This window comes from Ictalurus punctatus, chromosome 28 (assembly GCF_001660625.3).
Source record: "Ictalurus punctatus breed USDA103 chromosome 28, Coco_2.0, whole genome shotgun sequence".
NCBI lineage: Eukaryota > Metazoa > Chordata > Actinopteri > Siluriformes > Ictaluridae > Ictalurus > Ictalurus punctatus.
This window is the reverse complement of record NC_030443.2, coordinates 1,919,255-2,171,754: the sequence shown is the minus strand read 5'-3', so window position 1 is coordinate 2,171,754 and position 252,500 is coordinate 1,919,255. Positions and strand designations below refer to the sequence as shown.

At 41.4% G+C, this 252,500-nt stretch overlaps 23 protein-coding genes and 2 long non-coding RNA genes across 47 annotated transcripts in view; 10 read left to right on the top strand and 15 right to left on the bottom strand.

Annotated features, from left to right (window-relative positions):
- cdc42ep2 (CDC42 effector protein (Rho GTPase binding) 2) overlaps positions 1–2,297 on the top strand; it is a 9,017-nt gene extending 6,720 nt beyond the window's left edge. Inside the window, exon 2 of the mRNA XM_017459580.3 lies at positions 1–2,297. This exon is cut by the window's left edge and continues 1,462 nt beyond it. The gene's annotated coding sequence lies outside the window, so the exon portion shown is untranslated.
- A 3,648-nt stretch (positions 2,298–5,945) lies between these two features.
- On the top strand, positions 5,946–14,533 carry dpf2 (double PHD fingers 2). Of its 8 annotated transcripts, none has more exons than XM_047151907.2 (12): positions 5,946–6,009; positions 7,629–7,789; positions 7,946–8,053; positions 8,192–8,376; positions 8,787–8,879; positions 9,004–9,085; positions 9,429–9,470; positions 11,434–11,571; positions 11,753–11,884; positions 11,992–12,104; positions 12,618–12,699; positions 12,800–14,533. In XM_047151907.2, the coding sequence occupies exons 1-12, from the start codon at positions 5,978–5,980 to the stop codon at positions 12,880–12,882; spliced, it is 1,251 nt and encodes a 416-aa protein (XP_047007863.1). In that variant the 5' UTR covers positions 5,946–5,977; the 3' UTR covers positions 12,883–14,533. The 8 variants fall into 8 exon arrangements, with proteins under 8 accessions (XP_047007863.1, XP_047007862.1, XP_047007861.1 ...); XM_047151906.2 differs by having other exon boundaries at positions 11,750–11,884; XM_047151905.2 differs by having other exon boundaries at positions 7,946–8,071.
- A 47-nt stretch (positions 14,534–14,580) lies between these two features.
- On the bottom strand, positions 14,581–19,585 carry chrm1b (cholinergic receptor, muscarinic 1b). The gene is made up of 2 exons (XM_017459573.3): positions 19,488–19,585; positions 14,581–17,627 (listed from the first exon to the last, which is right to left on the bottom strand). The coding sequence occupies exon 2, from the start codon at positions 17,526–17,528 to the stop codon at positions 16,008–16,010; it is 1,521 nt and encodes a 506-aa protein (XP_017315062.1). The 5' UTR covers positions 17,529–17,627; positions 19,488–19,585; the 3' UTR covers positions 14,581–16,007.
- A 5,806-nt stretch (positions 19,586–25,391) lies between these two features.
- Positions 25,392–51,626, top strand: myo1ca (myosin Ic, paralog a). 5 transcript variants are annotated; one of them, XM_053677009.1, is made up of 33 exons: positions 25,392–25,513; positions 26,064–26,103; positions 27,575–27,595; positions 35,300–35,458; positions 36,206–36,321; positions 37,102–37,300; positions 37,385–37,465; positions 37,603–37,785; positions 37,881–37,979; positions 38,088–38,201; positions 39,162–39,233; positions 39,346–39,465; positions 39,753–39,835; positions 40,050–40,155; positions 40,259–40,339; positions 40,427–40,518; positions 40,629–40,723; positions 41,369–41,415; positions 41,557–41,866; positions 42,009–42,126; positions 42,268–42,381; positions 42,639–42,715; positions 42,844–42,912; positions 43,362–43,446; positions 43,846–44,005; positions 45,981–46,064; positions 46,243–46,336; positions 46,422–46,480; positions 47,658–47,793; positions 48,378–48,448; positions 48,521–48,618; positions 48,711–48,810; positions 50,483–51,626. In XM_053677009.1, exons 3-33 carry the CDS (start codon positions 27,581–27,583, stop codon positions 50,510–50,512), a joined length of 3,267 nt encoding a protein of 1,088 aa, XP_053532984.1. In that variant the 5' UTR covers positions 25,392–25,513; positions 26,064–26,103; positions 27,575–27,580; the 3' UTR covers positions 50,513–51,626. The 5 variants fall into 5 exon arrangements, with proteins under 5 accessions (XP_053532984.1, XP_053532983.1, XP_053532985.1 ...); XM_053677010.1 differs by lacking the exons at positions 25,392–25,513; positions 26,064–26,103; positions 27,575–27,595 and adding an exon at positions 30,399–31,096 and having other exon boundaries at positions 41,557–41,637; positions 41,761–41,866; XM_053677007.1 differs by lacking the exons at positions 25,392–25,513; positions 26,064–26,103; positions 27,575–27,595 and adding an exon at positions 33,914–33,946 and having other exon boundaries at positions 41,557–41,637; positions 41,761–41,866.
- A 2,613-nt stretch (positions 51,627–54,239) lies between these two features.
- LOC108259850 (uncharacterized) lies at positions 54,240–56,613 on the bottom strand. Its single transcript, XM_017459579.3, has 4 exons — positions 56,464–56,613; positions 56,146–56,247; positions 55,813–56,028; positions 54,240–54,578 (listed from the first exon to the last, which is right to left on the bottom strand). The coding sequence occupies exons 1-4, from the start codon at positions 56,605–56,607 to the stop codon at positions 54,240–54,242; spliced, it is 801 nt and encodes a 266-aa protein (XP_017315068.1). The 5' UTR covers positions 56,608–56,613.
- Positions 56,614–64,515: 7,902 nt separating this feature from the next.
- epd (ependymin) lies at positions 64,516–67,882 on the top strand. 2 transcript variants are annotated; one of them, XM_017459371.3, is made up of 6 exons: positions 64,516–64,663; positions 64,769–64,803; positions 65,364–65,495; positions 65,750–65,954; positions 66,179–66,263; positions 67,505–67,873. In XM_017459371.3, exons 1-6 carry the CDS (start codon positions 64,543–64,545, stop codon positions 67,626–67,628), a joined length of 702 nt encoding a protein of 233 aa, XP_017314860.2. In that variant the 5' UTR covers positions 64,516–64,542; the 3' UTR covers positions 67,629–67,873.
- A 4,274-nt stretch (positions 67,883–72,156) lies between these two features.
- Positions 72,157–74,062, bottom strand: si:dkey-111e8.4 (uncharacterized protein LOC793802 homolog). Of its 3 annotated transcripts, XM_053677035.1 has the most exons (3): positions 73,700–74,062; positions 72,928–73,059; positions 72,157–72,825 (listed from the first exon to the last, which is right to left on the bottom strand). In XM_053677035.1, exons 2-3 carry the CDS (start codon positions 73,047–73,049, stop codon positions 72,405–72,407), a joined length of 543 nt encoding a protein of 180 aa, XP_053533010.1. In that variant the 5' UTR covers positions 73,050–73,059; positions 73,700–74,062; the 3' UTR covers positions 72,157–72,404. The 3 variants fall into 3 exon arrangements, 1 of the variants encoding a protein (XP_053533010.1); XR_008393695.1 differs by having other exon boundaries at positions 72,157–73,059; positions 73,690–74,062; XR_008393696.1 differs by lacking the exon at positions 72,928–73,059.
- Positions 74,063–77,190: 3,128 nt separating this feature from the next.
- LOC108259947 (trichohyalin) lies at positions 77,191–92,547 on the top strand. 4 transcript variants are annotated; one of them, XM_053677013.1, is made up of 5 exons: positions 77,191–81,781; positions 82,642–82,702; positions 87,912–89,444; positions 89,719–89,790; positions 90,027–92,547. In XM_053677013.1, exons 2-5 carry the CDS (start codon positions 82,678–82,680, stop codon positions 91,352–91,354), a joined length of 2,958 nt encoding a protein of 985 aa, XP_053532988.1. In that variant the 5' UTR covers positions 77,191–81,781; positions 82,642–82,677; the 3' UTR covers positions 91,355–92,547. The 4 variants fall into 4 exon arrangements, with proteins under 4 accessions (XP_053532988.1, XP_053532986.1, XP_053532987.1 ...); XM_053677011.1 differs by lacking the exon at positions 77,191–81,781 and adding an exon at positions 81,908–81,946; XM_053677012.1 differs by lacking the exons at positions 77,191–81,781; positions 82,642–82,702 and adding exons at positions 84,888–86,556; positions 87,356–87,416.
- Positions 92,548–95,577: 3,030 nt separating this feature from the next.
- LOC108259953 (uncharacterized) lies at positions 95,578–99,303 on the bottom strand. The gene is made up of 3 exons (XR_008393702.1): positions 99,156–99,303; positions 98,881–99,013; positions 95,578–95,777 (listed from the first exon to the last, which is right to left on the bottom strand). It is a non-coding gene; the product is annotated as an uncharacterized LOC108259953 (long non-coding RNA).
- Positions 99,304–101,196: 1,893 nt separating this feature from the next.
- Positions 101,197–115,372, bottom strand: LOC108259946 (uncharacterized). 2 transcript variants are annotated; one of them, XM_053677005.1, is made up of 29 exons: positions 114,198–115,372; positions 112,498–112,558; positions 111,150–111,974; positions 110,844–110,917; positions 110,505–110,581; positions 110,184–110,401; positions 109,710–109,963; positions 109,407–109,532; positions 109,163–109,307; positions 108,859–108,932; positions 108,519–108,595; positions 108,190–108,407; positions 107,716–107,969; positions 107,409–107,534; positions 107,165–107,309; positions 106,862–106,935; positions 106,522–106,598; positions 106,193–106,410; positions 105,719–105,972; positions 105,413–105,538; positions 105,169–105,313; positions 104,863–104,936; positions 104,606–104,685; positions 104,267–104,475; positions 102,961–103,217; positions 102,696–102,818; positions 102,432–102,579; positions 101,836–101,871; positions 101,197–101,564 (listed from the first exon to the last, which is right to left on the bottom strand). In XM_053677005.1, exons 2-29 carry the CDS (start codon positions 112,526–112,528, stop codon positions 101,320–101,322), a joined length of 4,710 nt encoding a protein of 1,569 aa, XP_053532980.1. In that variant the 5' UTR covers positions 112,529–112,558; positions 114,198–115,372; the 3' UTR covers positions 101,197–101,319. The 2 variants fall into 2 exon arrangements, with proteins under 2 accessions (XP_053532980.1, XP_053532979.1); XM_053677004.1 differs by lacking the exon at positions 114,198–115,372 and adding an exon at positions 113,655–113,700.
- Positions 115,373–115,774: 402 nt separating this feature from the next.
- Positions 115,775–123,742, bottom strand: arhgap35b (Rho GTPase activating protein 35b). The gene is made up of 6 exons (XM_017460430.1): positions 119,761–123,742; positions 119,505–119,646; positions 118,467–118,544; positions 118,030–118,161; positions 117,718–117,823; positions 115,775–117,454 (listed from the first exon to the last, which is right to left on the bottom strand). The coding sequence occupies exons 1-6, from the start codon at positions 123,478–123,480 to the stop codon at positions 117,097–117,099; spliced, it is 4,536 nt and encodes a 1,511-aa protein (XP_017315919.1). The 5' UTR covers positions 123,481–123,742; the 3' UTR covers positions 115,775–117,096.
- Positions 123,743–128,741: 4,999 nt separating this feature from the next.
- fxyd2 (FXYD domain containing ion transport regulator 2) lies at positions 128,742–132,530 on the bottom strand. Its single transcript, XM_017460429.3, has 6 exons — positions 132,421–132,530; positions 130,295–130,327; positions 129,709–129,783; positions 129,169–129,205; positions 129,016–129,061; positions 128,742–128,915 (listed from the first exon to the last, which is right to left on the bottom strand). The coding sequence occupies exons 1-5, from the start codon at positions 132,428–132,430 to the stop codon at positions 129,037–129,039; spliced, it is 180 nt and encodes a 59-aa protein (XP_017315918.1). The 5' UTR covers positions 132,431–132,530; the 3' UTR covers positions 128,742–128,915; positions 129,016–129,036.
- A 3,753-nt stretch (positions 132,531–136,283) lies between these two features.
- On the bottom strand, positions 136,284–145,173 carry tmprss13b (transmembrane serine protease 13b). 2 transcript variants are annotated; one of them, XM_047151937.2, is made up of 13 exons: positions 144,922–145,173; positions 141,813–141,990; positions 141,359–141,472; positions 141,096–141,209; positions 140,865–140,991; positions 140,512–140,607; positions 139,886–139,929; positions 139,631–139,793; positions 138,767–138,945; positions 138,519–138,617; positions 138,191–138,327; positions 137,602–137,757; positions 136,284–136,840 (listed from the first exon to the last, which is right to left on the bottom strand). In XM_047151937.2, exons 1-13 carry the CDS (start codon positions 144,946–144,948, stop codon positions 136,826–136,828), a joined length of 1,449 nt encoding a protein of 482 aa, XP_047007893.1. In that variant the 5' UTR covers positions 144,949–145,173; the 3' UTR covers positions 136,284–136,825. The 2 variants fall into 2 exon arrangements, with proteins under 2 accessions (XP_047007893.1, XP_017315082.1); XM_017459593.3 differs by having other exon boundaries at positions 141,804–141,990; positions 144,922–145,172.
- A 2,233-nt stretch (positions 145,174–147,406) lies between these two features.
- Positions 147,407–152,934, top strand: tmprss4b (transmembrane serine protease 4b). Its single transcript, XM_017459596.3, has 12 exons — positions 147,407–147,555; positions 147,662–147,791; positions 148,549–148,701; positions 148,813–148,939; positions 149,654–149,776; positions 149,862–149,905; positions 150,040–150,202; positions 150,844–151,010; positions 151,405–151,500; positions 151,650–151,792; positions 152,104–152,253; positions 152,581–152,934. The coding sequence occupies exons 2-12, from the start codon at positions 147,668–147,670 to the stop codon at positions 152,590–152,592; spliced, it is 1,302 nt and encodes a 433-aa protein (XP_017315085.1). The 5' UTR covers positions 147,407–147,555; positions 147,662–147,667; the 3' UTR covers positions 152,593–152,934.
- A 1,234-nt stretch (positions 152,935–154,168) lies between these two features.
- Positions 154,169–170,412, bottom strand: scn4bb (sodium channel, voltage-gated, type IV, beta b). Of its 2 annotated transcripts, XM_017459605.3 has the most exons (6): positions 168,560–170,412; positions 168,097–168,418; positions 160,437–160,603; positions 158,098–158,320; positions 157,819–157,948; positions 154,169–156,458 (listed from the first exon to the last, which is right to left on the bottom strand). In XM_017459605.3, the coding sequence occupies exons 2-6, from the start codon at positions 168,167–168,169 to the stop codon at positions 156,365–156,367; spliced, it is 687 nt and encodes a 228-aa protein (XP_017315094.1). In that variant the 5' UTR covers positions 168,170–168,418; positions 168,560–170,412; the 3' UTR covers positions 154,169–156,364. The 2 variants fall into 2 exon arrangements, with proteins under 2 accessions (XP_017315094.1, XP_017315096.1); XM_017459607.3 differs by lacking the exons at positions 168,097–168,418; positions 168,560–170,412 and adding an exon at positions 164,201–164,575.
- Positions 170,413–173,107: 2,695 nt separating this feature from the next.
- mpzl2b (myelin protein zero-like 2b) lies at positions 173,108–180,159 on the bottom strand. Its single transcript, XM_017459600.3, has 5 exons — positions 179,949–180,159; positions 176,341–176,510; positions 175,569–175,779; positions 175,105–175,261; positions 173,108–174,361 (listed from the first exon to the last, which is right to left on the bottom strand). The coding sequence occupies exons 1-5, from the start codon at positions 180,004–180,006 to the stop codon at positions 174,241–174,243; spliced, it is 717 nt and encodes a 238-aa protein (XP_017315089.2). The 5' UTR covers positions 180,007–180,159; the 3' UTR covers positions 173,108–174,240.
- A 4,583-nt stretch (positions 180,160–184,742) lies between these two features.
- On the top strand, positions 184,743–189,739 carry pafah1b2 (platelet-activating factor acetylhydrolase 1b, catalytic subunit 2). The gene is made up of 6 exons (XM_017459602.3): positions 184,743–185,018; positions 186,283–186,364; positions 186,504–186,593; positions 187,112–187,228; positions 187,311–187,433; positions 188,072–189,739. The coding sequence occupies exons 2-6, from the start codon at positions 186,287–186,289 to the stop codon at positions 188,348–188,350; spliced, it is 687 nt and encodes a 228-aa protein (XP_017315091.1). The 5' UTR covers positions 184,743–185,018; positions 186,283–186,286; the 3' UTR covers positions 188,351–189,739.
- A 2,154-nt stretch (positions 189,740–191,893) lies between these two features.
- apoa1a (apolipoprotein A-Ia) lies at positions 191,894–193,770 on the top strand. The gene is given in 4 exon segments (NM_001200469.1): positions 191,894–191,914; positions 192,290–192,340; positions 192,736–192,880; positions 193,052–193,770. Coding segments are annotated over 3 exon segments (777 nt in total). The 5' UTR covers positions 191,894–191,914; positions 192,290–192,297; the 3' UTR covers positions 193,641–193,770.
- A 284-nt stretch (positions 193,771–194,054) lies between these two features.
- Positions 194,055–201,296, bottom strand: rnf214 (ring finger protein 214). 2 transcript variants are annotated; one of them, XM_017459587.3, is made up of 16 exons: positions 201,160–201,296; positions 200,886–200,934; positions 199,070–199,220; positions 198,178–198,237; positions 197,906–198,046; positions 197,679–197,812; positions 197,488–197,556; positions 196,819–196,915; positions 196,587–196,675; positions 196,388–196,475; positions 195,981–196,076; positions 195,445–195,863; positions 195,196–195,313; positions 194,958–195,086; positions 194,465–194,563; positions 194,055–194,362 (listed from the first exon to the last, which is right to left on the bottom strand). In XM_017459587.3, the coding sequence occupies exons 2-16, from the start codon at positions 200,930–200,932 to the stop codon at positions 194,300–194,302; spliced, it is 1,800 nt and encodes a 599-aa protein (XP_017315076.1). In that variant the 5' UTR covers positions 200,933–200,934; positions 201,160–201,296; the 3' UTR covers positions 194,055–194,299. The 2 variants fall into 2 exon arrangements, with proteins under 2 accessions (XP_017315076.1, XP_017315077.1); XM_017459588.3 differs by lacking the exons at positions 200,886–200,934; positions 201,160–201,296 and adding an exon at positions 200,397–200,528.
- LOC108259868 (uncharacterized) lies at positions 201,295–209,100 on the top strand. The gene is made up of 2 exons (XR_001811015.2): positions 201,295–201,382; positions 208,861–209,100. It is a non-coding gene; the product is annotated as an uncharacterized LOC108259868 (long non-coding RNA).
- On the bottom strand, positions 206,869–214,839 carry tagln2 (transgelin 2). 2 transcript variants are annotated; one of them, XM_017459373.3, is made up of 5 exons: positions 214,784–214,839; positions 209,588–209,772; positions 208,971–209,142; positions 208,622–208,724; positions 206,869–207,329 (listed from the first exon to the last, which is right to left on the bottom strand). In XM_017459373.3, the coding sequence occupies exons 2-5, from the start codon at positions 209,765–209,767 to the stop codon at positions 207,185–207,187; spliced, it is 600 nt and encodes a 199-aa protein (XP_017314862.1). In that variant the 5' UTR covers positions 209,768–209,772; positions 214,784–214,839; the 3' UTR covers positions 206,869–207,184.
- A 5,292-nt stretch (positions 214,840–220,131) lies between these two features.
- Positions 220,132–223,583, bottom strand: tppp2 (tubulin polymerization-promoting protein family member 2). Its single transcript, XM_017459608.3, has 4 exons — positions 223,449–223,583; positions 221,640–221,837; positions 221,089–221,242; positions 220,132–220,997 (listed from the first exon to the last, which is right to left on the bottom strand). The coding sequence occupies exons 2-4, from the start codon at positions 221,834–221,836 to the stop codon at positions 220,803–220,805; spliced, it is 546 nt and encodes a 181-aa protein (XP_017315097.1). The 5' UTR covers position 221,837; positions 223,449–223,583; the 3' UTR covers positions 220,132–220,802.
- A 2,971-nt stretch (positions 223,584–226,554) lies between these two features.
- On the top strand, positions 226,555–231,080 carry ftr84 (finTRIM family, member 84). The gene is made up of 9 exons (XM_017459590.3): positions 226,555–227,147; positions 227,914–228,009; positions 228,364–228,489; positions 228,776–228,883; positions 229,079–229,235; positions 229,515–229,568; positions 229,692–229,760; positions 230,080–230,216; positions 230,342–231,080. The coding sequence occupies exons 1-9, from the start codon at positions 226,593–226,595 to the stop codon at positions 230,747–230,749; spliced, it is 1,710 nt and encodes a 569-aa protein (XP_017315079.1). The 5' UTR covers positions 226,555–226,592; the 3' UTR covers positions 230,750–231,080.
- Positions 231,081–233,552: 2,472 nt separating this feature from the next.
- Positions 233,553–238,211, bottom strand: nfkbib (nuclear factor of kappa light polypeptide gene enhancer in B-cells inhibitor, beta). The gene is made up of 6 exons (XM_017459598.3): positions 237,425–238,211; positions 236,512–236,629; positions 236,166–236,370; positions 235,937–236,025; positions 235,586–235,855; positions 233,553–235,128 (listed from the first exon to the last, which is right to left on the bottom strand). The coding sequence occupies exons 1-6, from the start codon at positions 237,889–237,891 to the stop codon at positions 235,084–235,086; spliced, it is 1,194 nt and encodes a 397-aa protein (XP_017315087.1). The 5' UTR covers positions 237,892–238,211; the 3' UTR covers positions 233,553–235,083.
- An 8,548-nt stretch (positions 238,212–246,759) lies between these two features.
- gjd1a (gap junction protein delta 1a) overlaps positions 246,760–252,500 on the bottom strand; it is a 14,998-nt gene continuing 9,257 nt past the window's right edge. The window contains exon 2 of the mRNA XM_017459599.3: positions 246,760–249,912. Within this exon, the coding sequence (XP_017315088.1) occupies positions 249,087–249,912 (826 nt within the window). The 3' untranslated portion in view covers positions 246,760–249,086. The remainder of the gene's footprint in view (positions 249,913–252,500) is intronic.

Sequence of the window (252,500 nt, the reverse complement as noted above, 5' to 3'; positions counted from 1 at the left end):
CATCTTAGTTGGAGATGTGAAAGGACTTGGAACGTTGCACCTTTTGGATTTTCCGGATGTTTCTGCGCTCGGACTGGGACGGTTGATCCCTGCTCTGATTCCGAGCCTTTTTTAGACGGAGGTGTGAGGATCGGTTCTGTCGCTGAAACCACAGCTGGGGTTTTTATACCGAGCCCGTGGAGATTTATCACCGGACCGTGTTCGAGCCTTCCAGGCGAATTCCAAAAAATTTTTTTAACAAATTCAGCTCGGTGAAGTAAACAAGGTTAAGAGGGGAAAAAAGCTCAGTTCTAGAGAAATGTACTGTAATTACTTTACGTTTCGCGTTCATAAAAAAACAAAAAAAAAAACAAACCACGATAGCGTTTGTAGCGATCTGTTCTTCTCGATGTACATCCTGACACTTAATTCTATAAATTATACTCAGCAGGACGCGAATTGTGACACGTCACGGTTTTATGATGATATCTGTTTGGGGGCGGGGCTTGGAGACAGTGGGCATGGATGACAACAAGAAGAAAAAACAGAGCGCAGTGGTTTTATATTGTTTTTCAAAACCTATATATTGTAAAAGAAATTATAAGGGTTGCCAGGGTTATGAAATGTACACCTAATGGGGATAGCATTGGAACAAGGGGGTCGGGGGGGACGGGTTCGCACTTGGCCTAGTTTCAAAAAATATGTCCGTGTCTACCAAGAGCTTGTTTTAAAGTAGTCAGTAATGGGGTGTGGTCATATGCATGTGTTCTAGTGTACCATCAGAATGCCTAGTAAATGATCTGGAAGGAAATAAGGCTAAGATTGGCTGAGGGAAAAGATGGTTATGGAGCGGATAACGGTCTCGGCGGCCGTATCGAGGACACGGCGGATTAGAAATGCTCGCGCACTACGCAACGTGTTCCTATCGTTTACGCTCTCACTTAAAGTTAAGGTGCGACGATACGTAGAACCTGGAACATCTGTGAGAACGCGACACACGCCAGAGAGACGAATATCACCCGCGTTAGTGCTGGGAACCCCACACGGTCCGGTGCGAAAAACCGAAGCCCTGTACCGTACGTGCACGTCCGGGACATACCGCTGGACAGTCTGTCACGCTGTCAGTCGTTCGGATTCGTTCGGCTTCTCCACGATGTTGCGTTGAGTGCGTTTTCCCAAGCGACGTTCCCGTCTTATAAGGGTGCTGGAAAATCTGTGCAATTCCTCTTTAAGGCTTTCGCTAGCGCGAGAAAAAGGGGTGAAAGAGCGAGGTCATGTGACGCTTGGTGTACTTTGAGTCAACAGCGAGTAGATCATTAACGTATGAACCGACCCACGCTGAAACCGTTAAAGGAACGAGCTCTGTGATTTAAGAGGCGTGGCTTCAAAGACTTCCTGCTATAAGGTCCCGCTGCGTGGTGAACACTGTATTACTTAGCAATAACAGATATTAGCTGCATATTATTATTATTATTATTATTATTATTATTATTATTATTATTATTATTCATGATGACATCACACGGAAGACTTAATTATCCACGATTCTCTTCGTCTTTTCACGATTAATCTCGGCGAGGACGCCTGCGCCCGTCCTGTACTGGACTATTATGGGATAGGAGATACCGATAGCCTATTTTTAGTCACGCACACGCACAAAATGTGATTAGATGTTCACACGTCCAGAACAAGCTAGCGTGATAGCAGCTGTGGAGTGTGTATACGCGCGCGCGCGTGTGTGTGTGTGTGTGTGTGTGTGTGTGTGTCCTAGCATGCTAGTGTGAAGCTTGTGTGTCAACACAACACAGGGACAGTTACTATGGTTGTATTGTCATGAATCCACATAGAGGCCTTGAGGAGTGGAGCATCATGGGAAGGAGGAGAGGAGCGTCGACAAAGTTCCTACAGAGTTTTTTTTTTCACTTTCGGTCAAAACCTGGAAAATGTGCCTTTCTCTCTCTCTCTCTCTCTCTCTCTCTCTCTCTCTCTTCCAAACCTGTGAATTTTCTTTCTTGGCAAATTGTGCTTGATTTATTTATTCCCAGGTTCATGAAAATGAAATACTAAAAGTCTAAACCACACAAAAGCTGAGACAGTAACTGTTTGTGTTACACAGTACACTCACACACACACACACACACACCCCGTTCTCAACTGATTGTGCAGAACACTTTCTCTCTGCTGCTGCTGCTGCTGTGTAAATCTCCCAGTAGCTCCCAGTTCACACGAGGAGATGCTTCGTGCGTTCCCAGTGAACAGTGACAATTCTATAATAAGCTAGAGTTATAAAATATCAATAAAGGACAATTTCATACGAAGCCGTGTTGCATTCATGAGTCTTTTTCTTCTATAGGCTATAGAATTGTTTTTTATATATATATATATATATATATATATATATATATATATATATATATATATATATATATACACACACACACACACGTCTTCGCCGTGCTGTCCGAGGGAAATACACGGCGGCCCAGACTGTTTTATTCCTCTTGTACCGCAGCGATTTCTCGACGGTGTTGAATTTACTCGCGTCCACAAGACATGTTGCGACCAAATGACCAAATGCTTCGAAATTCTAGCACCTTCTGAGTTCCTCAAACGGTATTTGCGTTCATGAGTCTCTTTGTAGAGTTTCTCTTCAGGGAGGTTTAAGGTCTATCCTGAATGTGTGAGTGTGTGCCCTTTCTATTCGCCGTGCAGGCCTGGGAATCTGTCCAACTGTCTGTATTAATGCTGAAGCCTTGACCCTGACCCTCAGAACCATGGGAACAGGGAGGGGGGCGAGAGAGAGAGAGAGAGAGAGAGAGAGAGAGAGAGAGAGGAGGTGATTTAGGTCATAGAATAAGAAGAAAGCCTTAAAACGGATCAAGTGGGAGTGATCCGGGAGGGTGAGGAAGGAAGAGAGGTGCATGAAGGGAGATATTGTCCACCATTATTCCTCAAAATAACAGCAGCAACAACAGGAAGGATACAGACAGGCAGGGACGGAGTGAGTGAGAGAGAGAGAGAGGGAGAGAGAGAGTAAGCAGAAGACATTCCTTTGTTTATCCACTTAGCGGTACTGTTATGAAGAACACCGTTGCGTAACCGTTTTTTTTGGCACGTTAACCGCTCGCTCCACTTTAACATAAAACCTTCAAACACAATGCTGAAGTTTCCAGCCAAGCAGAATAATTAGCCACCACAGAAGAGAGAGAGAGTGTGTGTGTCTGTGCGTATAATGTCAGCATTTGGAGCAGGAATGTAAGGAATAGAACATGCAGGGGCACGCTGTTACGGGAAAATAACCAACCAAAAGAGCAGACTGGGGCGACAGAGCGGAGTTTCGCTTACTATTACTATTATTATTATTATTATTATTATTATTATTATATTATTTTCCAATTTACAGTTACATTTCTCGTTGGTTCCTGTTCGCGCTTACGTTATAGTAGCTATAATCAGGCGTTCTCTCAACGATTAATATTAAACAATAATAGACAGCTTGTTGAGTTCACACTCATGGAAGGAGTCTCCAGTGTCAGGGCTTTGTAACAGTCCCTATGTTTCCCGACATGGGCAAGTCTTCAGGACAGACGAGTTGACACAGGTTTCTGGTTTAAATGTAATCATAAATGGATCAAATGTACATCAGTCTTAATTATTGAAGTCTTCGCTGGCAAATCGCCATGGTATAAGAGGAGTGAAACACTGCAGGACGGATCCAGTGGTGAGAGGAAACGCCGTGTCGTCACGGCACTCCGCTGTGGTTAGTGCGCTTCCTAAAACAGCACAACATGCGGCGTGTTGGAGTTTCTTCCACGGCGGAGAACTTCCCAGAACTCGCTTCGTAAGGCAGAGCTCCGATTCGTGTGGAGTAAAGCGCCATTACAGGGTGGATTTGAATAAAACGTGTCCAACGCTGAGATCTAAACGGATAACTGCCTCGTCGAGCCAAGGACCGAGAAACAGACGCCCTGGTTTGCAATTATAACGTGAGATAACGCAGAGTCAACAACAAGCACAATTCCTGAATGCACAACAAAAGAGTCTGGAGTGTGTGGCTAATCTGGTGTGTGTGTGTGTGTGTGTGTGTGTGTGTGTGTGTGTGTGTGTGTGCCAACTGCTTCATTAGAATTGCAACACTGCTGAGAAGCACCACCCACAAACGAGTTGAGAATGATGGTTAATTATACCATCAACAACAAAAACAGCACCTGTGTGTGTGTGTGTGTGTGTGTGTGTGTGTGTGTGTGTGTGTGTGTGTGTGTAAACAATGTAAAAGATGAAAAAAAACCTTGTGTAATGAAGAAAGAAGAAAACCACCTGGAGGAGGAGGAGGAGGATGAAAAGGTTCCGAAGTTCAGTGGAATGTGTTTTTTTTTTGTCAAGGCTGGTCTCAACTTGTTTAATTATATTTCCTTTCATTTTGCTGGAAACTGAAACAAAACATGTCTCCTTTTTACGCGAGGCAGAAAGTAGTGAGTTTTTTTTTCACTTTGAACTTTTGACCTTCTTCCATCGACGTGTTGCTCCGTTTTCACGTCGTTTTACGCTGTCCTACATTACCCACAATGCTGTTGCTGATAGCGATGCAGTGGGATTAGTGCTGCGATCCGTTGTGGAGGTGGAAAAGTTCCCCGTCTATATTTTCCCAGGTTCTGAAAGACAAAAGTGTTCCAGTGCTTCGGCCTGGAAAAACGTGGACGCCCCGGAACACGTGCGTATCTGTACGGCTAGTCTGTGAACGAAGAACGACCTGTTAAGAAGATCGACATGAAATATTTCCGTGTGATTAAAGAACATGTATGTAGGAGAAATGGTTAGCAAAGTGGTGCAGAAGCTCACACAGACTGACAAAGCTACGACACTCGACACTAGAAATAATATAAGGATAAAAATATGTCACAGAAGCTGAAGGTCTTTAAGCGAATCACTTTTTTCCTCAGCACCTAGCTCAGTGTCTCAGACTCAGGAAGGGGGCGTGGCCTAATAAAAAAAATTGAAATACACATACACTTTAATATGAAAACAGGATTTTAAAAATGTATTTATTTATTTTTATTTGTTATAAATGTCCTGAAAGCTGCACTGATCGCTGGCTGTAGATGAAGAGTTTTGAGATTTTATGTGCGTGTGTAGCACTTTCTTCTGACCTTGAATATGTTAAGAAACACATCAGAGTAATACTGCAACAACACTGCCACCATGTGGCCAATTGTAGAACTGCACTCGTCTTTGGTTGTAAGCTACCCGTGTGATCAAAGATGTTCTGCAGTGACCCAAAATCCCTGAAAGAGTAGAGTTGTATTTGTTTGCCTCCCAAAAACACGAAGAAGAAGAGGAAGAAGAAGAGATGGAGCATTAATTGAAGGCAAAGAACATTAAAAATGAAAGCATTTAGTATTCATTGATTAGTTTGAAGGCAAATTTTGATGTCATTAAAAATATTGTAAAAAATAAATACTCTCACAATTTTTTTGTTTTTAAAATAACAAGTGAATAAACAGTCACTTATGTGTCTTTAAGTTACATTAAACCGTTATTTCAGTTATATTTAAACAGCAGTATTCATATATTTGAATATTATAATAACATTTACATTCGACAATATTTATGTTCATATATACATGTTAAAATAGCAATAATAATATCGATTAATCGATATTATTAATATTATTGATCAAATAATATCGAGCTGCAAGTGTGTTACACGATGATAATAATAATAATAATAATAATAATAATAATAATAATAATAATAATAATAATAATGATAATAATAATAATACATTTTAAATAACATTGTTATAAATAATATGTTCAAGTTGCAAGACATTTAAAAATATTTTTGGTTTGTAAGTTTATTTATTTATTTATTTATTTATTATTATTATTGCGGCGCGACCTTCTTAACCACGTGACCAGCTTCCGGTCTACTCCTCGCCTCTTTGGCGCGCATGCGCAGTTGGAGACTCCCATTCAGTACAAGCGTAGGCGAACCAAGATGGCGGCGGTGGTGGAGAATGTTGTCAAACTGTGAGTACATTTCTCACATTTCTCTGACTTAAAAGCGAGCCGTTAGCGTTTTGGCGCCGCTTTAGCGCGTGTTAAAAGGAACTTAAGCCGTTTTGTCGGTGGTCGTAACTTAGAACAGCGAGCGACGTCTTGAAGCGCACTGTAGTAGCTTGTCGCTAACATTAGCTAGCTAGTTAGCGTTAGCTTGCACTGTTGGCTAACTTGCTCGAATGTCCTAGTCGAGGGTTAAAAAAAAAAAAGCTACCCCCACTGTTATTTCTATCCCACCCATATTCAGGGCGCCGAGTCCCACTTTTGCTGCGTCGGGATTGGTTTGTTGTGTCACGCCCACTTTGCTGTAATTGGCTGTTTCGATTGGGTTTTCGACGAAGCTTTGTTGGAATGCGGAATGAACCTGTCGGAGCGCAGGATAGTAAAATAAGGGGCGGGGGTTGCGTCGGAATACTGGTGGGGAAAAAACAGCCGGTCTTGAAGGGGAGGGGAGCGAAATGGGTCAAGTTTTTGAAGGTTTTCGTGACTTTTTAACGAAAGGAATTATTTTTAAAAAGCACAAGAGTGTATTTTTAAACGTGTAGCGGTGCTATAGAGCTGCTGGTAACCCCGTGTATGTATGTATGTGTGTGTGTTTGTTTCACCCCTGGGGCTATAGAAGCCGCCCTGCCTGCACCACCTGCTCTAAATATCAGCTTGAACTCGCACAAACTCGCCCAGAACCCTCATCTTTACCTCCCACTTTAACTCTGTAGCATGTAAACCTACCTCATATACATTTTAATCAAATAAAACCATACAGTGTGTCATTTCTTTTAAAGATGCACTGTACACTGACAGGATGAGGGGGTTGTGCTTTAAATACTTCGTTATTGTAGTATGAATCCCGATGATCCGATCCGATCTGACCTGACCGTATTCATTTTGCGACACACTGTTGAGTTTCTCGTCATCAGATCATTATGGTCAGTGTGGATCGCTTCCTTGGGGACGGGGAAGTGAGACTAAACCAGGAAATGATTTTGGTTCACGAAGCAGTTTTCATAATTCAATTCCCTTTCGAGTGTGAAGCTCGAACGCGGCGAAGCATCCGCCTGTCCGTACGCAAGGCTTTCTGCTCGTGTTTACGTTGTATCGGTTTATAAAAAGACCGTTGACGTTGATTTGGTCGTAAACGGTCGGTTTTCTCACTTCTCGGACCGGTCCTGTGGCGCCTGTGGTCCGATGTTTCTTCGGTTCCTCCCGTTTATTCCTATTCGATGCCCAAATACGGACGAGATGTTCCACTTCGTCCTTCCCGTCGCAGTCCTCTCTTCCTTCCCTCGTTTGGCCCTTTCGGGAGTGCTTTCTGGCTCTTAGCGGCTGCTCGGCAACGGCATGTCACCTCCTGCTGTCAGGATCTCTCTCTCTCTCACTCCCACACACACACAGTGAAAGGGCTGAGCAGCTGCTCCGCCTTCTGCTGCTGATTAGCCTCTCGCACAAAAGGTGTTGATTAAACTCCTAGGCTGTGTTGTTATATATATACACACACACACACACACACACGGGAGGCGCTGAGTTAATCTGATTTCATGAGATGTCTGAAAAGAAACCACAACTTTTAATGTGTGTGTGTGTGTGTGTAGACTGGGAGAGCAGTACTACAGAGACGCTCTGGAGCAGTGCCATAACTATAACGCCCGTCTGTGCGCAGAGAGGAGTGTGAGGATGCCCTTCCTCGACTCGCAGACCGGCGTCGCCCAGAGCAACTGCTACATCTGGATGGAGAAGAGACACAGAGGACCAGGTATGATATACACCACACACACTCACACACACGTTAAAAAAAAACATGATGTGTGAGTACCAGCGCCTCTGTGTCTCTCTCTCTCTCTCTCTCTCTCTCTCTCTCTCTCTCTCTCTCTCTGTCCCTGTCCCTGTCCCTGGGTGTGTGTGTGTGAAGGTGTGGCTCCGGGGCAGTTATACACGTACCCCGCCCGCCGCTGGAGGAAGAAGAGGAGAGCTCATCCTCCAGAAGACCCTCGACTGGCTTTCCCCTCCCTGAAGACAGGTACTCTTCTGAAGACAGGTACTCCATCAGGAGCTGCAGCGTTTACGGATCCTGTACACGTTTGTCGCTCCTCATCATACTTTAATGAAACGTTCGTTCGGTGAGCAGAAATGTGTGTGTGTGTGTGTGTGCGTGTAGAATTGGACCTGGGTCTGAAGAAGGACCTGCTCGGCACCAGCGATGGCAGCAGCAGTCTGGAGGCCCTGCTCCGAGGAGAGCCGCTAGAGAAGAGAGCGGCGCTGGAGCTCAGAGCCAACGACGAGGAGCCCGCGCACAACGAGTACACGAGCGGAGGACTCAACCCTGCGACCAGAGCGAGGAAGGTAACACACACACATTTACACAGTAACACGTACGCAGTCCTCAACCCTTACACCTTCTGATCACACTAACTTCGCCCCAAAAGACTTTTCGTCGAGAGGTTACCTACCTTCCTGAGTTTCAGTGTTGAATCGAAGTGACCGGCCAACTATGTTATAACAGTTAAGAAGAGCTCTTCAGTAGCTTTCAGACCACTCCAGGTGAGACCTCCAGCGCCCGAGACAGAGGCTACAGAAACCGGGCATTTTAGCCGACTTTGGAGCTGTCTTCCTGGTTAACATGACGCCTCCAAGGCTTCTGTGGAGCTCGTTACGTTTCAGCCGGTCACTTCCCCAGATCAAAGACTTTATATATTCAACCAATCAAATCGCTCTGTGTGTGTGTGTGTGTGTGTGTGTGTGTGTGTGTGTAGAGAATCGTGGAACCTGATGACTTCTTGGATGACCTTGACGATGAAGATTATGAGGAAGACACACCGAAGAGACGCGGCAAAGGCAAGGGAAAGGTATGTGTTGTTCGTGTTTATCGATTATAGTACGGCGTGCGTCGTTTATAACGTATCAGAACGTCACGGTTGCGGGTCACGTGACTTCCTATGATTATTAATCGTAGTCTTCGTCTGTGTTTAGGGGCGGGGCGTGAGCAGCGCCCGCAAGAAGCTGGACGCAGCAGCCGCTCTCGAGGATCGGGACAAACCTTACGCCTGCGACAGTGAGTCACACGCACGGCATTCTGGGAAACGAACTTCAGAGTAAAAAAAACCCCAAAACAAATGTATTTGTATCCAGTTTTGTAATAAAATTCATGTACAGTGACACTTTTGATTACAGGTATTCTGTTGTTGTTGTTTACGCTCGTCTTCACAGTAGCACTCTTTATCTCCTCCATCCCCTTTAAGACGCGCCGCAGTGCCGCGCTGAAGTTCCTGTTTTCCTTCGTCCTTCAGACTCGATCATTTGACTTCTTTTTATTTTTCCTGATTCTCAGTGTCACTCTGTGAGTCTGTCTGTTCTCTCCCTCGCTCTTTCTCTTTATGTCTCTCGCTCTCTTTCAGACACTTTCAAACAAAAGCATATTTCAAAATCTTCTGAACGAGGTATATTTCTCTCTGTCTCTCTCTCTCTCTCTCTCTCTCTTTCTCTCTCACTTCCTGTTCCTGCTTCTCCCCTCTGCTTTTCACTGCTTGATTTGTGAATGGAATTTTTTTGTGTGTGTTTTATGTGCATTTATTTATTTATTTATTTATTTATTTATTTATTTATTTATGTCGGGGTGGTATTATTGGGAGTTTGTTAGTTTAAATCTTGCGCTATACAGCATTCGGGCTGCACCGCAAACAAGTTCTGCTACTAAACCGTTTAATTACGGAACGTGCTAGTTTACAATAAACACACAACTCCAGCTAGGCTGCTTACCAAACATCAGGCATGACATAAGATGGCGTGTGTGTATATATATCGCTTTTAACAATCGACGTTGTCTGAAAGCAGCTCGACGGAAAAGAAAAGAAAAAGGCGGTTGTCGAATTACACGTTAGCTTAGTTTTATTTTAGCTCTGGTGAGGGAACGATGTGTATAGCTGCTGTAACGTAAGTGGAACAGGGACTCGCTCGTTTCATGGAGGTTCGAGGATGACCGGCGTAACTGTAAACGGATAAAAACGTGTCGTTCTTTTAATGTTTCACAAAAAAAAAAAAAATCAATCATCGGCGTTGGTAAATTGCTACGAGTTGTCGGAATTCGACGAAGCTGCGAAGTTTCAAATAAGCGCACATTTGTATTCTTATTCTTGTCCGCGAGCTACTCTAGCTAGGCTAGTTAGCACACGCCCGACATGTTAGCGTGCTGTTTTAATTGTTTTAACGTTGTCGCATCTGTCCGGTAGCGTTAATGGCGTACAATTATATATTGATTTATTTTTCAAATCGTATTGAAATCGCCGGTGAGGGAACGGCGTAACGTACGTGATAACAGGAACCCGTTTTGCGTATGTTGAACGTAGCTATAAAACGCTATGTAAGAATTTTTTATGTAGTAAATCTGCTCACACGGCGACGCTCATCGTGCGATTTGTGTCGTTCTTTCCTTTCTCTGCGCCATTTCTCCTTCCTTCCTTCTTTTCTTCACGAGGTGTGCTGCTGTTTTGGAGTGAATGCGTCTGCTTTGCTGAAACCTCGCCTTATCTTTCCATCTTTCCCCTCATCTATCTCTTCATCCTCCGTGGTTTTTTTTTTCACGTCTCTCTTTCTTGTTTTTTGTTTTTTTTTGTTTTTGCACCCTACTAAAAATACCTCTCTTTGTTCTATCGCTCGTTGCATCTTCCTCTCTTCTCCACTCCTTGGCCTAGACTGAAATAGCACCTCTGCTTTTGTTTTTGTTTTGATCATTTGTGTGCGTTTGTGTGTTTTCAGACTGAATGCTTAGAAGAACTGCTCCTGTTTTAGTGCTTTAATACAGTGGCTTGTATAAGTATTCACCCCCCAGACACCCCAACCCCCCCGCCGGACACATTACCCCCATTTTGTAGCGTTACAACCCGAACTGAGCAAAACACTGCTGGAAACGCCGTAGCGTGTGTGAAGCACGGTGGTGGTAGCGTCACGTTGAGCGTTACCGTTGGCTTCATGGGGGGTGAATATGTATGCGAGCCTTTATATTTTGTTGCATCTCGTGGTAAGCTGAAGTTGAACCTCTCATCCTCCAGGGTGGGTGTGTGTGTGTATTTACGATTATATTTAATGTAACAGTCTGAAGTAAGAGAATGACAGTTTTCACACGACGCCTCTCTCGATACAGTACGTGTGGTTCCCCGGAGAAACCATGATCTTTGTGAAAGCCTACACCCCACGCCACACCCCCCACCCCACCTTACCGTTAGGCTTTAGATCTACTCTACGTTTACGTGGACAGTGAAAAGTTCTGAGTATTAGCAGTGTGTGTCTCTTACTGTGGCTTTGCGTGTGTGTCAAGAGTGAACAAAACACCGTACGGGTGCAAAATAGCTGTGATGCTAAATAGGGTGTGTGTGTGTGTGTGTGTGTGTGTGTGTGTGTGTGTAGTCTGTGGGAAACGCTACAAGAACAGGCCCGGTCTGAGCTACCATTACACCCACTCTCATTTAGCCGAGGAGGAAGGGGAGGAAAAGGAGGAGGTGGAGCTTCAAGAGCAGACTCCGCCCCCACCCGAGGAGCCCAAGAGTGAGGAGTTCATTTTGCTCTGATTTTATTCATTTATTTATTTATACGTAGCACACACACCTACTGTTCTGTACCTCGTGTTTCTCCATGTTAAAGAATATAAACATAAAGCGTGTGCGTATGGCGTGTTTATTACTTTTGATATATTTAACCTAGAAGGTTGTGTTTTTCTCTCTAGCAGCCCCTAAGAAAGGTCCTGATGGTTTGGCTCTGCCCAACAACTACTGCGATTTCTGTCTGGGTGACTCCAACCTGAACCAGAAAACCGGCCAATCAGAAGAGCTGGTGTCCTGCTCCGACTGCGGCCGCTCCGGTACGAAAGAATACGTCCGTTTTTAATAATAATAATAAAAAAAAAAACATTCCAGCGATCGCTGGTGCTCTAATACGGTCTCTGGTCTTTCGCTTTCCGTTCTACAGGTCATCCCTCGTGTCTGCAGTTCACCCCGGTGATGATGGCGGCGGTGAAGACGTACCGCTGGCAGTGCATCGAGTGCAAGTGCTGCAACATGTGCGGCACGTCGGAGAACGACGTACGTTTGGTCTTACTGTGGTTTCTGTGGACTTCCACGGCGGACGCTCGGGAAAACCCCGAGCTTAATAATCGGTGTTGTTTAACGGAGGATACGGTTGATACGGTGGTTTGGAAGGAGTCTCCAGCGCTAGAGCTTTGTCTTATTACCTTAGAGTTTATAGTTGCTGTAACGTCTTCGAGAAACCATCTCGCAGACGTTCCACAACCTTAAACGTAACTATAAACGGATAAAAATCACCACACGATGTTCTTTAACTAAATTAAAAAACCGTAATGAAAAAAAAACACTTCAAGCTGTGCTGTTGTCGGAAATTTGGCTTCGTTGGGGTAAGAGTCACGCTGCGTCCCGATTCTTTTCTTCTAGAAGCACGCCACCTAGTGTTTTACTCCTTATCGACGCTCATGTGCGAGAACAAACATTTAATTCTATTTATCTATTTATTTATTTATTTTACCACCATACTTGACCAGGTGTATTGTGGGTAATCTAGAATTTCCCGCTTGTCCACAGGACCAGCTACTCTTTTGCGATGACTGTGACCGAGGCTATCATATGTACTGCCTCACCCCGCCCATGTCGGAGCCCCCTGAAGGTAAAAACACACACACCCACACACGCATGCGCGCTATAACGGCGCGCTAGCTTCCATGCACGCGGAATTAACCCTGCCGTTCTCCACGCCCGCTCTGCAGGAAGCTGGAGCTGCCATTTGTGTTTGGACCTGCTGAAAGAGAAGGCGTCCATATACCAGAACCAGAACGCTCCGCCGTCGTGATGGACCCGCCGCAGAACACTGAGCCCTGCGTTCTCGGTCCCCAGCTCTTTAGGTGGCCACTCGGCAAGTGAGATAAGAGATGAGAGAGAGAGAGATGCTGGGGACCGGAAAAGGGAAACATAGTGAACCTATTTACCCAAGGAAAGGGAGGGATGAAACGGATAAACAGAACACGCATCCCTCCTCTTTGGCAGGTTTAATTCCAATATGACTGTTACACAGTTCCACGTTTTAAACTACCCACTGCTTTTTGTTTTCAACTATTAATCTGAAAAATAATACATCATAATAATAGGAAGAATAGCGATTATAACTGACTGACTAATCCAAACCCAAACTGTCCATCAATCCGCTTTGAGAATATACGCCTCTGCTCATTAGTAAACGCGTCCTTCAGCTACTCGGATCGTTCACCACACTATCTGACATCGTTAGAGACTACTCTTAGTACCGGTTACGTTTCTGGTCACCCAGTAATAGTTGAAACCAATCAGCATGCTTGTTCGTAATAAGACAAACGGTAGCGTGTTGGTTTTGTTTTTTTTTTGTTTGTTTGTTTTTTTTGTATATTTATATATTTGTAAAGCATATAAAGGTGTGATGTATTTAAAAGTGAGATTATAAAAAAAAAAAAGAAAAAAGTGATTGGTTATTATTTTAGCCTGTTTCTTTATGTTGCAAGCCAGTGCCATCGCTGCGTCTGCTTTGCCGCCATCGCCATCGTCGTCGCGGGGGAAGCGTCGACGATCGTCCCTTAAGCTGGGCTTTTTTTTTTGTCGTCTTTAGTTCGTTAAAAAAAAAAACCACAACTTCCTCAAGGATCTAATACGAAAGTGAAATGTAGCGTATTAGCGTGTAAGATGGCTCAGGAGACGTTTCGATTGGCTTGTAATCGACTTAAAATGTCCCTTCACGCAAGATTCGTGGATTTTCGAGAATAACGGCTCGTATCTCAGGTTGGTTTCTCGTAGACGTTAGATTTGTTGTCGGAACTAGCTAATCCAGTACTGACGCACCGTTCAGCGCGACATGCAATATGGCCAGGTTTTTTTTTTTCTTCTTCCCTTTTCTAAAAATGGACATAAAAAAAAAATCGTGCACACGACGTTCTGTCTGTTCGGATGATGGTGTTATTTGTCAAGACGGTTACTCTAGTCACTTCCAGCACCTGTCACTTTGACCGTATCCTAGTGTCATTTACAGTTAGAACTGTTTAAGCATATGCATGTTTACCTGGTTCCGCCAGTCCAATACACCTGCGCTTATACTCGCCTCTTGTTGCACTCAAAATAACAGTTTTTTTTTTTGTTGTTGTTGTTTGTTTTTTTGCGGGGCGGGGCTAGGGAGCAGTTTTGTAATATTTAGTTCTGCTGTTGTATCAGTAGTCACCTAACCATTGTTAACACAGTAAATGACGATAAATTTTTGTTAGTTCAACTTTTGTTAGTTCAACTTTTAAAAAACATAATTTTTTAAACAGTGGCCATTAATTATAATTTTTTTTTTGTTAATTATTTGCCTGGTTGTTTTTAAGCAGTTTAATTCATGATGGAATGTTTTTTGTTTATTTGTTGTTGTTTTTTTGCTTTGTGGTACAAAATCCTGACTTCTTTTTCTCCAAGGAAAATAAAACCTATTTAGAACTATTATATTTATGCTGTGCTACGTCGACATTTATACTCACCCGTGGCTCTGTGGGATTGTACACACTCGAGGAAAACTAGCGTCACACACACATACGTGTGGGCCGTCCTCGGACTCGCGAAATTGAAGGATTTCCAAGAGGCGTGACAAAACGAGCTCGGTGATGGGTTAAGGTTGGAGTGGAAGAACGCGAGTGTCCTACACAGAGCCCTGAACACCTTTTGGGATGAACGGGGACACCGACTGCACCCTAGACGACCTCGACATCCCAGCATCACTTCCTGGTCTTACGCTCTGAATGAACACGCATCCCCACAGCTGCGCTCCGAAATCTAGCGGATTCCCGGAAGAGTGGAGCTTATAATAACAGTAAAGGGTTAATAAATCCAGAACGGGATGCTCAGCAAGCACTCAATATGTGTGTGATGGTCAAGTGTTCAAACTTTTCGACCGTATCGTATCTATTCAAAATGTATGTTTTGGGGATTTTAAGAAAATGACATGATGTAGCGATTATCGACTCGTTTAACTAGTTATAGTTAAATGATTTGGTACGAAGTCTAGTGTAGTGTAGTGTAGTGCTGCCACGGCATGCTTGCTAATGGATAATCAATTCCTCCGCCATTTTTTAAATGTAAAATCCGATTATATATCGATTTGTATGATAAGTTGTCGCAGCCCCACATTTATAATCGAATCTGTTCATGCTTGTTAATTCTTTGACATTGAACGTAAACACTGATCTTTTGATCATGACTCTTTACTGAGTTCTTAGATGCCTTTTACATGAATATGAAGCATAACATGGCCATAACTTACAATCCTGTAAAGTTCTTAAATCGTGTTCGTATCGTAATTCATCTCACGAGTTCATAACTAGGAAGGATCCGTAGCATAGCCCGAGTAATACCGCTGACGGAAAAAAACCCTCAGTGGAGGAGTCTGGCTGCGTCGTTCAAAGGGGCCGTGTATAGGAAACACAGGGAGCGGTTGTTATTTTAGTCCTCTTTTCCCGTCCCTCTTGTTTGAAACGGCACACGGCCGAGACGTTCGATTGGTAGGCAGGACATGAGGGCAGATATGTTGTAAGATGGGGCAGGAAAGAAGTTGGGCGCGGATTTGGAAAAACGTAACATAACATAACATAGCAGTGCTTCGATAAAACACCAAAAATATCCAAACGTTCCACGTCGTGTATATCCGGCGAAAAAGTCAAAAATGAGAGAATGTTGTTGAGTGAATCGGATCCTCGTGTTGAGGCTGAGGAATATTATTATACAAACGATGATCCAGAACAAGCTCTACTGTGGATTAAAAACGTTTAACGCCTTTTGTAAAGTCTTGAGGGAAGTCTACAGATGTCCAATCAATCAGACGGACCGTCTGACCGTCTGGGACGGCTTTAGAAGCAAAACTCCAGTTCTTTTTACATCCGTGTTTCCTATACGTTGTTGCGTAAAATACGGGACACGGTTTGCACATCACACTGTGCTGCATGACTTATTCGGCCTCGCGGAAGCCCGATGGCTCCGGTGACTTGTTTGCCATTTTCTGGCGTCTCCACGGCGACACAGTAGCAGCGTTTTGAAAGTGGCTCGGAAGGACTCGTTACAGAGAGCGTAGCACATGGGGTTAACCGTGCTGTTGACGTAGCACAACCAGTATCCCAGATGCCACAACTTTTCCGGGACGCAGTACGAAATAGAAGCCAAGACCATGATGTTGTACGGCGTCCATGTCAGGATGAAAGCCAATAAGATGGCGCTCAACGTCCGTGCCGCCTTCTTTTCTCGAATGATGTTTATTCGCCTTTTGGTTTTGGGCTGCTTGTGGAGGCCGAGGTCCAGCTGTCTGTTCTTTTTGAGTGGGAGATGTTTGGAGGGTTGGCTGGACAACGGGTCGGCAACTTGGATGGCTGGAACTTCCTGCTGACTCGCCGATGTCGCTTGCAGATCCTTCAGCTTGATCACTGCGGGATTTGACGCGGACGGCGTCGCCGCTTTGTGGTCTTGTTTTTGCTCTTCCTCGCTCGTCGAAGACGTCGCAGCGTCGTCGTCATCCTCATCTTCGATGTTCCAGCTGCTGCTGCTGCATGCCTCCCTGTAATTGATTTCACTCGGTGGTGGCGGCACGGGTAGATTTCCCGGAACCAAAGGAAGTTGTTTTTGTCTTGCTGGAAAGCACCCACCTGATGTTTTCCTAGCAAGCTCTGGACCCTTTCTGGGATGTGTCTCAATGGAGCTTCTGAGACTGCTTTGGGTACTGTTGGACCACTTGTTTGCTATCTTCACCGAGCTACTCTGACTGCTACCGACAGACCCGACGAACTTGGCAAGCCCTTTTGCCCTGTTCTCAATCTCCCAGTAAATCCGCCAGTATAGAATGATCATGATGCTGACAGGGAGGTAGAAAGCCGCTATGGCTGTCCCAAAGGTTAAAGAAGGCACTTTTAGAAACGGGATCGAGCAGTCCACCTTGTCCTTCAGTGTTCTTTTTGAATGGGGCCAAAACAAGATCGCAGGGCCCCATAGTACAAACGATATCCCCCACGCTAGTGTGATCAACACCGCAGCTTTTCTGGGCGTCCGTTTGACCCGATACGTCAACGGTCGGGTTACAGAGAAGTACCTGTCGAAGCTAATTACTAGGAGGTTCATGACTGAAGCATTGCTAGCTACATAGTCTAATGCTAGCCAGAGATCGCATGCTAGATGTCCCAACATCCAGCGACCCATTATGATGTTGGCTGTGTAGAGGTTCATCGAGACTGTGCCTAGGATTAAATCAGCCACTGCCAAACTCAAGAGATAATAGTTGCTGATGGTTCTTAGTTGCCGGTTGAGCCGGAAGGAGACGAGCACTAACAGGTTACCCAAGATGGTGATGAACGAGAGCGTGCCGGTCACAAGAACGATCAGAACCACTTCCCAAGGCTCATGGCCCCCTAGTGGACCTAGATCTACTGTCGTATTGGATGCCTGGATTTCGCAGGTGTGGCTCATGTTTCCGCCCAAGATGCAACATGAAGTTCTCGAGGAAAAGGCTCATTCTTCATGAGTGTTAGAGAGTTGAGGTCTTGGCGTCGCCGGCTTCGGATTCTTCTGATGAAAGAAAGAAAAGGGATACGGGTAAGTTTTATGTCAAGTGAAATAAAATGTGTTGGGGGCTTGTAAAGGTTTATCAGGACCACACTCTCATAAGAGCACTGGTCCTCTCTGCTTTGATTTCTTTCCTCGCCGTCATACGCATTTATATAAAGTGAGGTAGAATCCAATCTAATCCAATCCCAGCACAACTCTTAGCAGCTGTGTAACAATGTTACGCCGACAGTGCTGGAATCCTCATCGCAAGCTCCCATCAAAACCTGCCAAGCTTCCTTTACCCGACTACTGATTTATTCACATTTAATCAAAGAACAACCGCAATAGCAGCGAAATTTTGTTTTTATCACCGAGCGTGCTTAACCGGGGCTTCCGTTTTACGTGTATGCAGACGTGCACGTCAGTAATAATTGTAGGCTTGCGTGGATATTAATATTGACATACAGGGCTTGCTTGTTTTAAGAAACCTTTATTGTGTAATAAACCCAACCGGTGCATGTTATCACCTCATTCTAGATAAGCGATAGTCCGTCTGATCGCTGCTCGACGCTTCGTCAAAACGACTCCCCGAACGAGAACCAGATCAGCGCGGCGTCACTGTTTTCCTTTTGGCGTATCCCAAATTCATTAGGCGAAGCTCATTAAGAATCCGAAGCGTCTCCCGTGTACCCTGTCTGTTTGATGTACTCGGACCGTGTTGACTCGGACACGTATTTACCCGGCCACATTTACTTTACGATAGGTTGTCTTTTAATAACTGGGGGAAATGAGCTTCACACGTGCCGGTGACGTCTTCGATGTGCACACGGTGTACGTTAGACAGCCGTGTTTCGCCACGTATACGATGGGGTTCGAAATAACGTCAGTGCGATGATTTGGCTGGAAAGGTTCTAATCGACTTGCTGGAGAGAGAAGGGACGAGTTCAAACTCGTGCGATGAATAATATCGAAGTGGTTTTTCCTAACTTGGAGCGCCGTGCCGTGTCGTCGCGTAAATTCATGTTCCCCAAAGTCCAGACTGAAGTGGGTCAGTAAACCCTCTCGCGCTCGGTTTATTTAACCGGAATAGAGTGCGTCTGGGTTGATACTCCACGCTGATGGTTAATTTGTCTTCTGCTTCGTCGCGGCCGTGTTGTAGCTAATGCCATTTCAAACATTCTCGCATGATTCATGTGTCCTGTTCTTCTAGAGACGGGCTTATTATTTATGATTAAAACACTTTTAATACCATCCCCCCTTGGCAAAGGCACCTCGACGAGAACTCTTTCAAACTCGCCCTCGAACCCCCCAACCGAACACACATCTGATTTGTTCAACGTTTATTTCTTTTATAGGAAATATTATTGTTCCCGATCTTACTTAAAAATAGTTTTATGTATTTTTCCGGAAATTATAGTACGCTTTAAAAAAAGAAAAAAGATTTTCGATGCATAATTGGATCGTAGTAACCGTTTAGATAACCGTAAAGATTTAAAACGACACATTACATGGACTTTACTAGGTAAAAGGTACACTCGATGAACCCACAGTTTAGTACCCTTTTTTTCTGAGGGTGCAAATGTGGTGTACAGGTAAAAAAAAAAAAAAATTATATATATTTTCCCAAGTTACAAAAGGTGTTGATTTCCTCTCAAAGATACACCACAATCTAAAGGTGACTCAAAGGCTTGGGAACTCTTGAGGAACTCTTGAGATCCATGGAATGTGTTTTATTATTATTATTTATTATTTTTTATGTTTAATTGGATAAACATTTTTAAACCCTAAAAGGTGACGTTCGGTACCTTTCGTTGGATTTACAAGAGTTTACAGGTTACTTTAAATGTATTTTTGGGTGAAGGATAAGTTGTTGACACTTACCATTTGAGAAGATCGCCTGTGTGTCTTTCACTTTCCGGTGGTGGAGAATGTAAAAGCCGACCGTTTCCTCGTCCTGCGTCTGGAATTTTGCACATCTCGCCCACCTGCTTTAGAACTCTCGATGGATATTTCCCAATCGATACTAAACGTTGGGTCCCTTGTAACCCACGTGCCCTATTATAACCATGTTTCTACAACATGCATGCAGTGGATTAGGTTCGAAAAGAAAAGAGGGGGGGAAAAACCCAACAGCTGAGAGGGCACGAGCGTGCTACAGCGCTGTCCGAACGCGCCAGAGGTTCAGAGCCAACTGTCATCATCCGTGTGAACAGCGCACATGCGCGACTGGTGGAGAGCCTCTGACGAGCTGCAGGTGTCCACGCTTCGTGTTTACCTTGCGCGCACGCCCGTGGTCTATTTCCATACGTAAACAATACAGAGCGCGGCTAATTGAACGAGGTGGCTCGAAGGTAGTTTTTTTTTTTTTTTTTTTTTTTTTTTTTTTTTAAATAAATAAAAGTAAATCACGTACTTACTTACATGACAGACGTGATATTAAATTTTGCAACAGTACCATGAAGTGAAAGGTTTTTAAATGCATTCTGTTTGCATAATTAGGAGGGAGAAAAATCGTTATTTTGCAAGGTAGAATACATTGTTGATATGGGAGCGAGAGAGAAAGAAGGAGGGAAAGAGGGGTACGCAATGGGTTTGTGAAGCATTGCAAGGTTTTTGTTTACTTGTTTTTTTTTTGTTGCAGTGGTGGAAATCACAACCCGCAATTATTATATTTAGGGGTCCAAGCACCGAAGTCGATTCAGACCTAATGTATACAGTAAAATAGGAAGTTCAGTAATAGAAAGCTCCATGGCGCTAAAAAATATATATATATTATTTGAAACATTTATAACATTTTTGTGAAATAAATCCACACTGTTTGGGTCGGTGGAAGTGGTTGTGCAGTTAAAGGAACCCCCTGGCTTCAAAACATTTGAGAACCACTGCTGTAACGTACTAATAAAAAAAGTGTAATATTGAGTTGTACTGGTTTACCGTCTGATCTGATCTTGTTTCGGCCGTGATGTATGATATTCTGATGTTTATGACCCCCCCCCCCCCCCCTTCTACGTGCTACTGTTTACGCTAGGGTGAGCAATAAACGTTAATCACACCTGGTAACCGCGCGCTGACGTCCAATCGTAGCTAATTTCCTCAGGTGCCATCTTGGACTGTGTATACATAATTACTGTAAAACCTCCTGCATTGTTTGCTTGGCAAATGTATGCGTTATAAAAATTCTCATTTTACCAAAACTTCATAAAGCCTGTAACCGAGGGACTGTTTTTGCAATTTCCTCGGGTGTGAGGACGACGCAGTAAACGAGGTTATCCGCCGGTGTGTCCGTTCGAGCGAGGACGCTTTGCTGATCACGACTAATCACAGTTTGTGGTAAAGCGACAAGAACGTTAAAATAATTAACAACGTTGTAGGAACGTTTGTTGTGCGATTTGAAATTCCTAACCTGGCATATAGCTTAAAGCAGTGACCGAATAAATATCGGAATCGTCACGCACACGCCAGGCCTCATTTGCGCTGGACGTGAACAAATCGATTCAGAAAAACGTTCCTGTCGGAGAACCCGATTCTGTGCGAATATCCATGAAGGTACGTAGACTCGCTAATGTGAACCTTAGAAAATGTAACTGCAAGTTTAAATTATTGATGGGAGTTGCACTCGTAAACTTAATGAATATTTTGTGAAAGCAATCGTCTTTTCCCCGTCTTCAGCTGCCTAGTTTCGGTGACTCTGTGCCCACTGTAGTCTCCTGATTCCTGTTCTTGGAGTGGAACCCAGTGTGAACGCCTCAAGGTTCAACATGGACTATGTTTACATGGACAGCAATAATCTCTTATTGACCTCATTCTGAATAAGACAATATTCTGATTAAGGTGTTTACATGAGTTGATTTGAGAAGATTCCTTTCGTGTTCCCGTTTTACATGTTCTAGAACATGGATCGATTAACAGCACACGTGATTACTTACCATACATGTCATTACGTCGAGTATCAGTAATCAGAAATCGCTGTTTACATGGTAGTTCCTTAATCAGAGTATTGTATTAATCAGGTTAATAATGGATTATTGTTGTCCATGTAAATGTAGTGATTATGTTGTGTCCTGAGATGCTTTTCAGCTCAGTGTGGTTGTAATGCGTGCTTATTTGAGTTACCGTAGTCTTCCCGTCAGCTCGAACCAGTCTGGCCCCTGATCTCACTCTCATATCAACAAAGCTTTTACTTGATGGTTTTTTTTTTTCTCCGTTTCCGCACCACTCTAGAGACTCCTTGGTGTGAAAATCCCAGGAGCTCAACAGTTATTGAAATACTCAAACTGGCGCCAACAACCATGCCGTGGTCAAAGTCGGCGAGATCATCATGATGTTTGACTTGAAAATTAACTAAAGCTCTTGACCCGTATCTATATGACTTTATGCGTTTGTGCTGCAGCCAGACGATTGGGCGACAGGATAATTACACGTACGAATGAGCACGTGTACATATAACAACGCATGTAATAAAGTAGTAATGAATAGGCGGTTATATGAAAATAATCAGCACCGCCTGTCCAATCAGAATTGAGCATTAAACAGCACTGTGTTTAAATATAAACAGTAAATTCAGTGGAGAGAGAATGGTTGCGATGGCCAAGAGACTCGAGTGTTTATGAAATACCGTGGGCTTTAGTTTGCTGAGGAGGAAGAAGGATGGTTAGGGTTTTAGAGCTCCATACACAAGCGAGTGTGTGTAAGAATGCGTGTGTTCAACGATTCTGTCTTTCGTCTTGGCAGTCATGAGACTCTAATACAAGCAAAAGTGAGGCGTAGCTGCCCACTTCCATACACACACACACGTCTCATTCCAGCACGGTCCTCGTGCGGATTCTGTTCTGCTCTGTTCAACATCAGTTGTGTGATCTGTTTGTTCCCCTAAAATCTATTTATGGCATGTGTGTGTGTGTGTGTGTGTGTGTGTGTGTGTGTGTTGTAATCTGCTTCATTCTCACTCGCAAGTTTCAATCCACAAGTGTGGGCAAATATTTTGAATAAGTCATGCTAAAATTTTTTCAGAATTAGAATGTCAGTGTTTTATCATGAGGGATGTGTATGTTTGTGTGTATATCTATGTGTATATATATATATATATATATATATATATATATATATATATATATATATATATATATATATATATATATACACACACACACACACACACACACACACACACACACACACACACACACACCCCGATATTAACATATATTTATTATTTCTCTAGCAAGATTTTCCCACTCTTTCTTCCAGAAAACGTTCTAGGTATAAATAAATGATGGTAAGGGCTTCTCCTGTGCACAGTGTGCTGATTCAGGTCTGGGATCGGGCTGGCCAGTCAAAAACATCCATCTTCTTTTCACTAATCCATTCCTTTGTCGAGTCGGACGTATGCTTCGGGTCGTTGTCGTGCTGAAAGGTGAGATTCCTTTTCATCTTCAGCTTAGTATCAGACACCTGAAGGTTTTGCACTAAAATCGACGGGTATTTGTAGCTATTCGTGATTCTCTCCACCTTGTTAGAAGCCCCAGTTCTGGCTGAAGAAAAGCAGCCTCGAAGCATGATGCCGCCACCACCATGCTTCCCCGTGAGAATGGTGTTCTTTTGGTGATGTGCTTTTCTTTTTTTTTCTTTTATTTATTTTTTTTTTACACAAAACATACCTTTTGGAATTGGTCTCATCAGGCCATAACACGTTTTACCACGTGGTTTGGGGTGATTTAGTTGGGCTTGGATGTTTTTTGTGAGAAAGGGCTTCCATCTAGCCGTCTTACCACATAGCCCAGACATCCGAAGAATATGAGAGATTGTTGTCACAAGCGGAGAGCAATCAGATGTTCCTGCAGCTCCTTTAATGTTGCCGTAGGTCTCTTAGCAGCCTCCCGGGTAAGTTTCTGTCTTGTTCTTTTGTACATTTTGGAAGGACGTCCTGTTCTTGGTGACGTCACTGCGGTGCTCTATTTTCTCTATTTGTTGTTGATGGCCTTTACAGTGTTCCAGGGTGCAGCTAATGTTTTGGAATTTTTTTTTTATACCCCTCTCCCAATCGATACCTTTCAACAAATGAGATAACCGTACATGCTTTGTAAGCTCTTTGAGGACCATGGCTTCAGCAGTCAGATGAAACCAAGAAGCTGTGAAGAAAATCCTACAGAAACGGCCGGTCTTTGTTTGGGGTTAATCAGAATCATTCCATTGAGGACGTGATTTGTTCATTCTGAACACAGTCACACTCCAGCCACCAGATTATTGTAAACCCTAACCCCCCCCCCCCCCCCCCCCACATTGAGGCTGGGGAAAGTTCTGAGACGATTGATATTGGTTTCATTTCTTTCTTTATTTTTTACATCACAGAAACCTGCTATTTTAATGGGGGTGTGTAGACTTATATATATCCACTATAAGATTTTAAAACCATTTTAATCATACAGAGCCTGAGCTTAAAATGAAAAAAAAAAAAAAGCCTCATGAAAACATACAAAATGAAACAACACTTAAGGAAAGCTGAAAAGTTACTGAGGGCTTGGTCTTGGATGTCAGTGTTTCACCGAGAAGGTTTTCTCTATAACCTTAGCATCAAGTCCTCAACAGTAGAGGGCAGTAGAGGTACGTTCTCATGACAAAAATGCATTCACTGGATTTTCCAAGCTCAAATTCATCTTCTCTCTTTCTCTGTTAGTATATGAACTGTATGAGATCCAGTACACTCTTGAAATCCCAGCGATTACTATAATACATAGCGTCCAAACAATGATGGGGTGTGTGGTTTAGGACGTCCACAGTGGACTGGTGACGGTAAGATGGACGTTCATGCAATATAATGTGCTGTTGTAGGAATCACAGGGTGGTGTGATGTGGGCCGACGTGAATCAGGGTTACTGTCGACCACCCTGAGGCTGATTATCGTTCCTATAACTGAACATCCTGAAATGTTTTATTCCTCTTGTACTACGTTTTTGTCGGGTTGTCTGCGTGTCCGTCTGAGATTCTCGTGAACAGCGTGAGATCTCAAGAACGACTGATAACTAGAACGGCAGTAGGCTTTATACGGAATTACCGTTGTGCCCAGCAGATGAACCGGTTCGATTTTTCAAACTGATCCAAACAGGGTCAAGGTCACAGCCAAGGTCCATGTCTACTTTGTTACTATGCTTCATACACTATATAACCAAAATAACAGGCCTATGCCTAACTTTTTCTTTCATGTTTCATTTCTGTAATCATGTGTTATGCATGTGTGTATATATATATATATATATATATATATATATATATATATATATATATATATATATATATATATTGTGTGTGTGTGTGTGTGTGGGACACTACAGTTCCAATAATAAAACTGAAAGTAATAAGTGTTGAATTGAGACCAAACCAAAAACAATAGGTCGTGTCCCATAGCTGTGCACGCGGAAGGAGGCGTAAAAATAACACATTTTTTTTTTTTTTTTTTTTTTTTTTTTTTTTTTTTTTTAAAGTGAATAACAGGAAACCATTTGTGAATACTGTAAATGTGTAGGGTGTGGAGAATCTCTGGCAATAAATAAATAAATAAATAACAAAATAACAAAATCCCATGCAAAGAAGGCAACTGCAGCAAACAACCCTAGAAAGACGGAGAACCGGAGCGCTCATCAGGTATCAGGTATTCATCAGGTTCATCAGGTATTCTCTGTTTTTTAAAATTATTATTATTATTACTGTTATTTATTTATTTATTTATTTATTTATTTATTTATTTGGAAGCAATAAAGTACTAAATAGCGCGAGCACTGAGTCACGTGGTCGCTCGAGCCGCTCCAGGTGAAGTGAAACGTGAAGCGCGCGCTCGGATCAGCGCGCGAGCTTCGTCAGCGAGGCGTAACGGTCGTCTCTGGCAGAGCTCGAACCTTCAGCTGACAAGCAAGGTAAATAAAAACAACTAACACCACAATAAATCAAATTAACGCTCTAAAAACGAATATTTGACCTTTAAAAGCTTTTCCTTTACTTTTAAATGCTCGATTTATCGGCTGAGATGAATGACTTATCCGCTGGAAACGGAAATGTTCCGAGTTCAGTTTTCCTGTCAGGAATGATGCTAACCTTTTCACCTATTTAAGTTGAATTTAATATGTGTATATAAGTAAATATATACAAAAATATGTCCATGAATGGATTTTGGAAGTTTTTGAAAGGAAGGTCTTGTGTATTAAAATGTTTCAAACCTGTTTTTATACCTGTTTGTTTGTTTGTTAGTTTGTTTGTTTGTTGGTTGGTTGGTTGGTTGGTTTTTTCAGTAGAAATGTAAGCTCGGGTGGCTAAGGGTTTTCTTTTTGTTGTTGTTTTTTTTTAAACGTTAGCAGAGGCATAATAAGAGATAAAAACAAGTCAAATTAAATAAGGTGAGAGATCCCTTCTAACTTGAGCATCTCCTCGACAGAATATAGTGCCTTTAATACTTTTTATTTATTTTAGATTCTGTTACAGGTTGTGGGAGGAGCTAAGGATACCCCAGGTGAGTCTGTTAGTAAGACTTATTAGTTTTATTATTTTAGTTAGTTAGCCGCCAGTATCATATGATTATATACAGCTTCCTTCAATAATATTGGCACCCTGGGTAAATATGAGCAAAGAAGACGGCGAGAAATCGTCTTTATTGTTGTTGTATCTTTTGTTCAGAGAAACTTCATGAAAATACTCTCCTGTCATGGATATCAAACAATTGAAAACACAACACGGGTTTATCAAATAAATAAATAAATAAATAAATCTTTGTTAAATTTAGGTGTGCAACAATTATTGGCACCGTTTTAGTCAACACTTTGTGCTGCCTCGCTTTGCCGAGATAACAGCTCCGAATCTTCTCCTAACCCCCCCCCAGATGAGACGGTTTCCAATATCATTTATGGATGGAAAATTCATATTAATAACCCAGTTTGGCGAATTTGAGGTAACTCGTCGTTCTAATTATCTGGAAACTTCGAACAGAGACCAAAACAAACATTATACATACTATAATCCAGGCTTCCCTCAGGTTTATCCTTATTTTGTATTTTAGGAGAGAATAGCTCATTGGGTTAAAAGCACAGTTAGAGATTTCCCAAAAGTTGTGTTGTATGCTCTTGCTTACTGTGTCCAATCTCAGATGAGAGTTTCTATGTGTTTGAATCAGTCACGCAAGGCATGTGATATCACAATATGGTGCAATATTAATATGCAAAATACGGTATTTTATCCATAGTGCAGCTCTAGTGCTAAATCTGATCTACACACACACACACACTCTCTCGTTCTAACAAACACTTCATTGTGCTCCTGTGTAACAACCTCAGTGGGAACCAGGGTGGAAATCCAAAAAAAACAAAAAAGCTCAAACCCTAAATGGATCTGCACGGTTCTTAAGGCATTTCTCAACGGAAACATGCATTCCACATTTAGTTGGTTGACGTCACTGGAGTGCTTCTGAAGACATGTGTATGCGAAGCCCCACGACATTCAGTCTACGACACTGAAATCAGGTGGTCACCGTGCACCCCCAGAACCAAATCTTTCACGTCGTCGTGCGTTGGACTGTTAATTTGTTTTGTAAAAATAACCGGTGTGTGCTTCTGAACTGCTTGGCAATGAACACATTGGCGTTTCCTGAAGTTTTGGGAGCTCTCGGGATCGCGTTGAACTCTGCTTCCTGACTCCGGCCCACAAAGCCGTCACAGATTGTTACGGAACAGAGAACCCCACCCTAAGTCGAGAACTCCTTTCATCTGTGTATGAAGGACTGGTGTCTCTACAGACAGTGTGTTTAAAAACTCAAAAGATCGTGACAAAATGGTTACGTATATATATATTTTTTAACAAAACTATATTTAATGCAAATATTGGCACCTTAAATGGACTTCCTGTATAACTCTGGTATCAATATAATTATATAAGATGATTCTTCTCATGCAGTCTTAAAGCTAAATCGTGTCCTTTCTGTTTCTTTCCAGCACGGCATGACGACAAAGACGGTAGGTGTGGCTGATGTGTACGCCAGCCAGCGTTCTCTGCCCCTTTCCCTCCATCATTTATACCCCAGTTTAAAACTGAACAAGTTTTAAACTGCGTGAACAAGCACCGGGTTTTGCTCTAGCAATTTAACATCAGCGCGCGAGGCCGTGTACAACACACAAACCCCCGATTCCAAGAAAGTCGGAACGCTGTGTACAATGTAAATCAACGGTAAATAAAAACAGAACGCTGCGATTTGCAGATCTCGCAAACCCGTACGCTGTTCACAATAGAACATAGAAAACATATCGAATGTTTAAACTGAGGAAATTTACCGTTTTAAGGAATAAATAAGGTAGTTTTGAATTGCGTTAAGTGTCAGTGAAAAGAAACAGCTGGAGGAACATTTTGCAACTAATTAGGTAACAGAGGCGGAGACTCTCAGAAGAGTCCCAACTTTTTTGGAATTAGGGTTGTACCTGGTGCTGCTGTGCCGTCTAATGATCAACTGGTGAGCGAGGGGAAAGGAAGCGTGTGTGTGTGTGTGTGTGTGTGTGTGTGTGTGTCAGTGTGTCAGTGCTCGCTGAATTGAAGTGATCTCCTGTGCGATAGTCTCTCTGCATGCACGCTTCACTGCTCCACGCTCACGAATAGCTTTGTGTGTGTTCAATTCATGATCCCTTGAGCTCACGTTGGCGATGACACTCGCTGATACCGCCCTGCGCGCTCAGGTTCGGCCGCCCTCGCTCTGCTTAAAAGGACCTTTCCTTTGTGAGCGTCCTGACACACGTGAACGCAGGTACAAGACGAGAGAGCGTAGGGTTTTCAGAGCCTCGCTTCAGGGTCTACTGTCGGACGTGGTCGGAACCTGCAAGTGTCATTAATTCCCATCGAACATGAGCAGGTCCAGGAGTCGAACATCTTCTGGACAAACGGGTGCTAGAGCAAAGCATTAGAGAACTAAGAGGAACTCGTATGAGATCCTCGTCCAAGGTTCTTCCTCTTCTAGACTAGTAAGAGTCTGGGGAATGGAGAGGGACATTTATTTCACAACCCGCCTTCATATTAGTCTAAAAAATCCATCATTTCAGACTTCCTTAGGGACACAGCTCGAGTGTGTGTGTGTGTGTGTGTGTGTGTGTGTGTGTGTGTGTGTGTGTGTGGTAAGATCATGGTTTGGAAGAAATGAGACATTGAAGCAACTTGGCTTCCCTGACTGAATATAAAACTTTAACCCTGAGCCAAAGATCCAACCTGATACACACAGAGAAAGTGTGTGTGTGTGTGTGTGTGTTTTGGTGTGTAAGGATTAAAAACAAAGATGGTTTTGTGTCTAGTGTTGTTTACCATGGATTTCATCATATTTTTATCATAAGACCAGTTATGTAAAACCTTTGCGTGTGTGTGTGTGTGTGTGTGCGCGCGCGTGCGTATTTGTTGCTGGTCTCCATGGTTACCCTGCCAATCATCACAGTGTGCTGGCCATGACCATTGCCATGAATAATTTATTCTCCCCTGCTGTGTGTGTGTGTTGACCTTTTATCTCTTGAAGTGTTCACATTGCTTCAATTAAGCAGCTGTCATGAATCTCATAAATACGGGTCACGACGAAGATGGCGGTGATCACGCCGACGGTGAACGGTTTCCAGTCGGTAAACCGTACCATAGCGGACCAGACGAAGGTCTCGGTGGTAACACATCCAGTAGAGAGCGATAAATTCCTTAGCTAGACCACCGGTCAAGCCGTGTTTCGGTTGCTCGGAAACGTAGCGCGATGACGTAATGAAGTGTAGCGAGCTAGTGCATTAAAACAGATACAAGTGAGTAGATAAATTCATGTGTAAAGGGATGACTCTGCCACAGCCGTTATCCTTTTTGTGCCCTCAAGAAAAAGTCAGCGAGTCACTGGAGAACACTCGGCTATAATTGGTAGGAGAAGTTATTATTAACTGAGCCTTTATTTTCTCTTGAAATGTTTTGCCTGAGGGCAGATATCGCTTTCCTCAGAGTGCGTTACGCACTGCAGCTGAGTCTACGCGTCTTAGAGGGAGCACGTGTTAAACGTCATGACTCATATCGGTGCCGTACGTGTCCGGTGGTTTTTATTGGCTGGTGTTGGTCGTTGACCCCAAGGCTTCTTCGAAGATGTTGACCCCCAGGGCAGCTTCGACTTGGTGAAATCAGGACGCGCTCACTGTGAGCACGTGGTAGGAGGAGAGGGGAGATTTAAACAAGCTTTTGATCAATTCGTTTCTGTCCTAAGGCGTAACGTAAGCAACAGACACCGCCGTCAGGATTATCCCCCAAGCATGGGAGGGGTTTATAGGACTATGAACATATTTGCATCTATCAGTTATCTCATGGCTTCCCAAATATTATTTTCCTCTCAAATCTAACTACAGTAGTGGGAATAATAATAGTAAGAAAAAAGTTCACGTGCAATTCTTCTTTAACGTTGTCCCAAATACAAAGAGCAGACCGACTTTATATCAGTAGCATAAATCCAGCCCGAGTGTCCTCCTGTGAAACTTTAAACTCCTCTACACTCAGGGCCGTGACGGCGTTTTCACAGTATCCACGGTAACACGGTCGCATGCGCTGAATATCGCGATTCATCGTAGAACCGATAACCGCCGCTGACCTGCTCTGAAAGACATGCACTGTAGATTACATCGAGTATTTCTGCAGAGGAACGGCAATATGTTTTTGCACACCAATGTGTCCTGGCATGTGAGGGAGTGGGGGAGAGATGGAGCGAGGGAGGGAGGGAGGGAGAGAACGGGAGGGGTGGAAAGGAAAGGGGAAAAATGCGCTCAGGCGGAGTCATGGGATTTGTTTGGAGCTTTTGGATACACTCATGCTCGATGGGATGACGGCCACCGCAGACACTTAGTGGATTTTTCTGGAATCTGTTTTCGGTTCTTTTCTTCGTTTTTTAACCCGTGTCGTCTTTCCTCTCTCGCTCTCTCTCGCTCTCTCCCGCTCTCTCCCGCTCGCTACGGATGAAGTTTTTCTTTTTGGGTTTTCCCTTTTATTTGTTGTTCGAGGAGTGACTCATCCCAGCTGTTCTCACGTTCCAGGAGAGAGAGAGAGAGAGGGAGCAGAACGGGGAGCGGCGTAATTGAAATCTGCTCATTATAGAGGGTTGTGTGCGTTACTGTGTTTTTCCGTCGGAGAGAGGGAACACGTTCGCGTCAGAGAGAGAGAGAGAGAGAGAGCGAGAGAGAAGGTGGGGATAGAGCATGCTCGAGTAAGATGATGAAGGATTTCTGTGTGTAGAAAAGTTGGTCAGGTTTGACGGTGTGTATCAGGGTGTGTTGGGTAGAGGATTTCAAAGGATGAGCCGTCTGTGAGGAGATGCGCACACACACACGCACACACACACACTGAGGTGCTGCTGACGGTCTGTCAAACAAGCTCATTGGATTATTAGGGACGGACTGCAGAAAAAAAGGATTACTGAAAGAGAGAAAGTGCGGCAAAAAGGAGAAAACGAGAGAAGGATGAGGTACTTTGGCAGGGTAAGACCAGCTTTAAAAACTTTCCTCTCTCTCTCTCTCTCTCTCTCTCTCTCTCCCTCTCTCGCTCTCTCTCTCTCTCTCTCTCTCTATGTTCCTGTGTGTGTGTGTGTGTGTGTGTGTGGATTAGGGTTAGATATATTGAGGGTTAAGGTTACTGAGATTAGGGTTAGATAGACTGAGGGTTAAGGTTTGTGCAAGTGCTTTGGGCAGTGTTGAATGTATGTTAGTTTTACTTGAGTGTGTGTGTGTGTGTGTGTGTGTGTGCACGAGCCAGCATGTGTTCTGCAGCCCTTGGCCATTGCTCCGTTACCCTTTTGTACTGTCTGGAGATGATTTCAGGGATTTGCCTTCTTTCATAATCTTGAGCACTAAATCGTTTCCCACAATCCCAGTCAGCGAGTACACGCAGCGCAGTGCGGAGGAGGGAGTCCACCGTAAGTGCCCAGGACACCGTGCCCTCGCCAGAGCCGCGTAGCGGAACCAAAGCCCCTTATATGGAAAAGCCAAGAAGCCCACAGCCAAATTCTCCCAAGACAGCCTCTCTTGCAGGACCTTCGATGATATCTGAGCACAGAGCGCACGTGTTCACAGAGAAAAGTTCCACAGTACGAAGATGGGTTTGCCAAAATGATAACGTGTCCGTGATGGACACTTTTTTTTTTTTCCCTTTTTTTAAGTAGTGAATTTTAATAAGCTCTCATAAACAAATGCACACGTACTCGAGATTAATAGAGTAAATACTTTACACTAACACTCGGTCATGGCATCCAGATTAAGACTCATTATGTGTCAGTGAGGAATCTTATACCACAGTGCTGTTGGATTCTCCAGTCTGATTGCTCAGAAGGTGTGGCTTCATTTTCCATAACAGCAGCTTGCATTGAATAGAAAATAACACGCATCATCATCTACAGTTACGTTTTAGGAGGATTTTGCATCGCATAAATACTCAGAAATATCAATATTTAAAAGTTTTTTTTTAAAAAAATTATAGCGTTTGGAACCGTCTTTAAAATAGCTGACGTTCCCCTAGCAACTCACAAGCTCCTACACACAAGCTCTGTTGTTTGAGCGTTTAATCCCAGGTCTGAGTTCTAAAAAGTGTTTCCATATGAGCGTTGTATGAATCCAGATGTTTCAGTGATGCAGATTTGCCACGCACGGTTCCTACCTGGAAAAGGAAAAAGCCCGTGTGCTGGAATCACAGTGCAGATGTGTGCGCTAAATCTACCAAGACATTCAAAAAAAACCCCAAACCCAACACTGTAGGTGTAAATCTAGCGCAGGATACAAGAGATGATGTTTCTTTATTTAGCTTCCGTGAGGTTTGGGCAACGTAGCGCTACGAAGGAAAAATCCAGCACGTGTTATGAAGGTGAATAAGAACCTCAAATCAACCACGTTTCTGCTCGGTGATTAGTTTTAACGAAGCATGTCAAACGAACGCAAACAGGAGCTGACCGTTAAACGTTAATTAAAGGTTTGCGTGTTGGAACCGTGCGTGCGACAACTCCACACAATGCACGTTGAGAAATTGCTCACGGAGACGCCGATTTGCATAAAGAAACGTCCACAATTTGCTATATGTGGGGGAAAAACAACACCCTTCCTCTTTAGCATGTCCAACGAACCTCATAAAGGTGCAATAGTCAACGTTTTTTCTTGCTGATACAAATAATGTGGAAGATTCTGTAGAAATGATCAAAAAGTAATAGTTTAAGCCGTTGTCTCAGGACAAGTTGTCTCAGAACAAAACCCCAGTTTGGAAATCTGCTTTCTGGTCTGTAACGTTTTGTTTGTATTTAGATTGGCCTCTTGTCAGTCTTCGAATTCGAATTAAAAAAAAAAAAAATTGGGACACGCCCCCCCCCAACGCTCCTTCACAAATCATCATGAGGAGAAGTCGCGTGTTTAACTATAGTCGTAACTCGGCTTTCCATCGGCCGAACATCTCGAAGGAGTCCTCGCTATTGCCGTAACAGTAAGTTTTAGGGGCGGGGCTTTGTGAGCATGGGTGGAAATGTGGGCGGGTTCAAGGAATAATAATAAAAAAAAAAGTAGAAAAAATTCAAATCTTATTCAGATTTGAACCGACGTAACCGTTAGTTAGAGAATATTTTTCACAGATCTTACCTAAGGCAAAGGTCTTTAAATGGTTTGTTATTTGTGTGTGTGTGTGTGTGTTTCTGTCATGGTCAGACATTAACGCTTACATGGGTTAAATAAAAAAGTGCTGTGTTTTTTTTCCCCCCTCACTCGGATGAAAACCTGTGTAGGCGGGGTGTTATGATATCCAGGCCTGCGCACTTAAGATTCCACTCGTGTCTTTTAATAAATCAGTAATTCTCCATTAAACGTGACGGTCTCCTTCACTCTCAGGCAGAATTCGCCTTCGCTTTCCAGTCGTAACCGCTTGGCCTTCTGGTCAGCAACTGGTTGGAGCTGTGAGTCCTCTCATGCGAGGACCACCAGTGGGTCAAGTGATAGACGTGACATGACGTGACGTAACGTAAGAAGTGTGCAGCAACGTGGTGCGTTTCCCGTTCCAAATTAGACTTCCAAACGAGAACTTCCAAAACCTAAACCTCTCTCAACACGACTCAACCCTCATTCTGCGCACCAGAGGATTTACGACTTTCCAAACGTTTTCCCGTCTTTCTTCCTTTGCAGTAGGAACAAGGAAAATTTGTGATGGAGAGATGCGGCATGTCAGGAGACCTCGAAAGAGAGAGGGGGAGGGAGAGAGGGAAAGAGAGAGAGAGCGGTTTGGGCAGAGAGCCTCGGCCAAATCAAACACGGTTAATAGAGGACAGAAAGAGAGCAGAGGATGGAATGTGCATTAGGGGTGTGGTGAGTGATGCCAAAACACAAGGGTTAGGAATTTGTAAACTTGATTAGACACTCAGTTGCAATCTGAACTCCATTTTTAGTGGTGTGCCTTCTTTCTGAGTGTGTGTGTGTGTGTGTGTGTGTGTGTGTGTGTGTGTGTGCCTGGTCTTCCCATGGTGCTTGCAATCTTTCCACAACTGTTCAGCTGTTCCTTGTGACATCATGTACTCAACATCTTCATATCACCTCTCTGTCTCTCTCACTCTCTCACTCACTCTCACTCTCTCTCTCTCTCACACTCTCTCTCACTCACTCACTCACTCACTCACTCTCTCACACTCTTACTCTCTCTCTCACTCACTCACTCTCTCTCTCACACTCTTTCTCTCTCTCACTCTCTCTCACACACTCTGTTACTCTCTCTCTCTCACTCACTCACTCTCTCTCTCACACTCTTTCTCTCACTCTCTCTCTCACACTCTCTTACTCTAACTCTCTCTCACTCTCTCACTCTCTCTCTCACACTCTCTTACTCTCTCTCTCTCTCACTCTCTCTCACTCTCTCTCTCTCACACTCACTCTCTGGCTAGAAACTGGCCGTGCAAGACTGTTAGGTTAAAACAGTGGAAAATCTGACTACAGATGTTAGGGGAAGTGTGTGTGTGTGTGTGTGTGTGTGTGTGTGTGTGTGTGTGTGTCGTGTTCATTCTGTTTCTCTAACAGCTTGTTTATATGTTTACCTTGTAAGCCCGTAAGAGAGTGTGTGTGTGTTTATGTGAGACAGGAAGGCCACCTGTAGGTGCTCACCATAGAACAATACTCTGGCAGAAGCAGTAGCTTTGCATGTTGTCTGTGTGTGTGTGTGTGTGTGTGTGTGTGTGTGTGTGTGTGTAGATGGATGTAGGATTTCCTTGGCTCTCTTCCATTGTTGTTCCACAGATTCCTTTCCCTTTAACACAGCAGAGATAACGGAGCCGGGAGCTTAACCAGATTTTAACGAGTCCCTGGACGCCGCTGTTCTCAGGAACGCAAAACACCGTCTTCACCCACTGTGACTCCGCATCCATTCTTTACGTGTCTGTGTGTGTGTGTGTGTGTGTGTGTGTGTGTGTGTGTGTGTGTGTGTGTGTGTGTGTGTGTGTGTGTGTGTAGCTTTTGGTGTTTCTCTGCATATATTGACTGTGAAAACCTGTGACATTCTCTCTCTCTCTCTCTCTCTCTCTCTCTCTCTCTCTCTCCCCCACTCTCTCTCTCTCTCTCTCTCTCTTTCTCTCCCCCACTCTCTCTCTCTTTCTCTCCCCCACTCTCTCTCTCTCTCTCTCTCTCCTCTCTCTCTCTCTCTCTCTCTCTCTCTCTCTCTCTCTCTCTGTGTAGGAGGTGGAGGTGGATGGAGGCGTGAGGCTGGTGATGGAGAGCTCTCTGTCAGCGAGGGATAGGGTGGGTGTGCAGGATTTCCTGCTTCTGGACAACCACACGAGCGAAGCGGCTTTCATCGAGAACCTGCGGCGGCGTTATAAAGAGAACCTCATATACGTAAGGAGCACATTCGCCCCAGCTGTCTGAGGTGCACAGTGAGGTGTACAGTGGGGTGTACAGTGGGGTGTACAGTGAGGTGTACAGTGGGGTGTACAGTGGGGTGTACAGTGGGGTGTACAGTGGGGTGCACAGTGAGGTGTACAGTGGGGTGTACAGTGAGGTGTACAGTGAGGTGCACAGTGAGGTGTACAGTGGGGTGTATAGTGGGGTGTACAGTGAGGTGTACAGTGGGGTGTACAGTGAGGTGTACAGTGAGGTGTACAGTGGGGTGTACAGTGAGGTGCACAGTGGGGTGCACAGTGGGGTGTACAGTGGGGTGTACAGTGAGGTGCACAGTGGGGTTCACAGTGGGGTGTACAGTGGGGTGTACAGTGGGGTGCACAGTGAGGTGTACAGTGTACGCACCTCACAGAGCGGTGTGTGGCCTGTAGAGTCAGTAAGATGAATTACATCCCTAGAGTAGGTTTTTACACACAGTCCGATGGGAAGACACCGTTGTTATGGTAACGGTGCGCTTGAAGCCACCTTACACTAGGAAGGGTCTCGTGCTTGTTTTAATTTTGAGCGACGATGTTAAACTCTCACACATTAAGCTGTGACTAATCACTGGGTGTGTATGACATTCCTCAAGCTGAGAGTGTCTGTGCCTGCTATTTCAAACTGGGAGCAATTTAACCCCCCCCCCCCCCCTCTCTCTATCTCTCTCTCTATCTCTCTCTATCTCTCTCTCTCTCGCTCTTTCAGACGTATATCGGCTCGGTGCTGGTGTCGGTGAATCCGTACAAAGAGCTCGGAATCTACTCCAAAGCAAACATGGAGCGCTACAGAGGAGTCAACTTCTATGAGATTTCACCACACATGTAAGTGTGTGTGTGTGTGTGTGTGTGTGTGTGTGCATGTAGGGGTCATGGGAATCCCGGCAAATATTCCGCCCATTCTCTCAGTATGACTCATTTTTCCTGGAGACTCCGGTGATTGGATCAGAGTATTATGAACACACACACACTCTTTCCTTCCACTACATGCCATTTTTTTCACATTAAGTAATCAGATTGTTGTCTTAAGATGATGCCGATAACAAAAAGTGTTCCCAGGCCAAGGCCCACGACCTTTTGCGTCTGATCTAACGCCCTCTAGCGAGCAGGACCAGTGTCAGATCAGTGTTTGATCGGTGTTTGTTCTGTCCAGTGCACGGCAAGTCTTTCAGTCACGATCGCATGCTTTCGGTACTTTCCAGTAATTAAACATAATCGACTGATATCGATCAGCTTGGATTAGATTAGATTACATCAGACAGCTTTATCACCGTGTAGAGTAGAATGAAATAGTGTAGGGGCATCACAGAGATCGATGGCAGCGAACACACGCCATGCTAGCTGGCAGTCCTGGCGAATTCCCGTTTCCGATTGGTCGGAAGGTGCCAAATGATTTGATCACACACCGACTGTCTGGTTTCGCAACCGTATGAATATTACACGTTATAAAACAGCAACCGAGCTCAAACGGCAAACAATTTGCCAACCAAATGAGCAGAATGTGTGTGTGTGTGTGTGTGTGTGTGTGTGTGTGTGTGTGTGTGTGTATTATACCAACTAAATAAAAGAGAAAATAAAAGAGTGCATTTGTGTGTATTCTGTCAGCTTCGGCTTGGCGGATAACTCGTACCGTGCCCTGCGCACCACGCGTAAGGATCAGTGCATCCTGATCTCAGGAGAGAGCGGGGCAGGAAAGACAGAGGCATCGAAAAAAATCCTGCAGTACTACACCGCAACCTGCCCCACACGCAACAACACACACTCCATCCGAGAGAGGCTGCTGCAGTCCATCCCCGTGCTGGAGGTACACACACACACACACACACACACACAATTCCACGTACAGTAAATGAACTCCTCCTCATTGCTGTTCTCTGTGCACCTGCAGGCGTTTGGGAACGCCAAAACGTTGCGTAATGACAACTCCAGCCGCTTCGGAAAATACATGGATTTGCAGTTTGACTACAAGGTCAGCTCTTACGTTATCCCTTTCAAAAAGATTAGCTCACACACTCTGCCGACAGCAAACACACTCTGTTACGGTAGCAGCGATATTGCACTCTGACCCTTATTGCCCTCATTCGCCTTCTCGCCCCCCGGGTTCAGGGTGCCCCGATCGGCGGCCACATCCTGAACTACCTTCTGGAGAAGTCTCGGGTGGTGCACCAAAACCACGGAGAGAGGAACTTCCACATCTTCTACCAGCTGCTGGAGTCAGGGGACAGCTCGCTGCTGACGAGGCTGGGGCTGGACATGACCAACCCACAGCACTACCGCTACCTGGTGAAGGTGTGTGTCTTTCAAAACGCGATGAACTACTGCTGTTATTTTTCATTCTGTTCCTATTATATTCTCTCGCTCTCACTCTCGCTCTTCTCCATCAGGGCAACTGTCCAAGGGTGAGTACCATCAGCGATAAGAGCAGCTGGAAAGCTGTAAGCAAAGGTCTGACCGTCATTGGCTTCAACGAGGAGGAAGTGGAGGTAAGACGGCTGCACGCAGACTACAACCACACACACTCACATTCTCGCCCAAATACAACACGTGCACACGAACCTCCGACTTCCTGTTGTTTTCCTCTCTTACCGCAGGAGCTACTGAAGGTCGTTGCGAGTGTTCTGCATTTGGGAAACACCCTGTTTGGAGAGGATGAGTACGGGCAGACACACTTCACCACGGAGACTCCGCTCACATACCTCACAGAGGTGAGAACAACAATAACTGTCTCAGCTCTAATACCTCAGCTTGATGTAAAAACCTGACTCAGGTGAGTCAAATATATCTCTCAGCTCAAATCCCTTGACTTGTGTGCTGTCGGCGCAAAAACTTGACTCAGATGAGTCAAACACCTGTCTCAGCTCGAATACCTGACTCGGGTGAGTCAAATACCTCTCTCAACTCAAATACCTGACTCATATAAGTCAAATACACATCTCAGTTTGATTACTTGACTTGGGTGTGTCAAATACCTCTGTCAACTTATACGACTTGACTCATGTGAGTCAAACACCGCTCTCAGCTCAAATACCTGCCTCAGCTTGAATACCTGACTTGGGTGAGTCATATACATCTTTCAGCTTAAATGACTTGACTCAGGTGAGTCAAATACCTCTCTCTGCTCAAATCCCTTGACTCAATTGAATCAAATACCAATATCAGTCGAATACCTAACCCAGATGAGTCAGCTACCTCTCTCATCTCAGAGGCCTTGACTCACATGTTTGTAATCGCTCCCTCAACACAAATACCTGACTCACACGAGTTAAACACCACTAGGTTTTATAAAATGTCATTATTTGTGGTTAGTGTTGAAAAGAGTATAGCTATAAGATTTTCCATCCTGTTCCAGCACCTGCCTCAGGTGAATTAATTACCTGTCTCAGGTGAGTTAAGGCCTGTCTCAGATATAAGATTGTTGTACATTTGCCCGCGGTAAGTGGAATATCTCTGCCGGGGTACGATTGTACCTCGTGACTCCCATGGCCGGCGATGCTAATGAATTTTCCTTGCCTTTAAGCAGCGTTCTTTGCGTTTCTGATATATAGACTCCTTTACACAGGTGCTAATATGGAAAATGAAAAGGAAAATGAAAAAAAACCCCACTTTTTTTTTGTTGCAAACTTTTTGAAAAGTATGAAAAGACTAATGTTGCGTTGTTTTGTCAGCTGCTGGGTGTGGAAGGCTCAGCTCTGAGTGAAGCTCTTACTCATAAGAAGATTGTTGCTAAAGGAGAGGAGGTAAACCGTTCCTCTTCTCCTATCTGAGCATGTTTTTTTTGTGTGACATGAACCTTTCTGAACACAGGACATGGATAAGCTAATAACATGTCCTTTCGCCTGTGTCTTACAGATGATTGGCCCGCTGACCCTCGAGCAGGCTCTCTCGGCTCGAGACGCCCTGGCCAAAGCCATATATGGTCGTACTTTTACTTGGCTTGTCCAGAAGATCAACCAATCACTGGCCTTTCAGGTGTGGTAGCCCGTCCCATGCAAGATGTGGACTAAATCCTTGCTTTTTATTCATTAGCTAGCCAAAAAAATTTTTTTTTTGAGTCATTAAGAAGTGTCATTTGGATAACATCACAATACACTGCCAGGCGGAGAAACGGAATGCTTTTAGAGAACCGGAGAAGAACTTGTGCCAAGAACTTTAGTAAAGCTCATTGAATTGTTTGAATATTTGACTGTGCCGCCCCCTAGTGTTAAAAACACGACACTGTACACTACAGCTTCATCAGTAGTGCCTTTGCGTTACAGGACGAAGTGTACTACACCAGCAGATGCTCCTCGGTAATCGGACTTCTGGACATCTACGGCTTTGAGGTCTTTCAAAGCAACAGGTCTGACCTCGTCTCTCTTCTTCAACTTTGATTTATATATATATATATATATATATATATATATATATATATATATATATATATATATATGTGTGTGTGTGTATATATGTATGTATATATGTTTTCTCACTAACTGTGTATATATAGGAATTCCTTTAATGATGTTATTGTACTGTGTTATTTACTGTACACCAACGATATTGTCTCTCTGTAGTTTTGAACAGTTCTGTATCAATTACTGCAACGAGAAGCTTCAGCAGCTTTTCATCGAAGTCACGCTGAAGAGCGAGCAAGAGGAGTACGAGGCTGAAGGCATCGGGGTGCGTGTCTAGACGTCAACGCTAAAATTGCAAAAAAATCCACAAAACCATGCAAGGTTTTTACTGAAATGTTTTTGTTTTTTTCTCCCCTTCCCGTGGACAGTGGGAGTCGGTGGAATACTTCAACAACAAAATCATCTGTGACTTGGTGGAGGAGAAATTCAAAGGCATCATTGCGATCCTGGTGAGTCTGGTTCGCCCGTCTTTTCTTGTTTTGACGCTAATCTCAGCCTGTCTCAGTGTTCAATGTAACGCGGATGATGTGAATCAGGATGAAGAGTGTTTAAGGCCAGGGGACGCCACTGACATCACCTTCCTGGAGAAGCTCGAGGACAGTCTGGGAGGCCACGCCCATTTCATGACGTACGTGTCCTCCGCTTACACGTATACATTAACGACAGACACGTCGCAGAGTTTTTGGAGATCCTTCAAACGGTTGCGATGTCTGATTTCTCAAATGTGCCGTCTTTCAGACATAAACTGGCCAATGGGAAGAGTCGCAAGGCTGTAGGGCGGGAGGAGTTTCGGCTGCTACACTATGCCGGAGCGGTCAACTACAACGTGAATGGTAAGGTGACACATCCCATCCATCCATCCATTCATCCATCTATTTGTCCATTCATTCGTCCAACCAGTCATGTATGTGTATGCTACTGTGTTGTTTATCTGCCCATCCATTCATTAATCCATCAGTTTGTCCATTCGTCCATCCATTTATCCATCCTCCTTATTATTGCATTCATTCATCACTCCATCATTAATCTATCAATCTATTCATCCACCCATTCATTCATACATCGGTTCATCCTTCAGTTTATTAATCTATCCATCCATCCATCCATTTAACTATCCATCTGCCCATCCATCCATCCATCCATTTAACTATCCATCTGCCCATCCATCCATCCATCCATCCATTTAACTATCCATCTGCCCATCCATCCATCCATACATTCCTATGTCTATTTTGTTATTCCTAGGCTTCTTCATGGGTCTATCCTGTCCTCTGTCCATCCATTCATCTGCCTATAAATTCATTCATCTCTCCATCCACTCAATTCATTCATCCATCAATTTGACAATTTATCCACCCGCCCATCTGCCCATCCACCCAGCTGTACATCTGTCCATGAACTTTATATCCATCCATCCCTCCATCTCTCCATCCCTGTGCCTGTTGTGGTATTTATTTGTCTCTGCTGATCTCCTTCAGGGTTCCTGGACAAAAATAATGACCTTCTGTACAGGAACCTAAAAGAGGTAATAACACATCAGTGTGTATGCACAGAGTTAAGTCTGTGACTGAGTTTTCATGCATGTGTGATTTGGTGTGTGTGTGTGTGTGTGTGTGTGTGTGTGTGTGTGTGTGTGTGTGTGTGTGTTTGTACCAATGCCGTACAGGTGATGTGCCAGTCTAGGAATTCAATAGTAAAGCAGTGTTTCCATCCAGATGAACTGACAGACCAGAGGAGACCAGAAACGGTAACACACACACACACACACACACACACACACACACACACACACACACACACTACTACTACTACTACTCTCTCTCTCTCTCTCTCTCTCTCTCTCTCTCTGAGCCAGCTTTTGTGTTTCCAGGCTGCTACCCAGTTTAAGCTGAGTTTGGCCAAGCTAATGGAGATTCTGATGTCTAAGGAGCCGTCATACGTCCGCTGCATCAAACCCACTGATACCAAACAACCAGGTGTGTGTGTGTGTGTGTGTGTGTGTGTGTGTGTGTGTGTGTGTGTGTGTTATCTGCCTTTTTTAAAGAGCACATGAAATAACAGGTATGAGTAGTTAACAAAAGCTGATATTAAGAAGTGTGTGTGCGTGTGCGCTTCTAGAAAGGTTTGAGGAGGTGTTGGTCAGACACCAGGTGAAGTACCTGGGCTTGATGGAGAATCTGAGAGTAAGAAGAGCAGGATTTGCATACAGACGAAGCTTCGAGGCCTTCCTACAAAGGTAACACTTGTACACACACACACACACACACTCTCATGTATCACTATGTCCTTTTAACTAACACATTCTCTTTTGTCCATTCTGTATGTGTGTATGTGTGTGTGTGTGTGTGTGTGTGTGTGTGTGTATGTGTGTGCACAGGTATAAACCTCTGTGTCCAGACACTTGGCCAAACTGGCAGGGAAAACTATCAGATGGTGTCTCTACCCTAGTCAAACACCTGGACTACAAACCAGAGGAGTACAAACTGGGCAGGTGTGTGTGTGTGTGTGTCCAAGAGAGAGAGAGAGATCTTATTTTTAATGGTGACAGTAAATGCAGGAAACATTTAGGCTTTTTTTTTTTTTTTTAAAAGTAAAACAGGTAGATTACACCAGACACTTCCAAACATTTACATCGTATTAAGAAATAATCATTTAAAAATGTGACAATTAAAATAAGAAACAAACAAAAACAATTAATGAAAAGGATGAATAAAAATGTCATCGTTAATACTGTTTCTGTTTTCAAAGGTCCAAAATCTTCATCCGTTTCCCAAAAACACTCTTCCGGACTGAGGACGCTCTGGAGCTCAAGAAACCAACCATCGGTGAGTGAAAAATTAGAGGAGAGGAGAGGAGGGGGAGGAGAGGGGAGGGGGCTCTTAAAGAGCTGATGGGTGGAGTATGGGGGTGTTCTGTGGACTAGTGATGAAATTTAAGGTGTTTCTCTCTGCAGCTATCACATTACAGAAATGCTGGAGAGGCTACAGGGAATGGGCCAAATACCAACGCATCAGACATGCAAGTAAGTGACCAATCACACGCTCCCGTCCAACAGCAGCTAGTTTAGAGGCAGACGTGGGCGAATGGACTAATCACAGTAGCTAATCTGCCACACCATCAGATTTATAATACTTCAGTACACTATCTTTATCATTTTCACTGTGTTAATACTCTCAAATGTTTACTCTGTAAATGTTCCTCCGGTTGTCTTTAAAGGTTCTGTGTTGAATCCTGCAACAGACAGTAGACACTAGTGTGTTTCTAAAATACTCTCTCTCTTTCTCTCTGTCTCTCTCTCTGTCTCTCTCTCTGTGTCTCTCTCTATCTGTCTCTCTCTCTGTTGCTCTCTGTCTGTCTGTCTCTCTGTTTGACTGTCTCTCTTTCTCTGTCTCTTTCTCTGTCTATCTCTATCTCTCTGTCTCTCTCTCTCTCTCTGTGTGTGTGTGTGTGTGTGTGTGTGTGTGTGTGTAGCAATCACGATCCAGTCATGGTGGAGGGGGGTCAAAGGGCGCAGGAGAGCCAAACGCCGCAGACAAGCAGTAGACACCATCCGCACGTGAGTGTGTGTGTGTGTGCTTGTGTACGTGAGATGTGAGAGAGATAAAGTGTGTGTGTGTTGGTGTGAGTGTGTGTGTGCATGGCATGGGCATTTTGCTTTAAATAGAATGACCCTAACAAATGTATCAGAACATCACACACACACACACACACACACACACACACACACAATATTAAATAGGATTTTGAAGTTAACAAGCAGTGGTATGTTTAGGATTTTCTGGCAGCACGATGCATTACAGCTGTAATGTTCCTCTTTCTCCAAGTGACACTGTGTTGAAATTATGAACACTTTCTGAGCTGCCTTTTATGGAAAAGTAACACAGTCTGGCATTTGTAGATTGATAGATTAGTCAGATACTTTATTTCCCTCTTTCACTGTCTCTCTCTCTCTCAGGTTAATAAAAGGCTTCATTCTGAGGCACGAGCCTCGTTGTCCCGATAACGAGTATTTCTTGGACCATGTACGCTTCTCATATCTGATGACCATCAAGAGGAACCTACCAAAGAGTGTTCTGGACAGGACTTGGCCAGTACCACCACCGTCACTCGAAGAGGTGACACACACACACACACACACACACACACACACACACACACACACACACACACACACATATACAATCATGTGAATAAATATGTACACCCCATGGAAATTGTTTTTTAAATATATTTATTTATTTATTTTTACATATTTGGACAAGCAAACATTTGATCCTCTTTGAAACACTGCCTTTTAATACAGTTGATACACTCTGATGTCAGATAAAATTGACATTTTGTAGTAATTTTCACAATTTAAATGAACAAAAAAACCCCCAGATCAGTCACATGGAAAAAGTAAGTACACCCCTACATTTATAAATCCATAAAATTAGAATCAGGTGTTGAAGCTCGTGTGCCAGAGATTAGAACCTGCTTAGGGAGTGCATGTTGAACCGGTCCTATCTATACCCGTCTCCTATCTAGTGTCTGTAGATCTAAAGAGTTGTGTAAGGCCTTCAGGAGAAAAAGGTTGTGGATGCTCTCCAAAAGACCTCCAAATTATTTGAAATACATCATTCCACTGTACGGAATATAATCCACACAAGTGGCGCAAATTTCAAATGACGGACTAAGAGCAGACCGTCTGATGCAAAGAGAAGTCTCCAAGAACCCCAAAATTTCATCACAGGATCTGCTAGTAAGTCTTGCAGCTGTTGGTGTGAAAGTGCATGCTTCTACAATCAGGAGAGATTGCACATATTTGACCTGCGTGGGAGGCGTGTCAGGAAAAAGCCTTTGGAAGACTACATTTTGCCAATGAGTATATAGGCAAAGACCAGGCCTTTTGGAATAATGTGCTCTGGACAGACGAATCAAAGATAGAGTTGTTTGGCCACAGTAACAGCAGACATGTCTGGTGCAGACCAAAGACAGCTTTTCAGAAGCACCTCATACCAACTGTGAAGCACGGTGGTGGAAATGTTATGGTTTGGGGTTGCATCGCTGCCTCAGGGACTGGACAGATTGTGCTCAATGATTCAACTATGAATTCTGCATCATATCAAAGAGTGCTTGAATGTAATGTGAGGCCGTCTGTCTCATATTAGTTCACAAGAACCGAAAGTGGGCCCTTCAACAGGATAATGATCCTAAGCACACTTGCAAATCCATCAAGGAACGGCTCAAAAAGAAGAAATGGAGGGTTATGGAACGGCCGAATCAAAGCCCGGATTAGAATCTCATTGAAACGAGGATTTGAAACGGGCAGAACATGCAAGAAAACCCTCAAACTTCTCGCAACTGATAGCCTGGTGGACAGTTATGCAAAACGCCAACAAGAAGTGTTTTCTGCTAAAGGGGGTAGTACTAGCTTCTGAGAGTTTTACGCCTGCAGTTTAATGCAATAGAACTGTTTCCAGATGTTGTCATTCGAATGCGATTTCCCCCGTCTGTCTCTCACGCACCAAGCTGCCTGTATACCGCTCTGTGGCCCGCTGTAGGCCAGACATAGGAAGTCAAAATTTCAACACTTTCACAATGAGAAAATCCTAATGAGATCGTAGACTGTAACCGAAGTGACAACACGAACAAAGACGGAGTGAAGCAGCTGTACGATTAGGGAACTTCTCACTACGGTTATTACAGCACTGGAAATGCACCCAGTGCACCAAAAAGTATTTATGCAGATCATGTTTGCAGGTTTTTCCCATTCCCATGGAAAAAAACAAGATACATGAAGGGAATCTGATCAGATCTGATGTCAGGCGCTACAGAAATCTCCTTAGCTGTGTTTGACTAACCAGTTTGTCTCGGGATAGTTTGCTTTTAGCATGCTATAACATATTGGCTAATTTTCATCACCAGTTACCATTAGCACGCTCGATAACTTTTGAGCTTGAGGCGTTGATTCAGGATTCTCTGAGGTTGTAGCTGGACCATTAGTTTAATTAGAAATGTTGTACTTTTTAAAATTTTATTTATAGTTTGTACTTTTGAACGTGTACATTTATAAGAATTGCCAAACTTCTTGTGCCACTTCTGCTCTAGGCCTCGGTGTACATCCACCGTCTGTGTATACGCAACATGGTGAATGACTACTGCAGGAAAATCCAACCCGAGTGGAAGAACCAGGTGAAAACAGACCCACAAATTCACACACAAACACACACACACACACACACACACACACACACACACACACACACTGTAAACAAAGCAAGAAAACCCAACTCCCAATGAGGAACCAAGTAAAACACATGCAACCGCAATGGGCAAAAAGTCAAACTTTTTTTCCCTTCTCTGTTTATAGTTGGAGCAGAAGGTTGTAGCCAGTGGTATGTTTAGGGGTCAGAAGGACAGCTACCCTCAAAGTGTCCCTAGGCTTTTTGTGGGCACCAGGCTGGGTAACACACACATAACAAACACACATTCCTCGATACTGAGAATGTACCAATAAAAATACCAACCATTTCTGTACTTTCTGTCCAGAGAACGAAGAGATCAATCTGAAAGTGCGACAGACTCTCGGAAGTGAAAACAAAGTGAAGGTAAAGTGCACACATGCGTGTACACCGATCAACCATACCATTAAAACCTCTGACAGGTGAATTAAAGAAAGTTGATTGTGATGGATAGACGACTGGATCAGAGTATCTCCATAATGGCAGGGCTTGTGGGGGGTGTTAAAGGTAGGCAGTGGTTAGTACCTACCAAAAGTGGTCCAAGGAAGGGAAACCAGTGAACCAGCGACAGGTTCATGGGAGTCCAAGACTCACTGATGTGCATGGGGAGCGAAGGCTGGCCCGTCTGGTCCGAACCCACAGAAGAGCTACTGTAGGACAAACTGCTCAAAAAGTTAATGCTGGCTCTGATAGAAATCAGAGAGGGTCCAGCGCCAATCAGAGAGGGTCCAGCGCCAATCAGAGAGGGTCCAGCACCAATCAGAGAGGGTCCAGCACCAATTAGAGAGGGTCCACTGACAAAAACACCTGCAATGGGCATGCAAGCATCAGAACTGGGCCATGGAGCACTGGAAGAAGTTGGCCTGTTCTGATAAATCATGTTTTCTTTTACATGATGTGGACAGCTGGGTGTGTGTGTGACTTACCTTGGAAAGGGACGCACTATGGGAAGAAGGCAAATGTTCTGCAGGGAAACCTTGAGTCCTGGCATTCCTTTTTTTTTTTTTTAAAGGAAAAAAAACCCAATGCTGTAGCATTACTGTTTCTCTTTACTGGAACTAAGAGGCCCAAACCTGTTCCAGCATGGCAGTGCCCCTGTGCACAAAGCAAGCTCCATGAACACAAGGTTGGAGGAGTGGGAGAACCCGAGTGCACAGAGCCCTGACTTCAACTCCTTTGACTTGATCCTTTGACTCCTCACCAGTGCTGCTGTGACTGAATGGGCAAATCCCCACAAGCCATGCTCAAAAATCTAGTCTAGAGAATTCCCAGAACAGTGAAGCTTATTATAACAGCATTGGAGAAATTATTCCTGGTTTTTATTTTTAGTAATTACAGACATATAGATGTCTTTGCCGATTGACAATGTAGAGAGTGAGTGTGTATTTTTTTTTCTAAAGAAGAAGCTAACAATTGTAGCTACAATATTAATTCAGTTGAGCTTTTTACCTATAATAGTTATACTATCTCTGTCTTTCTTCACTCTATACTCTGCTCTCTCTCTCTCTCTCTCTCTCTCTCTCTCTCTGTGTTTGTGTGTTAGTATGGTGTGCCAGTCATCAAGTACGACCGGCACGGATACCGTGCCAGGCCGCGGCAGCTGCTGATGACCGGCTCCTCTGTTGTCCTTGTTCAGGAGTCGAAAATCAAGCAGCGCATTGACTACGGTTCACTGCTGGGTACGTGGGGTTACCAAAAGGTCCTACACTAACAGCTGGCAACCACAACTTACCAAGATTTTGAAAAATAATGGTCTGTCTTTCAAGAGGTTTACAAATCAAAATAAACGAACCAGCATTTATAATCAGAGTTATTTATTGTTTTCTGGAAATGTACAGTAGTGTCTGAATACATGTGTATTGAACGTAATAGACATTAGTCTTAGTTTCACGTTAAGTGTGAAGTGAGGGGGCTGAAACACAGAGAGCTGTTTCCTAGAACATTGGCGAATTAAGGGAACACGGGACTCTGGGAAGTCCAGACATGAGCATTTAACATGCAGTGTATGCGCCGCAGATCATTTTACAGTTCTTGCATCATATGCATGTCAGGTGTTTGGTATCAGTAAAGCTCATATGATTATGACTTATTAATCTTGTGATTTGTAAGGGGGTGGGGTCATTAACTAGTTTTATTTTGTCACTGGACTTTTATATAATCTGTTTATTTTTCCCCTATTCTCTCTCTCTCTCTATCTGTGTGTGTGTGTGTGTGTGTTTGTGTGTGTGTGTGTGTGTGTGTGTGTGTGTGTGTGTGTGTGTAGGCATCTCAGTCAGTTCCCTCAGTGATGGCTTTTTTGTCCTGCATGTGCCCACTGCTGACAGCAAGCAGAAGGTGAGAGAAGTCCTACTGTCGCTTAACATGGGAAACCTGGCAGCCTGTGACCTTTAACCTTTCCACTTTTAGGGCGACCTGGTGCTGCAGAGTGACCACGTGATCGAGGCCGTCACCAAACTGGCTGTCATGTCGGACAAGATACACGTCGTCAACGTCAGTCAGGACAGGTGTGTGTGTGAGAGAGAGAGAGAGAGAGAGAGAGAGAGATGGGTTTGAGGTTAAAAAGGACTTCTGACACTTCTCTACCGTTCTCTCTCAGTATTAGGTTTGCAATAGCCCGGGGCAAAGAGGGCATCATTGACTTCACCTGTGGGGCAGAACTACGAGTGGTCAAAGCCAAGAATGGACACCTGGCTGTGGTGAGATGCACACCATGAGATTATTATTTGTTCAGCCAGCTGAGCTCTGGCTAAGAAGGCAGCACAATAATTACCAGAGATAACAGATAAGACGTAGCAGTTATCCTGAAACTGAAGCGAATGATTAGAAGTGAGGAAATCGGCTAAAAGCTGCTCTAATGGACAGACAAACGGGAATCAGTAAGCCTCATCACTTGACACGAGTACCTGACCTCACTAATGCTCTTGCGGCCGAACGGGTAAATCCCTACAACCACATTTCAAAATCTAGTGGAAAGCCTTCCCGGAAGAGTGGAGCTTATTATAACAGAAACCATCTCTGTGTTAATGCAGTTGTTTTGGAATTGGCACATATGGGTGCGATGGGCAGGTGTTAACAAATATGTGGCCATAGAGTGTACATCATGGTCTGTAACAATATAAAAATATACAGTTCCCTTCAAAACTTTTGCAACAGCAAGTCCAAATCAATTGTTTTTACTGTAGACTGAAGACATTTGGGTTCGCGATCAAAAGATGAACACGAGAAGAGAGTTTAGAATTATATGTAAACTCTATATGTAGTTTTATTTATATGTAGGTGTGCTAAACGACATAGGACGTAGCACATTTTGTGTCGGACCAGGCAATTTGTAGAATATTGGAAGAAATACGTGCCTGACGGGTGTTTCTTGTTAGCCAGGTGTGTCCTGTTAGATTGATTGTTTAAACAATAAACAGCTCTGAATAGATCTACTCTTGGGTTTAGGCTTCAGTTTCACCTGTGAAGACTGCGCTTGTTGTTAAAACAATAAATAAAACAAAAACGTTAAAACAACACGAAGATCAGAGAGATGTCTATGGGAGAAAAGCATGCCATTTTGAAGCTGAGGCATCGCACAATTATTGGGCATAGCCAATAGAACAAGCCTGGGAAAGCAACACAAAAGAAGAAACAGTTTGGCGATGCCAGCGAGTCGCAGGCTCGATGCAGTTACTGCAAGCGAGTAAGTGTTGTTTACTCCACGTCTTATCTGTCCCTATAATTTTCCTCGCGTAAAAATCGGGCAGTCTGATACAAAAGGTTCTGTGTTTTATGTTGTTCAACACGTCTAGATGCAAATAGCAGGAAATAAAAGCCGAAATCCTAAACTCTCATCTCATATTTTAAAAAAAATCTCAAACCTAAATATCTTCGGGGCACAGCACGAACTAATGAATCGGCCTCGCCGTTCCAATAGTTTCAGAGGGGACTGTACGTTAACCCTATGATGCTGGACTTTATCTTTAGTTTGTGAACCTGGGGTTGAGGTGTTGTAAATCACTTACCAAACTTGTTGTCCAACATGACCCGCCTCCATAAAGTTTCAGTGTTCCGCTTCATGTTTATAGAAAGTCCCACTGTGTCCTAAACCACAGCATCTGTGTGACGCTTCTGAAGAACTGAATGTGGTCTGAGGCGGATATTTATAGGAGGTTGTGGGTGAGACGGGATTCTTATACTCATCGGCTGCGTTCGCCTTGTAGCTCCTGGCTTGTAGCTAGCGACACGAGTCAGCTGATTGGCTACATTTGGATTAAGTGTAAGACCTTATAGGTGCAAGACAAGAAGAAGTGGGAAACTGTAATGGCTGAATAACCATAAACGCTCTGGACTGTTTTGTTTGTTTTTTGTCCCCTCCCTCCTCCCTAGACGGCCCCACGAATCAACAGCAGCGTATGATCGCGTGTCGACCAATCACCGCTCACTATGAAGAAGCGTTCATCACGGTGGACCGATCACACACTGAAGAATAATCTGCTTATGCCAATCGCCACACAGTCGCCACACTTTATAACAGACTGTCACGCTGAAGTGAAAGTTAAGCTCGTGTTTTGTTTTGATAATTCGTTCCAAACGAGCGCCACCTAACGTTTAAACCTTTCTTTTTCTTTTTTAAAAAAAAATGATTATAATTGTTTGATTTGATTTTCACAGTAAAAGCACTTAGCATCCAGACTAATGAAATGAATTCTTCACCAGTTATGATGATTGTTTTAGTTCATACAGACTTTTAAACTTTTTTTTAATGATGCTCTGTGACTTTTACACACGCCGTGTAATTAGCCTGAAAATCTCGCACTTTCTTTATTGTCTTCGGTGGAGTGCAGAGGACAAGCTTTAAGACATCTGTTACATGTTATTCTGAGTCAGTAAACCACAGTTCACTTCCTGTATTCATTTCCTTTCCCCTTGCTTGCTGGCACCGGAGGCGAGATTGCAACGCGGGTCTGAAACACGGCGTACTGTACAGTCAAAGGGCCGAGTGTGTTTAACGTGTAGAGTGCAGGAAGTTCACAAATCCTTCCATCCATTTGGCAGTGTCAGGACGTGTGACGAAGGACGACGAGCGGATCTCTATCTCCTATGTTGGAAGGTGAGGAGAAGCGAGCTGTTAGAAACGGTGACGTTGCTACAAGTTTCGACCAGGTGACCAGAAACAAGCGCAAGATAGTTTCAGGAAGGACAGAATGAGTCAAGACGAAGTCTTGGAGCAAGTGTAATTATTCAGCAGGGCTACATCACCGCTCAGAAATCCAACTCAAGCTGTCAGACCTGTTTAGAGTCTTAATACAAGTACTAACACACGTTTACCTCAGCTGGTCTACCGCAGAGCAAAAGAAGACGTCTAGATAGATCTCTACACGTGCTTGCACTCATAGGGAAACAGCTGAACGAGGGAAACCGTTCTAACAAAGAAACAAACAACAACCTTTCATAACTGTGAAGGCTTTAAAAGAAGCAATTTGTCAAGAATTCTTGAGTAATCTCTAAATAAATTCCAAAAATGCCCAAAGTGTGCTTGTGAAGAGTTTATTCACTGAAACAAGTCCTGCAGCAAGAGTTTAATGATGCGTTTATGAAAACCAAACGACTTTAACACTCATCTTTTCTTTGCTAGAGAGCCTCTGAGGTATTTTAAAAGAGTTTCCTCTTTTAGAAGAAGAAGAAGTCTTTGTCACTTATACATTAGAACACAGTGAAATTCTTTTTCTTCACATATCCCAGCTTGTTAGGAAGTTGGGGTCAGAGCGCAGGGTCAGCACCCTGGAGCAGAGAGGGTTAAGGGCATTGCTCAAAGGTTTTTGTGCAGATTTCAACATTATTTAAAGCTTTTATAACTCATATCAGAACTTCTTGTTGACTTCTGCCAGACTTGCAACATCATCCATCTAAAACCTTCTCCAAACCCCATCCATGGGCATTGTATGCCTTTTTTTAAGCACCATTTTCTCCCAATTTGGTCATTTTCTAGTTCCCATCCACAAGCTAGCTCTCTCCTGTGACACCACAGCTACCGAACATGGAGGGCGACGGTTAGCAAATGCTTCCTCCGAGACGCAGCTGAAACTTCTGCATCAAAGGGCAGCATAACACGCTTGGACTAGAGCACTAGCTGGACCTCTTCCACATGCACAAGCTCAGAGAAGCTTATGGTTGGTTAAGGTCACTCTGATTGACAGGGGAGAGTTTTACTCAGACATGGCTGGCCACAGCATCATTATAGGGATTAGGGTCGACGTTATTCTGTCTCGCCCTGACCCGTGTCTTTTTAATGAATACACAATGCCAAACAGGTAGCAATAAATTTCCCTTACTCATTAGCTACATTATCTCTGTTGGTCGAGCGCAAATCTAAAGAACTAGAGGTTTTTTTTTTCTTCAGCTGACTGAGTACATCCGGGGTAATTTACAAAACAAAACAAAACAGATGTTATTTCTGATTTAATTTTGATTAAGTCCACACCCAACCTCTGTCTATGTGTATTTACATACAAACTCACAAACACATACTTTTAAAGGCTCAGTATTAATTTATTTTTATTGCAGTGTGGATTCGATTAAATCACTCATCTGTAAAATGTATAAAATACTCCAAAACACTGATATGGTAATAATTAATGAAGAGAGAGAAAAAAAAAACACCAAACATTCACACAAACAAAGCTCGTCATTCCTCTTATAACTTAAATAAATAAATAAATAGCAATCCAATAAATTAAAGCATGAGAATGGAAAGTACGGGGGGAGGGGAGGGGGGTAAGACCACAGATTGTGCAGTTCTGCGATTGGCTGGTTCCCAGACGAAAAAGGAAGTGCTGGTTTGTTTGGGAAATACCATAGTGGTTGGTAACCTCCTATCTGAGGTATCTAAAGTCATACTACACTTGGTGGAAATGGCGCAAGGCCTGAAATCACATCTTAACTTTATATTCAAGCTCGAGCGTCGGTTCAGCACAGCCCAGCTGTAAACGTGGTTAAATAATAGACCGTTCAACAGTGCAACACGTACTTGGTCCCTTTTCTTTCTCGGTTTTCACAGTGGATATGAAATACATAAGTCAGTAGCTTCAGTAAGAACATCCATGATTCTTTCTTTTTCAAGCTCCAACAAACTAGTGCAAAAGTCGATCTCGATCTACCGAGAACGTCGAAACTGGAGGAATCGTAACGATGACTTTGACGTCTTGCACAATCACTGCGCAAGACATGAGTGTAATCGTCTGCGCTGTGTACAGTATGTGTCACGATACCCAGCCAGGAATAAGCATTTGGCACTTTGAGAAAATATTTTAGGGGGATTCAAACCAGAAATCCCCTCCCACGCCTGAGTAAGAAGTAATATTTTGATACATTTTTAAACCGCTGTGAGGTATTGTGGAACGTTGTTCCGTTTGAAACACTTTTGACCGGTGAACAGGTCAATCTTTTTCTCTTTTTTTTCCCTTCTGGTACGCCCAATATGAACGTATATTAGATTAGACCTATTAGATCTATTATCTTGCAGCTGCCTCAGTTCCATCACTATTACTCCCTCAAGGACAAAAATGAAATGATAAGGACATAAAATTAGACATTATTTAGAAATTATAAACACCGGTAGGCCACGTAAGGAGCAGTTTGTGATCAGTTGTATTTAGGCTGCCTGTGAGGTGAAACGAGTAACACGCCAAGTATCAGTTCCCTTTTCTTTTTTTTTTTTTTTAACAGAAAACGGGGAGGATTTCAGCTTATTTCTGGCCCGGAAAAACGTAAACAGATGCCAGGAATAAAGGAAATATGCAGGACTGCTGTACAGCAGTATCGTGAATCACATTCTTTCTAGGGATCCCTGAAATGAGATACTTTTATCTTTAAAAATAAATAAAAATCACAAACTGCAGCTTTAAAATGTTAAACTAGACACGGTGAGAAAATACTTTGGAAGGTAAGCTTGTTTAAAATAAATAAATATCGTCGCAAAAATAAATAAACGCTAATTGAGGTACTCACGCCCTCGTCTTAGGTGCATTGGAATGTGCTGGTGTGTGCAGGGTTAAACACTTTGTTTCCCCATTTGTTTTTTTTTTTTTTTTTTTTTTTTTTACTTTTTCTTTTTTTTTTTCTCCGTTCACGTGCTGGTTCCCGGTCAGGATTTAGCCCGCAGCAGCGTATAATCCCTCACTAGTCTGCTTAGGTACCGCTCGAGGTCACGGAGGATGACGTAGCCCTCGAGAACGGACACCCACTGAGACGAGACAGGCTCGGGAGCGTTCTGCTGCACCGCGACCGGAGAAGACGCGTCCTCTCTGGGCGGAGTGACTGACTGAGGGACGTCCTTGGTGCGGAGAGTGGAGGACCGGATCGGTTCCAGAGCAGGGCGAGCAGAGCCGGGCGAAGACACGGTCGAGGTCGAAGAGGAAGTGGTGGTTGGAGGAGGTGTGTGCGTGTTGTCATCCTCATTCTTTAACGTGCTTATGCTGTGTAGCTGTGAAGAAAGCGCGAAAGACACAGGCTATAATATTACTATCATTTTTTACTTTTAACCACCTCAGTACATTTTCAAAAACAATTTCCGGTTTAATACGAGGCTGAGCCGAGCTCATACCGTATTTGTGAAATCACACGGTGGTGGATGGAGATTACTGTCAACTAGAAAGGATTTTAGGGTTATTATTTAGATATCAAATGACAGGTTGAAAGGATTACATCTGTGCCGTGATCGTACAGCTAGGGAGTGGGGATGTCCTTGGAAATTCTGTTTTGCATCCAAAAAAGTTTGCGCACCCCTGACATAGACCAAAAAAACCATCAGCGGTTTCCATCCAAACATCTCACGACTTTTCTGCTCAGCAAAAGCATGCAGTCCAGACTGTCTGGTCTTCAATATGACCATGTGCCAGTATATTACTGTCAGATTGGCTGTGACTAGTACGACACTGCAATAACAACCACAAACATCCTCTGCGGTTTCTGCCGTATTGAGCAACATCAGCATTGCTTCAGCGCTCAGACATATGGGAAATCTTTACCGCAAGAGCGGACCGTACGTATGGAACCGTCTTCTGAACGTGGTCGTGAAGATGCTGTCTGATTTCTACATCGCTGATAATGAATTCTTGTTAAGCACGACGAAGCATTCATCTTCGGTCTCATCGTCCGCCGATGAACACGGGGAAGTCTACTGAAACTACAGAATGAAACAGTTTTGATGAGAAGAGCCCCAGAACTTCCCATGGACTTTTGCCACATGGTCGCTCACGCGCTCCCCTCTAACGTTAGTAAGCCTGGAGAGTGTGATGATTACTCATCGTTTTCGACAGCTGTACAAGACCGAAACTACGTTAAGGAGAAGTTCTAGAAGCTCTAGAAATGTGAATGAGCGTTTTCACAGCACTTGACTCGTACTTGATTTATCACTCTTTGTTTTTGTTATCAGAAAATGATGCGAATGATTTATTGTTAGTTAGTTAGTTATTTTTCTACAGATTTCTGGTCTGGTGAACGGCATCATGGGATTATCACCGTTGGATGACGCAAACTGCTCGTTCCGTCAGACTAACCCAATATCAGGACCCCGAGAACAGCATCCGTCGGCGTTCTCTCTTCTGACTGGCTCAGAACTGATCTCGAGCGCACGCGGAACGCGGAGACGCTAGCGATAGGTGAGCGCTCGTGTAATAACATCCGTTTATCTTCATACAGTGTGTAGTCTCGCATACCTGAGAGTTGACTTGTCTCATGAGGTCCCGGATGTCCAGCTGGATTCCCAGAATGCTCTCGGACAAGGATTGACTCTGCCTTCCTCGCCTGTTTCGCTTCTTCACCCCGGTCTCTCCAGATCCGTCACTGTTCCCGTGCAGTTTCTGACGCTGGCTCTCCAGGTGAGTCCAGAACGATTGGAGGTCACGAGAAGCGCGGTACAAGCGCTCAGTGTCCTACACACACATATACAATGTTCAAGAGTAAAACCTCGTGCCATGGCAAGTTACAATGCGCATAGAGATCTGTGCAGACTCTCTCACACTCACACTCACACTCTCACACACACACACCTTCATCTGCAGCCAGGTCCGATAGTTTATGGTGACTGATGGTAGTGTGTTTAATGCAATCCTCTTGTCATCAAAGTGTGTATCACCAAACTGTTCTTCTTTCTGCCCAAAAAAAAAAGTCATAAATATTTATTTGTTTGTTCAGAAAATTAACCAGCAAACTAGTGTCAAGGCAAATCCCAGTAATATCTTCAGTATTAATTAACATGTCACTCAGAAGTCGCTCCACATCATCCTCCAGCGTGACCGTGAAATAGCGAGAACGCTGCAGCAGCGAGGTGATGAAACAGTGATGGAGGTCTGGGTCTGGTCACTTACGTATCTGAGGAGAAGCTGCTGGACGCGGGAGCGGACGGCGCGGGTCAGGCTGAGCGAGCTGGACAAACTACTAGGAGAAGAGCAGCATGTCTCATACACTGCTGCTAAGAGCCAGAACCACAGAGCTGTTCTGTACCATGCCATCTAACACACACACACACACACACACACACACACACACACACACACACAAGCAAAATAAATAAGTAAATAAGGAATTATCAAATGTTATCCTCATAGGCTCACCCTAAACCTAACCCCTGTGGATACACACACACACACCCTAACTCTGAGCGCAGTCTATCAGGTCCACAGCACCTAAATAATCATTTATATGTAATAAAGTTATTCCTCACTCTATAAACCCTGCAGGTGAACCAACAGTTTTAAAGAAGACCAAAAAGTTCAACTGGAACGGTGATATTAAATATTTACTTTTTTTTCTTTTCTTTCTTTTTTTTTTTTTTTCCCCCTGGAAATCCAAAGCAGAAAGATCTTATAACACCAAATAATAATACAATCTTGAAACAAAAAAGTAATAATAATAATAATAATAATTGAACATGGTATTAGCAGAACAAAATCGTCAGTTTGAAATATATTAGTAGTTTCACTTACGTGCGACTAGACTATAAATAAATTAAAAAGTCTGTATTATTGATCGTTAATAGTATTATATTTGCATCACACTTACCTTAATAACTATTCTATAAATCTCTAATATCTGGCGGTTTATCCTGATTTAATATTCATCTGCTAAAAAAAACTAAGTAGCTGCCAAACGTGTGGAAATTTACTTAATTAATAAAATTAATTTTAAAAAAAAGAATAGAGAAGGAATGAATAATGAAGCCTGTTAATCGTATTGTTGTGTGATGGAGTGGAGCTCAGCATCACACACACACTCACCTCTGAGAGCCGTGGATTGAGTGGAGTGTATCTTGTATAGACCGTGCTGATCGCTGTGTGTGTGTGAGTGTGTAAGAGAAGTGTGGATATATATACACAACAATCGTTTCACTTTGTAATATGGGGCTTTCCTTCCTTACAGTTAAAACTAACCCTAACCCATCACCATTATTACTATATTACTAACCACCATCATAACCAATCACCATTGTTATAATAATAATTATAATAATTATTATTATTACTATATTACTACTTTTTACACTATAATAATAATAATAATAATAATAATAATAACCACCATCATAACCAATCACCGTTATAATAATAATAATAATAATAATAATAATAATAATAATAATAATAATAATAATAATGGTGATTGATTATGATGGTGGTTATTATTATTATTATCTGAGGTTTGTTTAGTTTGTGTTACTTATCTAGGTAATGCATTTTTTTTTTCTGCAGAAAATGGTTGTAATGGTGTGTGTGTGTGTGTGTGTGTGCACACTACTCTCAGTCTGGGGTCACGTGACAGTCGGTGGAAGCCCTTATGTCATAGGGAAAGTGAAAAAACGGGAACTCCTGGTCATGCATGATACTGTAAACCCCCCCCCCCCCCCCCCCTTCATTTTGTCATTTCTCATTTCTTTTCATTCATCCCATTGCTGTTTATTTATTTTCTTGCATAAAGAAAAATTAAGGAATGCATGTGTAGATTATTGGTCCGTAGTTTGTCCTCTGCGCTCAGCTGATGAAGTATTTCCATCCGAAACAAAGCCACAGTTCTTCTGCACCGGAAACTGTATTTGATCCTGTAAAAATTCTATTTTATTTATTATTTTGAAATATATATATATAAAATATTGTTGAGTATTTCAGTACTCAACAATCAGTGTCCACAATGTTCCACAACATTAAATGCAACCTTAAATGATTCAAAAGTATGGTGTGTCACTCTTTAATCCCATAAACCCCGACACTTGGCGCTCCATCCCGCCGGCGGAATTGAAAACGACTTATCGGACATTTTCATTTTTAAAGAAATTCTGAATATATTACTCGAGGTAGGCTAGGTAAAAGAAGAAATACTTGAAATAACTGCTAATTCTTAAATAAATATATATATATAGATAGAGAGGGGGCAGTGGTGGCTTAGCAGTTCAGAGGGTCGGGGGTTCAAGCCCCAGCACTGCCAAGCTGCCACTGTTGGGCCCTTGAGCAAGGCCCTTAGCTCTCTCTGCTCCAGGGGGCGCTGTATCATGGCTGACCCAGCGCTCTGACCCCAACTTCCTGGGGTATGTGAAGAAAAGAATTTCACTGTGCTGTGACCCATAAAGACTCGTTATCACGATCATCATATTAAAGAATGTATCCGACATCACTACATGTATACATCAGGATTTAAACCCTAAACCACACCACCGCTGCAAGCTGTGTACTCTACTCTAGGTATGTACACGTTATGGGATTGTCCAGGTGTTCAAAGATGTGATTTCCGCTCTTGCTGAGATGCAGATTTCTGAGGATCCAGCTGTTTTCTTACTAAATCATGGCATAAATTTTATATAAATACCCGGAAAACCCCCTGGATGGCCGGAATATCAGCAGCAGAGAAAATACAGGTCCAGCACCTGATGAAGTTCTTCTTAATAGATAGTATCTAGAAAATTCACTAGACAGAATCACTCAGTCCTCCAAATCCAGTGAAGATGTCGAGAGAGCTCATTAGTGAGGAATAAAAGACAGTATCAGTAACAGCACAAGTGTTTTATTCCTCTTATACCACAGCAATCTGCTAACAATTACAGCTTTACATTCATTCAATTTCTTTTCACGGTAGACAAAAAATGGCAGTTTTGTCTGTTTGGGGTTCCTGTGTTCAGCATTGATTTGTTTTGTGATCTCACACACCACAGTAGTGGTTAATGGCTCATATGATAGTAGACACTTAAGACTTTAAGAATCATGACTTGGACCGTATTCAGAATGATGAATTAGTTCTGGAAAACAAAATCCATGCTTTTTGGACATGTATTCTTCTTGCTTTTCCCGTGCACCCATTCCATCATATTCGAACGATTTCAACGAACTTGAGGTAAACTTTTGGAGCGGGGTTTCTCTCTGCTCTGACGCTCCTGTTTCGGCTCAGTGCTTAATGACCTGAGACACATGCAACGAACAAGGTGGAAAGAAAAAAAAAATTCAAACTGTAAGCGTGAAGTGATCGATCCCGGGATCGGCGGCGAGACTCGGTGTGTTATCGAATACTGCTTTTCAGGTAAACCGTGTAACTGGAAGTGAAAGGCGCGGTGGAGGCGACATTTTAGCCGAGCCACCTGACAGGAAGTAGGAACTCGAGGTTAAACTAAAGTAGACTGAGCAGATTGTGCTGACGTTCCAATGAGTATAAAATCGTCTTCCGTGATATTTGGAGTATTTTTATTTAAATGAGTTATCATTTCGTTATTCATCTTGCGTGTAAGCATGTAAACGTACATGATGTTCCCAGAGGTAACTATTTAACACCCAGTAGTTTGCAGAAGAATTAAGGATTAAACGACGAGGTCAGGAGAGTATAACGGCCCGCTGCTGAAATGCAAACGCAGTGAAGCATGGTGCTGGTAGCGTCATGTCGAGGGTTATCTTGCTTTCTTGATTGCTTTTTGATACTCGTTCACTGATTATTTTTATTATTATTTATTTTTAAAAAAAGTAACAGTCATACATTTACAGTAAAACAAATTCAAATGAACCTTGCAAAAAAAAAAAGTATGTCATTTGTTATCATTTTTTTCTTTGATGAATCGAAGCGAAGGCGAGTATCTGAATGATGCATCTGGTATTCTTAATTGTTTGCGTCTTGCATTAAGAAACGCTTACGTGAATCAAACACAGATTCTCCCTGGATTTCCGTCATGCTCAGCAGAAGCATCAGGTCTCCCAGCATTTCTTTCAGTCTCACTTTTTCTGGGACTCCCTGACGCCGAAAGCTGTTTTGCTTTTTGTTTTGTTATCCTTCATAATGTAGAAACGGTGTCATATAAAAATCAGCACCAAGCAATGCGATTCTGCTTTCTTCACGCCGCGGTCGCTCTGCGTTGAACTCAGAGACGTGAATGTTCTGCTCATATTACTAATATTCTAATATTAACGTTACTAAAGGTCATCTTTTGCAAATGCACTGTATCGAGGACCGATGTTTGCAAACAGAACTGAAATCGACTGGACATGCATTTCCAGTTCCTGTTTCGTTCCAATTGGGTTTTTGAGTTGAGCAACACTTCGCATTTCTTTATTACTGCCCACACTCATCGCCCCCGCTCTCCCTTTTCATGAAACAGGAGTTTTACCAAAACCTTGACATCATCCTCACTATCATCCTCATCATCGTCAAGACTTTCCACAATCCCACTTCAAAGAAAACACACCGTTCGTGTAAATCGGCCGCCCGAGCGCATCGCTCTGTTGTTCACGCGGAGCATCTGCAGTGAAAGAGAGAGGCGCGGTGTAAAGCGTAAACCGACGGGATAAAACCGTAAATAAATCAACATCCGATTAATATACTTTAACCGCTCGATGTCATGCTGTTTAGAGGAAAATACATAATAAAGGGGTGGGTGTGATGAAGGAGCGTCATGGCTGAATGTGAAAAAGTGATTTCACAAACTACAGTGGTGCTTGAAAGTTTGTGAACCCTTTAGAATTGTCTATATTTCTGCATAAATATGTCCTGTATCTGGTGTGACCCCTTACTGCAATATATATATATATTAACTGCAACTATATCGTGTGTTTGGGATCATGATGATGTAGGAACATCACGCTCTTTAGAGATGGTCCCGTAGCCTTTATGTTGACCGTGCTCGGCTTTGTCCTTGTTTCGATCCTCCTCAGACAACTCTCTGCTTATCTTTTTGCGTATACTTGGACGTATGAATGATAAATTTTCATTGTAATGTTATTCAGGGGAAACGGCGCATTATGTGAGAAACGCAAGGGCGCTCCCAGTCATTAATTAATGCACACCGGCCAGCCAATCACAACGCTAGCATTTCTTCTGTAGCCATTTCTGATCTGCAGGTTTGCATCATGGCTTTGGGTGGGGGGAAATAAAGGAAAAAGTCTATATTACAGAAAAGGCCATGACCTTCTCTGAGTTTCTGCACACACACATTTACTAGGACATCACGTATATAAAGTGGGTCTGTAGATGCACGTAAAGTCGTGAAGGTTCTTAGAGACGCAGCAAAGCACGTGAATATTCTCTGTGTTCCTTCCTGCATTAAGAGTGATACTGTAAAGTTGTCATTTATGCAAAATTACAGAAGCATGAGTCAATTCTCACAGCGGTGGGGATATTCTCGTCTTCAAGAATGCAAATAACTGCCCGTATCCTAATCCTCTTCCTGGCATTCCTCTGATCCACTCACAGAGAGGAGGCGGGTCCAGCACGAAGCGACGTACGGGGCGTCACTTCCTGGTGAACAGCGGTGATACACCCACACACACACATACACACACACATACACACCCACACACACACCCACACACACACCCACACACACACACAGCAATACCGTACATTCAGTATACTAATGGGTAAATGGTTAAACATTTGCAATACTGCAATGGATAAGATTTATGCAAATTTTCACCATTCGCTTTGGCATTGCATGTTTAATATATTTCATTCAGTCACACACACACACACACACACACACACACACACAGTTTCTTCCACTCAGCCCAGAAGCACTGGCTTCCCCAAGTCCACTTTCTCTTCCCTTCTTCTATCATTTCCATGAAACCTGCTTTACAATGTCTCCTCCCTCTCTCACCGTCTCTCTCTCTCTCTTTCTGTGTCACTGATTCATACGTACTCTACTACTCGATGCACCGTTCCCATTTTCGTCCATTTTCTTGCAATGTCAGCAGTTCTCTGGCCTTCCCCTCCTTTCTTTCTCAATTTTCTGCTTTTCTTTTAAGACTGCTAGATTCGATGAACCGGTCATAAACACGCTGTACTTCACATGTGTGGAATATAGGAAGACGATCATGATTGTGGCTTGCATGCTAGTTAGCTAATCGGCTACCTGACTGACCAACCAAATGATCCGAGACCAATGAAACCAGGAGTTCCTGGACGTTATAAACCCCAAGCCTTGGACACATTACATTTGTACAATTCTGCTTTTATAATTTCAAACTTTTTTTTTTTTTTAATAAGTTCATCATATGTTTTGGCTTTAATTAGAAAAGACGGAGATTTAAAAAAATTTTTTTTTTTTAATTAAAAGCTAGATCATACATTTCCCGTGGCCTTGTGTGTGCGGAGTTTGCATGTTCTCCCCATGCTGCGGGGGTTTCCTCCGGGTACTCCGGTTTCCTCCCCCAGTCCAAAGACATGCATGGTAGGCTGATTGGCGTGTCTAAAGTGTCCGTAGTGTATGAATGGGTGTGTGATTGTGCCCTGTGATGGACTGGCACACTGTCCAGGGTGTACCCCGCCTTGTGCCCGATGCTCCCTGGAATAGACTCCAGGTTCCCGTGACCCTGAAAAGGAGTAAGTGGTTGAAGATGGATGGATGGCTGGATGGATCATACATTTGTGTGCAATTTGTGTCTGAAGACTGTGTTACAGAAGATTAACCAGGAGAGGGCGCAATATCTAGAAAAGGCTGTTATACTGGTCATCCTATCTGGGTATAGAGCTGGATCGGACCTGGAAAACTCCGAAGCTCTGCAGATGTGCAGGATTTGAGTTTGAGAAGCCCGCCATAGACCAAAAACCCTGCCTGCTCCTGCGGTTATTACCTGCTTCTGATATGTGGGTTTCAGGGATTCAGCGTTTCTTAGAACAAAACCAACAGACACTTTTCGTGGTGTGAGGTAATTACCAGCTGAGGAAGTTGGGTATTAATCAGGCTGCCGTGACTCATTTGTACTGGATGAAAGTGGTCAGAGTTTCGTTCTTTCACCGTTACACCGCAGAATGAACCGATCTGATGTGGACATCGTAGAGTTGAGAAATCCCGAGTACTATTCTCCATAGATTCTTTTTTTTCTTTCATCGAACTGGTTTATTGAGTCATCATGCCTCTTCTACCGAGAACAAACTCTGCGAATCCACGCCGCATATCTACAGCGAGCGCGTCCACGTCGTTCCCACTCTGTCCCCAGATGCTCTCAAGTTCTCTGTTGGTGAAGATGTTGGATCACACGCTGCGAAACCGAACAAACATGCCCCCCCGTCACCTGCGTCCAGAGTTTAAGCCAAGTGAGGTCTTTAAAGACACGACAGCTTGAATAACACGACACGGCGATACTCAACGAGAACTTTAGAAATACAGGTTCCTTGATGAATGTCTGGATAGTTAAGAGCTCTTTGCCTTCGATTCGGTGTCACCTATCACAGGAAAACCTTCCGTTCTTCGGTTCTCCATCAAACCTTTTAAGAACCCTCCAGATAGCACAACCAGATCAACCTTGAAATCTGGTAAATGAAAGTTCACCGAAAGTTTGATTAAAGATTCAAAACAACAAATACACTTCTGTATTCTAAGAGTGCCATGTTTATTTGATAATAAAAGTAGCGTAATTCATTTGATACGTCATGAATCGGTCATCCATTTGAGTGGAGTTTCCCAGCGAAATACGTGTCGTTTCTTTGCTTGTGACAAATGGAGTTAGTCACGAGGTAGATGTCTCTGTCGTATCTATCATCCATCTTTTAATCATCGTTCAGCAGGAAGCGATGACGTTCCAGACTGAGAAGAACATTCAGTCCACGGAAGGGTTAAAAAGGAAACGTCTTGGGAAATGTGCTGAACGTTTCAAACCCTCTCCAATAATAAATAAGCGAGGTTTTATTTTTACACCTGCGTGACTGTGGGTTTCTTCAGATGGTTTTTTGCGGTAAACATCACCTTACGTGAACTAATGTCCCACTGGTGCAGTGTCACCGGCTCCCCCGTGGCTGAGCGAGAACCTCCAGCGTGCTGCTGGGAGGCCAGATGAGTTTGTTTTAATAACGCCTGTTTGTCTCCATGGCCGTGTTAGTCCGAAGGTTCTCCTGCGTGCACAACCAGCAGGTGATTGTGTAACGTCTATCGACGAGGCAGTGAGGGTGGGGGGGGAGTTCTGTGGGATAAATAGCACCACTGGATGCATCTGGACTTGAGGAAAATCAGACGAATAGCAAAGATGCGCACCATCGAGCTGTTCTGCGTGGCTTTCTTGTGCCTCAGCCCGATGGCCTGGGTCTCCTCCAGCCGCGAGCCATGCCGTAAGTTCTGCTCCCTCGTCGTTTGTTTATTTTACATTCATTCAGTCATTGATCCGTCAACGCCATAACGTCACTGATGTTCATGTTTTCTGATTTCTTTCCCAGGATCACCAGCGAAGACCAAAGGCTTGCTCAGTGTGGTACGTACACGCTTTCAACACAACTCACTTTTCAATCACTTCAATTCGTGGCTCTCTGAATGAATTCCAGGGATTTCGCGGACATTTTAAAACATTAAATACAACTCTAAACCGTTTAAACGTAGAATGTGTCATTCTTTAATAAATACTTCCAGGCAGATGCGACGAATAAAACACTTCAGGACGCTCTGTTGTATTATTTATTCATTTTTTTTCTTCTTAATTAAGTTATGGTTAGAATCGTCTGGTCGTCTGAACCGAAAGCTTTTCATCTAAAGCTGAAGGAATGCCAGCTTGAACTTGCAGGAAAAGTTCTTCTCTCGAGTGTTTACGTTTAGCTGCTTTGAATTCTGTAGGTGTGGGAAAAAAAGGGAAATCGATAATAATTTTTTTTAAAAAGCTGTAATGACTCACATGCATGCATATCCTCATAAATGTTTTATATCTATATCTATATATATATATATATATATATATATATATATATATATATATATATATATATATATATATATATATATATATATATATATATATATATAAAATATACACACACACAGACTTCTGCCAAGGACGATACGACGGTTTGGGGGGATTTCAAGTACGATGCCGCTAAGAAGTACCTTCGCTTTGTGGAGGACAGCAAATCGAACAGAACCTCGCACCTGGATGTACTCGTACACTTCGAGCAGGTAATGCTGCACTTTCACACACGACATCACTATGTCTTTATTTCCACCTCAGCATGTCCACGTCCATTACACACCCTGCCGAGCCGACTGTATATGCTATTATTTGTTGCATTTCCATTATTTTTTGCCCATTTCATTTGTCTTTCTTTCTTCTTCACTATACGTTAGTGTACATTTATAAACAGTGCTACTTAAATAAAGTTATTATTATAGCCTTCTAGATTTAACTCCACGGGCCTTTATCTCGAACGCAGGATGTGATATACGAGTTTGACAGCAAGAACGACAGCTGTAAGAAGCAGTCCCTGCCGTCTCACAGTCACCCGTTGGAGGTGCCGGCCGACGCCACACACCAGGACGAGCTGTACCTGGGGAGCCTCGATAAGTCTGAGCAGGGCCTCAGGGTGCGCATATGGTCCGGCAACATATCTGACCACCTCGACACGCATCACTCACAGGGTCAGTATACACAGGGTCCGAGGGACCGTTTCCGTCGTGGCCTGGTAGAGTTGTTCATACAATTACAGTAATGTCATGTCTATGTTTCCAATTCCATTTGAGCCGGAGTTCACATTCGGGACTCACTAGCTGTTTCACGGATAATACCAATAATAATAATAATAATAATAATAATAATAATAATAAGATGATGGTGATGATGATGAAATGGCTTTGATCAGCAGCCCACTACTCGATTATTACCACTTCCTGCGGGTGCGTCCCTGTTTCCTGCATCTACCACAGCGAGAAGTATGACCTCATCTTCAAGTGAGTCAGCTTTGCTTTCTGCATGCATTGCGTCCAATCAATATGACAAATGGGTATCAAAACGTGCTTCCAGATATACAGTGCTGCTGTGTGTGCGGTTTTAAAAAGCCAGTGTGAAGCTTAACACGCTTAACATTCGCTTCAGATAACTTTACGCACATGTAAAAATCTCCCCAATACTGGTTTTCCATTTACAGTACTGGATCTTTATTTATTTAAATAAATAAATGCACTGGTTATTTATCAGAGGTCTGGAAAATTAGGGCTACTTATGTGGCTGATCTCTGGGTACCGTCCCTTACACTCAGGGGAATTTGAGCGAGTGGTGCAGTTTTTTTTTTTTCTTTTTACCATTCCTAGGATTTGTCTTTTCTACATTAACTCTGATGATGTCATTCCTGGGATTTTCTGATGGCCCACAGCCCCAGTGGCTCTCTTGTAATCTTTTAAAAGTCCCTTTAAGATGTATTTCTCCATCCCCCTGTATTCTGTCTTATTAAACATACTCGTTCGAGTACGTTTCCATGGTAACGGCACCTTCACAGGGACGTGTACTCTATGTGTAATTGTCGAAATAGCGAGGTTTTCAGTAATGAATGAGTGTTTTTAGACATTGCATTAATTAAGTAGCCATAAACAGTAAAACTTTTGGCATCGTTTGCAATCGCTGGCAGATTGCTGTGGCGTAAGAAGAATAAAAGACAGGAGGACGTGCTGTTATGGGAGAATAATCAGCTGTGCTTTGTGTCCAGCTGCATCGCACCACCCCATCATTGATTATTTTCCTATAACAGCATGCCTATGAGTGTTTTACGCCTTATATAACAGCGTGCCTGCTTTGCGATTTTGTTCTCGTTCTCTTTTGTCTTGGTCTCGATGTGTAAAGATCTTGTTGTAGAGTACAACACCGGCGTGTCTCATGTCCTATTGTTATAATGTGAACCTAAAAATCTCTAATGCAATCTATGTTCTATCTAAATATTTATATGCGTTCGTGAAATACAACAATAGGTATAAATAAAGCTATAGGTGAAATATAGTGATAGGTATAAATATAGTTATAGATATAAATATATAAGTATAGTTATAGGTATAATACCACTATAGGAATAAATATATAAATATAGGTATAAGTGAAATATAGCTGTAGAAATGCCTGTGTGGGGCATTACTGTAAGAGTCAAGGCTGATTATCCAATTTTAAACCTTATTAAAATGATTCTCTGTTTGTTCCTCCTCAGATTCTTCAACGTAGAGATTGACTTTGACGAGATACAAGCGTTTAAACTTCCTGATTACTGTGACGGTGTGGCTTTAGAGGAGGCGTCTGATGACCACAGCTTCTTTGACCTGTTCCACGACTGAATCGTTAAAAAGCATACGAATCAATCGAACACACGGGATCACGGCATAACATGAATTAAAAAAAAAAAAAACAAAACAAAAAAAAAAAACCTTCAAAAAACCGTATCCACTTTTTCTCTTTCTTCTGCGCAAATCTGACACTCTCTCGTATGATCGCCATCTCTGTTCTGAGTAACAGTACTGTTTTGTCCTTTTTGTGACTGTCCCTTTGTTTCTCATGAAGTCAATAAATGCTGAGTAATTCATACCGAAAAGAAACCTGATGACTCTTTTAAATCATCATCAAATGGGTCCTTAAAGAAATGAACAATTTCACACTTAGATTCATACTTATTTCAAATGTACGGCACATGAAGTGTCGGACTGAAGCCAGTAAGCTAGCAGACAATGTCTTGCATAAGTATTCCTCCACCTTGCCTCTTTAACTTGTCCACATTTTGTAGGGTTCCAAACTGGAACACATAATTCAGTTAAACACATTATTTTAAAATGAAAATTTCTCTAAGGGGTACTAGAGGAGGTCATTCAGCCAACATCAGTGACTGGGTAAAGAGGGGATTAGTCAAAGAAGCAACCAATAGCAGCTGAGTGAAACGCTCAAAAGGATGCTACCGCCATCGTGCTTCACTCTGAGGATCGTATTCTTGGAAATCATCCGTCAGCCAAATAAAGTGACCAGCGGTGGTCCTGTAGTGGCTGAAATGGTAAAAATAAAGGTGTACAGAGATTAAAAAAAAAACTGGGTCAGTCCAAAATACAAGAAACCTTAAAACTGAAACAAAAAGGTAGAGAGTCTCAGTACCTCACAATGTGTCTTAGGCTGGTGTATTTGACATGGCGACGATGAATTCGTCCAAATGTGACGTTTCTCTGGACAAACAAGTCCGATGCATGGACACAACTTGCAGGACTTAAAGGATCTGCTGCTAATGTCTTGGTGCCAGAAACCACAGCACATCTTCAGAGGTCTTGTGGAGTCCATGCCTCGACGGGTCAGAGCTGTTATTAGTTATTAGGAACACCTGTACGTTCATGCAGTTGTCTAATCAGCCAATCATGTGGCAGCATCACAGTCCAAAAAAAACAACAACATGCAGATACAGGTGAAGAGCATCAGTTAATGTTCAAACATCAGAGTAAAGAAAAAGTCTGAGCTCTGTGACGTGATCGGAGCGTGTTGGTACCAATAATACTGGAACCATGTAAAATCAGTCTTTCAGTCAATCATTCACTCTTTCTTTCTTACTCAGAGGTGCTAATATTTTTGGAACCATGTAAAAATCAGTCACTTTCTTTTGATATAGTAAGCATTTATGGACCTGTTATAGTTCCACTGTACCCCGGAATGTTCATGCCCCAGTGCTCCACTTGCTCCATGCTCGTGTCTGATGCCAAGGGCGCAACCATGGTAGGGACATTAGGGGGGTCCATATTCTACATGTTGGTTATACATATTGAGTACACTTCATTAACCACTTCCGCCCCGACACTTGCGTTCATTCCACCAGCGGAATGGAAAACGACTTATCGGACATTTTCAATTAGTATAAACCAATGAATTATTTTATCGCCGCAGTTCTGGTACATGATTAGTCAGGACACTGGTGGCTTTCTGTGTGCGCATTTTCATGACTGTGTGCTTAACTGCTGGTGAGCAGGGGGATGGGAAAGGGGCGGAGTTTGAGCCCCCTGCTGGGCAAACAATTCGCACCTCTCCACGAAAACATTGAGCATGACTAAAGCTTTTTGATAGTAAAACACCATATACAACTGCCACAATAAAATTATAACATTTAAACCAAAGATCGGACTTGTATAAACGTTTACTACCTTACATTACCTACATAGACGAAAATCCAGTTCGCTCGAGGTTTTATAAATCATGCACATTTCCATCGGTATAAAGTCCATCAGCTTTATTGAAGAAAACAAACGCAAAGTTCCATATTTAGTCACAAATGTCCTCTTCAAAATGTATTAAGTGTTTTGGTATCTCACACCTCTGGAATTTAGTAATTAGCCATAAACTGAACTGAGACACATTTTTAAAAATGCTAATCTGCTTTGGCTAAGCTGAGCAACCCGCCTCCTAAATTATAATCAGGCAGTCTAACTTGATTGACCACTCAGAGGCTGAGTGCTGTAATCAGCACAACCAAACATTTTACGTGTGTATCTTGAGTTGTGTGTCAGCGGGTACAGGCCAATCAGCACAGCGCTACAGGGCCGTGCAGAGAAACTACCAGTAAATGGCTTCTCCTCTCTAGCGGTCTTCCTGTAAAACTTTATACAGCAGGTTTTTGCATGTTTGTCAGTTTTTTCTGACTGCTAGTTTTCTACTGGTTTTCGCTCAGCGTGTGATTTATCGGTGTCTTATAGTGGCGGTGCACTCCCGAAAAAGCCTGAATGTGTCGCAGCTTCTGGAGCAGTTATTACAGAGTGGCTTTTTTTTTCTTTTTTTTTTGGAGGAAGACTATGTGGATTGAGTTGAGGGGCTCCATCTACACCCCCAGAGAAGTCAGAGGAGAGGGGTCACTCATGTAGAACAAGAACCCAATTAAACAAATAAGACAAAAATATTGTACTATATTATATATACATTTATTTATTGAGGAAAGTGATCTAATATTACATGTCTGTGAGTGGCAAAAGTATGTGAACCTATGCTTTCAGTATCTGGTCTGATCCCCTTGTACAGCAATACCTACAACTACTTCCGGTAACTGTTGATCAGTCCTGCACATCGGCTTGGAGGAATTTTATCCCGTTCCTCAGTACAGAACAGCTTCCACTCTGGGATGTTGGTGGGTTTCCTCCCATGAACTGCTTGCTTCAGGTTCTTCCACAACATTTCTGTTGGATTAAGGTCAGGACTTTGACTTGGACATTCCAAAACATAAATTTTATTATTCTTTAACCGTTCTGTGGTAGAACGACTCGTGTGTTTAGGCTCGTTGTCTTGCTGGATGACCCACTTTCTCTTCAGACTCAGTGCACAAACAGATATCCTGACATTTTCCTGTAGAATTTGCTAGTATAAATCAGAATTTATTGTTCCATCAATTATGGCAAGCCGTTTTGGCCCATATGCAGCAAAACAGGCGCAAACCTTTATAACACCACCACCACCATGTTTCACAGCTGGGATAAGGTTCTTATGCTGGAATGCAGTGTTTTCCTTTCCCCAAACAAACAAAAATTTCTGTTTTGGTCTCATCAGTCCACAAAACATTTTTCCAACAGCCTTCTGGCTTGTCCACGTGATCTCTAGCAAATGCAGCAATGTTCCTTATTGAAAGCAGTAACTTTCTCCTTGCAATCCTGCCATGCACACCACTGTTGTTCAGTGTTCTCCTGATGGTGGACTCATGAAGGGGCGGAGCTTGCAGATGAGAGAGTTCAGGGCTTTCTCTCAGGTGTCTCAGCAAAACCAACAGGTGTGGCAGTGAAATATAGGAGAACTGTAGAGATGTTTGCTTGTTGCCTATGTTTAAATGCTCACTGTTATGAGGTCAATACCGAATATGAGCCGCTGTGAAATGCGGACACACTTCAGCCAAAAGCAGCAGATATGTTTATATGTGGAACAAAAAATGTAAGACAGGTAAAAGTACATGTTCATCATCAACCTGTTAAACTAATCCACCACAATACACTGTGGAATTTTGCTTTAAAAAGAAGTATTTCTAAAGTTTTTCTAAAGTGCACAAACTACTTTGTAATAAATAATTATAGCAAATATTTTTGCGGGAATGACAGAAAACATTTTTTTAAAAGGAAGAAAACTCTGAGAAAGATACAGGTGCATCAAGGAGGCATCAGACAACTTAATGACTGAACAACTGAACTGGAGAGAAAGATAAAAGAAGAGAAGGACAGAGAAAAGAGAACTTGAGAGTGAGCTGAAACTAGAGGTTCAGTGAAGGACAGAGATGGAAGAAAATGTGAAGGAACTAAAACAAATAGGGAGAGAGATGGATGAACAGTTCAGCTTCTGAAGGACAGAGAGCTAGAGACTCTTAAACAGAAACTTTCAGAGCTCACAGAGACTCTGTCTGAGGAAGTTTATGAGAAACCTGTGAAAAGTAGTTCAGAGAGAGCAGCTCCAACAGAAGAGGCACCAAAGGGAAGGTCTCAGATTTTAAAATGTTTGTTTCACAAGATAACAGACATTATAAAGCCACAGAGACTCACCCATTCAAAAATGACCAAGAGGCAGAAATAAACTCCCTGAGCGGAGATTAGTCTGGTATTCTACCGAGGTGGAAGGATGGCTGAGAAAGCCCATGTCGACTTTCCTGTGTTGGAAAACTTAGTACAAAATGTTGACACTGAAGACTCCTTCCGTTATTGTTAAATGAAGCTCTCCGTAAATAAAACTTCATCAATTTTTGGTTAAATAATAGCATAGCATGTTTTTTTTAACGAGTTCTTTATTACAGAAATGATAATGTGTTAAAATGTCAGAACTGCTGTTATAAAAAATGAACCAGCACCATCTGACCAAGTATATTCAATTATGCTTTAATGGTAAAATTGTAGACTAGTTAGCAACAGATGCTTTTAGTGAATTAACATTGCTTTGTTCATATGAATTTGGAAACCAAGCACACGTACGAGCAGACTACTATTTAAGAAGTGGTTAGTAAACAGGAATACACCTGACTCGCTGAAAAACAACACGTAGCAGAACAGCATGACCTACACAGCATATATAAAGCAAAGAAAGACATTTATGTTCATTATTAACTCAGTAAACTTGTCTTGTATGTAGTCTTATGATAAAGCAGGGTAGAACTGCAGTGTTTCACTATCACTAGAATCGTTTTCTTCATTATCAGTAATCCTGATTGGCTCAACTGTAGCGGTCACCAAGTGTTCAGTAGGATTTGTAGGTTGCAAGTCCAGTGATGTGACCTGCTCTCCAATAGGGAGTGCGGCGTCTGTTGTTGTGTGACAGGGAGATAAAGCGTACATCTCCAGTTGATATTGAGAAGTAGAGGCAACCTCAGCAGTTACAGCAGAGACACCAAGGCCAGTCGAGCCTGCAGGACCTGCAGTGGAGCGGATTTGGCTCGTTAACATCTGAACAAGCTCTGAGGCATGTTTCTGCTCTGTGATGATCCTCAGGGTGAATCTGGGTTTATGGTTTCTACCTGAACCTGCAAAAGGCACGATCTCGATTTCTGCCAATTTCCTGACAGAGAGAACAAGAGAGGAAATCAAGTGGCAATCAAGTGCATGTGGGCATGTTTGTTCATGTGTATGTGTAAGTGTGTGTAGGTGTGTGCGTCAGTACTGTCTTGTTTTGTGTGTGTGACGGCGCCTCATAAGACAGCAGACCGCAAAGATGGAAATAACTGTGAGTGACAGGACCACCATAAATACGATGAAAATGTCAGATTTCAGCCACTCAGACATGGAGCTCACCCTAGTGTCAATCACACACACACACACACACACACACACACACACACACCAGACTTTACCTGTTCCATTCATAACGACAATGATGTATAGTAACAAGGCAGAAATACTGTATTTAAGTGTTTTGTTCTGATATTTTCTAAATAACTGAAGTATAAATGCATTTGTCAAATTTAGCCTTACTTAATCACCTTTGTAAAAGTAAACAGCTCTTTAAAAAGATGCTGATAAACGTCTACATACACCTTCAATACTTTCTGCAATACACACTCTTAAGTAAAAAAAATAAACCTGACCGGTACTTCTAGGCGGTCTGACCACTAAAACGACTCTGCGAGTCGACTCCCAACGTATATCACAAGAAAGCGATTCAAAGAGCCGACCAAGAGAACCGACTCTTTCGCGAACGATGCCGCTGTTCCCTTAAACTAAAGGGAGCTTGCGTGAGCTTCACGCGCGTCACCGGCATCTGAGGCTTGTGTACATTTACATTTATTCGTTTAGCAGACGCTTTTATCTAATTACAAATGAGAACATACAAGCAAAATATGTAATAAATATAATAGGAACGTAACATCGTGCCTATTTACAGGCCTGCCGGATTAAGCGCGCGTCACGTGATATAAAACGGCACCTGTGATCACCTGCTCTGTCTTCCGGACCGGTCCGTTCTCTCCCAGCATTATAAAATCCTTTCAAAAGTCTTCCAAAGTGTTACAGGATAGTAAGTGAGATACTTTTGTTGTAAGTCATTGTGGTATACTTCATTTAACTGAGATGTTTTCAGCAGCAACTTTAAGTTTAACACTTCCATATACTTCAAATGTGAAATTCGCTGGAATATACAGTGTAATTCAAAGTAAAAGAAGCCTGGGTCACTGGAATAAAGTCGGTGTGACGTTGGAGGTTCGATATTCGGAGATATGCAGAAATTAAGGGACCGTCTCTAAAGTTACATACCACATTGTTATACACGTTTCTAACTTCAATAGCATTTGAAGGGAATGACTTACAGTCATATAACCAACTGTACAGTGTTCATCTGTCGGGTATGACACACACCTTTTAGATTTCTGATATTTATTAAAATAAACTATATAAATATTGTCATGTATTTTTTTACTGCATGGGCCCATACAAAAAAATATACCATTATTTAAAGCTCAATAGCATTTATTATTATTATTATTATTATTATTATTATTATTATTATTATTATTATTATTATAATCATCATCATTATTATTACTATTATTATTATTATTATTATTAATAATAATAATAATAATCATATCATCATCATCATCATTATATTATTTTCATCGTTATTATTATTATGATTATCATAATTATTATTATTATTGTTGTTGTTGTTGTTGTTGTTGTTGTTGTTGTAAATGAGTACAAGACAGAATAATCTTGTCGCCGCACTGCTCGGCCACGCCCACACCATGCACTGACTGCATTGAGCGCGTGTGACGAATCACGTGCGATAACATTCTCCATTTTAATACATCTAATACATGAATTTTAATAACAAAGACAACACAAAGGCAGAATGTAGAATTTATACAGTGAAAATATCCCATGGAGCAGGGTCTACTGACATCCTTCACAGCCTTATTAGAACTCCACATCCAACACTCCACAGAAGCCCTGAGCAGCCCTGCGTTATTCATTTCTTTCTGTTGTTTTCTCCTGATCTCGACTTAACAAAATTAGTTTTATCGTAAAAACACAATTCTATTGTTTATATACAGCAACTGGTCACTGATTTATATCACACTTTTGCTTCAGTAATCACTCTGTGAGTCTGTGTGGTAAAACATTTTATAAACTCTTTATTTTTTCACACCACCTTAAAGCATCTTATCACAAATCTTTAAATAATAAGTAATACAGTAATCATTCGTGACATTAATGAGGATTTCTAATAACTCAAATCACAAAAATACAATAGAATGAAAAATAAAACAATAACATTAATACAGTAAAATACATGATTTAAAATAAATAAATAAATAAATAAATAAATAAATAAATAAATACATACAGTATAGGGAGCAGTACATAGAGAAATCCCACAGAATAAAAGACTACAATAACATTGATCCAGTAAAAGACATTTTGTAAAAAGACATATTCATAACAGTACATACACAGAGAAAAGCCATATCACACACTGAATTCAATCACCAGTATCATTATCAAACTACACAGAAGTGAACTGTGGTGATGAATTATTTACTCATTTTAACAGCAGCAACTATTAGTCATTTCAACATTTTATTAAAATTTAATTCATAATGTAATAGTGTGTAATAATGTGTGAGGTCGGACTCGAACAGAGGTCGTCTTTCAGCATCAACAGACTTTTACATCAAAAATACAAAACAGATGCCTATAAATCACGTTTCTCTTTATTTCTCCTTTCTTTCGTAGTCGTAGGTTTCAGGTGGTGCAGGAGGCAAAAATAAAAATAAAACGCAGAAAAAGGCAATACCCAACTGCTCCGATAAAATAATATAGAAGAACTTCTCTCAGTCTTAAAGAAATAATAAATAACCGCTGGACGACTCGTAATACACAACTATAACAAGGTAAAGCTGACTTCACTTAGATCGTCCACAAGGGGGCAGCATGTGCACATGTACAGAGCAGAACAACAGCCGTGGAGGAAAGTTAAAGAAACAGCTTTACCTCAAAGAGCGGACAGTGGAGACTCATTCTGTACATGTTAAATGGGGGAAAAATCATTTAAATGTTAATGTCTAATATCTGGATATAGATGGATGGCTAGATAGATACATAAATAATTAAATTATGAGACATAAATAGATAGATAGATGATAAATATTAAAAAAGACTGACAGACAGCATAATGATGAAGAAGAAGACATGAATCCTAAATTTATAAATGTGATACCAGGGTCCAGTACGTAGCAAACTGAGAATCTGGACTTAGAATCAAGTAGTTTCTTAAGGTATTAACTTTGGTTAACCCTGGGGGAATACTTATTATTATTATTATTATTATTATTATTATTATTATTATTATTATTATTGTTGTTGTTGTTGTTGTTGTTGTTGTTGTTGTTCAGGACATACATGTATAATAATAAGCTAATAATGCTGAGCACAGGGGGCGGGGTTATCAGAGGTGAAGGGGCGGAGCTCTCTCTCAGTTCTCTGTAATGAATGTGAAAGTGAAAGTAGCCATTACACTTCCGGCTGTAAAGACTAAAACAGGAGGAATATATTTGTGCGTGTAGACAGGGGGGAGATTTTACACACGGTGTTTAAACTGTAATGAGGTCAAAATACTGAATATGAGCCGCTCTGAAATGTGGACACACTTCAGCTAAAGCAGCAGATTTGTTTATATCTGAGGAACAGAAAAGGTAAGACGAGTTAGCATCATGCTAACGTACATGTTCGTCATCAACGACTCAGTAACCTGTTAAACTGGTCCTCCAGAATACACTGTGGAATTGTGCTTTCTAACCATGTATTAGTGTGAGGTAAGTTGTGTAAAAGGATGACTCTCTCTTCCTGTGTGTGTTTAGGATTTTATTAGTTTGAACCTACAGAAAGAGATAAAGATGGCGGCTGCACGCAGTAAGTTACATTTCCAGAAATATATGTGTTAATATTATTTATTTTGGAGTAAACTAATTGTGTGTGTGTGTGTCTGTATGTGTGTGTGTGTGTGTGTGTGTGTGTGTGTGTGTGTTTTCCTACACAGATGAGTTTAAACTCATCGGTCCCAGTGGTACAGAGGAGTATAAACGCTCTGCTCTCACTCTCTCGTGTCGTCTGTATCCTGAAATCAGTGCTGTTAACATGGAGATCCGGTGGTTTAAGGAGACACGCTGTGTTTGTGTCTATAAGAACGGACATGTGACAGAGGGGAGAGGTTACGAGGGCAGAGTGAGTCTGTTCACTCAGGAGATGGAGAGAGGAAACGTCTCCTTACAGCTGAGAGACTGTGAATGGTCAGATAAAGGACATTACCTGTGTCAGGTCACTGATGGAGACAGAACAGAGGAGATTACAGTACTGATGTGTAAGTGTTCCTGATCTCCACACTGCATGAACTCAACATCATCATCTGTGCTTCTCATCTCAGTACATGAAACACACAGTCAGTATTCAGTATGAGGTTCAGTATACAGGGTGCTAATGTGGAGTGAAGTTCATTTTAGTTGAATAAACAGTACGTCTGTTTTTCACTCTGCTACACACCTGCACAAGGGCCTAAACGCAGCAGCTTGTACAAATATGAATTAAATCGTGATTCATCATTTCAGTAAGTTTGTTTATCTACTAATCAGAGACGGGCTCGATATCAGTTTAAACTGAAACAATCAGAGACATTTCTCCATCAGAGAGGAAATTATCTGTTGTTATGTTTGATAAAAATATTAAAATTGTAGCTGAACATCTTTGTACTGAAAGCACAGAGTGAAGATTGTTTAGCAGCGATTCTGACTGTAAATCATAAGTTTTTCTCTCTGTATTTTATCTAACATTACATTTCTCTCTGTTGTTTTACACGACACCTTCAGTACTGGTAAGTAAATAACTCGACTTCACACTAACGGTAGCGGCTGATGTTTTATAAACTTATCACATATATTACATTTGAATCCAGGGATGAAATAGAAAGATAAAAAGCATTTTCAGATGATGTTTACGTGAAGGACTCTGATCAGTCAGTGAGATTCCACTTCCATCAGCCAGCTTCTTTCCCACAATGCTCCTGTGCGTAACCCCACTGCACTGCAATAACGTAGCAGAGACGTTTACCATGTCGAGTAAAAGACACAACAAACATGTAACATATAACACACACCACTGCCAGACTCCATCAGAATCTTATTCACAATCATACACCAATAAAATCACCAAATTTCCCAGGATTCCTCTGGATTAAACAGGGGTCTTCTGTGTGAATATCCAAGGACCATTTCACCTATTTGGATTATTTTCATGAGGTGTGACTCCTAATTGTGTTCTTCCTGAAATGAACAGTAACAGAACATTTCCTGACGCTTCACCATGAACATAAATCATAGCTTTAACAGTTTTCAGTGCTTGTAGACAGAATCATTGCCATCACTTGCTCTGCATAACAATCACAGCATGTTTTAAGAAGCACTGAAGAGTTGACTCGGCCTAGCATTTAGTCTCTTTAAGCTAACAGAAGTAAGCCATGTTAATGCACACAGCATAAAGACAACCTGACTGAACTGAGAACAGAAGTCCTTACCTTCATTTATAAAAACTTCCATAATAGGAGAGAGGGATTTGGGAGTGAAAGAGAGACAGACATAAGGAGATCACGCATCTTCCCAAGTCTACTGCGACACATCATATGCTGTCGTAACCGATATATAGACGAGGCAGTAGCAAAGCACATCATTCTGTTATCTGTTCAGTTTTTCACATTGATACACGTCTGTGTTTTAATTAAAGGAAGTGGGAATCTGATATTCTGTATATTCCTTTATGTACTACAATAGCACACAGATATATTACAAAATATTGAACTATAGATTTAAAATACACAGGGGAAATGCACATATACTGACATACTGTATATTGGTAAATACATGCGTTTATCAGAAAATAGTATTTTCCAATAAATCACAAGATATTTCTGTTCCTTAAGGGGAACTAGCGGTATATTAGCACAATGCTACATTCTACAGATTTGCTGTGTGTGATGACTGATTGTTGCCTAGTTTTCCTCTTTTTTATTAAGACACACATCAGCTGTGTTTTAACCAGAGTAACAGTTACTTTCACATTTTCACATGGAACAATTCACATTTGACTTCATGCATAAAATCTTCACACTGTATTATTTACTTTCACAGGAGGAAGTAACATGTGAGTATAAAGACTTTTCTGTGATGGTGATGTGTTGATCCTGCATGAATAATATATTTATTGTGCAGATGAAATAGATTAGACTGTGCTGTGTGTTCAGAGTGCAATAGCACATAGATATATGAGCATCATGAGCATAGTGTAGTGAACACCACAGACTGTGATCGCTGCAGAACGTCCATCACGCTGGAGTCTAGTTTGTCATTAGTGTTATACAGACACAGAAATCTGACCTACACACTGATACTGAGAGCTGAAAAGCTGAAGGTGTCTTTACAAAAGACACACACACTCATTAGTGACCAATCTGATGTAATGGAGCTAATAATCAGAGACGGGCTCGATATCAGTTTAAACTGAAACAATCAGAGACATTTCTCCATCAGAGAGGAAATTAAACTACACACTAAATGTGTCCTTTAGATTGTTACAGTTACTGGACATCCAGTAGAACAGACTAGATCACTGCCACATCTAGCACTGAGAACCACGACAACACACAAAGCTAGCTAATATCGGGCAGCGAGTTTGTTCTGTAGACTGTGTGCTGTGTGAATGAGCGCAGTCAGAATGAGCACAGTTACACTGCGACATCGGAGATCAGACTGCTGCAGAATCAGACAGAGCCACGGTGCGAGCTAACCGGCTAACGCTAGGTAAAAGACAAGCTCTTGTTGAAAGTGAGCGGTTTTGCTCTTTTACCTTGTACTCAGTAACTGTGAGAGTCACATTGATGATCAAATCAACTCCACTATTTTAAACAGGGTGAAAATACACCATGTAAAACAATTCAACATAAACATTAGTGACAGACTGTAGAGTTCTGAGACAAAGAACAAAACTCCACCAGCATGACCTCAGAGGCTTCATCCAATAGAGTGATAAACACACAGATACACTTCTAGAGCGAAGGAGCAGACATTACAGTTTGATAAAAAAAAAGTAGATGATGGACAGATGAGACAAAGACTACGCTGTAGCAGAGTGATGAAAAGAGGAAAGTGTGAAGAAAAAAGAAAAGCGCTCATGATCCAAATCAAAGCAGCACTTCTGTGAACCATGGAGACATGGACATTTATGGAAGAGTAGAACTTGTCTTTATTTTCCCCTGATACAGATAGAAATGGATTAAAATATGGTGATGCTCAGCATTTTCACTTCATATGGAGTGTTTTATTCAACAGTTGATCACAGATATGTGTTACTGCACGGAGGAAAACACTCCATGAAGAATTTAATGATTTAAATATAAACTATTTATAATGATTCACTACTTGTTGTTATGTTTGATAAAAATATTAAAATTGTAGCTGAACATCTTTGTACTGAAAGCACAGAGTGAAGATTGTTTAGCAGCGATTCTGACTGTAAATCATAAGTTTTTCTCTCTGTATTTTATCTAACATTACATTTCTCTCTGTTGTTTTACACGACACCTTCAGTACGGGTAAGTAAATAACTCGACTTCACACTAACGGTAGCGGCTGATATTTTATAAACTTATCACATGTATTACATTTGAATCCAGGGATGAAATAGAAAGATAAAAAGCATTTTCAGATGATGTTTACGTGAAGGACTCTGATCAGTCAGTGAGATTCCACTTCCATCAGCCAGCTTCTTTCCCACAATGCTCCTGTGCATAACCCCACTGCACTGCAATAACGTAGCAGAGACGTTTACCATGTCGAGTAAAAGACACAACAAACATGTAACATATAACACACACCACTGCCAGACTCCATCAGAATCTTATTCACAATCATACACCAATAAAAATCATATGATATTGAACTATAGATTTAAAATACACAGGGGGAAATGCACATATACTGACATACTGTATATTGGTAAATACATGCGTTTATCAGAAAATAGTGTTTTCCAATAAATCACAAGATATTTCTGTTCCTTAAGGGGAACTAGCGGTATATTAGCACAATGCTACATTCTACAGATTTACTGTGTGTGATGACTGATTGTTGTCTAGTTTTCCTCTTTTTTATTAAGACACACATCAGCTGTGTTTTAACCAGAGTAACAGTTACTTTCACATTTTCACATGGAACAATTCACATTTGACTTCATGCATAAAATCTTCACACTGTATTTACTTTCACAGAGGGCACCATCACGTGAGTATAAAGACTTTTCTGTGATGGTGATGTGTTGATGCTGCATGAATAATATATTTATTGTGCAGATGAAATAGATTAGACTGTGCTGTGTGTTCAGAGTGCAATAGCACATAGATATATGAGCATCATGAGCATAGTGTAGTGAACACCACAGACTGTGATCGCTGCAGAACGTCCATCACGCTGGAGTCTAGTTTGTCATTAGTGTTATACAGACACAGAAATCTGACCTACACACTGATACTGAGAGCTAAAAAGCTGAAGGTTTTTGTTTGAATGTGATTTCATAGCAGTAACTCCTTCTGAAAGTGATTGAGACGGGCTAACATTACTGTAGTGTATATAACTACAGAGAGAGATGTGAGTTAGAGAGTTCACACTGGATCATGGTGCATGAAAGAGATTATAACAGAATAGAAGTAAGTGATCTGGTGAATTTGTTTCTTGCAGCATTAATACTGAAAGAGCCTGAAGAGGTTTTTTTTCAAGTCAGCAGAAAGAGGAGAGAAACAAGCCAGTACAGGATAAAAACAGACTTCTTGAGAACAGCTACAGCACGTTTAGAGCCAATACTATAGGATCAAATACAGAGAACATTACAGAAAATAACTGCATTTTTAATCATCTCAACAATCTTACTTTGCATTTTTTCCCTCACATCCTCCTCTAAATGAAGAGATCCGGGTTCGTCAGGTGAGTAAACTGTTATAAAACATTATTATTTCACGAATCTCTTACTGATGGTAACAGCATTAAAAAGATTATTAAATTATGTTACAATTAGGCCAGTGCCCGGTGACAGGTAAATGAGTTACCACGGTAACAGCCCCAGTGATGGTAAAAACTGGACTATTACAGGTAAAAAATATGACATTTGATTGTTCTAGAAACTCAGCTGTTGAACTGTTTGTTAGTAATTTGCTATTATTATTGGTGTCATTATTATTATTATTATTATTATTATTATTATTATTATTATTATTATTATTATTATTATTGCTATGTGTAAAGACTTTGTGGAAATTTTAACAAAAAAAAAAATAAAGTAAATAACAGTAAGAATAAATGATGACCTTCACCCCGTTGAAGTTCATCTGCAAACTTTGTCTTAAATTCCATTTAAAGTGGCACAGAAAAGGTTTAACACGTATTCAGTTTAACTCGAGGATCTGTGCAGACTCCCTACAACAGGAACTTCATTCATTCACAGAAAAACTTTTTTCTTAAAATCTATGTGACAAAATTAATGGCACCCCAAAAGAAAATATAAACAAAACAAACTGTCAGATTTGGGGAGAAAAATACACACAGTGCTCTCAGTGTCTTTATTATTACTTTATTGTGATACTGTGTGACGTCATCATGGCAGAACATATCAACTCTCAGTGACACACACTCACACACACACACACACACACACACACACACACACACACACACACACACACACAGTGATCTGAACAGAGAAACACTTCATGTGTATTTAACACTTTATTTACATACAGTATGGAGTCATGTAGAAAACCTTCACACTGTTTTATTCACTTCCACAGAGAGACAGAAAATGGACAGAAGATGAGAGAGTGGAAATGGAGAAATCTGCTCTACTGATTGGTGAGTATTGAAGGAGGTACAAAAGTAAACACACCTGTTCATTTGTTGCACAGTGAAGTTTTCAATAACGAGATCTCCAGTTAGCGTGTAGTCTGAAATTCACAACGTGTCACATTCTCTATTAAAGATATTATTTAAACATTATAGACAGCGCTGCACATAACTAGTGCGCAGGTGCGCATGCACGAGAGAAATAAAAAAAGTCTTGGATCGACCAACTGTAATACTTTGAGAAATATCCAGAAAACACAGACATTAAACAACTTCTTTGGCGTTACGCCACCTCAGAGGAAACGTCAGATCGAGCCCGAGTGAAAGAAAAGAGTTTTCTCAGAGAAGTGGCTTCAAGAAATGCCACGGCTTGAATCCGACGACGATCGCAGTCAAATGTGGTGTAAGATCTGCCGTTCACGTCCCCATCTAGCAGACTAAACTAGTGGCTTCTACGCAGGGACAAAGAATTTCAGTCATCCAGAATTTGAGGAGCATGAAAAAAGTAAAGAGCATACAAATGAAGTAGAAGCTATTAATAACAGACATGCTAGTCCAGATGAAGTATCCAGTCGCCCACTTGCTAGATGGCAAAACACGGTGGAAGAAGAGCAACGTATGGCTCTGTGCAATGTTTTTCTGGTGACCTTCCATAAATCTAAACCCACACGTCCTACTGTGTATGTCTTGGTACGATGAGGATACTGCATTATTGAAGAGGCTGGGAGTTCATGTCGGAGGAGCGTATCATTCACGTGAAGAAGGAATGTGAATAATTCAAAGCATAGCACTGACTCTCAGTACGGATTTGAGGGAAAAGATTAAATCAGCTGAATTTTGCTTTTTGCTCTGCGTTTTGACGTATCGGAGGACATGACAAAAACGGAGCAGGAAATTGTTTACGCTGTGTCTGTGTCCACCAATGGAAAGTTCACCAACTGGTGCTAAACCAACGGCGCGGGACATAACGGACGGGCTGGTCAGTCTGTTCCATGACTCAGGCTTGGAGGATTGGAGAACACCCTTGAGAACTGCGTGAAATCAGCTGGGTTCATGTCGTGATACGTTTTAATCGTTCCGTTGTCAAGCTGCTGCAATTTAATTTACATAAAGGTGGAGCAGAAAACGTTGAAGTGCTAAAGAAGTTGTGTGATGAGAATGGCATCTCCTTTTTTTGTCTTAGTTCACGTCCTCAAATAATGCTTATGTGACCTGGGCAGGATTTGAGTTTGACACCCTGCTCCTAAGAGTAATTTATACAGCCATAAAACAAAACACACTGAACACTACAGAGCTTTACAGGTGACTACAATCCACAGAAGAGAGGAATGTATTTATTATTTAAATGTTTAGTCATTTTTGAACTGAACTACAGTTATATCTATAACCTGTTAGATTATAATGAGGAAGAGTGTGAAGTACATCTCTAGAAATGTGCTGCTCACTTTCGTTTTTATGTGTGTGTGTGTGTGTGTGTGTGTGTGTATGTGTGTATGTGTGTGTGTGTGTGTGTGTGTGTGTGTGTGTGTGTGTGTGTTTTCCTACACAGATGAGATTAGACTCATTCGTCCCAGGGGTACAGAGCAGTTTAATCCCTCTGCTGTCACTCTCTCGTGTCGTCTGTATCCTGAAATCAGTGCTGTTAACATGGAGATCCGGTGGTTTAAGGAGACACGCTGTGTTTGTGTCTATAAGAACGGACATGTGACAGAGGGGAGAGGTTATGAGGGCAGAGTGAGTCTGTTCACTCAGGAGATGGAGAGAGGAAACGTCTCCTTACAGCTGAGAGACTGTAGAGGGTCAGATGAAGGAGATTACCTGTGTCAGGTCACTGATGGAGACAGAACAGAGGAGATTACAGTATTGATGTGTAAGTGTTCCTGATCTCCACACTGCATAAACTCAACATCATCATCTGTGCTTCTCATCTCAGTACATGAAACACACAGTCAGTATTCAGTATGAGGTTCAGTATACAGTGTGCTAATGTGGAGTGAAGTTCATTTTAGTTGAATAAACAGTACGTCTGTTTTTCACTCTGCTACACACCTGCACAAGGGCCTAAACGCAGCAGCTTGTACAAATATGAATTAAATCGTGATTCATCATTTCAGTAAGTTTGTTTATCTACTAATCAGAGACGGGCTCGATATCAGTTTAAACTGAAACAATCAGAGACATTTCTCCATCAGAGAGGAAATTATCTGCTGTTATGTTTGATAAAAATATTAAAATTGTAGCTGAACATCTTTGTACTGAAAGCACAGAGTGAAGATTGTTTAGCAGCGATTCTGACTGTAAATCATAAGTTTTTCTCTCTGTATTTTATCTAACATTACATTTCTCTCTGTTGTTTTACACGACACCTTCAGCATGGGTAAGTAAATAACTCGACTTCACACTAACGGTAGCGGCTGATGTTTTATAAACTTATCACATGTATTACATTTGAATCCAGGGATGAAATAGAAAGATAAAAAGCATTTTCAGATGATGTTTACGTGAAGGACTCTGATCAGTCAGTGAGATTCCACTTCCATCAGCCAGCTTCTTTCCCACAATGCTCCTGTGCATAACCCCACTGCACTGCAATAACGTAGCAGAGACGTTTACCATGTCGAGTAAAAGACACAACAAACATGTAACATATAACACACACCACTGCCAGACTCCATCAGAATCTTATTCACAATCATACACCAATAAAATCACCAAATTTCCCAGGATTCCTCTGGATTAAACAGGGGTCTTTTGTGCGAATATCCAAGGACCATTTCACCTTTTTGGATTATTTTCATAAGGTGTGACTCCTAAATATTGAACTGTAGATTTAAAATACACAGGGGGAAATGCACATATACTGACATACTGTATATTGGTAAATACATGCGTTTATCAGAAAATAGTATTTTCCAATAAATCACAAGATATTTCTGTTCCTTAAGGGGAACTAGCGGTATATTAGCACAATGCTACATTCTACAGATTTACTGTGTGTGATGACTGATTGTTGTCTAGTTTTCCTCTTTTTTATTAAGACACACATCAGCTGTGTTTTAACCAGAGTAACAGTTACTTTCACATTTTCACATGGAACAATTCACATTTGACTTCATGCATAAAATCTTCACACTGTATTATTTACTTTCACAGAGGTCACGATCACGTGAGTATAAAGACTTTTCTGTGATGGTGATGTGTTGATGCTGCATGAATAATATATTTATTGTGCAGATGAAATAGATTAGACTGTGCTGTGTGTTCAGAGTGCAATAGCACATAGATATATGAGCATCATGAGCATAGTGTAGTGAACACCACAGACTGTGATCGCTGCAGAACGTCCATCACGCTGGAGTCTAGTTTGTCATTAGTGTTATACAGACACAGAAATCTGACCTACACACTGATACTGAGAGCTGAAAAGCTGAAGGTTTTTGTTTGAATGTGATTTCATAGCTGTAACTCCTTCTGAAAGTGATTGAGACGGGCTAACATTACTGTAGTGTATATAACTACAGAGAGAGATGTGAGTTAGAGAGTTCACACTCGATCGTGGTGCATGAAAGAGATTATAACAGAATAGAAGTAAGTGATCTGGTGAATTTGTTTCTTGCAGCATTAATACTGAAAGAGCCTGAAGAGGTTTTTTTTTCAAGTCAGCAGAAAGAGGAGAGAAACAAGCCAGTACAGGATAAAAACAGACTTCTTGAGAACAGCTACAGAACGTTTAGAGCTAATACTATAGGATCAAATACAGAGAACATTACAGAAAATAACTGCATTTTTAATCATCTCAACAATCTTACTTTGCATTTTTTCTCTCACATCCTCCTCTAAATGAAGACTTCGAGGTTCATCAGGTGAGTAAACTGTTATAAAATATTATTATTTCACGAATCTCTTACTGATGGTAACAGCATTAAAAAGATTATTAAATTATGTTACAATTAGGCCAGTGCCCGGTGACAGGTAAATGAGTTACCATGGTAACAGCCCCAGTGATGGTAAAGACTTGAGTATTACGGGTAAAAAATATGACATTTGATTGTTCTAGAAACTCAGCTGTTGAACTGTTTGTTAGTAATTTGCTATTATTATTATTATTATTATTATTATTATTTTTGCTACGTGTAAAGACTTTGTGGAAATTTGAACAAAATAAATAATAAAGTAAATAACTGTAAGAATAAATGATGACCTTCACCCCGTTGAAGTTCATCTGCAAACTTTGTCTTCAATTCCATTTAAAGTGGCACAGAAAAGGTTTAACACGTATTCAGTTTAACTCGAGGATCTGTGCAGACTCCCTACAACAGGAACTTCATTCATTCACAGAAAAACTGTTTTTCTTAAAATCTATGTGGCAAAATTAATGGCACCCCAAAAGAAAATATAAACAAAACAAACTGTCAGATTTGGGGAAAAAAATACACGCAGTGCTCTCAGTGTCTTTATTATTACTTTATTGTGATACTGTGTGACGTCATCACGGCAGAACATATCAACTCTCAGTGACTCACACACACACACACACACACACACACACACACACACACAGTGATCTGAACAGAGAGACACTTCATGTGTATTTAACACTTTATTTACATACAGTATGGAGTCATGTAGAAAACCTTCACACTGTTTTATTCACTTCCACAGGGAGACAGAGAATGGACAGAAGATGAGAGAGTGGAAATGAAGAAATCTGCTCTACTGATTGGTGAGTATTGAAGGAGGTACAAACGTAAACACACCTGTTCATTTGTTGCACAGTGAAGTGTTCAATAACGAGATCTCCAGTAAGCATGTAGTCTGAAATTCACAAGGTGTCACATTCTCTATTAAAGATATTATTTACACACCGTACAGAAAGTTTATCGAGGTGTAAAGAATTCACACTGCATGTCATTGTTTTTGTGTGTAATTGTGTGTAGAAAACATGAATTTCAAGGTTATTGTTATTACAATAAATAATCAGAATATTTCAGGTGTGGAAATCACACAGCAGGAAAATCAAGAAATAACTGACACTCCAACAAATTCATTATTTTTGTTAATAAATTCAGGCAAATCTGCTCTATAGTAGTAAAGAGTCAGGAAGAAAACTCATTCTTTAATTATATTATATGGATTTTTTTTATTATATTTTTTTCTGAAAATAGCATTCTTTCTCCACACATTATTCACTAATAACTATCACTTTTATTTATTTCAGAATATAAAATAGATGAAAAAATGATTTATCGTGAATTTAAAACAAACATCAGAAAACTGGAAAAAACTGAAGAAGAGCTAAAAAACACTGAGCTGAAACTGTCTAAATCACTGGAACATAAAGAGCAACAGCTAGAGGAGTGTAAAAGAGAAATAGAGGATAAAGACACAGAACTGAGAAACAGAAGGAAAATCATGGAGGAGAAAGAAACACTACTCAAAGATACAAATAGAAAACTAAAGAAGTCGACTGAAGCTCTACAGGAAAGAGACAGAGCTCTACAGGAGAGAGACAGAGCTCTACAGGAGAGAGACAGAGCTCTACAGGAGAGAGATCAACAACTGAAACTGAAAGACACACAGATACAGGAGGCACGAACACAAGTGGAGGAAAAGGAGAGAAGATTTGTGGAGAAGGAAAAAGAATTAAAGGAGAAAAATGAACAGCTGACGGTTCTAAAAGAACGTTTAGAGACGAATGAGAAGACTCTTTCTGAGAGAGGTGAAGCGTTAATGGACACAAATAAAAAACTTCAAAATGCCACTGAACAGATTAAGGAGAAAATCTCAGAACTGGAGAATATGAAGAAACTGCTGGGTGAGAAAGAAACACAGCTGAAGAACACAGATAAAGAACTGGAAACCAGTAAAAATAAACTGGAGACACTGGGACAGGAGCTGCAGGACAAGGAGAGACAACTACAGGACAAGATGATCGTACTGGAACAACAGAAAACTGAGTTAGCAGAAACAAAACAACATCTTGAAGAGAAAGAGAGGCTTCTAACTGAGAGAGAGACACAGCTAATGGAAAGAGACAAACAGCTTCAGGAGAAACACAGACTTCTGACAGAAAATACACAAACATTTCAGATGACACTGGAAGAGAAGGACAAACAGGTCATGGAGTTAAAAAAAGAATTTAAACAAAAATTGATGGAAAAAGACAAACAGATTCAGGAGAAAGAGAGACAACTGGAGAGTTTGGTGAATGAACTGGAAACCAGTAAAAATGAACTAGTAGAAAGAGACAAACAGCTTCAGGAGAAAGACAGACTTCTGGCAGAAAATACACAAACACTGCAGGTGAAGGACAAGACACTGGAAGAGAAGGAGACACTGCTCAGAGAGGTAAAAGAGGAATTGGGAAAAACAAGTAAGAGATTAGAAGAGAATCAGACACAGATAAAGGACAAAGAGAGACAACTGGAGAACATGGGGAAGGAACTGGAAACCAGTAAAAATAAACTGGAGACACTGGGACAGGAGCTGCAGGACAAGGAGAGACAACTACAGGACAAGATGATCGTACTGGAACAACAGAAAACTGAGTTAGCAGAAAAAAACAAACATCTTGAAGAGAAAGAGAGTCTTCTAACTGTGGGAGAGACACAGCTAATGGACAGAGACAAACAGCTTCAGGAGAAAGACAGACTTCTAGAGGAGAAAACAAAGCAGCTGCAGGAACAGACATATCCAGAGTCATCAGCCCCCATCAGAAGAAGAAACAGCAGGGAGTGGTTACCTCCAGATAGTGAGTACTTCATTAAATTAAGCAGTTAAAATCTTCACAGAAGGTCAGTATTTCCAGATAGTAAATCTACACTTAATAACTCGTATGTAAGTACTTGAAATATACTGTAATGATACTTAATGCTGCAACTCTTCAGATATTGTAAGGAAGTGTCATTTAAACAGTGAAAGTGGTTAGTTATAGTGTATAAAACAGAACTTTAATGATATCATCTGTCTAACTATACCTTCTGAAGACTTTCTCTCTCATTCTGACTGGTTCTGATGTTTCCTAGTGAGTGGAGCGACTCAGGACTCTGCACCACCAATCAGGAGAAGAAACAGTATGGAGGGAAGACGTCCAACATGTAAGTGATTAATGATTCTTGTTGTGTATTCAGTGTGTAACTCAACTCTAGTTTTGGTAAAAGAGACGACTATGAAGAGAGGCAGCAGGAGGATTTAGACACTTAAATGTATCATTTGATTTAATCTATCCAGATTTCATCATGAATAGATCCACCACCATACTCCAGAGAACAGCATCATCGCCATAATGCAGGAGTGATTCTGTATTAAATGATTCATTCTTGTTCATTTTCAGTGGGTGGAGAATCGTCTAGTCCACATTCTCCAGTGTCGGTTCCTGTAGCAGAACTGAGGCTGGTGCTGCTGGGGAGGACGGGGTCTGGGAAGAGTGCAGCCAGAAACACCATCCTGGGCAGAGAGGAGAGGAACCAGGCTGCTACATCTACAAATACATCTACATCCACCCAGCAGAGTGAGAGCACACAGGGGGAGGTGGCTGGGAGGAAGGTGACTGTGGTGGACACTCCTGACTGGTTCTCTCCTGGACTCTCTCTGGAGAAGCTGAGACAGGACGTGGGACACTGTGTCCGTCTGTCTGCTCCAGGACCCCACGCCTTCCTCCTGGTCATACCTGTAAAGCAGTCTACAGGAGAGGAGAGAGGGACTCTGGAGAAAATGGAGGAGATGTTTGGAGAGAGATGTTGGAGAAACACCATGATCATATTCAGTGTTACTGATGAGCTTCAGAAGAAGAACATTGAGGAGTTTATCCAGGCAGGAAACCAGGAGGTCCTGAGATTTGTAGAGAAATGTGGGAACAGGTTTCACTGTCTCAACATTGAGGAGAGTGGAGATGCTTCTCAGGTCTCAGAGCTGCTGGAGAAGATAGAGAAGATGGTGGAAGGAAGCAGAGAGAAATTCTACAGCAGTGAGATCTACCTGGAGACAGAATCTCACTTTAGAGCAATGGAGACAAAGATCCTGAAGGAAAGAGAAGAGAAAAGAACAAGAGAGGAGATGGAACTGAAGGAAAAAATAAAAAAGGAGGTGCAGGACTCTCTGAGAAAGATGGAGGGAGTGATCCAGGAGCATGAAGGAGACATCAGACAACTTAATGACCGAACATCTGAACTGGAGAGAAAGATGAAAGAAGAGAAGGATGAGGAGAAAAAGAGAGAACTTGAGAAGGAGCTGAAACGAGAGGTAGAGCGAAGGACAGAGATGGAAGAAAAGGTGAAGAAACTGAAAGAAAAGAGAGAGAGGGAGAGGAGAGAGATGGAGGAGAGGCACCAACAGGAGATGGAGGAGATCAGGGAAGTCTATGAAGGAGAGGTCAGGATGGAGACAGAGAGAAATCTCATGAAGATCATCCTGCCTGAACTCCAGAGAAACATTTCGGCCTCAAAAACGAAGATGCAGGAAGAGTTCAACAGACAGATGGAGGAGAAGAACAGAGAGCTGGAGCTCTTTAAACAGAGACTTTCAGAGCTCACAGAGACTCACAGTCTGCTTGAAGAGGTTTATGAGAAAACTGTGAGAAGCAGCTCAGAACCAGAGAGAGCAGCTCTAACAGGAGAGGCATTGAAGGGAATGTCTCGGAGATTTAAAGACTTTTTTCACTGAGTAACAGAGATTATAAAGCCACAGAGACTCAATCAGTCAGAAATGAGGAGTATCAACCAGTCATGGTGAACATCACAGAGTAAGAGATCGTAGCATAAGGCTAATGAGAGAAGCTAATACACAGGGTGAAACTTTCTTTTATGAAACCCTGCAGGAGAAAATGCCTAATCACCAAATAATTATTAAATAAACAGTATAATCAACATTTTAAAAAATCAAGATGGATTGTCCAGTTGGATACGAGTGTGTAGCTTACACACAAATAAACTTGTTACTGCTACTTTCTGGTCATGCAGGACACCAAAACAAATATAGTGAGTGGGGATCATTTTGGACATTTTACACCCTGAAGAATTCACATCATACCCCAAGGTGTTTTATTCTTCTTATACATCAGCAATTTGCCAACACTTACAATTAAATAAATTAAAGAAGGACACTTTATGCTTTTAAGCCCTTTATAGTTACAGTTAATGTTGTGGTACATCCTCAACACAAGTTAGTTGCTGCTATCACTTATATTATAACAGCTAAAAGGGGTTATTACCTCACCAGATTTTCTTTTCTCTCTCCTGAAAGAAATAAAAAGTGTCAGAAAACCTGCTGATTGTTGCTGTGAGGGCTGACGGGTTGATGACGTGACACAGACTTTCTTCTGAAAATCCTATTAATTTGTAAAGTTTCTATAAACCTTTTTATATTTAAATTTGGCTATATTTGCCATAATTTCACAAAGTGTTTTACATTGATCAAAACTGCAAAGCATTTGCATTAATAGTTCTACTAGGGAAATTTGTCTAAATCTGTTCGTTTTACAAAATATCACCTGGTGCGACCATGTGGAAAAGACCTTTTTTGAGACATTTGTACTGAAAGTAATTCAATGACAAACAGTGTCATCATCGAGCTACATCTCTGTGATCCTTGGAAATATCTAGAAGGATTTGTCAGACTTTATCAAACCTGGAAAACTTGAACCTTTTTTAACGTATTGTCATGTTGCTGCCATATATGGCTTTCATGTGGTTTGACCTCAAGAAAGATGGATATTCTGTTTATATTTTGTAAACTGTCAGTTGAAAACTATGCATTTATTTTGTTTGTATTTGAAATTATGTATATATGTATGTATATCTTTATTTATTTCATATTTTATTTTAACTTGTAAAATAAAATACCACTAAATCGCTAAAGAGCTACCTCCCTGAAATGAGTATTTGCAGGGTGGGATGTCTGATATGGACTGTACGGTTTGGGGGTGAATGACATCGTGACAATGTTTATGTGGTACATCAACCTTTTTTGGTTACAAACCTGTACCTTCGTTTCTCATCTATCATATATCATGCATTTCAAATGGTCAGTCCACGTCATATCATGAATGTAGCTTCAGCTATCATAGAAGAAAAGTGATGGGAAAGATTACATATCTAAACTAGAAGTGATCTGCTAAAGAAGAAACAGAGAGAGAAATGGAGAGCTGAATAATACATTACACCCCATCCATGTAAAGTACAAAGAGTTTGAAACATGCATCACAATTTTATAAAACATTTGAAAGAAAGTCTAATATTAATACTTTATCTAATGATTGTCTATGTGATTTCACATCTGGTTTGGTGTGTATTGTGTTATGTTTTTTATCATGTGTGATGTTCTCATCATTTGATGTGACCGTCCATCATGTGGTGTAATTGATTATGGCACTACTGTACTGTATTCCGATTCAAAACATTAAGTTCAGTGGTTGAAATACTAACCACTGATACGGTATCTTAAATCTGCGTTTCAAAGGACTTAAAAATGCAATCGAACACAGCGGCTCCTACAGACATCCGAACAACATCTGGCTCCACCGCAACTCTCAGAGCCGAGGTACTCTGGTGTCTGCATACGGTAACAAAGCACCAGTCCTATAACACTAATGAGGCTGTCGGGGACATTTTCCGAACTATGTTTCCCGACTCTGAAATCGCTCGTACATTAGCGCGCGGTAAAGACAAAACCACATTGCCAGATTTGGACTGGCTTCTTACATAACCAAGCTCCTTGTTGTGTATGTTAACAAGGAAATGTTTTTTAGTGTTCGATTTAGAGCCTTATTGAAATGTCCAAAAATAAGTAATCAGACTTGCATGTCCAATATTGGGGACAAGGTCGTGTCCAGTCAAGATAACTAGGGTCGCAATTCACGGGACATGTGACGGCTCAGGATTTGCTTCAATTCAATTCAATTCAGTTTTATTTGTATAGCGCTTTTTACAATAGACATCGTCTCAAAGCAGCTTTACAGAAATATCAACATGGTATACAGATATTAAAGGTGTGAATTTATCCCAACTGAGCAAGCCACTGAGTGGCGACGGTGGCAAGGAAAAACTCCCTAAGATGTTTTAAGAGGAAGAAACCTTGAGAGGAACCCGACTCAGAAGGGAACCCATCCTCATCTGGGTAACAACAGTTAGTGTGAAAAAGTTAATTATGGATTTATATGAAGTCTGCTTCACCCTTTCAAAGTACCAACACATCCCTAATCATTGTTATGTATTCTAGCTAGCAATAATTATTCCTTTCTGATATGGAGTTTGTGTGAAATAAAATACACACACTCCATATAAAGAGAGGTAGACACACTGTTCTTATTTTTGTTGGTGTCAGTAACCATAATCCATCATCTAAATTGTTGCTAGAACATGTTTTATTTGCTGTCTAAGAAATGTAAATCATTTGAAAAAATATGATCAGAAAATCTTTGACATTGCACGTACACATAAATGCAAGGTAATGTATAAATTTTTACATTTTAATTTACAACACATGAGCTCAATTGATACCACTATGACAAAACTTGATCTGATTATTTCAATCTTTTTTTTTTGCAGGAATGTGCACTGCAGCTAGACTTGCAAAAGCTTCTATCTGTTTCTATGAATGGACCGAATGTCAATTGGAGGTTTTCCAAAGGAGCGCATCGTGAGCAGTTTGGTGGCACACAGCTAATTGTGGTGGGGAGCTGTGGCCTCCACACCCTACATAACGCCCGCAAACATGGCTTCTCCATGTGGCAGCTGGAGAAGGTTCTGAGGGCCTCTTCCACAATGTACCAACTAGGAGGGTGGATTTCACTGCTCTAACCAAATGCATAAAATTTCCACTTCACAGCTGGCTCACAAATCTACCAGTTGTGGAGAGAGCTTTGGAAGGCTGGTCATCAGTGACCATGTGCATGGATGCAGTCATGAAAAAGAAGCTACCAAATCCGGGAACAGCATCTTATGACATTCTTGAAGTTGCTGAAAAACACCACCTTATTCTGGCAAAGCTACATTTCTACATGGCTATCACAAGGACCTTCAGTGGGTTTTTTTTTAAGCTTTGTAGGCTGTCAATGTTCTGCCTATGGAGACTTTTTAAGACCTTTTTAATATCGTGCCGAATGAAATTTAAGACCAATTTCATAACAAATTTGCAAACAATACCACCAATTCCCATCCTTAACACACATTGCTTATTGACATACAGAAAGAGTGAAACAACAATAAATTGCAAAACATAGTATTTGCCCTGACTATAGGACACCTAATAAAAGCTGTCCCCCTGTCAGTATTGTCACATCATTTTCTCATTTATGGGAAGCCAAACAACTCAAAAGCTGGTTCAAACTGAGCTACTCAGAAGAACAGAGCAGCACGGACCAAATACCTGCACGGACCAATTGATATGCGCCACTCACTGATCAGTGCAGTGCAAATTCATTAGAATTTTCCCCCAAAATACTACTCTAACGATATAACTGCTATCATGGAAGTATAATAGTGCCAAATGTGGAAGAAAACTACATTGGATTCCAAACAGTGTGCTGTATTTGCCATTAGAGGAAGTGGGTCAAGGGTTAATACATGTTGCAAACCTGAAGAGCTGCTTTTAAATTGCAGTTTAAGAAATTGTATCAGAATTCATCATGGGCACAAATAGCTTGTCTCCTCATAAGTGTGGTTGAGGATCTGAGAGCGTTCCTCCATACAGAATCTCTCCAGATCCTTCACATTTCGAGGTCCATGCTGGTGGACTCTCTTCTTCAGTTCACCCCACAGGTTTTCTATGGGGTTCAGGTCAGGGGACTGGGATGGTCATGGCAGGACCTTGATTTTGTGGTCAGTAAACCATTTCTGTGTTGATTTTGATGGATGAATAGTTTTCAAGGTTGAAACAGTGTACAGGTAGAGGGTGAACTATTGTCAGGAAGAAGCATCAGAAACAAATGCAGTAAATCCTTGGTCAGATGGTGGCGTAGTATGTAGCCCAGAAGTGCAGTTAGACTTTCACCTTTTGAAAGTTTGGCTCCAGGATACAAGGGCTGGTCTCCATCTTGGATAAAAGAAGTTGTGATATTTCCACCTTCAAAATCAGTTGACCTGCAATACTTGACATGAAAATGAGAAGGAATTAAATTTATTTACAAATATTTAAAGGCATTTTAGACTTCCTTAATCCACATTACCTAAAGGTGTCATTTCCATTAGACTTGAAATGATTTTTATAATTTCTTGATAAAATAATAGTTTCTTAATTTTTTAAAATTGTGATTAATTTTTTTGCTCAGAGTTTTATTTACTCATTCCACTCATTTCTGTGTGGCTTCCCATAATTCTAAAGATGGCAGCTGATAAACCAAACTTTTTTTTGGAACTAACCTCATGCCCTGCTGTATGCAGATGAAACTACTGACCTCTTCATTTATCAACATTTGTTTCTCACCTTCTTCAGAAACAGTGGCGCCTCTGTGACAAGTATGATCAGAAAAACGCACAATATCAACTGAAGTTCGAGCTGATTTGGTATGTTGCTGTTCTAAGATTTTGAATTCATTTACTATAGCGTCACTGGTGTTATAAATTACATACTGAATATTTTAAAGACCTCATGAGATGCTGTGACAAGTGACACCTTTTCTCTGGTTTTTAATGTATTCCCACTGAAACAATATTTTGGGATATAGGACAAAAAATAAAAAATGTGTCACTTTTAGTTTGCTCAAGCTTAGCAATGTTCTACTGATAGCTGGAAGGTCATGTATTTCATTTAGGGACAAATAAATTAGAGTAATTTAACTAAATAATTTAACTAACTTATTTTTTTTGTCCATATTGGTGCAAGAGAAGCTTGGGTAAAATATATAACACACCGACATGTGTATGCGGTATGTATATATAGTTACATCAACGTTGTAAATAATAAAATCCACTAATATTTGAAGATCAGTGTGGTCAATTAGCGTTACCTGCCTTGATAACATACCCTCGTTAAGGACTGAGTTGCTATTGCTTTTAATGAATATTCTGATGTTCTTAAACCTGTAAGTTAGTCAAGGGCAATCACTAATGTCATTTTTATGACTTTCAGATAGTACAAGAGACAGGAGCCTATCAGTGATTGAAACTCACTGCACGATGGGTCGACCACAGGTCTGCAGAACTAGCTGCATGCAAGTTATGAATTTTTGCCCTGCACTAATTTCTTAGTACATTTTGAACTGAGCAGATTGTAATGTCTGTTTGAACTACACTACAGGTATCCATGCTGCAGACGGCTACGTAGTGCATCACACGTGTCATTATTTTACTCTGGAACGTTATGTTACAAAACATATTTGCACATAAGACAGTACATCAATGTTACATAATCTTGCCTGCAGGCGACGCCATTCTGGCTGAGTGGGCGGAGGAGAACCTGCAGACTATGCTGTATTCAATATGACACGGAATGTCGTAATTTCCGGGTTCCCAGTCGGAAATGTATTGACAAATACATTGACAAAGACGAAAACTTAAGAACATTTACTCTATAATTGTATTTTATTTTCGTTAGTTTTGCAAACAGACAATACAGTTTTAGTTAGTTATCGTTTTTTTTTGTAATGCCTCGTTTTTATTTCGATTTCAGTTAACGACCATGTTTTTCCCCACTCCTACTTTTCATTCGTTTTCGTTTACGATTATAACCTTGAACCACACACGCTAACATTTAAACACGACTTTTGAACAAACTCAGAAAGGATGGACCTATGAAACTAAATTCAACAGTATACATGATATAAATACAATTTCCCCACGGATGATTCCAAGCAATGCTGTGCTGCCTGCACTGTGACCAGGTAACATTATTTTCCCAGAAGAGCAATGACTGACTTAGATGATCATTTTAATTTGATAAACTGAATATTCTGGTTGTGTAACTGGTGTCATTTATTATGTTAATATCATGCTGTTTAGCTTGCTGTGTAATAAGTGTACAACGATATATAGTGGTAACCTGAAACGTTAGTTATGTAAAGGGTCCTGGAGTTTTCTTAATTCTAAAGACAATCTGCCATAACTAGTTCTGAATGGATAACTACAATATGGCCACAACTCAGACGTTAGTTTCATATCTATATAGCAGGATATACAAGTGAGTGCAACGTTAATGGTCAAAAACTGGAACTGACGTTAGCCTAGCCTACTTCACCGGTGTGAAAATATCAACAGTTCATTAACGTTCTTAAGAACAAACCAAGCCATGGTATGATGCCTTCTACACTAATCTAAGGTCACCTACTATTTAGGTATCTAGTTACTGAGTGTCTGAATAAAAGCCCGCATGTTCTGCTGCACTTTTCTACACTTGGATGCTGTCTCCATTTCTTACAGACTGAGCGGCTAATATATCACCGATCAACTAGCGTTCAGTATTTCTATCTGGGAAATTTTATACAATGTTGTACAATAATCCTTTATTATTATTATTGTTTAAAAATTTAACATTTGGCATTATTTCCTTAAATTGGTGTCACACAGGAACAGGGGTAAAACCAGAGATAAAACCATGTTCTAAAGGGAGCTAAACCAATAGGATAAACAAAAGTTTTTTGTTTGTTTTTTTTTTTTTTTTTACAGTGTCATCCGCCTGCTCAACATGTTAATGATTAAATGCAGACGTATTCACCAGGGTTGTGTAGATGTGTAAAGGAACCGGGGCTGGAGGGAATAGGGGAACACATTCGAGTGGGCCGACGAACAGGAGGAGAGTTCGAAGCTGCTGAAAAGTAGTACAAATGTAGGAATGAAAATAGGCACGCAAATTCATAAATCAATAGCCTCACTCTTCTTTTATTTTAATATGTGAGGCTCCTCATGGACCTGGTTGGAAGTCAGTGCTGGGCAAGCTATTAATTCTTGAATTATTTATTCAACTACATTAAAGCTCTCCATCACTAACTACACTAACAATTACATGTCAAACATAGCTTAACTACACACTACTTTCACTCATTGTTTTTGACTTAATAATGAACAACTAATATTAATTTGGACAGTTACTCATGAGGACCGATCGTGGCTCAGCGGGTAAGGCTTTGGGATACTGATCCGAAGGTCTAAATGCTAGAAGCGCCAAATGAGTAATTGCAAATGTTAAACAAAGGGGGTCAGGAGGTGTCAATAGATCTATAGGCAGATAACACATCAGCAACCACCACATGAACTCACCTGCAGAATCTGCCACCTTTATTTCCTTTTCCTTCTTTTCCTTTGTCTTTTTCTTTGTCTTATGCTCTGCTTTTGCCAGCTTCCCTGCAGCCCAAGAGCACAATCCTCACTTCAGGGAGATGGTGTGCGTCACCTGCAGGGCAAAAATACAAAACATTATTCTCTCCATCAATGACTTCAATTGAGTACTGGTTATGTTCTGACTACTGGGAACACTGAGTGACGCATAACTGCAATCCGTGGGTTTGTCTCAAGGTTTTTATCTAAAAACTCACCAGATCCATAACTGAGGTCACTGGAGGACATCTTTACTCCACCTTTCTGTAAATGTTCCATGACGTACTGGGTGAATGAAGTGTTACAAGACAGAAAAAATGTCTATGTCAGAAAAGGGGACATATACCATACGTGTACTATAGCTCAATAGCTCTTGAGACCATAAAATGAAGATTCCAGTAGACTGCTAAAAATAACAGAGAGAAAATAACATGCACGGATAATAATAATTCAATATAAATAACCTGTCCTTGAGAGTAATGTTGCAAAAGTCCAATCCAAGACATTATACACATGATGCATCATCGAGTGCAAGCCATGACGACAGAACAGGTAGAGCTGGAGCACGAGTAAAGAAGACATGAAATGTCAAACCAATCCTGTGATGTTTTTGTTTTTTTACCGTAAGAACACTGATGGAAAGAATACATCATGGGACAAGCTGATGGACTGCTGGCAAACCAATGACTTCTCATTACTGTACAGGACTTTACAGTACAGCACAAAAACACAGGCTGAGTGGCTCACACTGGTAGAACAGGTTTGCTGGTGGAAAAGGAAATCGTTTGTGAATGAACGACATCGTAGACATGTACTTTTAGGAAAAGAACACAACAGTAAGGCAATTAGAAAGTCCCAAATCTCTATTGATGGATATAGTCAAGTAATAAAGAAAACAAGCTCGTCTACTAGCTTGATCAGCTCGGCCTGAGTTTTATCAGCTAGACGTTCAGACCAAGCTGGATCTATCAGCAGGCTAAGGTCCAAAGGTAGACTGTATCCGGGTAAAAGAGATACTGAAGGTACAGTAGTACAAGTATTTCTGAGAATGTACAGTAGTATGGCGTGTATTTATTATTACAATGCTGATCAAAATACTTTACAATCCACAACTATTGGTTCTACTTCTTTTTTAATGAGTGACACTTCAAACTTTAACTTACTTGATGTGAAGTTCTCGATCCACCAACAGAACAGATATGTTTACACAACTTTATTATTATTATTATTATTATTATTATTATTATTATTATTAAACCTGTTACGCTGTGGTAAATGGTAATATGAAATAAAAAATTTAAGTAGATAACAGCATATGCTTTGCGACAGAGAATTATTATTTCAATGTATTTATTTTAGTTTTATTTTGTCACCTAGCCGAATCGAATTAGCACCATGAATAAAAGCACCATGAGAATGAAAAGATTTTTATGTAGAATGGGCATTAATGTTGGAAATGCAGTTTCCAACATTACTATAATAATATAAACTATAATACTGTGAATTGCTGCAAAAACAGATTGTGAAAATGAAAGGCTTTGAATAGATATAAGATTGCTGGAAATAATGCACAAATTATTCCTGCCTGACTCTCTCGCTGCTCTTGTTGAGGAAAAAACAGGTGAACAATGTCTTTCTTTCTTTACTTTCTTTTTTGTTTTGAAAATGAGTTCAGCGCCATCTACTGGTAGATAGTCTTCTATAAAACTGAGAAATTCAAGAATCAGTGTACACTGTGGTTAATCCTCTATGGTACCGTGTTGCTTCCAGGCCACAGCAATCATTTTGGTTTGCAACAGAAAGAAAAACAACAACAACAACAAGAAAAACCTGAGTCCTTTCTTCACCAAGACGGAACAACCCAATATTAACCAACAGAAATGCAAATATTATTCATATGTGGGTGTGGGCAGCTCTCTGGCAGCTTCTGTTTACACACAACCAGTTCCTCTATCTTCTCAACCAGCAACTGGTTACAATACAGCTAAATACTGTATACCTAAACTGCATGGTCTAAATCTAGAGTTTAAATGAAATATTCGCAAATAATAGCAAATGGAAGTTTTATTATATCGTGGCACAAATGATGTTCAGAAATGATTTGAAAACATGGTTAGAAGATTTTATTTTGATATAACCTTCACAGTAACACAAAAAAAAAAGAAAAACACAATTATAACAATGAAACATGTAATATATTATCATTATATATATATATATATATATATATATATATATATATATATATATATATATATATATATATATATATATATATATAATCTCTGCTATGATTTCTGCTACACAAACAGAAATGAACACACATGTCATTAGCGCATGCGTCTGAGTTACTCAGTGAAACGTTCACTAAGCCCTGACCCGTTACAGATCCTCCAATATATACTGATGTTTCTCTTGAAGAATTTTATAGAATTCTGCTTTCACGGCTGTTGACGTGAGACATCTGTACAGCTCTCTCATTTGTTCTTGTCGTATTTCCTTGCTCTCGATCTTATAGTACATTTCATCATTAATCATTTTCTTGCCTTTTAGAACGTCTGCGATCTCAATTACTGAAGGAACTCTCTGAATCAGCGTTTCTCTGTGTTTGTCCACAAAGTCAGCACCTGAAATACAAATGATCATCGAATGACTGTAAACATTAAACTGTCCAATTGGATGATGAAACTGTAAGGCCCTGTATTTCAAACACACACCGCTAACATTTACAGTAAATGGTTCGTTTGTAGGAATATTTTATATAATGATTAATATAACATTAGGTTTTCCTAGACAAGATTAAATAACCAAAATGTTTGCATGTGTCCGTGTTAGGAAATAGTTCTGAATACATTGTATGTATTCGTTCCAGCAGATAATTAATTCAGACGGGCTTACCTGCTTTATCCGTGTTTGCTGAGACTGCCTCTGTATCTGGCAAGACAAGACAAGACAGCAAGATCTGAGACTCAGACTTTACATAATAAATAATGGCCTAGAGAAAAAGTTCCTGAAAATAATCAAAAAATCATTCGTTCATTAACCTTCAGTAACCAGTAATAGAACAAATGTATTGTTCTCCAGTCTTATTCGACCTCTTATTAAACGTATAGAGACATTTAAACAGTAACGGTGGGTATAAATCGTAGGCTATAGGCTATACATTTTAGTTACTACCATTTCTCATCCAAACTAGAAAATCCTGGACAGGCCACGCCCACGAGAGACAAACGTGTGACAGTGACATGTCATCTGCTACTATGAAGGATCTACAGTCTGGGCTAGGAAGAAATCAACGTCTTTATACAAGTCTGTGCATTATTCTTATGACCACTGGTGGTGCTGTTGCTCTTAGTTTCACAACCCATAATAACAGCAAATTTTGTTGTGTTGCTGGCAAAATTGACGTCAATGCCTCCTTCTATTGATATTATTATATTCTATGGGGTTGCATACGTGCATGCTGCACATTTAAAGAATTAACATTTGTTCACCTGTAAGAAGCGAGACCTCACGTGGCGTCCACACCTCCTGGCCATTTTCATCCAAAAGACTTAGAGTGATCTCATCAAGCTCGGTATTAAACAGCACCTCAAACGTAGGGTGATAGTTGGGGCCGTAGTCAAGATCAAACGTCTCTTCCTAAGGAAATGGGTGACGGAGAGATTATTCCGGAAAGTCAACCGTGTTTCTTAAAATATGACCAAAGTGTTGATGGTGATGAGCTTCGTGTTGTACTCAAACGAGTCAGACGTTACCTCTGGTTGAGGTTCGTAATCACGGTCAGTAGTTTTACAGCACAGCCTGTATAGTTTCCCAGGGGTCAGCTGACATTTGGAGGTTGTCTCAATGTTCTCGTTGCACTCGCGTTGTTTCTGCACCTTCAAGAGAAACGAAATGAAATGGTGTTCATGGAGCTCATGTGGATAGCATCAGGAATAAAACACACACACACACACACACACACACACACACACACACACACACAAGTAATACGTTAACATTTTCATTAAAGCAGATTACCTCTTTAACTGGCACGTTCCCTGGCAACAGATGGATGTTCAGTTTACTCCTACTGAGTTTTCCAGTCATTTTCTTACGGAACAGGAGAACTTGTGCTCTGATGGGATACTCTTGGAATAACAGCGCTTTTAATATACCGAAGAGGGAGAGACCATGGATGTGTATGATCACATGTGTGTCTGTTATTTTTAGCGGCTGAATGATCTCCACGTTTCCACCAGTTGCATGCGCCACAGTCAATTTAACCACATCGGTACCTGTAACATAAATAACCAAGGCATTTTAGATCATCATCATCATCATCATCATAATAATAATAATAATAATAACACAGATTAAGTATTTATCCCACAATGGGGACAAAATAAAAAGCTGACACTGCAATAATAATGCCTTTATTAATATAAATATTCATATTGGCACCCTTAGTAAATATGAGCAAAGAAGGCTGTGAAAATTGTCTTTATTGTTTAACCTTTTGATCTTTTGTTCACAAAAATACTCTGCTCTCATGGAAATGCAATAAATGCAAACACAACACACACACACAAATATATTTATATCTTTGTTAAATATAGGCATGCAACAATTATTGGCACCCCATGAATTCATATGAGAAAAGAAAAAAAAATGTAAGCATATTTCCATTGATATTTTAGATTGTTTAGTACACCTGAGTGACTAGGAACAGGAAATTGTTCAATCATGACTTCCTGTTTCATAGGGGTATAAATATGAGGTAAGACACAGGCCAAATTCCCTTAGTCATTCATAACAATAGGTAAGACCAGAGGAACATAGCTGTGATGTGTGGCAAACGGTTGTTGAGCTTCACAAAATGGGAAAGATTTACCAAGGGTGCCAACAAAATATATTTTCATGAGTCAGCTCTGATTTTTAATTAATGAATTACTTAAGTTTAATGGTGATGGAATAGGTGATGTTAAAAATTCGGTCTTGGATGCTTCCGCTCAAGAAAAATCATGCCGTGCTTGGAACTATACGCGTGTCATTTGCGTTTGGGGAGCGCAGAAAATTTACCCAATTCCAGCTTATTTATTAGTGAATAATAGGTCATCACTTCAAGAAAAAGCCTCATGATTTTCAGACCCTACCTCCTAATTTCTATAAACCTTGCACATGAAATTGCATCTTCATCAGGGCAAACCTTTCGCCATTTTCGAAAGATCGTTACCGTGCATGCCTCTCCCCAGAATCATGCTGTCGTTTGTGGTTTGTCGTGAACACAGCTCTGCGCTCAGCTATTCTTCAGCGGTATACTCATGTTAGCGAAAGGTCAACTCACGGGTCTCACAATGCGGGAGGTGCAGATGACGGATTGAACCTTCGAGGCATTCGATACTGTACAGTGGTCCTGCAGAATCCTTCTGTAATCCATCCGAGACACAGCTGTCCCAGGACACGATCCTGTACACCACTACACCTTTACCTTCCATCTCAAACACAAGGTTGGTCAGTTTGCACATAAACAGGCCGGCATGAGGGCAGAGAAAGCTGAAGAACAGGAAAAATAAATGGTGGAAAACATCATAAATGTGTTTGAATGATAGAACAACATATAATAATAATAATAATAATAATAATAATAATAATAATAATAATAATAATAAGGCAGGCATGTTACCTGTATACAACTCTGTTCTTATCTTTAGGACAGTTTTCAACTAATTCAGGACTAAATATTAATTCAGTGTCCGCTGAGGCCTGTTAAACATAATAAGAGACCACTGTTAAGATGTTGTTTATATACAACCGTTGTCTGTGTAAAAAACTTTCATGTAGTCATTAAACAAAAACCGCGAGAGAACGTATTCTGACTGAATGTAACCATGTGGGGCTAACTATCGTACTGGGTCATGAAGATCAGATAAAGATCCTTACATGTCCAGAGTCAAGGTGTAGCGTAGCCGCGGACCGAGCGTCTTTTCCGGTCCCGTCGTGTTCTCTAAAACCCTCTGTGTGAAGAATAAACCAAACGCATGCATACGTACATCATACATACGAATCAAATACATACTACTGTCTTTCAGAGAGAAATACTGTACTATTCCAAAAAAAAAAAATGGGACACAGCATAAAATGTCAATCTCACAAACCTCACGTGTGTTATTCACAATAGAACGTAGAGAATGTTTAAACTGAGGAAACGTACCATTTTAAGAGAAAAAAAAATGAACACTTGGTTACCTGTAAGCAAGGCTAGATCAGGCCTCCACACCTCCTGGCCATTTTCATCCAAGAGACTTAAAGTGAATTTATCGAGCTCGGTATTAAACTGCACCTCAAATGTAGGGTGATAGTCGGGGCCGTAGTCACGAACAAACGTCTCGTCCTGAGGAAACGGGTGATTTTTCCAGAGATTATTCCAGAACGATGCATGAAGTCAAGCATGTTTACTTAAAATATGACCGGCACTGACGATGAACTTTACCTCAGGTTGGGACACGTAATCACTGTCAGTAGTTCTAAAGCACGGCCTGTATGTTTTATCTGGGGTCAGCTGACATTTAGAGCGTGTCTCAATGTACGTGTACGTGCAGTTACGTTGCTTCTGCACCTTTAAGGGCAAAAGAACAATGCATTTGAACTATTTTTTTTTTTTTTAAAACGACCAATTCTGTGACAAATTTGTGTTCATTGCTACTGTAAGTCGTGAATTACAATACAACCTCTTTTCATCGCTGTATATGAGGATACGCGAAACGTAATAATAAACATACTCGTTAACGGAGATTACCTCTTCAACGGGGACATTCCCTGGCAAGAGATGGATGTGCAGTTTACTCATCCTGTGTTTCCCAGTTTCTTCACAGAACAGGAGGACTTGGGCTCTGATGGGGTACGCTTGGAATAGGAGCGCTTTTAAGAGACCGACGAGGGAGAAACGTCGAACGTCTACGATCACGTGTGTGCTTGTTAGTTTCAGAGGCTGAATGATCTCCACGTTTCCACCAGTCACGTGTGCCGTAGTCAGTTGAAGCACATATTTGCCTGTAAGGCAAGGCATTTCGAATAATACTCACAAACAGAAAAGTATTTACCTCCATCACTACATTTTCCATATCGTTTATCCTACACAGGGAGACAGGGGAGCACAAAGCGGGGGACATCCTGGACAGGGTGCCAACCCATCGCAGGGCACAATCCTACACACATTCACACACTACGGGCAATGTGGAAATGCCAATCAGCCTACAATACCCCAACTTACTCCAATCGATCTCACAGTGCGGAAGGTGTAGATGGCGGATTGAACCTTCGAGGCAGTCGATACTGTACAGAGGTCCTGCAGGCTCCTTGCCCTTTAACTCATCCGAGGCACAGCCGTCCCAGGACACTATTCTGTACAGCACTTCCCCTTTCCCTTCCATCTCGAACACAAGGTCTGTCAGTTTGCACTTAAACTGCCCGGCACGAGAGCAAAAAAACCTGAAGAACAGAAAAGCAATCACCTCTTCAGTCCTAAATTTGTTTGAATGACAGAATTATAAAGAATAAATAAATAAATAAATAAATAAATAAATAAAGCATGCATGTTACCTGTATTTCATTCTGTTCTTATCATTAGGATAGTTGTCAACCAATTCAGGAGTAAATATTTCAGTGTCTGCTGAGACCTGTTATACATAATACGAGACCATTTTTTAGATTGAAACAAAACAAAACATACTTTTGTTTACTTTACTATTCATCCGAACACGGTTGGGTTTCTGTGTGTAGAGTATCGTGACGGGGTGTGAGCCCCCTGCTGGGCAAAACACTTCACAAATGTGTTTTGTTAAAAATTTGTTTTGAGAGTTCTTTAAAAATGTATATCTGACTACGAATCTGTAACCGTCATACTGGGTCATGGTCATGAAGATCAGATAAAGATCCTTACATGTCCAGAGTCAAGGTGTAGCGTAGCCGCGGACCGAGCGTCTTTTCCGGTCCCGTCGTGTTCTCTAAAACCCTCTGTGTGAAGAATAAACCAAACGCATGCATACGTACATCATACATACGAATCAAATACATACTACTGTCTTTCAGAGAGAAATACTGTACGATTCCAAAAAAAAAAGGGACACAGCATAAAATGTCAATCTCACAAACCTCACGTGTGTTATTCACAATAGAACGTAGAGAATGTTTAAACTGAGGAAACGTACCGTTTTAAGAGAAAAAAAAATGAACACTTGGTTACCTGTAAGCAAGGCTAGATCAGGCCTCCACACCTCCTGGCCATTTTCATCCAAGAGACTTAAAGTGAATTTATCGAGCTCGGTATTAAACTGCACCTCAAATGTAGGGTGATAGTCGGGGCCGTAGTCACGAACAAACGTCTCGTCCTGAGGAAACGGGTGATTTTTCCAGAGATTATTCCAGAACGATGCATGAAGTCAAGCATGTTTACTTAAAATATGACCGGCACTGACGATGAACTTTACCTCAGGTTGGGACACGTAATCACTGTCAGTAGTTCTAAAGCACGGCCTGTATGTTTTATCTGGGGTCAGCTGACATTTAGAGCGTGTCTCAATGTACGTGTACGTGCAGTTACGTTGCTTCTGCACCTTTAAGGGCAAAAGAACAATGCATTTGAACTATTTTTTTTTTTTTTTAAAACGACCAATTCTGTGACAAATTTGTGTTCATTGCTACTGTAAGTCGTGAATTACAATACAACCTCTTTTCATCGCTGTATATGAGGATACGCGAAACGTAATAATAAACATACTCGTTAACGGAGATTACCTCTTCAACGGGGACATTCCCTGGCAAGAGATGGATGTGCAGTTTACTCATCCTGTGTTTCCCAGTTTCTTCACAGAACAGGAGGACTTGGGCTCTGATGGGGTACGCTTGGAATAGGAGCGCTTTTAAGAGACCGACGAGGGAGAAACGTCGAACGTCTACGATCACGTGTGTGCTTGTTAGTTTCAGAGGCTGAATGATCTCCACGTTTCCACCAGTCACGTGTGCCGTAGTCAGTTGAAGCACATATTTGCCTGTAAGGCAAGGCATTTCGAATAATACTCACAAACAGAAAAGTATTTACCTCCATCACTACATTTTCCATATTGTTTATCCTACACAGGGAGACAGGGGAGCACAAAGCGGGGGACATCCTGGACAGGGTGCCAACCCATCGCAGGGCACAATCCTACACACATTCACACACTACGGGCAATGTGGAAATGCCAATCAGCCTACAATACCCCAACTTACTCCAATCGATCTCACAGTGCGGAAGGTGTAGATGGCGGATTGAACCTTCGAGGCAGTCGATACTGTACAGAGGTCCTGCAGGCTCCTTGCCCTTTAACTCATCCGAGGCACAGCCGTCCCAGGACACTATTCTGTACAGCACTTCCCCTTTCCCTTCCATCTCGAACACAAGGTCTGTCAGTTTGCACTTAAACTGCCCGGCACGAGAGCAAAAAAACCTGAAGAACAGAAAAGCAATCACCTCTTCAGTCCTAAATTTGTTTGAATGACAGAATTATAAAGAATAAATAAATAAATAAATAAATAAATAAATAAAGCATGCATGTTACCTGTATTTCATTCTGTTCTTATCATTAGGATAGTTGTCAACCAATTCAGGAGTAAATATTTCAGTGTCTGCTGAGACCTGTTATACATAATACGAGACCATTTTTTAGATTGAAACAAAACAAAACATACTTTTGTTTACTTTACTATTCATCCGAACACGGTTGGGTTTCTGTGTGTAGAGTATCGTGACGGGGTGTGAGCCCCCTGCTGGGCAAAACACTTCACAAATGTGTTTTGTTAAAAATTTGTTTTGAGAGTTCTTTAAAAATGTATATCTGACTACGAATCTGTAACCGTCATACTGGGTCATGGTCATGAAGATCAGATAAAGATCCTTACATGTCCAGAGTCAAGGTGTAGCGTAGCCGCGGACCGAGCGTCTTTTCCGGTCCCGTCGTGTTCTCTAAAACCCTCTGTGTGAAGAATAAACCAAACGCATGCATACGTACATCATACATACGAATCAAATACATACTACTGTCTTTCAGAGAGAAATACTGTACGATTCCAAAAAAAAAAAGGGACACAGCATAAAATGTCAATCTCACAAACCTCACGTGTGTTATTCACAATAGAACGTAGAGAATGTTTAAACTGAGGAAACGTACCGTTTTAAGAGAAAAAAAAATTAACACTTGGTTACCTGTAAGCAAGGCTAGATCAGGCCTCCACACCTCCTGGCCATTTTCATCCAAGAGACTTAAAGTGAATTTATCGAGCTCGGTATTAAACTGCACCTCAAACGTAGGGTGATAGTCGGGGCCGTAGTCACGAACAAACGTCTCGTCCTGAGGAAACGGGTGATTTTTCCAGAGATTATTCCAGAACGATGCATGAAGTCAAGCATGTTTACTTAAAATATGACCGGCACTGACGATGAACTGTACCTCAGGTTGGGACACGTAATCACTGTCAGTAGTTCTAAAGCACGGCCTGTATGTTTTATCTGGGGTCAGCTGACATTTAGAGCGTGTCTCAATGCACGTGTACGTGCAGTTACGTTGCTTCTGCACCTTTAAGGGCAAATGAACAATGCATTTGAACTATTTTTTTTTTTCAAACGACCAATTCTGTGACAAATTTGTGTTCATTGCTACTGTAAGTCGTGAATTACAATACAACCTCTTTTCATCGCTGTATATGAGGATACGCGAAACGTAATAATAAACATACTCGTTAACGGAGATTACCTCTTCAACGGGGACATTCCCTGGCAAGAGATGGATGTGCAGTTTACTCATCCTGTGTTTCCCAGTTTCTTCACAGAACAGGAGGACTTGGGCTCTGATGGGGTACGCTTGGAATAGGAGCGCTTTTAAGAGACCGACGAGGGAGAAACGTCGAACGTCTACGATCACGTGTGTGCTTGTTAGTTTCAGAGGCTGAATGATCTCCACGTTTCCACCAGTCACGTGTGCCGTAGTCAGTTGAAGCACATATTTGCCTGTAAGGCAAGGCATTTCGAATAATACTCACAAACAGAAAAGTATTTACCTCCATCACTACATTTTCCATATCGTTTATCCTACACAGGGAGACAGGGGAGCACAAAGCGGGGGACATCCTGGACAGGGTGCCAACCCATCGCAGGGCACAATCCTACACACATTCACACACTACTGGCAATGTGGAAATGCCAATCAGCCTACAATACCCCAACTTACTCCAATCGATCTCACAGTGCGGAAGGTGTAGATGGCGGATTGAACCTTCGAGGCAGTCGATACTGTACAGAGGTCCTGCAGGCTCCTTGCCCTTTAACTCATCCGAGGCACAGCCGTCCCAGGACACTATTCTGTACAGCACTTCCCCTTTCCCTTCCATCTCGAACACAAGGTCTGTCAGTTTGCACTTAAACTGCCCGGCACGAGAGCAAAAAAACCTGAAGAACAGAAAAGCAATCACCTCTTCAGTCCTAAATTTGTTTGAATGACAGAATTATAAAGAATAAATAAATAAATAAATAAATAAAGCATGCATGTTACCTGTATTTCATTCTGTTCTTATCATTAGGATAGTTGTCAACCAATTCAGGAGTAAATATTTCAGTGTCTGCTGAGACCTGTTATACATAATACGAGACCATTTTTTAGATTGAAACAAAACAAAACGTACTTTTGTTTACTTTACTATTTATCCGAACACGGTTGGGTTTCTGTGTGTAGAGTATCGTGACGGGGTGTGAGCCCCCTGCTGGGCAAAACACTTCACAAATGTGTTTTGTTAAAATTTGTTTTAAGAGTTCTTTAAAAATGTATATCTGACTACGAATCTGTAACCGTCATACTGGGTCATGGTCATGAAGATCAGATAAAGATCCTTACATGTCCAGCGTCAGGGTGCAGTGTAGATGTGGACTGAGCGCCTTTTCCGGTTCCACTGGGTTCTCTAAAATCCTCTGTTGGAAGAATCAAGAAAAATGCGTACATATAAAGCAAGTACATATAAGTGTTTTTCGGAGAAAATTCTTGTTCCTTGTCCCCTTAAAAGTAAGAGACTGAAAAATAATAGTGGAAAAAATCCTACCTGATATCACCCAGGCAACAACAAGAGAGGACTAATATCCAGCACGATGCACAAACACACACACTGATACTTAAGGGTCATTTTAGCATGGCTGATATACCTACCTGCATGTTTTTGGGAGGCGGGAGGAAACTGGAGATCTCGGGGGGAACCCATACGGACACGGGGTGAATGTGCGATGCTCCACAGCTCAGAACTGAACCAGAAAACCTGGAGGAATTTGAGAAAGTACATGCATACGTTCATGAAATAAGGTGAATATTTCATGCCTTTCATCCTTCTCTCCTTGGATTCATCTTCTCTCCTGCTCTCGTCCACGTTCGGCAACATCGTGGTGTCCATTTCCAAATGACAGCCTCTGTTTCTTGCCACCATCTCCTCTATCTTCTCCAGCAGCTCCATAACCTGCGAGTTGTCATCCATGTTATTCTTAAAAACATGATATCTGTTTCCACATTTCTCGACCAGCCACTGGAGAGCCACGCCTTCACGCTCAATGTGTCTCTCTATGGTGACATCTCCCAGGAAGTCCCCAAAGGTGAACAGAACTATGGTGTGACTCCAGACTTCATCACCAAGGAGATTCAGACATCCTGCTAATCTTTCTCTGTCGTTTTCTTTAAATACGTCGCCACAATTGACCACCACCAGTACAGCCTGTGGACCAGGAGGACACACGGACACGCCGCAGACTATCTCCTCGTTCAGTAACTCGGTGCTCTCCGTCACAGGTTTATCACTGCACCATCCTGGAGCTTCGACCAGAGTGATCTTCCTCCCTGCTACTTCTCCATGTCTCTTCACGCACCATGTGCTTTCCTGTAAGTCAAGATCTTTTAGGCCCAGGATGACATTTCCAGCAAGACTTTTCCCAGAATTCCTGCAGCCTAGCAGCACAATGCTCACTTCTGAGACACGATGCACATCACCTGCAGGAGAAGAAAAACAAACAAGTGCAACCTCTCAGTGCTCATAATAGACATTCGCAAGAGGAACATCTCAGAGGGGGGCGGAGTTTAAATGGAGTCATGTCGCCTTAGCTACAATTACAAACACATCTTCGATTCAAGTTGATTTCATCTTATGCGTACACGTAGTGCTTTTAACCTGAGACAAAAGGAGGAAGAAACCTTGTGAGGAACCAGACTCGAAAGGAACCCATCCTCTCCTGGGTGACACCGGATAGCGGGATTATAAATCGTTACGGTAGATTCGAAGTCATATGAAGAGAAGGCAAACAGCACGGATTGTGTGCAAAGGATACAGAATGATCATACTAGAAATAAGAAACCTGATGATCATAAGGTTTGTTTTTATGATTACAACAGCAGTTCTTATTGAGTACAGGACTTAAGATAAACAATTGATAATTTCCTTATTGGAATTAATGATATGATCTATTACAATTACAATCTATTACAAATCTATTACAAAAAAAAACAAACAACTCACCAGATATATATCTGAGGTCACTGGCGGCCATTTTGGACTATTTTCCAGCTCTCTTTCACATCTGCATAGAAATGTTAAAACGCGATTTATACTTTTAAATAAATAAATAAATAAATAAATAAATAAAAAGGTTTTATTTGGTAATAAACTCTCCCACTGAATTATTTATTTATTTATTTTGCAGTGTGATGCTCTACAAAGGTCAAAACCGGGCTAAATCAGAACATTATCTGAAAACAAGGCTCGGAATAAGAAAACAGAACAGGTAGAGCTGTACCGGAAACGTTCAAGTGCTAAAATGATCCGAGTTGTGACCACAAAAAAAAGAAAGAGAGAAAGAAAGTAAAAGTACATTTAAAACGCACTAAAATGCCTGTCTTTACAAAGACCGCTGCGTATTGGCCACTGGCAACAATAAGACACATACCATAATGGTTTACACATGAAATATTGGAGAAACGCAGAACCAGACTTTCTTGGAGAACCGGTTCCTTTGAAATAAAAATGCTTTATTACACAAGGCGTACGCCAGGTATTAATAAACATACTGTTTGAACGAACAACAGAAGAAGAAAAACCACGCAGACCATACTGTAATATATTATGGTGATTGTTGGTCTGGCTGTGACTACAGTACGCTATTCGACCAGTAGGACCTTGCTGCTAAAATACACCAGGTGTACCCCTGACCATCATGTCCATACGTGCTTGCTGAAAATCCCTTCCAGGTTTATTCCCCCTTTTCTGTTATGAAAATCTCCACTGTTCTTTGAAGGCTTTCCACTAGGTTTTATAACATGACTGCTGTCTTCAGCAGTCATGGGGTGCCGTCGGTGTTCCAGTTCATCAAAAAGGTGTGGCGTGGGGTTGAGTGGCGGGTCAGGCTTCTGCGCAGGTGCAGGCCACTCGAGTTCTTTGACCTTCTTCCGACCTTAACACACCGTGTGTTCACACGTAGAGCTCGCTTTGTGCACAGAGGCGTTGTCAGGCTGGAACAGACTTGGGACCTCTTCATTCCAGTGAAGCGGAATACGCATTAACATTCGAAATAAAGTTCAGATGATACATTTCAGGTACGAATGATTCATGTAAACTTAAGACTTTGGTCGGAGTACAAGCTGAAGGCGTTATAAAATTAGGAAGCTTCCTAGGCTTACCTGGCTCTCTCGCTGTCGTTCTCGCAGGCAAAGGGTTCAAAGTATGAAACAAAACAAAAAAATAAAAACCTACTAATGCTACAGACTTTACATAATACAGGCGCACCTACAAAATACGAAACCCTGATCAAATGTTGCTAAATTAATCACATTTTCACACCATTTAAAAAAATGTTCAGTATAATTTTTAATTAATTGTTTTTTTTAAATTGATGCAATTAATAATTAACTCAAACAATTCATGATTCAAAATCTATCTATAATTTTATGTATCAAAAAACTAGACTAGGCTTATTTGAAAATTGCGTTGTTCCCATCCCTCACACCTCGACCCTTCCACAACTCCACCCATGCAAATTCCATGAAAAACAAACAAACAAAACAAACAACACACAGTGTCAGGTGTGCCATGTCCACCACTACAGCGTGTGCAATGCTCATACATGTTATATCATGATGTACAACTGACTTTCCACAACGTTAACGGAACTTTAGACCTGAAAGTACGACGTAGCGTCCTTAAAAACGTTAACGTTAACAAACCGCTCTGATAGAAGATGTCTGGAACGTTCCGGGACATGCCGCAGTAGGAAAATAATCAACGTCGGTCGGACACTACGTCATCAGACCCGTCACCATCGCCGATTACAGCAGCACCTCCCAAAGAGCTGGGGAAAAAAGAAGAAGAAAAAACCTCTGTGGAAATGATTCATCCTTACCTTTGTTGTCTGTCATGCAAGTGAACGAGAACACACCTTAACACACTCGTAAAAAAAAAAAAGGACACGTCTGCATCTCTACTTCCTTTTTTTTGATGGATGGATGCCGGAGCTTTCAGGAAGTTGAGCTCAGATTACAGAAAAGCAAACATGCCAGCATGTAGCACGAAAGTAGAATTAAATAAGTTGTGTGTGTGAATTTATTTATGAATTGGATAAGATAGGATGCATCAGCCTTTACTGTTTATACCAGCAGAAATCTTTTGAATGTTCTTACAATTGCAAGGAAATACTGTTTGTTTTTGTTTTTTTCATGTATTGGAGATTTGAAGTTAAATGACTGGATTAAATACGTGTTTCTAAAAGCGATATAGATATATTTTTTGAAAAATGTATGTCTTTGTAGAGTATGTCTTTAAGCTCTAATTTATTTCAGAGACCGATCGTTCTGATTCATATCTCAATAGTTAAACCCCAGCTTCCCAACCCTGGTCCTGGAAAGCACATGCTAGTGTTTTCTACACCTGATTCCATGATTCATACCCGTCCTGAGATGATGGTTGGGGGCTGGTATACTGATATACTGTAGATGTGAGATGCGCCCCCTAGTGGCGACTGCGTACCATCTTAGATGAAGTGACAACTTTAAAAGGTGCATTTCCTGAAGAAAATGCACTAAGCTATTCCCTTATCTCACGAATGGGTTGCTAAATTATTGACAAGCAGTTGCTGTGATATTGCAGATGTTTTCTGTGGTGTCACAGGAGTGTTTCAGCTTGATGGGACTTGAGAAACAAGTACTTGAACCCACCACGCCGAGGATGAAGACACCCCTGAACCTTAGTGTTTGTCCTCAGAATCACGTCCTGAGTACGCTGCTCAAGTTTGATCAAAAGTTGTAGTAAATAAATAGAAACAAATGACTGGTAGATGGCACCCGTATATATATGGTTTGTTTTTCAAATCCCAACATGCTTTGATAATTATTGAGCCTTATTAGTAACTTGCTATAACATTTTTTAATCCTTAAAAAATCCTAGAACTGGTTTGAAAAAGTAAGTTTCACATATTATGCAAATTGCCATGGGTTTGAATGGGGGGGGGGGGGGGGGGGGGGTTGGGGTAAATGTACCTCTTTTTTTTTTTTGTCGGGTCTTCTCGGATCCTGGTTCCTTCTACGTCTATCAACCAGGTATTTAAAATCTAGCCGAGCATTTTCATCTCCTACCAAAACATAAAGCAAAAAACGCTTCGAATTCATGACGAGACTGTCTGCCGTTTCAGAAAAGGCTTCTTTCTTTTCAAAAGAAAACGTCAATTAAGATCTACGCGCACAGAGCCGCGAACGAGACGAGTCCGAGAACCAGAGGACGGGGAACTAAGCACGGGTCTGCGCCGAAATGATAAACGTTAGCAGTTTATGTCTACATTAGTTGCAGTTTAGTCTTAATGTCACAGACATACAGAGGAAAATCCAGTACAGAGATGGAACAGATGCTTGGTGAGGATCAGAAATGTTCCCCAGACACAGGCTACACCAAATGCAATTCAGTGTTACTCTTCACAAAATCAGGCCTAAATAAAACATAAAAAAAAAAATCATCAAAGTGCTTTATATTAGTAAGTGGCAAAAAAACATCCAAATAAGGCCCGTGTATGTGTGTATATGTGTGTGTGTCTTTTTTTACATTTTTTTTTTAATGTCCCATTTTGTAAGGGTAAAAGGGTTCTGGGATCACCCTTGACTAAAAGGTTAAAGGTTTAAAGAGGTTACATGTCAAAGTTCGACGTCATTAAAAGTCTCAGAGCGATCAAACCCTCCGGGGTTCCAGATTCGTCCGGTCGAATCTCATAAAAAGAGCACAGATCCACAGGAACCGATGAAAGCAAAACTGTCAAAGCTTCATATCACAGAGAGAAGAGAAGAAAACCAAATCAAAACGCTCATACGTGACAGCTTCAATGTTTTTTTTGTTTTTTTCAAATCCATGCGGTCTTTTAACAAGGGATCATGTAGATTAAATCAACACTGGGAGGGAAAAAAAGTTCATCTTTGCAAGTAAGCATGCAGCAATAGTAATTCTATTTATCTCTCTCTCTCTCTTTTTTATTTATTTTTTTAATCAGCACTCTCTCAAAGTGTCCGTCTGACTTCATCAAACAGTGTTGGGATAAGTGCCTGGATGGATTTCCCATTTGTAGTGCGTCTCCCTACTGTATTTCTTCTTCATGTGTGGCTGGGAAGAAAAAACAAACAAAGAAAAAAAAAAAAAACAGGAGCTACAGTCTGAGATCAGGAAAGCAGGAATGGATGGAGTTAAGTGAGAGAATTACTTAATTAATTTTTTTTTAAAAACACACACGGAGAGACAAGACAAAAGCGCACACTTAACAGAAGTCTGCTACGCTGCAGAACAGAACGTGGGCTCGGATTAAGAAGTTCTGGTCCCCCCGGTAACAGTGACGAGCGTCCACGGCGAGACAGGAGGACTTGCGGGTGTCCGTGTGTGTCGTCGGGGCGCTACGGTTTCAAGTGTGGTGTGCAAAAAAAAACCAAAACGTTCACAAACCCTCAGACGGCGTTGAATCCAGTCGCTACATGCAAATTTAAATACGCGCACATCTTGTGTGCGATCTCGCTTACATACCAAGCGTCTATGTAAAGACTGCAGTGTATATGTGTATAGATACGAGGAATCTTTAGCCTGGTGTGTGTCCCTGTCTCACAGTGTGTGTGTCTCCGCGGGGACGGTGAGGGGGCTCTGAGGGGGTGAGCCCGGGGGTGAATGAAGCGCCGGGCTGAAGTGCGGAGGTTGAGGGGTGCACAAGGGGGCGGCGCTGGGCGAAGGGGGCAAGGCAGAGGGCGTCGGCGTGCCATAGAGGCCTGTGGGAGACTCGGCGGGAGCTTGGTTGTAGAAGAAAAAGGCGCACTGATGGATGAAGGTCTCGATGATGGTCTGGTAGGTGCGCGTGGCCGTGAGAGCGTCCATGGTGGTGAAGTCGGGCCGCATGAGTGTAGGCCAGAAGCAGATGGACAGGTTCTCGCTGGTCATCAGGTTGACTCTGTTCCACTGGCTGACCCTGAATGAATAATGAGCAAACAAAATTCATAAACGATTACTTGCAGTGTTTCAGATCGGCTTGCTAACGACTTTAAACCTGACACGTTGGCAGTGACGCAGAGCCACGACACCCGGACGAGGGTGGCTCTATGTATTTTTAATCTTAAATTAAGATAAGTTTTCGGCAAAACTGCATCCAGGTGTTGTGAAGCTTTGAGAACTGCAGCACACGCACGAACACAAGAAAATGTCACATGGGTATAACAGCTAAAACGAACTGACTTGTTCAGGTGGCCCATGACATGTTTGAAAACTTCGTAATTCTCCCGAGGAAATCTCCTCAGCACGTCCTTCATGGTCTGCAGTCTCTGCTCTCGGTCATTTATCTCTGCACAAATACAAAGAAACACACAGACGAACCGTTAGAAGAGTGAAAGACACTTCGCTAGAGCTCATCTCTAGTCCCTTGATCCTCCCTGCTCTGGGGGGTGCTGTATCATGGCTGAACACAGAGTCACGATACTCTACACGCAGAAACCCGATAAGTCGATTTTGAATGCCGGTGCGCTGTGAGAAAGGGTTGAAAAAACTTACTGAAAGCTTCCACCAGCTCCACTTGTAGACTGTATGGGACCAATGGATCGGGCAACTCAGAGAAAAAGCTCTTTAAAGCGCCAGCTACCGTGTTCACCGGAAAGTCCTTTTCCACCAGGTCCAGGCCGTGGTCTACGGAGGGACAAAGTGAAAAATGAATGAATATGTATGAATGCGTTAAAGCAAGACAGTAAAGAGAGAGAGAGACAGAAAAAAAACTCAGGTCTTTTCCATTGAGTCACTTTAATAATTGGAATGATGAGCTACTAATCAGAATTTGACATTTTAATTGGAGTCATTGTTGATTATGTCCGTGAATAGAGGAATATATGTCAAATGTATGCACAGGAAGGGCAAATAAAGCAGCAGCTCACCAAAAAAACTAACAAAAAAAAACTTTATTAGTCAGCTTGAAAGAACGTAATGTATAATCTTACCCTGCTCAAACTGCCGCTGCATGCTCTCCATCTCTGACTTGTTTCCACTCACTCTATATAGACCCTCCGTAGTCAACCCTGAGAGAGAGAGAGAGAGACAGACAAAGACAGAGAGAGCGAGAGAGAGAGACAAAGAGAGAGCGAGAGAGAGAGATGCAGGTGATCTGTGTCTCAGAGTATAAGGTTTTTGTCATGACATCTTATGTATATATGCTTATATCAGGAGCCAGTCTTTGTTTGAACCAGTCTAGGGTTGTTCTGACTAGGTATGCTTAAGATCTGAACTTTTGACAGAAAGTATGTGTTCAGAGGAGAAAAAAAAGGAAGTATTGCACCATCTAGGAAATGTCTAGTCATCAGCAGCATCTTTCCTGGCTGACAGTAGTGGAGATATTTAGAGAAATCACACCACAAGCTTTCCAGAGGGTCATGTGACAAAGCCAGGCGTCTCCAGATCAGTGTCTGAAATCTTCTCTATTTCAATCAGAGTCAACTTGTCTCGATTCAGACACAATACAACGATAGACTATATAGCCAGACGTTTGCGGACAGCTGACCATGACGCCCGTACGTGCTTCTTGAACACCACGGGTCGTGGGGATTGTGTGCCCGTTCAGCCTCAAGAGCATTAGTGAGATCAGGTCAGGCGCTGACGTCATGCAGAGGAGGGTTGGTGCACAGTTCATCCCAGGCCACTTGCGTTCTTCCACTCCAACCTTGGCTGACCATGTCTTCATGGAGCTCGCTTTGCACACATGGGCACTGGCATTGCTGGAACAGGTTTGGGGCCCTATTAGTTCCAGTAAAGTGAAACTGTAATGCCCTGGCATGCGAAGACATTCTATACAATCGTGTGCTTAAAATTTTGTGAGGCAACAATTTGGGGAAGAACCGTATATGGGTGTGATGGTCAGGTGTCCACAAACTTTTGGCCATATAGTGAAGCGTTACTATAAGCTGCTCCCTTGCACAGAACGTTATCTGAAGAATAAAAACCATGGCTCTTGAATACTTGTGCAACTATCAGTGTAGTGTTACCTGTGGCCTCAATGAAGCGGATACATTTGTCGATGAACAGCGGGATGGGTCTGTCAGGTGACACGACATTAACTAATGGCACCCCAAAGTAAGTACTCTCCAGAGGTTTGGAGATCGAGTGTCGGGGCTTTAGTCTGGTTTTCTGCAGAAATTGAGTAAAAACAGACATTTGGGTTGAGTAAATGACAACTCCAGACTCTGGGTTTGTTTAAAGATAGCTATCGTACAGAAAAAAAGCTGTGTGTAATGTAATTACTTTGCCTGGACGACGAAGGCTCCTCAGAATGTTCCTTTTCTTATCGTCCCCTTCCTCAATCAGCGACTCTCCTTTCAAAACGGCCACGTCATCCTCCTTCGTTTTTGGAAGACCGCCGAATTCGTCGTCGCTGCCGATAGAGAAACTGGTGCGGAAGCTGCTGAACTTGCCTAGGCGCTTGGATCGATCTCTGTACAATCGGGGTTTTACTCCGGCAGAAGAGAACTTCCTGCGCCGCTCCAAAGAGCTGCCGTCGCCTTCGCTATCTGAGCCGTTCACGCCTCCGTTCGAGTGCATTCGGTTGGAGTTCCGTATGGTGATGATCTTGCCCTGCGTGCTGTCGTGTGGTACAGAGTATATGTTCTCCTCATGGCTGGGTCGAGGCTTGGAAACAGCATCCATTGGCTCAGCATAGTCAGACGGATCATACACCCCGTCCCCACAGGGAGGCCAGGTGACATTGGAGGTAAGGGACCGCCGATGGCTGGTGTCCATGTAGGGGTTAAAGTTGTGCTTTCTGAAGTCAAAAGTGACACTGGGTTTGGACCTCATATGTAAAGGGACTTTGCTGTTCAACTTGTTCTCAAAAGTACTGAGTTCAGAGATGACCGAGAACGTGTCGGCCGACTCCAAATCAGGGAGCTTGAATCCGCTATGAGAGGTGAGGGTTCCGTCAAAGTAAGGCGGTGAAGCTTCCATGTCCTCCTCATAATCTAACAGCATAGTTACAGGGCTAGGGGAACCGCAATGGGGTGAATACACGTTCTCGTTTGTGCTACAGGCCTCTGCTGCGTTATCGTACACATGAGTTGCCTCAACGAGAGTCTTCTTCTCCGCGACCTCCATGAAGAAAGATTGTAGGAGGTCTATTCTGTGCAGTCCTCCAACAACTCCGCCTGGTCCACAGACCACGCAGGCAAAACGACCCTCGATTTCATGGGCCAGTTCTTCGCCCTGGACCAACAGCTCACGTGCAGACTCGGAGTCCGTGAGCTCCGTCTCTGTTTCTCCCACAGCTAGCAGTTGGACTGGAACAATGTCTGGAACCTCACAGAGTAAGGCACACAAGGTTTCCAACGAGGCTTTGCGGCGAGCAGAGTACACACCTATGTACCCGTGTACGAGCCGACTCTTGCGCATGGTAAAAGAAGCATGATATGATAGTAGGGACAGCTCTATTGTCAGCCTGTTGTCACCGACTGTCTGCTCAAGCACCACTGAGTTACCACTGGAATTGGTTGGCCTGCAATGCTGAGGCAGTAAGAAGGGTGAGAGAAGTTGGTCTACGTCGTAGGAATCTCCACACATCAGGCACATGACAATACGCAAGTCTGCCTCCGGATTCTGGTCCTGCTGGATGTCTCTGATGCTCGGAGGTAAAGGGGGTGAAGACGGGGAACCGCTACGAAACACGGCGCTCCTTCTTGTATCTAACAAACCTTTTAACACTTGGTTGATCTGTTTCTCGTTCACATTCCGCCCGTAGCCTGAGCCAGGGGATGCCGGCTCCAAAAATTCACACTGCAGCTTCATGGCTACCTGCTGACCCTGCGTGATTAAGATTTGGGCAGTCTCCCCACCAAGGTCACTCAAAGCCCCTACACCTCTCTTAGTGACTAACAAAAGAGACAAAGGAAGCTGAGCTATGTGGTTATCCCTCCTGCCAAGCGTTGACTCACGCAACTTCTCGATACTTTCTAGAACATAAGACAAAGATTCCTTGGAATTGTACAGACACAGGCACCCATGAGGTGTGAATGTAGCAGTATGGAAGGAGTTAACCGGAAGCCTAACGTTACCCTCAATAGGCCTGAGTATTAGCTCGTATAATTTGCCTTCAAGCACGTAGTAGTCGTCGTTGGCACACATAGCTCGAATCTCGTTAGCCAACTCTCTTGCTAAACCATCTTTGCCTAGAATCACTAAGTTAATCCGTTCTGCTTTGCTTTCATGCATATGAGACTTTCCAAAGGAAGGATAGCGCATAGGGAAGCACGAGGCTAATATCTGCTCGATCTTGTTGTCGATGCAGTACGGGCAGCTCGGACAAGTATCCTTGGTCGGGTGATAGACAAAATGGATGTGCTTTAAAACTAAGGCGTCTCTTTCTGCCTGCAGTTTCTGTAATGCCTTGAAGCGCTGCTCTTCTCCCAGTGCTTCCTGAATTGCCCCCATCTTTTCTTTACTTGGCTTAGCATCCACTTCAAGTTCATAAAAAAGCTCCGAATACTCCAGCAGAAGCTCCTGGAAATCCTCCTTTGCCCTGTCTATGATCACCTTTTGGTGCCTGTTGTAGATATCCAGGTATTCTGGCTCCTCCAACCACTGGTAGAAGTCTTCGCTCATTATGAAGCTCCGTGCCTCTTCCCAAGGCTTGCCAGGGGTGACGAAGGGCGAGGACGCCAGCTTCATCTTAAATTCATGTCGCATCTCGGCACGCTTGCACTCGTTGCGCAAATGTTCGAGATGCGCATCAAATATGATTTCCGCGGCAGTTGTGTCCAGCACGTCAAAGGGTATGCGCTCATCTTCCATATTGTCAAGATGTGGCGTGTCTTCCCATGGCGCGTCCTCCAGAACCACAAACCAATGGTCAAAGTCCTTTTTGGACTCCAGTACCTTCTGCACCCCAGACCAGCTTAAATGCTCAATTTCAGACAGTTCGGACACCAAGGAACCCAAGGCGAGTGGGAGAGCGGTTAAATACGCTTTACGACGTCTCTCGATGTGCTCCTGTTTAAGCCGATGAACGTGCTGCTGGAAAAGCTTTTTTGCTTTAGCTGTACCTTCTAAAAAGACGTATTCCTTGTATTCTGGTGATGGCTGCATACGTCGGCTGATAGCAGGCCAGTTCTCGTTGTGATTCTTCACTATGTGGTTCACTAACCACTCGTATCTGTCCTTTGCGGTGGCAATTATTTGACTCTGATGCTTTAAAGCCTCAAAATAAGGTATTATCTTGTGCTTGCCCCTTCCCTTATCAATGAGTTGAATCAGAGTAAGGAAAGCTAAGTCCACGTTGACATTAGACCGAGCTGATGTCTCAACAACTTGCAAGTTCTTTTTGTTGATGGCAAACGTATGAGAGTCCTTGATGTATCGCTCAACTCCTTCATCACACTTGGTGAGAACCAGTGCAACAGGCTTTTTAGTTTTACCCAGATGATTATACAGGTTGGTAACAAATTTCATTTGATCATCAAAGCTGCGGTTCATCCCTCGACTTACATCGACGCAGAGTAGAAACCCGTCTACCTGCAGCTTTCCCTCGGGCATTTGTTTTTGCTCAAAGTCCTGCTCCAGACCCAACTGGTCTGTACAAAAGTACATGAGTTTTTCCGCAGAGGCCAGCTTCGTGGAGGCAGCTCTTTTGATGTAAGGCTGTAAAGCTGTGCTACGATGTGGTTGAAAGGTCTGGTCATCGATAAACTCCGTTTGCTCCACCACATGCATCCTACACTCAGTGCCATCCTCCAAGACTCGTTCCACCTCTCCCCAGAACAGGAAATGATCGTTGTTGACCACTCGACCACCGAAATCACTGGTACTCAGCACAGACGTGTGATCGAGGTGAAAGTCGTCCGCGCTAGGGCGGACGAAGCGATTACAGAGGCAAGACTTGCCAACTCCGCAGGGGCCCTTCTCTTTCTCAGTGCCCGAAAGACCAACTACAACTAGGTTGTAGGTAGGCACCCGTGAATCTTGCTTTTTCGCCATCATCGTTTGCAGGCACTCATCTTGCCATGCCGTAACGGTTAACACAGGATTCACGCTTTGTCGTGTTTATAAAGTGATTTATTCTATCATATCCGCCGCACTGCGTTTTCTCCGGCTTTACACAATCAGACTAATTTCGATTGTGTGTTTCTTGCCCATATTACAGAAAGCTGGGTACGCTAAACAAAAGGAGGCAATCAGGTGGGAGTGGCTTGACAGGAAATATCAAACGTTTCGGAGGAGTTATTCTTTACTGACGTCCATCCTGAAAGAAGAGAAAAAGAAAGACAATAGTAATTACTTTCTGTTCCAAAAGAAGAAGAAAAAGACTTACTGATGATCGACTAATCAACTATCACTCTAACCAACAGGATTGATGGTAATCTGCTTTGCTGACTTAAGTTTTAGTACATAGCCATCATACATAGCACGTCAGAAAAATGAAAGAAATATATGCTTATCATGCACTACCTTAATTTCACCAAAATATTGGTGCTTTTTATATATTTATGCACAGTCCATGCCAAAGACAGGATTCAACTTGAAAGTTAAAAGACAGTGTGTGCAAGTAGTACGTCATGCAACATCAACAGTAAAAACGCATAATGCAAGGTCAGCAAAAATACATACAAGAATTTTTTATTTTTTTTTAAATTGCAAAACTGCAGGACTGGAAAATGTGAGTCACTGTCCACAGGAACACATTCCTCAATCATGGCCGTTGAGGTACGCCCAGTACTGCATAGATTTGTGGAGGGTTTTTTTTGTTTGTTTGTTTTAAAGCTAATCAGCTAATTTATAAGACTTGCTTTAAAGCAATGACACCACAAGGGCTGGGTTTACAAAAAAATAAAAAAATAAATCTTGTCTACTACACCAATGTGATTGAATATCCGTCCTATAAAAGACGACTACTGTTCAAAAATCTAGTAAGAATTCCAGCTGGGAAAAAAAACCTCCATAAATATAATGTATTAATATAATTTGTTTCTTGGAATCCAATAATTTATATTTAATTTCAAATCCAGGATACAGTCAATGTACCGTTAAATTAACTATTTGCCAGTTTAATCTAGATGCCCATGAACTTTGCATGAATTCTTTCCTGTTTTCTTTGCAGAACATCTGGATTGCTGCAAATTAGATTATTATATTAAGTACATTAGGTCCAACAAATCGCCAGTAGACTGTTCACCATCACCATCAGACTCCTATGAGATCGGATTAGACCACTGGGAACCTTCAACTAAAAATCCACTGTAAACGACGGCTCGGATCGGATCAGATCGGCTCGGCTGCTAACTTCTCGCGTTAATAACAAAAATACAGCTCCAGCCAACACGTTAATACACGTATTACCGAGCACGTCGCGAACATTTCAGCCTAAACATATTTAATGCATTTCAGTTTTTACTAACGATTACGACGACATTTAAATGAAAGTGCTTTCAATGAAAAGGTTGTCACGTCTATTACAGATGGGCAGTGCGATATAATATAGTTACGACACGCATATCATGATTAAAAACCGTACCGTTTTCCAAGATCTTACTGGTATAATAAGTCATTTTTAACCACTGACTACAGTAACAAGGAATTAAGACACTTAAATATGTCTGTCCTGAGGGTTTCATTTCCCCTGTAGTAGACATGTCAGTTCTTCTTTTAGATACTAAATATATATTCTGCAGACATTTATATTAGTTTGAATCGTGTGTGTATCATGAAAATCTTAAGTATCATAATATTGTAATATTTTAGACATATCGCTCAAAGTGAGGTTCATGAAGCATAACCAGTTGTGGAAATCCCAACCGGCTATCATTGAATGTATCTAGCTTCATCGTTTTTGTTTTATTTAATTTCATTTAGATTTTGATTTCGCTGTGTAGTGTTTGTGTGAATAGTCAGTTGAAAATTAATGTGTAATCCCAACCTCAATAACTAAAATAAGCAGGCCTATATGACCTAATGTGTTTTGTCAGAGGATATTCCAGGAATAATAATAATTATTATTATTATTATTTATAAAAAGCTCTGTGGCTCTAATAAACTGACAACATATTCGTGTTCACATTTAAATAAACTAATACCCGAGTATTTAATATTCATAAAATAAATCTGTGAAGTACATATTAGAGATAAAGGTGCCAAACAAAAAACAAAACAAAAAAAACGTCTGAGAAACCTCTGGTCTCAAAAAAAAAAAACACAAACAAACAAATAACAGTAATAATTAATAAATTGTTACCAGATAAATAACTAATACTAATCCAAACACGTTTTAAGGTGACAAATAAGCACATAAGTATATTTATTGTCTTGTGAATGGCTATGTATGACGCCCTCAGAGCCGTGGCTAGCTAAGTGCTAGCTCCCTGTGTTCCCGTTTTGTCATAGGCTAATGCATGTGATGTGAACAATCACTTCAGCTAGCATGCTAGCTCATACGCTGTCTACCTTAACGTTTCTGGGAAATATATTTTTCGCAACGAAAAGACCTAATAAACAAGGTTCGGGGAAAACAACTGGCATGGCGTGTGTGTAGAAAGACAGCAGAGGAATGAATCCCAAAACGCGTTAATACGGAAAACCGAGCCCGACTGACACACCTTCAGCAGACTAGCCCCCCATTCACTTTCAGTGTTGTGTAGCCAGCTAGGCTCCATGACAACAATCCCGACACTTTCTACAATTCACTCGCCGTGCTGTTTTACTCTCTTGTATAATTGTTAACATGTTTATTATTTTTTATTATTATTAAAACGAGTCCAGGCGGACTTTTCCCATGTTGTTAGAAATGGACATTAAAGCAGGATAAACAACACGGTTTGGTTCGACCCGCTCCCCGTCCTGGGAGTCCAGGCCGGCGGCGTGAGGCTTTATTATTTCAGCCTGTATCTGTATCTCTTACACGCTTTAAATAATGAAACAATGTAACCAAAAAAAAGAAGAATATGTATGTCACGGATTAAATGTTTTAAACGATTCTGAGTGGATACAATGTGACCAAGGAGCTCCACGTTTTTTGTTTTAAGAAAGAGAAAGATTTCGGGTTGGGTTTTGACCCGGATCCTGAGGCTGGGTTCGGTTTCTAGTACCGCGGCTTCCCAAAATCCACGAATGGAGGAATTGATTATTCCTCGCCAGGGTTTAAAAAACACACACACAAAACAATAAATCCTCGCCTCATTTGCTTCCTCCGGCTATCCCACGTTTCTCCGGATCAATCATGATGTCCTTTGTTAGTCGTAGCTGGAATAAATATGCGCTGATTTCAACCTATGCGGCGAGCAGGCGCGGCGCTGGCGTTCCGGTAAACCCTGCACGGCGCTTCATATTCTGTGGAATAACGGAGGAATTCCCACACGATACCGAAATGTGTGTAGCACAGGGGTGCTGTGTGTGTGTGTGAGTGAAAGTGGGCTTTTCTTGCTTCCCGGTAATGGCGGCCCCTCCGCGCGGATCAGCTCCCCTCCTCTCCTCTCCTCTCTGCCTGCTTTCACACGCAGAGTTACAGAGACTCGCCCTGTGGCGCAGGAACAACACTACAACCCGGCAAAACACACTCATACACTCTCTCTCTCTCACACACACACACACACACACACACACACACAGTGGGTTACATGTGTTCAACTTTCAGTGGTTAGCCACAGTCTCAGTTCTATCTATCCAGAAGAAATCTGTTCCTCTCTAGCGGTTGTTCTTGTATATGAAATGTATGTTTCTGATCATCTGGAATGGTAGTCTAATGTAATTTGTTGTTCTTAATCTAATCACTCATGAAATAAGGCCTAATTGGGGTTTTTGTTGGAGGAGGGAGGGGCACAGTGGCTTAGTGGTTAGCTTTTAAGCCTCGCACCTCCAGGGTTTGGGGTTCGAGTCCCGCCTCTGCTCTGTGGCTTCCTACACCAGTCGTAAGGCATTGTGCTGTCCAAAATTGTCTGTAGTGTGTGAATGTGTTTGGGGGATGTGTGTGCACTTGTAGCATGCGATGAGTTGGCACCCCAAGTTGTCCAAGGGTGTCCCCTGCCTTGTGCCCTGAGTTCACTGGGATAGACTCCAGGCTCTCCTGCAACTCCGTGCAGGATAAGCGATATATGGAAAGTTGATGGTTAGATCAGTTTTGTTAGTAATTCCTAATGGGAACCCACAGGAATTTGATGGAAACCATTAAGCCGAGTACAATTATGTGACAAAACCATTCGAAATTTGCCAGCAATGTATGTATGTATATATGTATGTATGTATGTACAATATATATGTATCTATCCAGAAATAAATCTGTTCTTTTCTAGTGGTTGTTAACATATTTTACTGTGTTTCTGATCATCTGTAATGGTAGTGTAATGGAATGTGTTGTTCATAATCTAATCACTCATGAAAGAAGGCCTAATTGGGTTTTGTTGGTATTACAGTAAGCATATATCAACCAGAAAATGGAAACCTACAGGGATTTGATGGAAACCATTAAGCCAATTCCAATTGTGACAAAACCATTAGAAAATTCCCAACAAAGATAGTATCTATCTATCTATCTATCTATCTATCTATCTATCTATCTAGTTTTCTAGTGTTTCCTAATGGGGTTTAATGTGTTACAGGTCATCTTTAATGATACTCAAATGGAATGAGTTGTTCCTCATCTGATCATGCATGAAATAAGTCAGGAGAGCTCTTTAAATCAGATCTGCTCAGTATTGCCTTGATCTCAGTTTACGGCTAAAATATTTGGTTATTTTTTCAGATGTAGGCCGACTGAGGACATGTCGCATCAGATCATGAGAAAAAAAAGATACACTATATGGCCAAAAGTTTGCGGATGCCCAACCGTTACTCTCATACGAGGTCCTTCCCCAAACCCTTGCCACAAAGTTGCAAGCAAACAACTGTATAGAATGTCTTTGCATGCTGTTGGTTTATGCCATGAAGACATGGTGCGTTACGGTTGGAAGAAGGTGGAAGAGTCCTGACCTCAACCCGACTGACGGAACTGGAGCCTCCTCACACAACATCAGTACCTGATCTCAACCTCACTCACTAATCCTCTTGTAGCTGAATGAGCACAAATCCCACACAGCCACGCCCCAAAATCTACTGGAACGCTTTCCCAGAAGAATGGAGCTTATTATGGCATCAGAGTGGGAATAAATCTGGAATGAGATGTCCAACAAGCTCATATGGGTGTGACGACCAGGTCTCCTTATCCCTCTCACCATATTGTGTATTTTTGAGTATTCATAATGTGATTTATTCAAAAATATGGTAATATTGCGCATTCTTTATTGGACACACCAGCTAGCAAAGCATTTTCTGACTTCAATTAATACAAAAGAAGGCCTTTTTTTTTTTTTAATTAGAAAAATTTTCCATTTTCCATTGATGCAGGATTGGTCCTTATTAGTGACAGGATTGGGCAATGGATGATGGGATGCCTGTGAAGATAACAATTTATAATCGAACATTATTTATCACTTAACAGACAGACTGAGCATGAGCATCTAGTGATATCTGGAAGCACGAGATTGTACGTACTGGCTTTCAATGAGTCCGGAGTTAAAGTTCGTCCAGATTCACAGGCCTGTGATGGGGATGGAAAAGCAACGTGAGTGAATATTTGGGTGTTTTCGTCTACTTGCGTGTATTTACCGCAGCTTGTACATTGTGTCGGTGTGTGTCGGTGCTTACTTTGTGTTTTGTCTTTTCCCACAGGTGAGCTTTTTGCCTGTCAAAGAAAAACAGGACAAATATAAGTGTGTCACACCCAGAAAAAACAGTAGCTTATACAGGTATATAAAATATACTGTAATATCAAGAGTAACTGCTTAGATTATTTTTTTTAGATTTCAATTACTTTTTACCCTTGTCGCTTCAGTGCAAAAGTAAAGAAGCAAACGTCGGACATGAAACATATCCCAGCAGACCAACTACTGCTAGGATAAGTGTAAAATGGCCCGTTTCCATTAATACTGTCCATTAAATGACACCTTTAAAGATACACGTTTAATAATAAATGTTAATAAATGTTTAACCGCTACATTAACCTTCTCCATCAAAGGGGTCTTAAATAATAGATACCCTTATAAAAGGGTTGTTTACGAGTTCTTTGGATAGGTGCGGGTTCTTCGCTTTCTGAGGAGGTTCTGCTTGGAACCCAACCTGATAGGGAAAAATTGTTGTACAGCTCTTTGTAGAACCCTGCGAATTAAAAGTGTCGTGATTACTCACTAAATATGATTGCCATGCCCAGACAGAACAGAACAGCAGCGAAGATCAGCCCTCCTCTTCTGATCACCTCGTAGTCTCACACACACACACACACACACACACACACACACACAGAGCAATAAGATTATAGCAACAAACACTTGATCATTATAACACTTGTTATAGCATGTTAAGAAAGCATAATAGAACAAACAGGGACGTCGCACCTGCTCAGATCGCCAGTAGATGGTAGCAGTTTTATAATAATTTACATGATCCAGTTTCGCCATTTAACATCCACCGTCTACACCGACATTTTTATTAAGGGTGTGAGCATGAACTTACGGAACGTTCAAGAGACAAGTTCTTACAAGTTCTTGTTATGATTTTAACAGTTAGAAAATCAATCACCACCTTCTGACCAATCAGAGTCCAGAATTCAACAGCGCTGGATGTCACGTTTGAAAATGTAAAAAAATAAATAAAAAATATTGTAAACAGATACTGTGATGTACCATAAAAATGATCTTGGGCTGTATGGTTATCATATCCAGAATTTATTTATTTGTTTATTTATTTTTGCGTGAGTTAATCTCAGAGGTCTTACCATAGAAGAAGTCATCATCCGAGTCAGGTGTTTCTGCAGAAACAAATGATGCAACAACAAAAAAAAACACACTTACTAGCAGAACGAAAATATTACACAACAGCATTCTACAGCTGACTGTTGTTTTAGTGTGCACTTTTCTTTTTTTTATTTTTTGCTTTAAAGTTAATTAACACTCATTTTCAACAATGACATCATAGCATTACAACTTTCTAAAGTTAGGAGGTTTAGAATAGGACTACATGGTAAGATAATAAGAGGGTTTTAAAAGGCTAATAGGTACCCCGATTCCAAAGAAAAAGTTGGGACGCTGGGTAAAATGTAAATAAAAACAGAATGCAATGATTTTCAGATCTCAAAAACAGGTATGTTAATCACGATAGAACATAGAAAATATATCGAATGTTTAAACTGAGGAAGTGTACCGTTTTAAGGGGGGGGGTAAGGTAATTTTGAATTTGATGGTGCAACGCGTCTCAAAAAAGTTGGGACGGGGCAACAAAAGGCTGGAAAAGTAAGTGTTAGTAAAAAGAAACAGCTGGAGGTTAATTGGGAACAGGTCAGTAAAGTGATTGGGTATAAAAAGAGTATCTTAGAGAGGCGGAGATTTTCTGGGTTGTAGTATAGTGACGTTATCCCCTCTCATATGAGGAGCCATAAGAGGTGACTCTTATTGCTGAGTCAAATGAACTGACTCACTACAAAAAAAAGTCCTATGACTTCATACACCGATGTGATTTGGCCACACCCCTTCCACACCGCTCTACTGTTAACACAGTAGAGCATTGAACTTGTAGCAAAAAAAATCGTGTAGCGTGAAAGGCATCCCAGCAGAGCAATAACAATCCCCGAGGGGAGAGCGGTTTTAAATCACTTATTGACTCAGAATTACTGTTGCAGAACTCATAGCGTGTTTGTCTGACACGGGTCATTCCGCTGGGAAAGCACAAATATGTACTAACTTAACTGTACTGTTTTGCATTGGAGACATTATCATACCGTACCATATCATTTCATATCATATCATATTATGTCATATCATACTGTATCGTACCGTAGCGTATCGTATCACATCATATCATACCATACCGTATCGTACTGTACCGTACCATACCGTATCGTATCATACCATAGTGTATCATATCATATCATATCGTACCGTATCGTATCATATATCATACCATATCATACCGTATCGTATCGTACCATATCGTATCATATCATATCATACCGTATCGTACCGTATCGTACCATATCATACAGCATCGTATCATATCATATTATACCATATCATATCAGTGATATTCCAAAGATCTCCAATACTTATAGACATATATATATATATATATATATATATATATATATATATATATATATATATATATATATATATATATATATATATATATATATATTTCTTACCTACATTTGTTTCTAAGACAAATGTAAAATGTTAATGTGCATGTTTAAATCCATTTCGGAATCAAAATGTTTAATAACTAGGTTTTTATTTACGTAAATTATAATCATTCCCCAAACAAGTTGATTTGATGTCAAAGCATCGAGGAGGAAAAAACAAAATGGTCAAAAAGTTGCCGAGAGCGTGCCAAGCTTCACCGGGAATATCAGGAACCAGTTCTGAGCTGTGTTTAACTTTTTTTTTCTCCCTTTGTCAATGAATAATTCCATATGTTTACAGTGTTCATTGTTCAGTGACCTCTTCATCCTGATCAGGGTGGTGGGTGATGGAGGATCCACAGCTGGCCACGGGAACTCTGGGTAAGAAACGTAGTGGGAACTTGATTCCAATCCATGGTAGATCCTTCTACCAGCATCTTCTGGAAGGTTGGAGGAAACCGGAGAATCCCGAGGAAACCCCCACAGACACATGAAGAACATGGAAAAGTCAGCACAGGCGCTAACCCGAGCTCAGGATTGAACACCTAGCTGTGTATTTTAAACCGAGACGCTCTTTAAAACAAGAAAGAAAGATGAGCGCTGTACGAAAGAGTAACTTCGACGATGCCCCTCTGTTTTTGACGTTGCACTGGAAGTAGTACAATATGTAACTTAAAAGTAACTTAAGAGTGTTCATTAGAAACAGGCGCTGAGCTGCCGTGACTTACCTTGCCCCATGCTTCAGGATCAACGTCGGACGCTGCACTGAATTGAATCAAAGGTGTGTGAAGGAGTGCACGAGTAATGTCTGTGAAACTCTCTGAAAGCGGGAGTGTGAGCAAGAGGGCGGAAAGAGAACTTAAGAAAGACAAAGACATGCGTGGTGGTGGTGGTGGTGAGGGGAGGGGTTGTGTGGGTTTTTTTTTTTTTTTTTAATTCACCCATGTGAGCAAGGTTGTTCAAGGTGAAAAGTATCACATTGCTGAGATTCGGATTAACAGATGCATCAAGGCAACATTAAATCTTTATACCACAACAATGTTGAATCCTCGATTCTGATTGGTTGGAAGGTGATGATAGTATCCAGACTCCCTGCGACCCTGTATAGGATCAGCAGCACAGAAAATGGATGGAGGGATAAATAAAAACCTAAGCCAGTAAACATCTCTGACATAAGCCTGATCAGACCGTTGCTCAAATTCCTGACACACTTCGCTTGCACAGTTCAGGAGGTACTTTTGTCTAAAAATATCTTGTGTATGGATTTTTTTTTTGTTTGCTTACTACCTACACTATATACACAGTAAATATCAAACTTTTACCACAGGCCACAGAATTCTGTAAATGTTCTCCCTGCTTCCTTCCACAAGACAAGACCAAAGCTTGAAGCTAAGTGGAACTGTGGAAGTCAAGCTAAGATCTGGAAGAAACTAAGAAATCTTTCAAATAGAGCCGACCATATGCTGGGCAGATCGCAAGGGATCGCAAAACCCCCATACGACACCGAGGACCTGCAGGAAGGTTTATCTGATTTAGCAAACATGACCTGCGTGGAATCGTCATCAAGAAAGAAACCTTACCTGCGACCTCATCACAAACACGGATGTCTTCGGCTAAAATCACCACAGGTGTGTTTTGAGGGAAAAAATGCAACAGCATTTGTTTGAGGGTTGATGTACGGGGTATTATCCTTTGGGGTTCATTAAACAAGAACAAATACTTCTACCTCTCTACAAAAAGCGTTTACAAGCTGTAATATCTGCCAAAGGTAAGATCTTACGTAGTAGAGTCTGTCCAAACTTTTCCACATGATGTCACTATTATTATTATTATTATTATTATTATTATTATTATTATTAAATCAACAAAATATGTTTTAGCGAGGGATGCTAATCCCTTCTACAACAACTAGATTTATTTATTTATTTTTACATTTAGCACGACAGATCTTCATGAAGTCCGAAGTGCAAAGAATCATTTTAATATGTAATAAAAATCTGTAAAAAAAAAATAAAATATAAGCATATTATATATTTTTTATTTACTGAAAGCAATAATTAGAGCAGAAATCATTTTTTGTGAGAGCAGCCGGGTCAAGTCTGTTCAAATCAGTACTTTTAAATCGAAAATGTTTGTAATTACAAAATATGTCACTATATATATATATATATATATATATATATATATATATATATATATATATATATATATATATATATATATATAGAGAGAGAGAGAGAGAGAGAGAGAGAGAGAGAGAGAGAGAGAGAGATCAGTTCAGAACAAAATGGTTATGGCTGGTTTATTTATTTATTTATTTTTGGTTTGCTGTTTTTTTATTTTTTATAATTTTAGTTGAACCTTTTTTTTTTTTTTTTTTAAATCTATTATATTTCATATACAGCCAGAGACAAACAAAAGTTTTCTCTAGAGACAAGGTCATTCCTGAAGCCCGGTCTAGTAGATAATACATGAATTCGTTGGAAAGTTAAATATCAGTGAGGTGAAGGATCTCATGCTACGGTTAATCATTGGGAGGCAATGTGTTTTACAAAAACAACACATCGCTTCAGGGCAAAGGGGGTGGGAGGTGAGGGTGCCCAGGGGGCTGCAACACCCTAACCTTCAGGATTCTTTTACTTGAAAATGCACCTGCTAACACAATAATAATAATAATAAGAAGAAGAAGAAGAAGAAGAAGAAGAGGGAAGAAGAGGGAAGAAGAAGAAGAAATAAACCAACTTAAATTGAGTATTTTGTTAAATTGAGTTTGTTCTTTCCGGCTTCTGAGTAACATCACATTCTGACTCTTTTTTGTTTGTGCCTCATTCAAGAAAGAGAGAGAAATAAAAGAGAGGCGGGTGAGGGAATAACTGCGTACATATCTACTACACTGTAATGAATAACAGGGACTAACGTCCGTGTCGGAAAACTTCTACACAGCACCTTCACTCGAGACTCCTTCCATCGATGTTAAATAAACGTTCTTCTAACAGAAAACTGATCAACCATATCAGCACTTAAAAAAAACCAACCCCAAAACAAATCTGTTTATCATTAGCCTTAGTTTAACGTGGAGCTTCGGCTGTACAAGTCCCTGTGAACGAGCTGTTACTATAGAAATGAGAAGGTATTAGAACGTTAATATAGTTATAATTATATACCGGATATTAAACCTGTTTATGTTCTATAAATCTGACTGGACCAACAAGATGCAAGGCTCTATCCAGTAGGTGATGTAGATGATGTAGGTGATGTAGATGATGTAGGTGATGTAGGTGATGTAGATGATGTAGATGATGGAGGTGATGTAGATGATGTAGGTGATGTAGGTGATGTAGATGATGGAGGTGATGTAGGTGATGTAGATGATGTAGGTGATGTAGATGATGTAGGTGATGTAGGTGATGTAGATGATGTAGGTGATGTAGATGATGTAGATGATGGAGGTGATGTAGATGATGTAGGTGATGGAGGTGATGGAGGTGTTGGAGGTGATGTAGATGATGTAGGTGATGTAGATGATGTAGGTGATGTAGATGATGGAGGTGATGGAGGTGATGTAGATGATGTAGGTGATGTAGATGATGTAGGTGATGGAGGTGATGGAGGTGATGTAGATGATGTAGGTGATGTAGATGATGGAGGTGATGTAGATGATGTAGGTGATGTAGGTGATGTAGATGATGTAGATGATGGAGGTGATGTAGGTGATGTAGATGATGGAGGTGATGGAGGTGTTGGAGGTGATGTAGGTGATGTAGATGATGTAGGTGATGTAGATGATGTAGGTGATGTAGGTGATGTAGATGATGTAGGTGATGTAGATGATGGAGGTGTTTCGACAGATTAGTGCGTGTAATATAGGCTAATGTAATATCAATGGGACACAAATGACACGCCTTTATACATACGCTTAAAGTTTTGCCCAGAGCAATTTACTGGATTATTAAGTCCAGTCGCTCAACAATTTAATGGCAAGGGCATAACATTTTTAACATTACGAACTGGATTTAAACTCATGACCATGCCAAAGACATGTGACGATGTGGCCTTTCAGGCTACGAGCACTCTGAACGTACAGATATTCGAGCGAAGCACACGCCTCATTACCCTGCTGATGTTTTGTGTAATGGCCGTACTGGAACAGAGCTGTTTAAAGCCTGGCTGAGTTATTGTAGCCCACAGGAGAGTTAACGAGTCACTCAGACCAAAGAGACTCGCTGGAAAATACAGAACGCGCTATTACGAGGTAACGGGTAGTGGGTACGAAAATTAAATACCCATACCAGACGACACGCTACGTTTACTGTACGGCGGATGAAACGTCAGGTGTAGATATAGACGGTACGTAGATAACGGAGGTGTAACCAGTCACACGTCAAATTCTGTATTCTGGGAAATGCCGGAAACTTCCAGCTCCTTCTTGCTACCTGACGCTAAGTTACGTCTTATCATAGCAGTATCCTTAAATGTATACGTTAAATGTAGCGATAAACGGTTAAAAAGTGTGCTGTGTCAGTTGATAGTTAATAGTCGATTGGTAATGAGAATGTGGCGTGAGAAAAATAAAGCACTTCGGGTCACGACATACCGTATACGTTCACACGAAAGCCTTTATTTATTTAGTGTTCCAAGCGCGCGGCTTTCTCACAGTCACGGCGCGGGGACAGAAATGATTGCATGGCGATTCAGTATGATTGTATGAAGGAAATCTAGATGAGTTATACTACTTTTCTTTCTTTTATTGGTTTAAGATGATCCCAACGTGGTATTGTGCAACTAGAGGGCAAGCAGTGGGACCGCAGAGCACATCGACCGCAGACCCAAGGAAGGTCCGTATTCTTATCAAAACTAATCACCCAATCAGAGGAGACCAGATCACCAATCAAAGGTACAGGTGGGAGGAGCCTTACGAGACAATACAGTACAATGATGCTGCTTGTGTACTCATGAATACACTGTAATATCCAAGAAGCCTCATTTTGCTTAGAAGCATTGTGAATACCACCGTGACGGGATACGTCTTAACACGTGTGCGAAGGAGAAAGCATCAACAACAATCCCTGGTGATAAGTGATCAGTCCTGACATGATGTCAAGCTTGTGCTTCCCACGTCCCACAGCGGTGTCCTCACGGCCTGTCTTCCTGTTAGAGACCGACAGAAGGGTGAAAAATATATCAACGGTTATGTAAAGTAAAAGTGTATTAATCAGTAACTACAGTGAAGTTAAGACAAAGAATGCAGACACGAGAGTGACCATTGTAAGTTTGGACCTGCTGGCGACACCTGTTCGTGGACTCGCTTTTAACTACACATCCTGCGTTTTTATTTTGTGAGCAAACATAATAATTTTTTTTTTTAATTAAATATTAATACACATACACATGGTGCAGTATCAATATAAACACTGGGGGCAGTATAGGTCCACAGCAGACCTATAACAAACTTAAATCTACATAGTTTTTGAGTAAGTTCTCTTTTATAATTTCTCTTACGGTTAGCGTCGGGCCACACTGAAACGCAATCATTGTCCAATCGCTGTCATTTTGGGGCGTGGCCGTAAGCATAATTTACAGTCTAGTACTTAAAAATCCATAGAAAACATATAGCAATGACAATTTGTTATCAAAGTTCATCTCAACATTCCTATTCTGTGCAACGTCGCCTCCTGCTGGAACTCCTGGGAGGTTTGGTATCATTCAAACACTGGAGATGAGCCAGGACCATAGTACTAAAGACATGTTCATCTACAAGACAAAATCTTTTACGTTAGCCGACCAAATACTATAATTGCTGACTGAAAAACTTTGGTTCCCATAATATTAATATATGTATCTCTGTATGTGTGTGTGTGTGTGTGTGTGTGTGTGTGTGTGTGTGTGTGTGTGTGTGTGTGTGTGTTTACCTCCATCTTGCTGTGGATCCACGCTAGAAGGCTGTGAACATTGCTGTAGACGCCCGGGCTGTTCACGCGGCCACACCCGCTCCCCCAGCTCGTCACGCCGTAGAGGTACCAGCGCCCGTCTTCCTCCTGACACACCAGAGGACCTCCACTGTCACCCTGCAGAGAGAGAGAGAGAGAGAGAGAGAGAGAGAGAGAGAGAGAGAGAGAGAGAGAGAGAGGAACCAAAAGAACTTAGAACAGAAAAACAATACACGTGGAAGAAATGCAGTCTCTAAAAAATATCATAATATCAAATACAAAAGATTTCCCTACATTTGGTCAAGTTATTATAGAGCGAGAGAGAGAGAGAGAGAGAGAGAGAGAGAGAGAGAGTGAGAGAGAGAGAGAGAGAGAGTGAGAGAGAGAGAGAGAGAGAGAGAGAGAGAGAGAGAGAGAGGGAAGAGACAGACCGAACGAGAGAGAAAAGAGGAACAGAGAGAGACACGGAGAGATGTTTCTGTAGACTTTCTTGAGGAAAAAAATGGTCCTCACAAAAAGTGTGTGTGTGTGTGTGTGTGTTTGTGTGTGTGTATGTGTGTGTGTGTGTCACCTGGCAGGCGTCTCTCCCCCCTTCCATATCTCCTGCACACAGCATGTCATTAGAGATGAGTCCTTTGTAGGCGTCATTACACACAGATGTGTCAATGATATCTACTGCTACCTCCATAAGCTGACTGGAACCAAGGGCTGTGGACACACACACACACACACACACACACACACACACACACACACACACACACACAAACACACGGAGAGAGAGATGCATGCAATAACACGCTAAGCTTGAATTTCTCACAAAGAGCACAATACATTAATTTAATATTGACTCTTCACTTATAGTGCACACACACACACACACACACACACACACACACCTCCTCCTTCCTGTGTTGTTCCAAATCCTGTTATCCAGCATTGTGTGTCTGTAGAAATAACCTGGTCAAACGCAGGGAGACAGACAGGCTGGACCGATCCTACAACAGCAGTTTGGACACACAATCAGCACACACTTTTAATACACATGTTGTGTAATGTGTGTGTGTGTTGTGTGTGTGCATGTGTCGTGTGTGTGTGTGTGTGTGTGTGCATGTGTGTGTGTGTGTGTGTATGTGTGTGTACTGACCAGTGAAGTTGATGGGCTGGGTGAGTTTGAGCAGCGCGACGTCGTTGTCGTGTGTGTTGGGGTTGTACGACTCGTGTATAATGATGTCAGCTACGTAATGCGGAGGCGGCAGCATGTACTGTGACTCCACGCCCAGGTACACACGCCAGTTAACAGCCAACTGCCAGGAAGCAGGGTCACTGAAAGGATGGAAAAATAGAACATCATTTCATCCATCCATCTCATTCATTAAGTCCATCCATCTATCCTTCCATCCCTACACCCATACCATTCATGTACCTATTCAGTCCATCCATTCATTCAACCATCCAACCATCCATACATGTACTCAGTCAATCAAGCCATTGAGTTGATCCATCTATCCCTTCATCCATCCATCCATCCATCCAGCCATCCATCATCCATCCATCCATCTAGTTGAGCAAGCCATCCATCCATCCATCCATGTACTCATTCATTCAATATATTCAGTTGCTCCATCTATCCCCCATCCATCCATCCATTCATCCATCCATTCATTCATCCACCATCCATGTACTCAGTCAATCAAGCCATTGAATTTATCCATCTATCCCTTCATCCCTCCATCCCTCCATCCATCCATTCATTCATCCATCCATTCATCAATGTACTCATTCAGTCAATCAATATATTCAGTTGATCCATCGATCCATCCATTTGATCAATCCATCCATCTATCCATCCATCCATCCATCCAGTTGATTATCCATGTATTCACCCATTCCGCCAATCAATCCATTCACTTGATTCATCCATCCATCCATTAATGTATTCATCCATTCAGTCAATCCATCCACCCCTCCATCCATCCATTAGGTTGAACGACTAACACCTTCTTCCTACCTGGGAAAGCAGTGTGCAGCACTCACTATGAAATCTTGTGACACCACTGACCCTCCGCACACATGAGAACCCTCGAAATGCAGGCTGGCCTGCCATGGCCAGAGTCCCGGAGTCGCCACACTGCCTCCGATGATCCGGGAGCTGGTCCTCGGAAGCCCGCAGTCTCAATGACAAAGACATAAGCAAACCAATGTTTTTAGAAATACACACATAAGTGTACTGAAGCTGTAAGAGCTTTTATAATGAAACACTCACCAGTACATTGGAGAAATGTTGCCTGTTCACCAGGACACATTGTGCTGCCAAAAACACCGGAAGCGAGGCAGTTAAACACGCATGCATGCGATTAAAATAGCAAAATAAGGACTCCTGATCTGGCTGTGGTGATTATTATACCAATATACAATATTATACCAGATCTATTCACTCTTAAATCAATTACCTCCGACAGTAGTGATGGCTGTATTTTAATGACAAGTTTATATTAATATGTTTTCTAGGGACATGTATGTGTGTCACATCACAAAATCCAAGACTAATAACAAGCGGATTAACAACTTGTTACTGTTTAACAAATGAAAAAGTATCATTGTTGGTAAGGAGCTGTTTACTCAACAGAACGGCTGCTTTACAGCTGTACACGTAATTGATAACAGGAGTTCAACTTGTTTAAATGTAACTCTAAAAGGATAAATAATATGTCGTTTTTTTATTACTAAAAAAATGACTAAAATGCTGTGGTGTAAGAGGAATAAAATACTTTGGGGACTTTTTGGAGAATAGCCAACACGTGTTTACAGATCAGCAAGTATGGCTTACTAGTTTCAGTTCTACATATTTAGGGCCAAATTGGCTTCTAGAAACTTCTCTACAGCTCTTACCCAACGTTCACCTTTCCCTGTATGGTGTCTGAAGATTCAGAGGTCACAAAGAGGAATGATTTTGAGGTGGATGTTAAGCCTCCATACTTGTAACTTCTGTAGAAAAAACACACACACACAAACACACACACACACACACACACACACACACACACACACACACACACACACACACACAGATTAACATCTGTTGTATTTTTATAGCACTATTATGAAAGAAAGACTACTACTAGAAAGACTACCAAGTTCAGGATTAAACCAGGGATCCGGGGACTGAGAGGTAGCAACTCCACCGTGCCACCTGTCGTATACAACTGCAATGTAAACATACTGATGTAGTGATTTTTACACACCCTCTGAACCCGAGTTGTTGACAGGTCTGGGTAGCCAGGCTGTGATTCCAGTCAGCGTAGCAAATGGGAAGGAAGCCGCTGGAGTTTGAAGTCATGACCTGCAGTTCATTTCCTTCTCCAAACCTCACTGTGAAAACAAGCGCATTCGCATCTTTCAGCTTTCTCGTCATAACACACCGCTATCTGTATGCTACGCCTTTGATCGGCAGTTACAGTTTGATTGAGACGGACCGCAGATCGTCTCGTCGCTGCCCTTTTGGCAATCGGTATGCCCGTCACAGACGACGGTATTGGGCGGACACGTGTCAGACTTCCCTCTGGACATCACTGACACGCCGTATCGCACTGCAGGACACAGGTTATCAATATTACACAACAGCATGCACTTCATCATGAGCTGAAGTTCAGAAGTAGACATGACCGTGAGCGTTAGTACTATTGATCTCATACTGTATGTCCTGTACATTACAGTACGGTGTGAAATGTTTTTATACCTCCCAGCCAGATTACAATTCCAGTAAAAAGTAAAATAAGAAGAGAGCCTCCTGAGCCTCCATAGCAGCGAGCTTTTTTATGTCGTGTCACCACCAGTCTGCTCTGCCTCGGGTCTGCAAACAGGGACGGATTACAATATGGATAATGGAACATAATGAAATGTAGCACTTCAGCCCAATGTGGAAAATGTTTAACGCTGTTCATTAAGTAAGATTGAGGTATCTTTCCATTGTTTGGACATCCATCCATCCATCCATCCATTCATCCGGAAACCCAATCTATCTACAGTATCCATTCAATTCATCCACCTCTATCTATCCATCCATCCATCCATCCATCCAATCACCTATTCAAGTCATGACTCGTAGCTCTATGATTCACGCATATTTTTATATCATTGTGCTCGTGTGGAGTGTGTATGTGGAGTGTGTATGTGTATACAACCTGGTTGACCTTGTTCTATGGTAGTGATAACTCGTTGAGGCACATGAGGAGCAAGTAATTGAGGAAGAGGTTGGTTGGAGTAAGGAACAACTGGAGGGGTGCTCGGTAACGGCTGGACCATTGCATATGGAGGTGGAGGACAACTAGGCTTCACCACCAGGTAGTATGGTGGTGGGTTCTCGCCATGCTGAGAAATGTGAAACAAACAAACAAACAAACAAACAAACAAACAAACAAAAAAAAAAAACTTTATATGATGCAGTATGTCTGCCGTTGCTCCAGATGCTCTAGTAGTAGTATTTCAAACTGGTACAACCTTAGTATATTTGGCCATCCCAATTGGATGAGTAGGAAGAATCCTTTATGTTTTACATTACATTCATCTTTTAGATTTACAATCTGTCAGACATTTTTCATCGATAACAAATTCCAATTCTGAATCTGCAGAACTGCTGATAACCTTCAGGTTCTGAACTTGAACACAGTTACTGGACACAGTTAAGTCCAAATCACAACTAGCAGGGTTTGTAACACTCTTGGTTCTTAAGGTTCACTGGTTAATTGATCAGTAGAGATGGACGGCTGTACAAGAAAATGACGCATTCCACCAGAGGAACAGCTGAGGTACTTTTAAACTGAGGTACAATGCAATACATGGCATCACCCAGCTTATTTCTCTAGCTCCGACAGCCTTACACCCCTGCACAAAGTCTCAGGCCAACCAATACTGGTCTACTGGTGGTGCCTAAGATCAGACTGATATCAATGAGGGCAGATCTGTAATGCCATAGCCCCCAAACATTGGACTTCCTTCCCCTAGGAACTTTGTGAATACATTTTAAGAGTCAACTTATTATTTCTATAGTAACAGCTCATACACTTGTACGGCAGATGCTCGACATAATTTAAGACTAACAGACTGAGGGCATCATAACTTTCGGTGCGTTTTCCGTCAACAAAGGTGAGTTCACACTCCTATGAGTTTACAGTTTTAGTGGGTTTCGTCTACTTAACTTTGAGAGAGAGAGAGAGAGAGAGAGAGAGAGAGAGAGAGAGAGAGAGAGAGAGAGAGAGAGAGAGAGAGAAATGAGGCTGGTGACGGAACGACTGTTTACAGTTCTTATGCTATAACGTAACTAGTTTTGGACATTCCACAATATAATCTACCACAGAAGATTGTGAGTGTGTGAACGTGTATAGGATGTGTGTGTACTCTGAAGTATTTGCACCAGCCATCTCTCATAAGACAATAAACTATAATATTAGCTATAATATCACTATTGACCTTGACGTGTGTGTGCATGTGTGTGTGTGTGTGTGTGTGTGTGTGTGTGTGTGTGTGTGTGTGTGAGGTTACATGGGTCTGGTTTTGATGTGGAAATAAACAAACCTGCATTAAATTGTATCACACTTGTACATGTAATGTGTACATGTTTACAGTCACAATGCACACAGCTCTGTCTGAGGTACTGTGATTAGTACCAACAAAACTAGTGAGTATCATTCAAACGGGTATCAAATCCCACTTCTGCTCCTAAGGCAACGTGAAGAATCAAAACAAATCCAAACACAGTAGGGAGTGCATACTTCTACAAAAACTCAAGAATCAGTGACTGCGATGTTGTTGTTTTTTCCAAGATTAGCTAGCAATCTTTATTTTAGGATATTTCTAATATCAGCTGGCTAACTTCGGAAATTCTATATTAATCTCAATATCTGAAGAGCTGTGCTCAACCTGAAAGCGACAATCGATATTCCTTCTTGCTAGCATTAAAAGCATTAGCAACCACACATGTTGACAAACTAGCAAAAAGCAAATAGCAAGGATCTCTTAGCAATTGTACATGAAAGAATGACCCAATTTTGAACTAATATCATAGAATTCTCGTGTATTCTCGCCTCTAATGTGTAGATGAACACTTATAACAATGCTAGCAAGCAAGATAGCAAAGCTAACATCTAGCCTCTATTGGTTTACTTTGCTAAGCTAGTCACATTTAGGTGGTTTTTTCAATAGGTTAAATATGTCTGTTTGGGATTGTTTTACGGCTGGTTGTTAGTGCTTTTTGCATTTCTGGGACCGGGATAATGTGATGAAAGTGTAATAAAAATGCTAAACTTAGCCAGTGTTTTGTGGCATTTCAGATATTTCCGATCTTGAGGTACACTTCTAAAAATAATATGAATTCATCTTCAAGGTAAATCTGAGGTAAAAGTGCAGAAAGCGGCAAAATCTTTGCACTTCTTGTTTTTTTGGGGTCATTTTTTGCCTTTTACTTTATTACTAAGAGTGACTATGTGTTGGATGAGTGAAAATGAATACTAATTCTGCTTTTATTATTTTTTATCTTTTTTTCTTCTTTTTTTTTGCACATTAAAATAAAATAAATAGATGTGTGAATCCTGAGATTATCCTCCTAATAAATACTGCTTATCTTTAGCTGTTTTATAAAACTCTAAGGCTTTACATGTTAGCTTTTACCTCATCAGCGGTAATTATGATAAGTAGCTTTTGTTTCCATGTTCTTTAAAAAAAAAAAATTGTTTTTGTTTTACAAAGCTGTACCAGCATGACATCAGCCTCCAACTGAGGGCCGCGTTGAATTACAGCACCACAAATACAGCCTAAAAACTCAAATACATCTACACTACATGTTTTAAAAGACACCAAATCACACTTGGCACTTGTGTATTGAAACCAGCTTTGTAATAGATTTTGAGAGAAGGAAAAGGAATCTTTAAAATCTATTCAAAATAAATACATAAAAACAGCACTATGGAAATATTGGATTCAATTCAAATGAGAGTAAATGATTTGTCCAAAATCCGCTTCCTTTTTTAAAATTTATTTTAAATATATATATATATATATTTTTTTTTTTTACAAAGGTTTCTTTAGGGTAGGTACTTTTTTATTGTTTTTTTTAATTTATATGTAAATTTCCAACATGCAACATACTGAAGACTCTGAACCAAAATAATAATAACAATAATAATATTAATAATAATAATAATAATAATAATAATAATAAGAAGAAGAAGAAGAAGCAGAATAGCACAATTACTGAATAAGTACTTCTGAGATACACCTTGTTGCTATATGTCATATGTCACGTACCTCTACGTTCACTTCTGTGTTCTCCATCAGCAAGTTTAAAAAAAAAAAAGTGTTTAAAAGCTTTGAATTAAATATTCTCTCTCTCTCTCTCTCTCTCTCTCTCTCTCTCTCTCTCTCTCTCTCTCTCTCTCTCTCACTCCCCCTTTACTGCTTTCTGCTCTCTCATCTACCTCACAGTGTCAACCATCATCATTACAACACAGCCAATGCTTCCTTAATTATCCTACTTTCCTCGCTCCGTCATTGTCCTCCTGTCTCGTCAGACTGGTTTGACGAGCACCGTGTGGTCACAAAGTTTGCTTCAATCTGCAAAATAAATAAATAAATAAATAAATAAAAATCGAAGGTGTGCCCACACACATACACATACAGTATGGCTCTGCCCAGAAGTGACCCATTTTTATTGAGGGGTCACAGCATCACAGTCAAACACTTGGCGAACTGATGACTAGCATCTGAATTATTATTATTATCAACTACATAAAAACGGGCAGATGATTTAAGTTAGATTAAACACTCCGTGTGGTGTTGTTAGAGGCAACGGTACACCCTGAACATACTTTCCTGACAGAACGTTCCAGAAGTGTTCTGATTCTCTTAATCAGGGTTTTTTTTAAATAAAAAAATTCCATTTATAGAATGAATAAGACTTGTCATGCTGCTTCAGAGCGTAAATTCCTCCGTCCTGAAAAGGTCGGGACAAGTTTAAGTCACAGCTTAACCCTCAGACTGTTACAAAGCGCTGACACTGGAGACTCCTTCCATGTGATATAAACGTCTGCGTACAGAAAAAGTCACCATATGAATGATGACACGTTCCGATTTGTTACATAACCATTTGTTTAGAATTAGACTTTGATTATGTGGTGTGTCTGTCGTGCCGGTCCCTGTGAATGAGCAGTTACGATGGAAACAACAATGTATTAGGACAAGAGCGTTAATATAAACCTCAGAAAGCTCAAACTGCTGTCCGAGTTGCTGTTATTATAAACGAAGAATGATAACGAGTCTTTATTAATCACGTATACGTTACAGCACAGTGAAATTATTTTTCTTCGCATATCATGTCAGGAAGTTGGGGTCAGAGCACAGGGTCAGCCATGATACAGCGCCCCCTGGAGCAGAGAGGGTTAAGGGCCTTGCTCAAGGGCCCAACAGTGGCAGCTTGGCAGTGCTGGGGCTTGAACCCCCGACCTTCTGATCAGTAACCCTAGCAGAAGATGAACTGCTTTTATTTGAAACATGCATGCACACACACACACACACACACACGCGCCTATCAGTACATTCCTTAGTCACATGGATCACAGAGTACACATTGTTTTCTCTGATGTTAGACCGGTTCTGTGATATCTCTCCTAACATTCATAGGTGCCCGCATCAAAAACATAGGGGCTGCTGTGACTTCCTCAGCTAGGCCTCATTAGTAGAACAGTATCACTGTGTTCCTGAATCCTTTTTTTTGTTTTGTTTTGTTTTGTTTAAAACGAGAGCACGAACTCCAAGATCATATTAACTCTATATGTGGTAAGGGAGGAATCACTCGTAGTGTGAAGTTTTCCTTCCTTACAACAGGTTATTAATTATTATTATTTTAACTCTTTGTGATTTTCATGTGTGTGATCAGAGCTGTGCGTGTCACCTAAAGTCATTAATGCATACAAACAACTAGAATTCAGAAGTTATACGTGCTGCCATCTGCTGCTGTGCTGGAGACATGCGCAGGCTTCATTGCTTCATTCCTATTGTTTGTTTGTTGTTGTTTATTTTGTTTAACTGAATTGTACGGCGGACACTTCATTTAGCCTAAGACCAATAATAGAAAGATTAATAGCATGCTGTCATTTGAGAGCAGTGCTTGCCTGTTGATACGGTTATGTTTTCCATAAGAAGGAATATTTATGGAAGGAGTCTCCAGTGTCAGGAAGTGTTCCAACATGGAAAAGTCTTTTATTTTGACTTGTGTTCACTTGTTTTTTGTTTCATGGACGTTAAATGTAATTACAAATGGATAAAAAGTGGACTTTAAATGGACTACGTGTCATGTCAAACAACCCTGTTGTTGATTATTTCCCAATGTGTTTGACTCCTCTTTTACCACAGCAACCCACCAACAGTTACAATATTTTTGTAATTAAATTTACAAACTTTTATTAGTTTATATTTATATTTGACGTCTGAAAAAAATGAGTTAGTTCCTGTTACCACTGACATAACCAAAATTATTATTTATACAATAAACAAAGGCTAGCAATGCAATACTTATTAGTCTGATAAATAGGTATTACTCTTTAAAAAGCCTGATTTGCGATTTGATTTGCCTTTTATTACTCTTATAACACTTAGCATTTAGTCTGTCTACTGGACTGAACCCGTAAAGTCACATGACTCTCACTAACACTGCAGCTCATCTCTAATTAACCATTAGAACCAACTTCAGTTCATCAAGGCTTATTCAGAACACCTATGCACAGGTGATGTTATAGGTCATCCATGCATTCTGATTGGTCAAGGGTGTCTTTCAGGTAGATATGCTGTGGTCCACATGCACATGCTCTACCCCACACACATACAGACTTTTTTTTTTTTTCTTCTTTTTAATTTATTTACAACAAACAAGCAAACAAAAAAAAGGTGAGTGTTGCATGGGTATATCTGGGAAAACACATAGGAATTACAGATGTTTCTCCATTTTAAGTGATTGGATATTTTGATATTTTTGTAACACACATACACACAGTGGGCCATGCCTGTGCAGTCGAGAAGGTTATCAAAGTTGCAGACAGAGAGGAAGAAGAGGCTGAGGTTTGCTCTGATCATCTGCTGTGTGCTGCTCATGTTATTATTCCTGGCACTGGGACTACACTACAGTAAGAATATCAATGCTAAATATTTTTATATTCTGTTAGATTAGATTAGTCACTTGATCCCACTGTGGTAAAGGACCAGTTTGTAATTTTGTTAATGTACTTGTAACTCAAGATGTTTAGGAACTTCTTTTTATGCTTTATCTATTCAGTATGGCCGAGGATATGTGGCCATATCTTTATGAAAGTGTGTGGTGGTGGTGGTGGTGGTCGTCGTGGTGGTCGTCGTCGTCTCCAGGACCAACAATTTACTAGTGAAGCTTTGTTGTCAGTACAGGACTAAGTTTGGTGTTCTACAGCAGCAGGGTTGATACTGAGAAACTTTACAGGATTTATTGCTTGTTAAACCCCACTAGTGTTGAAATTCTCAATTTTTGATCCAAGGGATCTTTTTTTTTAAATTGTCATTAATGTGCTCATTCTAATACGTTATCGTTTCTGTAGTAACTGCTCATTCACAGGTACCTGGACTGCACACGTGGTATTTATTTACTTAAATTAAATGCATTTGTTGATCTAGTGAAGAGATTGGGGGGGGTTCCACATTTTATGGAAGGAGTCTCCAGTGTCGGCACTTTGTAACAGTCAGACGTAAAGCTGTAAGTTTTCAGACATCTTCAGGACAGAACTCTTTCTTTGTAAATAAGAAGCTGTTGAGGGAATAACTCGTAAATGTAACTATAAACAGATAAAAAATATATATATATATCTGACCTTGGTGAAATGTAGCTGTGTCTGTCTCTCCCATATTTTCTCTCAGTCATCAGACACATAAACTCAAAGTTTTACTTCTGCGCTCAGTCTCTGGCATTCGTTCCCATCGTAAATGCGTGCGATGGGAAGTTCGACTGTGACGCTGGAGAGGACGAGCTCAACTGTGTGTCCAGCCTGAGGATCAACACCACGCATACGGGTACGTGCTCACAACCAAAACCAGTAAATCAGTTTAAAGACTGTCCACCAGGTGTATCCAGGTGTGTGTGTGTGTGTGTGTGTGTGTGTGTGTGTGTGTGTGTGTGTGTAGTGAGGTTGATGGGTGAAAGTTTGATTCTACAGGTTTTTGCTAACAATGAAACATGGAGCACTGTATGTGCAGACAACTGGAGAACCCAATACACTCGATTAGCCTGCCAGCAACTGGGTTATACACAGTAAGTACACATAGACACATGCTAAAGTTTGGTAATCCAAGTCATACAAATCCACAAAATACGTGTGTGTGAGACTCAAATTCCATACACAGCTACAAAAAGAAGTACCTTGGGACGGCTGTGACTCAGGTGGTAGAGCGGATTGTTCACTAATCGTAGTGTTGGTGGTTCGATTCCCGGCCCACGTGATTCCACATGCCGAAGTGTCCTTAGGCAAGACACTGAACCCCAAGTTGCTCCCGATGGCAAGTTAGCGCCTTGCATGGCAGCTCTGCTACCATTGGGGTGTGTGAATGAGACAGTGTAAAGCGCTTTGGATAAAGGCACTATATAAGTGTGCCATTTACCTTTCTCTGCATGCTGGTGTTTGTGATTTACAGTAAGTCAAAACTGAGTCTCCTGATGATTGTAGTGGGACAGTAATTGACATTCAGCCTGTTGGTGGGAAAATTTGTACGCCAGCTCAGATACGTTCCAACTCGAGACACAAAAGAAGTCTGATTACTTTGAGCTGGATGATGGATGAAAGCCAGCTGATTATCCACATGGTGGAATTTGCATCTTTACCCAGTAGTCAAGTTGAACTCATGACGGTCGGCGTGTGTGTTTGCATTTAAAACTCAGCGATACTGTAGTTTGCGGAGTTTGGAACATTCTGATGCACGAGTGTAAATTTCCGTCCTTTTTTTTTTTGTTTGTTTTTTTTTGTCGTAGGAGCCCACGGAGTATACAAGTTCCCGTGAGGAGTCTGCATCCTGACCTACAGACTGCGTTCAGTGTCGTCAATAGCGAAGACCAAGAAGCAAGTGCAAACATTCAGAATGTACTCCGTATGAGGTACAGCTCATTTGACCTCGTATTTTAATGATCCACGGTGTTGATGCAGTTTCTCTGAACTTCTCAATGTGGTGTGTTCTTTCAGAGATCAGTGTGTGTCTGGCTCGGTAATATCGCTGTCCTGCTCAGGTACATGAGTGTGTGGGGGTTAATGTTAAAACTCAACCCATGTACAGACTTCATTGAAATAGTTGGATTTGATTGTGAACTCGCATTGGAAATGGGGGGTGTGTGTGTGTGTGTGTGTGTGTGTGTGTGTGTAGACTGTGGTGAGGTGGTTGGTGAAGATCGGATCCTTGGTGGTAAGGACACAACAATAGAATCGTGGCCATGGCAAGTTAGTGTGCAATGGGACACGCAGCATTCATGTGGAGGATCGCTAATCTCGACACGATGGATAATCAGCGCCGCTCACTGCTTCGCTGGGTGTGTATCTGATGTGTACACACACACCGCTGTGAATGTAAACTAGGATGATACCATCTGTATTGGTTTAGTGCTTCATGTATCTGTATTTCTAGTTGTATTGACACCCAAAGTAGGTGTGGCCTAAAATAAACAAATAAATACATTTGACCCTGGGAGTTGATAATCTAACACATTTAGTTGGTTCCCAAAATAGAAAACAAACTAGTCAAATTGAAACCAGTGTGATCATGACCAGGCAGTTAATAAGGATGAGTGAAGGCTGTAAATGGTCTTTGTTTTTTTTTTCCCACTCACCTGCAGGAAAGCAGAAACGTTTTGTGCGTCCCACAGGATCCCAGTCCCAGCATGCACCTGTAGTCTAGACCACATGCTCTGTGAACCTTTATCAAAGCATTCTGTAAAAATAAATAGCGGTGTGCCTTGTATTCGCATCTGTATTTGTATCTCTTTAGAACGATCACATTATCATGATGTTCGTTCCAAATAACGTATTCGTATTCTCTTACGCCCCTACTGTAAATGTAGATAAACTGTATACGACCCAAGTTACCAATAAACTGGTCTCCTATACGATTCTCTCTCTCTCTCTCTCTCTCTCTCTCTCTCTCTCTCTCTCTCTCTCTCTCTCTCTCTCTCAGAAGAAACAAAGAACTGAGCCAGTGGAGGGTGGTTTTAGGCCAAACCTACATGACTTCGTCTGGGGCTGTGTCGGTGGAAAGCATCCTGCTACACCCAGCTTACAACTCTGTGTCGCGTGACTACGACATCGCCATGGTCCGACTCGCCTCTGATGTTCTTCCTGGAGGTGTAGCTTCCATCACTTCATCCATCTCTTTGTAGTACTGCCACTGGATATCGTTAAAAGTTGGTTGTTTTAGTTTGTTTTTTCTGGCTCCTACATCAGTGGGTGTCTGTCCAAATGTTAAGAATTTCAAGAACTAATAGTAGTTGGGGACGGCTTACAACTGAACATAGAAAATTGTGTAGAATTATTTAATTTTTCTTAAGGAAGAAAGCTCCAGCTAAACACTTGCACCAAGTTGTAAATGACCACAAACTGATATTAACACAAACTCTAGCTGTGGTGGTGTTATTCCATCTGGAAATTCATTTACTTAAAAAAATAAATAAATAAATAAAATAAATTGCAAGCTATAAGTATCCATCAAGAGTTTAAAACATCCCATTTCTTCCTGCAGCCTCCATCCATCCAGTCTGCCTGCCCCCATACCAGCTGTCAATCATGCCAGGGGAAGAACTTGTTGTGACTGGGTGGGGTGTACAACAAGAGAAGGGTAAGTGGATGGAGCTTAAAAATAAGAGCGATCATTTCCATATGGAAAAAATGTATATTTTTGTTTGTATAGATTTGCATAATAACTAAGAAAATGTGTAAGACTGCTTGTTTTTCAACTCTATTCATTCTCTGGTATCTCACCCTCAGGTCATCTGTCAAATGTTCTGCAGAAAGCCACGGTTCCTTTGATCGACCGATCCGTATGCTCGAACGCGTCCGTCTACGGTTCGGGCGTCACTCCCAGAATGCTGTGCGCTGGCTTTCTGAAGGGAGGTGTTGATTCCTGTCAGGTGATGAGCTCTTCTTCTATGTAGCACAGGATTGAATTCTCTAATCCGATTGGTCAGAAGGTGGCGGATTAATAAAATACTTCAGGATGTGCTGCTATAGGTGATTAATCAACTTTGAGGCAGTAACAGTAACGCAACCCTACCATTGATCGTTTTACTCGAACTGCATGACTCGGTGTTTTATTTCTTGAGTAGATTCTTATGTAACCTTGTTTTAGAGTTTTGTGGATGATCTTGCAGTAAGTATACTTAATAAAACAAAATGAAACCTTTACTGACTGGATTGTATCCAAATCTTTGTCTCTCTGTAGGGGGATAGCGGGGGTCCGCTGGTGTTCCTGTCGTCCCGGTGGCAGTTGGTGGGTGTGGTTAGCTGGGGAGGCGGTTGTGCTCGTAAAAACCAACCTGGAGTTTACACTGATGTCCGACAGCTTCTGAACTGGATTTACAGCATCATGGATGTGCGTGTATGAGGTTTCGATTTTAAGATTGAATTGAAATGACAATTGTCTTCGTTATCAAGTTTCGCGCTTCAGACTTGAGCTTTTTATACCACGGTGCTTTTAAATTCTCTATTCTGATCAGCCAGAAGGTGTCGATTCATTTTCCATGACCGTGTCTCTGACGTTAATCACGCATAAGTAATAAACATCGTGTAATTGTTGATGCGTGGCGGTTTTCTGTAAGGAGAAGTTTACATCACGATGCCTCATTTATTTAAAAATAAATAAATAAATAAATGAAATAACTGAATCATCACCTGCTGATTTTGTCTTGTCCCTTTGCAGAAATACCCTTAAGAAGCTTGGAGCTGCATCTAATGACACAACAGGACCATTTGAAGCGTGGTTGTACCTGTACAGTTAAAGAAATCTTTTACCAATATTAGAATTCTGAATGTTACCTGGGCTTCTGGGTTCGCGTTATAGAAACGACGTCATGTTCGTTGGTTCATGTGCTCGCTCTCTTTACATATTTTAAAGTAATATTGGGCATTTTGGGTGCTGTTTTAAATTGAAGGTTTTGTTGTTTGTTTTTTTAGTGTTTGTTAATATACAGATCAAAATGGTCATGCCTTGTGTTTTATCACTGTCGTACAGGAAACTTGTGAAAAAATAAACAAATGTATTTCAATAAAGAGATTTAAGGAAGTATTTCTACTTTTTTTTTTTTTTTTTTTTTCCCCCTTGGATAATGTGCGATTGGCGGGATTCAGGATCAATCGATGAATTAAAAATTAGCTTAAAAGTAATCAATGGGTTAAAGCAGTGGTCTAAGTTTGCACCATATGTATGTACTCATAGTTTAGAGTAAATCTGTTGACTAAATGTATTTGAATTAAACAAGGATGTTGTAGATTTACAATAAATTGGCATCCCACTTACATACAACCTCATCCTGTGAATTTTATATAAAAAAAAAAAGCCATTAATGTGCCTGTAACTCCCAATAACCAGACATTAAGAATTATAGTATTGATCATTTAATGCATCAGTTACTGACACATCATCCAGCACATCAGACATTTTAAATAACAAATCCTCAATCAGAAGACCTTGTAAGGATATTGTTTCATCCAACAACGTGTTCAGTGGAGATGGTAAAATAATGATGGATCAGTTGCATTTTCAACTTGCGATAATATAGTGTAAGTTAGTTTATCCATGTCGCTTCTATCAGTCTAAAATCTCCCACTCAATATTTATTGACGTTATTTGATGGGGTTTTCCCCCCTGTTCATCAACAAGCCTAACTTTCTTTCATTTAGTGCATAGCTAGAGTACGCTTTATTGCTGGATTATCACAGTAACGTCCTCTCATCCTTTTGATTACCGTTTTCACGCCACTTTATTTTTTTCCAAATAGATATTCACAATTCATCCCAAACTAATACAGAAATCAGTCTATGTAAATGAACACTCGTTCTACATAATCAATCATGTAAGGCAATGTGAGTGAGGTTATTACTGAAAGTAATCTTACAAGGAACAATTCTAGATATAACGGTGTCCATTTTGCTGTAAGAAATAAAACTAATTTAATGTAATCTTGGTAGTCTTTAACCATAGACCTGCTGCAATGAACTATTATCCTAACCGTTGTTGTAAAACCCGAGGAAAAATCTCCAATTTCGCGCTTTATCTTTCCACGCGTCAGGAAAACCCCGCACAACCTTGCTTTCATCTACTGCAATGGTTTCCTTCAGAAGAATCCAGAACGATCGATCTTGCTGAGAGGGGGAAAAAGCAGGACCAGCTCGGTCCTCTTCCTTTAAAATCACTTTAGTCTCCCATTAGCCACAGAACATCGATTTGAGCTGAAGATCCTGGTATTGACGGCATTTAATGTCGATCACCAGGATCGAGAATGCTTGTATTGCACAAATCCTGAGCAGCGAGTCAGTAAAGGAGTCTAGAACGCGTCAACTTTGAGTTAAACTGCAGATCTGCTCAGGTTGACGTCGTTTCTGACGAACACGGACCACGATAAAATGTCTTTTCAAGCCGTGATCACAACTGTGAGTGAGTTCCAGAAACCCACGCTTCAAACTTATTACTGTAATTTATAATAGAAATTTTATTTATTTTTATTTTTTTACTAGTAATCGGCAGTATTCCAGGCACTGGAACGTCTTTTCTCTTATATTTGGTTGCATTATGTAGGGTTTTACAATAGGAGTCATTTCTAGGAAGAAAACCAATACCCAAATCAAAACCAGGCTAGCTACAGTAACTAGCTAAAGTTAGCAATGTGTTTAACAGGAGATTTGTTAAACAGTAGGACGTATGTCACATTTCGGTCATGGGCGCAAAACTCAGAAGGGAGGAAAACTTCCGATTTGTGCGGCTTCTCATTTCCGAAATAAAAATGGCAACTGTAGTGTCTAATCAACTCTTAATTAATTAGCTAGCGTTAGCGTATAGATGTGTAAATGCTAAGCATTAACACATGTTCTCCTAAACATTAGGAGAACTGAATGTTTTTAAAAAATAATTCATATAAACTGAAATAATGAAGTTGTTTTTTTTGTAATCATATTTTAAGAGAAATTGGGGCTGACTCCCAAAAGTCCGACTTGGAGTTCCATCTTGGAAATTGGCGTGAACGTCTTCTCCTAGTCAGAAGGTTTCAGACGACTAAACGTGACCACAGCCGAGTAAAATCAGTCTAAACCGGCTGCTGCCGAGATTCCTCTGGCGTTCAAACCTTAATGTTGGAAAATCGTTGTGCCAACATTAGCTAAATCATGACATTAACATTATTTACAAAATACCCCAACAACAACAACAACAAAAAACGCTTTCTGTTGAATTAGTGGTGTTTTTATGACTTTGTGGAGGGAAAATAATGACAAAACAAGACATCGGTCCGTGTGCAAACCCTGCACTGCATCGTATTTCAAACAGTTTCCTGTTTTACATTCTACATTTACTGAATCAGTACCTACTGTATTTTAGTAGTAGAACATCTGCACGTACTTTACCTGGTTACGTAGCAAACTGACCCCCAAACTGAACAAAAAAATATACAGTGTTCGTTAGTTTTATATGTTACACAGGGCAAAGCTTATATACATTACAGCAATGTATTTTTTATTATTATTATTATTAATAAGCCTACACTGATCCCATGCTGGTTAAAATGTCAGAATATTGCATTTGTAAGTTTGCTGAGTGGCGATCATTTTGATATGCGTGTGTTTTTATTTATATCAGCGTACATTCGTATTACAGTGCGGACTATCTGAGTTTAATAAGTTATTATGTTAGGTAATAAAAAAATTACTAAGTATATTCATCTACTGTTCTAGTAAACACTGTTACAGTACATATATATATTTATTTATATATTGTATTCCTCTACTGTTATAATAAAAATGTGTTGGCTGTCACCATGCTAGAAAAAGCATCGCTTAATTTGAATTAAAAGCAGCATGTTCAGTGTTTTATTTGCACTTGTGTTTTCCAGGGGAAAACGATCTATTTTCTATAGATTTTCAAGTATTCGTTCATCAGCTAGCAGCATCTATATGTTTTCTGTTTTTATTGTTGCATTCTGTTTTGTTTGCATTTATTTCTTTTTTTTACTCTTTTTGTGTGTGCGCGCGTGTGTTGCATTAGTGTAGTCCTCCCCACCCCTAGGTGGCGACAGAAGCGTCTACAGGCACCTGGTTTCATCTTACGCAAAAACAAACAAATAAATCTAAATTCCAATGATGGGATAAATACATTTTTACGACAAATTCGCTTCATGCAGTCTCAACTGCGTGAGTTCGGCTGAGTTAACTGTGTACATATGTTGTTGTTCTGTTTTGTTTTGTTTTGAATGTAACGAGATGCAATATTTGCACACCTCGATACGGCCTGTACTCGTCGTTCACGTTTGCGCTTATTTGTGAAATATACAAATAATAAATTGCTAAATGTATAAATGCGTCACACTGAACTGTGTGTTTTTTTTCTTTTCTCTTCAAAACAGAGATGTGACCAGACAGGAAGGGGTCAGGATGTTGACTAAAGTGTGCATTTGTGTATATATATATGTGTGTGTGTGTGTGTGTGTGTGTCACTCTCAGGCTTTCTTTGGCGTAGGTTTGGGTGTCACTTTGGAGCCGGACAGTCCGTTTTCCGTATTATCGATCCCTGAGGAGACGAGGCACTCCTTACTGCAGAGAGAGAGAGAGAGAGAGAGAGAGAGAGAGAGAGAGAGAGAGAGAGAGAGAGAGAGAGAGTGAGAGTGTGAGAGAGAGCGTGAGAGAGAGAGAGCGAGAGAGAGAGATGAAAGAGGTTATTATTGCTCACTACACTTACTCACAATTTTCCCCTTAACCCAAACGAGCCTTGTGACATCACACTATAAAATGGAAGCCATTTTCAGGCCTGAATAGTTACTGTACTGTTACTGTGTCTGTGCATCATTAAGAAGATGAAGAAGATTTTTATTTAGTGCATCAGGAAAACACACATTTGTTAAGGTTTCTCACAGTTTATGTGAACTCATGAGTAAGTACATAAGGATCTCAGTCTATTTTACCAATAAATTTGAATCTTTCACCTCCAGTTACGTTTACGCTGTGCACTGAAGTCCCAAAAAAATCACATGACTGAAACTCTAGGATAGTCGAAGAGCCAAGACCAGTTTGGTGTCCAATATTTGTTTCTTTACTTTGCACTGGAGCTACGAAGCTTATAAGTAATGGAGGTCTATGTTACATAAAATTCTACTCTGTAAATTTCCACCTTAAACCACATGCACATGTTCTTCAGTGATGTCACGCAGGCTTGCTGATGTGTTCTAGGACACGGCGTGACTTCCTGTCTTCTACAACCATGAATGAAACTTCTCTGTGTAGCGTATGTTTCCTGCAATGTGATGTATTTCAGCATACAGCATTGAACCGGACGGGACTTTGTCTTTCTTTCTTTCTTTTTTTCTACCAGGATTTGATGACTTGAGAAAAGTGGGAATTCCAGAAGAAACGGTTTCATTGTAGAAAACTCCACCGGTAGTGGAGATGGAGACGGTAAACAATATTAAGTCTCAGGACTGAGGACACGTTTGTTTTCGCCCGTATGTCCAGACGGTAAACGGGTCATGATTCGAATACTAAGGTGTTCAATTTCACAAGCATCTCGAGCATCACGAGCAACTCAGGGGGTTGGAGGAGGTGAAACACGTCATACAATGATTGGTTTTTATATATTTTTAGTCCCGCCCACAGTTCTGTTGCGACACGAAACAAACAAATCAGAGGTCAGTTAGAGGCGGGGAAAAAAGTCCCCCTAAACTCTTAGTTTTTAGATTCATTTGAATGTCATGTTTTTTTGTTTTTTTTTAATCAATTTCCCAGAATTGATTATTGTAAAATTTGTATTGTTTTATTTATATTTATATTTGTGGAAATCTGAATAAAAAATGTTCTGAATGAGATTTTTAATCAAACCGTACCTTAAACATATTTCAATCAAATGAATAGAGTGTATAAAAAAAATTATTTAAAAGAAAAACCATAATCCCACTCTTACTTTTTCTCCTCGACCTTGGCAAGGACGAAGAGCGTGAGGTTCTTGAGCAGCATGAAGATCACCAGCAGAGCTATGCCGCCTCCCACACACGACACGATGATCATGGTCAGAGTGTTATCCACAACCCGTACTGTAAGAGGAAGAGAAAGCAGGCCGTGAAATTACTGGCACGATTACAGTGCACAAACAATCATGGCTTTACCGGCAGGAAATTAGGCAGCACTATCGAACAAAACGGACACAGGACGTAGCCTTATCAAATAATCCAACTTCACTCACGTTCATCCACCACGTAGAGTGTGAAGATGGCACTGTGGTTCTTGCCCATCTCTTTGGGGTTCTTGCCGAAGCACGTGTACTGGCCAGCGTCCTCGAAGGTCACATTCCAGATCATAATGGACACATTGTTTGTCTTACTGGCACCCATAAATGCCACACGGTCCCACGAAATATGCATGTTCACTGGCTCTGCGTGATCCGTTGGGATCACGGAGTCCATCACCTAATTGGATGAAACAGGTACAGTGAGGGAAAGAAGTATTTGATCCCCTGCTGATTTTGTACATTTGCCCACTGACAAAGAAATGATCAGTCTATAATTTTAATGGAAGGTTTATTTGAACAGTGAGAGACAGAATAACAACAAAAAAATCCAGAAAAACGCATGTCAAAAATGTTAGAAATTGATTTGCATTTTAATGAGGGAAATAAGTATTTGACCCCCTCTCAATCAGAAAGATTTCTGGCTCCCAGGTGTCTTTTATACAGGTAATGAGCTGAGATTAGGAGCACACTCTTAAAGGGAGTGCTCCTAATCTCAGCTTGTTACCTGTATAAAAGACACCTGTCCACAGAAGCAATCAATCAGATTCCAAACTCTCCACCATGGCCAAGACCAAAGAGCTCTCCAAGGATGTCAGGGACAAGATTGAAGACCTACACAAGTCTGGAATGGGCTACAAGACCATTGCCAAGCAACTTGGTGAGAAGGTGACAACAGTTGGTGCGATTATTCGCAAATGGAAGAAACACAAAAGAACTGTCAATCTCCCTCGGCCTGGGATACCATGCAAGATCTCACCTCGTGGAGTTGCAATGATCATGAGAACAGTGAGGAATCATCCCAGAACTACACGGGAGGATCTTGTCAATGATCTCAAGGCAGCTGGGACCATAGTCACCAAGAAAACAATTGGTAACACACTATGCCGTGAAGGACTGAAATCCTGCAGCGCCCGCAAAGTCCGCTGCTCAAGAAAGCACATATACGTGCCCATCTGAAGTTTGCCAATGAACATCTGAATGATTGAGAGGACAACTGGGTGAAAGTGTTGTGGTCAGATGAGACCAAAATGGAGCTCTTTGCCATCAACTCAACTCGCCATGTTTGGAGGAGGAGGAATGCTGCCTATGACCACAAGAACACCATCCCCACTGTCAAACATGGAGGTGGAAACATTATGCTTTGGGGGTGTTTTTCTGCTAAGGGGATGGGACAACTTCACCGCATCAAAGGGACGATGGACGGGGCCATGTACCGTCAAATCTTGTGTGAGAACCTCCTTCCCTCAGCCAGGGCATTGAAAATGGGTCGTGGATGGGTATTCCTGCATGACAATGACCCAAAACACACGGCCAAGGCAACAAAGGAGTGCCTCCAGAAGAAGCACATTAAGGTCCTGGAGTGGCCTAGCCAGTCTCCAGACCTTAATACCATAGAAAATCTGTGGAGGGAGCTGAAGGTTCGAGTTGCCAAACGTCAGCCTCGAAACCTTGATGACTTGGAGAAGATCTGCAAAGAGGAGTGGGACAAAATCCCTCCTGAGATGTGTGCAAACCTGATGGCCAACTACAAGAAACGTCTGACCTCTGTGACTGCCAACAAGGGTTTTGCCACCAAGTATTAAGTCATGTTTTGCAGAGGGGTCAAATACTTATTTCCCCTCATTAAAATGCAAATCAATTTATAGCATTTTTGACATGCGTTTTTCTGGATTTTCTTGTTGTTATTCTGCCTCTCACTGTTCAAATAAATCTACCATTAAAATTATAGACTGATCATTTCTTTGTCAGTGGGCAAACGTACAAAATCAGCAGGGGATCAAATACTTTTTTCCCCTCACTGTATGTGATTGGACGAATAATCTGACCAATGCATTTACTGGTTTCATCCTAAAACCAGAAACCTGGACCTGGACCATTCCAATACTCTTTCTAACCGTTAGATCTCCTCCTGTTAATGGCCACCCCAATATTTTATTTGCCAAAGTTTCCATATCCTGTAACTATATCTGTGTCTGTATCTACCTCCCGTCATTTACTCTGCTAGCTACAGTAGCAGGCAAGATAATATCATACTAAATAGCTATCACATTTCTCAAGATAGTTTGTTATCAATGAAGAAGAAAAAAAACCCCACAATTCAACAAATTCAATCACCACCAAAGTTTGATTACCACAAAAGTGGATAAGAAAACGTTACGAACGCTAACCCCGCCCTCTATCCGAACCTGTGGCGTGAGCAGAAAGATGTTCGGAATTCTGGAAAAATATGCCGAGTGAAAGTCTTTAACGTCTTTCACGGATGTTCTGTCGCGGAAGGATCCCAAAGGCCTCACCTTTACCATGGTGCCGTTGTCATTGAACTCCCATTTGACGTACAGTTTTTCGATGCCGATGCAACTGGCGTAGATGCAGGGCAGCAGGACGTCACTACCGTTCACCGCCTCCAAAAAGGGGACCTTACCAGTGTTCATCTCCAATGCCTCCAATGTACCATACACACCTTAGAGAGAGGGAAAATAAGAGCGAATCAGGTAGAATGTCCCTCAAACACAGAGAAAGATCATCACTATTACAGGTTGGTAAAGCTTTTAATAGCTTTTTTGTTTGCCATTGTTTTCCCGGTATATTTTGCATATATAATGAGTTCTAAATGACTAATGTGTGGCTTATGACTAACTCTAGACGTATTTAATGGTCTTCCAATGGAAGGTCGCCAATGATAATAATGTGGTTACACTTCACGGTTTAATGATGATTCATTGGAATGGATCTAATGGACTGTGGTGGTATCTGTAACGATCTTGCGCTTCGTCAGGGAAACATGGAAGTGCTGATATATAGCATTCGTGGTAATCTCGTAATAAAAAAAACAATAGTTCAGTTAATTAAATACTAGAGCTATATAGGATCTGTACCTGAATTGAAAATGGATGGACTTGGAAGCCATTCAAACCAAATCAAGGCCGAATCCCAGCAGAAATTGAAACTTTCTAAGTTCTGATTTCTAAGTAATACGATACCAACATGAGTCTATTAAGTCCCTTGATGTCTTCAGCATACAGTACATGATTTGTTCATGTAGGACAAGCTCCAGTGTCAACATCCCTTTTAACCAAAAAAATAATAGGAATAAAATCCACATATCCGTTACTATTCAGTGTCATTGTTCATTTCAGACCGTAAAATTAAGCAACGTTTGTTGAGAAATGTTAGCTAGATATAATTTTTTAGCTAGCTATTTTTATTCCCTCCACAATAGGCTTTCTAGGCTTATAATGCTGTGTAGCATAGAATTCCAGTTCATAAACATTTCCCAAAATACTGCAGACTCTGTAGTGTTTGTAGCTATATAGCCTGTCGATATACTGTAGATAACAAAGTTGCCAAGTCTTTATGATAAAACCAGACCTCTCAAAGGCTAAATCTACCTAGCTAGGTAGGTCTTCTTTGTTTTTTGTTTTTTATCCAAACAATGGCGTGAATCAGCTCTTGAATCTCCTTTAGTTTCAATAGTTGTGTTAGATCTTCTATTGTGCAACTCCTGGCTGGCTCGCCAAACAATTTTGACTCCATTCTTATCTCTATTAAGTCATCCACAGAGAACCATTTGATGGAGATTCAATTAAAGAAGTATAAACATGATACGGAGGACTATCTTCGGAATGAGGTATATCCTTGGGACATGACACCAGTAGTTACCACTTCCAACATCAGTGGCAGTGAAACTCAGAAGAACTGAAACTTGTCGTCCCCCTTTACGGGGACGACCTTGAAGAAGAAAAAATACCGAAGAGGTTCAGGGGCCTCACAGAAATCATCAACGACTGTGGACTCTGAGCTCCTCAAAGAGACGAAAATCAATATTTGATCAAATTGGTGTTTTGTCCAAAGGATTGTTCTCACTAGTGTTGTTAATTCTTTTTGTCTAAAGGTGGATCTCTTTAATCGTTTTAGACAGATAAAACTACGATACGAGGTTTAATGTTGATTGAACAGCTTGGCAATATTAAAGTGTATAAAAATCTACTTGTATAAAGGAACAGGCTGATGAACCGTGCTGTGGAGAGCGTTACACGTATATTCAGCTGCACCACGTGTTTATTTGGACTTTCCATTTTAAATACACGTCAGGTCGAAATAATCAGAAGCATAAATATAAAGTACATCACCAGTAAAGTTATAAACCTCATGTGTAAACATCCAGTGAAGTAAAGGAGCAAGAACAGAGTGCAAAAAGTGAAGACGGATTCAGATGTATACATTTAAACAGGTTCAAATACACAAATGTGAAAAAAGAAAGAAAGAAAACTCTCTGGTGAGAAGCAGCAGCAAAAACACACATCGCAAAAGCTGGTGGGAATTTTCAAGTGGCTCGTGAGTGAGAGGAGCAGGAGGCACACACTGATGACATCATACAGCAGTGTTTGTTTGAAAGAATGCCTTTTGTTGTACAGGATATTAAAAATTTTTACTTATATCAACCACAATATATCAATTCTTCAATATAAGGAAGCTCAGCTTTACTTCGATTCACTCTTAAAACATGTAAAACTTTGAAAATCTTTTCCATTTTTTTTTTATGTATCTATGATTTAGTGGTATGTCCCCTGGCATTGCATTGTCTCTTTCAGCAATAATAATTTTAAAAAATTAATCTGTGTCTGTGATTTTTTTAAAAATCTTTAGCTACAACGGTGGAAATCACAACCCAGCATCATTAATATGTTTATTATTGTTATGTTAATGATCTATAATTATGTTAATTATTATTATATTTCCTATTCCATTTGTAGGGTTGTTATCCAGTTTGAACGGTCCAAACCTAAAAGACTCAATTATATAAACATTTCAGTTCGCTTTCTGTTCTATATAGACATGCAGTTTAAATATTCTATTTATTTAAATTGTATTAATATTATTACATGGTCTTATATTCTATTTCCTTAACTGTCATATATACCGATAATGCATCTAATTAATGTCAACTTATTGGCAATTTTAGAAATAATGTCCTCTATAGCTCTACTAAAGAGCCATGGTTTTATTGTACATATTTATATGAATGCGACTCATATTTGAGGGGATCAGTGGATTTTTTTTACAGTTAAAATGGTCTTAGAGTCATCATTTAGACAGATCTAGGGCTTCGTCTACTGGATCTCTTTTACATTTTACATTATGTGAATTACTTGAAATATGTGTCCTTGCTATCTGAAGGGTTAATTCTCTCTCTCGCTCTCTCTCACTAGTTCTCTCTCTCTCTCTCTCTCTCTCTCTCGTCTCCCTCCTTCTCTCTTGCAGCAATGATGCTGCAAAATCTCATTCACAAAACAGAGCTGCTCTCTCTCTCTCTCTCTCTCTCTCTCTCTCTCTGCAGTGAGGGCGTGAGTCGACCGCTCTCTATCTGGCATTGATTACGTCCTGCTCTGTCTGCAACGCAATGCACTGAGACGTATGAACAGTGAAAACAAAGCGCTGATGCAATGAAAATTCATTTCATAATCTAGAAAATAAATAAGAAATCCAATACAAGAGACAGGCTTTGGACGCAGCTCCCATAATGAGACACACACACACACATACACACAATATAACCTAATGTTAGAGGATCGATGGCTTAAAAACCACCGAAGATGGTTTACGTTCGATTATAGAGCCTGGGTGTCTGCGATTTCGATCTCCAGAGAGTCGTCCTTATTTCTCGTATATTTGGGACAGTGAAAGATTCTGGAGACCAAAATGTTCTGGAGACGGTGTAACTGAATGCAAAGGGTCAAAAATATTATATCAATGTTTCAATGTGTATTTATAGCGTATTGCGGTAGATTCGTTTTTAGAGAGATTCATTGCGTAACGGAGAAAGAAATTAGAGTTGTAATTGCGTCACAATAAAATAAATAAATAGTTTGGAATGTAAACCAGTGCTCTGCAAAAGTCTTGTTTATTTGCAGTGTGACTTTAAAGGACCCACAATTTTTAAACAAGACCTTTTTAACCAGTGGTATGTTTTGTGGTTCAATCACTACACCAGATATCAACTTACAGTACATACATTATTTGGTCAAAAATTTGTGGAACATCACATGGTGGGTCTTACTGTATGTGCTTGCTGAACATCCCATTCCACAGCTGGTGATCAGGAAGGCACTGTCGGACGCTGGAAAGCCTGTCCTTTATCCTTGTTTACGGGAAACTACTTAACACTGTCCTTATAACTTTTCAGGAAGTTCTGAGGACGGCGTTTCGTTAGCTAAGAGGCAGCAATCGATATCCACAAAGGCTGAATTTCCCTGTCGGTCATGGGACCGGTATCTATTTTTATCAACATTCTGATACTGCTGATCTTGCGACTTCTTGTTTTCACATCCTGTGCTTCTACTGAACCTAGATCAGCAGGGATCAAACCGTCTCGTCCAACGTACTTCAGTGGATGCTCATAGCTGCAGGTACTGAAGACGTATCTTGAAGAATGCTTTGCTGTACTGTAGGGTGCTGATTTCAGGCTAGTTTTGTTCTCACGTCAGTGCTTGCAGTCCTGAGTCACAAGATGCTTCCTAGTTCCTGTTTAGAAATCCAACATGGCTAACGTGGTGAGAAAAAGAGAATCTTACCACATCTATTTTATTTTATTATTTTTTACTAACTACAGTCACATGACCCAGGCTTGCAAATGGCCCTAGCTAAAGTCGGTGTGAAGAAAACGACCAGACACAAATGTGAGTCTTTCTCCTCCCCGTGTCCTTTCCCCTTCAGTGAACTGGCTTTTCCACTTGGGTGAATTTTATTCATGTGACTGCTGCTTTAGCTGAGAACATTTTAACACGTAGCTTTCACTGTAGCAACGAGTCGCAAATCGTAAATCCGACATACAGCTAAATTGTGCGTCATGACTGCGACAATGGAATTGTCTACGAACCGTAACGTTTCATATTATTATCCAAACTGTGAAATGATGACTCCTGGACTCAGAAGTGAAGCAGGACCTTTTTTCGATGATGACATCCAAAGGAGAAAATGCAGGTGTTTACACAACTGCTGCGTGACCATGTGGAACAACACATGGCCAGCAAAAAATAAATAAATAAATAAATAAATAAATCATAAAAATCTGAATCCATTCATTTTACCCAGTGCTTTTGTACAGGAGAGACAGCGTCAAAGAGGGTCAGAGAGTTCGGATCCAGCGTGCGGTTCAGTGTTTAACTCACTGTAACATCCAGAGCTAAATCAGAGGAGTTGGAGCAGGATGGTTATTGACTATCAGTAGGCGTGGCCTAGCAGAAATGCACAACAAGGATACATGCAATCACTTAAGCTTCAGCTGAGGCTGAAGACTGCTTTTAAGTCTGATTTTGAATCTGAGGTGTGACGATATACTGGTATATAAAAATAATTTGTTGTGTTTTTATTCGTTTATGGTCGCAACTAAGGCATCGTCACTAATGCATCACCTTCCTGAGCACCAGAACATCAAATTTCTCACACTGCATAGCTGCATGTACCCTGTCAGCTAGAGTGTGTGTGTGTGTGTGTGTGTGTGTGTGTGTGTGTGTGTGTGTGTGTGTGTGTGTGAAGGCAACGCTGCATTGAATTAAAAATGGATGACTAGTGCCTCTAGAGAAAAAGAAAGAAAAAAACTCTTAAAGGTTCAACATCGGACCCTGAACTCTTTAAGGGTTCTTTAGATAGTTCTTATCTTCCAGTGAGTGCAATTTGGAACCCCTTTGGAACCTTTTAAAATATTCCAAAAATCTTGGTTTGTCCATTTGGTGGAACTCTTAAAGGTTCTAAATAGAACCTTCAACTTTTGGGAAAAAGAAATGAAAGATTATTTGGATAGTTCTTAGAGTCCAGTGAGTGCAATTTGGAACCCCTTTGTTGTATGGTTCTATGTGGAACCTTTTTTAAAAAATTTGGTCTTTTGCCACTGGAGGAACGCTTAAAGGGGTCATGACATGACATGAGAAATCCAATCTTACTGGTTCTTTAGACATGTAAGAGGGCATTGTACCATTAAAACATTTTGCAAGTTTCACGGCTTAATACGTCCTCAAAAAGAGTATTTGTATCGCGCAAATACGCATTTATTTGGCGGGATTTGTCACGTTACACGGGCAAATACGTTTGCATATGACTGCTCCAACAGCAAGATATCGACACCTACTTTTACATCATTGCACCCTTGGCCCCACCCACTGGCACTCAGGCGCTGAAAACAGTTCCTGCACGTGTTATGAGAGGGGACGTTGATAATTCATTCATAGGCAAAGATGTTAGCCAATCAGAGCAGTGAGTGGTTACATCGAAGTCTTAAAGGTAAAGGACACAAAGACCGATGGTTTCGGTCAGAAGGTCGGAGACAGGGTGGAAAATGGTCATAAATTACTAGCTGTTGTATTCTTAACTCTACTAATGTCATAATTACACCCAACTCTTGGGAAAAAAAATTAAGGGTTCTATTTGTTAAAAATATATCATTTTTACAATTTTTAAAAGGTTCAGTCTTGCCTAAAGGTTCTATGTAGAACCCTGATCTCTTGTTAACATTTCCCTAAGAGTGCAGAACACATAAGAGTCCGACACCCACTAATCGAGTGATCTTTACTATACTGTCTAAGAATAAAATATGGCTCCTAAAGGCTTCTTTGAATAATAAAGGGTTCTAATTTGATTTTTCTGCAGTGTTCTACATAGAACAGGGGTCTTGAATATTTTCCACAAAGAGCCGGTGTGGCTTCAGGCGCTCACTAACAGCCAAATTGAAGGCGCACTTGATAGCTGATTGGACACTCAGATGAACTGATTAAACAAGTGGATCATCTGAAAGCCAATATTGGACCACAGGGTGTGCTAAATTTTTCTTTCAAGATACTACAAAAAAAAAACATCCCACTGTGTGTTTCAAAGTCAACAAGGACTCTAAGTTGACCCCCTTTTTTAAAAAACAAATTCAGAACCTCATTCTTGTAAAGAAATGAACTGGGGGGGAAAAAAACCCTGATTCTGAGTCAGTATTAAAAGTGAGTACGCTTCGGAAACGGTTCCTGTGCAATGTTAAGCATGATTAACTTTCCTAAATGGAACTCTTTTCTGAAAGGAAAAATCTAGGTTTACGTGTTCTTAAAGAAGGACAAACCAAATAATGCTAAGTTACTTTAATTAAAAGAGAACAAACGTCAGTATGGGTGGCATTCTTTACTGGCATACTTTTTAGTATAGTAGTATGCATTTCATACTATTTTTCAATACTATTTAGTTTGGTAGAAGTATTCAATACTGTACTAATCGTTCATACTAAAATACCGTAGTATAAGTTCCATACTATACTGACATACTATTTAGTACTGTAGTAAGAATCCCATACTATACTGACATACTAGTTAGTACTGTAGTATAAGTTCCATTCTATACTGACATTCTATTTAGTACTGTAGTATAAATTACATACTATACTGACATACTAGTTAATACTGTAGTACACTTTCCATACTATACTGACATACTATTTAGTACTGTAGTACACGTTCCATACTATAGTGATATATTATTTACTAAGGTAGTATGACTTCCATACTATTTCTATATACTGTTTAGTGCTGTAGTATGAATTCCATGCTTTACTGACACTGTTTAGTACAGAGGTATGGATTGGATACTATATTGACATATAATATAGTACAGCAGTATGGGTTCCATACTATTTTAAAATACAATGTACTGTCAACTGCTGTATACTGATCTATTATTTTGAACATATTTTGTACACTATTTCGACGACCATTTTTGACAATTTATAAGGTACTATATTATATTTAGTATAGTAGTACAGTGTGGATGACACTTATTCGTCCTTGAACCCTTTCTGAAAGGAAGCCCACAAGTTTGAAGGTTCCTCTAGATGGACAAACCTAAGAACCCTTTATGTTTCTTGATTTGACCTTTTTTTTAACCTCTGAGGAAAGAAAAGCAGAGAAAAAGAAACAGCACTCTTACTGAACATGACAAGCAGGAGAAGGCTGACGGAGCTCCTTTCTGGCAGGAACCTTCTTCCTTTCAGGATCTCCATCTCACAGTCCGTTCCAACGTTTCTCTTCCGCTCTCTGTTCTCCGCTCCTTAGTATTCTGTCCGTCTCCCAGAATTTCTGTCTCCAAGGCCTTGGTGGTTTGGGTGCACACCTGGATCACACCGTGGTATATTTTCCAAGAACTCTGGGTGCTTCCTTCAGAGTTTGGTGCAAGGTGCAAGGGTGTCCTAACAGAAGTTCCAATTTATGAGGAAAGATCCTGGGTCGTGTGTGTACCTCTTTATAAGAGGCTTCAGTGCCAAAAGGATATAAAAAAAAAAACAGAGAAAGGCATTATAAAAAGTTAATTATGCACAGCAAGAAAATAAATAAATACACAATGTGGATATTAAGTGTGTGTGTGTGTGTGTGTGTGTGTGTATGTTGTGTACCTCTTCCGATGCTCAGGTAACGCTCTCTGTGTCCTATAGAAAGAATTCCAGAGGACAGTACGATCTAAAAGTGAAATCGTCTTCAGGATATATACCGGTGCTCTTCTGCTCCTGATGTTCTAGCACACGTGCAGACTCACACCGTCAGTCATAGAACACACACACGCACACACACACACATGCACACGCACACACAGACACACACACACACACACACACACACACACTCTATCCCGGGACAGCAGAACAGCAGAACAGCAGTGCGCTTTCTTTTACTGCAGACTAAACACACGAGCCTCCGTCTCACTGCTGAAGAAAATCTGGCTCTAACTCAACTTTTCTCCTCTGGCTGCCCGACATTCTCTCTCCCTTTCTCTCGCTCTGTCTCTCTCCCTTTCTCTCTCTCTCTCCCTCTCTCTCTCTCTCATCCACTCATCATTCCTCCCTCATCTTTTTTTTTCTAAGTTGGACTTCATTCTGTTCCACTCGCCCTGTTCTTTCTGCACTGCAGTTTCTTGGAGCTGCAGTGCTGGTTTCAGATCAGCTGTTTTTGTTTTGGGTTTTTTTTGGCAGTGAGAAAAGGAAGAGAAAGAGAGAGAGAGAGAGAGAGAGAGAGAGAGAGAGAGAGAGGAAAAAACAGATATCTGATCTCAATCTGATCTTATGAATGGCGAGCTAGTTTTTGCACAGGCACTGCCAAGGACAGCACACAGGATGCGTAGCTGTGTTGCCTACATTTAAAATGCCAGAGTACTATAGAGGTGGTACAGTATGGTATGGATGATGGATCTAGTATGCATGCTACATAGTACGGTAGTATGGATGGCGTGCTATTTTCTATGTGGCTTGTACGGCAGAATCTTTAACATAGTATTTAATACATAATATTTGATGAAGCAGGATGGATGTCATATTACTATGACTCTATGTAGTATGACAGTACAGGTGCCAGACTACTATTTAGTAAGGCAGTAGGGGTTAAATATTCATCTGACCTAGTATGTGAGTATGAGTGCTACACCATTTTGATATACTATTTAGTATGGTAGTATGGGTTCCATACTATTTTAACATACTATTCAGTATGGTAGTTTGGGTTCCATACTATTTTAATATACTCTTTAGTACAGCATTATGGGTAGCACACTATACTGATATACTATTTAGTATGGTAGTATGGATGACCCTATTTTGCTATAAAAGTTTAGGAAACATGACTTGGTTCAAAAGATCTGACTCATAGGACACCCCTAGTGTGTGTGTGTGTGTGTGTTGCCTGTGACTTTGAACATGTCTGATAGATTGAGTTGAGTTCCTAATGACTGTAACCTGCCAGCAATGTCAAGTTTTCATGCCTCAGGACGCTCATTTATGAATGTTTTGTGTGTGCGTGTGTGTGTGTGGGTGGGTGGGTCATACAAAGGCAAAACGTGTTTTCAGTTCTTCCCAGGTACAGAGGGTCAGAGGATGCTTAGTTGACATTGCCAGTGCGTACAGTACATACACAGCATGGATGCCTTATCCACGATGTGATTAATCATTTCAGTGCGTTCGGGAGGCGTGTCTTTGGGTTTATTTATAACAATGTGGGCAGGAAGTAGGTTGAAGAGATCATTAGCATTCATATATGCGCATGTATTTTCACAGATATACTGTACATATTAGAGTATTAGAGCGCTAGATAGTAGACAGAGTGCGTATTACTGAAGCCGCCACTAAACCTCAGAAGTCCCCATAAATTTCTGATTATTTTTAAAAGGTCTTTTTAAAAGATGCAGGACAGGAAAGTTTTATAGTAAACAGCGTTTGGTTTTCCTTAACTTAAATTAACTTAACTAATGAACATTATATATATATATATATATATAATGACCTTCTCTATGAAGCTAATGTAGCTAGCTAACGTTTGGCTAGTCAACTCTCTAGCTAGCAGTTCTTCAGGTGACACTACACAATATATTTACAGGCTATCTTGGACTACTTGTGCTATAAAATATCACTTTTATGTTTATGCAGATACTTTCAAAAGACTCTGTACTATGTACTGTGTGAAGCCAGCTAGCTAACACAAGCTAATCTGACAGGATTTAAAATGAATAAATAAACCACATTCATAAATGTTCCTCATCACTGCTCTCACTATCCAGGTGGCTAATTTGACAGGATATCTGAGAAACGATTAACTACAGTATTAGTTAACAGCTAACTGTTAACAGGGTCTGTGTTGCAGTGTACTGTAGTACCCTGTGTTAGCTAGTTAGCTCGCTAACATTCTGTAATATATTGAAATGTTTGGCCAGAAAGAGAGCTAGGTATTTAGCATTCCTGGTAATATACAGCTTGGGGGGTTTGTTTTGTTGGAGTTTTGCTGGCGGTTTTCTAGCTAAGTAACTAGCCTATCGTTAGCATTCTGGTGTTTTTTTTAATCTGGTGTGTCATGATAAAGGGATCGGTTCTACTTCTCAGTTTGATGCTAGTCGTGAAACAAACACAGTACAATTTGCACTAGCAAACAGTCGAGCTGGGATGCTCTCTGCTGTATAACTGATGACCGGTTGACTTTAGGTGACTATTTTTTTGTTGTTGTTGTTTCTTCTTTCATTTCCAGAGGCGTCCCACATGGGCTTTCTTTTCTGCTTTCCTTGCAGTTTGGGGAAAGAAAAAAAAGAGCTGAATGTACTGTTAATATGTCTGGCTGCATCCTCTCGGCGATGTGTTTAATCACATTTGCAGGTGGATGGGAGCGCTGACTCATGGTGATGCGTTCTCATATTCTATCCGGCGCAATTTTCTAAAGGTGCATTAAGAAACTTTTTTTTTTTTTTTTTTTTGTCTGGGGCGTAGAGGGTTTTAAAGATACATCAAGACGCATTTAGGCCCTTTAGTCGTGCTGGAGGACGAAGTGATAGGACTGAGCATCGCTCTTTCGCTACTGCTGACTCAGCGGATTCTCGAGCATGCTGTTAACCAAGCAGCGTTCAATAACGCCGATCGGAGCTGTGGTGAAAGGTTTTCGAGCGTCGTGGACGTGTCGTCTCACATGAGAGTTTCCGAGCGCATGAGTTTTATGTGACTGCATTTCTTTCTTCCTGCTCTTTTTCTGCTGCTCTGGATCTGTTCCAATCAATGCTGCATTTCCTTCACACCCACACACACCCACACACACACACGCACGCACACAGAGCTTGGTGTCCTTTGCTGGTGCAGTGAAGAGTCTGCCAAGGGATGAGCACTCAGCATTACTGGATATACTGCAGTGTGCGCACACACACACACACACACACACACGCACGTCTTGCTAAGCTTGTGAGGACCTCCCATTGACATAAGTACTAATGCAGCTAATTAACGCAGGGCTAAACCAGGTAACCAAAATGTCCCCGCAAGGTCAGAACCGTCAGAATATTCTCATCCTTGTTGTGACGTCTGGTCCCACCCCTGACCCACACACTCTTCGGCTTAATTCATATAAACATTCACTTCCTCTTTACAAAGAACGGAAAAAGGCTTTCATCCATCTCCACGAAACAAACGATAAGTGTTTACACCATAAACACCGTACAGGATCTGTCCTACTATAAACGCTAGGACTGATGTGCTAGCCCCACACGAATTTATGGAGATACTAGAGATCCAGATCCTTTCTGCCTCTGGATGGAGCTCAAATCTTCTTTAATTCCAGACTGCTGGGACTACGGCTGCTCTTAACACCATACAGACTTCATATAAATCCATAATGAACTTTTTCACAATATCTGTTGTTACCCAGATGAGGATGGGTTCCCTTCTGAGTCGGGTTCCTCTCAAGGTTTCTTCCTCTTAAAACATCTTAGGGAGTTTTTCCTTGCCACCGTCGCCACTCAGTGGCTTGCTCAGTTGGGATAAATTCGCACCTTTAATATCTGTATACCATGTTGATATTTCTGTAAAGCTGCTTTGAGACAATGTCTATTGTAAAAAGCGCTATACAAATAAAATTGAATTGAATTGAATTGAATTGAATTGATGTCTAACCAGAGCCCTCACGATGACGTTGCCTGTTTAACAAAACCTTCCAAATGCTACAATTTCTGGTAATCGTCTTGTTAAAGAAAATGCATGCATGCACAAGAAGAAGAAGAAAAATAAAGAAGCAAAAGCTAAAGAGGAAGTTTCAATTTCACACTTTTTGTTCCTCTTCAAAACTATAAAGAATACAAACTTGTCGTCACTTGTATGCGTTTCGACCCAGATGCTGCTGTTCAACCCGGATACACTGTGGAGTGACTGTATCAGGTTAGAAACAGGGTCACGTAGGCGTGCCATCAAAAAAAGGCCGTTAAAAAGCAGGGAAATGACTTTAGCACAATGTGTACCGGGGACAATACGGTGCAACGCAAGACCGAGCATGCCCACGGGTGTGTGTGTGTGTGTGTGTGTTTACCATATGAAGGCGTCACGCTGTAACGTTTATCACTGGGGATAAAAAGCCCAAAGTGAAACACGACATAAACAGATATATATATAAATAAAATGGGTCTGGAATGCACAAACACACACACACGCATACGCTTTTACACCAATATTTATTCATCATGAAACTTTCAAGAAACTTATAAACCATCTTTTAAAAAATTTCTCAAACACAGCATATAAAAATTACAGCCTAAAGAATAACATTGAATTTCAAACTAATTCTAGTCCTGTTCTTAACATACAGCGTATAATGGAAAATAATATTATTCTCTAATATAAATTCTCAATAATGATTTTTTTTTTTTTAAATAAAAAAATTAGGCAGGTTAGTCCGATAAAAATAACACTAACAATAATAACTGTAATTCTTTCTTAGTCTCATTAGTTTAAAAGTAGTTTTATTTTATTTTAAAATCTGGATTAAAAGAATTTACGAGAATGAAACGATACAGCGCGGTTTGAAAAAAAACATGAACCTCGTTCAGAATTGATTATTTGTAAACATCTTGATCACTATTTGTATCATTTTGAGGTGATATTTTTTTATTATTAAAACTTTTATTTAGCGGTTCGGCCTTCGCGCTGAAAACCGCCACGTATAAGAACATTTCATCTGATCTACACGTAAAGATCGTAATAAAAGCGATCTACACCTTCCTTTAGTGTAAAACGAACCGTTTCTAACGTTTCATATTCATGTACGTTTGCAAGTCAGACCATGTTGGGTGTTCAGTTGGATGTTTTCGTTCTTTTAGTCAAAGTTTCAAGGAAAATCGTTCCGCTTTTAGGCGTATCAGTGTTATCGCCTTTGCTAGCATGCTCGGATTGATCCTTTTTTAGTTTGCTAACACTCGGACCGGTCCAGGTCGCGAGAGCCTTTTAAAAAGCTGCTAATCTGTTCCAGTAGTGTTGCGTCACGTCCCATGCGGGCTTCGTCGCTTCTTTCTGTCACTTCACGGCTAGTGTCGATGTAAAAATGCACCGTTAGTACGTATTCGGTTACGTTTTGATCCTGGCTAACGTCACTCGATGTTCGGTCTGATCGTTTTTCGTAGGCGGTTGTTAGCATGAAGCACTAAAAATATGTTGATATTTTAAAAATATATAAAAAGATACGTACAAAAGGAAGTAATTGCATTTTGCATCTGGTTTCATAGAATCTAGAAGACATGTCCATTTTGAACCAGATTCGCCGCGTTTTCTTAGTCGTTATTCGTTGCCGGGTTTTAAGCGTCGCTCTTGGCTTGCGCGTCCTCTTCATGAAGTTTGCAGTTTTCTAGATCATCTTGGAGTCCGTTTTTTATCTCGTCCTCCGGTCTGCTTATCGGCATGAACTCGTGCTTAGCACTGGTGCGTTTGTTAGCATGTGCGCAGACAAACAACAACAACAACAACAACAAGTAAGATACATTACAGGACGCACTTTGAAAAAACGTAAGCGATAAAACAGTTCAACGTTAAAACATACGACGGAATAAAATGGAAACAGACGAAAAGTTTTCACCACCACACCCAAGCCAAGAAATCGCCCACCAATCAGCAATCATTTTAGGTGGAACTGATTGGTCTGGTATAAAAGGGGGATAAAATCAGTAAGATCATGGTGGTAAGGGCTTATTTCCACATAACGCTAACCAGGGAACTTCGCCGCCAAATAAACAGCCATATTTGTCACACGTAAGGCTTTTCTTTTAGATCCATCAGGTTGTATTCGTTTCCCTGGAAACATCCTTTTAACGACTCACCAAATCATGATCCGGAAACAACCGCATACCACCAAAATGAATTTACATGATTGTAAGAAAAGCTACAGTCATTTCTACAGGAAATTGATATTTTATGAGACAGTAAATGTGTGAAAAAATATATATACTCTCAAAACACTCGATCGTCAGCCTCGCTAATAGTAGAAAAAAACATCAAATAGCGTTCGGTACAAATGCCCCGTCCGATATCCACGCCTCTTTTTTGTTTCGTTTGGTTTTTCACTTGTCTCACAAAATAAGAAGCTCTTTTGAAGGAGCCAGAACCAGAGTAGAAAGACACGCCCAGTTCGACGGGTCTAGAAGCACCGCCCCTTCCTGTCTCACCATACGCTCGCTCGCTTCGAGTCTTGCAGCTCGATGCCCGCGTCTCCGTGGCGACCTCGGTAACAGCGCACGGCGAAGACGATGGTGAGGACGACGAGGACGAGCAGGATGGCTCCGCCCACCGCCGCAGCCAGAATTCCGATCTCGGAGAGCGTCACTGAGAGAGATAGAGAGAGAGAGAGAGAGAGTCAGTATTATTTAATGACTGCATTATTTGACAGTATATTTAAAATGACTGGTTTATTTATTGCTGAAATTACTTTTTATTATTTATATCATACACATGACGTACCTATTCGCTCGATTTTGACTAAAAATGCCATTCCGTTTAAACATACTGTATTCAGGGTCAGAAGAATTTAATCTATTAGTGCAGTGTACACGGCCGTCAAGGAGACCCGATCGAGGAGAAGCCGAGAGAAAGCCTGAGCTGTAGCGATAACGCTACCGACGCCTGGTCTCACCTGACTGAACCACCTCGAGGCGGAGCTCGCCGGTGAAGCCGTGCACGTCGGGTGGATTGCGCACCTGGCAGGTGTAGGTGCCGTTAAAGCTGGACTGCACGTCGGTCAGCGTGATGGAACCGTCGTTCTTCAGGACGTTCCCCGACCACACCGCGTGACCTTTAAACAGACCGCGAGTAGGCGGGAAGGACTCCTCTTGATAGAAAAAGAACTGCATGGTAGGACAAAAAAAACAAACAAAGATGAACAATTGCTCCGCCCCTTTTAAGCCAGCCCTCTTATTGGCCACCGTATACGTGATCATTTCAGGACGAGGTTAGAACAGCTGTTCGGTGTTGATTTGTCGGTTACTTGTGATAAATAAAACTAATAAATAAATATTGTTTTTCCTGTCAATAAATAGATAAACAATTCCGCTTTTTGACATTTTTCCTGATATAATGCAAAAATATTACAGATATTACATGCACAAAGGAACCAGGTTGTCTTGGTGTGATTTGAGAAGTGTTTGGGTGCTGAAGAGGGATGACACAGGTCCTAAAAAATAATGTTAGAATATTTAATTAATAAATAAATAAATAAATAAATAAATAAATACAAGAAGTACCAGTACCAGTAAGAATCTTTCAATGTACAAAATCCGATAACTGAAAAAAGCAATAATTAAATCATAAACCTGAAAAACTTCTATAACCTCAATGTAAATATTTATTTCGTAGTTTTTACACTAGATTTGAATGCGTACGCCACGTAACACTGTCCTCCTCCTCACCTGTTCCTCCAAGCCCGAGCCAAGCGGTTTGAAGCTCCAGGACACAGACACGGATTTCTCCGACAACGGATGGCTGGATTTAAACGTGCACTTGAGCCGCACATCTGTCCCGTTAACCGCCGTCAGCTCCTTGGGCGTGGACACCTCGATCGCCAATGCGCGATGCATACCTGGACACACACGGTGGAGACTTAAAGGGGACCTATTATGCAAAAATCTCTTTTACGTGCTGTTTGAACATAAGAGTGTGTCGCAGTGTGTATACACGACCACCTTATAATAGTAAAAATACACCCGCTCCTTTTTTATATTCCCCATATGTCATAAACAGGGTCTCAAAATGAGTCGTTTGCGTTTTCTCTCCGATGCGACATCACGTTGGAACAGGCCCCGCCCACAACTGGTGACGGACTTTGGCCTTACAGTCTGTATAATTCATACATATAGGGCTGAACACCGGTATTTACGGTATCAGTCCTACTGGTTCTCCTAAATTTGCTAACTTGCTGTTGCCGTAGTGTCCGAAGCACAAGCTGTAAAGGCACAGCCCTTTTCCGGAAAGGGGGCGGGGCATAGCACCCAATTTGCATTTAAACTATACACACACTCCTTCCATAAACATTAAACAAACGTCTCCTAACAGAAAACCTCGCCATAACAACAATCACACACGTTTCTAATCGACTTAACGCCGAGCGTCGGACGTACAAGTCCCTGTTTAAGTTGTTACTATGGAAACAATTACGTATTTGCCAACTGCGCTGCTTTTCAGAGCCTCCGAACGATCAGAACTGAAAATGTAAAAGCGCTGCGGTTCCTACATCTATGAGCGAGTAAACAACACATGGAGTTGGTATTGCTGAGGACTCGAGGGCTGGAGCTCCACACATCTGCACTCTGTCAACGTCACCACAGTGTGGACTCGGAGGACGGACCACGAGGCAAAGAGCTCCATTTGCGGACGCACCCCATGACTGTGGGTTTTGGCTGGAGCTCCTTTGATGACATCATCTTGCTTCTCCACTTCATAAACGTTCAATAGCAGTTCATAAAAAATAAAACAGACAATGGTTTGCACTTTCATTAGTTTTAGGAGTTCAGGAGTCGGTGTGAGCTGGCGTATGGAATGGTGTGTGTGTGTGTGAGTTTGTGTGTCTAGCACACTGTTTACATTTCTTCCGTGTAAACTTGGCTGGTTGGAGAGGCAAGCTCTCCACTGCGCTGTGGCCTTCACCCCCACCTCTCTCTTCGGCTCGTTCTAAATGTACCTCACCGACTAACACACAATCGCACACGAACGCAAAGTAAAGCCCTAGCGTGTGTTCACCAAAGTTCCGATTAACCCAGGACAACAACCTGCCCATATTTTAAAACACGCTGCAGCAAAGTGTCCGGTTCCGCCCTAAACCTACATCTGACGTTCCCCCGAAGCCCACGTTTAACTTTAGAAATCCTTCATGGTTAAATTTACATTGGGCAGACGCTGTAATCCGGTAGTCGTGACTTCCTGAAGTACCATCTGTTAGTCTCCGTGTTAAAAATAAAACAACCACATCCTCATGCTAGTATACGGAACAGCATAACGCCATTTAAACCGAATATTTATAACATTTAAAATAATTCATATTTTAGCATCTTCAAAGGAGAATTTTAGAATTTCCCAAAATGATCAGTCGAGTGTCCACAAACTTTTGACCGGCAGCGTGTATTGTGGGTGGATGTAAACATAAACGACTGTAGACGTGTGGGAATTGGTCGGTCTTTTGAAGAGTCCACCCCACTTCCGAATAAACGCGTAAAAGACTGAATGAAGACTCGGGGTTCAATTCAACACGAGTAAAGATTAGAGCGTGTTTCCTTGGGATCGTCAAAAACGGCGTGCTTTCGGTTAACGAACTTGTATTTAAACGGCCGCGGTGATTGATTCATGAGGATTATTCGACATGCTGCTACTTGTTCAACTTCAACGCCAACAACACACCTGTAGTACAACCTCTCCAGCACAATACTCCCGACACCTTCGCTCCACACATCTCAGAGAACACAGACTGGAATTTATGATTACAATGAGTTAGTCAGTGTGCGAGCGAGAAACTATAATAATAACACCATCCTTACGTAACCCAAACCCTGACACACTTACACCACTTGTCACTCTCAGTCACGATCCCGTACTCCAGTTCCCACACGCGAGACCTTTCCAGTACAATGAGTCGCAATCATCATACAGCATATCTTTATACATCATGTTATACCACAAAACGACACGTGTATCGTGTCCAGGCGATGCTGGTCCCGTGGTACAACGGCGACAACACTTAATACTATGTAATACCCAGTACTTATGCAAGCCGCTGTAAGTGACTAACGATACACGTCTATTGAAAGCTCGTGCATCAAGAAACTGTAACGTACATCACCGACACCGATCTGTTCGAACCGCCGACCCAAACGTGCACCCGAGATGCTATGACCTGATGCATGTTTTCTTGCGATTACGACGTGTTTACATTTCACTGGTTGCACTGTCTCACGCTGGGCACTTTGTCTGGAAAAAATGTCAAGGTCAGGTGCGAGTAAATCCGCCACTCAGTTCGTACTCTACATGCGGGGTACGGGAACGCAATCGTCTGAGCTTACGGAACATCTCCCACCACAACACCGTGTTCATTTGATTATATATACAAGCAGATTCTCTTTTTTTTTTTTTTTTTTAAATGTTAAGCCACAGTATTGCTGAATGCTCGATTCTGATTGGTCAGAACAGCAGGAATAAGACTAGTTCCATCTACAAGACAAATTACATGGTATTTATATATATATATTTATTAATTAATGCACTAGGTTTAATACTGGGCAAACCCTACACATAGCCTAAATGGAGTTTTTTTTTTAAATGTGTCATTCTTGATGTGGCGTTATGGAGGAATTTATGGAAGGAGTCTCCAGTGTCAGTGCTTTTAAACTGACAACTTTTCCCACATCTTCAGGACAGAGGAGCTTACACTTTGCAGTTTCTCTTCTTTCATGGACATTCCACATCATAATACGTCACTATAAACGTATACAATTTATTATATATATTTTTAAAGTACAGCGAGGTGTTTATGTGTAGACTGGAAGCGATGAAAGCTATAAATGTTATCGAATACCAATGCATGCGGGAATTTTGTGTATGTACAGTGTTCTGCAAAGGAATTTAACACCCAAAGCACCTTCTGAAAAATGCATTTAAAAAATGATAAGACTAAATATATCTACAATGCATTGCAATGAACTTAAATAAATAAATAAATAAATAAATAAATAAATAAACTCTACAGAGCTTTTAGTCATCCAGTTGCCTCATAATAGGGAGAGGCTGTCACAAGCACGCGCACATAAATATATATATATATATGCACCCACGCACGCGCGCGCGCACACACACACACACACAAAACACAACACAAATCCATTTGAAGTTCTGTAATCAGTTTATATTCCAGACCAGGCTGCCAGTAATAATCTAATAACACCTCTAACCGGAAAGAACACGTACAGGTCTAAAACGTTTAGAGCAGGAACAGGAAGAGAAACCCCTGCGCGCGCGCGCGCTCGTGACTCACCTGGTGTAAGCAGCACACCTACAACACTGACCAGAAACCGTGTCCATATCCGAAACATGGGAGACAGCAGAGCAAATCCCGGGGGAAAAGTGTGTGTGTGGGGGGGGCGATAAAATCGTGATTTTACTCCTCGCTTGGAGTTCAAATCCACTTCCCAAACTCCTGACGTGATAAACGAGAGGCGCTCGCGAGCGGAAGGGCAGCAGCGCGAGAGGGGCGGAGTCAGAGAGCACAGAGCTCTTTAAAATTTTAACGGCTGTTTGGACTAGATTTAGTCTCCAATAAATAAATAAATAAATAAATCTTCTAAATAGATAGATCTAAATGTAATTGTAGATTAAAATGCTTGTATTTCCTCATTTGCAAATCGCTTTGGATAAAAGCATCTGCTAAGTGAATATATATATATATATATATATATATATATATATATATATATATATATATATATATATATATATATATATATATAATTTACTTATTAATGAACACAGGAAAATACAGAATGACGGTATGTTATGTGCCAGGGCGCAAACTAGGATTATATCTTTAAAATAATAAAGAGAGAAAGAAAGAAAGATTCACCGTTTTCACAGCTTTCTTGTTAGAAGAATCAGAAATTAAATCTACTTAAACTTTTAAAAGTCCACATGAAAAAGGTTAAACAGAGGCGCTTAGTCTTAATCAGTTTACACTTGTGTGTATATATATATATATATATATATATATATATATATATATATATATATATATATATATATATATATATATATCCCAAAACAAAATAAGATTAATTGATTAAAAAAAACAAAAACAAAAATCAGACTCTTCTTTCTTATAATGTGCAAAACCAAGAATTCCATTTTCATATTTCATAAGTGATATCAGGAATCATATCACAAAACAAAATGCCCCAAATGTTTCTCCAGAGATTCTCAGTATACTCACAATACCAAAACAGATGAAATCCTGCTGAAATCCTGTTTGGAGGATTTTTTTTTTCATTAATAAATTTGTAGTATAGCACTGATGCATCATTTGATAAGACACTTCGTTAATTCTGTAATAAATAAAATGTTTTTGAGGCAGAGCCCATACTCTATCCCAGTTGATGTTGTCTAGATGTCTGCTCCAATAAAAGCTAGTATTAGGACAAGAGACGACCTCATGTTGGAAGAAAGCGTGGACACTCCTGGTGTTAGGTGTTAATGTTAATGTAAGGGATAATTTTTTCTCACAAACATCGAGATGAGGCACAATCCCAGAGAACTGGTTATGGTGTCCCTTCATCTATATAATAATCCCAGAGGGAATGGCTCTGAAAACGATATCATATTCCCTTACTGTGACTGGGATTCTATATAATCTATCATGTAATTTAAAAAATGATTCATACTTAAAGCGGACGCTTCGATCGTTAAATAACTGATTAACCAAAATAATATAATTCTTTGCCCAATTATCATAATAGATTTTCTCTGTTGTGTCAAATGGGAGAAATATGTAGGGGGGAAATTATGCTTGATTTAAATGAAATCTGAGTAATCAACAATATCCAACACTAATCTGACAGGATTAGAAATATGCCTACCCAGACTGGGATTCATCTCTAATAGTGTCTAGTACATCCTTTAGATGTTTTCCAAAAGCTAAGACTAAAATTTTGTCATCTTTATTAAGAAGACATATTGGGGTGCCAATGGTCGAGGAAAAGAACATCCTTTTTGTGCTTTGAGAACAGTGTACTGTAATAAGGCCCTGTGTAGGGTAGAATTCGGAGGACAAACCATCCACACCTGGAGAATCGTTGAGCTTAGGATGATTAATGTCTTCAGTGACTTCCTCCAAGTTTAGAGGTAGAAGTAGGTCACATGTGTCTCTGTCTACCCCACTAATTTTACCATAACTAATGCTCATATGAGGAACTATACAATGTTTTACAGAAGGTAGCACAGAATTGCACAATTCCTGCTGGATTTTCAGAAATATGTCAATCGATCTGTAATCTATGAACAGTTTTGTAGCTAGATTTACGTTTCTCGGGCCTAAAGAAATAAGATGAATTTCGTTCTCCATGTTCTAACTGACGTCGCCTAGACCTGATAAAAGCCCATTCGGCGTTGGTTCTGTACATCTTGTCTAACAACTTAAATTCAATATTTCCTTTTCCAGACCATGTTTCCACAGGTATTTTGAGAAAGAAATGCTCATTTTAAAAAATAATGACCATATAATCTATTAGGTAGATATTTTCCTGCCTCAAATGGAAACGATTCCCAGTAAAGGCTAAAATTATTCTCCTTTGTAGCTTCATACATATACGTTGAAATGAAAGCTTCTAAAACAAACCCAAGACACGTTCATGTTTCAAATGAGAGTTTATTCGGTTTCCAAAAGGACGCTCTGTTGGAATAATCCTGACTGAGAGACAAATTGATATAATTATATTGCCTTATTTTCTCTTTTTTCCCACTTTTCTCCGTTATTGATCGATTATCTCAAATGTTGGGCTTAATGTCTCAAAATGTTGACTTATTTCAGAATTCTGACTCGTTATCTCAAAGTTCTGCTGTATTATCTCAATTCTGACTTGTTATCTCAAAGTTTTTGACAGATTATCTCAAAAGTTAGACTTGTTATCTGAAAATGCTGACTGAATTTTGAAGTTCTCACGTACTGCTGAAATGTTTTATTTATTTATTTATTTTTTAAATGTTATATAGTTTTTCCCCTAGATGATGGAAACAGACAGAGATAGCATTCCCATTTGTATTTTGTAATTTCCTGCAATATTTGTATCGCGAAGGCTAACATCGCCATACTGGTGACTAAATGATATAACATTTAGCTGCGTTTTCTACATGGACTAATATACTGTTGAATAATAATGAATAGAATAAAAAACGAATAATGTTAAACTGAAAAAAAGCGTCACGGACTTTTATTTTGAAGGGAAAAAATCTACTACCATATCTAAAAAAAACGGGGGCCGGGGGGGGTGGGTCGGTGATGAACAAGGTATTTTTGGCTTCGCGTCTTTACCGCCATCTTGTGGTCAAATTTCGTCGTTACTAAAAGACAGGGTACAAGGTTGCCAGATCATAATCTCGATTTACACCCCTTTGACTTGAAATATAAACGACAGAAAATACAATAGAATTAAAAATTATACTATATATTTAGCAAATTGAACGTATATTGTTTAGCAGTTAGAAACATTTAGATTTAGACTATTTAGATTTTATTTTGATGAAAGATTCCTAACTATCTCGTTTCGTTTTATTTTGCAAACGTCTCATTCTTTATCTAGCAACCTAAAAGAGGCGAGGAGAGGTGCCGGAAGTGTAGCCGGAAGTGCATATTTTGGCCAATTCTCTACGTTCCCTTTAAAAAATCACTAGTAAGGGTATTAAATAAAGACTTTTGCACCCTCTGTAGTGCATTTTGTGTCCACTAGGGCGCGTCGGCGTCTGGGAATGAGGACAGGGTTGCCAGATTGGTTAGATTACTTTGTGCAGTTTGGTTTGCAACCATTTTAAACTTTATGTTCAGTTGGATATTTAAAATTGCATTAATAATCCGTACAAAAAAAGCTTGAAGAGGTGGGTCTTTATGATTCTGCTGTCCGGACAATCAACAACAGCATGGTGTGATGAAGTGGAGTTACTGTTATCGCCCTGATTCTTTGCCTATAGGAGCATGTGTTTTGTGCCTCTTGTACTGCAGCAATTTGCAAACAATTACAAGTCATTATTTATTCGTTTGCTTTTCGTTTGGCCCGTAAATATTATTAGTCGAATTAGTTGTGGTAGAGCAGGGAAAACACTTAAAATGTACAGGACAGGGGGTTGTCCATGGCCAAGAAATGAGTACATGTGATTTAAGGGTACATTCATCTCAGTAGTGCGCCCCCTGTTGACTATCTGGAAGCAGCTGAACATCCTTCCATACGGTTATCCTACACAGGGTCGCGGGAGAGCCTGGGGCACAAGCAGGAGACACCCTGGACGGGGTTTCAGTCCATAGCGGGAGAAAACTGCAAACACACATATTGACAGACCACGGACAATTCGAAAATGGCAGTCAGCCTACTACACATGCCTTTGGGCCGGAGGAGGAAACCCACGAAACAAGGGGAAAACATGCAAACTCTGTGCACACAGGGCTGAGGAGGGATTCGAACCCCCAACCCTGGTCGTGTGAGACAAACATGCTAACCACTCAGCCGCTAAGAAACCCCGATGGCGTATAAGGACAGAATGACGTTCTCGCTCTGCGCCATTCAGGAAGCGACATTGAGCTGGCCCATGTTGGTAAAACTCTCCTGTCAGAAGTGCTTGTCACATGACCACCAGCTTGTACAAACCTCCACACTCTTCCAAATAAATTCACACCGAACATTTTTATCCACCAAGCGATAGATGGAAAAAGGAATAGCGCATACCCGTAGAGGTATGTACAGCCAAAAAAAAACTCCCCGAGCTACTACTGTAGAGCAAGACTCGACCCCGGGGGCGGGACATACGTGTTCTAGAGCGCATTTAATTGGACGAACAGAAGACTAGTACAGGAATGTGTCATCAAAAAAACCAAACATTTTAAACCCTACAAAACCTATATTTTTGTGGGAGTTTTTTTGTAGTTGTTTTGATTGTTTTTTAAATAGATAATACATTAGTGTACATCACAATAAAGGACAGGTACACAACGCTCTGAAACATCTATTTATTTGAATTCTCTTTGTGTGGAACAATTTCTGAGAGGTGAGGGGAAAAACCATGCACTAACCTGGCAACCCTGAAAAAGGGGGCGGACATAACCGGTTTCGGATGATCACAAAACCCTCCGTCCGTGATTTCCCAAACAAATCCGCTAAACAGAAACGATTTTGTGACGCATAGACACATCGCATCGCTTTTTTTTTATTTTAACAAAACTAAACTAAACTAAACTAAACAAAACGTGCGCGTGGGCTGAGAGACCGCGCGCAACATCAGCACCACAGTGCAGCATCCTCCGCGATCAGACATCTGTCTGCTTCCTGCTTTAGTGAATTCATCTGATAAGCAGGTGAGTGAGTGTGTGTGTGTGTGTGTGTGTGTGTGTGTGTGTGTGTGTGTTTGTGTGTGTGTGTGTGTGTGTGCATGCATATGCGGAAATATTAATGTTACATCCTTGTGAATGTTAGTGTTACAGCCTGTCAAGTCAGGTGAGGCCTCTAACGCAGGATGCAGCTGTAATCCAAGGCATTAGGGCCTTATATCATCCAAATATTTCGATTAGACAATAAACAAGAGCTTGTAGCATCAGCAAAGGTTTCCTTTCATCAAGAGTTAACACTATATCACTAGAGATTAGAATTAGCGCCTGAATCTGAACAGTGCTTCCTGCCTGCGTTCACGCACAGTGTCTGAAATGGTGTCTTGATCACGATTATGCCTTACCAACAGCAGTGCATTATGGGGATTCTACACCTTTTTGTTATTTTCTGGCCTACATAATTTAGCCCCTATCCTGTTTGCAGGTGATCCTCTGGATAGTCTTCGGTATGCAGTCGCGTGTGGTTCCAGAGGATGAAAGGAAGTCGTTCCCTGCAGGATTCCGCAGAAGATCGTAGAAACGAACGCGAAATCGAGATTTTTTCCGCCGATTTGGGCTGAGACAATTCGGCGCATTCTTCGATTCTTCGATGCACATGCGTCGGACATGATTACAGCTAAACGGTCTCGCTTACCAACAAACATCGCTGCGAAAGAGCGCGCGTAACGATTCTGTGCGGTTTTGCGATTCCGCCGATTCAAGCCGCGTGGCGAATTTCGAAGAGAAAGACCGCGTTAAACGTATTTATGTCGCAGTGTTTGTGGCGTGTTTCCTCTGAGACGTTAGCGGTCGTGTGCTGCTCCGACTGACGTCGCTCACTGCTACAGCCAGGACCGTTACAGTGGAGTTTAATTCAGAAATCTCGCGCTCGGGTTTAACTGTCACCGTCATATTATCACGATGACTCATGATACCATGAGAAATCCAGCACAGACGCAGTAAAGACGTTAAGGCGAACCCCGGACGAGTCCCGGAACGCGGTGCGCGACGAGTAGCTTGTTCAGAAAGCCGATCCGTTTGAGACGAGGACGTCAGACAGCTCGTCCGACTAAAGGACTCTTCCTTTAAGTAGACTCGAACGCTATCAGCAGGTACGCGAATGCCATTATGGGTAACCAAAACAGATCGATGGAAGACATGGCCTTGCAAATGGACGAAATTTCATTGCAAATAAACGGTGGATGCTGTTAAAGATCGTATGTTGTTGTTGTTACAAGTACGTGTTCATGTTTAGAGAAATGAGTGACGAGGAGAACCCTGCAGCTGAACCCGTACAGGTCCTGGACGTCCAGGGTGACGGACGCTGGATGTCACAGGTGTGTGTTTCGGGAATTAGTCTACATGTGTACGCACGTATAAAAAAACAAACATTTTTTAAAGCGGTTGTGTATTTGACATTGTGTTGGTCGTGATCATGTGGTAAAGGTTTCATTGCAAAATGTGTGTTTGTTGCAGCACAACCGCTTCGTGCAGGAGTGTAAGGATGCGGAACCTGACGTGCTGTTTGTAGGGGACTCCATGGTTCAGCTGATGCAGCAATACGAGGTGTGTGTGTGTGTGTGGATAGGAAAATCCCCAACGTCTAGTACAAAGCCATGAACTAAACACTTCATCTCTTTCATCTTTAACCTGTATTAATAGTATATCCGTATAGGTTTTCAGTAATCGCCTGGTTATGTAAGCAGGAAACAGAGCCTGAAGTGTCATTCCCGGTTCAGTGCCACGCCGCACAATGCCGTATTGTGTTCCGGGTGTAAATAAGCTGCTGTGCTGTAGGGTTGAGCAGAAAGACGTTTCTGATTTGGAGAATTTCACGTGGCCACCGAAACCTCACGGGGTTCCAGTCAGAGGAAGAAAAACTCCCCCGTATGTTGGATGGTGTGCATAAATTCTCCAGACATGCCAAATTTTAGTACCGAAAACGGATCTGATCACCAATCACGGCACACAATTCAGGATGACCTAAAGTAACGTCCTACTAGATATGGACCGGCGATACATCGCCGATGTTAAGGTTAGAGCTACAGGTAGGGTTCTGTGATGCGATCGGTAGTTGTTTCCAGGTGTGGCGAGAGCTCTTTTCTCCTCTCCACGCGCTCAACTTCGGGATCGGAGGAGACACGACGTGCAACGTTCTGTGGAGGCTGCAGAACGGAGAACTGGAGAACATCAGGCCACGGGTGAGAGACAGAGAGAGAGAGATTATCTTTATCCTGTAGATGCTGTTTCTAGTGAACAACAGTAGTAATGTGTTCCCACCAGGTGGTGGTGCTGTGGGTCGGAACCAATAATCATGAGCACACGGCGGAGCAGGTTGCAGGGGGAATCATGACCATCGTACAGCTGCTCATCTCGCGCCTCCCCAAGGTCAAGATCGTCGTCCTGGTAAGGAGACAGAAAGGGAGTGTGTGTATGTGTGTGTGAGATGGATCAAAATTGTGTTTATGTAGCTATTCAGTGTTCGGCTACTTGTTTTTACTCGCCCTTGTCCACTTCTCTTCACATTAAGTAAGTGCAGATCGTTTTCTTCTACATCTGTTCATGTCTGTTACTGACATTATCTAAACTGGACCGTTAAAACGTTGTTATTGGTCTATTTTTGTTCAGTCATGTCGCATTAATGTCAGTGAAAATGTCTTTTATCAACAGGAATGCACTCACTTTTGACAGTAATGATACTGTAGGTAACCTACTATATGCAGATACGTTAGCCAACGTTGTTGGCTGACTGGCTTGAATCATTCCTTCAAACGATTGGCTTGCTAGCTAGATTACTGAGCTAATTAACTAGCTTTCTGACTAGCTAGCAATGTAAACGAGAAGTGTGTAGAAGAACATTGTAGCCTTTTTGAAGCAGTTTCCTTCAAACTATTCCATGTTCAGTTGATAGCGTCATATTAGCATGATAACTAGCTCTCGTCACTTAAGTCGAACAATAAAGGTTTTTTTAAAGTGTTCTCATGACGGGCTATTAAAAAAAAAGACCAGCTAATTGCTTAAACCTGATTGGTTGTGTCACTCAGGGTCTGTTACCCAGGGGCGAGTTCCCGAACCCTCTGAGGGAGAAAAACTCAACAGTAAACGCTTTCCTGCGTTGCGCCCTCCCTCGTCTCGGACATGTGCAGTTCCTGGATGTGGGTGGCGGCTTTGTGCACTCTGATGGCACCATTTCCTGCCGAGACATGTTCGACTTCCTGCATCTGACAGCCGGCGGGTACGGTGCCGTCGCCACGCCCCTCCATGAGCTGCTGCTCCAGCTGTTGGAGGAGACACCGCAGGAGAGGCGGGCCTCGGTCGTGTGAGAGGAGACGACCGGACGGACCACAGAGATGTTCGGAGAGGCAGCATTCAGGAATCCGTCTCGTTCTTTAAGTGAAACACGTACATCGTTACATAATAAATGGGGAGCGTAAAAGGGAGAGAGAGAGAGAGAGAGAGAGAGAGTCATAAATGTTGGCATAATGTGAAAAAAGCGAAAACCTTCTTTGCTAATTCTCAGAAATGTGTTTTAATCACTTGGGTTTTTTTTTTCTAATGTGCTTTAATTTATTTAAGTATTTCTTGAGTGTATGGCAAAGTCCTCACAAATATATATATATATACAACCCTGAGCACTGTGTGTGTGTGTGTGTGTGTGTGTGTGTGTGTGTGTTAGCCGTATCCAGAAGGAGCTATTCAGTATATAATGAAGATAGATGCTATATTTCAAATCACACACACACACACACACACACACACACACACACACGCACACACGCACTATACCTAAAAACTCAATTACACAGTGTTTATCATCTGGAGCTACAAGGCTAATGTGGCTAACAACTAATGTACGTCCAGCTAACCCAAACTCTTTTCTAAAAAAATAAAGGTCTTTTAGAAAATTTTAGAATTCCTAAAGATTCACAGTGGAACTATGTTAACATCTGCCACGTTATTAGCTTTTCGGTCTTTTTTTACTTTCAAACATACTAATTGTGCAAATTGCGCTGAGCACAAAGTGGGGAAAAAGTGATCCCGGTTGTCCAAGATGGCCGCCCTGGTAATGTTACAGCGTTCAGCTCTGTGGTCAATTTCTTTTTTATCCATACATATAAATGACAGTAAGCTCCACAGTGTGCTAAAGAATGTCAGCAAGAACTAGCACAACTTTACCTGAAAACTGAAATATTTGTACATATAAACTTTTAGTATCTATTACTTGTTAGCTACGTTACCCTGTAGCTAATTACGGTTTGGATGATGAATACACTTAGCCTCTCTCGCTCTCTCCCGCTCTCTCATTGGCCTCCATCTTTTTTTTTTTTTTTTTACAGAGTAGCTTAAAGGAATTCCTCCGGCCATTTCCTGTCATCGGGAAATACTACCACACTGTGTGTGTGTGTGTGTGTGTGTGTGTGTGTGTGTGTGTGTGTGTGTGTGTGTGAGAGAGAGAGAGCAAGAGAGAATGTTATATACAGAGACAGAATCCATCTCTCTTAAAATATTTTAAAAATTCATACAACTGGAAATGTAAAATGTATGTTTTAACTCCATCTGTCTGTATGTATATATACACCATCAATAAATGCCTGCATAGCTGTTTGTGTTATGTGCCAACGTTTCCTGTCAGCCAGTGAGTGTTAGCTTAGCCGCACTGCCACACTGAGGATTGTGTGAAACTTTCCATTAAAGAAGGAAGAATGTCACCACTCTGAGGCTGGAATCTTTCTTTTTTTTTTTTTCTTTTGTTTTTGGATGTAAAGATGATTGTGCAGCACCCAAAATAATATCTGGTCAGAGACTGTCCCATGCTAACCTCCCATGCTAGTTTACTGTCCACTGAGTAAACTAGCTATAAAGATGGCGGCACCGTTTCAGGTTAAAAACGAAAGACGAAAAGTTTAAACCTGACGAGAAAAACAGCACCATCAGTATTTCAATCTCAGCTTGCATCAGGTTTTCCTGTCAGTAATACAACGCCACCAGAAGATAGAGGCATTTCTTATTTTTAACACAAAAACCAAAACAAAAACGATTCCTTCAGCATACATTCAGTTATCTAGAGGAAAATACAAATTTTACCATTAAAATCAATACCAGATGGTTTCCATTACGTAGTTAGGACGTATTAAGGACGTGGACCTTAATGGTATCCATTAGTCATAACATGCCACCAACAGAAGGTGACAAATTACCAGTAGAGACCCACAGGAACCATTCCATTCCATTAAAACCAATACAATTCCCATTATAAACATTAAAACCATTACAAAGTCTATGAGGGTTTCTTTCTTTCTTCTTTTTTCAGAAGGGATGGTAACCAGCACTATAATGTTACAATGTTCACATGTTTTTTTTGACATTCATTAATAAATTGAAAATGGTAACATCATAATAATTTAGAGCCAGCGTATGTATAGTGTATACTGGAGGGTTCCTAGTGAAAAAACAATAGAAACCCTCACAGTTTATTGGAAACTGTAATGGTTTAATTGGATTGTTTTAATGGAAACTGTAACGGTCCCCATGGGTCACTACTGGTAATTTGTTGCCTTTGATTGGTGGCATGTTATGGTTAGCGGATACAATCAAGGACCAAAAATGGTCATTGTAATGCTTTTTATGATTAGCTGATGGTTTGTAATGGTATTTGTAGCGGAAACCATTAGAATTTCTGTGATGGTTTCTGTTGGATTTCTTTTTTCAGCACAGATGTGAACAGCAAAAACCAGGACAGAAATGTTCACTTGGGGGTTTTTTTAACCAATGTGTACTGGTTTTTTTGCTGGTGACCAGAAAGCAATCAAGAGAGGCTGGGTGATGGAATGACTGCTTATAGCTGCTAACGTAAATGATAACAGGAACTAACTTGTTCCAGAGATGTTCCATAACAATAAAAGTAACTACAAATGGATTTTAAAAAGTATATTATATATACAAATGTTCATTAATAACATGGCAGAGATCACTGCGTTATTTCGGTGGAATGACGTGTACGCTTCTGTTCACTGCACATGCACATGCATGCCTCTGGATATCTTATCTCAGCTAAATGGCTGACTTTCAGTGCACTTTGGCATGCGTGTCCATGTGCGTGACGTGAACATTAGCATTAACAAGTTAAATAAATGAGGTCATAAAACCAATGATGTGGACAAAAAGGTTCAGACCCTATCATTTATTTCCCCTCGTCACTAGCCATTTCTGTTTTGGTGCCTTACCAATGTATTATTATTATTATTATTATTAAAAGAAAGCAATCATTGAGACACCAACGACGAATGATATCCCCCTTTATACCACATCGTGAATCTAATTTACACTGTCATTAAAGTACATGTTGGAAAATAACGAATAAATAAAAGATTTATTTTTAAAAAATGAAGAAAAAAAAACAATTTTCTGTAGTATTACATTAATATTTTATGCGGATTTTGAAAACGTAAAATAATTTGATTATGTAATCGATTGATTGCTTGATTTCGTATCGTAATATAAAGCGTATAAATCTTAGCTGTGAACAAAATGTCCTTGCAGGAAATTAAATAACACACTTTTAAAATTAAATGAATAATATTTAAGTGTTTCAGAGAAGAGGTAGTATCATTTTTTCTGAGTTACTCATGCTGACTAGTAGTGACCTTTGATGCATGCATTGTTCGTGTGTGTGTGTGTGTGTGTGATTGCATCTGACATCTTGTGAGTGTACTGAGCTGATTACCTCACCGCAGATACCATTCAGCCTAAGGCATGTAACCTTTGAACTTCAGTCTTCCATGTAGGAGGTCTGGAGTCCAACTGCATTCACACACAGTCAGTTTCAGGTGTACATAAACCCTCCGTCCCTGCAGTGGAGCGTCCATCACCAGAGCATCACCTCTAAGGTAAGAGCTCACTTACAGGAGAGGAAGGAGGCTGAAGCGATTGTAACAACTTTGCTCTATTGCAGTTCTTTCAGAGCGCAAACTAAATACGCTTAAAATACAGGTTCGGTTATACTTCGATTGCACTATTATACTTAAACTTCTAAAGATTTTGCTTGCCTTAAAGACTAGACAAAGACACGTGGTGAGAATCCATATTGGATATAGTGATTGTAATTTGTGGTCCATTTAAGTTTTAATATTCTTAACATCGGTTAGGCATCTTCATCTCAAAAACGTTTCCGTTTGGTTTTATTTTAAGGCTGACCGGTCGCAGTTGTCTGTCCAGTGTTTAGGTTTGTTAAAATTGTTTATCATGTATTTATCATTTCCTAGGCTTCAACATGAAAGTCGTGGCTCTTGCGCTGACTCTCCTCTTGGCTTTGGGTGAGTATCGCTTGTCTTCTATTCTCTGTCATTCTGCCTTCCTTTCGTCCTTCATGTCTTTATGCTGTACCAGTTCACCAGACGTTTACCTCAAATGTTCATTTCCTGTCAGTGTTTAATTGTTGAATCCTCTCAGTTCTTGTGGTGCTGATCAGACCATCCATCCCACCCAATCAACATTTTAACGTCTTCCTATTAATGTCTTAAAATTTATATTGTCTTCGACACAACGTTGGTCAGGAATCAGCTCAGTTACAAACAGCTAGTAACAAAAATTCAGAGCAACACCAGTGCAGGATGTATCTTTGCTCTTAATCATTAAATTACCAGTTTTATTTGACTTCCACACTTTTCAGAGCCAGTTGAAGTCTAATAGACTTTTTGTTCGTCCCCAGGCTGCCATGCCCGCACCCTACAGGCCGAAGCTCTCGACCAGGTGGAGCACTTCAAGTCTGCTGCCGCGGTCTACCTGTCCCAGGTGAAAGACCAGGCCTACAAGGCCCTAGAGAACCTGGACGGAGGTGACTACGAGCAGTACAAGTAAGAAAATGTGATCAGACCTAAATCAAACATGGTCTTTGAGACACTGCTTGTTTTGCTCAGCTTCATTGAATAAGCTGATTAACTCAGATGTGACAAAGTACTTGGGGCTAGATTTGCTTCGGAAGATGTAGCTAACCTCCATTCATCTCCCCTTCTCTTCCTCCCAAGGCTGAAGCTGACCGAGAGCCTTGACAACCTGCAGAAGTACGCCGAGTCCACCTCCACCTCCCTGAAACCCTATGCCACCCAGGTGGTTGAGGGAACCCAGACCGTGCGTGAGTACATCCTGAAAGAAATGGACGACCTACATGCTAAAGTGGAGCCACACCGTGCTGAGCTGCGACAAGCCATCGAGAAGCACCTGGAGGAATACGGCGAGCGTCTCATCCCCATCTTCCGTGACTACATGGCTGATAACCAGAAGGAGCTTGAATCTCTTCGCCAGAAGCTTCAGCCTGCTCTCGAGGACCTCAAGGCCAAGGTGGAGACCAACTTTGAGGAGACCAAGACCAAGCTGGCCCCCATTGTCGAGGCTGTGAGTGGAAGGCTCAACGAGAGGCTGCAGAACCTGAAGGATCTGGCAAATCCTGTGGCTGAGGAGTACAAAGAGCACGTGCTGAAGGCTGTCGAGGACGTCAAGGAGAAGCTGGTACCCCACACCGCCCAGCTCCAAGGCCAAATCGAGCCCTACGTGGAGACCCTGAGGGCCAAGTTCATGTCCATCTATGAGACCGTCTCCCAGGCCATTCAAGCCTAAACATAGCTCCTTCCAGGACTCGCATTCTCACAATCACGCACGTTCATGTATTCACCTATAAGAATGTCTGTTGGCTCTAACGTTCTCGTAATGCGATGATGCAAAATAAATAAACATATCAGTGGATTGCTAGATCAATCTTCCTGGGATTTTCACTCTGCCTTGTGTTCACACTTACCTTCCTGATTAATTCCCAGGACATAGTGTGTGTCTGCACGGTGTTTTAATGCCTGTACTTACAAATCTGCGTGTTTCACCCGGACACAATCGCTTGCTCACTAATCCTTGGTCCCAGACTGTGGAGCGTCTCAACATGTTTTAAGTATAAAAGTATTAAACCATACAATCTTGGCGTATTATCATGAAATCCTGTCTCTTCAACGTTACTGGGAATAAATCAATAAAATAATGACGGACATATCAATTAATGTTTATTAGAAAATCAATAGAATTGAAATACAGAGTGCTCTGAAATGTTTGTCTCTCTCTCTGTAGGAACAGCACACACATACAACCCATTTGGATTCGTGTCAAAAATATTTCTAAAAATGTTGTTCACGTATAAAAGAATATAAAGGGAAAAAGATAATAACAATAATCCCTGCAGGCCTTAATGTCTCGTATGCATCATGTGACGTTGAATAAAGAGCCACACAGGTTTATTTTCTGGGGCAGAAAGGACAGGAGTTGTTCTTGCTGGACTGCAGCCACACACTGATGCACTAAAACATAACAACAAAACCCAGCACAGTGATTACACTTCGCAAACAGATAAAATCACACCGTGTTCTGAATAATCCTGTACAGAAGGTTACAACACTCACCTCTTTGTGTAGCGTATGAGTGCAGTTTGTGTTGTACTGGGTTCCCGGTTCTACGTGGTTCTGACACATTAAGCACAGTCTGCGCACAGCTGGAGTAGCCTGAAGGGGAGGGGCGGGGCAAGGAGTGCATTCAGGGCATCATATTTAACTCGTATTCTAATTCATTTATACATTATAATTTTATAACAATAAGACTTAGGCAAGTATTTGAAGACCAAGAATGATAAGTACTACAAAAATAAAAATTAGCAAGACGTGTGCTATGTAATAACGTTACTAGCATTACAGAATAAACTAATGAACTTAAAATAAACGTGTTTAACAAACAGCAAAGGGGGAGTCGACAAGGGCGGTACAGTGTAGTGAGACAACCCACGATGCTCCTTTATACATAATAAAGGATACACTTAATGCTTTCACGAAAAAGCAACATAGAGTTGAAGTAAATGTGTGTTTAGAGTGTGTGACGTGACGTATTAGTGTGAACTGCTACCTGTGGGCCTCGGGACTGGAAGACGTGGGCACTGGGAGCATGGAGAGAGGGACGCGTGGACAACGAAGGCTGGACAGGACCTCTGTGTGAGTGTCTGGAGCCTGCAGGGGGCGCTATGGGGCCTGGAGGCTGAGACAGCAAGGAGCGTGTTTAGAAGTGGAGACTCCGATGTTTATGCTATGTGCAGGATATGGCCTGTGGACAAATCTAAAATCTCGCATGTATAACATTCGCTTACCGGCCGTTCGTTTTGTGCGAGTCTCTGTTCCACTTGTTGTCTGATGTCCTCTATGGACATGCCAGCCATAGTGCCACGCTCACTCTTAACCTGCTGCAACACAGCCATTATTTGAGGTCTATCCCACACACACACACACACACACACACACACACACGGAGAGAGAAACATAAAGGGGTGGTTAGTGCAGTGTAAAACAAGCATCTACCAAACCTGTAGAGTCTCTTTATACCATCACCAGCACCTCACCTCGTGCATTGTGGGAACTGCGTGCCCAGTATCTCCAGCAGTTTGTCCAGCTTGCCTGCAGGTTGTGGGATTGACGGAAGCGCCTGGGAGGCGGGGTTTCGTACTGAGGAGACTGGCCCCGCCCCTTGAGACAACTGAGCTGCTGCTGCGAGACTGACCGGGACGTTCACCTGGGCTGTAGGGACAGCAGCGTACGGTAATGCGTAGGTAGTGTGAGTGTAGGGTGTTGTAAGGGCGTAGATGGAGGTGGGCATGGCCAGCCTCGGGACGGGCACGTTCTGCTCGTGCGTGTGTGGCGTGAAGGCCGCCGTGTTGTGTGCAGAAAGAGGAGGTGGGGTGGTTCTATGGGCCGGGTGAAACTGAGGCTGGGTCACCGTTGGGCGGATTGGAGCATATGTCGTGAAATTCAACAAGTCGATCTAAAGAGAGAGAGAGAGAGAGAGAGAGAGAGAGAGAAAGAGAGAGGCTTAGTTTAATAATTTAAATGGACTTAGAAAGTAGTAATATGCAGCACAGACATGTACACTATAACTCACCATGGGTATGAGAGGGAGATGAGGAAAGGGGATTTTAGGCAAACTGTCCAGCTGCTGCCCCTTTTGTAGCTGAGTAAGGTTTTCATTATACAGTAACTACAGATAAAAAGATTAGTACATTTTAAAATCATTAACACCTTAACAGTATTATAGTAAAGAGTTGCACTGCCTCTACTCTGCAATCCAGGTGCACTAGCCCCACCCCTCTCCTGGAGTCCTGGTGCACTAACCCCACCCCTCACATATAGACCAGGTGCATTAGCCCCACCCCTCACATGTGGACCAGGTGCATTAGCCCCACCCCTCACATGTAGACCAGGTGCATTAGCCCCACCCCTCACATGTAGACCAGGTGCATTAGCCCCACCCCTCACATGTAGACCAGGTGCATTAGCCCCATCCCTTACCTGTAGTTTGCCCAAGTTTTTACGAACCATTGCCACATTTTTCTCCCATTCAATTCGATGCCGGCTGCTCTGAGGTGAAGTGTTTGACCTGGCCACATAGAACATTTTCCGTTAAAACACACACACACACACACACACACACACACACACACACACTCACACAGAGCAAGTAATCCAATAGGAATTTTATTACTCTTACCTGAGAGTGTTTAGATATCGTTCGGCTTCTGCAATCCAGTCTTCTAGCTGAGAAATTGCCAGCTCTCTCTGAGACTCTAGAGCAGCGATCTACACACAGACACACACTCCATAATTTATCCTAGAATCATCCAATGTGCCTAATATGTGACCAATATAATCATTTCCGTTTCATGATAATAAAAGATAAACATGGTTTTGGTTTGTGGGTTTTTTGTGTTTTTATTCCTTACCTCGTCTTTCAGAGCTGCCTGCCTGGATTCTTCAACTTGTCCAGAGAGTCTCTCCATCTCACGCTGCAAAGCAGCAATCTCTTGTTCCCATTTAAGCCTGTGGCATCACACAGACACACACACACCATTGGTAAAGAAGAAGATTGTAATTTGCTGGCTGCTTTGTTTCAAGTTTGAGAAAATTTTGTGAAAAAGAGTTGATTGACCTTAATGAAGGAATATTTAAAAAAAGTAAGTGAAGCATCACAAACCTATAAATTAAGACTACAGAAAAAACTAAACATTCAATTATGACAAAAGAAACGGCTAGATTTGAACCTTTTTAGGTGCTTTTGCACTGATAAATATCTGTTTTTGGCAGAGAAGTGAGTCAAAATAACTTCCACTTCTGCCTTTCTGCCTTTCCCCTGATGATGATAATGATGATGATGATTATTATTATTATTATTATTATTATTATTATTATTATTATTATTATTATTATATTGTAACACTGGAATAGCGATATTGATCCCTTTGTCCTCCATGTTGGGGAAGTGTTTAATACGTTGCTGATCATGCTCTGTAGTATTCCGTAGCGACACACCACATCTCCGAGCTTCGGGGCTTCGGCTATGTGTGGAAATCAACAGACTTGAAATCAACTAGAGGCTTTCCTGAAAGTCTTACTTCTCATTTCTCTGCTCTTCTGTAAACATCTTCAGTCTCCCATCTGCCTCCTCTAACTCTTGGGTCAATCTAAAAAAAAACACATACAAACACACACACATCCACACACTTTAACACTGAACACACACACACACACAAAAAAACAACGAGATCAACACACCCATGTTTTTTTTCTTAAATCCTCTCCTCACCTTCTCTTCGTCTCCAGCTTTTGATCCCTCTCGGCGGTGAGCTCCTCGACTTTGGCGGTGAAGTTTTTCCGCGTTGTCTTACTGCTGTTTAGATCCAATTTCACCTGCACCGACTCGATCTTCTCTAGGAGAGCCTGGACAAATCAAATAAATCAATAAACAAATACACAAACTCTCAAATACGAGACAAATCCTGCTTCTGGTGAATCGGAGACAGGAAAGCAGACCCGATGTTGCCGCTGCTTGTCGTCCCTCATCTTCTCCAAACTTTCGATTTGGCTCTTGCACTCGGTCTCTTCGGCAGCCTGCTGTTTCTCCAGAGACTTGCACTCGGCTGCCAGCTCGGCACTCTGTTCTACCAGGACGCGCTACACACAGAGAGAGAGCGAGAGAGAGAGAGACAGAGAGAGAGAGATTACTATTTAGTTAACATGCACTGGAATTATAACATTATAACTATAAAAACTGAGAAAAAGCTGGATAAAAAAAGTTATCTTACCATTAAGTGTTCCCAACTTTCATTAGTGTTGACACATTTTTCCTGCGTCCAGTCGTCGGTCTGTGTTGGAGAGAACAGCACGCATAAGACACACCAAATCACTCATCAGTCCTCAAGAGTAGCGAAGAATTCCGAGCACAGGGTTTATTCGGTTTGGACGGAGCCGTGGTGCGGTTCTTTTATCGGTCCCTTACAGGATTTCCTGATCGCAGAAACTAACGCAAAAAATCAAGCAAACGCCGCAATATTCGGAGGAACTCGCGGGTTTTCGAAACGACCACGGATTTTCCGCAGATCTGGGCCAAGACGTCATCACAGCGCGCGTTCGTGCCAAAGCCTGCTACGCCGGGCGCTGTACGCCAAGTGCTTTACGTTGCGTTGGTGGGTCAAATCTGTGAAGAGCGTCAAGTTAAGAAATTCACCAAGTGAGAAATGATGCACTCGGTGTCGTACTAGGAAAGTAATCAACGTTGTGTTGTGTGATGAACTAGAGTTTCAGTTAGCGTCACTGAACTCACCGAGTTATTTTCCTATAACATCACGTTTCGGAGCGTATCTTCTTTATATACCACCGCACAATGGGTTTACTTTTTATCCGCTTACAGTTACGCTCTGATCTGTTTACGTGACGCATCAGCCATACAGGTCCCTGTAAGAAATGACAACGTATTTGAACAAGTGCATTAATACATTAATATAACCCTGTGATTTGCCTTGAAGCCGGAACTACTGTCAGAGCTGCTGTTATAGAAAACTAATCAACGCCGTCTGACCAATCAGAATCGAGATTTAATTAATTTGACAGGTTGGGTAAAACTTTGCCCGATTTCTGTTTAGAGTTCTGGGTGGGTGTTGTTGTTGTTGTTGTTGTTGTTGTTGTTGTTTTCCATACCTGAACATCCTGCTCCTTGCTCTCTGTATTGACCGGCATTGTATTCAGTGCTCGGTGGTTCTCCAACACCACTTCCGGTATGTCCACTCCAACTTCCAACGGATACGGAATGTACCAAAGACCATCCACCACCTCCCAAAACGGTATAAGACTGAAAATAGAATGAATCCGATGTTTAAACAGTCTATAGAGTTTAAATGATTTGTTTACGCGTGCGTATCGCCTCCGTGCTGCGATTTCCGTGTAGTGTGAAATCTCGCGAGATTCCAAGTATGTTCGTTAGCTTTACAACAAACGAACAAAAATTAACATGACACTAATATATATATTTTTCAGGGATTATTACTTATTGTTTAAACATTCTGTTGTCTCTGTCTAGAAATGTATCGATAGGAAATATTTCAGATGTCAGGTTAGAAAGTGAAATTTTTGCCTCCAGAGTGAAACGTACAATCAGAAAAGGAGGCGAGATATGTGTGACTGCGCGTGCGCGAGATTTTGTTAACAGCGATGTATTTCTTGTTACACGTGTTGCCAGATCCGGGGTTTTCTGATGAACATCGTTAAATTTCCCAAATCTACCACACGTCTCTACATGTATCAAATGTCCAACATATGAATGAACATCCCGTATGTCCAATACATTGCTAAATTTTAGCATTCCAAATGTACCAAATATCCAGCACCATTCCAAATATCCAACACCATCCCAAATGTCCAGCACCATCCCAAATGTACCAAATGCCCAGCACCATTCCAAATATCCAACACCATCCCAAATGTCCAGCACCACCCCAAATGTCCAGCACCACCCCAAATGTACCAAATATACAGAAGCATCCCAAATGTACCAAATGTCTAGCACCATCCCAAATGTCCTGCACCACCCCAAATGTACCAAATATCCAGAACCATCCCAAATGTCCAGCACCATCCCAAATGTACCAAATATCCAGCACCATTCCAAATGTCCAGCACCATCCCAAATGTACCAAATACCAGAAGCATACCAAATGTATAGCACCATCCAAAATATCCAGCAGCATCCCAAATGTACCAAATGTCCAACACATTGATACACTTCCCAAACATCTAAATTGAACTTTGCAGACTAAACATCATAAATGTCCAAAAGACCCCAACTTCCAAATGTCCCAAACATCATTAAACTTCCCAAATGTTCAAGTCATCATTAAAGCTCCCAAACTCATCACTACATTTCTTTCTCGTTTGTAAGTCGCTTTGGATAAAAGCGTCTGCTAAGTGAATAAATGTAATGTAAATGTAATGTACATTTCCAAAAATGACAAGTAATCCAGAAACTTACCAAATATATACCACATCATTAAACTTTCCAACTCATTCTTAAACGTTCTAAATGGCCAACAAAAAATTTCTCAAATGTGCAGCGCATCTCAAAATATTCCAAATGTCTAGCCAGTATGGGTGCAGGTTTTCATTCCAGTCAAGCAGCAGCCACACCAGAGTCTACTGAAAGCCAAGCTCAACAGAATAAACCGGTGGAACCAGGTGTGGCTTCTGCTTGGTTGGAATGAAAACCTTTCTGGATAAGATTGGACACCCTAGTCTAGTCTAACACGTCCAGAAAGATCCCAAATATCCAGACGTGTTGCAGTTAGAAAGTGACAGATTTTTAGATTTAGGTAATTATTTTGGTAACTAACCTGCTGTTTAGCATGAAAATCCAGCAACCCTTACATCGATTAAAGATAAAGCTGAAACAAGACTGTAAATATATACTTAATGGGGTTTTTATCTATTTCATAATCTGTGTGTTTTTTCCCTTTGAACTTACCAAGTTAGGTCCGCTTCATAATTCCAACCAACGCTATCAGTCTCCATGTCTAGGAAATACAATTATACGTAAATTGATTCAGATGAGCTACTACTTCTGGTAGTTAATGGTTTTAAATCTAATTACCACTTCAATTAGTTACATCACAGAAATAGCCGTGCTTTAATGTATTAACTTGGCAAAAGAACGAGATGAGCTTTCCTTTCAACTCATCAGAAGCAAAAGTGAAAGCTATATAGAAACAAAAACACAGTGCATAAAAGAAAGTGCTCACCTTAGATCTGGATCATCTACCGACAGCAGTCAAAGTGCCTTCAATCTTCATTTAATCTTCATTCAGATTAAATGTCTGGTCTGATACAACAAATTCAGTAGTCATTACTCTAAAAGTAGCCAAAACCTCCGAGAGCTGAGAGATCTTTATGAGGATATGGGCATCAATTCATCACCTGAGGAGAGACTGACGTTTGTATGCTAATCTGAAATTTGCATACCAGGTAAAATGCCTACCTTCTAAAATGTGATACAAGTATATTTAGTATATAGTTATATACACTGTACTTCTAAAACCTGAGCACACGACTACAGTACTAGAATGAAGGGTTTGTCCTTGGACAGAAACAAACAAGGAAATCAGTTTGCAAATAAGGAACCAAACACAAATGTAAAGCAGGCTCGGTGAGAATATACTCACGCGCTCGTAACAATACCGTGCACTATCATGGTGGTTATTGTGATTTTTTTATTTTAAAAAAAATTGTGAATGTTAAAATAAAACAAATGGCGTTTTTAAAGTAAGTTTGATGTAGAAAATTTCTCAAAATTTCTTAAAAACAGGACTTGGGACAGTCCTGTAAGTTTTCAAAGTGTGGTCCAGGTCCCTGAAAGACAGCCAGGGGTCCACAAAAACATTTTATTTAATTTTTAAAATTTTATTTAAAAAAAAAAAAAATTATTGAATGTAGTGTAGTAAGAAGTTTAGCATGTAGGATGGGTGTAAATATACTTCAATACTAATGTACCTGTTTGTGAGGTGAATTGCATTAAAAACGTTGACTGTCCGATTGTTGTTTGCCGTGCAACTTGCCTTTTAAGTAAAGGGGTATACCAGGGGATGCTCTGTGGTGCCAGGGTACCAGGGGTGGTGAATGTCTGTTGTGCCAACAGGACAGATGTACAGGTTTGTGTTATTTTATTGCATCGGTGTTTTTACATACCGGAACATTCCGGCTTGGGTAAAGATCGCCTGCACTCTAAATCTACGTTGTAAAGGTCCCTCGACTAGGTTTGTGCAATATACCGATATTATGATCCCTACACGATAGTACCCTGCTACTACATCCAGTGACAATTTATTCCTGTTAACATCAGAGTACACTAGTACGAGTCATCGCTCAAAAACTTGCCGAAAGCGCAGTGGGGGTTTTTTTCTCCCTTCCCTAATAAAACAAAAGAAGAGCCACATGTTAATCTGGAAAGATTTACACAAGGTTTTTGAACTCTGTTATTAGCTGAAGTTTCCTGGAAGCCCTGCCCCCTTCCCCAATCTTGTGTGCGGTCCACCTGTACTTCACCTGGGCGTTCTGTCAAGATAACAGGACAATGCTGTGAGTGTTCAGTGTGTTTGACTTGCGTAACAAACAACTCTTTTGAAAGAGAAAACGGAGGAAGATTTTGACCCAAAAAGATGAAAACGTACTGTTCTGGTTTTTGCTCCAGATCACGCCCAGGCTTGTCGACATGTGCAGTGCAGCAGGCGGAGGGATTTGACAGTATGTGTTGTAGTTGCAGTAATGAACACTGGAGTGTGTTATAATTAACACCAAATTTAACCAAATGAAGGAGTAGAGGTTTTCTTTCTCTCGGTCTTGAACCTACATCCCCAGTTCATGTCCAGTTGTCTTGGTTTGAATAGGAACCCAACCTTACTCTAGATTTCCAGGATTTCCAATGAGAAGTTGTACATGTAGGACAAAGCTTAATCCATATATATATATATATATATATATATATATATATATATATATATATATATATATATATATATATATATATATATATATTCACTTAGCAGATGCTTTTATCCAAAGCGACTTGCAAATGAGGAAATACAACCATTTTAATCTACAATTACATTTAGATCTATCTATTTAGAAAATGTATTTATTTATTTTTTTATTTATTGGAGACTAAATCTAGTCCAAACTGCCGTTAAGTACTGTTGTCACTTTTGGTCCTTTATGTTCTAGAAAACAATCATGAATAAATATAGGTAGCTTCTCGGTTCTGGAAATCTGTACGAGTATAGTACAAAATAATATATAGACCAGAACTCAAAATATGGTGTTTTTAGATATTCCCCTATCCCTGGCTATCGAACTTTACTCTGGTTACGATCCGGTAAGTCCTATTTTCTTCTTTGGCCCGGAGAACATGACGTCCATTAACTGAAAGGTTGACTCCTCAGACCACAGTAGATGTTTCCAATGTTCATCATTCCGAGAAGCCACCCAGAGAAAAACCTGGCTTCTTCTGTACAGTCTTGTATTTGTGGGCAACGCCAGGTGTCCTAGCAGGACAACATTATGGATCCTCCAGTATAGTTGCATGTCAGGCATGATTAGGTTCTACATAAAGTACATAAAGTAACCTTACTTCTTTTTATGCCAAAAAAGTTTTTTGTCGTCTCATCTGACTATAAATTGTGGTTCCCGTTTGCTTCCACTTGTGCTTGGAGACAAGAAAGTATTTTTTTATTTATTTATCTTGTGGTACTGTGTTCACACGCAGGCGGCGTGTTAAATTAAATTGCATGGAAATTCCTATAAAGTAACTGCGTGTTATCACTTGTCTGTATGTGTTTTAACACGTGACGACTGTTTTACACTGTGTAACGTAAATGAGAAGCGAATTCTTCCCTTTTTTTGTTTCTGACCCAAATTTTTCCACAACAGTCTGAATGGTAAGAAGATATATTTGCAGATGTACTGTACAACGATAAGACGAACGGTCCAGCTAAATACAGTAAAGGTTACAAGGCTTCGTGTCGTCACGAAGCTGGAGGCGGGAGGCATCGTCTACACCAAACTCCCCGCCAACTCGAAGCAATACGGCGACGCGGATAATCGCACCACTTTCAGCGGCTTCAGCGGTTGAGTGGTTAATTCAAGCGACAAAATCTTTCTTTATAAGTATCTTTATTCTGGGTTCATAAACCAAACCGAGCACCAGATGGCGGTCTAGCACTGGCATTCGTCTTTTTCATCGGTCCAACCTACGTAGAGGGTTCATTCTTGCAATAGTAGTATTATTACCACACAGCTTCATTCTGATCAATGCATTTATAGGTTTGATTTAATATGTTCATGGGCATGAAAATGTTTTTGGTTTGGCATGGTGGGCATGTCTAATATTTTTTGGTGGATGTGACTCAGGTGGTAAAGCGCGTTGTCCACTAATCGTAGGTCAGTGGTTCGATTCCCGGCCCACGTGACTCCACATACCGACATGTCCTTGGGCAAGACACTAACCTCAAGTTGCTCCCGATGGCCAGTTAGCGCCTTGCATGGCAGCTCTGCTACCATTGGTGTGTGTGTGTGTGAATGAGACACAGTGTAAAGCACTTTGGATAAAAGCGCTATATAAGTGCAGACCATTTTCTAATATTGAGTGGCACTATTGCAAAGCACTAATGAACGTGAAAACCAGTGGGCCAGGGAATTACATCAGTTTCTAAAGCAATGCCTTAGTTTAATTCCTGAAAAACGAAATCCCCGGATGATTGTTTTTTTGTTTTTTTTGTCATTGAGGAGATAAAATGTTTTGCTTTTCAGTGTGTCACATTGTCTTCATGTCATAAACGAAACGCCAAACCGGTACCATCTGTGTATGTTATTTCACTTTTCATCCTGGTGAGATTGCTCATCGATCTGGCTTGGAATCTTCTACATGGCGTAAGAAATATCTGGTGAAGAAGAAGGCGGTGCTGTGAGACCAGTCCAGTCATGAGTTCCGTACTGTTTCGAGCTTCAAGGTTTACTATGAAGCGAAACGTTATTGATTCTCAGGAGAGACGTCTTGCAAGCAGCCTGTTGGAACAACTGGGAAAACCGCACAGAGGTTGTGAGCTGCTAAGAATGTCTTGACGAACATAGTTTTATTGTTTCTTTTTTTTTGTATTGTTTTAAGAAGGAAGGAAGACTAATCAGGCCAAAGGAATTCCTGAGGAATGCTACTGTGATCAAAGATAAGGAAAAGAAGAAGAAGCCTTTCACATATACATTACAGCACAGCGAAATTCTTTTTCTTCACATATCCCAGCTTGTCAGGAAGTTGGGATCAGAGTGCAGGGTCAGCCATGGTACGACGCCCTTGGAGCAGGGAGGGTTAAAGGTCTTGCTCAAGGGACCAACATGGCAGCTTGGTGGTGCTGGTGCTGGGGTTTGAACCCCCTGGACCATCTGTTCATTAACCCAGAGCCTTTAAGCATTGAACCACCACTGCACACCCCAAGGAAGGTCTGAGTAAAGAAAGGCAGCGGGATGACGTGAACAGATGGAATGTGATGGATGGATAATGGAGGGAGAAGACTAAGAATCCAGAAGACCCAACTTAAACACTTTCCTGACACAGATATCTGTTATTGCTGTATACTGGGAATCCATTAATGTAGATACAGTCCAGACCTTATTCACATTAAATACTATGGAAACATATTGAGATGTAACCATGACAACGAACACATACGACAGGATTATAGCTATAACCTAGGTGACGTTAACGCTGTTTAGCTTCTCTTTAACTTAAATTTCAACATGTGGTTTTGGTTGGCCAGTGTGTGTGTGTTTAAGCAGTATTAGCATTTCCTCCCACACACACTGTTGCTATGATACACAGCTGGGGAATGATAAGTAAGCAAAGTGCAAGCGAACCATGCAGATATGCGCTATTTGCAATATTTCCTCCCTCTGAGGTGTTTATTTATAGAAGCTTCCGTTCTCAGTTGCAAATAAGTTGCGTTACTTGTGTAATTCATTGTGGTGTTATTCGCATATGAACATATGAAGACCAAAGTGTGTGTCAGGAATGATTAAAGATGGTAGTTCTGAGATCCTAACGTCAACATGGATCAATATTTATGTCTGTAAATCTCAAGCCCAAGAGTTCTATATAGAATCTTCTATATTCTATCAGTCATGTTCCTCCTCCTCAAATCCTCCATCAATCCATAAAAAAGCCAGAATCTTTTAATATGCATGACTATGCAAATTAACCCCTCCCAATTCTGGTTCAGCGACCATCCCTACGCCATCACTTATAGATTGTGTTTATTGAAATCGTTCACTGCTATTGGACTTTACTGTCGGTATTGTTAGCACATAGCCATGCTAGGTGACTGACGGTAAACTTCGGTCACCATGCCGTCCTGTAATAATTTGCATATTGGACTGTGATAGGTTAAACCCATTTTATGACATCACAAAATGAGCTCTTATGTCACCAAATCCCCAAAATTTATCCAAAAATACTGAAAAAGATTTCAAATGGGACCCTACTTTTTTTTTTTTTAACAAAAATTTTAACATTAATATTCGGATCAGAATCAGAATAATTATTCACCTGGAAATAGTCAGGTTTATTAAAGGGATTATTATAGCTCATAGAGTCAAATGGTTTTTAATACACTCGTACGGCTCATGTTTCTAATGTTCTCAGGAAAGCTAAATAAAAGGCAAACCCTCTCGCCTCTCCTCCCGCTTATCCGGTGTAATAATCCGTGCGGGTATGTGAAGGGGCTCCACCAGAAAAGGCAAAGCCAGATTAAGCGATAGCAGAGGTTCAGCCAGAAAGGAGGACGGAGGGTTTCTTATCTCATCCTTCTTGTCCTGGAAATTCCTCTTTTCTTACATAAGAGTAAACAGTACGCTTGTGCTAATCTGAAAAGAAGAAACACCGGTGATGCACAAAACTGCAAGGAGATCAATTTAGTTGAGGTTGAAAGAAATTTATTTGCAAAATCATCTACTGAAAATCAGAATATAATGCACAAACATACTGAGATTATGGTCATATATTAGCATTAGGCTAATTTGAGATGAATTTGTTTTTTGCATGGAATGTATCACACGATCTCGTCTTCATGACTATATTACTGTTGGTTTAATATGACAGTGAAGTGATTATGCCTGGTTTGTCATTTGGTCCCTGTGAGTGTCCGGTGTGTTTTCTGACCGAGTGGTTATAATTGGGTGCGTGTTTAACGCTCTCCGATACGCGAAGTAGGTCAGAAATCACGAACTTTAGTTGAGGATCTGCCGGGGTCGTCCGTAGCCGGTCATTCCCGCCTGAGATGCTCCTCTGTTGGAGCCCATCTGCAGGCCGATGACACTCTGACCCTCCTTCAACTGCTCCTCCGTGAAATCCCGCTTGTTCTCCTGCGCTTTCCTAAGAAACACACACGTGTCCAAACAATCAAAAGGGTTCCCGATGAGTCTGCGTCTAGCTACAGTCTTTGGTATTACAGCGCGAACGTTAACCTGCATGGAAATGGTAGGCACTTGAGGTGAACCCGCTTGTTCTTAGCTAGCTAACAAATGTCACAATGCGTTAGCAAGTTTAGCAATCAGTATGAACGTTAGCTAAACAATTAGCTAGCTCCGAACAGCTCCACCTGCGATATGATTCGAACCCTTGTCGCAGGCGATAGTCTATGCAGAACACAATGGCACCTTCCTTCTTAAAGACGAAAACCTAGACGTTTGTATTGAATATCGGAAAACTGGAAAATCAGTAACTGCTAAAAGATTTTGGTACCATTTATCCAAAACCGTCCAAGTAAATGGTTTAAAGGTTAAAAGTCCTGCTAAATGAGGCAGTGCTGTGACTGAAATCAAGGCCTTTGTGCAAAACTTTTACCACTAAGCCATGACTCTTAAAGGAGCTTAAGGGCACATATGTCTGACATCATGAGTCTGAGTCTCATTTTATACATGTAAAGAATTCAGATTACTCTGTCCTCTCTCTCTCTCTCTCTCTCTCTCTCTCTCTCTCTCTCTCTCTCAATCATTCCCATGGCTAATTAATGCTAGGTCCACTGAAACCTTGACCTTAATGACTAAAAGACCTTAGTGACTTAGTTTTGTAAAATAAACCTCTCACTTTTTTGTGAGGACCGGGTGATTGTGAGGACATTTGACACTACCCTATCATTATGAGGATTGAGACCTTTTGGGTACTCACAAAATAGCTTTTGGGTTTCCCCCCACCACCACCACACTCACACACACACACACACACACACACACACACACACACACACATACACAAGGTTAATGTTTCAACTCCATAGAAACTTGAAAGGACATCTTTATCTTTGCTACTGTTCCTTAACTCTACACAGTGCTGTGTGAATTGCGTCATCTTCAGAAGCCTGTCCTGTGTGTGTGTGTGTGTGTGTGTGTGTGTGTGTGTGTGTGTGTGTGTGTGTGTGTGTGTGTACATGGTCGTACATACGCATGATGCAACAACACACACAGTAATGTGTAGTGTTAAGAAACAGTAGAACTGATAAGGTTTTCAAGTTTCTATGGAGTTAAAACATTAACCTGTGTGTGTGTGTGTGTGTGTGTGTGTGTGTGTGTGTGTGTGTGTGTTTGTAACTGAGTGTTGTTGCGTTGCCATAGTGATCATTTGGCTGAGCTGATGTGAAACCAGGAAGAGGAAGTGGTATTACTCACCTATGGAACCAGTTAGGGTCGCCACGGTAACAGCCATCGCCCTTGGTAACTGCCAAACTTCCCAATGACATCAGAGTCATCTGCACTGCTGCCAAGTCTTTACCTACAAACACATACACACACACACACACACACACACTCGCAGTCTGTATGTAGTTGGTCTCACCATCATCAGCACATTGTGGTCGTGTCCCAAACCACATCATGTTTTTGATATGGGCCCAATGCATTAGTTTCAGTCAACATTTGAATCAATCAAATCATGAACCAAAGATCTATCCAGAACATCTACGGGTCTATGTTGTACGTTTTCCAAAATGAAGAAACGAGGACTCGACGGAAGACTCACCATCCCAGAGGTCCACCGTCTGGAAGATGTCAGTTTTGGTGACTCCGTATTTCTCAGCGGCTGTGAGGAACTGTGAGATCTGCTCCATCTGCTTGAAGGCCATGCCGGTGCTCTGGAACTTCTTCACTGGCTTAGAGGCAGGATAGAGGCTGTTAATGAGCTCGCACAAGACCTGCGGAGACAAATGGACGCAGGAGAGAGAATTATTACTATTATTATTTTATTACAGTATATTACAGTATTACTTTGTTGGATATTTTATTTATTTGTGATTTTACAGTTCCGAAAAAGAAAATAGTCGAAGGAAAAACAAATCAGTTAAAAAAACATTTTAAATGTTTATTTTATGTTAATTAATCAAAATGTTATTATATAATTAATTTTGTTAACATGCATTTTGGGTTCTTTAAATACATTTAAATTACAAAAAAAAATCAACAATAAAATATCAGGGAAATCATTTGAGCTATACTGTATTATATTTACCTTTATAAAAAATACAAGGAATCCAGAAAAAAAGCATTAAATTATTAAATGTATTTAATTTTATAACGTATTAGGATATCAACACACACACACACACACACACACACACACACACACACACACACACTTACACATCCATCTTTAAGCCACGTCTGGAAGCCCTGTCTGCCAGGTTGTGGTTTTCCCACCGATGGACCGCACTGAGCCACGATCCACTCGACGAGCCGCTCCTCCAGCTCTGGGTCGTACTTCTTGTCAATCTTATTTTGAACCTCACGGCTCAAACCGTATGAAGGACCCTTGTTCGCCATCACGCCTGCAAAACACACAAACACACACACACACACATTCAGGTTGTACTGGTGTTTTAAGGACTTGTTACAAAAGGACTTGTAAGGACATTGTTATATATTCAACCCAGCTGTTTGGGGAAATCTGTGGACTTTGACAATGAAGTTTGACCTTTTTAATTGTTTCTTTAAACACAACTCAGTTGTACAATCAGCAAAAGAACTCACATGCACACACAAGTTTGTCTTACTATTCTTACGAGGACCTCCCGTTAACATATTTATCAAGACAGCTAATTAATGCTATGCCAAGGGGTGGGGGAGGCAGACCAGCCAAATACCCATCACTTCCACAACATCTACCACCCGACCCCCCCCCCCCCCCCCCCCCCACACACACACACACACACTCAGGCTGTATTGTCCTTTTTGGGGACTTGGTACTGACTTAAGTTGCTCTGTAAAAAAAAATATCTCTAACTTTAGCCAAAACTATTTACAGAAACAGTCAGTATTTTGGATCTTTTTGTAAATTGTTTATTTTAACCTTACATTAATCTTGCTTAAGGAAAACATAGATAAATAGCTTGCTTACAATAAATCAATACAAGGTTGTGAAAACCAGTCGAAAGGGAGCCTGGGATATCCTCGTTTACATGTGGCTGCCCCAGCGAGGACATTTACACCCTTGTGAGAATGTCACAAGTGCTCAAATACACTCACTCACACACACACACACACACACACACACACACACACACACACACACACACACAATTTGTCTTTGTCTTGCTATCCTTGTGAGGACCATCCATTTAATTAAAGCAGTTTTCCTCATGAGGACCTGCCAAATACCATATAAGTATGAATCTTTCAGATATTCCTATTATTATGGGGGCATTGATATTAATATCTATCAAGCATGCGCACACACACACACACACACACACACACACACACACACACACACACACACACACACACACACACACATTCAGGTTGTGCTTTCTGTGGACTCAGTAATCTCACCTTAATTTATACATGATTTGTGTAATATCACTGTTAACTGCAACTGTAAAACTACTAAAAGGATAAAAAAAAGTAACCTAAATGAAAAGTAATGTAAAAAGGTGATAAACGTCACATTTTACCCATCACCGTGTTTTTGTCAAGATGTTTTAGAAATTTGAGCCGTAAACTCAAGCTTGAGTTGTTGTACCGTAATGAAATTACATAATATTCGACTGAAGTTGCGTAACGTTTTAGAAAGGTATTCGGGAATAAACGAACTGCGACAACAACAAGTTGTCTGTGTGTGTGTGTGTGTGTGTGTGTGTGTGTGTGTGCTATCCCTGTTGAGGCCTCATGCTTGACCAAGCAAGCAGCACACACCCACAAAACTGGCCCACAGTCTGTAATCACAAACCGCTGATCTTTGTTTGGGTGGATGTGTGTGTGATTGTGTACTTATACAGAATTTAGGCCACGGCTTCGCCAGCTCTCCTACGTAATGTTTAATAATTAAATACGCTCAAGTCATTAAATATCATTTGGGATTAGATACGGGCGTGGCTTCTCACGCGACAGACGCAAACGCTTTTTAATGCTTCTAAACCGAACATTCAGCCGACGTTGTAAATACACACTTGCGCGATAAAGTTCGTTGGAAAGTTCGACGGGAGGACACGCCGATAACCACTTCCTGCCTGCAGCAAGCAATGTGAAAACTGTGATTGCCACATCCTTTAGCTAACACTCACTCCTCTTTTCTCAACACTGCAGCTCCTATAGCCACGATCCAGAGAGAGGTGTGAAACCAGGCCACGCGTCAGGTCCGCTTTAATTTCACATTCGAGTGTGCGAACCGATTGCTGCAGAATCCAACTGGTTCAAACGAGTCGCTACGGAAAAAACGATTCGTTAGAATGCGATTGGATGTACTCACCTGCGGTTCGTCAAAATCGCGATTAGCAATAAATAAGGAATCAAACGTGTCAGAGTGCACAGAGTGCTAGGTGGTTGTCCTGCATCTTCAGTAAATAAGCTACAGTTAGTCCAAAATGCAGCTGCTCCTATTTTATCATCTCTACACTGGTTACCTCTTAAGTTCTCTATCGATTATAAAATACTGCTACTCACCTATGAAGCCCTAAATGGCTTAGCTCCTTTATATTTAACCAATCTATCCAACCTATCACATTAGAATCCTTCATGCTCTTTAAGATCACAAAACTCTGGACTTTTTATAATCCCAAGGATGTCAAAGTCTACCAAAGGAGGTAGAGCTTTTTCTCACTTAGTTCCTAAATAGTCTGGAATGGCCTTCTTGATAATGTTCAGGTTTTCATACACACTCTCTGTTTCTTTAATATAGCATTTACATGCTAGAACGTTCCAGCACCAGCTCAGAACCAGCCTCTACGACAATTCCAGTTGACGCCAACGCCTGCGAAGACTTTGGATGATACCAACGCTCTACTGGACCGTTCTGCTCTCTGGGTCGGCTGGACCATCCTGGTGCCCCGTTTCTGGAATTCTTGTCGCTTGTAGGCCGGACACTATTGCCTAGGGACGCTTGGAAGCCATGGAGATGGCATTGGACTGGCATTGGGTCTCCATCAGTGGACAGCGCATAGTTCAGAGGAATAGACTTCACGTTGAGACTGTGGTGAATCTCCAGATTAGACAGCCGCACTTTTGTTTTATCGTGTAGCACACAGTTATAGAAGGGATTTATTTGTAATTAATAACACTATCCGTTGTCACCCAGATGAGGTCGGGTTCCCTTTTGAGTCTGGTTCCTCTCAAGGTTTCTTCCTCATAGCGTCTCCGGGGGTTTTTCCTCGCCGCCGTCACCAACGCGTCTGGCTCATTAGGAACAAATTTATCAATTTAAAATTTAAATTGGAAATGTATATATTTCTGTAAAGCTGCTTCATGACAACGTCCATTGTAAAAAGCGCTATACAAATAAAACTGAACTGAAACGAATTGCACTGAATAATCGAGGACACTTGTTTGTCATCATGCCTGCGAAGCACACACATTCAGGTTGCACTGGTGTTATAAGGACTCAATTCATGTCATACAATTGACCCAAAATACCACCCAAAAACTTCACCTGTTTGAGGAAATCAGTGAACTTTGACAAAGAGCTTGGACTTTTTACTCGTTTCTTTAAACACAAACAATTTGTATAATCAAAAAAACAAATCACACACACACACATCCTTACGATAGTTTTGTGAGGACCTTCCATTGACATAATGATTACTGTATCTAATGACCCGGTGGCACAATGATGTGATGAACTGTTACCACTACAAAGTTGATTATTTTCATATAAAAGCAGGTATAGAAGCGTTTTATTAACACGAGTACAGCGGTATCAGGTCTCATTTACCAAGAAACATCACCGTGAAAGAGCGTACAATTTCGTGCGATTGCGATTTCACCGATTCAAGATTCAAAAATCTACGCAAGTTGCATAGCAAATTTCCGGACGAGGTGGGGGAAGGGGGTCTGGGGGGAGACGCAGCAAAATCAAGCATTCTTGGCAACAATAATCACAAAAAAACTGGTACGGACTGGTATTTGTGTTAAAAAAATTTTTAAAAAAAGGAAATTGGTGTGCCATTTCACTATCACTTCAGCGCTGTAATGCTAACGCTTATGAATTTATGACCTAGTGATAAATGTCTGATTGTCTCTGGCGTGATCTGACATGACATCAGTCAACCTGAGAATGTTTGTTGATGCAATGGAGCGTTCCAGCTGGTCCTGCCTGTGCTTGTGGAAGAAATGTGTAGTGTGTGTGTGTGTGTGTGTGTGTGTGTGTGTGTGTGTGTGTGTGTTGCCTCGAGGTGCATGTGTTGCACATTGCATTGGTCAGGTGCTTCCTGTGTTTGCTTTCTGCAGTGGGTGTGTAGTCCACTGCTGTGTCACTCCTGTTTTTATGTACACACAATTTATACATCGAAAGCTCATGTTGAGTTTGTATGTGTGTGTGTGTGTGTGTGTGTGTGTGTGTGTGTGTGTGTGTGTGTGTGTGTGTGTGTGTACAAGAAAGCAGGAAAGAGAGTGAGAGAATGATGATGTCGCAATATCCTTTTGCTGGATTGGTCCCATTGTATAATGCAGCCAATGTATTTGTGTGTGTGTGTGTGTGTGCGTGTGTGTGTGTGTGTGTGTGTGTGTGTGTGTGTGTGTGTGTGTGTGTGTGTGTGGTTATTTAAAGTCATGCATTTATTTTATTATTTATGCATCCTCATTGGGTGTTCCCCCACACACACGCGCACACACACACACACACACACACACACACACACACACACACACACACACACACAGAACGCCTTAGTGCATCTCATTTAAACCATTAAACTGCAACTTAAAGAGACAGACAGACAGACAGATAGACAGATAGATAGATAGATAGATAGGTAGATAGATCTAGAGAGTGAGACAGATAGAGTGTGTGTGTGAGAGAGAGAGCGGAATCTTGTTCTCCTGACATGTCAACTCCCAATAAAACTCTATACATGAAGCCCCACACACACACACACACAATCTCACGCTACATTCTTTCACTTGTTAGCACTTGTTCATGTGTGTTTGTGTGTGTGTGTGTGTGTGTGTGTGTGTGTGTGTGTTACTACTCAGTCTATAACGGTGTCTCTTCTGCTTCCCCCTTTAACTGAAACTTAAGTCCAGCTTAATCAAGTTTAATCCTCACACTTCCGCATCAGCTCAAACTTCAGACAGGAACTAACACACGCGGTAACAATGTGAACATTATACTCACTGTGTAAGTGGAGAAAAGTTCCTGATGCACAGGCACGGCACCTCCTCAGCGAGTGTGTGTGTGTGTGTGTGTGTGTGTGTGTGTGTGTGTGTGTTTCAGAGCTGTGTCTGGTCCTCTTATTGAGAACTCAAAGTCCAGTCAGTGAGGAGGGAGTTTCAGGAGGAATGAGTTCAGCACACACACACACACACACACACACACAGGAGGGAGGAGAGAAAAAAAATGTATATGACCTTATAAGGCTGTGGTTCCATCCCTTCTTGCTCTTTTCCTCTCTCTTTCTCTCTCTCTCTCTCTCTCTCTCTCTCGGTCTGTGCCACTCCTTTTTCCTTTCTTTTTCCTCTTTTCCTTTTTTCAGAGGAGAGGAGGGGCGGGAGAGAGGCGTCATGGGTCAGAGGCAGACGGATTCTCTGAATGCCTCCTTCCCCCCTCTGCCCAGAACAGGAGTATGATAGAGGAAGGGATGTGGATGAATGATGGGAGTGGGGGTAGGGATGGGGTGGGGGTATTTTGGGTGGGGTCAGGGCTTCAGCACAGTAATTACAGAGAAAACATTAATGATAGAGCAGTAGTGAAGATGAAGAACCAACAGAGTGTAAGCAAGAGAGAGAGAAAAAACCCCCACAAAGAAACAAGGAATAAAACAAGAGAGAGAGAGAGAGCGAGAGAGAGAGAGCGAGAGAGAGAGAGAGAGAGAGAGAGAGAGAGAGAGAGAGCGAGAGAGAGAGAGAGAGAGAGAGAGAGAGAGAGAGAGAGAGAGAGAGAGAGAGAGAGAGAGTTTTATCTTTCCTTTATATGTATTCAACAAATGTACAGAACATTTGAGGACTGTAGTTTAGGAAGTTTGTTCAAGGTAAAAGGAACAACACCTAAAAGTAGAAAAACGTACTAATGTCATGAAAGTCCGAGAACATGTAAGCTATCCGAGCTAGCGCGATGAGTACAAAGAGATTGCAGTGATGGGTGTCAGGTCTCGTTCTCGCTGGTTTGGAATTTTTGTCCTTGAAGTCGCCTGTCGCTAAAAAGTCTTTATATGTGATTTTATGCGGCATGTGATTATAGAGAAATGTAATGATGTTTTGAGTGTTCTCCCCGGGGTTTCCTCCGGGTTCTCCGGTTTCCTCCCCCGGTCCTAATGCATGCATGGTAGGCTGACTGGCATATCTGAAGTGTGTGTAGTGTATGGATGGGTGTGTGAATATGTGTGTGATGGATTGGCGCCCTGTCCAAGGTGTACCCCGCCTTGTACCGCATGCCTCCTGGGATAGGCTCCAGGTTCCCTGTGACCCTGAAGGATAAGCGGTATAGAAGATGGATGGATGGATGGATGGATGGATGGATGAAACACTTAAGTATAGTAATAAATAATAGTAATTGTACTTTGCTATGTGGGCTTTTGTACTATGTATTTTGTTCTCACCTCAGGTGTCTATACATGTAATGTGTGTGTAAGTGTTTCAAAAACGACAGGAAAAAACCAGGAAGAGAGAGAGAAAAAAAGAAGAAGAAAGAAACAGGTTTCAAAACTCTTCTAAAATGCCCCCGGGACACGAAAGTGTGTAACACCATTTGCTGAACAAGAGGAGGAGGGGGGGGGGGTAGGATTTTACAACAGGAACACACTCATCGGTGGAATTTGATTTGTGCTGAAAGTATCGGACGTGACTTTTCAAGAAACGATTGCAAACATACAATGAGAAAGGAGAGAAACTGAACTGAACTTTTCCGTCTGAAACTGAAAACAGTGAACTCAAAAATGTAACGAGAGCTTCAAATAAACAGCGTTCTTTGTTAACAGAGAAAGAGAGAGAGAGAGAGACAGAGAGAAACAGAGAGAGGGGGGGTTAGAGAGAGAGAGAGAGAGAGAGAGAGAGTGAGAGAGAGCAACCCGAGTGATACAGAAATAGAGACAGGAAGGTTAGAGCGGAGAGAGAGAGAGAGAGAGAGGGAGTTAGAGAGAGAGAGTGACAGAATGAGACAGAAGGAGTGAAACAGGGAAAGATGGAGGGAGACAGAGAGAGACAAGGACACAGACAGAGAATCAGAGAGCAAATGACGCAGAATGTTTCATAAAGCTAAAAACAGATGTGATTGCTCACTATCACATACACACACACACACCGCTCCTATCTGATACCAGATGTCATCGGGTCTCGTCCTAACATGCGCCATGATGTCATTAACTATCTACATAATCTCATTGCATTATCGTCTGACACACACACACACACACACACACACACACAGTAACAGACTATCACAGAGTCACGCAGCGCTGTTAGCTGTTAACATTTCATCGTCGTCTTCATCACCATCAACGTCATCAAGCGTCATCAAGTCCGTCACAGTAACTCACCCTTTAACTATTTTCTGACATATTTGAGGCACAATGACTGAAGGGGGGGAGGGTGAGATGGACTGGGTGGAGGAGGGGGACGACGACAACAAAAAGACAAAAACTACAACATTTCTCTCACATGTGTTGTGAAATGACTAATAAAAGACAGAGTAGAACAGTACACTTAGCATAAGCATGGTTTCAAAGGTTCGGCCATCTTTAAATAAAAAAAAAGAAAAACATTAAGAATATCAACATTTCTGTCAGACGTCTTGGTAAATTACTGATATAAGCGTCCTAGGACTGAAAATGAAATGTAGGCACTGAGTAAATGTGTTGTGAAACAAGAGAAAACCATTAACAGTGTAAACATTTTCCTCAGATGTCCAGGTAAATTTAGTTGGACTTGGACTCCTGGGACGAAAATCACACTGTAATTCCACTCAGAGTGGCAGAAAACATGCTGATGCTACCTTCCGCAGATTTCACCATACGCATACAGTAATAAACTCCAGCGTTTCATCACAGCTTGTCAGAAAGCAAATTGAAAGACTTTCCTATGAAATTCTCTCATAAACTCTGGTGGAAAATATCTGATGCGAGACATAACCGGTGACATCCTGCTCCAGCTGGCCGTTTGCCTCTGCACATCCGCACTTTAAAGCGATAGTTCTGCCAAAAAAAAAAAAAAATAGTTATGTTTACTCGATGTTCCACTTTTACCCCAAATGGACTCAATCAGCCTAGACAAGCCAATTCATGTCAAGCCAGAAAGGCACAGCGTCGTGCGAACTGCAAGTCTAAATCATCGCTCGTTGACCTCAAGCGGCGTCGTTCGTTTTTTAGCATCTCAAACGGACTTGTTTATGCGGTTTCTGACTCTGTATGACACTGTTATCTATAAACACGGACAAAACGGTGTTGAAACGCTAACAATAGTCCTTCCACAGGGTGTAGTTTCAATTGGAGGTATGGCCTAAAATTCGAAGCTAGAACTATATGGTTAAAAATTTGATCTGTAACTTCATATTAATGCAGACTGCTATATTATTAGAGTATTTAAGCACAAATGGTATCAGTGCGTTCCGAGGCGCTTTCCGAGAGAATATTAACTTCGGACACCGAACACGTCGAACTACATTTGGGGATTTTTGGCCCGAGCTACGATTTTATAGCTAGAAGTACTCTAGAAGTAAGAAACATCACAGCTAAAAATGACTTTGTTAAATATTTATAGAGGATGTTGAGGGCCAGCCATTCATCATTTCTTATTTGCTTATCAGTACTTAATGTGTGTTTGAACATTATTCCTCGATAAGACATGTGGAACATGTGGAACTGAACATTATACGCACGGGTGGAGTTCACGCTGCCTCAGCTCCTTCCTCACACACACACACACTTACACATAGGAGGCACATAGCCAATGTTTATAGTAGCACATAATCTCACATAATCTCAAAAGGATCTTATTTCTGTTTATTTTTTGACATCGTTGTGTGTAGTGCTTGGTGTGTGAGGAGACAAACGTGGGTTTACTGTGCACTAAGCCAAGTGTTTACGCTGTCTTAGTCCTTGGACGGTCTTTATGTGTGTAACACAGAAAAGACACTTTTAATATTTATCCATGTATAGAAGTAACACACACAAAAAAGACAAAAACTAAATATGCTTCGCAGATAAAGGAATTAGCCCTGCGATGGATTGGCACCCTGTTCAGGGTGTACCCCACCTTGTGCCCGAGGCTCCCTGGGATAGGCTCCAGGTTCCCCGTGACCCTGAAAAGGATCAGCGGTATAGAAGATGGATGGATGGATGGATGGATGGATGGAGATAAAGGAATTAGTCAAAAAACCAAAATGGGGTACAAATTGTATGTGAATTTCACCCAGTGAGTGGAAGAATGGTGGTAGAATTGACAGGAGCCATCTGAAGATAATGGTAGAATGTTTACCTGATGGGATTGGCGTGAGGAAAGGAACGCGACATGATTATATTTCAGTTTTCCATGAGGGAAACAGTGATTCTATTAATAAACTGGATGTTCATTTCCTCAAGGAGACACGTCAGTTGTTCCAAAATAGATATTTCCATGGGAAACTTTCAAACGTAACCGGAAAGTATAGAATTTATTTATTTTTTTAACCATAAATAAATAGCATGCCTGAAAGTATTAACAAAAAGAACAGGTTGAATGGAGTTTGTATGTTAAATCAAAGTATTTGATTTAGGTTTTAGGTTAACAAGACTCAGAAAACAGGAAAGATACAGATTTGCAAACAGCAAAGCAAGCATGCTGTAAGGATACACACACACACACACACACACACACACACACGCTGAGGAGAGAATCAGTGAGAACTGAGTGGAAAATCTAATCTGAGTGAACGAAAGTCAGACGTTGTGCAAGATGCTCAAAACAGATCGAAGAACATAATCCCAAAAGAATGCTGTGGTTAAAGAAGAAATCTGTTGATACAGAGAATGTCCTATGTTCAGTGGGAACCCAAAGCAAGAACCATCTATCCGACAGACTAAAAATGAAAGTTAAAAGAAAAAACTCCACATTGTCTGAAATTTAGACCCAGATCCCAGTTTATCCAAAATTCAAACCCCATATAATCCAGGAGCCACCTCATATATCATCCACATACCCAGGAACTAAAGCCCACATGATTTAAGATAAAGATTAAGTTCCAAGACATATACAGAACAAGAGCAAAGGCCCAGACCATACCAGATCCAGGTTACAGAGCCTACATTATCTAGACTACACAAGATTTAATGCCAAACCATACAAGACCCAAGACCCATACCATACAAAATCCAAGTTCCAGACCTCACATTGTCCAAGATCCAGAGTTCAAGATCCAAGTTCCAGACCTCACAAGATCCAAGACTCATACCATACAAAATCCAAGTTCCAGACCCCACAAGGTCCAAGACTCAGAACTCACAAGATCCAAGACCCATACCATGCAAAATCCAAGTTCCAGACCTCACATTGTCCAAGATTCAGAGCTCACAAGGTCCAAGTTCCAGACCGCACAACATCCAAGACTCATTCCATACCAAATCCAAGATAAAATTAGGTTTTCTTGGTCACAGTTTTACGTGGAAGCGTGAAATAATTTACTGATAGTATATATATATATATATATATATATATATATATATATATATATATATATATATATATTATAGTGTGTGTAATCTTGAAACCTGAAAACAGCACATGGTTTTGATTTGAGGACATATTTTATTTGGGAATTTTCAATGTTGCTTAACAGATACAGACAGAAAGTGAAATGCACAAAGCTGATACAACAGCAGAAACCTTGCCAGCAGAGGACACTTGCTTTCTCTTTACAGTGAGTGAGATATCAGGGTAGCTTTCTATCTCACTTAGTTCAGCATTCTTTATCTGAACTTTTCACAGCTAAATAAATGAACCATTGCAAAGTCTACCCCTGAGATCAATCCTCTTAACTCTCTACATGGTTACAGATTAAACAGTAAATATCGCGCAGAATGCTACAACACTGCTTTCTGAAATATCACTGAGTTACATCATTAAAAATAAATTGTGTTGGTCTTAGGAGAGACCAGAAACTACAGAAGTTCTCACAGCACAATAAAGCTACAGTGTTAGGGATGAACGCTATAATATAAGGCACTAATATAAGGACAGAAGCGAGAGAGAAAGCATTTGTGAAGACGTTGCTGGAACGTGATAGAGAAGGTTGCTGGAATGTTAGTAGAGATATGCCGGAAGTTTCTGTGAATGACCGTACTGTAGCTGCTGAGCTTAGTTTGCCTTGAACGGGTTTTTTTTTTCTCCACAGGTATAAAGCAGATATACACCATCCGTAATACACAATAATACATGCATAAGGATAATTTTCCATTTCCTCTCATTCTCCTTCTTTCACCTTGCTGTCATAAGTGCCATGGCCCTTGTATGCACTCACGTAGCCACTAGTATCAGGGGTTTCCTCTCTTCCGGCTTTGCCTTTCCCCTTTCCCGTCTCGTCGAAGCGCTCCTTATGAGAGCCGGTGAATTTACTCGTGTCTGTCAAACGGTCCACGGCTCCCGCCTTCGCCACTTTCTAGACACAGAAATCAAGAGGGAAAAGAGACTGTATTGACCGTTGTGTTGGCTGATAAGAGAAAATGTGGGCACGATTGTTAAGTCCTTACCGTGATGCCCACGTTAGCAGGCTCTTTGCCTGCGATGAGGCCGTAAAGGAGCTGCTGGGCCTCTTCCTGGCTCTTCCCTTTAAAGCGCTTTGGAGCCAACTCTGCCAGTGCCTGGGTAAACTGCTCGAACGTGATCACACGTGCTGACTTGGCTCTAAAACACACACACACACACACACACACACACACAACTCAGATATTTGAACTCCATTTCTATCCAAATCTTCCTCCCAATTTATTTCTTTCCAAATCCCACCCACTTAATGGGAACACTGCATGACATCTAGCAACCTGGAAGTGGATAGGAGATGTCATAGGGAACTTAACGTACTTCTGGAGAACACCACCTTCCTATATCTGCCTCCTTGACCTAAACGGTGCTTGCAGTTAGTTCTGATGTGGCTCTGAATAGCAACTATTAGAGTGATAGAGAACATGTTGTTTCCTTCAAATTTGGCCAAACTATATAAACAAAAAGAACTTTCGAACAAATTATAATCCCCTTGCTAAATATGGCGATATACTGTATCAGCATGTAGCGGAAAACACACTTGACTTTGCTGAAGACGATGTCCACGTCAGTGCCGGTGACGCCCTTCCCGTCGATCACCTTGCAGTCCTTGCACAGCTTGGCAAAGTTCTTCCCGGTCATCTCCTTCCCCGTGGCTTTGGTGTCTCCGTGCACCGCGAATTTCTTGAACGCCGTCTCAACCTCCGCCAAAGACGTCGAGCCAGAACCTTCCGCCATGCTGATGGAAAACAGAGGCGCACGACTATGAGCAACGATGACAAGGACTTCCACAGAGAACGACGCATAAAGAAACTAAAGCTAAAAGTGTTCAACAGACAGATTGTCTACATTGTCAAATAATAATAATAATAATAATAATAATAATAATAATAATAATAATAATAATAATAAAAGGATAGAAAATATTAATTTCTAGAATATTAATTCAACATTTCCAACTTTTTCTACTTCACTCTGTGCTCTGAGAAGATAAAGATATGTTCTATGGTTCTCGAGGGTAAAGTTTTAACTAGCTAGCGTGTAGTGATTAAATATGTTAAATATGAATAATGTAAAGGAGCAGTGACAGTAAGAATGACACATACATGTTGGGAATATGAACATTTCAGTCATGTTTTGGTAAATTACTGAGAAACGACTTGGTTAAATGAGTACAATTACACCATATGTGAACTTCTGTGACTTCTATTATATTGAAAAAAACATTGCCGTTATGAATATATGGACTTTGTAAAGGTGGAACGACAGTGGAAATGACACAAACGTATTAAAAATATCAACATTTCTCTCAGACGTGTTGACAGATTACTGAAAAAAGACACCGTTTGGCCGGAATTACACCGTAAATAAAACTTAGCGTAGACTGCTAACTGAGCTTCTGTGAGTTCTACTGTCTTGATAAACGCTGAGATTTGTCTCACAACTCATGAACTCTGAGCTAAGAGTAAATCATGACTTTCACAGTAGTCAGTACCAGAAGAAAACCAGTCTGTTCGTGTGAAATGTTCTTGTACTCAAAAATGCGATCGCACGGCCCTGTTTAAATGCAGCAAATGTTATTCCTTGCTAGCCCGTAAACTTGTCCTCATTCACTGCTAATGAAATTGAAGAGCTAATAGACGCGCTCACTAATCTCACTCAACAGGCACCCACGCTAAAAGCGCACTAAAAGCATTTTAATTCGGCAAACGACGTGAGTGCATCAGTGAAGGAGCTTTATGAGTCTCCTGCTCACAAACACACAACCACATACACACACCGAACAAGGCGGGAGACACCCTGGTACAACTGCACACACGTTCACACACTACGAACAATTTGGAAATGCCAAGCAGCCTACAAGGCATGTTTTTGGACTGGGGGAGGAAACCGGAGTACCCCGGAGGAGGTGGGATTTCGAACCTCCAGCCCTAGAGGTGTGAGGCAAACGTGTGAACCGCTAAGCCGTCGTGCCCCCCAGGGTGTGCTGTTAATCTCCTAATACAGTGTTTTATTCCGTAAATGAGATGATTCAGCTTAATGTAGGTGTTGGAAGCACGTTAATTAAAAATTGGAATGTATTTCCAGAAACAATGTCAGGTGAGACAGCTCTAGTGTAAAACTACAGAAGCGAACATCCTACAGCAAACATGACTACGTTTGGTGTAGGAGGGAAATTTCATTTTGGCCTAAATCAATTGCACCTGTCAAGAAGCAAACAAAAAACAAACATTATGCATCTTGCATAATGGATCCACCCCTCATCCCGAGCTTACGGCATAACATTGGGTGTTTACCAGTGTGTGTGTGTGTGTGTGTGTGTGTGTGTGTAATAAACAAGACGGCCTACCTGTGAATGAGGTGAGATGCTCCTAAACCTTATACTGCGATGCTTGCACAAGGATGCTGTGTGTGTGTGTGCGTGTGTGTGTGTGCGTGTGTGTGTGTATTCCCTCCCTCCTTCTCCTGATCTTTGTGTATGTATCCATTCCGTGTGTGTGTGTGTGTGTGTGTGTGTGTGTGTGTGTGTGTGTGTGTGTGTGTGTGTGTGTGTGTGTGTGTGTGTGTGTGTGTTTGCTATGACGTAACTCAGAGAATGAGGAGGAGGAGAGAAGGCACAGCCCAGCACAAAGCATGACATCATGGTCACTGTCTCATTCTTCTTTTTTTTTGTCTCCCTCACCATCTTTCTCTCCCTCTGTGTCCCTCTGATTTCCTCTTACTTCTTCTCCCTCCTTCTGCCTGTGCTGTCTGTTCACTTGTCTCATTCTCTCTCCATCTTTCTCTCTGCTGCCACGCCCTAGCCAGTCATTACAACCGACACTGCAACTCGCTTTATACACACACACACACACACACACACACACACATGGGGGGAGAGAGAGAGAGAGAGAGAGAGAGAGAGAGAGAGAGAGAGAGAGAGAGAGAGAGAGAGAGACATCTAAGAGGAGAGGTTAGTTGAAAATACAGTGCATGATAAAAGCACTGTATTATAGAAGATTTGCTTCATGAAGTCTGCAAATTCACAATCCTTGGAAGTGTAACTCCATTTTAAAAGAAAAAAAGGGGGAGGGGGCAGAGCTGTGGTGACTTCATTTGGGAAAAAAAAGAGAGGAGTTTTTAATCTGCTCATTATTAAATAACCAAACTTGTTCTTTGATTAATGTTTCAAAGAGTCAGATCATTTGACTCGGCTCATCTGGAAGAGTCGACTCTTTCGGCTCCTGAAAAATTTTGGCTCGACTCTGACTTGTTTCGTGAAATCTTACTCCACCTTCTAATTCGTTTAGATAATTGTTAGCAACCGTGGCTTCCGTGTTTCCATTTATCCTGATAATTGCCACGTCCCTCATACACTGAGAGAAACCGAGAGTCAAACACACGTCTCAGGGTTCATGGAGCTCAGACGTTGGAAAGAGGCTTCCACAGAAACATTTTTTGTGGTTACTGAAGATGAATGAATGGACACACGAGTCTATTGAAAGTGCTGACTCATCTGCGAAAGACTCATCCCACTGTTTGTATGATTTGAACTTTGTGCACAGTCGTCATGTATGATCTTGCTTTGGGACCATGATTCCGAATCCTGAGGCTCAGTATTTCATCATGTTTATGTGGTTGGATAGCAATAACATGAGACCTGACTTGAAGAATGGCAATATCCATTAAAACCAGCGAAACACAGCGAGGTTCTTCCTGCTTCTACGTATCGCTACAGAACCAAACCCCTCAAATTCCCCCAGCTAACACCTGCATTCAGCTTCTTCTCACTGTTTTCTTGTGCAACCATCTCGAGACTGACTCACTCTTTCGACGTCGCCTCGAAAAATGAATAACAGATTGGGGATCGTTTTACTCAACATCATATGGTAACAATGATTTGCCCGAGTAAGTTTGCAGGAGCCAGAGAAGAAGCTCAAACTCAAACCAGGGAGGGAAATGAAGTGGAAAAAGTGCTCTATCCTGCTCAGGGTCATGGTGGATCTAAAGCACATCCCAGAAACACTAGGTGTGAGGCGGGAATACAAGCAGGATGGGATGCCAGTTCGTCGCAGGGCACTACGCACACACAAATACACACTCGTTCACACCTAGCTCGTTCACCAACTTAGTGTTGCCAATCCACCTATCAGCATCTTGGGAGGTTGGAGGAACCTCTCTGAATGTAAAAACTGTACATCCATACATTGACGCGTAAATTATGAGCTTAAGATGTAATGAACAATTCGTCAATATAACAATACTTGTGTGCAAGTGAAATTTGTATCATAAAACTTCCTCCATTTTTGTTGTTGTTGTTGTTTTTTAAATCAGTAACTCCATGTCTTCTTTTGAGTAGTTAGGGATGTTGTGATGTGGGTACTCATGGCAAGAGAAAGTCATTATATTACAAAACTTTTTTTGTGCAAGCCAGCGCAAACATGAAACATGATCTTTAAACTTCTTCCTTGCAATCTGTGAGTCCACAATGCATAAAATGCCCTCTTGTGGCCATTACTGGCACTGCTGAGAACCTCACCAACGTTCAACCAGACTAAGAGCACACTTAATGTGAAGAAAACAACGTGTCTTAAATAGTGGTTGTTTTTATGTTAGTTGTTGATGTTTGTCTGTAAATCTAATGTAAAACTGCATGTTTTTATACAGAGGTTAAGAGATACACTCCATGGGCATTTCATCGCAAGAATTAATAACTGTAGACAACACAGTCCCATAGTGCTGCTGCCTCACAGATCCACGCTCCAAGGTCTTCTTACAGATCCTGTCTCGGATCATGTAAAAAAAATCTGGCCTTGGGAAGAAAGGTGTACAATTTCATTAAACAATGTTCAGTAAAACTGTTTATCAAGTATCAGTAATTCTCTTATTCTCCCAGGAGTGAGCATCAAGCTTGTTTGTGAGTGGAATCATGTTGGAATCATTAAGCTGTGGCCCTAACTGACTGAGAAGCAACCCAACGACCTTGACCAACATACTGTCTGTCTCGCTCAGAGATCCACTACACGTTATGACCACGCCTACCTGCATAAACGTGTTTGTTGTCGACACTATGCTAGTCCATTCCACCGCCAATGAGAAGGAACCTGTATAGTTAAGGGTTCTTAGCTTCATAGAAAAAAAACATTTCTAGTTTGGGAAACACTCGGTTGTAGGTTTTTAATATAGAACCTTTAATGGTTTCCCAGAATTCCTTTTTTTCCAGTGAATGTATGTGTGTGTATCGCTTCGCCCCATCTTTTGATGGTTTCCATGCTGGTATCTTGGTGTCTTGGACATGTGATCCATGATTACCTCTCTCAGCATAAACACACAGTTCTATCAAGCTACTATCTCTGTTTACACACAAGCAAGGTCTTACATTTACCTCTAAAATTTATGTTTGGCTTAGCAATCCAAGATCTACTCTGTAAATACGGGCACTGGTCTTCAAGTCTCCCTCACACCACTCCTCTTGTTCCTTCATTTCCCTTCCTTGCACTAGTTGCTGTAAACCATGGCAGACTCCTATATGTGTTCTCTGTGTGCTGATGCACTACAGGACCCCATCACCATCCCTTGTGGAGATGCATTTTGCCTGGAATGTATCAAGGTCTACTGGGACCAATCGGACCACCTGGGTGTCTACAATTGCCCAGAGTGTCGGGCAACCTTCACTCCTCGTCCTGTCCTGCGCCGCAACGTGCCTGACGTTGGTTCTCGTGAACGTCACTCACCTTTAACGGCGTTAACACCCTTTCCGGACCTCAAGAGGGACTCGTTGTGTGATTTCTGCACAGGCCGAAGGAACCGGGCAGTCAAGTCATGCCTGGTGTGTCTGGCGTACTACTGTGAGACACATGTCAAGCCTCACTATGAGTCTGCCACGTTCAAGCGGCACAAGCTGGTCGATGAGATCGGGCATCTAGATCGTAAGATCTGCCCACAGCACGAGAAGAGCCTGGAGCTGTTTTGCAAATCGGATCAGATGTGTATATGCGTTCTCTGCACGGTGAGGGAACACCGTGGACACAACATAGTCGGTGCCGAGGATGAGCGTACCGACAAGCAAGTAAGACCGTTTTATAAAAACCAACATGTATAGAAAGACAAATACAGAGCTCCGACTTTTAGATATTGTTTGAGAAAACTTGCTGGTTGGATGGAAACGGCAGGAACTGCTAGTTGCAGAGGTTCAAGCTAAGATCATGTCAGATAAACAAAATTCATATTGCTTATTGGCTAACTGGCATGTTGAGACATTTAAGTAATATGGACATTACAAAGTTTCTATGGTATGCAAATTACGTAGACGTCAAAGAGAACTTTGTGCTGATTTGAAGAATGAAGAATGTTCTTGAAGCAGTGTAGCACTGTACAGATTTGTTTTGTCCAGCTCATGGAATTTGCCCAATATAACTGACTAGACAAGATGAACATGTCTTTAATAAAACACTTGTTTATTTATACTGTACATCTTAAAGTAAGGGCATCACAGTCTGACGGCTCTGCAGTCCCTGATTCGATCCTGAGCTCGGGTTACTGTCTGTGTGGAGGTTTGCATGTTCTCCCAGGGTCCACATGGGTTTCCTTTGGATTCAGTGGTTTACTTCCACATACAGTAAACTTCCCTTGGTGTGAATGTGTGTACATGGTCTCCTGAGATGGACTGGCATCTCATCCAGGGTGTATTCCAGGGTGTTCCGCCCAGTGTTCCTGTGATAGACTCTAGCTTCACCATGACCCTGACAAGGATAAAGAGCTTAATGAAGATGACTGAATGAATGAGTCTTTTTAGCAGAACAAAATACATTCTCACAGGTGCAAATGTTCTTCAGAAAGTGCTAGTGGGGACCCAGTCTGAAGTCCAGCATGTTATCCAGGAGCGCATGAAGGAACTACAGGAACTCAGGCATAATGTGGAAGTTCTCAAGGTGAGTTCAGTGACTACTTTAAGTACGTACTCATTTATCCATTGCTGCCATCTGTTGGCCAACAAAATGTCAACAAAAGACTATAACCAATAGAATAACCTCTTTATAATTGGCCATGGTTGGCAATATATTACCTACATTTCTAGTCAGCCGTGGTTGGTAAATTATAGGTTGAGACCCTAAAGTGTTTTGTGGAAAGTAATTCTACAGTCTGGGGGTCTGGATTATATTTTAGATGCTTGAATTGCTTTTAAGCTTGGTTGCAATTCCAGTTATAAACTGATTAACGTAATAAGGAAAGACCCATGAAGATTTAGAGGTAACTCATGCTTTCCACTGCCTCCTGGCTAATAGGGTAATGCTCACCGTGCCCAAGCGGCCAGCGATAAGACCTTCAGCGAGATGCTGCAGTCTGTGGAGCGTTGGCATGCTGAGATTTGCCAGCTCATTCAAGCTAACCTGCAGGCCGCCATGGCACAGGCAAGTCACCTGACAGTAGACCTTCCCAGCTAGGTTGCCATTTCTGTCCAGTTATTATTTGTTCTACCCTAAACACATCTAATCACTGTTCCATTCTTGACTGATGGAACAGATCTCTTGAAAATCTTTCAATGCTAACATGCTAGCTAGATGAACAGGCTTATTAAACTGCCTGACTGATTGTACGCTTGTACTCTTACTAAAAGCTATCACCTGCTTAAGGCCCAAAATGTACTGATCTATAGAAATATACATGTATAATTGTGAAGTCTGAACATATCGGCAGGCCGATAGCTATGTGGAGCGGTTGGAGCAGGAGATCATGGAGCTACAGAGGCGAGATGCAGAGTTACGGCATATACTTGACACTGAGGACAACATACATTTTCTACAGGTACACCACCCCGCTCCTGAACCATCTACAGATATCTCTTCAAATTCAGAAGCTAATGAACTAGATTTTCAGCTCTAGCCTTAATTGCACATGGTAGCAATTAGTAACAACTGATTTCTACTAGATTAAGACTCGGACACCACTTGGCAATTAATTATAACAAACTCATTATTGGTGCAATCGACACTTTTGTAGAACTTTCCGGTGATGTATACTGCCCCAGAGCCAATGGTGCCCAAAGTCCTGATCAACCAAGAGTTCTCCTTTAATGAGGTTACCAAAACGGTAACTATCATGAAGGAACACCTGGATGACATCTGCAAAAAAGAGCTGGACAACTTGTCCAAAAAAGGTGACCAATGAACTATCATACATCTAACATGCTAACATTGGTTTATGTCAGGGTTTTCTAAACCACCCAAATATTTTGCTTCTTGCTCGCAAATACTACTCTATTCAGGGTTTGGATTTATTTTATTGTTTTTGATGTGTTACAGCAAAAATATGTATAATCAAAGGTTTCCCAGAGGATTGATTTGGGAAATGTTGGTTTATATGACCTAGCATTAGCAAGTATTCTCGGCCAGTGATCAAAAATGACATTTTTATCCCCCCCACTCCCAACCTGTAGTGAGTGACATCCCGGTCTATGTGTTAATCCCCAGGAATGGTGGTTGGTTTAAAGGTAAGATGACACCAATGTCCCTTTCTTAGCATTCATTTTAGAAGCCTTACAAATAGTATACTACCAAGATTAATCTTTTATGCGTATGTTCTTTTCATCTGCAACTTTTAATAAATATTTTAGATCATGTTTCATCCATGCCAACAAAAGCTGATCTTCAGGAACCCAAAACTCGAGCAGACTTCCTCAGATGTAAGTTGTGATGATGTTAGAATTAAGGTTGTAAATGGCAGTTATAGGTGTTGGATTAGATGTATTGTATTGTTGGGAACAAGAAATGAACACTTTCGGTTTTGATATTCAGGAACTGGGCTAGAATCATTGTTGCCCTCATGTAAGACTTTGTGTGGATTTTGTAGAGAAAAATATCATGATAAAGAGCCCCCATGGGTTTCAATGATTTAACAAAGAATTGCCCCAATAAGACCATGATAGAGTTTATGAGAACCTGGTCTTAGAACTTGTATAAGTAAATACTCATGGATCTCTGAAATGTTCTCTTGGCGAACAGATACAGTGAGACTTACCTTTGACCCCAATACGGCCTATAAGGAGTTGGTCCTGTCCAACGGGAACCGCAGGGCAATTCGGAAACGCGTGGTCCAGTTTTACCCAGAGCATCCAGACCGCTTTGACGGCTTTTGTCAGGTATTTCTTGGGGATTTTGGTGCACTTACATTTTGTGTTTTTCAAGCTTAAATTTGAACGTTATGATTCAAATCACATTCGAATATCCTGCTCGGTGACTCTGGAACGTATCCGGTTTGTCTCAGGTCTTGTGCGCTGAGCCTTTGAGTGGCTTCCGTTATTACTGGGAGGTGGAATGGAGCGGCGAGTTCTCCATCGGCGTTACCTACAAAAGCATCAGCCGTAAAGGCAAGAACTCGCACAGCCTCCTCGGCTACAACGACCGATCCTGGAGCCTCCTGTGTTCTGACTCCGGATACTCGGCCTGGCACAACAAGACGGATAAAGATATTTCAAGCACACTCAGGGCCTCACGGATCGGCGTGTATCTCGATTACGCCGGTAATTCGCTGTCCTTCTACGCCATCTCAGAAAATATGGAGCTCATCTACAGGTTCAAGGCCAAGTTCTCCGAGCCACTATATGCAGGGTTTGGAGTCGGAGCCTCTGTATCGCTGTGTTCACCGGAGAAGATCACACAGCTGTACTCCTGAGGACAACACTGAGCTAAAACATGATTTATCCTGCTTTCAGCAAGGGCCAAAACTAAGACAAGTCAATGTTCTTTGAAAATTTAGGAGTTCTCAGCTGGCCAGTAGGGTTCTACTTGGAATCTTCTCATAAAAGTTCAGCCTGTTGTAAGGTCCTCCAAAGCCAGAAAACCTTAACAAGTCATTTCTTTGTCCATTTACAATGACTAACACCAATGTCTACATCCCAGTTAAAATGGCAGGTATTTGTGAAACCATAAAACCAGTTGAAGCACTTTTTGATTGTATCACAGCATTCAATCTTTTACAATAAAGGAGAAAGTTTCTGATATGATATTAACTTAATTTCTTTTCTCTTTTTTTTTACATCACAAAAAACCTGCCATTTTAACAGGGCTGTGTAGACTTTTTATATCTGTACCTATACGTATTAGCATGCTAATGAACTAGCATGCTTATTAGCCAACCGAGTATGTACATTTTCTGCTCATATGCATGACTGATGCTAGTTTGCTAAAGAATTCATCTGAAGTAAAACATCGTGTACATATCTACTATCTACCATTAGCTAGAATTTGACTTGCTGCTTAGCCAATTAGCGGAACTGATGCTAGTCTAACCTGGCATTAGCAAAGAAAGCAAGCTAACTTGGTTAAATATACGCAGTTGACGTTAGCAAAATTTACCGTTTTTAAATTACCCGGACTTCATTTTACACGAGTCTTTGTTTACTCCAGCAGATTGGAACGTTTTACTGAGGTAGGGCCGGGGACGCTCATCCTCAATTTCAACACTGCAGTCCAGTGGAGCATCCGTATTCAGACACACAGATAGCTTATCGACCTAGCTACGCTGTGTAGCATGACAAGGTCACGGATACAGATGATCGAAGATACAATCGTCAAATACAACAAAATAATACTTATTTACAATAACAAAGTAAAATTACTCGAGAAGTTTCCACCTCACATAGTTACTCATATATTGAATGTTTTGTAGCTTTTTTTGTATTTTGAACAGTATATCTGTAACAAATAATATATCAAAGTCTATACTTCAAATGTAAAAGCACTCGTATCATATTATGTCCTATTTTTATACATCAAACAAACATTTCCCAGAAGCTTGGTTTATCCTAAGTTGCAATTAGGAGGAAAGTACCGGCAACTTGTTATGCTGAAAACATCACAGCATGGGCAACGCAGCCGAATTAAACCTTATAATCTTGAACTATAACCCATTTCAATATGAGTGGGCAGGGTGGGGGCGGGGGCGGGGTTAACAAATTAACCAAATACAAATTCTTAACTAAAAGTGTGGAGGTCGTCAATAGATTATTGGAATATGAAAACGTACAGACAATAAATCACCGAATCGTGTTTTTATCCCAGAAGTGCTGCCTACATCATCTGAAACCCACGACTAGTCCACGTTGTTTGTTCCGCTTATCGTATCGGTACGTTATCAAGGTACAGGTTCCCATCTGCTTTCGTCCGTACGTTTCATCCTTCATTCCGCCCATCACTCTCGCTCGCGTGTCCCCCAGCTTTAATCATTTCCGCAGATCTCAGAGCAGCCATGTTGTAATAATACATGTTATATGTTGTAATAATCTCGACTTGTATCAAATGGACGGATAGAGTTCATCGAATAGTTTGCTGAAAGAAGAAAAAAAAATAGAGTCTTGTGTTTGTTAAGTTTCTAACGTAAATGTTGACTTTTGTGCTACGGCGAAACATACAAATTGAGGAACTTACGGAATGCGTTTATTCGTTTACGGGTGAACACCTTGTGGAAATCAACGCAAGTCCGTAGCTGATGGGATTTTTGTACAGACAAATTCTCATTCCCATCCCCCATTTACAAATTTAAAGTTCAAAGTGAAAATACGTTATCAATTATCAAAACACATCATTTCCAGTTTTCTTAGGGAGGCGGAGTTGTTTTGGTAGGGGCGGGCTTAGAGGAACGTTACGCCGGCAAATCCGAGTGGGTCTGCGTAGCAACCGTTCGCGATTTTGGCTTCGTGTACGCAGTTTTGTAGCTTTGAAACGTTAGACAAACTGCAAACGTGTTTTGCTACGGGAAAACATCTGCAAGAACCTCTGTCGTGTTTATCCATTCGAGGAGGAAGAACTCTTGTTTCTACAGCTACGGAAAAAAATCTCGTCACAAACTTTCATTTATTTATTTATTTATTCATTCATTTTTCTATTTGTAGTCTTCTTCCCCACCAGAAAAAAAAAACAAAACAAAAAATGAATACACCTACAATCGAAAAACGTATTAATTATTAATCAAAACACACTCACCAATCGAAGCGGCGACATAAAATACTATAAAAACCATTATATAGAAATTCCACTGCTTAGAATATCCTCTTGCTTCAGGAATTGTAAGGGATCATCTATACATATCGATAAAGCTCAAGCATAAACGCTACTACTTTCAATTTCCGTTTAAAAGGTAGACTGTTATCGTCGTAAAAAACGAGTCAAACAGCTATTTGGAGTTAAGAATACTTAGTAAGAGGCAGATGCTTAGCTCCAGATCTACCGCTGGCAGATTCGAATGTCTTCAACTCGTCGAGTCCAAAGTAATTCTCTGTGATGGTTTAAAGGCCAATTTTTTTTTCCATTACTCCAATTACTCGAAATCTAGTGTCTTTTATACTGCAGCTACCAGGCTTGTGTTGTTGAAGAGTTCAAATAGCACACACACACACACACACACACACACACACACACACACACACACACACACGTCACACTGTATCTTCTGAAATGTTGTTATCTGTTTAAAAAAAAAAAAAAAAAAAAAAAAAAAAAAACAATTACTTTTTTTCCATGGACAAAATGGTGTAGAGTTATAAACAGTCCTAGCTGGTTCACGAAGCCGGACTCGGACTCAGACTCAGGTAGGAGGTGTGGCCTGAAGTGAGACGTGGTTCGGATGGTTATAAAGCTCCATGTCCGGTCGTATATTTCATTTCGTGATTCGGATTCCCCTCTGATAACTTACAGAAAGATGCATTCAAACATCTGCCCACCAAACATTTTTCATCAGCGATGGAAATAATCAGAAAAGTGTCAATTACAACCGAAAAACGCCCCCAGTTTCACCCGAGGATTTGTTCCCCCACCACCTACAAAGCACGCTATCCACTTATAATTATTTAATATATGACTTTAAAAAAAAAAAATTTTAATTACTGTCAGGCCAGTTTTGTAGATCAACGTCCAATTAAAAACAAATAAAAATTTTAAAAAAGGCAAACTTGTCAATAAAATGCTGAAAAATCAATCATTTTTATTTTGGACTGCTGCCATAAAGCAAAAAACAATTAAATAGTATCATTTATGTTAAAGAAATTAAAACTACTGATTTATTTATTTGTTTATTTTAAATGAATGAATTTTTTAAATGTTAACCATTTCAAAAAATGTCAGCATTAAAAGTTTTTTTTTTTGTTTTTAATGGCTCTGAATTTTTTAAAGCTTATTATTGACCCGTTTAATTCTTTTTTTTTTAAATGACTATTACATTACCTTAAATTAACATGAATGTTTTTATTAACTAATTGTTTAGTAATAGTTTTATTTAGCACTTTTGTTCTATGCAACAGTACAAAACATTAATTCAATAATAATAATAATAATAATAATAATAATAATAATAATAATAATAATAATACAGCTCTTTTTTGTGCTTTGGGTTTTTGATCTGAAAATGTCCTGAATTTTCTTTTCGGTGTCTGATTAACTCATCACTGATCCAAACGGTGCTTCTGAGGCCTGCGTGTCGACGTATGAACCTCGCAGCTTCGACGTCCTAAACTCGTCATGTCCTGCCTCCCGGACTGACTACGTCCGGAGAAGTTGTACGCTCTGTTTTTGCTCCTTGAAGAAGTTTTAGCATTTTTTTTCGAACATCCACAACACGTGTGACACGTGTGACGCACACCACCTCCGAGTGTTTGAGCTGAGCTGCAAGGCTAGGAAGTGTAAAGATCTGAGAGAGAGAATGAAGAAGCTAATTGCTGCCACTGCTTCGTCGAGGTGTACAGGTGTGAAACAGAAACGGGCGTGGCTGATTTTGGCGGTCTAAAGCGTACAGTACAATCCCGAGGGTTAGCGAAAACACGCTGAAGCGTCTCCTCACGCAGTCCTGACCGTCTGAGCTTCAGACTGTTTTACTGCTCCGAAAACTCAATAATAAGCATCGAACTGTACAGCATGGCGAGGTCAAACCTGTACCGCTACACACACACACACACACACACACACACACACACTTTCAGCTGACGATAGTCTGCCCGGTCTCGTGCATCTCGACAGCTACAGCACTCTTTGTCCATTGATGATGACATCATCAAACTCCTCCTGTGTCAGAAAGAGACAGAGAAAGAGAGATCATTTTTTTTATTTTCTAAGATATTTTAGGAAATCCATCATTTTCCATAAATTCAAAGTCAAAACCAGTGACTTTGCTACTTTATTCATTATATTTTTCTGGCACTGAAATTAGCCCCGCCCCCAACCAGAATCTAGCTTTTTGAATATTGGGAATATACACATTGTCCAAAAAAAAAAAACAAAAAAAAAAAAACAACACAACCCCTCCTGTCAGTCATGCTCTAGACACACCTCCCAAGAACTCTTAAGGCTTAACTCCACCCCTATCTTTACAGCTCAGAAAGGCAAACCTGGTGGAATCCAGTTTTGTTTTTGTTTTTTAAATCTATGGAACACGAGTGGATGTGGCATTGCTAAAATGGTGGATTTAAAGTTAGGCTAGGTGATTTTTTTTTTAAATGACCGAGATACTGAAATCCCTCACCTCATCACTCTCTCTCTGCTCTTCCTCCTCCTCCTCCTCCTCCTCCTCACCGTCGTCCTCTTCTTCGTCATCCTCAACAGCAGACGCCCCGGCGCTCCGGAGTAGCTCCCGCAGACGTGCGTCAGGCCTGTAGAGGGCACAGTAGAGCGCGGTGTGTCCGGAGTAAGAGCGCTGATCCACGCTAGCGCCATGCCGAAGCAGCAGCTCCACCGCAGAGCAGCTCTGACACTCCACGGCCCAGTGCAGCGGTGAGCGGCCCGAACCCTGATCCTGCACACAGGAAGACGCAGAAACGTTAGAACGACGTCATGGCAACACAGGGTTAAAGCCCTGATACGATTCGTTTCTCACCATCTGGTTGACGTCGGCTCCGGCATCCAGCAACATGCTGATGATGTCACACCTCCCCTTCTGTACGGCCATGTGCAGAGCGCTGACTCCTACAGCGCCCGCGAGAGAGAGAGAGAGACACACTAGACCAGTCTGTCTTTCTTAAACACAGTGTAATGCATGTGTACAAATAATAGGCCGTGAGTGTGTGTGCGCGTGTGTGTGTGTGTGCGTGTGTGTGTGTGTGTACCTGTGTAGTTGTAGAGGTTGAGGTGTTGAGGCAGAGTGCGTCTCGAGTTTGTCAACTCCCTCACACACTCGGCGTGGAGCTCACACACGGCCAGGTGCAGCGCAGTGTTTCCTCCTCTGTCCTGTAGCTCCACACTCGCTCCGACTCTCAGCAGCACGCGCACACACTCACCGCGGCCCACAATCACGGCCATGTGCAGCGCCGTCTGACACACACACACACACACACACACACACACACACACACACACATACAGAGAGAGAAAGGATGAAAAGAAGCTGACTACTAAAACTGAGCATTCGTCTGCATGAGTGTGTGTGTCTGTGTGTGTGTGTGTGTGTCTCACCTGTCCCAGGTCATTCTGGATGTCCAGGTAAGGTGTCCAGGTGGGGTTCAGGGTGATGAGCTCCAGCAGGTGATGAAAAAATTCCCACTGCTCATGGATGAGTGCCAGGTGCAGCGCCCTGCACAGTGGAAGGGGTGAAAACAGTGAAAGGTCAGGTCAGAGGTCAGACGGAGACAAAAACACAGCAGGTGAGAAAAGAGAGCAATATTACGTCCGAGTCGGTTTTAATCCAGTACGCAGCTTTCGTGTGTTGTGTTTCCATTTTTTTTTACTTCAGCTAACATTTGCTCCTTTTGCACCTCCCCTCAACTTTCTGTGTATTTTCTGTACAACTGTTGGTGTTGGTAGAGGTGTTTTTGTTAGCGGTAATGGTGGTGGTAGTGTTGATGGTAATGATGGTGGTAATGTAGGTAGTGTTAGTGGTAATGCTGCTGTTAGTGGTGTTGTTATTGGTAATGTTGGTGGTAATGTAGGTAGTGTTAGTGATCGCGTTATGGGTAATGTTGGTGGTAATGTAGGTAGTGTTATTGGTAATGATGGTGGTGTTGATGGTGTTAGTGGTAGCGTTTGGGGTGGTGTTGATGGTGTTAGTGGTAGCGTTTGGGGTGGTGTTGATGGTGTTAGTGGTAGTGTTTGGGGTGGTGTTGATGGTGTTAGTGGTAGCGTTTGGGGTGGTGTTGATGGTGTTAGTGGTAGCGTTTGGGGTGGTGTTGATGGTGTTAGTGGTAGCGTTTGGGGTGGTGTTGATGGTGTTAGTGGTAGTGTTTGGGGTGGTGTTTGTGCTGGCATTCCCCTCGATTCCACAAAATCCGAAATAATAAAACCAAACATTTACCAGATTGTGTTTCTGTTAAATTTCTGTTAAAGTAAGTCCTCTAGTCCGGCTCAGCATGACCAGGTTTCCGGTACTCACGTGTCTCCGTCCTCTGATATGAAGCTGAGCATGTTGAAGATCTCCTCTCTCCGTCGATCGTCCACTTCCGGTCCGGGACGATGTGTCAGTGTACCGGTCGGTTCGCTCAGGATCACGGTACCGATGCGCTCAGACAAACTCTTCACCGTCTCGTCGTTGATCGAATCCCCGATGGCGGAGTCCAGCCTCTCGGTCTCGTCTGAAGTCACACCGCAGCGGACTGAGCTCCAGGGATCTGGAGGGTCTGACGGTTCCGCGGAGATCTGGACCGGGTCGGAGCCGTCCATGCTGATAAACTCGGTGCTGATGAGTGAATCCAGGCCGCTGTCGCACCAGTCCTCCGGCAGCTTATCCGAGCCCAAACCCGGGAAGCCATATTTCGATCCAACACCGAGTCCCGGTCCCGGGCTATGTTTCCCAGCATCACTTTTCAGATTTTGTGACAGATCTTGATGAATCCACTCCATTTACAGGTCAGGTTTATCAGAACCAGCTAATCTACAAAACTCTCCTATCGTCAGCTAGCTAGTACGAGCTAGCTAAACTCGCGAAGTAAACTTAGCTGTCGCTGCTCATTTTAGGAGCTTCTTTCTAAACATATTCCGTCTCAAATCATCTCCAGCTTGGCCTACAGCTCCACCCTCCATGACCGGATCATTTTTCAAAGCCCGAAACCCGAGTTTACACCCAGACAAACCGGACCGCTCGCGTCCACTCCAGTATTTTTCCAGAAGAGGCCACTTTAGCTTTGGCTGGCTGCACTATTTTTTCCCTACTCGTATTGCCAGAAGTCCCGCCTCCCTGTCTGTGATTGGCTAACACGGCCTCGCCTTCTCCTACAGAATGGCGCTGCTACAGACTTGCCGGAAATCTTTCTTTTAGACAGTGAGAATAGCCAATCGTAGGGTAGGAGGGTGTGGCTTTACGGAATACAGGTGGGGAATATAATCAGCCTGCTGCCAGGGTAGGGGATTTCCTGGGAAATTCCCAAAGCCACCAATAATAATGGGAGCAGATTCCCGAGGGCGGCGTGTGACGCGCATGCGCAGTGCGGACAGTTCCAGACTGGTTTGTTTGGGGATTTTGTTACAGTACATCCTGTACTTCAAATAGAAAACACACACTAATGTTATCTCTATTAGGGTTAGTGAGATTTGGCATATTCAATTAGTTGTTCCTTTGTGTAAACAAACACAAACAATCAATAAATAAAAATAAAATGTTACTTATTTGCATATTATTAATATGTTATCAATAATTACGTTTTTTTAAAATATTTTAAATTAGTTATGTATTTATGTATTGTTTGTTTGTTTGTCTAACTGCAATTAACCCCAGAATTATTTCCACCCTTCATTAAAACAAGAGAGGTTTTGAGCTCAAACATACTGAATTGTGTAGATTTTCTAGAATTTCCAATAATGGTCAAGTTTTGACAAGCACATCATGTATAAACTGGTTTGACCAGAAGTGCTTTACTTGCACAACTGACAAAGAAAACATTCTGTTTTCCTCGAACACCTTAATTGCAATTGATATATTTTCTAGAGAAATAGGGTGTTGTCTTCACAGATGAGGTTGAGGGTATATTGGTAGATGGTATAATGTGAGGCATTTGGACATATTTTAATATTTCCCCCATCCCACCCCAAATAATGATGAAGGATTGTAAATACTGGGTTGATATTTCTGATTCTGCTTTTAACATACAAATCCCTAAAGAAGCACTAATGTAAATTCTTCAGGTCGTTGACAGGTATATTTCCTCCAGATTCTTCTCACAAAAGCCTTTAAAGGTATAACTGTAAACCGGTTAAAGCCTACTGTTCCAACGTATGAGTCAGCGCTGAAGGGAATTGTATAACGTGGAGGAAATAACGCACCATTTAAGACTGCAGCAACAGAAACCTTTTATACACTGGAATTCCAGCTGTGTCAATAATGCTCTGAGGAGACTGTAACCGAATACAAATCTGGGCCGTGCCCCTCTCACGTTCTCATGTAGTGTACAATTATAGAGTAGCGTTGTGTAAGAGTAGAGTGTGTGGCAGTAAATAGCATAAGAGTTTATTGTGTTATGTAAGAGTATAGTGTGGAGTGTAAAAGTATAGTGTTTGGTGTAATTGTATAGTTTGTAGTGAAAGAGTATAGCCGTAGTGTAACAGTATAGTGTGTGGTGCAATTGTATATTGTGTAGACTTATAGTGTGCAGTAAAAAAGTATAATGTGCAGTGAAATGTTATAGTGTGTAGTGTAAGAGTATAGTGTGTAGTGTAAGAATATAGTGTGTCGTGTAAGAGTATAGTGTGTAGTGTGAGAGTATAGTGTGTAGTGTAAGAATATAGTGTGTAGTGTAAGAATATAGTGTTTAGTGTAGGAGTATAGTGTGTAGTGTAAGAATATAGTGTGTAGTGTGAGAGTATAGTGTGTAGTGTAAGAATATAGTGTGTAGTGTAGGAGTATAGTGAGTGGTGTAAGAGTGTAGTGTGTAGTGTGAGAGTATAGTGTGTAGTGTAAGAATATAGTGTGTAGTGTGAGAGTATAGTGTGTAGTGTAAGAGTATAGTGTGTAGTGTGAGAGTATAGTGTGTAGTGTAAGAATATAGTGTGTAGTGTAAGAATATAGTGTGTAGTGTGAGAGTATAGTGTGTAGTGTAAGAGAATAGTGTGTAGTGTAAGAGTACAGTGTGTAGTGAAAAAGTATAGTGTGTAGTTTAAGAATATAGTGTGTAGTGTAAGAGTATAGTGTGTAGTGTAAGAATATAGTGTGTAGTGTAAGAGTATAGTGTAAGAATATAGTGTGTAGTGAAAAGTATAGTGTGTAGTGTAAGAATATAGTGTGTAGTGTAAGAGTATAGTGAGTGGTGTAAGAGTATAGTGTGTAGTGTAAGTATAGTGTGTAGTGTAAGAGTATAGTGAGTAGTGTATGAATATAGTGTGTAGTGTAAGAGTATAGTGAGTAGTGTACGAATATAGTGTGTAGTGTAAGAGTATAGTGAGTAGTGTAAGAATATAGTGAGTAGTGTGAGAGTATAGTGTGTAGTGTGAGAGTATAGTGTGTAGTGTAAGAGTATAGTGAGTAGTGTGAGAGTATAGTGAGTAGTGTAAGAGTATAGTGTGTAGTGTAAGAGTATAGTGTGTAGTGTAAAAGTATAGTGTGTAGTGAAAAAGTATAGTGTGTAGTGAAAAAGTATAGTGTGTAGTGTAAGAATATAGTGTGTAGTGTAAGAATATAGTGTGTAGTGTAAGAGTATAGTGTGAGTATAGTGATCCATAATAATAAAAATAAACAAAAGAAAATATAATACTCAGATTGATTTTCAAGTGCATTTTAACTACATAACTATCTGTCCTTCAGTGCCTGCCCCGGTTTGACTCATGCCGGACATGTCCTTGACCATATGTCAGTTTGTTAGCGTGTGTAGCTGATAGCATGCTGAAGTGTCTGAAACCCCACTGTCTTCTCTTCACACTCCAGCTTGGAACCTCTCCAACATGTGGAGCATCCTGCTAAAGTGATTTGTGCGCTACAACACCTAATGTGTGGCTCCATGTCTCTGTTCTGCAGATGTGCAGTTATTATACAGACCACCAGGGGGCAGGATGGAGACATTCAGGCAGAATTTGAAGAGAACGTCCTCTGATCTGTCACTGATGATGTCATGCTCGTGGGCTTCATCTTGAAGGGATGTCTTTGAGGGACATCAAGATGCTCATTCTGTCAGCACTGATGCATTGCAACGCTATCACACGTTACCATTAAAGGTCATCAAATGAAAAATCTACAAACTCTCGATCTTGACTGTGCTGCAGCCATGAAAAGCTGGTGTAAATTGTATAGTGTGTAAAGTAAGAGTAGGGTGAGTGGTGTAAGAGTATAGTGAGTAGTGTAAGAGTATAGTGTGTGGTGTAAGAGTATAGTGTGTAGTGTAAGAGTATAGTGTGTAGTGTAAGAGTATAGTGTGTGGCGTAAGAGTATAGTGTGTAGTGTAAGAGTATAGTGTGTGGCGTAAGAGTATAGTGAGCAGTGTAGGAGTATAGTGTGTGGTGTAAGAGTATAGAGTGTAGTGTAAGAGTATAGTGTGTAGCGTAAGAGTATAGTGAGCAGTGTAGGAGTATAGTGTGTGGTGTAAGAATATAGTGAGCAGTGTAGGAGTATAGTGTGTGGTGTAAGAGTATAGTGTGTAGTGCAGGAGTATAGTGTGTAGTGTGAGAGTATAGGGAGTAGTGTAGGAGTATAGTGAGTAGTGTAAGAGTATAGTGAGTGGTGTAAGAGTATAGTGATTAGTGTTAAAACTTAGTGTGTACTGTAAGAGTATGGCATATAGAAAAATACAGATGTATAGTACAGCTGGCCAATCAGAAACTGGGTGTGTATTAATGACGTATGATTTCAGACTCTGAGTTTAATGAAAAGTAGGGAAGAAAGCAAGTGAGCTAGTGATCCCTAGAAGCCGATACATAAATCAGACGGTCTGGGAATGAATGTGTGTGTGTGTGAGAGAGAGAGAGAGAGAGAGAGAGAGAGAGAGAGAGAGAGAATCAAGGAGTCACTAGCAGTCACTAAGGCAAAGGTGGTTTGAAGGGGCGTGTGTGTGTGTGTGTGTGTGTGTGTGTTTGGCATTACTGAATGAATTACGTTGATCAAAGTAATAGCACCCAGTCTCTCTCTCTCTCTCTCTCTCTCTCTCTCTCTCTCTCTCTCTCTCTCTCTCATTCTGTGTCTCTGCATTGCAGTTCCTCAGTTGGTTATTCCTTATGTCTCCTCACTCCCCCTCCTACAGACACACAGACACACACTCTCTCTCTCTCTAAATGCCTTTGAATGACAGTAGCCTGAAAAGGCATGACTGATGGCTCAGGTGTGTAGTGAAACTCGTTCTTATCTGTAGTACGGATAAGTCGGGACAGTTGAAACACAGCTGAATTATGGGATGTCTGGTGTGTAAGTCTGAAACGTGAAGTCAGCTCGCTCCGAGGCCCTGTATCTCCCTCGTAGCCCTAAACGTATGGTGCAGCTAGAGGCGGGATGCATAAATTCAGCATTAGATTTATTGAAGCGAATCCGAATATCATCGCCAAGGTCCGTGGCGTGGTGGGGGTCAAAACACAGGCAGACAACATTAACCCAGGATAATCCATCATCAGAAACTCGACAGCTTGGACTTAAAGTAAAAATGAATGCATGATAAACCCTTACAGTGTGGTCCAGAAACAACAGGACATAAATAATCAGACTCATCAAGGGGAAACCCGGAACAGGTGAACACAGGTGAACACGCAACAGCCATCTTGTGAACGCTCACGCGTCGTTAGCGGCGAGTGTGAATCATCCTCGAGAGTATAGTGTGTAGTGAGGGAGAGGGGAAGGATGGAGTAAATCTCTTGCAGCTGATTTCTGCCCACACTGCACTTTTCTATGGTCATTCCTCAAGAATTACACACACACACACACACACACACACACACACACACACACACACACAGAGAGAGAGCTCTTTCCACATCTTACTGCAAAGCATTCTGTCCTGGTGTAGCCCGAACATCAGAGAGCAGAGCTGTGCTGCAGTGCAGCGTTCACTAACCACACACACACACACACACACACACACACACACACACACACACACACACACACACACACACAGTGTAACCACATTCATCATAGTGTGACTGAAGTCTCATTATGCTTCATGTTAACATGCTGCAGTGCTGCCTGTTAATCACATACACACACACACACACACACACACACACACACACACACACACACACACACACACACGTACAATGCAATGACTCACAATGCAGTTACAAGCACACTGCATAAGAATTGTGGAATATCGATTGTTAAACCCATGAGTGAGTTCCTTGTGAACATGTTGCTCTGTGTCTGTGTCTGTGTGTGTGTGTGTGTGTGTGTGTGTGTGTGTGTGTGTGTGTGTGTGTGTGTGTGATTTATGCCTGTTCACACATACAATAACGTTAGCAATAAGGACAATCAGCTACACACATCTTAATCATACTCAATCCATCATATATATGTGTGTATGTGTGTGTGTGTGTGTGTGTGTGTGTGTGTGTGTGTGAACAGCTATATCTCCGACCTGCGATTAGTCTTTGGACAAATTGGAGACATATCTAGCTACTACAATTTCGTAGAAAAAAAAAGAAAAAAAAGAACCCACACCCCAAGCGACACACATGACCATAGAGTCATGGGAAACATTTTAAACTCAGAGGCATGTTTACCTGAAGAATAACGCGCCACGGAACGATCTCGCATGTTCGTCCGTTTACGGAACGTAACGATCAACTTCCAGTATTTTTCAAGAACAGATTTGAGAACGTTAAACAAATTTCTTAAAGGGCAATACAGTATCTATGTGTTTGTACTTTCCCTTATAAATCAAATAAACACAGGAACCAACCTGCGGGGGGGGGAAATGGTTTTTATTTGTTGTAAACGTTTGAAAAATAACCAGACGGTTATATTCGCCCTGAGAATTTCGTTTCGCATCACTAGCATTACACCGTATTTCTCTCTCTCTCTCGCTCTCTCTCTCTCGCTCCTTCTGCCACTCTGCAGAGGTTAATAATTGAAGCGGTGTGTGTGTGGGTGTGTGTTCATCATGCAGTATCAGTGCTGCCCTCTGAATAATACACTCAGAATCGTCAACATAAATCCTGCCGATCCCTGACCCGCGCGGAACAGAAATAGATTTGTTGTGGGGTTTTTTTTTTTTATGTTGTAGCTAAAATGGTACGCGGCTGTATTGTGGGCTGAGCGTGATCACATAGAGCTGAACGCAGAGGCAGGGATTTCTCAGGGATTCGTCATGAGTCGTGATTTATTGTTTTAAACAATGTGGCTAATTGCAGCTAATGTTAAACCAGGCCATCAGTCGGCTGATGTCCCTACCATGTGAGATCAGGTTTGAACGCCAGATGCGTTCGGGGGGAGGGGTTCGGGGGTGGACGAGAGTGCTGACGTGTCCCGGTGTATTTTCTCAGCTGTTGTTGAAGTACTAGTATTCGCTTCTGAAGTGAGGTGAGCAATTTTAGGCATCATAAGTCTCGTCGACGAATTGCAGGTGATTATATCAATCGAATCAGATCGCTAGTAGAGAAACCACTCTCTCTCTCTTTCTCTCTCTCTCTCTCTCTCTCTCTCACACACACCACAGACATTATAATAAATCACTGCAGCAGGTAAAATTAGAGTGGGTTTGGGCCAGAAGGCATCTCCACGGTAACAGTAGCCATGGTGTTCGCTGAGCTCGGCCTCATCCTGCGCCGACGTACAGGTCTGGCGCGATAAATACTGAGAGAACCCAGGGCTCGGTTCCAATACTGTACTTGACACAGCCTTGTCGACTTCCCCTCGTCATTCAACATCTTACAGATGGTCACGTGACTGTTTTTGAAATCTCAGGTGAAGATGCACATTGAGCTCTGAGACGAGTTTCCTTGGGTAAACAAGCTGCGACTGTTTGTTTGACAACCTCAGAAGGAACTGTTCATTATCAGTTAAGTAAAGGTCACACCAGAATTTCATTATGGATCATTATGAATAATTTTTATTTTCCCCCCAGTTGTTAGCTGGTGTATGATAGGGCAGAGCTGGCTGGTGGGCGGGGACACTGGGGGTGACCAAATTCTGGAGAACATAGGGAAAATCAACAAGACAGTATGATGGAAAAGCTGAAAAACACACTCCTCCTTCACTGGGACTGACAGACACAGAAGCCACGCCTCCTTCACGGGGACCGACAGACACAGAAGCCACGCCTCCTTCACGGGGACCGACAGACACAGAAGCCACGCCTCCTTCACGGGGACCGACAGACACAGAAGCCACGCCTCCTTCACGGGGACCGACAGACACAGAAGCCACGCCTCCTTCACGGGGACCGACAGACACAGAAGCCACGCCTCCTTCACGGGGACCGACAGACACAGAAGCCACGCCTCCTTCACGGGGACCGACAGACATCCGTGAACATTCAAACAGTTCTCACTTACGATATAGCAGCTATAAACATTCATTCCCTCACCAGTTTCCTCAATTTAATAAGACAAAACAAAACGTAGCTTGTCATGTTACCGAGAAGCCACAAAGGCGAAAACACCTCTGTCCTGAAGTTACGTCTTTACCTCGGATTGTTACGACGTTCTGACACTGGAGACTCCTTCCATAAATGCTGAATAAAGCTCTGTGGGAAAACACTTATCGGAAACCGATTATTTATGAATTACAATTGACATATTTACCTTTATATACAGTAATTCACAAAGAAATCCCATAACACCACACTGAATATTGTTGTATATCGTAAAATACTCAGCGACCTGGATAAATCCGCACTGGATTTTTTTCTTCCAACGTGGACATTAATCATTTCAGAACTTTCTGTCTATATTAGTACTTTAGTAGTCTATTATTCTGGATAAATCCTAATAACATTGAAACCAAGCACTAAATCATTATGACATTAATCACAACATGACCTTTTCTCTCAGAGAGTCACAATATGTGTGCTTTTCTCATCGCCCTCGGGGAGAATATAACACACACACACACACACACACACACACACACACACACACACACACACAAAAAGCTGGCATGCTTCAAAGCAGCCAGCAGAAAGAAGAAGCCTGACAGTGAGTAGTGATTAGCGCTCAGGTCAGTGCTAATCAAAGCTGGCGGCCATTTTGGGAATGTGTGTGTGTGTGTGTGTGTGTGTGTGTGACAGGTAGGGAGAAAGTGCTTCATTTATTTGTATTTATGTTTTCTTCAGTTGAAGAGTGTGTCTCTTGATGAGGACAAAATGTCCCAAAAGGAAGAGCAATACCTGAGACTGAGACTCTGTGGAGATATTTGACTTTTTTTTGTGGTTTTTCTTTTTTCTTTTTTTTAAGTAAACGAATCAAAATCCCGGCGAGACTTCTATACGCTGCTGAATAACGAGCGTGGAAGCCTTGTTGTTCAATTAAACCGGTGATTAATGTGATGATTACAACTTGGACTATTCATAAAGCAATACACTGGTGATATACTAGACTCCGAGGTTTCGCATTCATACATTAGTCTTTTTTATGTGAAATTTTTCAACCGTCTCTTGCTTTTTGTGTTACTAAAAAAAACAAAAAAAAAAAACCCACTATTTCCGTCTCCGGTCTGTGTTTTCCATACTGCATTTTTTTCACGTTAAAAGGTGGTGCTCTGAACGTTTTCTTAATCATCTTAAGTCAAATCTGCCAACCTTGAAGGTGTCAGTGCATGTGTAGGCAATTTGCATAATCTAAATAAGGAGTACCTGCATAGACAAAGTCTGCATATGATTATCTTTCCCCGCGTTTTGACATCGAGAGCCGGAAAGCAGGACTGCTGAATAGTGGTCTTGTGACGGTCGTTTCCATCGATGGGTGTTGCAGAGGGGGCAAATACTTTGTGCACTTACAAACTAACCTATAAATAATGGTATTCGATGATAAACTCGGTGTAGGCGTGATGTCTTGACACCATACACACATACGCACACATGCATGCATCATCAAAATGGAGGGAATTTATTTCTTTTATTTGTTTTCACATATATTCATTATATATTTATTTTTATTTATTTTTTTTCTTATAGTTTCTTATTCGTAATATAATATGTATTATTGCTGCAATACCAGAGCCATATTCAACACAGGTCCCACAATCCCATATCTGCATTGGTGCTATAGTTTTCCACTCAGCATGCTTCGGAGTACATGAACAGGGTGCAAAAAGGAAAATAAAATCCCTTTGTTTTAAACAGAAAAGAAAGAAAAACAGCCCAGGACACAGTCTAGCCATTCTAATAATGCGTCGTTAACATGCCTTGGTATTTTTTGTTTTCTGCAGAAGGCTACGCAAAGTCTGTAAAAAAACAACAACTCTTTTATCTTTAATATACAAGTTTGTTTAGTTAAGAACAACAACAAAAAAAACGAATAAATAAATAGCATCAATTATATAGATATATTATTCCTTTCTTTCCTTTTTTTTAAACATTAAAGCTTGCAATCCATTAGCCCAGTTGCGGTCCTGTATATTGAGTGAAGGACAGTTTGGCGATTTCTCCGTTCACACACACTATGGAAGTCGAAAGGGGTCATGCGTTGTTTTTTTTGTGTTGTTTTTTTTTTGCCTCGAGATCTACTCACGATAAAGTCGTTGCTATTATTGTCATCAAGGTAACAAACTGTATGCCGCTTAAAATGCAAGCGTTTCAGAAAAAGAACAAGGAAACAGCTCAAACAGCAGCCAAACTCACTGATCTTGAGTGAGAGTTGTCCCAGGGGGCGTGGTCTAATATTCTAATCATCACGCTTGATTGACAGACTCTCAGACTGCTACACCACTCGAGCCGCGAAACGCGACGTACCAACTCACTCACACTCGTAAACACACTAGCAAGTCATCTTGCGGAATCGCTCAGACCTGCAGAGACGACTCGAGCGTGAATGCATAGTTTTGATGAGTTTTACCCGAAATTAGCCCCGCCCACGTTATAACAAAATGGCAGAAACGTCGGCAAAGCACAGATAGAATGAATATACGTCGTACCTCGCGTTGAATTACAATTAGGAATATGTGAATTCCGGCAATTTCACCTGGTCGTGGAATAAACCACGTAGAATCCATGCTAGCTTCCGCTACAGCTACATCTTTAACCATGCGCATCCGTGTGGCCTGCAACAGAGCTTTTTTTTTAACACAAGTGCGATGTTTTTTCTTTATCTTTGGCCTTCCGACGAGATGTATGAGAGCAGAAACTGTGCTTGACTCGGAACATACAGGACAAAAAGTTGCGTTACAAAGCTGCGCTAAATTATCTTTAAAATTACGCAAGAAACCTTAATGCCAAAATATGTACAGAGTTGTTTCTAGGCAGCAGCTCGAGGGCTCTAAGAGAAGTGACTATCGAGTGTTTGGTTATGTTTTTTATTTATGGTTACGTTTAAGTAGATGACTAAGGGGGTGGTCCTCTTATTGCCCGGCTGCTGTAAGGGGGGGAGGGGCTTCTTTTCATCAACTTCCTCATCGTCGTCGTCGTTGCATGTTCTATTCTTTTATAATTCATCTCCACGCACGAAAAACATTGTCGCTTTATACAAAAAAGAGAAAGAGAGAGACAGACCAAGCTTCAACTCTTTGCTTTGTTCTTATCGTATTTCGCATGAAATTTTTTTTGTACGATTTTTAAAAAAAATGAGGGATCAACAATGAGAGCCAATCAGTGAGCTCACTTTCGAACAACTCTGTCTCTCTCTATCTCTATCTCCATAGCCTCTCAAAAGCTGTTTTTCTTGTTTGACGTGTTTGGAAGACATCCACAGGTCTTGGGGAGACAGGTATGCGAGTGTGAGTCCTTGCATGCGTCTATGTTTTTAAATTAAGAGTCTTTTCACTCGCAGAGAATGTTTGTCTCTACAGCATTTAGGTCCACGTATCATCTTTCTCGTCCATCTCTTTCTCTCTCTCTCTCTCTCTCTCTCCCCGTTGTCTGACCCTGCGAACGACACCAAGTTGTCTCATGCTATCCAGTCATAATCGTAGGACGCGCCTTCTGCTTCCGTCTGGTCATCCATGCCCATGCCCTCCTAAGCCCCTCCCCTACTCTCCGTCAGACATACGCCGACTCGCTGCTCTGCGTGCGCCCCAGGTTGGGAAGCGAGGACAGGTGCGAGGCATCCTTCTTCCTGAGCTCGCACACGGACTTCCTGCGCTGCTGAGCGCCGCGCACTGCCGCTTTGATCTTCCTCCAGCCCAGGTGGTTGAGCTCGGCCAAGTTGAGCACGACGCAAACGCCACTCACGGCAAACATGAACACCAGGAAGACGGTTTTCTCGGTGGGCCGTGACACGTAACACTCCACCTCCTTGACACACGGGTAGCGGTCGCACTCGAACATCGCCGGGACGTTGAATCCGTAAAGAAAGTACTGGCCGGCCAGGAAGCCGATCTCCAGTGCGTTACGGAACACCACTTGGATGACGTAGAAGCGCGAAATGCCCTCCTGTTGCCGTGCCTTGGCACTCTTTGACGGCCGAGTGGGCCACGAAGGGATGTTCGGAATGTCCTTGAGCTCTGGAATATCGTCGTCCTTGGAGTCGTGTACAAGGATGCCGTTGAGGCTGCGCAGTTTGCGGTTGGTTCCGTGCCCGTGGTCGATGTATGGACCATGCAGGATGGTGTACTGCCGGTCCTTATGCTTGGCCGACTGGTGCACAGAGTAGGTGATGAAGCACAAGCTCGGGGTGCACACCAGGATGATCTGGAAAACCCAGTAGCGTATGTGTGAGATGGGGAAGGCCTTGTCGTAGCAGGCCTGGTTGCAGCCAGGCTGCAGCGTGTTACATATGAACATGATTTGCTCGTCCTCGTACACCTTTTCACCCACTATACCCACGATCAGGATGCGGAAGATCACCACCACTGTCAGCAGGATCCTGCACAGAGAGACAAAGAAAATTCCTGTGAAATTTGCATTCTTGCAGAAATTAAGATCTCTGAAGCAAAACTGGTACCAACATTTACATTGTCCCACTTAAACTGGGTAAATGTGATTCATTTCCAAAATACAAGCAACAGTTGTGGACCAATGACTAAGTACAATAAGCAAATGGCTCTCACATCAAACATATTGGGTTTGCAAAAATTGCTACCACCAGATTAAGTAGTCCAAGGTGTAAGTTTTTGTCTTCTTCACACCTGCATCTAGGGCGTCTTGGAGATGCATTGGTGCACAGCTGATACAAACTCAAACCATTTTAATAGTTGGTCAGGAAGTGGCTACGTGTGGTTGGTGTGAAAGCTGACACGGACCTAATGTGTAATAGATTTGTTAACGATTACTATATGTACTATATGGTTGTATCCTGTATGGTGTGCTGTGGTACTGTGCCTTTTCATAAGAATTCTGGAGCACCCATTCAGCACCAAGACCACACAAATAATCACACAAACAATCACACAAAGACTGAGTACGACTACTGCACCGATTCAATCACAACATCTGTATAGCGCTGAACATCCATCAAATCTTCACACACAACACACCCTGCTGAGCCGCACTGTGTAACACCAATGTGCTATCACCTAGTGTGTGTGTGTGTGTGTGTGTGTGTGTGTGTGTGTGTGTGTGTGTGTGTGTGTGTGTGTGTGTGTGTGTGTGTGTGTGTGTGTTAATGCCTCTTAAAAGTGGGTCACGCTATATCAAGGCCACTGAAGCTGTGTGAAAGTGTTTAAATGCGTGTGTTTGTGTGTATTTGTGTGTGTGTGTGTGTGTGTGTGTGTGTGTGTGTGTGTGTGTGTGTGTGTGTGTGAGAGAAAGACTTTGTCGCTATGAATGGTGTCATGGTTGGCACTACAGCAAGGTTATTGTTGTGATGAATGAAGGACACAGTAAAGCTTAATGGTGTGTGTGTGTGTGTGTGTGTGTGTGTGTGTGTGTGTGAGAGAGAGAGAGAGAGAGAGAGAGAGAGAGAGAGTATAAGAGAGGCAAAACAGTTGTGTGCTTACTGCAGTATACATGAACATAAGGAGTGCCTCCACACACACACACACACACACACACACACACATCTCTAATCCTGTCGCAGATAAAAATCTGTCGTTTTTGTGGACAGATGTGGATAAAAACGTGAGAAGCAACAATCATCCATCTTGTCATGTAGTGTGTGTGTGTGTGTGTGTGTGTGTGTGTGTGTGTGTGTTGGCTGTGACATCAGAGCGACACATAACCAGTACCTTCTCACAGGAATAACTAGCACAGAATCGCTAAACACGTCACAAATATTCCAACATAAATGTACTTAATGTGTTTCTGGGCGGAGTTTCCACCTTTACCCAGCTGTTCACTGCCCCGCCCCCTCGTTCGACAGACAGCAAAGATAGTTCTGGAAAAATGAAACACTAAAGGGCTTTCCGAAGCTCATTTTGCCCACGCGGCTCTTGCTAGCATTGCTGCAGCGTTAACTTTGGAATAAATATCCTTTAAGAATCGAATCATGAACCAGACATTTTAGGTTTTAAATTGATCGAGTTGATTTCTTGAAGGAGTTTGATGCTAATTATTAGCTCTATATTTCCAGAAATATGAAAACTCCTTTTAGCACTAAGTTATGTATACGGCAGCAAGGTATAAGGACATTAATGAGGTGGGGAAAAAAAACAAATACAATGCCTTTGTGTAGGTGTAACAGATGCTAAATTAGCAGAATGCAGCAAAAAAAAAAAAAACATTAAGAATGGCAGTTATGCTAACCTTAGTCCAGATGCTCAATTAGCGAAATGCCGCAGCGAAAAATCTGAAAGAATACTGACAGGAATGGAAATACACTAAGATTAGTGCATACCCATTCCAACCTTAGATGCTAAATTAGCTATAAAGAAGGGAATCTGACTGGCAGATACGCTAACCCTAACACTAGCGCTGGCTACCTCAAGATGTAGCAAGGTTAGAGGCGATGTGGCTGTGTGTCAGCTGTGAAGGTCCCTTGAGGGGCTTTAAATTAGCCGCAACATCGTGCACCCGACCCCCCATCCCCCCATGCAGCCTTTACCAAGTCAACAACCTAGCGAACCACTCAGCTAATTTTCCTCAGTCTAAAGTACCAGAGAGAGAGAGAGAGAGAGAGAGAGAGAGAGAGAGAGAGAGAGAGAGAGAGAGAGAGAGAGAGAGAGAGAGAGAGAGAGAGAGATATGATTAATGGAGTACTAGCTCAGTAAGGAAGAAGGAGCGGGAGGGAGACGACGGAGAAAGATGGATGGACGAAGGGGACAAGGGCACACTGAGGTGAAAAACTAGAGAGCAGAAAAGAGAGAGAAAAAAAGAGATCAAGAAGAGTAAGAGGGATGCTAGCATGCCACGGAGACAAACAAGGAAAGCAAATGGTCGATAAAACGAACGATAGATAAAAGGCCGAGAGAGATGGACAGATTGATCGATCGATCGAGGCTAACTGACCAAAGCTAACACCGCTGCACTCCACTACTAACTGTAACTTAGCATATACAGTTGTTTTCTTTTTTTCAT

Coding starts and splice junctions, on each gene's coding strand:
- rnf214 (XM_017459587.3), bottom strand. CDS start 200,932: ATGGAGACTGATAGCGTTGGTTGGAATTATGAAGCGGACCTAACTTG. Junction 196,676..196,818: donor AGGCAGCTCTGAAAGACGAG/GTAAGGAATAAA, acceptor GTCTGTGTGTAG/ATCGCTGCTCTAGAGTCTCA. Junction 195,087..195,195: donor TCGCACAAAACGAACGGCCG/GTAAGCGAATGT, acceptor TTGCTGTCTCAG/CCTCCAGGCCCCATAGCGCC.
- nfkbib (XM_017459598.3), bottom strand. CDS start 237,891: ATGGAGTGGATTCATCAAGATCTGTCACAAAATCTGAAAAGTGATGCT. Junction 236,026..236,165: donor CAACCTCTACAACTACACAG/GTACACACACAC, acceptor CGGGCGCTGTAG/GAGTCAGCGCTCTGCACATG. Junction 235,129..235,585: donor AGCAGAGAGAGAGTGATGAG/GTGAGGGATTTC, acceptor TTTCTGACACAG/GAGGAGTTTGATGATGTCAT.
- LOC108259946 (XM_053677005.1), bottom strand. CDS start 112,528: ATGGCCGCCAGTGACCTCAGATATATATCTG. Junction 111,975..112,497: donor TGACCTCAGATATATATCTG/GTGAGTTGTTTG, acceptor CTTCTCCTGCAG/GTGATGTGCATCGTGTCTCA. Junction 108,596..108,858: donor TACACCTTGACTCTGGACAT/GTAAGGATCTTT, acceptor TATGTATAACAG/GTCTCAGCAGACACTGAAAT.
- myo1ca (XM_053677008.1), top strand. Junction 40,519..40,628: donor GGCCACGCCCATTTCATGAC/GTACGTGTCCTC, acceptor GCCGTCTTTCAG/ACATAAACTGGCCAATGGGA. Junction 47,794..48,377: donor TGACTACGGTTCACTGCTGG/GTACGTGGGGTT, acceptor GTGTGTGTGTAG/GCATCTCAGTCAGTTCCCTC.
- LOC108259850 (XM_017459579.3), bottom strand. CDS start 56,607: ATGGCATGGTACAGAACAGCTCTGTGGTTCTGGCTCTTAGCAGCAGTG. Junction 56,248..56,463: donor AGCAGCTTCTCCTCAGATAC/GTAAGTGACCAG, acceptor TTTTTTGGGCAG/AAAGAAGAACAGTTTGGTGA. Junction 54,579..55,812: donor TGAGACAAGTCAACTCTCAG/GTATGCGAGACT, acceptor CTTTCTTCACAG/CTACACAGCATAAGCACGTT.
- fxyd2 (XM_017460429.3), bottom strand. Junction 129,784..130,294: donor GGATGATGACTTCTTCTATG/GTAAGACCTCTG, acceptor TGTGTGTGTGAG/ACTACGAGGTGATCAGAAGA. Junction 129,206..129,708: donor GGGCATGGCAATCATATTTA/GTGAGTAATCAC, acceptor TTTCTTTGACAG/GCAAAAAGCTCACCTGTGGG.
- si:dkey-111e8.4 (XM_053677035.1), bottom strand. CDS start 73,049: ATGTCTGAGTGGCTGAAATCTGACATTTTCATCGTATTTATGGTGGTC. Junction 72,826..72,927: donor CACACACACAAAACAAGACA/GTACTGACGCAC, acceptor TCTCTCTGTCAG/GAAATTGGCAGAAATCGAGA.
- mpzl2b (XM_017459600.3), bottom strand. CDS start 180,006: ATGTTTCGGATATGGACACGGTTTCTGGTCAGTGTTGTAGGTGTGCTG. Junction 175,780..176,340: donor GCTCGGGCTTGGAGGAACAG/GTGAGGAGGAGG, acceptor CCTACCATGCAG/TTCTTTTTCTATCAAGAGGA. Junction 175,262..175,568: donor CCTCGAGGTGGTTCAGTCAG/GTGAGACCAGGC, acceptor TATCTCTCTCAG/TGACGCTCTCCGAGATCGGA.
- tmprss13b (XM_017459593.3), bottom strand. CDS start 144,948: ATGGAGAACACAGAAGTGAACGTAGAG. Junction 141,210..141,358: donor AATTGTAATCTGGCTGGGAG/GTATAAAAACAT, acceptor TGTGTCCTGCAG/TGCGATACGGCGTGTCAGTG. Junction 140,992..141,095: donor CAGCGACGAGACGATCTGCG/GTCCGTCTCAAT, acceptor TTGTTTTCACAG/TGAGGTTTGGAGAAGGAAAT.
- tagln2 (XM_017459373.3), bottom strand. CDS start 209,767: ATGGCGAACAAGGGTCCTTCATACGGTTTGAGCCGTGAGGTTCAAAAT. Junction 209,143..209,587: donor CGTGGCTTAAAGATGGATGT/GTAAGTGTGTGT, acceptor TTGTCTCCGCAG/GTCTTGTGCGAGCTCATTAA. Junction 207,330..208,621: donor GACCCTAACTGGTTCCATAG/GTGAGTAATACC, acceptor TGTGTTTCTTAG/GAAAGCGCAGGAGAACAAGC.
- tppp2 (XM_017459608.3), bottom strand. CDS start 221,836: ATGGCGGAAGGTTCTGGCTCGACGTCTTTGGCGGAGGTTGAGACGGCG. Junction 221,243..221,639: donor ATCGTCTTCAGCAAAGTCAA/GTGTGTTTTCCG, acceptor TGTGTGTTTTAG/AGCCAAGTCAGCACGTGTGA. Junction 220,998..221,088: donor CTGCTAACGTGGGCATCACG/GTAAGGACTTAA, acceptor TTCTGTGTCTAG/AAAGTGGCGAAGGCGGGAGC.
- scn4bb (XM_017459605.3), bottom strand. CDS start 168,169: ATGGAGATCCTGAAAGGAAGAAGGTTCCTGCCAGAAAGGAGCTCCGTC. Junction 157,949..158,097: donor ACTCTACGTGGTGGATGAAC/GTGAGTGAAGTT, acceptor TTCCTCTTACAG/TACGGGTTGTGGATAACACT. Junction 156,459..157,818: donor GCCAAGGTCGAGGAGAAAAA/GTAAGAGTGGGA, acceptor CTCTCTCTGCAG/TAAGGAGTGCCTCGTCTCCT.
- chrm1b (XM_017459573.3), bottom strand. CDS start 17,528: ATGAGCCACACCTGCGAAATCCAGGCATCCAATACGACAGTAGATCTA.
- ftr84 (XM_017459590.3), top strand. CDS start 226,593: ATGGCAGACTCCTATATGTGTTCTCTGTGTGCTGATGCACTACAGGAC. Junction 228,490..228,775: donor TGCAGGCCGCCATGGCACAG/GCAAGTCACCTG, acceptor ACATATCGGCAG/GCCGATAGCTATGTGGAGCG. Junction 229,569..229,691: donor GAATGGTGGTTGGTTTAAAG/GTAAGATGACAC, acceptor TAAATATTTTAG/ATCATGTTTCATCCATGCCA.
- dpf2 (XM_047151904.2), top strand. CDS start 5,978: ATGGCGGCGGTGGTGGAGAATGTTGTCAAACT. Junction 9,471..11,433: donor TTCAAAATCTTCTGAACGAG/GTATATTTCTCT, acceptor GTGTGTGTGTAG/TCTGTGGGAAACGCTACAAG. Junction 11,572..11,749: donor CCCACCCGAGGAGCCCAAGA/GTGAGGAGTTCA, acceptor TTTTCTCTCTAG/CAGCCCCTAAGAAAGGTCCT.
- LOC108259947 (XM_053677011.1), top strand. CDS start 81,923: ATGGTAAAAACTGGACTATTACAG. Junction 82,703..87,911: donor GAAATCTGCTCTACTGATTG/GTGAGTATTGAA, acceptor TATTTATTTCAG/AATATAAAATAGATGAAAAA. Junction 89,791..90,026: donor GGAGGGAAGACGTCCAACAT/GTAAGTGATTAA, acceptor GTTCATTTTCAG/TGGGTGGAGAATCGTCTAGT.
- pafah1b2 (XM_017459602.3), top strand. CDS start 186,287: ATGAGTGACGAGGAGAACCCTGCAGCTGAACCCGTACAGGTCCTGGAC. Junction 187,229..187,310: donor TGGAGAACATCAGGCCACGG/GTGAGAGACAGA, acceptor TGTTCCCACCAG/GTGGTGGTGCTGTGGGTCGG. Junction 187,434..188,071: donor AGGTCAAGATCGTCGTCCTG/GTAAGGAGACAG, acceptor TGTGTCACTCAG/GGTCTGTTACCCAGGGGCGA.
- tmprss4b (XM_017459596.3), top strand. CDS start 147,668: ATGCCTGTGCAGTCGAGAAGGTTATCAAAGTTGCAGACAGAGAGGAAG. Junction 147,792..148,548: donor GGCACTGGGACTACACTACA/GTAAGAATATCA, acceptor ATTTTCTCTCAG/TCATCAGACACATAAACTCA. Junction 150,203..150,843: donor GCCGCTCACTGCTTCGCTGG/GTGTGTATCTGA, acceptor TCTCTCTCTCAG/AAGAAACAAAGAACTGAGCC.
- arhgap35b (XM_017460430.1), bottom strand. CDS start 123,480: ATGATGGCGAAAAAGCAAGATTCACGGGTGCCTACCTACAACCTAGTT. Junction 119,647..119,760: donor GCCTTCGTCGTCCAGGCAAA/GTAATTACATTA, acceptor CAATTTCTGCAG/AAAACCAGACTAAAGCCCCG. Junction 117,455..117,717: donor GTCATGGGCCACCTGAACAA/GTCAGTTCGTTT, acceptor TTATTCATTCAG/GGTCAGCCAGTGGAACAGAG.
- epd (XM_017459371.3), top strand. CDS start 64,543: ATGCATCTGGACTTGAGGAAAATCAGACGAATAGCAAAGATGCGCACC. Junction 64,664..64,768: donor CTCCAGCCGCGAGCCATGCC/GTAAGTTCTGCT, acceptor TTTCTTTCCCAG/GATCACCAGCGAAGACCAAA. Junction 65,496..65,749: donor TACTCGTACACTTCGAGCAG/GTAATGCTGCAC, acceptor TCTCGAACGCAG/GATGTGATATACGAGTTTGA.